The sequence below is a fragment of the Micropterus salmoides genome, unplaced genomic scaffold (genome assembly GCF_014851395.1).
Source record: "Micropterus salmoides isolate LMB-PRFRI ecotype aquatic unplaced genomic scaffold, ASM1485139v1 Ms_hic_scaffold_3, whole genome shotgun sequence".
NCBI classification, from domain to species: Eukaryota; Metazoa; Chordata; class Actinopteri; order Centrarchiformes; family Centrarchidae; genus Micropterus; species Micropterus salmoides.
This window is the reverse complement of record NW_024042261.1, coordinates 14,928,682-15,172,474: the sequence shown is the minus strand read 5'-3', so window position 1 is coordinate 15,172,474 and position 243,793 is coordinate 14,928,682. Positions and strand designations below refer to the sequence as shown.

At 40.8% G+C, this 243,793-nt stretch overlaps 1 protein-coding gene across 1 annotated transcript; it reads right to left on the bottom strand.

The window, feature by feature from the left end:
- Positions 1-409: 409 nt before the first annotated feature.
- kirrel3b (kirre like nephrin family adhesion molecule 3b) lies at positions 410-164,961 on the bottom strand. The gene is given in 17 exon segments (XM_038693603.1): positions 410-5,147; positions 7,330-7,358; positions 7,361-7,415; positions 8,145-8,254; positions 8,552-8,635; positions 9,108-9,215; positions 10,724-10,922; positions 12,964-13,064; positions 21,825-21,951; positions 22,963-23,090; positions 23,271-23,419; positions 31,329-31,434; positions 40,352-40,502; positions 47,421-47,578; positions 62,976-63,125; positions 68,083-68,232; positions 164,516-164,961. Coding segments are annotated over 17 exon segments (2,388 nt in total). The 5' UTR covers positions 164,637-164,961; the 3' UTR covers positions 410-4,685.
- Between the last annotated feature and the right edge of the window lie 78,832 nt (positions 164,962-243,793).

The window sequence follows — 243,793 nt, the reverse complement described above, 5'->3', positions numbered from 1 at the left end:
AGCCCTCTGACTGATTCAGACTTGACCTGGTCTTGTTCAGTGCAGAGCTGCCTTGCTTATACAAACTGAGAACTAGTGTCATCCTGACGTTTCTTGAAAGTCTTCAGCATAATCTGATTCACTGTATACAACAAAAACACTAATACTTATTAAAATAACTGCAAAAAATATTTATGCCCGCCCCCAAAAGGGATCTCGCATAAAAGGCCTCTCCATCTCAAAGTCCCAGGCTGAATTTCAGTCCCAGTACACCCCTAGTAGTATCTCTCTCTCTCAGTGAAGGCTCAGTTTGTCAATGCTTCTTCTCAGTATCTACAAACATAACAACTGAATTTCTTAGCAAATGATGTGTTTATGTTGTAGTAAATGCTAAATTCATTCCCATTAATTGACAACAGTGCAACATAAACACAAACTCAAACATCATTTTTATTCTCCAAATATACAGAGCAAAATCATCATAGATTCACAGACCAGTACAGGTAAAATACAACCATTTTTCTTTTTTTTCTTAGATACAGAGAGCCACTGCCTGAAAATAGTGGTTTAACCAGTAGAATGTACATGTTGTCTTTTCATTACAATTATGCTTATGGTTCACTGTTTATACAAACTCTTGACCAATGACCATCTAATTTAAGTACTTTTAAAGAGCTGGGTCATGTAGTATTTGCAAACTAGTTTGCGTTATTTGGTGTTCAGTACAATCCAACCAATCACAGAGAAGCATACCCATTTGGCTTTCAAATGCTTTTTTGCAACTCTTTCAATTTTCTGAGGCTTATCGCACATTCCTTGCTGCAAACCAAACCACACTGATTCTTGGCGTGCCCTGCAGGCTAAAGCAAACTCTGAGGATTATTTGCAAATACTATTTAGTCCAGGCCTTTTACCTTACAGTTGTAGGTTATTAAAGTACTGACAAGGTATTGATTGGTAGAAAAGAAAAAGAAGTGAGAGAGAAACAAAGTGATAGAAAGCATTTACACAGTAAAGAAAGGGTTATTGTGATCAATGTTGCAAATGGCACCTGCTCTAATGTGTTCCATCATGGAAAGTAATACCAGTCACAAGGAGACTTCAAATAGCCTCATGAACACCAACCTTTGCAGGCATAGGCAAGATATTGTACTTGCATTGCAGTACTAATGATCAGCACTTCTTTATTAATTTTCTTATCTAGTTTATTCAGACCAAGAAATTCATTATGTGCATTAAACAAATTTAACATAGAATCCATTACAAATGCCTACCATTCAGTCTTCACTTCACACTGCTCATAACCTCTGTCTCTCACTTTTACAAATGTCCACTGTCCTACTCTGCATCCTTCCACTCTGAAAGGGATGCTTTGTTTTATTAGGGAAAGGGCCGCAACCCCTTGTAATTGTTCTGGGTCTTTGTGTTTATTCATCTGTTATGCCCTGGCATCTGTGCAGTGCTTGTAGCCAGGCAAACAGGCGCCGCCAGCACCAGCCGGAGAGGCGTACGCAGGTGAGCAGGGCAGACTTTGTCCCCACATGGGCTTTGATTCCCAGAGACAGACATGGCACTCGCATCCTGTGGTACTCTCATGCCCACTGTAGCTGCTGCCATGGGGGGATGGACAGAAGGCTGGCCTATCAAATATTTATCTGTTTGCAGTGCAGTGTGCAGATTCTCTGGACTGGGAAAATGCATTATGTTTGGATCAGTGTGGAAGCTGCATCAGATAAGTCAAATCTGACCTTTTGGACAGGAAAGCAAATTTGTTATGTTTGTAGGGAGACTGCTGAATGTCTCCATTATGATTTGAATGATGAACAATTCTGAAGCTGTGAATGTACAATGATGCATAATATATGCAAATAATAATAGAAGTGAAAACTGTGTCCCATGCAAACGAGATCACGCTGTAATTGACTGCTGCCGATGTCCAGGAAAGAATTTCATCCTGTACTCATAAATGTTGATAAAAATAAATAATAAATGGCACAGGCATACTTGACAGTCATCATGGTGCCAAATGCAATATATTGCTGGGCATCTGTGCATCTCTCAGAAGGGCTCAAGGTATAATAACCTCTTACTGCATCTCACTTCAAAGCTGTCCCAGCTAAGCTCAGCTTCTCATCCTATAGCCTCCTGTGTGCTTGGTGTACAGAGTGAGAGTTCCCCCGTGAGATCGGGGGGAAGAAAAACTGCACACACAAGCCTTTCATGTAATTTGTGAGAAACAAGTAAGGCTGATGAAATTTTTGGAACGGAAACAAAGAGAAAATGATTGTCTTTCATACTGTTTTGATGCCACGTGGATTTGTTGAGCTCTAATATAGTAAAATCTGACTGAGAAAGAAAGAAGAGCCAGGAAAAATTATATACACAGAGAGACAGCATTAGAGATTTATATACAGTCTGCTAAGTGCCAAGCTGGATTATCAGCTCTGAAACAGAGCTTTTTGTCTTAAACTGTACAATAGGCGCCAATCCATTTGTAAAATTAGAGTCCAAACCACTGCCACTCAAGTGTAAAACCCCATTCAAATGCTTTGAATATAATCAAATGTAAAGTGCTTACAACAACAACTCGCTTTTGTAGGAAATGCCTTGCTTGGTTTTTCATGGGTTGTGAAGGAGATTTCACAGTTTGAGGCTCACTTCATCCCAACTGACTGCTGCAATATGGAACATTTTAAAGACACAACCTAATTAGATAAGATTTATTGTAACCTAGTAAACTTTCTGTCACATTTGTTGTTTGAATCAACACAACAGAAATGACACAGACACTGTGAGCCACTGATTTCACTACTACAGTTTTACAACAACTTGTTGTTATTTTCCAGGCACTCCTCTTTACCCTTCAAAGAATTGATCAAATAACAATCAAGATGATTCTATAAAATACGGCTAGAACAGACCTTGAAAGCAAACAGGCTAAAATTAAATGTGATATAATGTATAACACGACTGTAGCTGTTACAGAAAGGATCTATGTTTACTGTAAAGGGCTGCCCTTGTCAATAAAAGCCTGCATTAAGGAGACAACAAACAAACTTTGTTGGCTTTGTATCTTACTTAGAGGTCCAAATCTAACTTGACATACAGTATCTGTACTATACACAAATCTGCATTAAGATTCCCAGTTTTGCCCAGTCTTTGTGTTCTGCCACAAAACATGTACAGTGCATGACTACAACACTCTTGACAAAAGGCTGACTTTCAAATTTAAGGTAGTATGAGTGTTTGTGTAGCTGCAAGTTAAATCACTACTCTCTGTCTCTACTCTCAATTAAAACAATTACAGTGTCAGTGATTAAATAATAAATCCAATTTCATATGTCACATACAGTGCAGGACAGAAAAAAATTAAACAACGCACTTGAAAAGAGTCAGTGTGTCCACATCAGCTCCACAGTAGCAAAAAAAGAATACCAGACAGCAAAATAAAACACGTTTTCTAGATTTGCTTTTCACGTCTCTTGATGATCAGCATAATCACAGGTAGGTAGGCAGTCAGGATGCACTAATCTCCAGTGTCAACAATAGTATTGACAGTAGCAGTGGGGTAACCACACAGTAAGCTCAGCTAAAATATAATGTTTACATTTCATGAACAGATACCCTCAAGTATATGGCTGATCATCTGCATTAGCAGGAGAAACTCACAAGTACAAAACATGTTGCAGTTTGTGGGCTTTCTTGCTGTATGCCTTGGAGCTGGATTAGGCGTGGTAACACCATGAAGAACCCAGCTTCCCATCAACAAAAGAGCTGACAGTTTATGTCTAGTTCTCTTAGTCAAAGTTTGTATTGACACAGTTCAAACAGACCCTCAAGGCAAAGTAGATATGGACAAGAAGAGGCGCTCATGGCTCATTTAAAGTCCTCCATGAGGAAAAACAGAGTCAGAAATTAGATGATAGAAAAGAAATTACGGTCACATATGTACACTGATATTCTTTATCGCAGAGTGTCACAGAAAAATAATGACTCAGGGAATTAAAATAAGATCTCAGCCCCTCTTTATCTGCCCAGCTCTGTGGCCCAGATACTGCTGCTGAGAGAAAAACAGCCGTTCTTTTAAATGTTCGAAACGTCTGTGGGCACATGGAGAAAGTTTTCTTCCACCTACACAGGAGACCAGTTTCAACAAGAAAGCTTAACATACAGTGTTTGAAGGGAAGATGGGGGGAGGGAATAGTTATCTCTTTAACAACTAAAAACCACATGCACATTCATTTTTGTGCTTCAAACTACAAGAGAGCAGAAGGACACTGGCTCACACTCATTATCGTGCCGTTCGTGCTGAGTTTTTATGAATGACAATCTTCAAAAGGAAAAATTGTCACACAAAGGTGGTATTCCTGCCCTCTGCTAGCCATTGCACAGCAGTAACCAACTTGTGTTGTCTCTGTGTTGGTAAATAACCTCTCTGTGGCATAATTCTGATTATGGGTTAAAAAGCAGGTGGTTGATGGGTTAAGCATGAGGGAAATATAAGCATTCTTGATCCACTTTTTGGGACATTGAGAGGTCAGAACAAGTCACACAGTGTGTTAAAGCCAACCATCCCCTGCATCTCCAGGCGTCCAGTGGAAACAGTAACTTTGTTACATTAGTGGCTCCAGGGTGCTCATCCTGTGACAGTTTTACAATCCTGGCTGCTTGTTCAACCCTGTTAAAACACCCTCCCTCCCTGATGGTCAGACGTGGGTCTGCATGCGCTTCTGGAGCGGCCTGGTGAGGTCTGAGTTCTGCGAGGAGGACTGGGAATAGTGGGAGGAGGAGGAGGCTGATGCCTTGCTGTCTTTGTCGAACTGCACGTAGCCGTCCGGCTTACTGTAGCTGCTGACGCTGCTGTCACACTGCGTGTCGATGAAAGAGCTGGAGTCGCTGAGTGAGCCACGCTGGAACTCCCGCTCGCACAGCTCGATGGAGCTGCTGCCCATGCCCAGCACGAAGCGTTGGCTGTAGTCGTACAGACGGTTGGGACCTGCTCCCAGAGTGGAGTAGATGTTGGTGAAGGACATTCCCGTTGGTACCCGCTGCTTGCCCAGGGTACCTGTGTTGGTGGGGTTCCTCACCTCAGTGGACTGATTCCCAGCCATGGTAGGGGTGTGGTGCTCCTTAAAGGTATTGACACTATAGTAGCCATTTGTAGGGTCCTATTGGGAACATAGGAAATCACAATTCTTCTTATTATCATTATTATTATTATGCATTTACATTTTTTCTTTTTTTCTATACCAGGTGGTAGAAATGGGGGGTGGGGGGTTGTGGGGGGTTAAGATACATTGTGAACAACAAATCTGTGTTGAAATGATAAAAATCCTGCTCTCTGTGAGCTCCTACACAAACACACATACAGAGTAAAGTCAGTGGTCAGCAGAAAAGAGGCCGTGCTGGAGAGGTCAACCGGGAATGTGAAGATAACTCCAATATTACTCTAGTTGATGACTACTTCTTCATTGTTATTGTAGGTGCAAAAAAACCTTTGAGAATAAAAAGCCAGTACTTCAACAAGCATAAGCGTATATAGTAAATAGAGAGTATATGGTGACTTTGCTGTTCTAGAAACAACATTTAGTTATATTTAAAATATTAAATTCCAATCCTGTTCTATAATCTATAATCCTGATTGTTTGACAATTCATGTGTTTATTGTTGTTGAACAGGAGAGGAAAGCAGAGCAGGTGACGAGAGGAGACAGCATGAGAGCAGCAGAGCAGAGAAAAGTAGAAGAACATGTTTTTGGAATCTGCATAAGCAGTGTCATCAAGTCTAAAAATAATTAGTAGATCACGGCAAACGTAATTTTAAGTAACTTTGTATACTTTTTATACAGCTGTAATGAAAATGAGTAAATCAATGAGAATGTGTTTCTGAGAAATCTGTGAATGTAAATCCCCCCCAGACCCCCACCCAAGTATAGTTCCCCCAGTAAAATGTGGCCATTTCCACCACTGGTGATACCTAATTGCAAACTGAACTAGAAGGGGAAAGGAAAACCATCTCCTTGTTTATCTGCATTTCTGTGTATTCAAAGCCCAACAGGAGCCACGGTCATTTTGGCCGTAATTACCTTTCAAATGTCTGAATAAATAAGGAAATAAGCTGCCATATACATCACAATAACAAATGAGAAACAGTGCTTAGTGTTAGGATTTAGTCAGCCCCCATGCTAACCTTAAAATCATGTTTCTTGCTAATTAAGCAGGCCTTGATGATTCATAGTTTGGCATCCAACGTGTCACTGCAAAGTTCACTCACATACCAATTTTAATTGGACCTAAACGGATTGTGTGTCTGTTATTTCATGTATGCACTGAAATGGCTTCTGAGGCTACAGCTGTGCCACTTGTCTGTCTGCTAGGCTGCCGGCACCGTGCTGTTGCTAAGGTTCCAGTTAGGGCACGAGTGTCTGTTTTTTTTATTTTTATGTGCTCGCGTGTGGATGTGAATGGATGTGAATGTCAAACATAGTGAGCGTGGTGGCAAATCCCAAAAGAAGAATGCTCATAATGGGAAAATGAGAGCGACAACCTGAGAGGATCCTCGTTATGCTTCTCATTATCAGACAGGAGACAGGGAGATTGTGTGCGTCTGGCCTTTATCTCTCGTTCGGTCCCCCCCTCTGCTCTCGCCTCATGCATGCTGTCATTAACTAGGATCAAAAAATGCGGCACAGAGGGAGCAGGAAAGCAGAGAGACACAACAGGAGTACACTCCAGGGAGCCAATGGCAACATTTGTTTGGACAAGAACACTAATGCACGGGTCAGAATTTTGTTTTCCAGAGAAGATTTACAGCAAAATAGACTGGAGACGTTTAGAAGTGTATCTGCACCTCCCAGTGGTTTTGATATGATAAATATCACATTAACAGGAGCGGGATGTTGCTTTAAAGAACGTGTTGGAAAAGAGAGCAAATCGGCATACTTAAAAAATACTCAGCACTTCTCCCAGGCCTTTATTTTCTTTAAAGCAGTCCAATCCCATCTATATAGTATAAGTAACAGCTTAAGTAACTTAAATAACACCTTAAGGGCCAAGCAGCATCTGATTTTTTTAACCACCTTTGATGAGAGACTAATTAATAAAGAGACATTTTTCCTCTGGACTTATCCTTAGAATATCCTGAGTAGCAGGAGAGGGATTAAAGCTTGTCAGCTATTTTGGTCCCAGAGTTGAAGACCACCTGGCCCCAAAGGCTCCTCTCTTTCACCATCTTCTTCTTCTTGTTCCCCCACATTCACAAACTCATGCTGTCGCTGTTCTTTTTCTTTTCTTTTTTTTTTTATAGATAGCTTTATCTTTTTATCTTTTAGCTTCTCTTCTCGAGTCGTACCTTAATGTGCTGATACTCCTTCTCTTCTCTTGTAATACCTCCAGCTGCTTCAGGACAGATTCCTGCTGGAACTCTCCTCGTTCAACCTGCATAGAAATCAAACAAAGTATACTAAGAGTCTGTGTAGTTTCTGAAACTCTACCACTCATAGAAAGAAGGCTTTTTGAGACGGAAGGATTTCACTTTCATCGCTTGTTCTTTTTTTAATCACAGTCAGACATGTTTCACCTTCACTCAGGGCTGGCAGGGAGCATTAATAATGTATCCATGAATATCTTTTATGTATCTTTACAAAATGCAGATTTGTAAGGTGGCTAAGCTCATTTCTCTGCACTAACGTCAAGTACAGAATGTATTAAGTGTTTTTGAAAGAAAATGTAATCCAAAACCTCACACTGCAAATAGCCCAGCCCTGGAGCAAGCTTCATGAAAACCAAAACACTGGTACAGTTCCAAAGAGGAAACAGTTATTTGTGTGTCTAGAAGGCATGTAGATAGAGAACTACACCCACTGTAGGATTACCCAGTATGTATCAGCATCGCTGTAGTTACATTGTATTGGGGTCTGTTCTGCTCTGGCAACCTATAGATAAATATAACCTCTATGCCTTGACTGCAGCACATGTACGATCTACTTTTCCTTTCTATTCTTCCATTACTCATAAAATAATGTATTTGCAGTAAATAGCAATGCAAGTTGTTAATAATTCATTATGTTACTGTGAGCTTGGGAAGGAGAAAAATATGTTCACAACAAAATTCTGAAAACAGTAAACAAGAAATGGAAAGTAGTATGTTGCGACACTCACACTCACCATCAGTTGTTTCATGGAGGTGTGTTCTTCATTTTCTCGTGCTGCATTGTGGTCTTTGTGTACAATCTCCACTCGGATGTCATTTTTCGCAGACACGACACCTTTCAGATCTGGCAGAAACAGATGACGCATATATCTCAGTAATCTGGATAAACACCATTCTGTATGTGTTGACATTATAAATTCCCCCAGTGCAGTAGTACAGAATCTAGCAAAGATCCCTGGGTTTGGTTTGTGAGAGCTCCCCCATTTCCCGAAAACAATACAAAGCATTATTAATCATTTGTTTCCTGTCAGAACAAGATTATCTTTTTTTCTGCATACATATGCAATCTCACACAGCCTTCGACGGTGGCTCATTCTGTTTGGGACAATGCTGATGATACTGTCATATAACAAAATCTTACTTTCTGTCTTAATTTTGCTTGCAAGTTCTCTCTGGTGAGCACAGATGGAGACGGGCAGTGAGGGCATAACCAGGTGCGCTTCCTCTGTAGTATACAGACAATAGACATGCTGAAGGGACCAGTAGCACAAATTGGTTCATGGATAGAGACAGTGGCTGACTGTCTCTAACCTGAGTCACTTGGTACATGGGTGGGTGGCAGTGAACATAGCGCAGGATGTAAATAGCCTCAAAAGCGAATGCAGCCAGACCGAGATTGCATGAAATGAGCCCTAGTTACAATCGGGCTATCTCTGCACCACAAAAAAATGTCCATCTTAAACAAGTGATTTCATCTTGCTATAAGTGTGAGACTGTTTCAGCAATTTCTCTTGTGTCATAAACTTTCTAAAGTCAAAAATTTGCAGACAACCAAAATAACATAATAGCTGAGTTTTCCCCCAATTTGTTTTAGTGAAAACAATATCTACATTTGGTAGGTGGACATTTTTCTTGTGTGCGATACAGTTCTTTGACATGCATGCTTCAGTGTCTGTAACAGGGAAGAGGAGACATACTTCTCTGGGAGCGGGTGCAACAGAATGCTCCGATGGTGCCCATGAGGACAATCAGGGCCACAAAAGCTCCAACAGCAATGCCGATGATCACTGCCACTGGGAGAGATTCTGCAGAGAGCAACAAAGAGAAATGTTCTTCTACAGTTACATAACTACAAAACTCTCAAATGTACATTCACTTCAATATCAGGTACATGACAGAGAGTACAAAAAAAAAGCACACAGTCATAATGCAGAGGCCAACTTTCCCCTTTAGGCACACACATGCACCAGTTCACCTCATCTCTCCTTCTTTTCTGTCTGGAACTAAGGGAAGATTTTGTATATTTTATCCCTCTAAGTGACTCTGACATTATCCCTCAGGCACAAGGCCATGCAATAAAACACACAGCCACAATGCGACAGAAAAAAACGTTTCTCTACTGTATTTCCAAATTAAACAAATTCAATTAATTACCAAACCTTTTGTTATCAGTGCGGGTAACCATTTTCCTACTAATATTGTCTCATCATGCTATTACCTAATAACTTTTAATTTACATTAATTTAAACTGATAGAAGCATTTCACTGAGGGCTTTTATTTTTTCATTGAGCAGAGTGCAAGAGTGTGTGAATTAGTTTAAGCCTAATAATCATATTTGTGTGTTTCTGCGAGGATGTTATGTGCGACTAGGAAGAGATTAAACCTGCATCTATATATGCTTCTCCAGCATTAAAGGTCCTCATTAAAACATACTTTAATGACCTGCGTTACCAGCCCACATTAATGACCTTCTTGCACTTTAAACAAACACAAACAACCAAGTGCACTCCCTGCATCATTAAAGCCTATTTAATGTCTTCATTGATCAATGTCACTTTCACATAAGCAGCTTATAATTTATCATTTACAATGAGTGGAGAGAAAACACAGCTTCCCCTGTGGTAGAGGGGAAAAGGTCAACACATAAAAGTATTCATTTTGGAGGCAAAAGAAATAGAGAATGTTTTACGTTTGTCTTTCACAGAAAGAAAGCAGGGAGAGTGTATTTTATATTCAGGGTGAGTGTATGCTGAGGCTAAAGTTCAAATTACCAGGGAGTTGCACTTTATGTTAACCCAGAAAATTAATTTGTGAGCAATTTATCTGTGTCATCATCACAAATGTTTCAGAATTTAGGCCATGCAGTGTAATTCATTACCATCTTGCATTTCCATATCTGTAACTTATTTGTGATAGAATTTGAAAAAAATCTGAAGGGATGTTTATGCACACATAACGGCTGTACCAAAGTACAAATGCACTGTATAATATCCTAAAATCAATGTGTCAACCGATGGTACACAACTAAAATGTAATAAATCTATTGAAGATGTGTTGTTTTTATTTGTTATTGTGCATCAATATTATTCAAATATGACCACTTTGCTATGAAATCCCATCTCATGCAAACTTACGCTCAAACACACTAACCCAATGACACACGCTAAAATGCGCAGTCACAAGCTCACGGACACAGTTTAGGCACAACCACAGTGATGCACGCAAAACACTACAGCTTGGCTCTGTCAATTTCTAGAAAGTCACGTGATATGAAGAAGAGGAAGGTGGAACCTGTCGAACCTTGGCTCCCACCTTGTTCCTTAAGGCGTATGATCTCAGTGTCAGATCCAAAGCTGTTCCAAGCAGTGCAGTTGTAGATGGTCTGGAAGTCAGCCGGGACAATGTTACTCATGGTCAGTGTGGAGATGACTCCTTCTTCTGTGGTGACGGTCTCCACGGTATAGCGGCCGGATGTTCCAGACTCCAACACAGTTTCCTTCCATGACCAGGCCTGAGAAAAGACAGAGGGTTAAGAGATGGCATGTATTGTGTAAAGATTTGATCACTACCAGCTCTGTACAGCAATATTTTGATGAACTGCCACATGTTAAGGCAGCAGTCTTAAGAAGACGCCGCCATAGTACAGGATCAGTGGGAATACACTAAAGATGTATTATTCTACTCCATATACATGTTAGAATGCTGTGTTGTGGTTAAAAATGTTGTGGTTAAAATGTTTTTGTTAACTGGCCATCATCTCTGTTTGACAAGCTGCTAGCTCACTGAGATATTACTGGAATTTGTGGACTGAGCTAATGTCTAATGGATAACTGCAAATTGCATGCACTCTAGGCAGATCTGTTCTCACTGCAGTGTTCGGTTACAGTGCTTTTTGGATTTGGCTGCAAGCAACTATTTGTAGAGCAGTTCCTGCTGTGGACTAGAATGATATAAAAAGGTAGAAGAAAAGGCAAGAGATACTACACATTATTTTCAATCTAGTCAACAAAAAAATTAAAATATTTTCAAATTAAGATAACACCTTAATGGCAACAAAAACAACACTTACAACAGAATTATTTGATGGAAATGTTTTCACTTACTGTGATAACACAGCAGCACTGCTTTTCCTTTTTGTTACAGACAACAAAACTTACTAAGTCTAACTCCCTTCTCTGGTTCTTAATGGATAACATAGGTTCTAAGGCTTTACACTGGTATGGTATGATTTGTTTGTGGATATGAGTTCAACTCACATTTGGTGTCAACTTGAAAAGTGTTTTGATTGGGTCGGGATTGGGGGTATATTAAACCTACATAATATATTGGTTTAGTATACCTATAGTATGTAGGCAGTGATGTGGCAAGAGAAATGTAGGAAAACAATGGATATTTGCATATACTGGATTTATTTATTTATACAGTGCTATGATAACGTAACACATGCCATTTAGTGGCTACCTTTGTTCAAGGCCTCTTAGTGCAGACTGCATTTTTTTTGTGTGACTATGGTGAGAATTACATGATTCATTTTTGCTCACTTTTGACTAAGAAACGAGGAAATTAATTATACTGGTTAAAGAGTGAGAAAGACAAACTGGTACATAAACAACACATCCAACTTCAAGCTTTACGGACAGGTGGCTAAACTGAGTTGTGAAATGCAGTGTTACAATGTTACACATTTTGCCTTTGGCTCAAGTGTTTTTCGCTTTGTTCTTAAGCAAAAGAATGCTGTTAATTGACTTCTAGGATACCAAACTACAAAAGTGAATAGCTTTTTGGGTGTATTGGGTGTAAGAAGAGAGGATGTTCAGTGTTAAAATGACTGTAAAGCCCACAGTGAAAAAATTTAGATTTGTAGCTATCTAAACATATTATGTTGACTTCACTTGACATAACCACATCTTATGTTTCACATTTTAAATTTCTGTAGACATAAAGATGAATAAAGAAAACAGTTTGGAATCAAAAATAAACATTTACCTATTAAACCCCAGCAGCCAGGCCTCAAATAAACCTGATATTAATTATGTTGCTAGTTAACGCTGGATATCAATATAATAAAAACACACATTAGATGACAAAGTATGGTAATTAACCACCCGCATATGCAAACGCACACACACACACACACACACACACACACAAATTAATAACAAGGGCAAAATGACCTCAGAGAGTAGGCTGTTTATATAAGGTCCATAAATCTTAATGGGTTCAGTGCTAACAGAGCCTAAGTGGGAAATTGAGGGTTCAAACTTTAGTTTCATGCTCACATTTTCATATCAAAACAAATGATAGAGCTATTGCTATGACATTCTTCGTTGTGTCCATGTGTAGTTAACAGATCAGGCGTATTTCAGACACAGATATGAAAAGAAAGGTCATTATATTATCTAATTTTCATTGTTCAGGTGCCATAGATCCATAAAACAATTATTTACCGTTATAGTTTTTGATCTGTCTTTGCAGTAAAATAAAAGCTGCGTTAAAGGCAAAGTTCAGACAAACATGTGATCAGAAAAACTCAGTAGTCCAGATGTACTCACAATGCGGTCTGGAGGAGGTGTACTTCGAATGAAACATTTGATTTGTCCTTTTTCTCCATGTAAAGCCTGCTGTGTCTGTGTACTGGAGATAGTAGGTGGCCCTGAAAAAGAACAGTCATAAAAAAAAGGTTTGAAGATGGGTCACAGAAATTTCAATGTGAATAATTTAATTTATTTTAAGATTCAGGTCATATGACAATACTGCCCAATCGAGCTTTCGTGGTACATTATACTTTAATTGCTCTCCTGTTCCAAGTAGTAACACCTGATGTGTTCAGTAATTTTGGACTCCTGGGGAAGATTGCATTGTGGTGCGATATGAACTCACCTCTTACCTCAGTACAATCTACCCAAGGACACGCCAGGACTGAACGAAGGGTATAAGTGGGGGCCCAGACCTCATTCTTGATCAAGCAATTGTGGGTTTATGGTTGGCTTGATTTCTCCCATGGAGATAAACGTCACTGGAGAGTGCTACAGTAGTTCTTTAGAGCGTATTCACAGATGGAAAGAGAAAAATGCCATTGTGGGGAGAGGACACGCTTGTGGCAGTGCATGTATTTATTAGCTGTAGATTTGACCCCAGAACCTGGTAGCAAATAACTAAACATTAAGCAATCTTCAATCACTGTATGACAAAATACATTATGTTTTATTGTATATTGTATCCTTATGTTGTGTATTTTTATGAGTTTGATTAAATCGAATGGCTTTGTTGCAATTCCAAATTATGGAAACAGGTTCAATAACAATCTAGTTCAATCACCAGGAGCTGCAGGTATGGACTTGAAGCCAGCATGTGTTAAAACTTGGTCAGGCCACAAGATCTTGCCTGACAAGGGCAGCTCAGCCTAAACGACTGGTCTGCTTGCCATCTGGTCTGGAGGCTGTTCACACCAGGTGACAGCACTAATATGAAGACAAGATGTCACACATGACCCAGTTCTGTCTTTCAAGTGTATTTTCCCTTTGGTCTTGAAGAGCTCACTGTAAGTAAAAGTCCAGAAAAGCAAAGTACAGAGGCAATGGCTTAATTAAATAGATGCAATTACAGTTCAAGAATAACACATTGTACATGATCCAAGTGTATTTTTATCTTATTTCATATACAGTAATTCCAAATGAAATTAGATAGTAGGTTACAAAGAGTGGTATGAGGGAAGGGCTTAATTTCTTATAATCTTGTCATATGTATTTTGTGTTGATTTGTCATTTGCTGTTTGTTATGTAACTGTAAATTTTATGAAAAGTTTTCTCTGTTCTTTCGCTGTTCCCACCATCACTGATTTCCAGTTTGGACCTCCTCAAAACAGAAGCCAATCCAGACCCAGCCTAACATAGTCATCATCATAACATCAGTCATGTCTGAAAATATTTTAAAGCTGGGTTTCTAAAGAGATGCTGCCACAAAAATTAAACATGGAAAGGTTTCCATCTTATCTTTTTTTGCTGGGTAAAAAGGCCCTTTGAGGGCTATTTCACCACTAGAAAGATGGTATTTTCATAAAACTTGTCTATGCAATAGCATGATGCAAATACTTTTGAAACTGGTGCTTCATAACCAAAGAGAAATGGCTGTGGTATTCCAGAAAACCTACAACAACCAGAATGCACTGGGCCCATTTCTTTCCAAGGCTAATCCCACTCCCAAACTTCCCCAGCTCCTACAAACAGTCAGTCAAAGTTACAAACATTAGGCCCTGCCGGGTAACGAACTTGTTTTCACACCGTAACATTGCCGTGCTAGTTACAAAAACTACTGTCACACTTATTCTATGCTCAGACGTCCATTTCACCCCACTGGCTTTGGTTGTTTTTTCCAGTTTCTTTTCAGTGTCCTAAAGTATGTCACAAGCACTCCCCATCCATTTGTGGCCCAAAGCTTTGGTTTAATGCACAACAACTCAACTTCTGTTTCCAGTGGTGCACATTTACCGCTGCAGCACCACCAGTTGTCTCTGGCATGGGGCATCTCTGCCCTGGCGGTGCCTGATTCTCGGCTGTGGTGGCATCTTCCTCCTTCATATGCCGTAATTCTGCCACACTGTATTCTGGCTCATATATGTAGCTCTGAATGTCTGAATGCACCAATAAAATAGTTTTCTTCCATATCTACAGGAACATTGCCTTTTGCCAGAGGTTAGGGTTAGGGTGGAGACGGGCAGACAAAAAACACGATTATACAGTCTGTGGTTCAAACAACAGCCCTGGAGCCTGCAAATGAACGGGGACCTCTGGGTGCAGGCAGTATTGGTTGGAAGTTAAACATTGCAACATTCATTTGCATATACTACCCACATTGTGATTATACAAAGCTGGTTGAAAATCTGTAAATTGAAAATAAATTGAAAACTGAAAATTTTCCCTTTAAAAAGCTGTTAAAATCAAACATTAAGCACGTCTCTTGTGATGGTTAAGGTTAAGAATGTGGGTTTAAGGGGGTTGCAAGTGAGGTGGCTTCTTGATTAGTGAGACAACTCGCTTCTCCGCCAACTTCCCTCAAACTCCCGTGCTCTCCCATCTCTCTGACGATACATAATTGCAGTTTATTACCTGTCTCTTATTAAAATGAATTAGCATTTTAATGAGACTTTGCCAGATGGCGTCTTGGTATGCTACTGGAGGATGCTGGAAGGCTGCTACTGCTGCAGAATGAATGCTGCAGACAATTTAAGAAAGAATAAATTATTGAAAGCTGTTCACTGGTTTGACAACATGGTAGTATTCATACAGTATGAATGTGCTATGTTTAATATAGGGACATTATTATGTGCAGTGTGCATGCACTTGTGATTAGGAGATGAAACGTAAGTATGTGGTTTGTATGAGCTCAAAACACAGCATGATCAATTGCTTGCAGGCTGCTAAAGGCTGGTGGTAGTGGCTGGGGAGGATCTATTCTATGGATCAGAACTGCAAATGAGGAATATAATTAGATAGCTTTATCTCACCGGCTCAGCCTGGGTTGAAAGTGTGTGTGTGTGTGTGTGTGTGTGTGTGTGTGTGTGTGTGTGTGTACGTGTTTGCTACTCACATTTTGTGATCAGAGCACAAACACATTGGTAGCGGGAAGGTGGGTGGCACTACAACATCAATGTTAGCAGCAGGGGAGGTAATCAAAATGTTGGGCACAATGTTTCGCTCATTCATTTGAGGAGGTGTTAACTCTGGAGTGGACATTGCTATCTGACTACACAATATCTGTGTGGGTGTCAAAAGGCCAGGGCTTACGTTTCCTTCCTAAACTGAGGCATCGACTTTGAACAATAGCTTGACATTTGCTTGCTACCTCAACGCAGCTCTTTTGATTTCTCTGTTTTATTGTTTGATAAAAGAGAGCGCACAACAGCTACAGGCCAACTGAAACAGAAGAATACTGGTCACTGGTGGCCACATTTTCCTCTGGGAGAAATCCATGGTGAGAAGATCCTGTTTATATGTTGAAGCTGGCAACCAGATTTGGTTATTTTTTACTATTTTAACAATTTTGTTGAATGAAATACACCAACTTTAGTTTTTGATGCATATTTTTTGCTTGAGATGCAAATACATAGCCACATATTAGTTTAAACATTTGATGATGCAAACAAATTGTGTATACATGTATACATGTTTTCCATAAGGATTTTGCTCCAATGGAAATTAAGAACTTTAAATCTTATCTACATTGCTAGTCTATATACTATATGTGACTCCGGGGGAGAATCTTTACTGCCAACATCTGAATTAGAATCAGAAATACATTATTGAGCCACAGGGTAAATTGGACATGGTTGCACAGTTAGATTATTGTACAAAATGATTTTACTGTAAAATGAAATATAAATAAATAAACAAATTATGTGGTTTCAATTGATGACAGGGGTAAAATATTTCAAAGGGCCAGTCTACTGACTCAGAGTGTCTGACACTCTGAAGGAAGAGTTGAAAAGTTTGATAGCCACAGGCAGTAATGACTTCCTGTGGCGCTCTGTGGTGCATCTTGGTGGAATGAGTCTTGCACTGAACTTGACCAGCATGCCATGAAGTGGGTGGGAGACATTGTCCAAGATGACACATAACTTGGAGAGCATCCTCCTTTCTGACACCGCCGCCAGAGACTTCAGCTCCACCCCCACAATGTCATGGTCTTGCAGATCAGATTGTTGGCTTCCTCTCCAATAGTACAATAACAAAAAACGTCATAATTTTATTGCTAATGGGTGAGCTGAGGTAGACATCATTTTTAGGTTCTGCAAAAATACACACCTTACTACCCTGGATGCTCTGAGAGCCTCACCACATGTGCGTGCTTTGGCTCAATGCATCTTTACAGCAGGGACCAGCTTGTATTTTGTCCCTGCTCTTTTCTAGCATGCAGTGTGAGCCATCCTGTCTTCATGTCTCACTGTGAAATACATTTACAGTAATAACTCAGTACACATGGCACAGACCAGAAACACTGATAATTTTATTCTCAAGCACAATTAGTGCTTTAAGCAAATTTGCAACTTTTGAAGGATGCTGAATGTACAATTTCACTTTGAGATGGTTGGATGGGGTCAAACACCCTTTTACCCAAGAGTCAAGTTTGATTTCTTTTAAACTTATGTACGTAACTCAAGTTATGTAACTTTACTTATGTAACTAACATACTTATTTTAAGCAGTGCTCTGTGGGATACTGGGGTATTCTCCAACCCTCACACTAATGGGCTTTCTCTCCCTAGGCTGCCCAAGTACTGTATGTGTGTCATTACAGATATAATGCTTTGCTCTGACACACAGACATACACACAAACACAATTTTACTGTACAGATCTAGTGACACTTTTGGACATATATAAAATATTTGCATTATCATATGGAACTTACAGAAGCTAAATCCTTCCAAGCACATGAGATAACTTGTGGAAAAAAACATGTATATATATTGTATGCTCTAAATAATCACATGCATGGGTGAGTACAGCTTCCCTTTGTATATGTAGCCACATGATGGCCACATATGAAATGCTAAAGAGCTTTCCATTCTGAAAATGTTTGACTAGAGTAAGCAATATGTATCCATTAGTGACTAAAACACAAACTGTCTCCCCTGCTAGCTGTTTGATTATAATTAAATTACATTCTTCCCCAGGGAAAGCATGAATCCTCATGTCTATGTGGTATGCCACAGAGGGAGCCAGTGACACACAACAGCATAGAGGAGCGAAACAGAGGGAATGACAAATTATAAACACGTGATTTAAATGATGGCATTAAGGAATCAGGGGATAACTGCAGAGAAAACAAACAGCAAAGAAACATTTAAATGTGCAGTAGACACCATCGCATCATGAATATTCTAAATATGCACAGCATTGCCTGATATTTACTGTATCATGGTCGTCTTCCCCAGAAACTTACTCATCCCTTATGTTAGTAATACATTGTCAGAATCAACCGAGTCCTGCTGACTGTCAGTGATGTCAGGTTTAGTGGCTGAAGAGAGAGGTAAGGAGCGCTCACACTCATCTGCAGTTGAGACCAGTCACGTGCACACATAGACATCAAGAGGGGCTTCAGCACCTGCTCTTTTTCTTCTTCAAGAGAAAGTGGGATGCTTTTTTATTTTTATTTATTTATTTATTTAAATAAAAGAATATACAGTATATTTATTCCTGTTTGCAACACATTCCCTGTCAAACAAATTTATTTATTGGAAAAAAAAAAAAAAATCTAAATAGGCTATCAGGTCGGAAGATGAGACTTCGGAGTTCTGATGCCCTCTCTCTCTTTCTCTCTTTCCCTCTCGCTCGCTCCGCATCTCACTGCGCAACCAGAGCTCAGCACGCAGCCAGACAGCAGCCCCTCCAGCTTCTCTCCCAGCAGTGTTTTTCTTGGCTTGTGTGGAGGTGAGTGGTGATGAACAAAAGACTAAACTACCAGTGCCTCGAGTTTACCGCTAATTAAACAGAAGACAATATAGGCCTAGGCCTGTGTCTTGCTAACATGTATGACTCATGAGCTGAGCTAATGTAATAAGTTAGCTGAAGTTTAGCTAAGGCAATATCTCATGGCCTTACAAGCTACAACCTGATGGAGACACTACAGGTGAACACAGTAACATTTGTGTCTAATAACGTCATCACAATCGCCACATTGATATGCAAATTAGGCGTTAACTACTAAGTCACTGCAGGTGAATGGGATAAAGAAAATAACTAAAGTATATCACCACAGAACTTCCCCAGTTAATGACTTACATCAAGAGCCGGCTATTTTCTTCTGAAATGTTCTGTGTAAATATGCAGATTAGCTTGTTTTGGTAAATAGACAATAAATCTATAGATGAAAATAGACCGAGGGCTTAAAAAATTAGGCTTAAAACCAACATCTAAAGGTGTGTTCTTGAAGTTTTATTTCCATTACTGTAAAAAGAAGACATGGAAGCAAAATAGATCAAAGTCTCAAAATTGACCACTCCATGAAAAAGTGCCTTAAAGAGTAACTTCATAGTTTTGATGGTAGGCTCCTCATCTAATAACTCTCCATTCTATTAGTTTGTTGTATGCTGATAGATCCTTATATAATACAGACAGCCTCCCTCAAATGTGAAACTAAGTCCATGTCCATCAGTAATTGTGTGTGTGTGTGTGTGTGTGTGTGTGTGTGTGTGTGTGTGCATGCGTGTGCATGGTAAATGTAATATAATAGAAACAATAATAAAGTATTTGATCAATACATTAATGTATTCAGGCAATTCAGTATTCTGTTGCTTGGCTGTGTGAAGCTGAAGGTTATCTTTGCTCATTTGGCATCTTGCTTGTGAAACAAAAAGTATTTACCTGCAGCCCAATGCCACTGTTTAGTGTGAAGATTTATGTGAAGTATTATGTATTCCAATAACACCAAAAGAATTGAAACTATTTATTGCCAAATTATTAATGAAACTATGTCATAAATATATACTTGAAACTAGTAGCATAGAAAACATGCACATTGTGGCATAGTTTCCTTTGCTGTCGCCTGCTCCTGTGATAAACCTGGTGAATACTAAAGAAGGCCGTGGTCTCTGTGTGAACTGATTATTTTGTAGAAAAGTAAAAATGTTGTTGAGTTAATATATTTGTCTTGTTTAAAAAGATGCTCTTTTTTTTCACTTGAGCCCCTGCCTACCGAAATGTCTGTGCAGGTCCCTAGTTAAGACAATGGCATAAGACAATCAGTGAACCTCAGGAGAGAGCCCCCCACATGCCCTCACTTCAACTACACTGTTTGCACTTTCACAAGTTTGACAATCTGATTTGCCTTAAGGACAGGGCAAGAAATGACTCAAGATTCTCATGTGGCATTGAAAAAAAGAGAAGAATTTCAATTATTTAGAAGGGTAAAAACGAAGGAGGCTTTTGAATGTCAAATACCAATTCAGGCAGGGAGGTTGAAGACAGGACAAAAGAGGGGAAGAATATGAACAAATAAAAAGGCTAGAAGACATCCAGACTTTGCTTGAATGAAGTCTAAATAGAGACTTGACAAACACGTAATTCCAGCTTTGTTGTCTGTCTCCCAGTGTGCTCAGAGTTGAGTCGTGTTATAATCTTTATTAAAACAATATCTTCTTTCTATCATGGCATCATTTTTAAAAACAAAACAATCGTAAAATGAGCAGAAAAGAGATGCATCAAAAGAAACTGCTACATTTGGATATTATGTATTCTGTTTACAGAAAGGATTCCAGTATAGCTTGCTTTCCACAGAATTGGAAACAATAGAATTAGTCATGATTTTTTCTCACGCCTCTTCTGCCTTGATTTCAGCTGAATTCCTGGCTGAGATCGATGTGTGTTGGGGGGAGCTGGGCTTGATGCAGTGCATAGAAAGTCATGGTTCTGATCCTGTGCTGGAGGGAATACTGGTATCCCACTCTCTCTGATATGCAAAGCTAACGTCTGGGTTTTCAAAAGAACCTTTTACACACACTGTTTGCTACTTGATGTATCTTCATCCCAAAATCAGCACCAGTGTTGCTTACAGGCAAACTCTTTTGTTAGCTTTTGGAATGTGCAATGGTACACTGTCAGCATTAAGTCAACATCATCGCACCAGCTTCTGAAAACCGTCTGTTTTTTTGGGGGGGTGGGGGGGTTGTTTTGTTGTGCCCAGGTTTCTCTCAGATGGACATGGTGAAAATGAGAGACATGCACCACAATTCCACAACTAGGGAACCTCTGCCACACTGAGGCATGCTCCCTGAATATCAAGCACTGATAATGAAGTCATTTGTTTGAGAGTTGCCAGGTCTCCCACCAAGGCTGGTATTCATTAGTTACTCAGCGCCTCAGAAAAGGCAGCTTCCCTCTGACTCATGCAGAATATAATTAGCATTTCAGTAAATTTCACCTGTTTATGAGATGTGTGACCATATCTTGAAATTCTTTATTTATTGCTTTTTAGGTTTCAAAATGATCACAGAAGATGAAACAGCTCTGTTTTATCCCATTACCTTAGTTAAGAAAATTAATTTGCATGGGCAAGCTATGTACCGCATCCTTTTGCTGTATACTGTGTATGTGTGTGTGTGTGTGTGTGTGTTTCATGGCTTGTCAGTCTTGCTATACTGCTCTGGTAAAATTAACAGTGTCTCTGAGAAACTGCTGTACTAAAAAAAAAGACTACATGAGAGAAATAAAGCTGCATATTCAGTTGGAAGTTTTACAGACAGAAGGCTTTTGTAAACCACAGAGGAGGCAGAATTCTGACTCCTGTGACAAATTGCTTTCTTCTTGCTGCCATTGACCCCAGACCTCAAGACTCACACTTGTATGTGTATGCATTTGACAACTTTGTGGGTGTGCATCTGGGCCTATTTGTGTGAAAGACATCAATGATACAGCTTACCATTGACAGTGAGAGAAACCTCCTTCTCCCCTGCTCCTACACGCGGGACCACAGCACGGCAAACATATTTCCCAGCATCCTCCTGTCTCACGGATTTCAGTGTCAGGAGGTTCTCGTTGCTAAGAACCTACGGCAAAAAAGTCAAAGATCATCAAATGCAATGACAGCAAAGGCATCTTCGCATTTGAGATAGCAACAAGCAGTGCTATGGGAAAAAAAGGCAGCACGTGGCACATATAATACCTTAAAGGGCACCTCTCCTCAATTATTAAAATCCAATTTAGGGTCTGGGCTCAGTGGAAAAAATGGGTTGGCTTTGGCCTTTGATGTTGACAAAAGGAAAGGTGAAATGAAACTGAATTTGTGGATCAAATGTGAGAGTAGATCACATAGAGGCTTGGGCTAAAATGGCCTAAAAATCTTAGGTTTTAATGGACATTTCAAAACACATGGCTCTGACATAAAATAACCGCCCAAAGTACTCCATATAGGTCACAGAGGTCCTGGAATCATAGAATGCATCAAATACATGCTTTATTAGGGAAAAGCAGCTTTGAATCTATTGTAAGCAGCACTGGACTGATTATCTGGCCAGCACACCTAGGGGCACCATTTTCTACAGTGACACCAGGCTGGCCCAATCACATCTCTTAATGGGCTAGCCCCACAACTCCTCCTCTGTTCTCTCTGCATCTCATGTCCAATGCAGTGGTTCTGGCTCAGAGCCAAACATTTGTCATACAGGCACAGGTGGAATGAGGAGAGATGGCTGGCCATGTGAGAAGCAGACATGTGAACGGGAAGCCGAGGAACAGAGTGACCAAGAGGATGTAGTTGAAGCGGTAAGTGGGGAGTAACATGCAGGCAAACAGGGACACTGAGGGAGGGCGCATGGATGTTGTGCGTTCAATGATGAATGATGATTAATTCAATTAATGAAGGTAAAAATAATCTTGGCATTGTTTTTGTAGGAATAGTAAGTACACATATTTAAGGGGACCACAAGGATATTTTACTGGGTGGCTAAGCCAAAAATACCAGGGCCAATTTTTCGTCCCAGTCTAGCCTGGATTGTAAGCCACAGTGTGTGACTGTTAAAAAAATCATACTTGGTAGCAGTGCAACTCAGTATACTCACCACTCCAGATCCCCTCTTCATCCACACTATGGTAAGAGAGGGATTTCCTGTCCAGGCACAATTGAACACAGCGTCAGATCCAAGGTCCACCTGCAAGGACTGAGGCTCCGCTGCCATGCGAGGACCAACTGTTGAAATAAACACCATTAACTGTCTACAATACATCCAAAATGAGGCATCGGCTGCGGTGGCACCAGCTCTTGGAGCTCAGTGTCAAAATATACAAGACAGTAAAAATCCATAACCATGCATTATTACGTTGCTGGCATTACTGAAAGGCATGCAGTATTGCTTAAGGAGATACTCACAGTAGACATCAACATTACGGCTAATGTTGGTGCTGCCAAGAGGGTTGGTAACCTCGCAGGAAACAGGTTCTGTAAAGAAGGAGTGGTCCACAATAACCTCATATGTGTCTCCAGAGACCTCCTTGATTATACTTCCTCCTTTGGCCCACCTGGTGAGAGGATTAGAAGGCAGAGAAAAGAGAGACGGTGTGAAATGAAAAAAGAAGGAAAAGGGGAAAAGGCATTGAGACAGGTTTTCACACATCCTTGTGTCAATAGCATTCTTTTGTGTGAATAAATCATCATTCTGGGGCAGGTTTTCTGTGCTGGCTTCAGCATATTTTTGTGGCAGCCCTCCATGCTGTGACAAGCTCCCTGGCGACTCGGAGCAGACAGCACGTTCCTCATTACACCAGGCAGAGAGCGCAGCACAGAGTGCCAGAAAGAAAACAAATCACAGAATGACAAATGGGTAGCTGCCCCCACCTATGAAGATGTTAGTTGACACATACTGTATTACACACACAGCTGATGTTAATAAATTGACACGGGATCACATAAAGAACATCTGTTTGTGTTTGTGAATGATGAGCTTCTTTGACAGGGATACTGACACTCCCCTCGTGTTTAGGTGAGGCTTTTATGATGTCACAGGCAGCGGTGTCTCGCTCTGCATGGTGTGGATGGCTCTCTGCTGTTACAACAGACAAGGCCCATTTATAAAAGTGAGGTGAAGGCATCTGTGAATGTCTTGGGTGTCTTTGGAAAATTTAGACGGTGCTGTGGGACACACAATGTATCACGCATCTAAACGCTGCCATCCTCCACAATAGAGATGTGGCTGCATGCTGATGTGGAAATGAAAACAATGACAACGGAACCGGAGCCTGTCTCCATTTTATATTCCTGCCAGTACTGAGAGCAGTTTTCACGGGATAGGGAACTCATTTGTTTCCCATGACTAAGCTGGCCCATGCTTGACTGAAAAGCTATCATTTAAATGAGAACAGATTACCTCATTCAATCGGTAAGTGAAGTGAAGCAGAATTCTAATTGAGCTTCATGGGACTTTTTCTTTTTACAGCAGTAGATCTTTTCAGAGTTGCGTTCTTGTGTGACAATGATTCTGCTACACCTGTGTTTCCAAAAATGTTGAAAATAGGGCAGACGGGTGTTTTTGGCCTGTCTGATCCAGGGGTGATATAGGTAGGCAGTGTCTGTGTGTGTCAGCAGGTATAAACAGATGCATACCCTAGATAGCCTTGGGACAGAATAGAGTATACACACTTTATATTCTCATTCTTTGGGTAACATCATATCCCCAAAATATTAGCACAGGAAATCAAGTGTTTGCTACATATTGAAAAATTAAAAGAATATGAAAACCATTATGTTAATGAGGATGACTGTTGATGTTCATAGCAGTGTGTCGTTGAATATGAATACCATTATGAATGTTTCCACTGCTGTTTATACGACGATGACGATGATATTAATTACATTGGTGACGGTGCTGGTAATCATGATCAAGACCATGATTAGGATGATGACAACAATGATAATGATGATAAGGATGATGATGTTGACGACGACGACGACGATGACAACAAGATGACGATGCTGATCATGACATGAATTACACTGGTGGTGAGTTTCAAAGTTCACTCTTGCTCTTGGCTTTGAAAAAACAATCTGTCCCGAAGGTCAATTCAATAACTGTTCTGGAGTTTTCAGTCATATAAGATTAATTTCACCAGCAGATGGAATAATACCACTTTTTAAAATTTCCATTTTCTTCCAGAGCACTTAAAGGTTGAGTTCATGGCTCTTGGAAACAGCAGCTGACAAAACAATCACTCCTCGGGGTCCATTATGTAGCTTGTAACAAACAGTTAACAAATAGTAAAAAGTGCTCCGAAGATGTGAAAATTTAAATATATTCATTTCTTAATGGGACCACATCTCCAAAGTGGAGGATTTGTCTTTATTAATTCGGTAACACAATGTCATGAAAATATGTCAGCCATTTCCTTTTGCTAAGATTGTGAGATGGCTGCCATCTTTGGATAAATTTTTATTGGCAGCTATAAAACCTACACGCAACAACTTGATTCATTTAATTTAATTCAAACATCTGCATTTCTATGACAACTGGGTCAAACTCCATCTGCTGATGAAGATCAAGTCTTATGATTAAAAGCCCTGAAACAGCTACCTTTAGGAGAGCTTGGTCTGTCATTCACAGGTGATGGTTGTGATAATAATGATGACAACAGTGATGCATATATGTCAAAATGTGACTGTTTCCAAACAAGCATTACTAGCCCATACTGTAGGAGTTGTAACGGGGTAAGCACAGATGTTTGGGCAGCCGGCTGCTCCCGAGTGGAGGTTGGGGCTGCCAGGTATGGGAGCCCTTGACAGGGGAGACAGAATGCCGTCGTCCGCAGGGAGCATAGGAGCTCCGTTGGTGTGCTGGGCCTTGTCCAAGACTCATGTCTAAACATAGCTTGCCCAGGGTAACACAAACACCTGCATTCCCTTTGGGAGGTTAGAAGGGCCAGTACACGCTTACTCAATAGCTGACTCACTTTACACTGCTGTATCCTATTCAGGGATTTGATTCAGACAAAGGGTGTGAGTCCTGTACACTCCACTGTCTGTGTGTCTATGAGTGTAAGCACACGTGCGTACAAGGTGTGTGCTTTTGTGTGTGCATGGGTCTATAAGCTAATACAGTTATACAGATAAATAGGTCTGCCGTTAATGGAAGCGGAGGATGAAGGAGACGTGGAAGGGGGGAGAGTTTTGTATTTGCTGAATGTGATTAAAGCAATAAAACAGTAACAATTAAATTAGGCAGGTATCTGTGCCATCAGCATCTAGACCCAGAGTAAATCAGGCCCCACAGTTATTATCAGCATGGTTAAGCACAGCACAGTGCAGTTTCATTCTCACTTGCATGCATATTGAAATTGATGACTGTTGAATTCTCGGTTGCATATAAAATAAATATGCAGGTTTGGTAATAGCTGTTTGATTTTGATGGACATAAATTACAGAGGAATTAGATAGTATGTAAGCTGTACAGATAAGTACAAATATGTATACTATTTATTTTAAAATTAAGACAAGTGACATGTCGGCTGTGCCATTCAACCTGAAAACAAAGTAGGGATAATCCCGGAAAGTTGGGGATAACCTAAAAAAGTCAGGAAGAACCAATTTAATGGGGTATTCTGGGGACTTTTTGTGTTAGATATCCCTAGTATTTTTCCTTAACTGTTCAGAGTAGTGGCAAACTTTCTGGGGTTATTACAGAGTTTTTATCTTTAGTCCTAACTTTTCAGATTAATTTCCATCTCGTCAGGGTGGCATTGATTTGTGTGTTTGCAGTAACGGTGCACATTAATCTAAGCCATAAATTACTGAACCAATTAGATTTCAGGTGTTGCACTGAGGCACTTATTATTTTAAATAAAGTGACACTATAAAATGACTTTCACACATTTTAAGTATGGCTGGCTGCAGCTAAAGCAGGCATAAGAATGTTGAAGGGAATGGTAGCCTTGTCCAGAAACAGACAGTCGCATGTATCAATTAGCTACCTCCAAGGTTTGCAAAGATGGAAGGTATGGTGATTGTGCTGTCAGTCAAAAGCAAACAAACAATCCAGCAGTAGCAACAACAGCAACACTGAGAGTATAAGTGTGAGGAGGATTGGGATGTTATTTGCTGCAGTGCCATGGAAAGGAGGGGGGTCTTGTTATCACTCTGTGCATGGTTGTATGTGCAGTCGAGGGACCTGATTTGCCTTGTTTATTATTCTTTCTCTACTCTCTGGTGGGTTCTTGTTTGGATCTGAGTAAACCCTCTGTGTCTTCATCAGAGGGTGGCTGAGTGATTGTGATATATGCCAGTTAGCCCTCCCATCATCATAAACAGTCATAAAGATGTTCCGACCCACTCGTCTGTCCCTCTCAGACAGTGCTGATTCCCTGAGAGCGGACTAAAACACATGCCCATTACTCTTACTTCTTTCTCACTTTCAGCCCCACTTTCATCTTATCTTCCAACCGGCGCCTTCACACAAAGTCCTTTCCAAATGCCCTGACATTTTCCTTCTCTACTGTCCCCTTGAGCTGCTTTCTGGAAAGGGTTCAGGTATATGTAGAAATATATCCTAATTCAATTTTCAGGTTTAAAGTCAGATTTATTGGTGGGACAATCACGGGGGGGTGTAGGCAGCAGAAAGCACCATGCCTTTGACTACTGCCCCCACTATCTTGGGTCTGTGTCTCAAGTGTCCATTGAATTGGAGGATGGAAAAGTGGTGCTGTGCACATTGGGAATGAATGGCTCACTTGGGGATGGAAAAGAGGCCATCCGTCTAAGAACTACTCTGTCCTTGTGCCGTATCTGATCTGGAGTAGACAGAGTGTATTAGCACTGAAAAATGGCCCCACACTGCTTGACCAGCTTCCTGCTCTCCTCTGTGATATTGCTCTCCAGAGGGGGAATTTGTGGGGGGCTCTCCCTAGTCAAAGCCTCTCAGGCAAGCATTATGAGGCCCAAAAATCCCTTGAACGCCAACGGTGCACAGAGTCCTGAAGCACTTGTATAAATTGCAGATAAATCTAAATGGGAGACTATGAAACTGGAGAACTGGTGGAGAGTATAACCTTGAAGTATCAAACGTTATTAGTCGGTGTGGATATTATTTAATCCCACAGTGGATTGGGTCAATGACAGAGAGCCAGACAGCAGAGACAAAGTGAGAGAGAGGAGAGAGAAGGGGAGAAATAAATTACATAGTGGGAAAGTGGAAGTTTTAGTCTCTTTTAGCTTCAACCTCCAACCTTTTTTTCATTCTAAAACTAAAAGAAAAATTCATCTCAACTGCCATTGTATCTTAGTGTTTGATCCCCTGGGGAGAAGTCTGATTCTAGCATTGATTTGGCCTCATAACAATGGGGGTGAAATCCCTTTGCAGGTGCAATAGACGTCCTGTCTATGCTGTGCACCTACACAATCAAATACAAACTTTGTTTTCCACAATATCACTGCCCTCCCTGCTCCTTTTTTTTTTCAAAAGGCCAGAATCCATCAAAAAGGCAACATCTCTATTTTGCCACCTGTGAGTGTGTTGTACATCCATTTCATTTCCCAGTAACATTACAAGATTCAGAGCTGACCAATTCCCTTTGCTATCGATTTCATTCCATTTACTTTTTGCCGGATTTTTAAAACCTCCCACACAGAAAACCACCTCTTGACAAACCACTTCAGTATTATACTTCCAGAGAGCGACGCAGGATTTTTAGAGAATAATTACTGTCCATTTTGTTGTTTCATCACAGCTACAGATGTAGTGAGAACGAATGCAAAATTGATTCTCTTGTTGTCAAAAGGAAGGCTTTTTTGTATACCAATTGTTGTCAAAAGGAAGGCTTTTTTGTATACCAATTAATTTGTCTATTTTGTTGCCTTTTCTTTTTTCTTTTTGGTTGAACTTGATTTGATATGTGCCAGGTTATATTTAATCTGCAACTGTATTTTTCAGTGGGATTGTGAATTTGGATATCAACATATGACTGTCATGTAGGAATGCAGTTTGTGTCCCTTCACGATCCAACAAGCAAGTTTCAAAATGATATTTTTAAACTATTACCCACAACCTTTCTCTAACGGTAACCAAATGTTTTAGTAACCTTAACCATAGCTTGCCATAAAAACAATCTTTTTCTAACCTTAACGATGGTGTGAGGCACAGATATTGCAGAAATTGTTGTTGTTGATATTGTTGTTGAATATCAACATTCTCTGTGGCAGGGGTATTCAATTAGATTTCAAAGAGGTCTAGTTAGAGAAAATTTCCTGAAGCAAAGGTCCGGAACATCAAAACGACGAACTTGCGTTATCATTCAGTACTATAACCTATAGTTGTATCAACACATGTTTTTAGTCAACAACGGACTGTGAAATCAAATAATAGTCAGTTTTCACATCAAACTGGAGGGATAATAAATAATAACTATTCAAATAATAAATTCTAAATTTAAGTAAAGTGCCAAATTTTTTAGAAAAAATGTAATAAAAAGTGTAGCTTGAAGTGATGAAGTGTAGTCTTAACCAATTTTATAATAAACACTCAACACATCATAACAAATGAACAGCTGTAATGCCTCCTCTTCTCTTTCATTTCCTCTTACAGAGCTACCACTTTCCTACTTTCTGTTGTTCAGTGAGAAACGTGAGCTCCAGCTAGCATGTTGGAGATCTATGAGATATTCTGGTTTTGAACTGCCCGTGGGAGGAATGTACATGTAAAAATCTGTACATTCTTGATTAAAAGTCATGTGAAATCTCTTTTATCTTTCGTCTCCTCCATTCGGGTGTGTTTCCAAAACGTCTCTGGTGAATCTCGCGGACTCGCAAGCATCGGTATGCACAGATTTGATTGGCTGAGCAGCGTCACATGAGACGATTGGAGCACATGCGATTGGTCTGTGAGTTTCCTGGTCCTCTAAACCAGTACAGTAAATGCTAGAAAAGCTGCGCGGGTTAAAATAGAAACGCTCCGTCACGAGGTAGTAAGTCTCAATAATAAATGGGCTGTAGGTCGGCGGTCCGGAGAGGACGGCGGCTGGGTCCGGATCCGGACCGCGGTCCGCCTATTAGTGACCTCTGCTCTATGGTAATAAATAATAGGGTTGTTGAATACCTGTATGTAAAAGGTCAAGTAAAATGTCATCCAAACATGTATTGATGCACTATTAGGAAACGTGCAAATGTGTTTTTTGCGTACAGAGGCTTCAGCATTGAAAGCCTCACATATTTTTTGCTATTACAATTTAAAGTTAAAATGAACTGAAATTACTTTTTTTTGTCAACAACCCTCACTAAAAACATGTTTTCAAAACTGTAAGCAAACTTATTGAAAATGAAATAAAGACTGGATGGGACTCACCCACATTATGAAGGGTAATCTTTAAGTTGGAAATTGATTTTCTCTGGCAGTCACTGAAGAACATTTTTGTAATGCTATTATATTTCCCAAATACATTATTTTCCCAATTGTGTCTTTGGAACTTTAGAAAAGCCAATAGTGGTTCTAACCACACTTAGGTCTCTATGTACTGCTCAGAAATATCCCTCATTCCACATCGCATTAGGAATGATGTGTGATAAGATGGGCCCATCAAATAGCTCTTTTGTTTGCATTTTGTTGAATTTTTTTTTATCAGAATAAAGTATATTTTTCTTTGTTTTTCTGTGGCTTTTTTAATTAACTCTGATTTGTTTAATCTGCATTGAGTTTAATTCTTAAGAAATATTTAAATCCTAAGAGTGACTCTCAGAGTCTTGGTTATGTTTAATAAATGACCAAATCTTGTGAGAGCGAAGATTTGTGTTTTCATCCTTCCTCACAATAGAGCTTCTATCTTCTCCCATTTTTGGAATATTGAAGTCATTCAAAAATAAAATAAAATACAATAAAACAAAATTAAATGCCAAATTCAACCAGTACTGTATAACACACACATAAAAACAGCCGACACCTGGGGGGAAACCTGCCTTTCTATTGTACACTGTGGAGCACAGCCCAATCTTAGAAGCTTTAATCTTGACAGCTTCATCAGATGTCATGCACATTAAGTTTCCAGCTTCAAGGGAGATGATATGACCACAAACCAAACAGCTATGCAACAAAGCACTGCATTGCTTTGGTGCAACCCAGTGGAACATGACAAGGTTTCCCCAATGATTTTCCTGAGGTGTATTTTCATTAAAAATTTCAGCATGACAGTGTTTCATTGTTGTTCTTCTCATAATGTTAAATAACGGGCAGATATAATGGTGTCATGGCATCATAAGAAGGCGTCTGGCAATGGTATCAAGTGAAAAAGTGTTCATTTTGATTGAATTTGCAAACACATTATCCACCAGTAACTCTAATTAGAGAAGATCTCATTTAACGTTCATTTTACCACATTTTCTTTCTGTTGTACATTACAGGATCATTCATTTGTGACTTGTGCGTGTGCTCTAGAAACACTTCTTTTTCTATGGTCTCACCTGTAGAGTGTGACAGGAGGATTGGCCTTTGCAGAGCAGTGGAATTTCACAAGGTTTCCTTCCAGAACAGGCTGAGGCTCCACTGAGAGATTGACATGGGGGAGATCTAAAAAACACAGAAACAACCAATTACAGAACTGGCAGCCTCCTCAACAGCCCAATATGAATAACACACCAATGTCTTAAGTAATTTTTGTTTGTTATCACAATGCCTTTTTAACTTTTCGCATGTAATTTTGCGTTTAGACTGTAACTGCAAATTTCAAGTGACGTATTATAAAGAGCAAAAAAGTCAGTCTAGGGATGAAATGTGGAAGGGTATAGGAGTCAAACAAACAGAACTGTCACCCAGGAGGCCGCTGTTTGTTTCCTGTGTGAAAACAAAAGTCAGTGATGACTTATTTTAACTTACCTATGTAATGTAACTTATGTATTTAACTTAATATACTTATTTTAACCCAAACCATGTTCTTTTCCTAAACCTATCCAAACTTGTTACCATGATGACAAAGGTCACCTGACCTCGTCCTTATTTGCAGATCCAAAATTCATGACATGTATGAATCTGTAGCTGTGTTAAATGACACGCATGGATGACAAACAAATGCCCTGCTTTTTTATATCATGCTGTCCTCAAACATCCTGTAGTGACAGTAACAGTAACCCAGAGACAAACTATGTTGTAAGGTTCCAAAAATAAACATGGCACAAATTTTTGCAAAGAAAACTAAATAGAGGCCTTATACATTTTTTTTAGAAAACATGCAACCTAAAAAGAAAACAGGGAAATTAAATTCTCAGGTTTATGTAAGGGACCCAAAACTGATTTGACATCCTTTTATGTAGCTGTATGACACATACAGTATTGTAGGTAAATATGCTCCACTTAAAACAAGTCTCTGTATAAGGCTTATTTTACAATACACTGTAGTAGCACTTACAGTTTTGACAGTTTATCACAGTTTTTGGCAGAATTTTCTCCTAAATAATAGGCAATTACTCCTGAATAATTTGAAGCCCTATTTTTTATCTTACTGCCACCCACCTAGGGGTCTAGGCCCAGTTCCTGAAGTGTATTTCACAGGTGTGGGAGAGAACATCCTATCTTTATTCTCATTAATTCATTAGCAACGTTATAAGGGGTGAATCAAAGGAAAACTTGACTTGATAATGAGTTTCAGTAAATGGCAATTACTGGCAATGACAAATAGTGAGTAGCCTATAGTGCAATCCACTGCAATTAAACAACCTCAGTGATACAGTATAATTAAAACAGTTGTTAGAATAACATGCATACAGATAATGCAAATTTAATAAACAACTTCATTTATCCTAATTGACAAAGGTGGGATTCTTTTTGAAGATACGTGTAATTTCCATATCAGTCCTGTTCCATGTGAAACAAACCCCACAGACTCAGACAATGAATTTCAAGTAGGTTATTTTTTTGTCAAGGTTTCTAAAAAGAGGTTTCGTATATTTTATTCAGAGCTACAAATGCAGCAAGGGAAAATTTATCCATCTGACCTACAGCTGGCCGGTAGTGTATTTCTAATGTTTATGGAAAATCAGGTGTAGGGAGGGGTCCTATTACAAAAATTATGAGTTAGCTTTCAATGAATCCAAATATTTTCACATTCTGCTTGATGGGAGCACATTTTTATTTTCTCATTTTAACTCTCTAAAGGTTTTGACACGGTTGGCACTGAATATGAGTGTGAATTCATATATATTCATAATTAATATTTGACTCTACCTTAACAGCATAAAATAATACTGAAAAAAGAAGAAAAAAAAACATTTTACATTATGACCAAGTCAGTTATGGCCATAATAGGTAACTATTTTCTGAGATGTCACTTCCACAGACTCAAGTTTTGTGTCATTTTGTGGTACCAGTAGCACACTAGTAAGGCATCATGGACAGTACATTAGTCACAGCGGGAAATAGCTGGTTCTGGGCTTGATGCTGGTGCAGCCATCTGTATTAAAGGTGTACTAAGTATATCTGCTTTGTGTTCAAAATACTAATGTACTAACCAGGGACTGTGTTAGATGTGGATGAAGAGCAGTGTTGGGAATCGACATCCACACAGAATTAAAGAAGCACACAAACACTGCTGTAATGAAGTCATGGAGAAGCCAATGGAGAGTGATTCTGTGTGTGTGTGTGTGTGGGGGGGGGGCATGAAGGGTAGGAAAACTGCTTTTTTACCCTGTGGCTGTGCAGATGCTCTGGGCTGGCTCAGCTGCCACAAAGCCCCAAAGAAGGGGGTGGTCCAGGTGCCGTATTCCTCCTTACTCACACACACCATATTCCCAATCAGCAGACTTATTTCCCTCCTAGAGTGTTTCCCCCACCCCTCACCAACCACTGTACCACCTTCAAATCCATGAGCTCCAACTGTGCCAGTTCACCCCAGGCCAGTAAAGAAAACAACAACATTGTGGATCCTGGAAGACTGAATGCCACAATGAACCAGCAAGCCTCTCCAGGTATTGAGAAGCCAACTGCTTGTCTGTGTATTTGCATGTGTAGGCACATGTTAAAGGGGTATGTGTGCATATGAAAGGGCATGTGGGTGTGTGTTATAATAAAACAGGAAACCTATCCATGCTTCTAGCAGCAGTGTTAGCTGCCCAGCAGGGGTTTTTAGCATTGCAAGTGCTTGGTTAATTGTGTGGACAAAAATGTGGGCAGAGGGAACCTTATGGGCAAAATGACAGATGTGGCAGTGGTGGAGGTGGTAATAAAATCCAGCAAGAAGCTGGAGAGTAAAGAGAGATGCAGACACAAGAAGAAAGATTTGGAGGTGGTATCTGTGCTAATAGACAGTAAATGTGTAAACACTAATTGGACAAGTCAAATTCACAAGTCTTTTTCACTAAAAGTGTTCCTATACTCTACTTTTCAATCACGCCAACCTTTTTCTTTAGTCTTACCGCCAAAAGACTTCTAAGGACATACATGCTCATTACTATCAGTCTGGTTACTAACTAATGTCCTTTTCAAATCGTTGAGGCATAAAAACTCACCTCCCTTAAAAAAAAGACCCCTGTGCCTCTCAGCAAGAGGTAATGTCATGATGACTTTCCATCTATTTCTAAGTCAGACGAGCAATTTGTTGAATAGTTCCATCTCCCCAAAGAAATACAAGCAAAGACAGCCATGGGAGCAATAGCTGTCAAGTCTGGGCGTTGGGTGTGACTCAGAGACTGTCACTTCCCTAACCTTTGACCCTTCATATATGACAGACATCTACTTAATAAAGAAGTCCATTGCCACTTTGATGTATAAATGCATAAGTTGCTGAGCAACTGAATTAGAGGCATCATGGCACATAGATATTTGATATGGTTAAGTCCTCAGACTCGTCAAGAGAGTCACAGGGAGGGAACGGGGATAGTAGGACTGATCGGAGCGCTAGTGAAAACAGGATGAATGGCGGGGGGGGGGGTATTATTATAGTTGGCGGATAGTTTTTGATTGGTTAGTTCAAAGTGGAAACCAGATGGTGTTTTTGGAACAATCTTCCTACTTCTCTCTGTTTCCTGAAAATAGTGCCAACATAAATAGTTTTCCCCTTTCTTAAAGCTCAATCTCCAGTCTCTCCGGGTCACCGTAAACAGCTGTTATCCAGGAGGACAGGCCTCAAACTCCAGGAGTGTCGGCTGTCTCTGAAGAATGGGGAAGCTGTGTGCGGGCCATCCGCTTGTGGCTTATAGCCTTAGCAATATGGGCACACCTTCTTGTAGCTGGCTGAGTGGAGTACTTGAGGGGAGAACAGACTGACTGAGAACCCGAGGTCCAGCATATTGATTATAGGATATTCAGCCATGGAACAGCAAACAGTTTACTCAGTTGAATGAAGGCAGATGTTCTGCTATTCATACAGCAGTTCCAATCAGGAATGCTGCATTCCTTGCAGCCCTCTGTCTACATATGTGCATGTGCATCAACGTTTTGTTACTGATCCAATCAAAAGATAGTAGATAAAGCTTAGGTTAGAGCATCAAATAGACCTTCAAGGCACTGGATGTGTGATATTTAGAAATGTTTTCACACAGCAAACAATAACATATGAGATCACATGAGATAAATCCATATTGCAGCATCATTAGAGCTTAATCTAATGTTCACAAAATCCTGAGCATTTTATTTCCCCCTTATCCTTACACTCCTTCATCTCACTTTCAAATTCTGTCTTCTGCCTTCAGATGAATTTGCCATTATCTGCTTGATTAAGCAGGGAGAGCATGTAGCTGCTACCAGAAACAAATCCTCCCCAATTGCACATCTGCATGTTCTTTATTAATTAGTCTCAACAAATGGCATTCATTTTCCTCCCACATGGCTCAGCTTGTTTGCAATGCAAACACATGGAGAACCTTGGCTTGGCTCGTCCCTAGCGCATTTATTTCCCACTACGTGTTTGAAATGTGGGGCAATGTTCTGCAGATATGCAGCTGGACTAGAAAATATTTGAGAAATATTTTAAGTTGTGTGATGAGTGAGATTCAGCGGGACATGAAACTGTGGCATCATATTCCACTGCAGTGGTTTTATGCCGGGGGTAGGGTAGTTTACTGATTAAAGTCCAAAGGGCATAATGCAAGTTAAGTCATGTTGCTGGAAAAAAACGGCATCAGAGGGTAGCCACCCCTCTGTTATCAAATAATTACAGTCTGCTAATGGACTGGTATGGACAACTGAAGTCAGCAGTCTATCCAGGTTTCTGAATCAACTCTGTTAGCTCTAAATCCTTCTCATTTTGGCAACATCACCAGTACATACTGTATTTAGATGCTAATTTGTCTAACCCTAGGTCAGATAACTCTGTATGAACTTCTGTGGGAAAGAAAATGCTGAGGTGGATGTAAATCATGAGCATTAAAGTGATGATAAAATAAAATACTGTTGTAAAATGCATTGGATTCTAGGCTAGTTTAAGCTGTAGAGCAATGTGCTGGGTTGTGTTTAGATTACTCTCATTTGGATTGCTATAAGGATGGAGCAGAGAGAAAAAGGGCACCTAATCTAAGAGGTGAGCGGAATACGAAATGTTGAGAAGGTCAGACAGACTGAGAAGATTTTAATTACTTTTGTTGCCATTAATATTATCTCACTAATACAGTTATTGGATATCTCTGGGCAGGAAAATAAATAAGACTTTTAATTCTTAATATTGGAACGTACACACAAAGAGACATGCAATGAGAAATACCAGCATGTATTCAGAGAGTGTAAATGCTCAGTGAACATTATCCACAGTTTCAGCAATGCACAGCCACTGTGGGGAATGTGTTTATTTGCTGTCTTACTGAGAGTTAGATGAGAGCATCAATATCAATTTCATCTCTGTGCGTTCAATACAGAGCTAGTCAAAAAAGTTTTTAAAGCATTAACCCTGTATTCAAAAGCTGTCCACTCATAATTTCCTACTTCAAATTAGGAAAAGGAAAACAAAATGACGCTTGAAGCTCATATGACTGTATACTTTGGAATCATCAATCAAATATACTTTTTAGCATGGCAAATTGAACTGGGAAAAGTGTACTTAGATCAGAACAGTCTAGCCTCAGTGACTTACTGTATCCAAGCCTCACCAGGGTCACACTTAGGCTAATAGCATCTGTTCACCATAGACTGCCATTAATCCCTCCATCTTGGTTACGGGACCAGGGCACATTGCAGCACCACTTATAAAACATGTGTTTGCCAGGCATGCAAAGGAACATGACATCTATGGAATTTATTATTTGCATTAAACATGGCAACCAATTATGACAATTCTTACATGTGTGGAAAACTCAATTATTTTTGGCATCAAATTTATGTGTAAAATATTGATAACAATTATTTTTATCATTATTTTGCCTTTTTTTCTCAAAAACTTTAACCACCCTTTTTAATTATCTATCTAAACATGGAAACAAGACAATTCATACATTTAAATTATAATTCACAATTTAAATGTAAAGTTTGATAGCTCTACATACGTGGATGGCAATTGTTCATGTTTAGTATGTGTCACGGCAGGAAAAACACCAACTTCACTCACTACCTTTAGAAATTCTGGGTTTAGATTTTTTCAGTTTTAATATTTCTAATGAGTTTTTTGTTGGCACCCGCAGTACCAAATGACAAATTCAATGATGAATTCACTATCATTAGTATGCTTATCTTGACCAAAGAATATAGATCCACAGATGAAGGCAACATTTTGTTGTTCACAGCATTGTAAATCACAGAACAGAAAGTACGTGCACAACTAAACTACACTGTCATTCACAGTTGAAAACTCTTTGCCTATTACAGTTTATGAGTGCATCTACATGTTGAGTGATGAACATGTGAACATGAATGGCATTAAGTTGTAATTAACCAAAACTAAGTAGCACACAAACAGACTTCAGTGTGATAGAAGTCACAGGAAAATGTTTGATGATTTCCAACTTAACAAGAACCATTTTGTGCTGAACATTTTGTATATTAGTACTGGCCTGTCTACTGGCTACATATTTAGTTCTAGAAGCATTTAACACTTCCAACTGGTATGAACCACTGTTGTTACATCCTGACATGTGACTGGTTCTTGCTGCTGGATAGAAGGAACGCTGAAGCACAATTGTAAAAAAGAGATGGTCTTGTCACATTCATTTCACAAGCTGACACGTAGTGCCTGAAGGAACTATTGCCTTGATAGGTAGGGTGATGGCTTTCACCTTCTCTGAGAAAGGCTCACTAGGAGAGAAGTATAGTGGGCAGAAGAAACAGAGGTTCAGTTTCTGTTTGTCCTGCTCCACAGAGTTAATACATGCTCTCCTGTCTGTCTCCTTCTATTGCCCGACAGTGGTTGTTGACTGCACAATGATAGGATTTAGATTTGTTTATTATTGTATTTTTATCATTAATGAATGATTAATGAAACTCTTGGAGATTATTGAATTATCTAGAAGTCTTATTTGGTTCACACTGGCCTTTAGATTGTTTAAGGACTCACCTTTGTAGGCTGCACCCTTTGGAGGATCCAGCACCTGAATTAGGACACTGCTTATGTGTGCTGCCTCCTCTGTATAACAACATCAGCTTCCCATCAATATGTATCACTAGGTTGCTATACAGCAATGCCTTTAGAGGAGAATCACTTGTGTATGTCAGTCCTATCCAGACCTGTGGATGGCCTGTGGATGGCTTGTTTCATATGCTGCCTGGTCCTTAAAGAGATGGACATCAAGTTTTATCTGCTACCGTTCCCCTTGCCAGTGTTGCATCATGTATTCGTCTGTTTTTATTGTTACAGAAAGACTGGGTACCACATGTACTTCTTTGCAACGTGTGTTGCATTCAAATTTAAGTGCTTTCTGTATTTCCAACCTCACAAAACTCCATTCTCACAAGATCATCATAGTAAATGGAATTTTATCACTTCATCTGGATAGCAAACATACACTTACATGTGAACAATCACAGGAAACACAGCTCTAAAGACCTTCGTTTACAATTCAGAAAATGCAATTGAAATCTGAATACATAAGCACATGTCAGTAGACCTCTATTTAGTGTTTAGTGCACATGTCTGAACACTTTACAGTTCCGTGTTTAGCTCAAAGCGCATATACAGTGAACATCTGCACCATTGCTTATATTTTTGTATTTTTTGTTTAAAAAACATGCAGTGTTTCAGATGCTGTTGTTGAACCAAAAACCTTGTAATCGAATTAGGCAGCATTGAAATTAAGCAAATTGATACCCAACATGAATGAATCAAAGTTCAATTACAGCACGTTTCATTTCAGGAGCAGCTTAATTTGGAAGTGGATCTTAGCACAAACTCCGGAGGCTCTGCTGAACAGTGCTGAACATTTTACCTGTCAAGTCTAGGCAGGGGGTGGGGGAGTGAAAAGGAGCAAGGGAAACCAGAGGCTAAGCCTTGTGGGAGACAATTTGAATCTCGACAATTAGTCTCTGCTGTCGCTCAGTTTGATCTCACACTGTGAAAAATGTTGTCAGGAGCTTTAATTGTGTAAAGAGCACATTTTGGAATGCTAATTAGAAATCTGCTGCACTCATTTTTCTGGGTTAAATCATAGATTCAGAAGCGAGGATGATGCTATGATGGCGAGCATTTATCACAGACACATCATTATACATGGTGACAAATCAGTTTACATGTGGGCAGACTTCCCTCTCTGACTGTGTAGCAAAAAATGACGAGGACAAACTGCAAAGGTTGCAAACACTAACAACTGTTAATCATTTTTACTCCTGCGCCTGAGCTGGCCTGATCGTGCCGTGCCCACTCTTGCCATGCTTGCCTCTTGTGGTGTACATAATGAAAAGAATGGAGCCGCCAGTCATATTGGCTCTCTAAATAGCATTTTCTGCTTTATTAGTCATACTTAATGGTGTTGAAGGGGTGAGTGATGCAAAATCCCTTTGTTCAGAGCCCTTCTCTTACTGTGAACGGTTCTTGATCGAAAAAAGATTCCTCGACAATTGAGGCTGAATGTGTTTTACACGCTGGGCTTACTTTGCCTATTTTAGAAGGGGAATTGTGCATGCTCTCATCAAAAAGATTGATGGCATGAGCAAGGAAATAAAAGTGGTGGAGACTGTCTGCATAGCACCACAGCAGGCAGGTAGTTGGACCAAAAAAGACAATCCCATTCATGTTAGATGGACAGCTCCTTTGATATTTCATCATAGCGAACAAAAAAAAGTGATGCATCATCAATCCACCCACCCACCTATTGTACATGATGTGAAAGCAAAATGTAAACCAATTATAAATATCCATCAGAGCCTAAAATGAATCCCAGATGTTTACAGAGTGTTAGTCACGTATGCCTGTCTGACAGTTTCACGCCTCTACATGTAAGAAGATGTCATGAGCATACATTTTCCTCTGTTTTTTACATCAAAAAGCAATAACTTAAACAGAAAACTGAAGAGTAAGAGAAAAGGCAAAGACACTGAAAGTAATAAATGGAGGGAGGGGGGTGAGAAGTGGTATGCTTACGCTGGATGTCAATGGTGACACTGGTCTCCTTGCCGTTGGGGACTGCCTTGTTGGAGGCCTTACAGATGATCTGCTGACCTGTCTCGATGTTAGAAGGCGATAGGTAAAGTGTGCTTACAGTGCTTTCTCTCCTGCCATCCCGGAGCAGGGTCTGCAAAGAGGGTAAGTAAAGTAAAGTTGAGTAAAGTTGAAAGTAACAGTGCAGACAGTCTTGTGGATGAAGTTGTTGTAGGCCTCTAAATATATACCAAGTATGGCTGGTTGGTCCAATGCATCGTTACCTTGGATTTTGATTTTCAAAATCAATAAACAAAATCTCCAACAAGATAGATTTTGAATTGTAGAAACTTAGAGTCAAATACATAATGGATTGTATTTTCAATAGGGCAAATTCAAGTTGGGATTCTAAACAGTTTAAATGATAAACAAACAGAGAAGAAAGATGGAACAAACAGTTAACCAGAAAAGCTTTGATGGAGAAGGTGTAAAATCTGGAAAAAGGAAACAGCAGCAAATTCACGAATACACACATCTTGTCCCTTGGGGGACCAGAGGCAAACCATAACACTGTAGCCTGTAGTTTTACTGCAAAGCTGATTGATATGAAAAAATAGAAAAGTAGAAATATGTTTTTTTGAGCCTCTTTTGTGCGTCTGGAGAGCTGTGCTCTAGTGCATGGCTTGTCATACTTCACAAAGGAAATCAATCTTCTTTTCAGCGCTCATCCTCTGAGCCCTACATTGTGGAAACCATCTGGAATCGGTTGGTAGCGCTCAGTAGCTCTCACTCTCCCCAAAATGCTCAGGGTAGGGCTCTGGGAGTCTATGTTAACCAGTGCGGGGCAGAACAAAGTCACTGACTAGAACAAATTGCATGGGCAACGGGGCACAGTGTGGTCAACCACAAAGTCAAGATGCATTTTCCTGCCATCTCTTTAAAAGAGGCTCGCTGTTGCTTTGTGTTTTTGAAGAAAATCACCTCCTCTTATAGTGAAGTACATCAAATATTTTCTTAATATAGAAATGTAACCTGCTTTCCAGCTCTGCTACCTTTGGATTAGCCTTACAAATGTATGGATTACCTCATGGATATTTCCTCTACTTGGAAATACATACAGCAAGAAAAAATCATGTCACACCTCAATGTCAATCTGCAAACCAATACTTCTCCAAATGTTATGCCTCCTTTCTTCTGTACAATATGTTTAAATATTAAAGAAAAGTTCTAGAAAGGCACACAAGGTAAGTTGAGATGTCATAATGGAAACTTAGCCAGGTATATTACTATGGGCCTACATTAAAATGTTCACATAAAGTTCAAGAAAGGTAAGCAGCATATATATTTAAACCATCATAATCACTTCCCCATAATTTGATAGCTGACTCAAGCTGCGGCTCCTTGTCAGTGTACAAACCAGTAGTAATTATTGCCACATTTTTCTAGTTTAATGCAACGGTTGCTTTTTAATAAAACTGTAATCTAACTATGTACCCTCCTTCTCTCTTAAGCATAACACATTCAGAATGATACAATTAAAATGTCATTGTGCTTGTAAAATCAGATGGTGAGACATTTCCAAAGAAATATTTTTGTCCAACCACCTTATAGTTCAAGGACCTCAAGGTACCTCTCAAGTGACATTAGAATGAGTAGTATTGGGTTGAAGATAAAGAGTTTTTCTGTGTATTAATAAGAACTTAATATGTTAATGATATTAATATATTTATGTTTGAGCAAATTTAAGTATGAGGATATTACAGATGCCATGCATGTTTCTGTGAAGTCCATTTGTATGTGAAGAACCATGTTGTGAAATTCATAGTTGTGCGTGAGTCACTTCTAAAGCAGAACGCATTAGCTGTCAGATGCGGGATATGTCAATGTAATATCCTTTCTGACACAATCAGGATTGTTTCCGTCGTCGCTCTGGACCTGTCTGAAGTCATTAATCTTAGGAAGGGGGTTAGCTGGCTGCTGCACTGAATTCAACACCATGCCACATTACAAATTGATAAATTTTCATATCACTGCCTGGAGCCTGTGTGATGAATACTCTTAAACATGCTTGGAGGGGAATGGCAAAAGTAACAAAACTGAGACGGAAAGGGTTGCATTTTTTCTCGCTACATATTAAAGCTATTAAAGATTTCTGACCACTAGAGGGTAAAGGAGACAAAGAAACACAGCAATAAATTTTATATGTAAGCAAACATAAGCAGAAACTGTACGAATAGTGCATTGCATTGGCACTCTCTTTTTGGCAACCTGTTGAATTGAGGTCTAGTATTTGCTGCCGTATAGTCTTGGTTTAGGCTGTGCTTGTTTAACTCATCTCTCTGCCATCTAGGATATTTTGCATTATTTTGTGCGGGTTCACTTATCGTCAGTGTATCTTTTATTTTGACATAAATTTTCTTCTTTTTCGTAACAGCACCAGCTGCACAAGCCATTAGCTGGCTAACATAAAAACACAACAAAAGCTAACCTAGCTTGAGTTAAAGTTACAACTGCCAAGCCACATTTTCACTTGACAAGAAGATGACCTGTAGAGGACCAGCTAGTGGCTTCAAAAAGCCATCTGGATTATCTACTAATTGAAAAAACAGCTGAACTAAATGGATTATCTACTAAACGAAACTTGATGTGCTGCCAGCTAAGCTAATTCACTGTTAACACTGAACCAACACTGTGTTTACTTTTAACCTACTGCATTTATGTTAATGGTGCCATTAATCCATATATGAAAGTTTTTGACCCATGACATACACATTTTCACAAACAATTAGCTGTTTAATTTGAAAGTCCTCTATGTTTGTTTTGTTCTCATTTCTAATTTGCAAAAAATGTAAGGCATACTTCTAAGGATATTTAGTGATCACGAATGTCAGTGGATATACTATAAAAAATTGGATTTGAGTCACATTTTTAAGTATTTCTAAGTTTGCTAAATTCACCAGAATTAATAGTTCTACTGTTTGAAATGTGTTTTTAAAGGCAAGGTAATAACTCAATTGCCAAATTTTGTAACTCAACTGCAATGGTTTTGGAAACCAAACAATAAAAAATCTGGGCCACGAGTCAGGAGCATGGTTAAAAGCATGTCATCGTCTTTAATGTGTTACTAATAAGCATATTATGTTGTGTGGCAGCAATTGTGGATTTTAGTAAAATTGCCACCATGAAATGGTTTAACTCAAAAAAGCACTGCTCTTATCATATTGTGGGTGTAGCTGAGATGTCAGTATGACCAAGCACTGGACTAGGCTAATGATTTACAAGTAATTGCAAACACAAATCCACATAAGTAATAATAAAAATGTACTTCTGTCCACTGCTAATGCATGCATTAGCAGTGGACAGTCTAGGAGTTACCACTATAGCAAATAACAGCCGATCAACCTTGCACCATATATGCATCATATTCTGTGAGCTCTATTAAGTATAGGCCTATAGAATATGTAGTATAGACTTACAGATATTAAGTAGATTAGATTACTTTGTTTTTTAAATGTTGTCAATGGATCACTGTAAGGAAGGTAATGACTTGAATGTATTTGAGGTGTTATATTTGCACATGATAAAGCATATTTTGTCCAATGTTTTACTTCTTTGTAAAGCCATAGTCTCAAATTTACCTTTAAGTCACTTATTTGGTCAATATATAAGTTCATGGAAAACATTAGGACATGCTTATTACTCATCTTTTATGAATATTTTATTCAAACCCTCAAGTCCTCTATAACATAAAACTAAAGTCAGAAATGAAAATAACCCACTGAGACCCGGCTGGTGTGCAGGGAAAGCATTCATTGGGTCAGTAATAGTGGATGTAGAGGACAGAACCCTCCTGGGGATGGTGCGGAATTTATTAAGTAAGCAAAAGCTAATACTTCATAAGTCATTAATATAATGCTAACCCTTCCAACACGCCTTTGATCTGATATCAAATGCATCCAGTTTTATGCTGGGTAATATGTGGGTTATATTCAATCAGACATTTTTAACATCGGACCCCACAGGTTACTTTACTAAAACCATTGATTGCTTTAACATTGTACTATACATGTATGCAGAAGCGAAAATATACCTTTTTTGCGATGGTCACAGAATTTCTTTAATTTAACTTAACTCACTAGTCACCGGAAAAAAATTATTTCAAAAGTTGTTAGTAGCAATTAAATGAAGAGATCTATATTTCAGATCATACTTCAGTTTTAACCCTGAAAATTAGGTTAATTTGTTTGCCAAAATCTTTTGAGATCTTCTAAAACTTGCACAATGACTAATATTAGTGTTGAAAGAAAACATCAAATTTTAACTGGTTTATTTATAAGTGTTCCCCACTTATATTATTATTGAAATGAAACAAAGTGCTCTAATAAAAACATGAAGAATGGGAGGAGCATAAAACTGAGAGGAAGAAAAAGCTTTGAACACTTTTATGAAAGAAGGGTGGATTCAGAGAGAAAAACTAAAGGGACAATTATGTTTTCTGTTAAAAATGATATTGATCAACAGAAGCAGCTTCGTGTAAATTTTAGCAACTTTACCTGATATTACATTTTCACACTATTTTACTGCAAAGCTGAGAGGGTGCACAATAAAAAAAAAAGTATTCTGGTTTAGCTGGCAAGAACAGCTCATAAAAATGTCATCTTTTTATTCCCTTTTAAGCCTCAGAACACTGAGATAACTCCCCGGTCTCCTGCTCACCTCTCAGCTTGCCACCAGGGCATTCAGAAAAATGTGTAGCAGACTGGGGCGGAGAATGCATCATGTTTTTCAAATGATTTGTTGTACCATTCCACTGCAGAAGTATCATAGAGCACAAGTGTGTGCACCTCCAAACCACAGCTCAGACCTGGAGGCTGCATATTACAAACAGTCCTTTGCTGTTTGCCACTGAGCAGCTCTACTGGAGCAGATGGGAGATGAGTGTTTGAGGGAAGAGAGAACATTATTCATTAATTTCCTCTGCCCACATTTTAACAGCTAGTCTTGATATTTGAACCATTCACCTTACTGTGACAAGTTTCTGCCACTTGATTATTTGGGGTGCCCCATCCATGATACTGTTCTTTTTTTCAATTCAGTGTCTCTCTTATATGGTAAAACCCAATGTGATATCATAGAAGGGTGTATAAATAGCATGCCACATTTAAGGACATTTCGGCGTGCCATGTCAATGTATTTAAGCTTTTCGTCATTTCACGTTGTTCAGTCCCTATAGACCTAAGCAACACCACAGGATGTTAACCCTATTTGCGCAGCTGTAGGGTTAACTGGTCGACATGCACATATAACGAATGATGGCATATTTTATGGTTAGCAGTAAAGTACTTTAACGTAGCTAAAGGAACATAGCTAATGCTATGTAGCTAACATAGCTAAAGTTAGCAATGATGTAGCATGGTAACTTACGTAACGTAATGTAAGTAAAAAACAAAACTAATGTTGTGTAATTATGGTTTCCCCGAACGCCGGGCTCTTGGGTCAGGGACCAACTTACTATCCGCCCAACCACCCGACCGCCAACTTAGTGTCGGACTTTCATGGCTATTTATATCCTATACACGCTTTTGCCTGTGACAGTAAGCGTAAAATGGCACGCCGTTTCTGCACAATAAAAGTCAATGCAGTCTAAATGGCATGAAATGAAACGCGGAAAGCAAACAATGCATTGGAATACTACGCCAAAAGACTTAAGAAATTGCCGTGTTATTAATTTTGATGATACCAGGCTGTAAAACCAACACACATTTTGGCACACACTTTCTCTTTAATCACTGGTCCAGTAAATAGTTTTATAAGAGGTCATAGAGATGAGGTTTTGGAGGCCTTAGTGTGAAATTATCTTTGGGTCAGAACTATCATTAGATATGACACCATCAGGAAAGCCATTTCTGTGAATCCTCCACCACATCTGCTCACATTAGTCCTCTTCATCTGCAGGATATGAGAAGACCATCAGAGCAGATGATTATGCTTGCAAAATGTCCCCCCACTGCTCTTCAGACCCAAAAAAAGAGTCATCTTCTTTTAATCGAACCCATTGCTTTTTAATGGTAGGCAATAGAGATAAGAGGGGAGAGGGACATACTTGGGCGGCGCAGGCATGTGAGCATCCATCAGCTACCAGCACAGAATTTCCTCTTATTTTCCTTCACTCTTTGAGGAAGTGAATGCAGGAAGCGCACTCTCCGCCCACCATTAGCAAGTGACACCTCCAGCAATCACTTTATTCAAATCGGCCTGGTGCTGTACCCCAGTCCAATCAATGGCATTTATCTGCTCTTTGAAAAAAGCCGATAATGGGATGAGGCAGTGCAGGGATCGAGGGAAGGCGGGGGAGGTGTTAGAGCTCTAAAGTGCCTGGTGTCTGTATGTCCTTTGTTTAAACTGAAATAGAACATGACAGTGTTGATTGCAAGATTAGCCTTGAGGATGAATGTCAGTTCAGAGTCTATGGGGTCAGGTGATCATGACACCAGGCTGGTGGGAACAGTGGCCATTGTATACTATGGCATCAAAAGTGGGAACGTGATCTGTCAGTGAGAATCATACTTTGAAAGGTTCAGGCAGCTTCCAGCACAGAAAGTGACATAGTATATTTTATAACAGTTTGGCAAGATGAAGAGAGACAAATGCCACTGAAGGAGGAGATCAAAACACCAGAGAGAAATGTAAAGTCACTGATAGTTCCATGAGCTCGCCATCTGCTTGTCTGAGTTGATTTGTATACTGGGAAAAAAAGGCCAGGCCTCTTTTTTTGTAATCAAAACACAACCTGGATTTTCAAGGGATTTCATTTCAAAAAACAGTCGGAGGATGCTGAGGCAAACGCCCACCAATGACTCAGGCAGTCACTCTGAAACATCTCATGGATGTTAATTGTAGCACGTTTCCAGTAGTTGTTTACAGCAAAGCCAGACACGCATTCCCTGTCTCAGATTACCTTTATAAAAACTGGTCTAGAGAATGAAAGCACAGCCAAACCCTCAGTCATCATTCCCTCCCCAACTTGTCCCAGGCGGGTCCAACCTGGTATGACACACACCTCTATGCTTACCTTGGAGTACATGGCCCCGTTAAGGACCTCCCCATTGCGGATCCAGATTATTGAGGCTGCTGGCTTGGCGTTGTCAGCATGGCAAGTCAGATTGAGTGGGTCGCCAGCCCTTAGGCTCACCACTGGCCCTCCACTTATGACAGGGTCCTCTGGGGGAACTATTGATACAGAAACAGAGTAAGAGAGGGCATTAGCCACATGATAATAAATGTGTTGCATATTATTAGGAAACCAATATTGGTTGTCTAATTCACATGAAATCTGGACCATCATTAAAGTATATAGACATGTAACTGAGTTATTATTCAACATGTAATTGTTATTTTTGTTGAATGGCATATTGACATCTAATTACTTCACTAATTTTTCTTTTACATGCAATTCTGTCCAATAGCCTTTCCACAACACTGTGATACTAGAAGTCTACACCGTATAAGAAAAAATAATTTCAAATGGTACCTGCAAGGATTTGACTGCATTGCACCTAACCCTCATGAAACAGTGAGTACTTTGGTTTATTGTATACAGATTATTTTTCCTTAGAAAATAAAAGCCACGACTTTCGTTACTCATTCAATGACAGTAATGACTTCACAGTAAGAAGTAGCTTTATCCTGTGCTTGATCGAAAACTAGCAATAGATGGTGGAGTTTGAGGCATGAAAAGCTTTACACAGCACGACTCTCTAAATAACAATCATCTCTGCCATCAGTCAAAGCAGATGTGATTTCCCCACATTTATGTGTGTATACAAACAATACACACATACGTGTCAGCATTAAATGTAATTCAGTCTATGTATAAGCCCCCTTAGACACATAGATGTAAACAGAGAGAAGAAAGCATCACAACTGTGCTATATGTGCCTGTAGATGGTACTGATCAAAGTCCTTTTCCTGTTTTACCAATGAGCCGATGTGTTTGTTTTTTTCTTTTTTTCATATGTGAAACTGCAGTGAATTATTGATTGACCTGAGTGCTCATTACAATGCAGATCTGGGGCAAGATGAAATCAAAGGCTGCAGGCAGCTGCCATATTCCCCTGCAAAAGCACCATGATTGGAGAAGAGGTTGTTATGGGCTAGATTTAGGCTGTCAAACACCACTCAGATGAATGAAGAGAGAGAAAATGTAATTTGGGATACTGTTTTGTACGTTTAATGATAATCCGTATAAAAAGGCTCTTTTATGGACATAAATGAGAGTGTGGTGCCAGAAAAGTGTGCATACAGTGTTATGTTGCCCGCACGTCTATGAAATAACTTACAGAAAATTCAGTTATCACTTTACTTAACTCAGTTTTAGTTTTAAGTTTTTAAAAATAATCAAACAATACTTGTTTTATTTCTGATCTAGATAACTGCATTAACTTTATAGTTATAACCCTTAACATTTTCATGAAATCAAACCATGCTTTTGATACTATTTATGGTCATAAATCTTTCAGCAATAGCCGTGTACATTCTGTAATTAAATTTTTATATTATATTTTTTCATTGTATTCCTGCACTGGATTAATATACCTTCCTACACACGAGAGATTCACATAAAATTATGCAGCCCATGATTCAGTGTTTCACTGTTTTAAATTTTATATCAGCCTTACTGCTTACTGTTCACTCTTGTAATGCTAACCAAATATTTGCTACTATTGCTGCCTCACATTGAAAGCATTCACCTGGCTTTTATTGTGAAGCAGTCACAGTCATTGCAGGAAAGGCAATGTGTTTGTCACATTGATGAGTGTAGCGCCGTTAACTGCAATCCTTTATTAAAAATGTGTCTACAAAACAAGACATGGAGATTTGTTGTGTGGAAAACTACTTCCCCGGTGCACCATGAAATCAGATCACGTTTGGAAATATTTTTTAAAGACTTCTCTATTAAAACAAGTTTGTTTGGTTGAACTGTAATCCGATACACCAGTTGTATTTCAGACAAAGCACTGTAGCTGCTCAAGGGTGTCCCAAAATCAACAAGGACTGAAATCTTAAGGATTACAAATTTAAGATGTAGATTTTAGTCTAATGCAGAAGTGGTCACATATCATTTGTGGCATATCATTCAAACCATGAAGATCAGCACCTTGAAGCTGGTCATCTACATTAACATTGCACTCCAGTTCTGTGGCACAAGATCATTTTAGTCTTCAAGTGCTGTGGTTGATTAGTGCATGGCGGAGGCGTTTTGGTCTTTTGCTCATATGACTAATGCCTTTCCATTACAAAAAAGACAAAAAGACAGGCAATAGGTTTGTTTGTCCAAATTATCAAAAAGCACACCCATCAGTAGCACACATTGACAATGAAAAAGACCAGACCAGTGTGGGAACAATGCACTCTGGATGCTGACTAGACCAGACTAATAACTTGACCAGTAAATTTGCAATTTCAAAGACAATTCCCACTCACTAGTTACTATTGTGTGTTTGAAATGCAGTGTTAATTCTGGCTGGGTCCCTTTCATCTGGTCTTCATTAATATGCAAAGGGTAGGGAGAGGTAGAGCAATCTCGGGTCAGCATTAGCAGATCAGACAACACAGTGTGCTGATCTAGGCAAGTAAGAAAGAATCTTTGTGAGAATGTGGTCACCTTCTGGTCGGTTATTAGCAATTGGAAACAAGGTCAAGAAGATCGGATTAATTTATATGTATCTTAAGAATATAGCTACAGCATGGTATGCAAATGAGACAAGGAGCATGTGAAAAACACTATGAGCCGGGACTCTCAAACAGCTTTCCCGTTTGAAGAAAATGAACAAACTTTGAGGCTCAGTGATAGCACTGTGACAGTTGATTGCAGAGATCCAGTGTTACTGGCTTTCTGTCAGTGTTCTCTTGCACACATGACTGAAACATTAATTAAATGTCAAGAATATAATATACAGCCATAAAAGGGTTTTTATGGAGAGTGGGAGATTAGAAAGAAAAGCATGACAGTATGTGACTGATAGGACTCAGACTTGAATGCTCACTGCAATGCAAGCGAGGTGATTTTCCTGCTATTACTTACAAGTGCTCAAGACTCTTAGAGAAAGAGAGATCAGAGACATTTTTTTTGCTTTCTCTCAAAGTAAAAAGTTCTCCTATACACACATTAACACATATTACTGTCTATACATAAGTGCTACAGGGTAACAAAGTGACACCATTAATCAACAAGGTTATACCCTGACAGACTTTAGGTCACAATGTACCTCCTTTGACCTTTAACCATGTGTTTACCATTAAGGGCTGTCAGAGCATACAGTGCAAGAGAACTTTATGATTCTTTGCACAGCGGAGCTACATGGGAGAGAGGAGGTCACATGTCCCCCTGGAGGGCTACCTGCCAGCAAGACACTGAGGGTGAATGGTGAACAGATAGAGAGAAGACGGGCATGGCTGGCTGCCTCCACCCAGCACCCATATCTTTGAATGTTTCTGTCCTCCATTGTGTTTGAGATCTTAGAGTATGCGGAGGGTAAAGACAATTTGTGACTGTCTGGACTGAAATTGTTTTCTGTGTAAGTACCACATGCACAATGCTCTCAGCATGTGCTCTTATGGAATCTTTTTGAAATCACCACCACTAAAAGAGCATGGACAACTCACCAAGGCAAAAAAACAGTTAGACTTAATTACACAATTGTCCAGTAAAAGAGGAAACATTTACGCTCTTTTTCTTGGCAGGTGAAAGCCTTTATGTCCGCTGAAGAAATGGGAAAATATGTGACCAATAACCCAACATCCATTGAATACAAATGAATGTCTAGGAAAAAATTATTTAAATAGATATTTAGCTCTTGCTCTTCATCTGAAATCCTCCACTGACCCTGCCTTATGACTGCCAGGTCTGATAGTTATACAGAGGCCAAGCCTTGAACTTGAATCAGCCATCATCATTACTGGGCTGTTTGCAAACTCGGCAGTCCCTAATGGTTCTAAATTAGCTCTTTACTGCAGCCATTCGATGGACTTGGCATAAGTAGTGTGGTCAGTGGTACAGATTGATCGCTCCTCTTTAATTACAGGGCAGACTCACTGCAAACTCTGCTCCACTTGCTAATTTTTTCTTAGTTTTTTCTTTTCTTACTGTAATCCCTTTCAACACTTTCACAAATTTACATTCTCCAGTGCATGAATAGTCATGGACATGTGTTTCAGTTATTACAGGTTTTATGTAAACCAAAGATAACTAATATCAGATCAGTCACAAAGCGGTTGTGCTATTAATCAAATATAACGCCTTTGGTTTTACCTAAATACTGTAAAATAGACATAAGCTAACAGCCAGTTCATTAATTTGATCATTTGAAAAAGAGTTTGTTGGGGTTTTTTGGCTTTGTTAGATCATGACATAGATGTCATGGTAGTTATACGCTCCAATCAGTCCCTTTTTTGTGTGAGTGAAAAATCCAATTGCTATGTCACAGCGTACACTAACCTAAACCAGTCCCTTAGATGGGTAATTCCACAATTTTGCTGTAAGACTGCTTAAGTCTTATGGAGGTCCATCACCGCACCTAGTCTGAGATAAGATTTGGGCTTCATTTATATCTCCAAATCTACCAATGGTGGACATATTTGACTACACTCAATCAAAATGAAAAAAAAAAACAGTGATGTCAGAAAGCCTGGAATTCAGTGAGATCATTTACTTTTACTGCATAATCAATGTTATCCATAAATGAGACCAAGGCATATTGATGTGTAATTAAGTCAACAATGCAAGGCAGTAAGTCCGTCACCTCTGAGAGGGGCCTGAATAAACCCTGTGGAATATAAAGCTGCCTTTTTGTCCCGTGATGCATATGAATTCTCCAAACACCGAACATAAAATTCCACAAACACAAAACATAAAACTTGAATTTATGCGAGGGGAAGCTGATAACATGTGCTGGAGTTGGCTGAGAAGTCTTCTTCGGTCTGGTAACAACTGGTGTTACTGTAAATCTGCTGGGTTTTCCAGGCCAAACCAATATTTGGGGGACTTTTCCAAAGCAGCCAATAAAATTCTGCAAGAACCCCAGCTTTCCGGGAGCATGAGCAAGGGAGAAAAAGCAATTTGGAGGCGAATGAATAAGGGAGGGCTCCCCACAAGGAGGCTGGATGGTGTAGGGGAGGGGAGGCTGGCAATGTGTAGCTGCCGTAGAGCTGTGCTTCAGCAGACGTGTCCTGAACAGCAATGAACTTCCTGACTCGCCTGTCTATTTCAGAAGAATGCTTGCACGGGCCGCCTGTCACCTCAGCGCGACAGCTTGCAGAGTTTGTGATAGATAGATCAGGGGAAAAAAAGACAAAAAGGAGAGGAGAGGAATACCCAACACAGGTGGATACAAGAGACATGTGTGGCTCACTGGCCCAAATCACCGGCTCTTCAAGTGCTGTCATTGTACATCTGTTTGAAAGCCAGAATATCCTCAGTCATGTGGACCCACATGCACACATACAAAAGATGCTAAAAAACTATGAGTGAATGAATGAAAAACAAAGTGAGAAAAATACACAAAATCATTTTCTCTCATAAACACGATGACAGATGGCAATCACAAACAGCACAGATGACTGTACAGAAAATAAAAAAAGTAGCAGAGATTTGATTTGCAAGAAATTGTGTGCTACCGCATGGTAAAGAAACTTGGAGGGCAAATATGGGATAGCGGAAGGAAACAGTGGGGAAAAGGGAGGCAGAGGAAGACAGCGGACAGAAATTAAAGGAACAGTGGACAAACAAGAAGATTCAATGGCTGGGGTACACACGGACACAGTTTGGCTAACATTTTAAGTGCAGTATAAACACGTTTATAAATCTTTTGGTAGTGCTGGTGTCATCATCTACCAAAAGAACATGCCAAATAAAATGGAGGGAAGGGAGGATGAAGATTAGACGAGGAGTGGGGAGATGCCAGAGCTGTCAGAGACATGCAGAGCCTTCATGTGCAGCCACAGAAGCTGCTCTCCACAGATTGGGAGGGTGCTGACATTGTGGCTCACCACTCAGCTGTTTTGCGCTATATAGCTATATGTGTGTGTGTGTGCGAGTTTGAGGGTGGCAGTCAGCTATTTTGGGATTCAGGTTCCATAATCGCAGTTAAAAACTTTTTTTTCTTAAATGCTTATTTCGAGGTTCTGGCAATCATTAGCCGCTATGGTTTTTGATTTTTATTCATGCTAATCGTTAGTTTGCTATCAACAATTACAGTTAGCTGAATCAAATCTATATACAATAGTGTGAATTCAAATCAGCTCAGCACCTGTACACAGTTGGTACTGTTGTTTTGCAGAGCACAGATGCATCGTGTCATTTCTCCTCCTTCTGTTGAAATGCTGACAAAAAAAAAACATCCTACATACAGTCTGTCTTCCATAATCACGCACCTGTTCACATCCTTTCTGATATCATAGATGTAGTTATCATTCCATCTCATGTTTCAGACAAAATGGCAGAAATAAAACGTTAGTCATATTTTCTCCCAGCATGACTGCCGTTTAGGACACCTTATCTCTCCCATACTTCGACTGAGATTCTTGGCGAGACCTAAATTAACTTTTGTAAGAGACAAATTGGTTACTTACACTGGAGGCTCAAAAGCTTTTTTCTTTCTTTGTGTCTACTTCTAAAAGCACCACTCAGTAATTGGGAAATGCATATGACTCATTTCTATTACCTTAAATAATGAAATAAGGAAACAAAAAAAACACATGTGCATCTCAACAAATGCAGTATTGAGGCACAAAATCCTTAGAGGTAATAAAACAACTAACACCACTCCTTAAACAGCAGACTAATGTTACTTCTAGCCCTACTGAGCTGTCACAGTGTTCTACAGAGGCTACCCTGAGACTATTTACAACATACTGCGTGCCCCAATAATAATAATGGCGCAGGTGAACAGACAAACAGAGACAAGAGGAAAATTACTTCTTTGCATGAGCTTTTTTTTTCCAAGAAACAATAATAGCCAAATTGGATTCATTGTTATATAGTCAGTTGTGAAACAACTCGCACACTCTCAGTGGAGCACAAGGTTAGCACAACGGACAGCATAGACATTAATGGGCTGTGTTTTTCTCTGTATAAAAACTTATAATTCTTCAGTAGCTTTTTTAACCCTGCCCTCAAAGTTCACCTCCATGACTAAAAGGTTGGCAGTGCAATCCTTGAGAAATAATGAATTCAGACTTATTCACAGAAATGGCTGATTCAGCTTTGGCAGTTTGAAACAACAATAACAAAAGATACCCTTGGGCTTTTTTGTAGATGAATATTGTTGCTAATGCGCTGGTCCGAAACATTAACAATGTAGGAAAGGGAATACAAATATCTTGCACACAATTGCTCATTCAAATGGCATGCTATCAATTATGTTTGTCAGAAGTCCAGCGTCATACTTTGTTTATGAATGCCATTTTGAAAGATCTTGTGGAAGGTCTTGGAAGTTTCATCCGCTGCAACAACTGTACATATGTTTAATTTAACATAATGGAATGAACCAGATTTGGGTACAAATGTAAAGCTAACAAAATAGCATACTGTTTAACTCACAGCAGCAGTAAGAAAAAGAAGTGAGAATCAACAACACACTCTTGTTGTTTGAACAAATATGAATTTTGAGAACACTTTCTATGAGTCCTGCTATGTACATTATAAGTATTGCAATAATTAACTCTAAACATAGTCTAATTAAACATTGGCTCATTTGTAATGTCTTCAGACACATTTTAAAAATACTTGGCTTGCATAATGTATTATGTTTTTCTACATGATACCCGAGTTATGACATTTAAAAACATATACAGTATTAATTATATATGAATTTATTACTATAATTGCATTGCCTTTTAGTTCCTGATGGCTATGCGTTTTTCTTTGTTTACAGTGAAGTGAAATATTTTCTTCTAACGAAGTGTCAAGCTTTCTAACCACTCTTTATTTGCTTTAAGGTTAATTCCCAGCATTTCCCAGCTTTTGCTGGTCAATAGCGTGGTCTGCAACATGACCTACATGACCGTGCACTGGGCAGAGATGGAACAGGGAGGTAAATAATTATGAAATGTTTGTTAAAAGTGTATCTTAAAGTAAACCAAGCTGATCAACCTCGCTTGCCCTTGCTAGAGTTTGACAGGCAACACTTTGTCTCATTCTTGGCAAACTTGTTTTTTGCAAAAAATTAATAATATCTATGCTTTAGGTTTTAAGGATAAAGTGACAAAAATTTCATTACATGAGTTTATGTGACCCAAGCTGATTAAAAGCTATAGTGGTAGCAGTTCAACTCAAATTAATCACATGGAAATGAGTGCAATAGTGAGAAATCATCTCAGCCACTTGTTTATCTCTAGTAAATACCTGATGAGCAATTTCTTTCCATCGAGCCATTCCATTTTTTTTCCATTAACGGAAATTGCATGGATGTACAAAGCGTCTCTGCATTAATTGCGAATCCTTTGAACACAGTATTTGAAATTAAGAGAATTACGTAATTAAATGAATCTGCGCCTCGGCATTAACTAGGAATGATTTAGTGATTCATGCAGAAAAAAAGACAAAGTGAGAGAAAGGGTGACTGAGACAGAGAAACAAAAACATTTAAGACAGACGGATCTATCAAAATGTCAGCAATGAGTCAATAAATGGCACCACATTTCAGTATGACGTTATGAGACACTTCCGATTTACCAAAAAACTGAACACCATAAAGTGGATTTTCAGCCAAACACGTTAATCAAACAATGGTGATCTCCCTTCCCTTTGTTCTCGTGGTCCCCAACCTAAGGTAGAAAGATTAGAGCAAAGGTCTGGAGCAGTGCCAACTTAGTGCGAGGGATATAATTAGCCTCAGGGGTCTTTTTTGGACCTGAAACCCTCCATTCTCTTCCTTCATGACTAATTCACCAAGCCCTTGATTCTCCTTTGGCAACAGAAGCTAAGTCATGCAAAGGCTCTGAGGGGTTAATTTCACCGTCCATTTGTTCTTTTGATGAAGGAACTTTCAGTATTGTTTATAAATGTTGATGTGTTCAGATGTGTGCTCTGTCGTCCACTTGAAGTATTGGCTGAAATAAATTAAAGTAAAATAAAAGGCCTTTGCTGCTCATTACACATATATACCAGTGCTTCTTATAAATGGGCAAGTCAGGTAAGGTCACTGCTGCTACATCTTTGTGTCAATAGGAGGAACTGCTTTCCAGGACAAACTTAGCAAATTACAAAGAAGAAAAGCTGAAAAATGGAAACACAGTAGTATCTTTGCTTTGGCAGTGATAAAGGTCTTTCTCTATGTGTTAGTAAATATTTATGTTATGTTACTTCCAAGCCTATCAAAGTTCCTCTGATATGGCACATGGAGGAGTTTGGGCTGATATTGAGTTATGAAAGAAGGAAGGGAGGGTTTTAGATTTATTCTGCTGTCAGCTGGGGAAAGGCAGGCTGTGTGTGTGTGTGTGCTGGTGGATGTGGGGGTGTGTGTAAGCCTATTGTGTATATATATTTGTGTGTGTGTGTCGGCATAGGTGTGTGCAGCCATAGCTGTCTTCCAAGTCGATAGATACACTCTGTCACCACTGGCAAGTAATTGACAGCTCGGAGTTTGCAGTGACACAGGCCTTGCATATATTTCCTCCATTACCTTGTGTGGATGTCAGCCTGGAGTTCTCCCTGGCAGTGCATTCAGAAGTCAGCTAGCTCGGCAGGGGATTAAACAAACACCCTCTATTCAGGCTTATGGGGAAGAATGATAAACTCTCTCACCCTAAATCAGCCAAATAGGTAATAAAGGCTTCCCCTTTCTCAGTGCTGATTGGTAAGTTTATATAAATAAAGTAGGGCCAACTACCGCACTTCCTGCTCCTGTACATTGCTTGCAGTCGAAAGCAAGCATCAGCAAATCATTTTTTTGTTTTAATTATTCTGGGCATTCAGTGTAGCATTTGCCAAATCAGAAAATCACAGTGTCAAGGGGATTCAAACAAAAATCAAGATTTTTTGCATCCTCTGTGTATGGCAGTTGTTCACTCCTACATGGAGCTGTATTGAAATGAAATGGTAGTTCCCCTTCGAGGGAACTCAAACTGCGTCGGTGACGACACTATGGGAACGCCCCTGGGCGTGGCAGGGCTGAACTGAATGAAACTACTCCAATCCTATTGGTGTTACTAGAACGGTAGTGTGTGACGGCATAACCGGAGGGGGTATATAAGCACGCCGGCACATAGGACACATTAGCTTCTTTCTATTCAGCAGGCACTCTGGCTATGTTTGGAAGCTCCATTTTCTTCTGCCCCTGAGGGTGCTGAGGTCTCGAGCGGCTCTCTTCCTAGAGGATGGTCGGATGCGCTCCCCTCGTGGCACAGGCCCCGCGGTCGCTGAGGCGTTGCGGCGGCTCCGATCCTGGGGATCACAACGCGAGATCGTCAAGGGTGCCGGAACGGCTGAGGCCTTTTTCCGGTCCTCGTCGGCGGATTCCTCCTCCCCTCGTCCCCGATCGGGAGCCCATTTCTCGGTTTCTCCCACTCGAGGGGCGAGTCCGGAAAGGCTGACACGATCTGGCTCTGAGGAGCTAGATGTGCTTAGCATAGAGGAAACGGAACGTCATCAGCCCTCGCCAGGATACGAGGAGTTGTTGGAAGTGGTGACGCGGGCCGTGGCCAAGCTGCACATTGATTGGCCACAGGCGGTGCAGCAGCCATCGGCAGGCAGCAAACTAGATGAAACTAGACGGCTGGACTACGGCAACGTTACAGGAATCAGACAGCACGGCTACGGAGCGATGCCACGAGTGGAGGAGGCACTGGCTAGCTACCTCTCTCCCAACCTCGCCTCATCCCTCCGGACGCCGGCGCTCCCCACCAAGCCGTGTCGGATGACGTCAGATTTGGTGGGCAAGGCCTACATGGCAGCGGGTCGAGCTGGTGCCAGCCTACATACGATGGCTGTCTTGCAGGCATCACAGCCCCCCGGGAAGACGGATCTGAGGACCGTCATTCAGTCTCGGTGGGCCCGGGGGAAGAGGTCCTGAGACCTTGAGTAGGGGGACCCACCACCACCCCCCGCCTTCTCCCCCTCCCTGCCCCCCTTCCCCTGAGAGAGGCCGATCGAGGTCCCCTCTCTCATGGTGGCTCCAGCAACAGGTGTTGTTTCTCCCACCGCTTCAGCGCTCGGGACGCGCTAGCCGCCGGCAGGCCCTCGCCGATCTGTCCGCCCCGAGGGGCAACATCCGGAACACGACTGGGCTCACAGACCGTGGTTCACCGGCAAGCCTTCCCTGGCGGTCCTCCGCCTCAGGGCGCCACTGGGGATTCCCGCGGGACACGGCCACCAGCCCCGAGGGGCAGTAGTAGATGGCTACAGGCTGCGGTTCCTGGTTCGCCCCCCCAGATTCTGCGGGATGGTCGGGACTACAGTACACGCAGAACAGAGCCAGGTGTTGGGACAGGAAGTCCGCTCTCTGCTGAAGAAAGGGGCCATAGAATTAATTTCCCTGCCAGTCAGAGAAGCCGGCTTTTAAAGCCGATACTTCCTGGTCCCCAAGAAGGACGGAGGATTGCGTCCGATTTTGGATTTGCGGTCCCTGAACCAATCTCTGAGGAGATTCAGGTTCAGGATGCTTACCATCCCAGCCATCATCAGCTCAACGCGAAGAAGAGCGTGCTGACACCTGCCCAACGGACTGCGTTCCTAGGGTGGTGTGGGACTCCTGCACGCATCGAGTCCATTTTATCCTCAGTGACCAGAGTGCAGTTAGGCCGCGCCATCACTGTAAAACACTTTCAGAGGGTGTTGGGTCTTCTGGCAGCAGCGTCCAGTATAATACCTTCCGGACTACTGCACATGAGAGCCCTGCAGTGGTGGCTAAAATCCAAGGGATTCTCCTCGAGGGGAAATCCGCTCCGTCTGATACGGGTTACGAGCGGATGCCTTCGTTCCCTGTCTGTATGGAGGAAGCCTTGGTTCCTGTCCCAAGGTCCTGTGTTGGGAGCAATCTGTCGCCGAACAATTATTTCAACAGACGCCTCACTCACGGGATGTGGCGCGGTCATGGACGACCGCTTCGCGAGAGGCTCCTGGGAGGAGCATCATTTCTCTTGGCACATAAATTGCCTGGAAATGTTGGCGGTTTTCAGGGCTCTTATGAGTTTTCTGCCCGCTCTCCACGGTCGCCACGTCCTTGTCAGGACCGACAATACGGCGGTGGTGGCCTATTTGAATCATCAGGGGGGTCTGCGCTCGCGCCCATTATGCAAACTGGCACATCGGATCCTCCTGTGGTCCCAGGAGAGACTGCTGTCCCTCAGAGCGATGTACATCACTGGGACCCAGAATCAAGGAGCAGACCTGCTGTCGAGACAGGGGTTGAGGCCCGGGGAATGGAGACTCCACCCCGAGGTGGTGGAGTTATTATGCGAAGAGTTCGGCCCCATAGACGTGGACTTGTTTGCGTCCCGAGAGACGGCACACTGTCCCCTGAGGTTCTCCCTAGTACCCCCAGCCCCGCTAGGGCTGGATGCCATGGTACAGATGTGGCCGAGGCTGTGTCTGTATGCGTTTCCCCCAGTCGCTCTGCTCCCGGGGGTTCTGGAGCAGGTCCGCCAGGACGGCGTCTGCCTACTACTAGTAGCCCCGTTTTGGCCGGCACGAGTATGGTTCTCGGATTTAATATCGCTCCTCGAGGGCCCGCCCTGGCAGGTCCCTCTGAGGAGAGACCTGCTGTCCCAGGCGGAGGGCCGGATCTTTCACCCGCACCCCGCCCTGTGGCAGCTATGGGTCTGGCCCCTGAGGGGGTGCAGTTCTTAGAGGCGGGTCTGACGACAGGAGCAGTCGAAACGCTGCTCAGCTCCAGAGCCCCGTCCACGAGAAGGATGTACGGCCTAAAGTAGAATGTGTTCACCACCTGGTGCAGAGAACGGGCGGTGGACCCAGTTACCTGCTCGGTAATTGTGATACTGGAGTTCCTCCAGCACCATTTCTCCGCTGGCCTCTCCCCGTCCACGCTCAAAGTATATGTGGCTGCCATTGCAGCATTCCACGCCCCTCTGAGTGATGGGCCATTGGGGAGGCGTCCGCTGGTCGTGCGCTTCCTCCATGGAGCCCGGAGGATTAGACCCGTGACTCGTTCCAGGGTTCCCACCTGGGACCTGGCAGTGGTTCGAAACCTTCGAACCCCTGGAGTCGGCTGAGGCCAAGCACCTGACCCTTAAGATGACCTTTCTCCTCGCTATCACCTCTCTGAGGAGGGTGGGGGATCTCCAGGCACTTTCGGTGTCTCCCCAATGCCTGGAGTTTGCCCCGGGGAGGGTCAGGGCCATCCTGCACCCTTGTCCAGGTTATGTCCCTATGGTTCTGGCCAGACTGGCAGGGTCCACGGTGCTGCAGGCGTTTCATCCCCCACCTCATGTGATGGCGGAGGACGGGAGACTTCATCTGCTCTGCCCTGTCAGAGCACTGAGTATTTACACTCTGAGGTCTTCCCGGTGGAGGAAAGCAGACCAGTTGCTGGTGTGTTTGGGTCCCCCAAGGCTGGGCTCCCCGCTTCTAAACACACCATCAGCAACTGGATCGTTAAGACTATTTCCCTGGCCTATCAGGTGCGCAGTTTGCCTTCACCTATGGCCGTAAGGGCGCACTCTACTCGAGGCATGGCGGCTTCTAGGGCCCTTCTCACAGGGGCGTCACTCCAGGATTTGTGTGATGCAGCTGGCTGGGCCACCCCTCACACTTTTATCCAGTTTTACAGTCTGGACCTGCCTTCTGCACCCGACACCCGTGCGCTCTCTTCCTAGTCGTGCCATCAGGTTCTGCACGCTGGGGGCAGGCGGGGTTTCAGTGCGGCCTAAGTGGGTATCTCGTTCCCATAGTGTCGCACCGACGCAGTTCGAGTTCCCTCGAAGGGGAACGTCTCGGGTTACGTATGGAACCCTTGTTCCCCTCGAAGGGGAACGAGACACTGCGTCGGTCCACCACACCTCATCCCGCCTGGAGTGCCTTGCTTCATAGAAAGGGCTAGTGTGCCGGCGTGCTTGTATACCCCCTCCGGTTACGCCGTCACACACTACCGTTCTAGTAACACCAATAGGATTGGAGTAGTTTCATTCATAGTTCAGCCCTGCCAAGCCCAGGGGCGTTCCCATAGTGTCGTCACCGACGCAGTTTCTCGTTCCCCTTCTCGGGGAACAAAGGTTACATACCGAGACGTTTCATACATATGGAAAATCTTGAAAGGATACTAAGGAGGCAAGAGGATTTGCCATTAAATAGGATATTTTAGTGGTAATATTGCTGATTGCTTAAAATGAAAATTGAATTGAATTGAAATTAATTAAATAAAAAATTAAATGTAGTTTAACAGCTGAATTGATCATATCCAATGAGATGTAAAGATACACATCTTGAATTGTCAGTGACTCTTCTTTCAGTCAAGCATTATGTCAGAGCAGCTAAAGGTTTGAGGTAGAAAAAGAAGGACAACAGTAGACGGTAGGCAAGTGCAGTTGCAACAGACATTTTTAGCTCACTGTAGTATCTGTAATTATTCACTCATATCCATTTGCAGGGGGCTTGGCAGCCAGAGAAACGTTATGCCGCAATTTGTCTTCCCTCTCTCTTTTTCTCCTGCTGCCTTCTCCTCTACAAATCGTTAGTTTCACTTTTCATTAGGCCGGATCAATAAGGCGGATCAGTCGCTCGTGGCGAGGACAGTGCGTGACAGACACCCCCTCTCTCTCGCTCTACTCTTTTTTTCCTGCTCATTCCTCCTCCATTGTTCTCTTTTGCTCTGTCACTGACTCAAGCTATCTTTCCAGCAATCCTCTGGTGAGGGAGGTTGTGATAGGCAGCAGGAGACAGGAGGCAGCAGGAAGCTTGAAGGGCCCAAGAAAGCAACGTGAGCCAGTGATTGCGCTATAGTGCTACTCAATAAGGCAGAAATGGCAATGCTGAATGATAACCCAATAAAGTTTAATTAAGAACCAGTAACCTCTCAAGCTTACAGTAATAATGAAAGTGGAGGCTGCATGCAGAGGAAGGAAATTAAAGTGGAAATGTAAGGGTCTGTAAAAGTTCAGTCATATTGACACTCTGCCAAATGGGAAACATTAGCATTGATTTAATTCCTTTCTGATGGTTTTAATACAAGATTTATCTTTTGTCCTAAGGTTTCAATGAAGATTTTTTTAACATGTTAGATTGCATGTGAGTGCCTCTGTTTGTGTGTGTATTTATATTTATATTTCTCTGCAATTGGAAAGTGAACGAGGACACATACTGTTTACTTTGTTGTGAAGCACCACTTTTGTTAGGGCCCCTTGAGCTCTGGTAGTACTTCTGTCCAGTGTTTAGGCTCAAGAGTGTAGATTTCGTTTGAGTATTTGGGATGATACATATGAGCTAAATTGGTTTTGTGATGCTGATGGGGTTTCGTCATTGTGGACGTTAAATCCTCAGAAGCTCTCTGAGAGTAAGAAGCCAGTGAAGCCTTTTCCATGAGTCGCTTTGCAGCTCAGTGATGGGAGTCGGGAGGTGGCTGGCGCTAGTACAGTGGTGTTGTTTGGAGTCAGTGTGTGTTTAATTTGGACTCACCCAGCACAGTGAGACGGGCAGGACGGGACCTCATGGCAGCCTGGACAGCCTGGCACTCAAACACAGCGTCATCCATCAGCTCGACACGCTGGATTCGCAAATGATGCTCTCCTGAACCGTGGTCGCCAATCACTGTGTAACGAGGATAGCCTGCAGCGCAAACACATTTGTTCATTTTAATCCCCCTTCAAAATCAAAATACTGCTCATTTGCCAAATGCAAGAAGGTAATTTTGAATAGTTTTGAATACTTGCATACTACAACAAAAATACACACATGTATACACCATCAGCTATAACATGAATGTTATTATCAGGTTGTTGGTTTTAATTGGTAAAGACATAAACAAATATGTTGTTGATGTTAAAATGCTGGCTTGAGTGTGTTAACTGTAATGAACAACAGTAACCAGATGATCGAAATAGGCGGCAGGTGAGACTATTATAGATTTATAGTGAGTATGTTTTTTTGATTGTTCATTTGCTAATTTACTCACATTTTCATACAATGTTGAAACATGACATTATAGCATTCCTGGAAATGTTAATGAGCTGCTGTGGAGGTTGCTGCATTCTGGAGAATGATGTTTTACTGCAACCGTAAACAGGAACAGCTAGAGTTTGAGTTGTTTCAGCATTGCTCTGTAAAATGATTTATTGTTTAATAATGCAAGAAAGCAGAGGAATATCCAAGAGACCTGGGCATTTTACACAAGTCAAGTGAGATGGTTTTAAAGGTATCCCCTTAACAATTATAGCAAAATGCATTGAGAGTGTGTTGTGGAGTGCATCCCTCCACCGAGGCAAATAAGCAGGAAGAAGAATGTCTTTGACTGGGAAGCTTTATGGGATATTTCGCATGCTTTTGGAGTTGCTCGTCTCTGAAGACCCCTTTTCTTTTTTCTCCTCCCTTCATCTTTGTAATTACTAGGGATACACTATATAGAATGAAATGAGAATGTCTGTTCATAAAAAATGTTGAGAAAAACTGTGAAGCATTTCCAGCAAAGAACTGCTTTTTCCTCCAGTGGCCCTTAAGTAATTGATCAATGATGAAACTCGTGGATAGGATTGGATAATTTTACAGCAGAACAAGGCCAGGCTTTTAGCAAAGCCTCACTCTAACTTTGTAGCTTTGACAAAGAAAACTTCACACTTTAGACTCACACACTTGTCATTTCCTGTCCAAAACAGCTATCAGTGCCCATCCAACTGCTGGGTCGTTGCCAACAAATGTTGGGGATAAAAATATTGATTTCTCAGTAACAGCTTACCATTGACTCAGGTTCACTTCAAAGATCCGCAAACACTTCAGTCTTTCACTGTAAATGTTTTACAGGCTGGTTATATGTTTTAGCACCCAAAGGGAACATAACAAACTGGCCAGCCTTATAACAGCTTTTAAATCCTTGCATTTGTCTAGTGCAAAACCCCCTTGTATGCTCAAAGTCCAATTAGTGACTGTTGCTTCGTTGAATCCAGATGCCTTTAATAGAGCATGGAGTGGGCCTCACACTATGCTGGTGGGGTGAGTTACAGCCGATTAAGCCACCCTTTGCATTTCATCCTCCTACGTGTAACCTTTAATCCATACGGTGGGGGACGGACAAAGGACAAAAGAACGCCAGAATCTAAAAATTAAAGCTGGGGACAAGATAAACAGATGAAGGCAAAATTAGTGGCAAGCCTACCTGTGGATGTTTTGTGGGAAAACTAGTTACACAGGCGATAAAACATCCCCTTTCTTTGAATTTCACATGAGTTGCTACAGTGTGTCCTACACTGAGTGATAGCGGGGCTTCAGTAGACCAGGTTGTAAATGTAACAGGGTTAATAGATACCTGATCACAACTAAAAGCTTCTATTAATAGCATTAATAATCATTGACTGAAAATAAGCCTTCTGCTTTCTCATGCTCAGAATAATGTCTAAAATAGAGGACGCACCATTATGTGCACAAGGTCACGAGAGAACCATTTTGCTTCAATTTTATGTTCATTGATGAGATTCAAAGCAATAATGCCATTGCGGATCACAAGGGTAATGATCATTGCACATTCTAAATGATGTGACCTTGAGTTGACTCCGGTCCGCATAGCGAGAGGTTATTGTACCTGCTCAGAAACAGAGTTGACTTCAAAATGCCTAATTGCACCAAGGTATAAGCCATGTACATTTATGTTACACAAACAGATGATCTGGCCAATTACCTCATCTGTGCCTCTGGCAAACTCAATATATTTTTTGCTGTGTGAAAATATGGCTCTGTTCCAGTTTCTCTCTGTGCGTTAGCAAGATCCAAAAGGAAAAGTAATTTGCATTTGTGGTGGACAGTAAATGATAAGAATTTTGAAATATCATTTTCAAAACATGCTGTGAAGTGTTTTTGCCACGTTATCAGCACCTTGATCACACACTTTGTCAGTATGACTCTTATAATGGCACACATGAAGACTGATCACCTCTGCACATGTGATGTGTGCCTATAAAGGGCCATTGATCTTAGATCTCAGCGATTTTCAAAGACACAATGTGTCACCTAAAGCAAACAATGTAAAATAGGCCCATTAAGGAGTAATGAATCCATCAGGTGGAAATGGATTTGTCTTGAGGCTGGAATCAATGGTGTATGTGCATGTGAGTGTGTGCATATAAGTATACAGACATTTGAGGCATGGCCTAATGATTTATAGCATTCACCTAGAACATGTTTCAAACAGTGTAACCATCAGGGGATAGAAACAGGTTAGCTGCAGATGTGAACAGGTGACTGGTGTTCAGTTTGCTCTTGAGGGGTTAGTGTCACATGCCTGCTGGTGAAGGTTTGCTAATTGTCAGCCTCTATTCTCAAGAGCTCATTCTCCTATATCCTAAGTGTATGGTGGAATGTAAACAAACACCTCCTTCTCCATCTTCACTGCGTGCGCACCAGGAGAATTCACTTATAGCTGCTTTGTCTGTTGCCACTATCATCACGCGTAGCAGATACCTTCTCTGGCATGCATATTCATGTCATTGATTGGTGTGTTCTGAGCAGTTGTGGGGCTATTTTACTTTTCTTTAATTAGGGTGGAAAAGCGTGACACAAAAGGGAATGAATGGGAAATTCAGGGACAGATATGCATCATTGGCTATTGTGCTGTAATTTCTTGCTCTGAATAGTGAAAGAGTTCTCTCAGTTTAATCACTGCTCCTGTGAATGGAAACAGGTCCCAGGCGGAGCACAACGTTGCCGACGCAGCTCCTTTACATGAATAGCCGAGCAGACCTATATTATGGAAATGCTCCATGCAACATTTGATTCGTCGCACTTTTTATGTATACAGCTGCCACTTTCCTTTCATTGTGTACATCCTGCAGTGGATGTACCATTACTCTTTTAGTGCTGCAAGCACTGCTTGTGTATGTAGGCAGGAGTGATAAAAAGGACAGCTGTGGAGCGCTTTATTTAAAAAAAGTGTCATCCATCTCAATAGAAGGCACTCAGCCCCTGTCTGTATCATACTGTTGATTCTACCTATCTTCTCCAGGCAGACAGCAATTCCTCCTCACACAAAACCCTGTGCATTTTTGAAACAGTTTAAGTGAGAAAGATCACTCCAACTCTACATCTCGGGCCTGATTATTCAGCCAAATAATAAGAGAATATTGTTGGAGGAGGGCAAGGTCAGGATAACTGCATCTCGTCTGTGACTGTTAGACTATTCACAGATGTGATGTGTGTTAAAGGTTGATCTACTGAAGTTCCCTTGAGTGTTGTGAGCCACTATTCTCTCTATATTCTCCGTTCGATTCCTTCCTCTGTCTTCAGCTGTTGTTGAAATGAGATTTCATCTTGATTGTCTTGTCTTTTAAAATCAATAAAAATAGAGGAGGATACAACAAACTCTACATCTCTGCTCCACTCTGACCCTAAATAAAATTGTACTCTCTCTTGCTTCCTCTCTCTTTCTCATTCTATTTCCAGCAATCATAAGTACTGTCCCTGTCTGCCTCCTCTTCCTCCAAAGGAGACTCAGAGACTGCAGGACCATTGTTTACTGCAACCTCTCATCCTCCCCTGGGTCTGATAAGAACCTGAAGAGGGAATAGGATGGCTTTACTGGGGTTCTGTCAGGCACTGAGGTTTAATTACAGACCAATTCGCAACAGGGAAGGCCTCTCTGAGCGTTTGCTAAAGGTCGGAGGGTAGAAGACCACCAGTCTCAAGTGAAATACATCTTTAATCATTCCTGAAACATAAGAGACGTTGATGTGTTGAAAATGGATGCAATTGAACGTTTTGTCACTGCTCTTTGAAATGTCATCATTTTTATTTCTCAGTGGTTACACAAAGGTGGTGTGTGAGGTAAATTCCGTGCCCTTATAGAGTAGCGCATCCTGCTGTGTATGGAGTGCTGTGTACATATTCAAATAGATCTCTGTTTTGGAAGACATTAATGATCATTTCAGAAGATGATGCGGGTGCACTACGCTTTTATGGGTTTTCTCATTCAATATCTCAGCGCTTCAGAAGGTGGTAAATGTTTATTTAGAGGAGTGATGTGTTTCCTTGAAATTCATCAAGGTCATAAATATACATTAAGCCTCGATTGGTAGAACAACAGGCTACTAGATGACAGTGCAGTAGTCGTTTTTACTCCAAATTAAACAATTAAGGCAATTATACATGAGGTGCAGTGTAATTAGAGGATGCCAGCTACTCTTCAAAAAGCCATTTAACAGCCTGAAGCACCAGAGGAAGACCAGTGCCACTATTGATTTCACATTTCATTCAGATTTTTATGCTTCTCTGCCAGCGATAGGATAAGAGATTTAGGTATGCATCTAACACAGAGGCAGAGTGATTTTTTTATTCTGTTTGATATTGAGTGATATAATTTTGGGTTTTCCTATGTAACACTTGTAATATAATACTTATTTTGTAACACACTATTATGAGACCTCTTTTATCTGTTTCTGGGGTTATATATTTGGCATATTTTGAGGGTATGAGGTTGATGTGGAGGCTTTAGATGACAAAAAGCAGCTATTATACTGGAGAACTTAATTAATAGAGGGAACTGAGGGTGATGGAGAAATGCAAGGTGATAAATGCTGTTCCTTACCAGAGAGGTCTCTGCCAACTCCCAGCGCCAAGCCATCTTTGATCCACAGGACAACACCATGGTAACCGGGGATAGTGCATGGTAACGTCACAGGCTGGCCTGCCACCACCACCAGGTCCTGTGGCTGCTGGGAAAACATGGCCTCCGCCCCTGAAGAACAAGAGAAGCAGGAAAAGGTTAGGTCTGACCCATTTTATATATCATGGCATTTTAATATAACCAGGAGAAGAGGGCATAGAACATTCAATATCAAAGAGGGGAATAAGTATGGTTTTACAAACAGCTGCTTTTAATGTTTCAAGTGCTGAATGGAGGGAAAATAAAGGGAAGTGCACCATACGACCATTTCCACCAATTTCACTCAAACCTCTTGTCAGACTCATGTTGAAAGAACCCTAAAGAGTGACATATAAATGTGGCACATTCTTTTACTGTTCATGATACAGAGACACGATACTGTACACGCATCAGAGGTGTCAGTGCTGCACAGGACTGAAGCACAGGCTAAGAGACAGCCGTCACAGCTCAGCTCGGTTCATTATGAAGGGTGTCGCCGTACAGATGGGCTGTGCTCATACACAGCACCACAGATAACACAATCTTGTCTGCCAACACTGCTCTAGTGGCATATATTAACTCAAGCTCACACCCATGTATTCCAACTGTGCAACTGCTATTAGCTGCACTCCTCTACTGCGTGTTCAGGTGGAAAGTGGTGTGCAGTGAACTCTATTAGAGGCAGAGGGTGTGTTAATGGGGAGGGGTACAATGGTGGTGGAGTGGTGGTGGGGATGAGGGGGGCAGAGTTGTGGATCAGAGTAGAGGGTACAGAGTGCTACTGATGTGTAGTTAGAAACACTGGCAGGGTACCTATCAACTGCCTACACACATATAGACAAACTGACATACATTCATCCAGACACAGTGATTTGGGAGCACAGATTGCAGCAAAGGTTTAAAAGTGTCACTTCCTCTCTCACACTTTACTGAGACACTTTTGTTCATAGCTATTCCTTACTTCTAAACTTCTATGTTCAATTACTTGGCTCAGAATATCTACCTTTTTCTTGAACGACTTAATATCCTGCTTTCTTGTAGATTCGCGTAGTAGCACAAACACGGGCACAAGCATGTAGCCCTATCATGCTGAAACGGGCTCACACACACACACACACACACACACACACACACACATACATACATTTTTTACGCAATTACATGCACATAAAAACCTGATCAAAGATGATAACATGTAAATTACAATAATAAGCAGAGCAAGGACAAAAAAGAACGTGAAATCGTGTTTTCATCTTTGAATCCCATTGTAGCCATCTACTGCATTTCTTTGTATTCTTGGATTTATATTCAAAAGAAATTACTTATGCTATTGCAGACATGGAAATTGATTAGCTTTGTTGCGCGATTTCAAACCACATCAGAGAAAGGATTGTTGTCATTCAGGAAACTGATTTTAATTCAGTTGGAAAATGCCATTAGACTCCACAACTCATATTTCAGCCTTGAAATGAATTCCTTGTGATGGATAGCTTGTTAAAGATGTAAGCAGAAGTTTTCCCTGTGTACACTGTCACACATTCCTGCACCACACACGCAGTCAGAAATACACAATCCTGTGCACTGCCACATTTTAATTAATATACATCTATTACTAAACCAACATCAGGAAAGCATAATGTGCTGTACCTCAAAGCATTTAATGGGCTTTTCATCATCTTAAGATTATATAGCTTCTCCCTGGCTAACCAGGCCCTTTGTGAATGGGCATGTACATTGTGGGTGATGCTGCCTGCATGAGACTTTATCTCACCATATGTATTGCCCTTCAAACCTACACAGGAGCAGTGATTAAACTGAGAGACAGCTTTGTTCAGCCCTGACTGTTTTCCCACATGGAGCTTATCTCAGCTGTACTCTCTACCCAGTCAGCAGCACACTAACATATAGACAGCTACTCAACAGATCTCTTGGCATGTTCCGGAAAAACATTGTAAATGCCAGGGAATCTTTTATCTGCTCAGTCATGACTGATATTATCAAACAGTTCAGTCTGTGCTGTAATTTATTTAACATTGGAGGGATCTCTCTGTTGGCAGCACACGCCTGCATGCTTCCTACAACCCATATCCTCACTGTTGTCCTTCTTCTTTGGACCCTTCATACCTTCTGTATTATCAAGAAGAAAACAGATGGGAGATTATTTTTTTCTGAGATCTGGCAGAGCAGCACAGTATCAGCTTGATTACAGAATTCAGTTAGGTGGAAAACATTGTTAGCCATTTTCTAAGCTGTTTCGTATTGTTTGCACAGAGACAGATTTTTGCACACAATTTACAGGAGTTCATGGTAATTCTGTGTCACACTTTGCCTTGAAACTGTTGTAAACAAATATTTGACTTCTCAAACAGCTCTCACAAAAAAAGTATTAATTAACAGTACTCAACAGAATCACATATCTCTCAGACAAATATACACATTAGAGCATGACTTAAAGGGGCACTCCATTGATTTTGCACATCAAGATCAGTTTACTCGTCATGGGGAGTACTATGTGGCCCCATGTAATGAAAGTTGTTCAGGTTGTTCAGTTATGTTGTTTTCATTTAAGAAATATAGCCAAGGTTAAACATTTTATTTTAGCCACAGATCAAGAGAAACTCATCCATGCTTTTAAATTCAAATTCAAATTCAAATTAGCTTTATTGGCATGTATAGAAACAATATTGCCAAAGCTAGATATAAAGTCCATAAGGACAATTAATTTCATACATTTCATTAGATAAGGAAATAAAACAGCAAAAGTTGTGTTAAGCGTGTGTGTGTCATCTCGACTATTGAAACTCCATTTATACCTGAAATCCTTTCATCACCTGCAATTGACCCTTCGCTAAACCCCGCCTCCTTTAGTTACTGTTGCTAAGTCCGACAAACTGCCTGTGCTGCTACTGTCTATTACTGCACGCCCTGGAGAAATATTGTAAAATGCGCTGGAAAAAGTGATCTCAGAAAGAAGCACACAGTTGTATTATACATTTGAAGGTTGTATTCAGGCTGTCAAACTTACTCAAACGGACGTGAAAACCTACCGATCACACATTACAAGTGAACCACCGCATCCCCCGACGACTGAGACAAAAGACAACGATATTAAAGATCAACACTGTTCCTGTACAGCTGGGTAGGCCACTATTCATTATTGGTATTACAATCATTAAAAAGCAGAACAGTTGGGACTTATTACATTCCATTGAGTAGGAAGTTAGCTAGCGTTAGCTAACTAACATTACATTAGGGACAATCCACAGCTGACATTTTTCTGGATTTATTTTAGAGTTTGGAAAGAGAATAAATCGTACTTCTCCTTTCAACCTCTCTGGGTAGCAACTGTAACTATTACAAGTGCCCCACGAACAGCGTTTGACCAGATCTTAGAAAAATACAGCCATAAAAAAAAAGAAAAGAAAACAACTCTTTTCACATTAGAGTCAATGGAGCGTAGCCATGAAAGTGTCGGACCTCAGTTAGTGTATTCGGGGCGTGGCTTAGCAAAAGGTCAATTAGTCCTAAATGCTGCAACTTGACTTTTACCACGCTGCAAATTCTTTTAACCATTGCACCTCAGTTTTTGCATTGTTGCACTGGCTGGTGTGTTTTTTTTTAGGATTGATTTTAAAATTCTTCTAATCACTTTTAAGGCCAGGCAAGAGCTGGCACCTTCATACTGTATATCTATAAGCTTTTACCCCTGTGTGAGCCAAGATACTCTGGCAGGTAGTTGCTAACAATTCCAAGGTCTATGCTAAAAAACAAAGGAGACAGGCCTTTGTCATCAGGGCCCCTACACTCTGGAAGAGTCTATCAGAGGAGATCAGGCTCGCAGAGTCTGTTCCTGGTTTCATCTCACTTCTTAAGACACAGTTATACAACAAAGATTTCATAAGTTTATTTTTCCACTATTTGTATATTGACTTGTTTATGTTTTCTTTATTGATTATAAACCACTATGTAATGCGTAATTTATTTGTCCCTTTTTTGCACATTGACTTGTTGACCATATTTTTTATTTTCTTTGTTGTACACCACTCTGTGTGATACTGATTTTGGTTTGACTTGTCTATGTTTTGCATTGATTGCTGGAAAGCACTTTGTTACCTGTATTTAAAAGTTCTATACAAATAAAGTTATTATTGTTGTTATTTATTATTACTCAGCCTGTGGAGACAGCTGTTTAATGTCGTCTGTGGCTCCGGAGGGAGTTTTCCAAAGACTAAAAATAACACCATAATAATAATACTTAAAATTCTAAACAAAAACACTGGCGACCTGTCCAGGGTGTACCCCGCCTTGCGCCTGATGACAGCTGGGATTGGCTCCAGCCCCCTGCAACCCTGTACACAGGATAAGTTGTTGACGATGGATGGATTCTAAACAAAAACCTGTGTTTCAAACTGGCTGTGTTTGAAAGATATAAGCATTTACCTGGCAAGGAGTGTCTAATACATGACAGAGTTAAGTTTGAATAGTAGAATCCAATGTTTTCTGATCTTGACCAATACTGGGGAGTAAAAGTTATCCCCCTGCTTTATGGAAGTGCAGTACTGAATGGTTAGGCCTTTTAAAAAGACCCTCTGACCAAAGCAGAAGAATCAAGGTTGCAACAGGTAGAGACGTTGCTGCATAGCATAGAAAGAGAACATGCATGACACAATAAGATTGTTCAACAACCACCAGCAAATCAAAGTCTAGACTGAGCACACCAAACCTGCTCAAACAGTGAAGAACACATGGTTTTATGTCTAAACCCAAAGTTTAGGGCCTTGAACGTGACTTCAGACATGCTCCTCTTGAATAGGGACTCAACACGTGAAACTTGGTGCTGCCTCTGTATCTGTATTATATTAAGCAAGCATTCTTTAAATTTTCCTAAAAGTTTGTACTCTGCTGCCATTCCAAGACTGATGTCCTAAAAGGGCTATTAAAATACACTGGTGATAGAAAGAATCAAAGACTTAACTGACACCAGCTTGTACTTGTCAGTTGAGCAGTTAAAAAGTGACCTCCTTCATTCAATTTAAAGCCTGGCTGAGTCTTGCAACAAATGTGTCTTCATAGGGGTAAAGAAATGGGGTGATGATGTACTTGAGAAGGCTGGGGCTTACATCAAGGTGGTTACATTCATTTATCCATCCCCTCTGCACCGAATAAATCTCTGTCGCATCTGCCAGATTTATCCTTCACTGGGCATCACAGCATTGGCAAAAAAATGTGCCCCTCCCTTATCTACCTCTTCTTTATTCTCTGCCAGGCATGACACGCACCAGAGTGAAGGCAACCCACGTCCCCTCACTTATTCATGAAAATGATTTTCATAAAATGCCCAATTAGGAATTAAGCACCACACTTTGGACTTTGTCACTGACAGTAATATGAGGGGAGGAGGGTGATTGTGCTCAGGTGCTCGCCGAGGTAGAGATCTGCGTTAATAATGATTTATTATGCATCCTAATGCGGTTTACTTGAGAGCTTAGTAAAAAAATTTTAAATAAAAACAATCATTCCAAAATTCATAAAGAAAAGAAAAAGAGTCTAGACATGCCAATTTGCTGTGAGACAAATGGGCTTTGACTTCAGGGGTTAGGTTCTGTAAATGTGTGGGCACACAGAGCAAAACAGACACCTTTTGTTAGTCACTAGAGACAACAGGCAGCCCCGTTTTCTCACTCAGCAACAACCAAAACTGCGCTATGAATAGAATTTTTTTAACTACTCAGTTTGTTTTCATACATTTTCTGGGAATATTAGAGTTGTAAACAGAGAAATCGAGCATTGTACTTTTTTCATGTAAGCTTATCTACCCATAATCTAACAGCTAGCATACCTTAAAGACATTGCAGATTTTGACAATGTAATCACACATTTTGCATTGAGTGTCAGCATGTTAGACTGAAAATAGAAGTGTATCTTCTTTTTCTATTTTAGCATATAAGGTCAGTCTAATTATGATTTGGAGAGCAACAGCATTTCAACAACTTTGTCAGGTTTTGATGCCCATACCCTTAATGGACACCTCTGGATGGGCAGAATTTACTTGACAATCATCATGGATTAAGTCTCTCTGTAATTATCCACATTTAAACAAATGAAGAAAGAACACAAAACCTGTTTTCTTCATCTACATATCTTTATCTTTTATATAATCAGGTAAATAAATACCAAACACCTATGCATTACCCCTTCCCGCCTATATTTATGTGCATCAAATGAAAGACAATGAACATTGCTGCGTTTGATTGAATGTCCTGCATTTAGACAGGTGAGGCCATTGCTTTCATAAGGACTGCCCAGTTGTTTCAAATGGTGGAAAAAGCAGGTAGTTAAAGACTGTGCTCAGAGCAATATTCATAATGTGGACTGGCACTTTGCATTGCCTAATGTTGTCATTTCACTTCAGATAATTTGTTTACCATTGGATGGCTTCTGCATTTCCACACACTCCAGCACTATTTTCCCCTCAGTGCTAACTGCCCCCAATTTCATCGCTCTTTGCCAATCAGGCCTGGAAATTACCGTTACGGACACACATCCAGCCCACTTCAGAGAAATAATCAGCATGCTGTCTGTGCGGCATGTGGCTGCACAGCACCAAAGCTTAGCCCAGGATCATTATCAAAAACTATTACCCCTCTGGCCTGGGCATTTTATACCACCTACTTCTCCATATTCTGAAGCCCTTCTGTGTGTGTGTGTGTGGGGGGGGGGGGGGGGGGGGGGGGGGGGGGGGGGGAGTGGGAGTAGTTTATTTTTATCTTCTAATCCACTGGTAACGTTGCCATAGGTGACAGGAGCGAGGCGCTTTTGATAAAGGTGTGAATTACAGACTAAATCAAGTTATTCTTATAGATCTGATTGCACTAACCACCAGGACCAAATGAAAAAGTATTATCCCTACTGGTCCATTTGTTTAAACCACAAAAAGCACATGCACCCGACAGGAACCAGGGAAGTACATTTTCTAAGCACAGGACCAAACTCCCTTTTTTTCTAGCTTTTCCAAAGCTCTGTAAATTATTACTTAACACTTGTAAAATTACTCCAGCAGCGTCTTTAATTCTGGCCGGCAGTTCAATATAAGCACAAATCTACTGCAATATAAATTACTCTATCTAAATCTTCATCTCTCTCAACTGAAATTGCATATTGCAGTGCACACCCTCCCAATCTCTTCATCAGACCTCAACTCCTCTGAGGCAGCAACACACATTCTTGTCCTTCGTCACCAGACACTGATTAGTCATAAGCCCGCAACTCAAGCATGCATTCTCTCATTCTCACCATAGGTCTAATGGCCATGATTTGTGCACTTTAATTATCTGCAGCATAATCATTAAGTTGTCAGTGAAGCATGCTTCATCAATCCATTTAGAGGGTCGAAACCACAGGAGAATGACTTCTATCTTGCCTGTGGTGACATGACTCCTGTCCATGTTTGTGGAAGTCAGTTCCAGACTGGTGATAAATTCATTCTGTAAAAAGAATTTTGAATAATTTAAAAAAAGGAAAGAAGTTCAATTTCAGAGCTGTTAACCCAACATTACTGCAAATGTGTGACAGAAACTTGGAAAGGAAAACAACTGACTAATTACCAGTCATAGCCACTGAAAGTCATGCTTCAATCAAGTGTTTTATAATCTAATTTATTCACAATATAAATTCAGAAGTAATGGGTCACCACATAAGTCATCCAATAATTTTGATTAGCTGTGATTGATTTACTGCTTGTAAGAGTGTAATGAGGCAATTAGAGGGACATTTTCTTGATATTTGGCACTTTGAACTTATTAAAACCATAACCTGGCCTATTTCTAATAATGTGTTTGCATGACACATGGAGCCCTACACACACACACACACATATACGAACATGGTATTAGACAGACTATGTCACGCTAATCTCAGTTTTAAGTCTGAGGGCATCCAGGCACTCTTCAGAAGAAAGAACAAAATGAATATCTCAGCTCACCTTGCTGAAATAAGTAAGTGAAACTTGCGACACAGCATACAAAGGAAGGAGGTTTACACCGATAGTTAATGCACAGAAGATGGTTTAAGCTCAGCACCTTTTTTATTCAGTCAAGTCATTCTGACAGAAAATTGCCTTCAGTGTGTTCTGAAAAGTGAAAATTACATGAGACCACGGACAAACGTCTACCTTCAGAAAGAGAAGGAACAGCGACAATGACAAGGTCATAACTATTTGCCATAGCATTTATTGTAGGTCTGGTATTCATTGTAATAATGTTTTTTTTTTTTTTTCGTAGGATGCTGGAATTTTGCATTTTCAAACCTGCCTTCACCAAGGTTTCAACACAAATCTTTATATGGAATGATGTCCTATTTCTCAGACTAGCTAGACTTTTGTTACATGGGCTATTTCATTAGTATAAAAATGTAATCCCTCAGATGCATTTGGCAATGTTACAATAGTTACGAATAATGAATATTTCATAAAGCTCCATCAAGCCTATTAGAGGAGACATGTATTACTATCAGTCTGTCTTTCTCATCAGGATGTTCAAATCCTTTTTCCTGCCTGTCCACTTGTAAAACAAACACTGTATGCAGACTGATAATACTGCAAGCCTATCTATGCTGTGATGGCTGCCATTATGAGTAAAATTTGTCTGTGGGAATGCAAATTCATGAAGCAGCGAAGATAAACATCAGTGCTGCCGGAAGACGTTATATTTATGCCCTCTCTCACACTGTGCATTAGTGGAGCATGACAGTTGCCAAGGCATAATCAAGACGGATTGCCTCTGATGATGACTTCTAAAAATTACAAATGGCAACAGCGGGAAGGCCTTGCAGGCGATCGCTTTATCATCAGCTACACGGCCAGAAGGAGTGAGATTTCATGGACATCAGAAACTGGAGTATCAGGGGCCACAAACAGTTTATTAAATCTCTCTAGGCTGCATCTTTTCTGGCAGGCCGCATATAGTCGGGTCTAAAAGGTCACCAAGGCATCAAGAGCCATGGAATAGATCCTTTCCCTCTTCCAAAGTCCAGAGCAGAAAACAAACAAACATGTTTTTACATCTCCTATAGTGGATAAAGAGAGACTGTGCTTTAAAGAAAGGTCTTCAAGGTTGTCAGTCTCTATGCAGTCCAACAAGTGTGATATTAAACAATGCACACTACTTACTAAATGTATGTCAGCTTTGTTCTGGAAACACTAGAGCCAGTCTGACCACTGATTGTGCTATAATTACTGTTATAAAGCAACAACTCCTGTGGGTTGGTTTCCAGGGTAACTACAGTTCAAAGAGAACAGTTCAAATATTCTAGTTAGCATAAATGTGACTGAACACCACACAATCCCCCCTCCCCTGGCTGGTATTGATTAAAAAAGTGTGGGGAAATGGAGCGACTCGCTTTGCAAACCGGACTACTTTTTTATCGTACACTTTTGCATAATGGGAAGCAGGGACATAAAAGAGATGCAAATGAGTGAGGGAGATGGAGAAGAGAAGAAGTTTGGGAATTCAGATGGGGCCTGATTGAAAAGGAAGGGTCCCTTCTGTTTCTCTACTCCATCATTACATCCTTTCTTTGTCAACTTTCACCACTTCATTGCCTCCTGCCTCTTCAGTGCTCTCTGTCACTGGAGTATTTGTTTGAATGTTTATTTTCAGAGCTCAAAGCCAGCCTTGCTATTGTCTCTTTGTTGACACATGGACACTTCAATGTTTACTGAGTGTGGATGTCAAGAAACTTGATGATTTGCAAAGAGAATATGTTTGTGCAGGGGGGAGGGACCTTGAAGGGTGTTCAAAGTGAGCCTACATTGGGATTGATCATGTTCATTAAGGAACAATGAGCATTTGAAACAGACTCAGGTGGCTGATTTGATGGATGCGGTGTACAGAGGGCCTTAGTCCAATAGGGTATATCATATATTTTGAGGGAGAGTCCATTTTTCTATTACATGATATGTCACAGGCACAGCAAGCCACATTAAGCTGCCTTTTGTCCAGCCATAACTCATATTTTGTAAAGGCTGACAAGATAAAAGTGTGCCTTGACTTTCAAGACTTGGAGCATTTTTTTTCTGTTTGAGTGAGATTAAATCAAGACATAGATCAAAGCCCTTGGAAAATAAAGCCCAAACGGATGTATCTCTGTCGGGAAGGTTTAGGTAAGGTGTCCAGTTCACATAAAGGTTTTATTAAGTCAAAGATGTTGCTAACAAGTCTTAATGTAAAATAATAAGTGGTGTGATAAAAACCCAACTTCAGCATAATATGTTTCACAGATTTTAATAATATCTCTTGATTATTCATTGTTATTGTTATTGCCTTTTTGTTTGCCCTTTTGCCCACCACTTTACTGTAAATAAACACACATTGCTTGTGCAGTGTATTATTGCCTTATCATGGTTACATTAGAAAATTCTTTGTAGAAATTATCGTAGTAGACAACTCACAAAAAGGGTAAGAGGTTCCAAAAAGTGCCGTCACTGTTGGACAAAACATTTCTGAGAGTGTGTCCAAAATGAGGTTCTCACAGTGCAACAGTGACGGCACTTTGAGTTGTTTACTGCTGTTTTCAGCATCCAACTGAAATACATGTCACATCTGTCAAGGTTTCTCTTTTTTTCTCTCACTCTATTCACCATAAGCTGTGGAACACAAGTATCAACATTTTGTTCTTTATGATCGAATATTCAGCTGCAAAAGACTAGAGTGTGGGATGTGGGGAGAAATATAGGCTCAGCAAGTTTGCTTTAACTCATTCATATGTTTTAAAAGTTCAAAGACCAGGTGCATAGATAGATTGAAAGAATGCACAAGTAAGATGGAAGTGGAAGGAGTTGTCTAAATTTTCTTAAGAACATAAATCCCTCCATGAGATGGTTTAATTCTACACATTTCCCATTCCCTACTGACTTCAATGGAATAGAGTAGAGAGTGGTTGAATGATACAGAAAGAAGGATGAGAGCTCTGCTCCTACCATTTCTCCAGGGACACAGCAGTTAATGCTCACATTTCTTCAGTTGGGATGGATTTATAATTATCCACTTCCAGTGATTAATGGTCTTACAAATATCTGCGATGAAATATATCAACATAGGCTTGTGTGGCTTCACTCACAATCAAACCGAATAACATTAAATACACTGTAAGGATGAGCGGATAAGCAATGTGTTAATGATTGCAAACCACAGTGTCTATTGGTAATTAAACAGGATATTTTCACCAACATTGTTGTCTTGGCTTCAAAACACTTTTCTAACTGCAGTATAGACAAAGCCACAACCCTCCGCCACGCTAAGAATAACAAACCGATGTCACTGTTATTTTTCTGACAGATTTTATTAAGTACATCCTGAATTTTAATAATCACTAAGCAGAAACTGAAATGGTCTTCCAGAAAAAAAAAAGGAATGTGGTCTCATTAAAAGAGATGCTCTCACTGAGCTTTCTCTGACTCATAAAATCCCCATTCGACACCCTCCAGACAGTGGAGACATCCATTTCCCTCTCATCGTCTTCAACTATTTGCTTCCCTTGGAGACAGCCTCATCTCATTCTTCTTCACTGGCTGCTGTGACATTGAAGGAGACCCCTAATCAAAACATTTGTCTTTCTTTCAGCCTGCGCTCAGACCGGTGAATGAGAGCTGACACCAGAGGGAGATGTATTTGTCCCAATCAGAGCCTCATCTCTGTGTCACCGCCGGGCGAGTGTTTTATCTCGACAGGGCACTGATGAATCCGCCACTTAGCCTTGATTTGGAGGAGCGGCTCGCCACTGCCAAAGTGCCAGGTTAAATCACAACTTCAGTGGTTCAGCCATGGACATTACAGGCAACACAGGCATTCTGCCTTTACCATAAATGCTCATAAATGTTCATAATAATGCGTTACTTCTCTTTTGTCAAGTGAGATGTAATTACAATTCTTTATTGTATTAATTGTATTTTTTTCTTGCATCCCTATTTTAGTGTCATGTAAGTGTCAATGACAGTCTTAGCTTGTCTTATCTCTCAATTTATCTTATTTTATTAATGTAGCATTAGATGTATCTTTGTCTACAGACAGTGGTAAGTTAGTGAGAGGAGATGGCTTAACACCATTTCTTAGATGATGCCAAGCCATTGCTGTGCTACCACACTTACTCAGACTCTTAACAAGTCTCTTAGCTCAAAGCTCTCATGCATTTGTCACACATGCTGCCTAATTGAAATAGAAATACATAAATAATAAGTTGTATGTGTCACAAATGCCACACCACATAAGACAGCTTACTGAGATTGTTTACAACTCACGAGAAGGCTACAGATCTTTTGTCTCATTTTCAAAAGGAGGTGTTTCAAAGGAAGGCCTCAGATATTGGAACTCGACATCCATATTTTCTCACTGTACTTGTGCCATGGCTACCTTGTTCAAATTCCAAAACAACACAATAGACAGTAACCCATCTCAGGTTGGATTTTCTGATATATCACTCTTGCTAACAATAACAGGCAGCTTCCATTTTTTCCCCATTAGAGCATATTTAACTTAACCTGTAAGGTGTCAGCAGCTACACATAAACGCAGGTGATGAAGACGAGTGTAATACACTTTGGATTTAACCAAATGTATGTCCATCGCTGCAAGCACTATCTGCTACATTAGTGAAAAAAGCTTTTTGGAAAAGTGGAGAAAGCCTTATGTGTGTGTGTGTGTGTATGTAGAGAGAGAGAGAGAGAGAAAGAGATGAGAGGCAGTCTCCTGCTAGCTACAGTACCTGTCAGACAGAGTGGAAAGTTGTTACAAGACAAGGGAAGGAGGTTTTATCAAGGTGTGCAGGGTACCACTGACATGAGATAAGAGGCCTGAGTTGGAACTACATTATGCCACACCTTCACTAAGAGGACGCTGTCAAGACAGGAGTAAAGAGATCCATTTCAGTGTGGGAGCCACCATAACACTTGAATGCAGAAAGCCATTACCTTTCAAGTATATACCCTACCTTTAAGTGCATATAAGCCAATAAGCAGGCACTCTAGCCTGTAATTTCATTTGGATTCCCAAAGCCTTTCTTCGAAAAAAGCCCTTAAATGGACAAAAAACATTGTTTCCAGAAAGTTGTAGGCGATGTCTTAAAAGTGCTGGAAAATGGCAGAAAGCTGTAGTGTGTTTGGAATGGGAATTCAGCTTTTAGAAGACAGTGAGTTTACAGTGACAACACCATACCAGATCGTTTGCAAACTCTGTACTTCATGGATGGCATTTGAGTTAGGAGCGCAACATAGTGTCCTAGAGCGTCCTCTACCAGTCTATGTAGTTCATCTGCAATACATCACTAAGCCCCAAATAGGACCACAAAACATCTCCCTTGGACTTGCTTTCACACTGTCAACTCATACACAACATCCTTCCATGAAAATCTCTCAATCAAGCCTTCATTTGCATTTCAAAGTAGCACTTTACAGCCATGGAGAGGACATAAAATCACACCTGCCTTCAAATAAATAAATGGGAATTCAAAATGGTGTAAAAAATGATATAAAAGCAAGAGCTGGCAGAAAACTAAGCTCGTCATATTTTACGTCATTTACAGTACATTAGCAAATGCCATAAAAGTGCACAGCTGTGCGAGATGCAGTAGTGGTAGGATTTAGGAGACTTAAGGCAGTAATATAAATGGGAGGGTAATGATAGAAAAAAGGTTCACCAGAAACTCAGTGGGCAGACAGCCTAAAGACTAATTGAAAATGCTCCCTTTACTTTGTGCATTTTCTCTTTGGAATCACAAAATATTCTAAACAGATCCATTTGTTCAAAGAACTGTTTATGAAACTACTTTGCTTAAATGGAAATAAATACACCCAACTCAAGAGAAGGCCCTTCACCTTTGACAAACATATTTTCATGGAACGATCTGCCTTCTGCAGATGCTATAAATCTTTCTCTTTGCAAATAAAAAAGAACCTTTTTAATCCATAAACCAAAATATAAAAGGTGGCAAGGATTTTTTGATTCCAAAAGCACTTAAATTAAAGAAGTACAACTAAGATACACTACATGTAAACCTAAACTTGCTCCACTTGACTGGTGTCTATCATGACCAGCGGGACCAGGCTGACTAGACTGTGAGGGCTGCTCCTACAGTATTGGCCATTGTTGGGGAATCAGTGAGCGAACACAGAAACCACAGTCTTCAGTGGATCACAGGAGCGGTTTGATGCTGAGGCTCAGGTACCTCTCATCTCAGGTTACTGTCTCTCAGAGCTCCTGGCCTCCCCCGGGGCACTTCGCCACATCCAACTCAGCATCGTGGACTGTGAAGCCTCAAGAAAGCCGTTTTTCAAGACTACTCCTCTCCTTTTTTTCCACACCTCTTGAACTTTCTTATGCCGACAGCGTTGCCTGGGGCCATAATTCAGCTCCCTTTAGGGTAAGAGCTTTGAACCCCCACACTCCTCCCATAGCTACTTCTAAACCCCAACCCAACATTGTCTCTACCTTTTACTCGTTCCCATTTTTATGATTTGATATCAGCTTTGCTCTTGCCAGTTTTCATTTTCTGGGTAAAACTTGTCGATTGACTAAGGTTTTAGAAGCGGGTGTTTTCACCACAAAGTGTTTACAGAGGAAGCTGAGCTGTTTAAGAGTAGAGGTCAAACATTATTAGGTCACTTTTATTTTAAACCTGTAGACTTCACTAACTGACTCCCACTGGCTCAACAAGCGATGATGAAGTATGTGACTGAATAGCTCCTTTCACACATTGTATCTCATTAACATTAGAGGAAAAGTCAAGTTACTGCCAATGCCTCTTACTCACAATTTAGCCCTTTTTAGAAAAGGCACAGCGTACAAAAGAGAGGAGACAGAGAGAGAGAAAGAAGACTGAATGGCCACTATGAGTTTTAGAGTGGGGAAACATTCTGCTCTGCCTTTGCCTTATTGAGAGCTCAGTGGGAATATAGACCGTTACAGCTAGAATGCCACGCATGAAAAGCAGTCATAAAAACTGTGCCATCCACTATAGAGTCCTCTCCAGAGGCCAGCTATACCTCATTATATGAAACGATCTTACGTTTAAACCTGTTCATGATCCAGGGTAGGTTCTCGCCACCTCTCCACTTAATGTGCGTGGCTATTGGGTTGTAGAGGAGTATCTTAAACCACTCTAAGTGGTGATGGCATGGGTTCTAAACCAATTAAAGCACCTCTCAACACGAAGCAGTCATGGTCCAGTGCAGTCTTCACTGGACACTTACAGGCTCTTCTGCAGATGCTTTTTGCCTGGTTACTGAACTGCCTTCGTGACTCCAACACTCTTGGAGTTACCCTTGGCTAATACCTTTGGCTGCCATAGCGTTGGCTGTCAGATCCTTTGTCCCACAGCCCAGCAGTATGCCAGTTGCAAGCCGGAAAATTCTGCAAGGCTCTCATACGGACACACAAGCATATGAACACTATCAGGTGTACACACAAACATAAATGCATATAAATATGGATATGCCCACATACAGAAATGGAGTGCTGCTTTTGTAGAACTAATGAAGATAATGTTGTGCTATTGAAGGTCAGGTTAGGGGAGATTAGAGTGGCTGCCCCTCACTGACAGTGTGACCTTTAGTAATCTAGTCCTCACAGTGTGACTTCTCTCCTGTTGCCTGTTGCATGATCTTGTGGCATAGCCTTACTTGCACAACCCAGAGGCTTGTACTCTATGAATCCAATGATTAAAAATATGACCTAATAGCCAGTTCAAAGGCTTTAAAAAGTCAACAACATTCAGTACTAGAATCTCCACCCTGATGTTTCTTGGACATTTTTGATGGCAGGAATAATAGGCCCTAAAATTTAACCCACACATATACCTGAAAAGATACACAGGTACCTTACCTGCTGTTTGAAAAGGGATATAAATGGACCATGGCATGGGAAGGTAAGGCTACAAGTACATCTCAGTTAGCGAGTTTGTTGCAATCAGTTGGAGTGAGCTGGACTGGCGATGTGATGCCCTTTGGGATGATAAACATCAGATTCTGTTATGCTACTGCAGGCAGTGCTCGTGTGTGTAGATGTGTGTTTGTTTGTGTCAGTACTACCCTTCAGGTGAGAATGAAGAAGAGGGGAGCTATGACTCCCAGGCAGTTTTAGGACAGGATGACAACTCTCTTCTGCACCTGGCTGCAGAGCAGCAATTAACATGTCACAACCTGAACCTTCTGTTCTGAGCTTCTTCTGACTCTGTCTGACTCCCAGTGTCTCAATTTCTCACACTCTGTCTCTGTATCTGTGCCCAACCTTTTCACACTGTTTCCCCACTGCTGTCTTATGCACCCCACAGATGAATGAGTAGTCATAGCTAATTCTGTGGAAGTTGACAGCAGGTGTCATAACTGTTCCCAATTAAAGGAGCAGACCTGTGGTCAACCACACACTATAAAGCCACAGATGTGTGGTGTGGTATCCTGCATTCTGTGACATATAAAATACAAAACAACATATACGTAGGTGCGGATTGATGGATTTCTAAAACCACGTTTTGTTTTAAGGACTAGACAATTTGCTACTGAAGTGCTTCTGTCAAACTCCTGGCAAATAACAAAAATAATTTATAAAGCAAAGGATGAGTGCCTGATAACAAAATTCTTGAGTGCAGTATGTAAGTGGTGATTCTGGCTGAAATGAGTATTGTGCATTAACATATATCCCTTGTAGTGACACCATTATTACCACTTTGTTCCTTCATATCCACATTTAACCTTGGGTGAAATAGTGCTGAATATGAATAATGGGTTGCAGGTCCTAACCTGTGTACCAGTGTTACCTTGTGTTAAAAAATACCTTCAAATACATTACCAGGATAGAGCAGTATGCATAATATCTCCATTAATTTGCAAGTGCATATTTTTTATGAATAATTATTGCTGGTATCCCAGCATCTCTGAGGTAATGAAGTCATCATGCAGAGAACAAGCAGGGAGATGGGATGAGAGGGATGGAATGTGCCAGAATAATGGGGGCTGAGGCCACTGAAAAACAGCTCTGTGGAGAGGGTGATAACTTGAGAAAAAGACACTTTCTATGATGCTTATGAGTCAACCTCAACTAACTCTCACTTCAGTCTTGAAAATATTTGTGCCAATGAGAATCTGTCCTTTTGACAATCCAGCATAATATAAACAGCCTAGAAAAGGGGAAAATAATGACCTATTGTATGAAAATGTGTTGCTTTTGCATCACCACAGCATGATTTCTTCTGCAGTTGTTGGAATGATGTGCCTACTAATGCACCAAATGCCACCACGTTTCCAGAATTAAGCCAATTGCAGATCTATTCATTGATCAGTATTAGTCCTACAAGCCATGTCACACACAAAACCACACACACAGTATGTATATAAGTGTGCACAGACCTTGAGGTTGTCTGTTTTGTACCAGGTCAGACAGAAACAAACCTTGAGAAGTGATATGAGTTGAGTGTCCATGTGAATCAGATTAGCATGGGGAGTCCAGACAGGGAACCACAGAACAGCCATTGTTGCTTGAAGCCAGTGTTTTTGAGAGTAACCATAGTAACTTCATCAGTTACCATCAGTGGTACGATTCTATCTACTATATAAAATAGAGCATGGAGCATGCATATGAACAGAAAGGGCAGATGTGAGCGTTACAAATGTTATCCTGCACAACAAGGACAGATAGTGAACTGCTGCTTAGCTAATGGCTGTTTGTATTCATTCTCACAGTTGGCTATGAGAGATAGAAATGATTTATTTGCATTTTTCATCTATATGGAACACTGTCAAACATTGATGTTGATATCCCTCCGGAAATGTTGACGGAATAGCCTTCTTACCCACCGTATATCTGCCAGCTGCCTCATCTGTGGGCAGCATGCATCAAATCCAGGTCTGACATGATGTGACTTTTCATCTGCAGGCTTTGGAGTCACATAGGTATAGATTATGTCCTCTCCCTCTTTCTCTCTTCTGTCTGTCTGTATTCACCCTCTGTCTCTCTCTTTCTCCAAGCCCAAAAGCATATAATTTGTCATCTGGAGAAATTGTTTCCCTCTCTCTTACTATCATGGTGCAGCATATTTTTCGTGATCTCCAGGATGAAGGGGTTTTGAATAAAAAGACTCCATATCATCCAGTGACCCTGGCTTCACGCTGCAAGGCTCCTAATGAGCCCTCAGCAAATGGGCTGATTTTTTTCTTGTCTGTGCCAATTGAGCTGTGACCCGGTTAAGGCCTTGCAAATCAAAGACATCTTCAGTCTACTCATTATTTACTTGTGACAGCTAGCAGAGAAACATGATTAAAGCGAGCCAAATGAAATAGAGGGGAGAAGAAACAGTGCCGTCGAGATATGTGGACCGATTTTATAAAATATTTACTTTGCACTTCAACACAGCTGAAGGTCATAGCTGCCAATTAAACAGAAATAAAGCAAACAGAGGCTGTTTATCACACTATTTTATACCTACTGAATATTTGTCCAAACCACAGAAAAACATTCATTAAGATGTTCTCGCAATTAATTATGCCATAGGTGTAGTGTGTGTATGTGAAAGCCAGAGAATGACTGTTTTCCTGTGTGTCTGTGAGGAAGATGAAAAGATGACTTAGCTGTGTCTGTTGGACCATCAATCACTGCTAGGTGTGCGCATGTCCAGAACCTTTAATATCTCAAAGAGTCACTTTGTCTGGATGTCACCACACCACTGTGTCACATTGCTAAAGAACACTCAGAAGGTCAGCTTGCTCAACATGCTTCTCATGCTCATGATGTTACGTTTAGGAAAGTCATTCCCTTATCAGAGGTTGAACACATGAGTCATAGACAGGCATGGTATGAATTATAAACTCACAGACTGAGCAAGCACAGCAAAGACAATTAGAAAATACAAAGCTGAAAAAGAAGAAAGAAGCTGACAGTAGAGTTTTGTGTAACCAAAGCTCTGTTGCTCGAGCATATGTTGGCACAGACAAACATACATGCCAGACACAATTTAGCCATTAGAGGAAGCTTTTAGATGTCAAGGCAACACGTCCTAGAAGAAGAGATGGAACAGGCCTTTAGGGAACTCAGAGTGAGAGAGAGGCTGAATCTAGCTTGTCCCCATCAATGTGGAGAGGGCTTAATTAGGGCCCGGGCATTTCATTAAGGCAGCCATTAAAGTCAACTTTGTTTAGTACAACACTGGCACGCCACAGTGGGACACATGAGCTATCACACACACACATACATGCATGCTACCATGGCACTGCTCATCCAGCAGACCTGAACAATATGCAGTGGGGCAAATTCCTTTCACTACAATTAATAGGAACTATCCCATCCCCCACCCCCTTACCTTACACTAACAGGGAACATCTGTCTTTTTGCCTTAATGTGTTTAGTTGCACCACACAAGGACGAGGGATTTTGAATGAAATCATAAATGACACTTAGATTGCCATTACATGGAAGAGGGGAACCCATATATCACACCCCAGTGTGTGTTCATTTCCAGGAAATGACTTGGGCCTTAGACTGTAATAAATGGTTGATCTCTTCCTCCATCTCTTTGTCTCCACCTCATAACCACATAAAATATACGAATACAGTACCAGGCAGCAATGTTGTTACGTTATTATGTTGCTGATTGGAATGCATTTCATACAGAAAATATTCATTTTGTATTGCTTTGCTTCTCTGATCATAAACAAAACATGTTGTGTCTTATTTCAGAAATTCATAATCTCCACTAAATGCCAGGGGAAAATGGTGTACAATGTTATTCTGCTTAGTGTCAGTTTAAGCCGAGCCATTGACTCGCTTTCCGCGAGCGTGATTTCCATTCTTTCCAGTCAACTGAACTCTAAACCATTTGTTAGCCTCTCCATGAAGGAATTGGTAAAGATGTGACGGCAAAAAAAAAAGAATAAAGAGTGAGTGAGAGAGAGATAAACTCATCTCTGATCTTAAGTGACAATTTGACTTGACATTTTGCCAGGAGAACGACATACTGATGAAAGACTGCATAAATAAGGGATGCAGAGAAGATGTCAGCCAGCTACCGGAGAGGGGAAGAGACAGAGAGGGAGAGAGATGGGGAGGACAGACAGAGAGGGAGAGTGAATCGTTTGGACACTTCTGGCTAGATTCCCTTGCCCATTACGGAGTCTGGATCTGGCTTCACATGCCATTAGAGGCAGTGTAAATCAGCAATTAGGTGCACAAATGAAGAAATGTCAGCTATTACCTGGAGCACAACAGGCCGACAGTCCTCGCCACGGAGCATTCCAGCATAGCCAGGATCCCTCGTCTTACGGCTAGCCAACCACCCACACGCATGCACATACACTCACAGAATGTTTAACATGCACACACACACACACACACACACACACGGGTCTCCACTCACAGTTCAATTGAGCAGTTCCTGACTGCTTTTGGCAAGAGGATGGCACTGAGCTGCGAGGCTCAATTAGACATGTTGTTGTAGTTTACAGTAAGTATGACAACTCTTCCCTGTGGAACTGTCACAATCTCAACTCTCTGCAGAAGGCCTCAAATAGACAAAAATGGGGAGCTGGGAAGGATAAAAAATTCAGGTTGTTCCCGGGTTTCATGCTTTAAAAAGTAAAACAAAAAAAAGACTAATCTCAATCTTTGTATTCTTTCAACTTCCTACATTTCTTCTTCAGTCTATTTAGACGGATAAGGCTTGTAACCATGTTAGTCCATCCAAACCCTCATTTTCTACCTGCTTATTCCCACTATATCCCAGCATGCAAGGTGTTGAAGAACTCTACATAGCTTGGCTGTCTATAGAAGAGTTTGAACGTAAACAAACAAATCCAGTGACAACTATAGAAAATTTTAAGTTTCAAGTTGATGTGATATCAAACGTGTGGTCTGTCTGAAGAAAACTTGCACGCACACACACACACACACACACACACACACACTCGAGGGAAACATTATGGAGCCAGAACTTACTGTAAACCCAGGATTCTCTAAATACAATGACAATGACACCTAAAATAACAATAGGTTTTGTAGGCTTTGTTTCAAGGCTGGACTTAATGTGGGGAGGCCTATAAAGTGCAGGGACAGAACAGAGAAGGAGTGTTGCGGTGTTGAAAAAGCAGGCCACTTTGCAGCACTGTCAACAGAGTTGTCCTAATTATGCAGCCACCCAAACAGAGGCCCCTCTAATCCGCAGGCACATTGGCCTGTCAGATTTCCTGCGAAGATCAAGAACACATGCACGCACGCACATACACTCACACACACGCACATGCACACACACACACACACACACACCCCATGCAGCAACTACTTCTGCACACTCACCTCATGCCCTAAGCCAGCTAAGGCCTAACTTTACAGCGTTGAAGGAAATTTACACAAGTGTGATAAAATCGAACATGAGCATGCGGTGCCCTAGATTTACTCCACATCTAAGTGTCGGCTTGCCAGTTTGAAGGATAGGGTGCTGTGACCTATGGAGATGGAAGCGTTAGACATCATCTTGGAGCACTACCCTCCAGGGATGTGCTTACTCTAATGCAAGTTATAAAAGCAAACAGCTGCGTTAGCCATGGGGAACCTTTTGTGTGAGTGCGCACTCCGTATGTTTGGGTGTGATTGGTCTAGAAATGTACGGTGTTGATGCAGGCAGATATTGCACACAAATGTTTTTTTGGTATGATTGCCCATGCTTTTTTAAGCAGCCCACAGCCTCCTTGATGATTTGCCTGGTGACTAGATATATTCACAGTGTTCTGCGCTAGCACTAAATGCCATTATACACCTCAGATAGCTTCTTCCTTTGAGATAGGTAACATATTATAATTCCCACTGCACCCTAAAACATCTACAATACCCACGTTTACACACTTAACATACACACCTCCTCTTGAAATCACAGCGCCTGCTGACATTTTTTAAGTTTATGGGCGTATCATACTGTATGCTATATGGACATACTGAAGTGACACCAATTCATTTCTAGGTGATGGCAGGTCAAGTGTGCAGCTGCCTGGCATGGAAGTGTTATTGGCAGTTAAATAGTATCATTGAAGGAGTGGTGCTGTAATGGTTTGAGTTGGTATGAGGGCTGATCTAGTAAACAAGAGGGGGGAGAAAAATAAATTAAGTCAGACTTATCAATGATAAATTAAATTTTCCTCTGCTCTTTGGAGGGTCTTCATTCTGAATTTGAGAAATTCTGCCATATTTGTTTTGGCCTTCCGTAATTTTGTGTGTATGTGTATGTGCTGTCTTGTTTCTGTTAGTGTGAGAGAACTCGTCACGATTAGGGAGGCAAGGCTGAGGGAAAATGAATAGCTGGTTGACTGGGTCTCTGCAGCTCCTGTCTCCCTCTGACATTGCAGATGCTTCCCATTCAGGTAACAGAAAGCTAGAAGGGCTTGAAAATGCTGAAGATACTCGGAAAGATGAGGGCAGAAAACAACCATGCTGCTGAAGGCAGCAGCTCCCTGCATAGAGATGCGTTTTTCAGGCTAAGCCTGGCAGCAGGTTTACACTGCAGCCCCCAAATGCATGACAGGCGTGGCATACAAAAAAGCCAACACCATCTCCCAGATGGAATAGGAGGAGATGCCTTATGAGTCCTGTTATGAAAGGCATGGAATGATTTCCCAAAAATAAAACCGCCCATCTAAGCAGAATCTATATTCTTGCTGCATCCCACCCCACCCTCCCTCACATACACACAAACTCAGCTGAGTAAGCACAGACGCCTGAATGACTTTTTACCTTTGCCCAACTTCTTTTTTCTCTTGCCAGATGCTGTTTGTCTTCGACCCTCTTGCTTATAGTATCTGGGGCCATCAGAGCAACTCCGCAGTGGGATTGCGTGCTGCTGGGTTTAGAGCGTTGTGTGGGAAGGATTAATGTGACAGAGCCTCCCAAACGTGCCACAAAACCATCATCTTTAGCCCTGGCAGCAAGAGACGCACACAAAGGGGGTTAGTAAGATGAGCTAACTGGCTGGCTGTTATCTACGACAAACCCCCCACCACAAAAACAGGGCATTATATGCTAATGAAACTCCATAGATAAGCAACGGCAGGCAGGAGAAAAATGTGCGAGGCATTAAATCAAGCCTCTGCTAGCATTAAAGAATAATAAAAATGGAGAACATCGAGACATCTCTGGTTATTGATGTGTCTTTTATGACATGCCTCTATTGAAGAGAGCATGACACTAATGTCTGCCCTGTGGCAGGGAGAGAAGGAGCATCAGAGAAAGCGACCAAAAGAATGCTGTGTCAAAAAACATGTACAGTAATCATGTCAAAATCCAATTTAGTCCCTTTATGAGACTTGGAAGTATATATGAACAATAACACCAGAATTTACACATAATTCAGGATTATCATTTCACATTTTTATACATGTCTGCGCAAATGGTTTTGGAGATTGGGAGAGATGAAATACTTATCAAGTTGGCTAGAGGGAAAAGAAGGCTTACAGTATATTGCAGCAGTTTCTCTTCAACACACCCGTGGCCTGATTGTGGCAGTGTGTAGAGTTTAGTTTGATGAGACTGATGCCCCAGGTGCCACCTTGTGACAGTTGTGCTCAGATGCATCTAAACCGCCATTTGCACCGTTGGCAGCACTTTGCTTCCATATGCTGTGGAGTGGGCAGGCAATGTGGGATGCTCAGCTGGCCATGTGGAGTGGGTCAGGGGGACTTAGTCCTTTGCCCAGGGCTAGCTGTCGAGGGATTGCTGTTTCTTTGTTTTGCATGGCATTGAGAGTGTGCTGGCAACTTCTTGAAGCCCATTTGACGCCAACAGTGAAGAGCAATACTGGGTACGCCCAAAACTTCACCAATTTAGAGGTTAACGAGGAACATGGCCGTAGCACTGGTGAAAGTTGTCCCACAAGACCTTGTGACCATGTCAATACACCCAGTGAAGAGGAAAAAGAAGACCTGTCTTGTTGAAGCTGTCATGATGACATAACACAAATATAATTTACTTTGAAATAAACAAGACTGTAGCCAACACCATTCTTCTTGTGGGGAAACTACCTTTGGGGAGAAGCTACGTACCTCCATAACCCCCCCCCCCCCTTCTTGGTCAGCAGATATCATATCAGTATCATACAGAGGGTTTCTACAATAGCAGCATGTGTGTCCAAATACGTCAAGTTCAATCAATATCATTCTTTCTTCATCCTCTATTTGTCTCTTTCTACAGTTTCCAGCAGTGTTCTGACACTGAGATCATCAAACAGCCACAGTTTTGGTTCTATTTCGGTTTCCTATCTTTTCCTGCCCTCTGTGTATTTGCACTGTACAACCTAAATTCCAAGAGCTCCACCTGTGTGATCCCACCCAGCACCAGGCCTGGCTGATCAAGGAACCCCCAGCAGATCTCTTCACGCTGTACAGCTTCATCAAATGTATTTGTGTGCTCCTCTGGGGGGGGGGGGGGGGTAATGGAATAACGTTTTCCCGGGGCGAAGGCTGAACACAGAGATGGTAGAGAGCATCGTTAAAAGCATAAAGCATATGAGCTTGCTCATAAGAGTGAGGGGCCAGGCTGCTCAGGAAAGGGCAAGCTTTTATAGGGACAACCTTTGGCTATAAGTGCAAGCAATCAACAGCTTTTCTTTGTCCAAGGCTCTCAGAATTCCTGTTTTTTTTTCTATCGTCTGTGGGTGTCCTTCTGAAGTTTGTTGATTTGTTCTCTCTGTTTTTTACTCTCTCCCTCCCTTTCTTTCACACACACACAAACACTCTCTCTCTCTCTCTCTCAACATGGTTGTCGTCACATGGCCGTGACAGAATGTTGAACTGGCAGGTCAAAAGTCCCTAATAGGTTGCTGCTTCTCAGATGTAATAATGGCGCTGATTCACTTTCTTTATAACACCGCAGCGTTAATGGAAGGCCAAGGGTGACAGTAACAGCATATGAAAATAATAATGTTTGCCATGTACTGGCTTGTTGATTTGCTGCCTGATGGATTTTTAATATTCACTGCCGGGTCGTTACGGACAGTTGGTTATGGCCATTTAGCAGCTCAATGCTTCTGGACAGGAGCTGTGCTGCCACCACAGAGATGTGGCAGGGGTTGGGGAAAGACAGAAAGTGCAGACACTTCAAATTGATGATGGTCTGTAGCAAGTTGGCTTCGCTCTTGGCCGGTCTGAGAAAGAAGATGTATGTTCAATGACTAAAAGGTTTGTTCTAATTAACAGAAGTGACTGTGTCTGGATGGAAAGGCAATAATCAGGTTTGGGAGGACGAGAAGGCGAATGGGGACACAGTGACCTGTGAAGGGAGATCGACGAGCAAATAAGAGAGACACGGAGAAAGCAATGCAGGCTTGGTTAACTGACTGAGACACTCAAAGTGTCCTTGCAGCAACAACATAGCTATACTGTAGTATTTGGGCGGCACGGTGGTTCAGTGGACAGCACTGTGGCCTCACAGCAAGAAGGTTGTGGGTTCAAACCTCGGTCGTCCTGGCCTTTCTGTATGGAGTTTGCATGTTGTCTGTGTGGATTTCCACCACCATCAAAGACATGTTAGTTCTTCAGTCAGTGCAATTGACTGGGCACTGATAAAAACCTGCACAGCAGCTGCCCACTGCTCCCTTGAGGGATTGGTTAAAATGCAGAGAACAAATTTGTATGTGACAATAAAAAGTATATTCTTCTTCTTGGAATAGTTAACTATGACCATGTTAGATTTATTGTGCTTTCCCAGTAAGCACAAGCTAACTTTGACACAGGCCTGTTGCTAATTTCATGTGGGATTATTTATAAAAATTTTAAAAAACTATCCATTGAAAGCATTTCCTACTTTGCATCTGTGCAGAGGTCAATAAATTCTGAAGATTGCTCTGAAGAACTCTTGATGTGATATTTACACTTCTGCCAACTTGCCACAGTCTCTTCTCTCTGAGTGAAATTAACCTTGGTGATCTCAGAACCATGCGTGTGCCCTAACTGTCATCTTTCACACATCTGTAATTGGATTACCCTGGAGCTGATTCTATTCATGGGGCATTTGAAATGTTACATGTTTCTTATTAACTGGTTATTTCATGAAACTGTCTATACATGTCTTTACCTCGTATATATTTATAAATTGTATAGTAATCCTGTCTATCTAAGGTTTCTGTTATTAATTACAGAATATATTCCACTTAGACTCTGTGTTATGAATTCCCCTTCATTTGTTGGTAGGCCTAATTTGACACCTGTCTCATCATTTACAATTAGGCATTATGGGATGTAATTGGCCATCTGCCTCAGCCATCTTGTGTTCCTGGAGAGGGGCCATGTTTGTCCTGCTGTTTAGAGAGCCCATACACTTGGAGATGCCACTGCTCTGAACGTGACCCCTTCATTCTTTTAGCTTGACGAAGAGCAGCGCAAAGTACAAAGTACCTGAACCATTCAATATTTAATATATAAAGCATAGATCAAATAGCCCACTTAAGGAACAACACTTTTAATCAAAGGACCTCAATTACTTATTGAGACTTTTCAATGCGCAAAGAACTAAGCTAGAATACTAATACTATGGCTGAGTTGTAAAGCAATTAATATGGTTTTAAAGTTTGTGATAAATCAGGCAATGCTGGACAAGTTAGATGGGCAATGTTCCTTGTAAAAGGCACCTGAGCACAGACTGAGAGTCACTGTTTTGTAATTGTTGAGCATAACTGAATGCTTTTACTTAAGGTCTAGAGCCAGGGAGGATATCAGTGGTTAGTGAAAATCTGACACAAACATACAGAGATTGAAATGGAAAGATTTCAAGGTACAAATAAATACTGCCTCGTCAATTATTCTCACATCTAGTGGACTCAAAACCCTTGGCAGGTACTGTAATTGCTCTGTTCTTCCTGTCAGTCACAGTTAACTCTCTTCGTAGCTGTCCCCACTTTTAGCCCCACCTGTGCCCCATCGTCTACATGGCGCGATGACAGGCACCACATTTCTGATGACAGGCAAGAAAATCTTGAGTGACAGTGGCTTTCATTCCTTCATCCCTGTCACTCACGCTCTCTGGCCACTGGGAACAAGTGTTTCAACTTAGCTTGTTGTCTCTGTACTGTAAGTGCTTAACATTGGCAGTGAAGAATTATGTCTATCCATGATCATTTTTCAGAAACAGTGTGGTTGATGCTAGCATTAAAAGGGACAGACCATAAGTTACTGTGCAATAAGTAAATGACCTCATGCATGTTGCAATGATCAAAAGAGCCTTTGCCAGCAGATTTTCTTTGGCTTCAAGCACATTTTCTCCTGTGGTTTGAACAGCGCCACTGAAATCACTACTCTTTCCCTCTTAAAATGGGTTATTTTAAGTCCACTATTAAAACATGGGGGCCACAGTACCCGTGGGACTCAAATGTGTTTGCCCATTGGCAGACTGCACAAACAATAGCTCACTTTCTCCAAAATGCAGATTTATTGCTTGCGGCAATGCAAGAGCTGCCGTCTCGTTTGCTACATATTCCTGTGCTTTGTGTTTTTTTTTTTAAAGAAAGATATTATATTTATTTACCAATATTGATTTCACATCTTAGCCCAGTTATGGACTATGTTCAAAAGTGTTTGTGTACTCAAAAAAACTAGTAAAGTAGAATTGACAATGAAGAGCTCTATCAAATAATACAAAAAAGTGACCATAACCACTTAAATCCCAGCAACATCACAACTAAAAAATTGTAGTGGGCTGCAGAAAGGAAAAAAACATAATTTCAAAAATGACATAATGTCAGAAAGTCTGGTACTACAGAAACATGTTAATTTGAGACCTTATTCCGATTTCAGCCTGATATTTCCAGCGTGACCCCTGCCCTTAGTACATACAGTATGCTATGCCTTCCGACAATTTTTTAACATTTCTGTTCTCCACACTGTGATGGGTTAATTAGCAGATCATGGCTTAAGGAGCCTGCGGGCATGGTTGTATATCTTGTTCATGACAAGAGCCACTAATAATATTGTGTTTGCCTCCAGAGAGATACAATATAAACTGTAGCCATGTTAAGATACCCACAGGGATACTGCTCATCAAAATCCAGTTGAAATCCCTGCAGGGAACCTTGACCACAGAGAAGACTTCTTGCATATCTGGATAACTCCTCTTAAATATGCTTCACCATGTACTTTATGAGTCTTTATGATTGTGTGTGTGTGTGTGTGTGTGTGTGTGAGCTAGGGAAAGACTGAGCTGAAGAAACATTGCCAGAGTTAGATTTTTCAAGTTCAGAGGACCAGAAAAACTAAGGCGTTATTTTCCACAGTGTTAACTTTTCATACGTTATTGATTGTGCATTTCCATTTCAGATATTGTTCTAATAGGCGTCTTATGTAATGTATGTCCTTCCAAGACAACAGCAAAAATAAAAGAGAATATATAATCTTAGAAAAACAACACACACATAAAACCTTAAACTTCTATTTTGGACGCTTGTTTATCATTTAATGCCACCAGTCAATTTTGGACTTTGCATGCTAAAGGGTAAACAGAGGCACAGATCAACATAGCATGCTGCACTAGCCAGAAGACATTTTACCGATTTGTTTCACTTGTCTAGGTTTTATCTAATCAATTCCTCTTGTCATCAATACTGGCTAAGCAACTTGTAAGAAAAGTGAATCAAACTGAAAAATCTTGAACAGGGTGTTAAATAAGAGTTTCAGTGGGGTAATATGGTTTGCATAAAGTCCTTTATAATTTAGATATTTCTCTGGCAATGTGCCCATGGTATCAAATGTGAAAAAATGCATAAGCTAGATTTGTAACTTTGTGGGCTTTATTAGACACCACAGTACAGAGAGGCAGAAACATGGGAAGAGAAAGAAGCCTTCTGCTCAGATTCAGATTAAGGAAGCTAGCATAGTTAGGTGGTGTGGATCAGACCACTGGGCCAGCAGGACATCCCAGATTTGATCTTTTAAGGCTGTGGGTACATGTGCAGCTTTTGAACTGTAAATGATGTAATACGGGGGTGTATTTATGCAAGTGTTTGCTTGACTGTGTGTGTTTGTGTAGGTTTTTGTTTTCGGTTTGTATACATGCCCAGTCATTTCTGCTTCTCTCAGCCTCTCTCCCAATTTCTCTGTTTGCTCTTTGTCCCTTCTGCATCCTGTTCTGTCTATGCAAGTAGTGCCTTGATGGTGCTCAGTGTTAAGTTACATTACCACTACAAAACCACATCTGTCTATATCTCTCTCCTTTGCACTTGTTTTCTTGCACACAGATGTGTCTGCAGTGTGATATAGTATACCCTGGCACAGAGGTGGGAGTCGGCTGGTTGCTGTGTCACTATGACAAAACATGACAGATGTGTTTAGGCAGTGGAGTGCCGGACCTGCCACACAGCATTAGGCTCACACAGTCAGAGAGGAAAGGGCTGGGTATTCCCACACAGGGAGTCCAATCATGGACATAATAATGGTTTGTCTACAGCGAGGATGGGGTGTCTGGGCCGGCCTGAGAGACTGCTGCTGAGCAGGAGAGCTGTAACTCAAATCTTCCTGGTTATACGGGATTCACTGGTGGGTTTGTTGATGTGGAAGATTTCGAGGAAGAATTTGGCTTAATGGGCTTGCAGCTTACAGTGAATTTCAATAGTTGAATTCTGATGACTTACCGCAAATTACTGACATGAGCTAACATAAAATGATCAAAGACAATCTCATTATTCATCCATCATTCCCTGAGACTTTTTTCAAAATCCCTATTAATCATTAATTCATCACAAGGAGGACCATGCACACAAGGTTTGGGTAACTGAGAGATTTGACAGGTATCCTAATGCAGCTTTTGATGTTCATTTCTCATCTGCTGCTCAGCCTGTCTGGAAACCAATCAGTGAACTACAAGGTAGCCTATTGTCGATAAAAATCTTAGCTGATGACAGATCCCTGCTGAAATTGTCAGTGTGTTTAATGAATTATGATAGGCATAATGGAAGTTCAGCAGGAACTTTCTTCTCATAGAGGCTCATGGTCAAATGTGATATGTGATATCCCAAAATAGCTGGCCTGGAAACATAATGAACATAGCCTTTTGTCCCTATTATGAGCTCACCTGTGGTCAGTTTTATTGCACTGAACAATGACAATTACCCTGGATACTCCTGATACCAACTTCAACTCAGTTTAAGGCCCCCCAAAAAGTCATGACTTTATAAGTAACCTTGGGAAAATGGGGCTTTGATTACCATTACATTAAGTGGCAGATTCATTACATCATAAGCACATGTACAATAAAATGAGTCAAGGGAAACCTTTGCTCTGGACCATAAGGGGTTCTTATACAATATGATTACCCACTGCTTAATTACTATAGAAATTAATCCTGGGCAAAACAAAAAATCCAGCCAACACGTGAGAAAAATTACACTCTGGATGTATTTGTTTATATGTTTGCACATTTGGCTCCTCTTTACCAATTATTTCTAAAGACGGCCAAATAAACTTGGTAAGTGTTAATGTGTTTAGTTGCAATAACACTAAAAATAAAACAGAAATTGCTTTAGGCAGGCTCGCTGGTTGGCAAGCTTTCTTATGAGGACAATTTTCACAAGTCAAGCCTCAAGTACTATAACAACACATTGGCCATTTAATTATGTGACTTTGGCAGAAAATAATAAATAATTAAATCAGCGCTGCATCTAAAATGAGCACATGCTGTTTCCCTACCCATCACAAATCTGACACAAAATCCAGAACACACATGAAGGCAGAGCAAATTCCACCACAGTTAACTTTGACGTGAATGGTTTTACTTACTGCACACTAATATTTTCCTTTTTTATTTTTATTTATTTATTTATTTTTTTGCATTTGGTCTGGTTTCATATCTTCTCCAATAGAGGTGGGTTAACTCGCTGAGATGAAAAGGTGTGTGTGAAAGGCAGGCTCTGCCAGTTTGGGTCTTTGTTAGTTAGTGATACGCCACTCTCTGGTGTTGTTTTAGTGCCCAGGCTGCAGTCTGGATAGTGGACACATCAGGCCTCGGGGAGCATGTGTGAAGTGCAGCTGCTGTCAACACGACTGTGGTCACAACAGGGGTCAGTGGTCCCAAGACCCTCTGGCTAAAGATTGGGTCATCTCATTTAATACCATGGACAGAGGTATTTATTTCGCTCTCACTTACATACACACATGTGCATTTCCATCCCACTTCACTATACCTCGCCATGCAAACCTAGACATACGCAATAGTTTTTAATAGATTCTATATCCTTTTCTATCTGTGAGACATACTGTACATGGGCAAACTCATACCACACACACACAGTTTATGGTGCAGTAGATTTTGTAGTCTTATAAAATTCTGGTACCCTGCACATGATAAAACTCAACAAGATGGTCATTAGTGAAGCACTGACACCCAAAGGGCCCTCATATTTTACTTTGAATGACCACTCTGGGCTTCACTACCACTCACTCAGACAAAGTATCCATCCATGGTAAAACAACAGCAAGCTATCATAAACAAAAGCAATATCAGCATAAGTGCCTGCATAAGTAATATAAGTGCCTGCAAATATGAAACAGTATGTCACAAGCCCGCCCACTACTCCCATCCTGAGTCATGTGGTTGTCGCCATGGTAATTGAGTTTCCTAATGAAAACTGTCCACCAATGAGATGCCTACGTCACTCTAATCGGTCAGACAGCCTGTTCATGCTTACAGCAGTGCATCTACCCACTAATTAGTCAGCCTTAGGCTTTAGACACGTGCATTTCCTTTCTTTTTCACCCTCACTGCTCATACACAAGATGGTAATGAGAGTGCACATGCTCAGCTCTAGACCGAGAGTGGTTTTGACTTTATACCTTAAGCTAGGAATGAATTCAACACTTGATGTTGCGGTGCGGGTGTGACATTTCCCATGCAAGGGCATATTCACAAACCTTCCACAAGCCTCTGCTCTGGGGCAGAGGCTAAAAATAATCTGAGGACGTTGCAGTAAAGCTGTTTCACAATAAAACCTCTCCTGAGCCCTAGTCTTTTACTGCTCCCTAATTGGCTACAGGACCTTCTCACCTACTTTATTGGATGTTTTGACAGTGTGGGAGCCAAAATACTGCCAGCAGCCTCACAAGGTTTTTTTCTTCCTTTTGTCATTGAGTCACATTTAGTTCTCAAATGGTGGAACAAAAAGCTTAAGAAATCATGCAATAAGGCTAATCAGGCTAAATCTTTATGTTTTCATCCCACAATTACTCTACATAAGTAACTTTGTGACTGCTTATTATGGGAATCTTATCATTTTCTTTTCTGCAAAAACCAAACAGAATCACTCTGCAATCTATACATCTTGTCTCTCACATTCTCTGTTGTTAGTCTAACATGCACTTCCTGTGCTCTTCTTCATCTATCCCCTACAATTATCTTGTATTAATTGCACTTTTTTTGTTAACTCCTACTTCCTTCCCTAGGTATTTACCCCATTGATGTGATATGAACTATGAGCTCTTACTAGTATTTATTGCTGCTCTTACTAGTATGTATTGTCAGTTGTAGATCTGTATTTGATGCTCTGTTGATGCTTGTATGTTGTTCCTCAAATGTAAGTCGCTTTGGATAAAAGCGTCTGCCAAATGAGTAAATGTTAATGAATAACACAACGGTGTGCTAGTGCTGCTTGCATTGATGATGAAGGGGGGGGGGGGGGGGGTATTTTTCATTAGCTGGCTTTTGGCTGGCACTAAAGGTTAGTATATTATTGACACACTCCAGAATGCATGTGAGGGAGCACAGGGATAATGGAGAAACCTGCCTGCAGGTGTGGCTTTATACCCTCCGGCTGTATTGTGCTCCAGAGCAATATGGCCCCAAGTAGCAGGAGAATTAAAAACAAGCCCTGTCAATTTTCATTATTAGGCATCAGGTGCTGTGCCAGGTCCAGCCGTCATGCTCAGCTGCTCTCCACCACCCTCAGAGCCTTTTAACCCTAATTTACAGTCTTAAGTCCACTATCCTGGTGCAGCCGAGTAGACGGGGGGTAGTCTACTCGTAGAAATAGTAAGAATGCTCTGTGTAACCCCATGACATTTCCTTTCTTTTTGCAATAAATCAACATAAAGTATAACATAAAGAAAATTATTTGTAAGGTCAGCACAGTAATTGCCCAGGTTCTGTGAAAAATGCAACACCTTAGCAAAGCGAAGTTCAATAAATGGGACAAAAACCTGTGGGACATTAGATCCTATTTCATTGTCTTTGACTCTCGAGTAGATGCGTGCTTTTATCTGCTGAACACTGATGCACATTTACCACTGAACAAGTTGACTCATAAGCTGGGTAACCATCCCTACTGCACTCCTCTCCTCTCTCTTCCCCGCCGTTAAATACTAAACCGAGTGAGCCATGCTAATCGGTGGGAAGAGGCGACTAAAGCTACTGCTAATCCATTCTGGAATTATGGGGGAGAACAAATTAAGAAACTTCAACTCATTAGCTGAGCTTTAATTCACCGCCCCTCCTGGAGTAATCCCTAAACTCAGCCTCTCCAGTTAATTATATTGAGGCCCTGGATGAGAGGCCGTTCATTGTGTTTCTGTTGTTGTTTTGTTGTTTTAAGTTTGTGAGGTGTGTGTGTGTGTGTGTGTGTGTGTGAGAGTGCACCTGTTTGCCTCGATGGTTTTGACTCAGAAAGGCAGGATAAGAAACATCAATACTACAGCGGTATCCTACAGTGAGAATCACCTAGTGCTAAATATTCTTCAGTTGGTAAGATAACTGCCAAGCTTTGACAATTCCAATGATTTATTTATTCAAGGGTTCAGGCTGAAAGGGAGATGAAGGTGTATGTGTTAGTGAGTGTGTGTGGATGCACTTTTCTATTTGCAGTGTAGGGCATGAAAGTAAACTACATGAAAATATAAACACCTTCGATCAAAAATGTGCACCGATCTCTTTTCTTTGCATGGGTTTAAGGGAATTTTCAGGGCCCTTATGTGCATGTGGGGAATGGTACTGCTGTGATGAGAGGAGGCAAAGTCAGATAAATCAAAAGAGTCCCTTTCAAGAAAAAGTCACCTGCACCAAGCTATAAACTAAATGATTTACAGGCTTTGGCATTTTCTCTCAGCTTTGAGTATTGATATACACAAACATATGTTTGTGTATATCTAAACCTAGATGCTGGTACTTTTTTTCGAGCAGGAACCAAAGAAGCACAAAACGAGATTTGGCAACTCTATGAAAGTGCCTTTGATTTATTTTGAATGTTTAAACATATAGGTTATTAATGCAACTTAAATGTGTGATCCTGACATTGTATGCTTATGTGTTCCAGGACATTTGTATGTAGTCCAGGTGGTATTTATAACTATTTCCCTCATAGACCTCATAACAACTTATTTATAACTCCTTTCCCACTATTTTATGTTACAGGTCTCAATTGTGATGCTCCGTGTTCCCCCTTATAATGCTTTGCTGTGAGCACACAAGTAGAAATCAACATTAACCACATTTTTTACATGGTGTAGCCATGAATGAACTGTAACTCAGAACATAGCAATATAAATCAGTCCACTCAAAAAGGCATGTTATAAAATTGATTCAGCTCTCGTGTCCACAGGAGTGTTGAACTCATTTTCAATCTACGGCCACAAAATCTGTTTTTTAGGCACCAGGTACTTTGTAAATTGACGGTAGCTGCTGTGGCCACCAGTACCTTTCAGAGAGGATTTCAATGGCTTTCTGAGCTGTGCGGATGGATTCACATTTGAACTTTGTCATTACATGGGTGATAAGCCACCTATAAGAGAGGCTTTTGGAATTTCAAATATGGATAAGTGGCAGTAGAGGATCAAGCAGGAGCAATGGATGGATAGATGGATGGAGGGATAGATGTGCAGGCCTGTGCTTTAAAACCACTTCATGTGCCTCACTTATCTTGCCCAGAGACACATGCAGTGATTGTTGTAATCAGACGAAGCCCCCCGGGAGGCCTAATATGGAAGCTGTGTAATACCTGTTTCCAATTTGCTTTTGTTTACGCTCCATTCGCACAAGTGGCCTGGCCATTTGCAATCACCACCTCAATAATTAACCGCAAGTATTGTGGACCAGGAGATAGACTGGATGCTTTAGTTGCCCCTCCCTTCCACACCCCGCTGTGAACACATTGATTTGTGGGCCACGGGAGGTTAGTGCAGGGGCCGCTTGCCATGGATCTCCCATCAGGCTAATGAGGCACAGAGTGACAGCTTTGGTGATTGGGTGAACAGGGACGCCACTTGTGGCTGTTCTGTCACTAAGCAGTACATTCTGGTGCCAATCCCCCCTCAGTGCAGTGCTGTTGTCCTGCTACAGGGCCTTATTAAAAACAGGGGTCAAAATTTTCAACAATTCTGATGCCCATTTTAATGTTTATGTTCCAGTAAAAAGCGCAGAGGCCCTCCTTTCACAGTGGGGGTGTGATGTTTGCAGATATCAATTATGAGATCAGACACTCGAGACCAAAAACAGATACTCTGCATTTGGAGAAAAATATGAAAAAGAATTGATTTTTTTTTTTATATCTGTCTGAGTGTGTGTGTGTGAGTGGCGGAGGGGGGGGTTCATGCATTCAGGCACAAAGTCAGAAAGGAAAAAAAACTGAAAAGAAACAGAATAGACAGCCTTGATCCTTTTTTACTGTTTTTAATGAGTTTTTCTGCACATGAGAAATAAGCTTTTGTTCTGTTTGGCTCACCATTGTTTCGCAGTGTGAGAGTGTTCATTGTGTAGCGGATCTCAAGGTATGATAAATGTTACTGAATGCACACACACAAAAGACATGGCATTTCAACATGATGAAATAGTCACAGACACATTGTGGCATGCTGACTCCTCGTCACTGGATTCCATCTTCCCTAAAGGCTCAATCCGACGCCCGATCAGATCTCATCTGACGTAAAGTGAGACCACATCCACACTTCTGCCAGCAGCCAGAGTGAGAAAAAATAATCTGTCTTTAATACCTGAACCTAATTAGCTCTGAAATCTGAGGTTAATTAAACAAAAGAAGGTTAAATTAAGTGACTGGGATTTAAGTGGCGACATACCGGATTAAAAACGCCCCCGTCTTTCTCTGAATCACTCCACAAATATCCTCTTCTCTCCTCATCCTCATGTCTTTTAAAGACATTTGGATCCATGTAAAAGGTACTTTAGTTTACCACCATAAACTTTTAGGACTTTCAGTCATTTTCATATATTCAGTTTCTTTCATACAGTTACTTCACTAGTGCAAACACAGCGGAATAACTCCTGCTAACATAAAGGTCAACATAAAGGCTAGTGATTATTCCAGTCATTCCACCACAGTGTATCTGTTTTCGCCTCTCTAATGGATAGCATGACAATGATCAGAATTAGAATACCTGTCACATACTTCACCTAATAGGCTAACGTTGAGAGACAATTACCATCAGGTTTCTCACGTATAGATAGAGGGCAGCCTCAAAAGGGATCAGAGTGCTCTAATGAATGCTTAATTGACATATCAACTAATGGTCATCACAAAGACTCCTGAGTGGGCTTACAACTCAGTAGAATGAAAGCTTTTGTCTCACTATAATCAACTTTAATCGGTAATAACGCATCATCAGCAAGGCTTGAGGTAATGGATTTTTGGGTTTTTATATCATCATTTGGAGGTCAGATAAGAATAGGTAGGCGAATTGCACATGCTTTTATGATTCAAGTGAGGGTGTTTCTTACAATTTATTTTGTAAACCTGAAATACGGAGAGAGGAGATACAAGTTTGAGTGCCAGTAATTTAGTGAGTGGAATAATATCTCCCGTTGTACTGCATAAGATTTAGACATTTTTGTTTATACATTTGTTGGTTGCCCTGGCCCAATCATCGCAGTCATGATTGCAAATAACAAAACACAAATCCTGCTCACTCCCACTCACACAGTCTCCTCATCCTCCCTCTCTGGATTATAGAGCTCGATGGAGTGTTTCAACACAAGAACACCTGGGATACTCACACATTACAAGTGATGTTTTTTTTAAATAGAGTTAGTCAAGCATTTCTTATGGAAATGAAAATTTACTGTATTATATAAATTGCAGGATAAATACTTTAAATAAGGATAAATACTACCTATGCAGAAGCATTGTACTTCCACCAAGGCCACCAGAAAGAAAAGCCTGGCACATTTAGTTTGAAAGCACTGCCGCTCTGCAAAAGACCTTTCGTGGGTGGAGAGCAAAAGCAGATTGGCCATTCAGTCCTTTTTTAGGAACAGAGGTGACGTGATGATAGGCCAGCCATCACTGGCACTTGAAAGCCCACTACTTTTATTGCTGCCACCTGTGTTTGTTTCACAGGTTTGTCTGCACTCAGGCTTTCAGTGCTGGTTACTTTCCTTCTGCAGCTTGCTAATGACATTCTCTAGGCTTGCAGGGAGAAAATCCCAGATCCCGATAAAATACCCTCCTTAATCAATAATCCCTCTAACCCACTATAGCATGCCACTTTAAACAACCTTAAAAAACACAAAACAAACAAAAAACCCGAAATTTCTGAGGCAAGGTCTCTTCCACTAATGGGCCCTCACACAGCCTGTTGTCCTGCTGTTTTCTTCCACATGGTAGCTTGAGTCAAAAGGATAAAGGCTTTTTTCATGTTTTCACATGGAGGGGTGCTGCGAGTGGGCTATGTGCTAATGCTATTACTGAGTTGCTAGACTCAGAGAGTTGCTAGAGAGAAGTGAACAAGCTGCTAAGAATGAACAATGAAACTACTGCTGAATGCATCTTTGTAATGCAATTCAATTTAATAGGCTTTTTGGCAAGACATTTGACATGTGTTGACAATTTTGCCAAAGTACAATTACGATTACGAAAGGCAATCTTAAGGAATGAGGGGTCATTTTTAACTTTTTTTCTCAGATTTGGGAATTCAGGGCATTTCTTTTCAAATTCTGGAAAATAATTCCTCCCTAATATATCAGTTTTTTAGTACGTGTAATTCTGTCTCTACAGCTCCCTCATCACAATGACAGCACATCCTGTCCTCTCCGGGCAGCAGGTCTGGCTGTGTTCTTTATTGCCAGACTTTGGTCACTCAGTCTGTGTATGTAAGGACATTGTCAATGTCTTCTCAGGTTCTTATCAGTTAATGTGTCAGGTGGTCTGCCACAGTATACTGTCTGTTATATATTTCTAGTTATGAGTGCTGTCAGTTTGTAATATCATTCCAATAGGTGATGTATTTTTGTTTTTTCTTTAGTTATACTTAGGTGTTTTCTTCTGTGTGATAGTGTAAGGCAAGGATAATACTTTCCGCGTCCGCGAGTATACAAGGGTCTGCATGACGAAAAAACCGTCTGTGCGGACATCTGTGAGCCTCACGTTTTATGTGTCCGCGCGGCGACTAGCGCTATCGGGGCACCAAACCGATCTACTGCACATGTGTGGAACATGTACGCCAAGCTGACTGCAGAAAGTAGTATAAACAGAAGCAGTCCGCGGGGTCTGCAGCTGTCTGTGTCTACGTCTGCTCCCGAGCATATTTGAGGGTTCTGCAATGACTGTAACATTCAGAATGTTAGTCACATGTTAGAAAGCCATTGGTTGGATTTAGGAAAAGATCATGGTTTGGGTTAAAAAGATAAAATCAACATTAACTTTAGGGTCACACAGGAACCAAAACCAATCTACCAAGTGAAAGTCCTGTATCTGACCAACTCATCCACCAATCATGCTTCATTCATGGACTTATTAGACTATGTCAGTTGACTTCCTAAAGCTGTTATGGTAGAAACTTAAAGAAAGTCTTTCTTTAGTTGCCACTGAATTTATCCTGATTCCTACGATAACTGAACAGTATTTATCTTAATGACACGATCGAATTGTTCCTCTGATCTGAGATCACAATAGCCATGTTGATCTTAAATGCGCATTCCTTTGTGGGTATGGCTGACATTCTGTGCCTGGAGCACATGACCATATATGGAAATCCGGTTCTATGTGATGTCATACAGAGCCGTTAGTAGAAAAAACAGTTATAAGGTTTTGGCTCACAGGAATTTCTTTTAAATACTTTTACCTCATTATTTGAATTTTGGCCACGGACATCTGACATTGTAACATTATAGAAAAGACAGAAAATACAGAAAAGCATAATGGGTCCCCTTTAAAGCAGCTATCAGCATGTTGTTGTAACACTGCACAAAGCTCATGAACACACAGTTGGAACTTCCCAACTCTGGAAATTAGACATGGTAGCATATGAATGATGAACAACGCATTCTCATCTCATTGCGTCGTAACTGATGCTTTCAGACAGCGTGACAAAGTGTAAGGATTTTACGCTAAAGGTACCCTTCAGCGTCCGTATGAAATGCCCCCATTTGCTACGTTGCAGCAACACAAGGGAGGCTAACCCTACCTGTTAGCACATCGTCGGTATATGACGCCATGAGATGAGAACGGGCTCGAATGTACCAGGGTATGTAGTTATTCAAAAAATGGTTATTTATAAATAATACATATAAATAATACTTATGATGATAATAATAATTTATCTTTTTTTTCAGAGGTCTGAGCCCAGTCACCCTCCGTTGGTCAGCCGCCCCTGGTTGACCAAGTGTTGGTAATTGCTCTAATTATTCTAATCATTGGATTCCTGTGTAGGTAGGACCTTTAGTTTAACCACCATTTTCACTCTACCTGTGGCCCATTATTATCAGGCAAAGCTCAGCACATTCAGCGCCTTTTTTCAAGACTCTGTCACCACCTCTGCTGGAGTGCCTCTACATGGTGTGTAGGTACAAAAATGTAACCTTACTGAACCTCTCCCTTTCTGCCCCCCCTCATACAGGATGGAAGTAATGGCCTGAGGGGGGTCATTTGTATCTGCTGCCCCTGTTTCTTGTCTTAGTTGTCCAGCCTGTAGGCCATCTAGTCACATGGAACGAGGTGTCAAAAGGAGTAATAGCACAGATCAATGTCAAAGGATGCACTGGCAATGGGGAAGCCTCCTTTCTCTCACATTTTGCTCTTTCTCACTGATTCGAAAGACACCACTGGGGAATTGTTGGCTTTGCGAGCTGGCGATCGTGAGGTGTGCTAAGGGGTCAGCAGGGTGACATGCAAACATTTTTTCCTTGTCTTACTGTGCCCATCTCATGCCCTCAAGGCAGAGCATATATCAGGAACATGAAAGTTTGGCTCTGGCCAGGTTTTGAAGATTTGTAGCCATGGCCTTCTTCAAACACAGAATGTTAATAATGTGTTACTGAGAGAGTGTCATAAACTCTACTTCCTTGCCGCAACACCTATGAAGAAATGTTATTTACTGTTATTTGAATTGTTGATTTATTAAAATATCAATATCATGAAATTCTCACAGCAATCACTGGTGCCTGAAAAACAACACTAACAGTAGGTTAAAAAGCGTGAAAAAGATGAACCTTTTACAAGTGTTGTCACCATCTATTTTCTCGACACCAATGAGAAATATCCAAACTATTGTACACTGACTGATCTATATACCAAAGCCTTTGGAAGAGATTACCAGAGTAATCATCAGAATGTGGTTCCTCCAGGAATCAGCTATGAGAATGAATGGATTACATGAAAGTAATTCCAAGCTCAATATCAGAAGCTATCCCAAAGCCAAGAAAACAGATTCTGATCTCATACTGTTGCTGTGTCCTCGGGCTCTCTGCAACGGTCTAAGTACCTTTGAGACTCTCCAGTGCATAAACCACCTTCGGTTTATAGCACTTTCAAGGTCACAAGTTCATGTGGATATGCGGATCTTGTTCTACACACTTGGCCAATGTTTCTTGAATCCGGCAACAATCCCTGGAGGCATTTACATATCACAAAAAAACATACATTATCATATATTTCATGAAAGACATAACACACAAAGACACACACACGCACAAATCATTAAGAGTAACTTAAACAAGTATCCCTAAAAAAATGTTTTGGAAAAAGATATTACATCCAATGTTCTCTCCCACAGTAATGATATGGGTCCGCATCTGTGCCCGTGGCAAGACCCCATCTCCTGGGAGAGAAGGTAACAGGCAGCTAATCAGCTCCCTCTGACATCTTCATCACAAACAAGCACACGCGAACACACACAGGCACTCAGGCGCACACGTACAGACACACACAGACATGCACACATATGCCAGAACAAACACAAAGACTCGCAAACACAGCGCAACAGATAAAAAGGATTAGGGTCGAACAGGCCAGCAGACAACAGGACAAAGGAAGGACATGCTGTGTGTATGTCTTAGTGAACTACAGCTTCCTCTCTTTCTCCCTCTCTCTATCTATCTAGCTATCTGTGCGTGCTGGACTATGTCTGTCTCTCTTACCTTGCGTACACAAGCCTGGATGACACACAGTCTCATATCTCCCTGCTAAACACACAGCTTTTTCCTCCTCCTCTGCCTTGATCACTCCTCTGTGATTAACAAGTAAGGTAAATTTGCTTATTGACTTGAACAGAGGTTATCTATAACATAAATGCCTAATTCCTCGTAGGCCTCCACATGCAACAGCTTTGTGACAGCTTTATGCTTAAGCACATGCATAGGTTTTGCCAACAAAAGAAAGCATTTACTACCCCATGCCCGATTTCATTATTTCCCAGTGTTGCATATGCACAGTGTGCTGCACACAATGGTACGGCAATAAGAATAGCAGCATGCATTTTTATGACTGTAAATGCAGGGCACATTTACATTTCAATTTTAAGCGTTTAGGCGATACATGTATCCAACGCAACAACAATGAGCTGAGAATTTGAATAAGCCTTGATTATCCAGTGCCTACATTGCCAAAATGCAGCTGATCAACAAGTGCTAACATAAACGCAGCAACGCCCCAGCAATTGCGATGCTATGCTATGACATTATTGTGTCACAAGGTTTTCTAAAAGTAAAACAGCTACATTGCTACAGTACAAAGATTGAAAACCAATATAAATGCTTTGCAGTTCATTCTAAGGATAAGAAAGGTTTTTGACAGAGACTATCAGACATGGCTCCTCGCAGTAATCACAGGAGGTTTAGAAAATGTTGCATAGCCTCATGTCCTGATGACCTCCACTGTGCTTCGCATGCGTTTGATACAGCCATGGTAAATTATCAACCATCTACTAACTCCTCGATCAAAGTGTGAACAGCAATGACAAGACAGCAGCACTGATTTCCCCTCGCATCTCTGAGTGTAAACGAGAACATGTTTCTTTATAATGTCTGGGGCAAGAAAGTGTCAATAACCTTGTGATAATATTAACTGTACTCTGACAGAAGTAACAATTACTTATAGATAGAGCAAGCAGGAATTAGAGATTAAAGATTTAAAACTGAAATGTGTGGAAGTAATTCAAACCACAACAAGGATGGAAAAGTCATGCTAGTGATGTTGCTTTGTGTGCTACAGTTTGGCTAACACATGTTGTTCATGCACACATCACAGTGCTAGCACAATTAACTTGAAAATGTTCTAAAAATAATTGACAGTAAAAGCAAGACAAACTATGACTTAAACACATGACTGCTACTTCTGTTAAGTAATATCACTGAACAGCTGACATTTGTTGTTGTTGATTTTAATGTGTTAACTGGAATCGCCTCACTTGCTGTGCTAAAGCTCTGTTTTTTTTAGCAAACTTTTTTTTTTAAATGCAGCCAGAAGGGTAGCAAGCCACTATCTAAAGCAATTAGACTGGATAGGCAACCAATACCACTGTGGTAAGTGTGCCAGTATTAATGCAACAGACCAAGACCATGTGACATAAAATGGTGTTGTTTTTTTAAACTAAATTAAGTTACAAAGCATTAAATTCCTTAGAAAATAAAAATTATGTTGGCGTAACAAAGGTCACATCAAATTCACTCTTTACATAAAAAAAGACTGATGAAAAACTGTTTTGTAATATTTCCCCCCCCGATTCATACTTTGAACAGTGCAGTCACTGCATCGTCAAATGGCCCTTTTGTACTCTTTGTGAATATTTTATGAAAGATGAGTCTTCTGTCAAGAGACAAGTGTCTGCACTTGATGGTACTATTATCTCTCTTTTTTGTGAATATACCCCAACAGGCACCAAAAGTCTCCTGACATTCTGCAAAATATCAAAGATGAAGAGAACACCGAACACACAAAAGTAAGACTTTTGGAAATTAATGGATTGTGTCCTTCATTTAGTTCCATCCTACTGTTGTCCTTGAGCATAACAAGAGAAATAAATATATTTCATTAAATAACTGAAAATAAACAGACCAAACACAACAAGACAACTAGAATAAACAACAAGTTGACAGAGGGTAAAGATTACCTCTCCAACCTGTCTGTGAAGCTGTCACCACACACCTGCTGCCAAGTTGGGTGAGATCAACATTAGCCTGAAATTAGCCCAGCCTCTGCACCCTAATCCTTGGGCAGAGAGCAAACACCTATTGGATATTTTGCTGGGAGCAGCTGCAGAAAAATGACACCTGATGCAGGGAGGGAGAACGAAGGCCATGAGGTTAAAAAAACCCATCTTTCTCCCTCGACTTTCTATTTACCTTAACCCTTCCTGCCTATTGCTCACCTCTCAAATCCTACGCACTCTGCAGCCAGGCTAGACTCTCTCTCTCTCTCTCTCTCTCTGCCTGCTTCCTTCGTCACTCATGCATAAAAATGTGTGCCAGCACTTAATTTGCACTCACACATATGCACACACATAAAGTTGAACCCTGACAACCAGTGGGCTAAACCTAGCATTTACCTCAGCAGCTGGGTTCACCACCAGCTACAATTACAACCATTAGCATGCTTAATTAACAGATTCGCTGGCAGCTCATGCAGGCTGAACATGGTTCCCCCTCTCTGCCTAAACCACCAGGCCTCCAGAGATCCAAGTTCTACACTGCTGCCTCCAAAGGTGGGCAAGTTGCGGGAGGCAGGGAGAGCATCATTGTGGAGAAAAACAAAACATATATTTTGCTTTGGCTGTCTTTCTCATTGACCTAGGTTGTGTTTGATGCAGACTGTCGCAGCAGTGTCTTTTGGCGTGATGTCCATGGCCAGAAACAGTAAACATGTAAACAAAAGCTGTGTGAATAAAAAACATCAAAGCTGTGTTCCTCCTCATTGTGGCACTGACACTTGCAGCAGTGCCAGATCTGGCACATGTCCGAAACACTTTAATGCTGCCTAGTGGTACAATAAAGACCCACTATCTGAAAGCTCAAACGACCTCATGTTTTAAGGAAGTGAGAAAACATTTCTCAGAGTTGCAAGGGACTGTCCTTCAAACATATACAAATGCATTTTATTTCTACAGTAAGAAGCTCCTCATTTGTTGCTAAACACTTTTTGTTGAACTCACGCTGACTCCTACACAAATGGTATGTGAAGGCTAGTTACTCACGCAGAACTACATTTTTCAAATAGCAGCCAGGGACCACATGTCGCAGCATTTTTGTTTTCTGGGAAAATGTAGCAAACCTAACTTCTTCCTGACTTTAAGACTGCAGCAATCAGTGCACTATGCTTGAGATGTAATTTCACTAAAGGTGAAACACAAGTTTTCAGAAAGAAATGGTTACTAATATATAGATATTTCTGAAAAATTTTACAGAATGATATACAGTTGGTACACAGGTAAAATAACAGTCCCAACCCCTTTACTATAAACTCTGATTACTATACTATAAACTATAAACTCTGAAAATACTATGCATAATGTAACCAACTTACAGTTTATTTTCTCTCTTGGTAGATGATGTCATTCAAACTTGACAGAAAAGTAATACAAAAGAATATATATTGGGAGAGAAAAAAAAGGTGTCATGGCTGGACAATCCTCAGTCAAGTACTTGGGGATAAGGATATACAAAAATAATGTAACGCTACAATGATGCTGAAGGAAGGAAAAACCCAATTAAGTGTGGGTACTGGTGCACAGTCCTCTGGAGACACCGACCGGCTCTGTTAAAAATGTATCATAGTGCTCAGCTTATTAAGATGTCATCTGTGCAAGCTCTGCAGGTTCAGGGTAAATACCCCCATGGCATATTCTTTTGTGGGCACGTCGATCCACCCTGTCGCCACTTTTGCAGTCGATGGCTCTTTAGTGGCTGTCTTTGGCTGCCTAGAATGCTTCATAAACATCTTGTGCTTTTTCACTTAATTAGGCTGGAGGGATTTCACTAAAACATAGGTGAGGATGGCTTTATACTTGCACAGGCAGTACAGAGGAACTTACTGCTATACAGACCCTACCCCAGTGATCTCTTTTACCCTCTTTCACTCTTTCTCAGTTCTCAAACTTAACATTGTCACATCCTTGCTTTTATTTTTGTGTTACAGAAGTGCTTGCATGCATTGTTGTATTTCAAGTTGCAGTAATTGTTTTTGTGGTAGGAGGGCCATTGGGGCAAATGTGCCAAAAAGTTCTACTATCTTTTTGAGTAACATATTGTTATTTGCTTTCATCAGTGCAATGAATACCATATACAGCAGTGACATTTACTGCGATTAACCATTTTTATTGTGCACACTGTATTCATCTACATTATACATACAAATATTGCTAGACTATTATGTTAAGTTATTATGTTTATAATTGATTTTATATCTCAAGCATTATCTACTAAAAGCCACAACAATTCACCATCCAATTAGACTCCTGGCAGAGAAAATACTTGCCTAATGCAGTTATAACATTTGTTGACGGACTTTCTCTGTATCTGGTTTCTGCCAACATTTCCACATGCACACATATGCATGCAGAGACACACAAATTCATCAGCACACATCGCACACACTGTGTAGACACGTGTGAATGAGACATCTCCATAACCAGACCAGCTGACCTGAGATTTGCAGAGCTGCTGGTGACTCCAGGGAGAAGGATAATAGAATTTCTCCAGCCGCCTTCCTGTTAATTACAACAGACCTTGGCTCTGAACAAATATTTATTCAGAGGGTATGGCAATCTGCATGCATATTGTACATAATCAAGCCCTGGTCAACCAGAACAATGGTTGGATTTGCCGCGGGTAAACATCAGAAAAAAATGACAAGAGTAATAATAGTTTTGTATATGGAGATGTGTGAGTGCTTTAAATTACCACCAAGTCACAAATGCATAAAATGGATGCAATGACACTTATGTAAGGTAAGTTTCCTACCTAAGTATAGTATGAATTATATTATGAAAGGAAAAATGTAATTAGTTATGCAACAACAAATATGTCTATAGGTTTGGACTGTATTTGTTGCTACTATATTAGAATCAGCTGCAGAGCCTGCAGTGACTTTACATTACATTGTACTGTTGTTTGTTTGTCCATATTTGTACAAATTCCATGTCAGTGGCTATTATATGACTTAAATTTCTATGGGTAATTATGTACAAACAATAAAAAAAGACATGAAAAGTATTACCTCTGTTCTCTATTGTCATTGCCTACACGCTGCATGTAGTGGAGATAAGGAATCACACTGAAAATACACTGTTGAGTTGTAGAAGTTTTCTTTAACAGATGGGAAAAAAGATTCTGAATCTATACTTTGGCTGGTTAGCTGGCAGAACCACCAAACTGTTACCAGGGAAATATTGAAGCAATATAAAGAAGGGAACACAGAATCCAACACCATACTGAGGTGACTGAAAGGAGAAAAACAAAACGACATGAATCACTACCCTGAACTGGTTTATCTATGTATCTACATAGCAAGGCAGACTTGAGATGCACATAAAACAACACACATGAATATAAACGGAACACTCATGCACTCTCTCGCTCTCTCTCTCTCTCTCTCTCTCTCACACAGACACACACACACACACACACACGCATACACACAGTCCCCTTTGCTCTGTGGGCCAGGCAACAGCTGTGTTTGGTGCAAGTGGAAGAGCAGCTAATGAACCAAACAGAACGCTTGACAATTCACATCTGCTGACACTCTCCAGCTGCTGCCAGCAGGCTGGCCTTCGCAAGCCTCCCTAGACCAAGACCTAAAGCCAGGGTAAACACCTGGGAAAGACACCACACACAGGCACACATCCTTTCATGCATGTACATACACACGCAAACATGGAAACATGCACAGATTCCTGAAAATCACCCTTCGGCTATGATCTGCGCCATACCTAAAAAGTTCGATTTTGGAATAACTGAGGTTGCAGGGGTTTTAAGCGGAGGCGGGAGTGAACTGAATCCATTTGACCACAGTTAACATAAAATGAAATGTCTGAAATGTCTGCAGTTGAATAAATTACTTGATACGTTTTGTGACATGCAGTGCTACCTCGTTATACCTCAGAGCACAACATCCTGTAGCAACATACTGTTTGTGCAACTATCTATGATACTGCACTCTGTGTTTCACTTTGCTGTGTGCGTCCTTGTATGCTAAGACTTTATTTATAGCGAGGTTTGAATAGGAGGATGCCTTGCTGTCATTGCAGCAGACAAGTTACTGGTCCTCTTCTTCCACCAGACCTCATTACAGCCGTGTTGCAGCACAAAATGGACTGGACTCCAGATGACTCCCTCATGCTGAATGTTTCATATTCACATTTATACTGTAGACCGTATGTAAGACATACATAGCCTTTATTAAGTGAAAAATTTATGATAGACATAGTGTACACAGCACTCGGCCCACACGTGTTGAAGATGGAAATGTGCTTCATCTGCTGTAGTAGCACTGAGGCATGATGCAAGCACGGCAAGGGATCACTGTGGTGAATGTAAACGCAGCCATAGTGCGAGGATGCTAAGGTGAAAAGTATTCTCCTGGTTGTTTGTCACCGCCTGCTCTATAGCATCATTTAGTAAGAAATGGCTCACCTGTTCAGTGGAACTAGTAACATATATAAGCTTACACACAGGTAGGGTCCCATTTGTCTCCCTCTGTCTCCATGCTTCATTTCATGTGCCTGTTTCCTTAGCATACACTCACTCACACATACCACATATACAAATATCTTCTCACAGAACACCCTTTTGTCATCCTATTCCTCTCCCACCCACTATCTCCAATTTGCCTCGGATCTTAATGCGCTGAAAAATGGCTCGTCTTTTCTGATTGCATTTGATAACAATTTTGTCAAGGCTCCTCTGGCAGCCGGCGAGGAGCAGTCCCATCAGCAGCTGTAGCTAATTAGCCACTATCGCTAGCTCTTTTGGCTCACCCTCCGCTGCTTCCCTTGGCCAAGTCGCTTCTAAGTATAAATTATTGGATTGTCGAGATAAACGAGGGATGGCAAATAAGGGAGCAAGAGAAGGAGAGAGATGAGAAGTGGTTCAGGGAGAAAATATGTAGAGGAGAAAAAGTGTAGAAATGCTGGTAATTGTTCATGTCTCCAATTCTCTTACCTGCAGTTATGTCCTTGGTCCTGACAAAAGAAGTTTATATTGTGACTATTTCAACGACCATAGTCAATGTATTGATCTTGTCAAATTCAATTTACTCCCACCTCTGCATCAATAGCATGTGACCTTTTCCTTACAACTTTAGAAAAACCCACCCACTCAAAACATGGTTTTACTTTGGTATAATGCTGAAGCTTTCAATTATTTGCTAGGTATAGATTTGTAAAATACTTAATACTATAATTATTTCCCCCCCAACAGACTTGTTTGAGATCATTTAAGAAGCACACAACTAAATGTCCCTTTTCTTGCATTTCCACAAAAATTCCCAAGACTGAGTTAACAATATTAGAGATAACAGCAAAACATAACAAAACCCAAACTCTAGAGGACTTGGACATAATTTGCTGTACACCACTAAGGTGCTGATAGTTGCTGCCCGTACAGGAAAATGCGACTGAATTACTGTGATAAAAAAAAGTGGCCTGATGAAAACACAAGGCAATCACAGAGAACAGAAAGTCTAGTCAAGGACAAGCGGCGAGTGATAACACATGGGACAATCTTTTATGCCCCTCTGATTAATTCCAGGTCCGCCACGCTGTATACGCTGTGTACTGGCTGCAGTGTCATCCGCAACCTCTGTGTTAATGGGAGTTTCACCAGGGTTGCAGGAATCTGGCCTGCCGAGAGCCGTTTGAGTGTACAGAGATTAACCTCCTGGCCATCAAAGGTATTTGTCTTCTGTTTTTCATCCTTCATTCTGCTGCAGATATTGCATCAGTGCATCTACTGCACGTTGCATATTTTGGACCCCAAGAGGAGGAATTATGACAAGACTGGCTGACAAAAAAAATAAATAACCAGGGTCCTTATAACGGCAAAATCAATATTGAAGGACTCATCCTTATGGAATTACCAATATGAATCTATGACTCTAATGACATCTGGGAATCTATGTTTTTGCTTAATGTAAAAGGGAGTGAAACAGATCTCAGAACAACCTGAACGTTCTTTAGCCGGACCCCGAATGAAGAGGTTTTACATGGATGGCCAGTAGACAGTTCACTTAAGGCAGGGAAATAAATCCTACTTTTCTGGGATAATGGTCCTTCAGAAGACTTGCTTCACAGCCACTAAAGAATAGTTATATCCTATGAAATAATTTGGGTGGCGTGTGTTAATGAAATTGTAGAGCCCTTGAGCAAATGAAGAGGCAGATGAAGGCAGAGAAAATGAATAACACCATTCATTTAGATTTAAATGGCAATGTGTTGCATTGCGATGCTTGGTACCCGGGTTTCTGTACAGGTCCCGGAGCAATAACTAATTTCTCTGAAATGGTTAGGTTTTGCTTAGTGATCAGCACTGGACTCAACTTTGTTATTAGATCTTAATGTTATACAGGAGAGTCAGAAAAGTGACTCAATGAGATAGATTGCCAAGCACTGTTATTTTTTTTTCAAGAAATTGTTACTTAGGTTTTTGGAACTGACTCTCAAAAATGCATTAAGGCATGGTGCATCATCAGTTAGCGTACTGTCGGAGATTAATTGGCAGTATTCCAATAAAACTTACATTAAGTCAAATGCAAAACTGTAGCCCATCATTTTTACCTGGTCATCTAGTTGATGATAAATTAACTGTGGCATGAAACGTCTGATTTGTATTATGGATCTCCACAGCCTAATAAAAGCATACAGCAGAAGATGTGAACAGAAACTATATTATATTCCCATTTGGCTAAAGCCTAGAATATATTTGATCTATTTTATTTGTCATGTCTTTATGTGATGTTTGTGAATTTCAATGTCTAACTGTTGCATTTACTTCGGGGAGCAGGTGCACATTTATGCCATATTCCGGTTTTTGCTTTGGAAACTGATCAGTTTGAAGGTTTTTTGGAAAGACATGTTCTGCCATACATATCTCATTCCTATCCCACGTATTTCCCACTGAATTAAGGAGCTGTTTACATCAGAGCCTGAAAATAGTCCAGCAGTGATATCACTTAGACTGCCTTTGCCACGGACATCCCTGCAGCATTTTCATCACTTGATAAACCACACATAATGGATGTTTAAATTACATGGGCTGCAACTAGTGCTGCCTCTGTGACTAACAGGTTGTCAATGGAAATAGACTGCAAGTAGTAATGACAGTAGTATAGAATGCAAATTGGCATGCTTAATTGTTAGGGGTTTGCAATTGCTGTATGTAGCACATGCAAAACACTTACTGTACATTATCACCACAGGAGGACTTAATGTTGGACTGTGGTGAAATGCCATGTGCAAACTGACTGTGCACTTAATCTTGTGGAATTGACTGCAAGGGTATGAAGCATACATTACAGCCATGTATTTTATGAGGCAAGAAGCAGGAATATAAAATTCAACAAAGTCTTCCACAGGTTCCGGACAGGTGTTTTGGAGCTAATTGAACATATGTCAGCAGGCTTATTGGTGTCAAAAGCAGACATATCCCTGGTGACTAAATTCAGTCAAGGTGAATGGTATAAATGGTGTTATAGAGAGTGAACCTTTGGTTCAACCATCTTCCTTGTGACACCTACACACACTGACAATATTTTGCCACATCTGAGCTGGAACATGTGTTTCTATATGTGTGCTCACAGGAAGTCTTTGCAGCGGATAAAAGAAAGCAAACAAATAAGTCACTGGAAGCCCTCAAAAGCTGCTAACCAGTGTGTGAATTGCAATTCATGTATTGACCTTCACATGTCAAGTAGGCCTACATCAGACAGAATAACATTCCTCCACTCATACTGTGTGGGAGTGTGTTTGGGAGAGAATAAAAGTGCGTGCTATGGTGTGTTATTGTTTATTTTTCTTAGGTTACGGCTGTCATTGACTATTAAACATATACTGACAAAAACAGTCTGATCGGAGAGTCAGAGGGGGGAATAAAATATAGCTTTTGTCATTTAAATGAGGAAAAGTGGATTTCTGTGAGCTATGAGCGATAAAATAGTCATGCAGATTGAATCATTACTGGGCCAACTTAAAATCATTACGGTTTAACTTGCCCTTCATCTCTGACAGCATTAAAAAAGTGTTTATTTCCACTTCCTTGCCGGCATACTGAAACTTTCTCTCTACAAACATCCCTCATTCCTATTCTCTTCGTCTCCCATCCTCTCCCATTTAATCCACCACAGGTCTATCGACGTACCAAATCCCGGACGCTTGTGAATGACAAACTGCCCCTTCAATGAAATTCTTCATAATTTACACAAATAACGTTGTGCACACCTATGCCACACTTGACAGATAAGAGATGGATTGTGGATGCTGCAGGAGTAGCACCAAACGACGCACCCCATTAGGTGTAGGGTAGAGTTATTCAAATCAATAACTGTAGAATCCACCTCCTTCCCTTGAGGTCCAGACCTGTCAGATAATGACACCTCTATTTGTTTACCTTGTCACTTTCTAATCACACTTTTCGCCCTCTTTCATATATTTGCTATGAACCCCATGCCTACACTGTGTATTATATGCTATAAGTGACTGCAAGTTAACGACCTGTGAAACCCTCTTTGAAGCTGCTGTTTAGCAGCACCAAATTTTCTGAATCTTTATTCATCTTAATCATTGCAGGTTTTAGTAATTTGTGATGATGTGATTCATCTAGTTGATCGACAACTTTTTTTTAAATCAATTAAGCATGTACGTCATTTATGCTGCGAAAAGGCCAAAAGTTCTCTGTAAATTTAGTCTGAAAATAATTGTTAGTTTCAGCTAATTATCTAATTAATATAGGGAGATAGGACTAAAAGGAGTTACAAATATTTCAGATTTCAAGTTTAGGTTATACTGTATCTAGGTACAGCTAATAACTTGAATTGAGAGCTTAATTTATCATTTGTGAACAGTCATGACAGTGTTAATCTGGTCATCTCAATGTAAAACACCCAAGAAATGGCTGAATGCACCAGAGGCCAAGATGCTTACTACTGCAAGAGCCTCATTGTCTTGAATAAATTGTGTCACATTGTCAAGCGGAGTTGATAAATAGGCCAAAGCATGACATTTAAAATAACAAATGTGTCTTTATGTTGGAAGAAAACGTGTAAATTCAAAGGAAGCCATTGTGCTATACAAAGAAAGAAAAAAAAAACATGAAATCAGAGTGGGTTGTGACTGATTGTTTTTGAGTAAAGGCTCCATACACTGTGTTAGATCCTCCAGGCCCGCTGCACTGCATCTGGCCAAAGACAAAGCTAATCGCGGAGGACAGCGATGTGAGGGATTGCGGTGGATGGGCCCACCGCAGGGCAACTGGGCTCATGCTGGGTGTGATTTTTGTGTGTGTAAATGTGTGTGCGTGTGGCTTCGATCATGAGCTCAGTGTGGGGGTCATAGCGCAAACATCACAGAGCCTTACCTCAACCTCGACATCTTGTTCATGTGGCTTGTTTCTCTGTTGTGTATGTGGAAGGATGCATTGGTGTTTGCAAGCTTCGCCTTAAAAGCTAAGTCAACCCCAAGCCGCCATTGCCTTGCCAAGCATAAAGACAATTTTTCCCATATTCTGTGGCTGACTGTGTATAAGACAAACAACATTAGTCATTTTCGACATTTTCGAATTTTGCTACTATCACTCCAGTTTAATGTGATTTCAAATAAAGTGGGCTACATTGTCTCATCTTTTTATACAACTTATATGGGTTTACGGACATCTATTACATGAGTTGACAAGACTTGTAAGTGTGAGTATTCCAATGACTAGTTCATCACAGGCTGTATTTTTTATGGGATGCGCAACTCAAGCCTGTTCTTGTTTGAATTGCAGGGCTCTCGAACTGGAAAGGACCCAAGATATTTCCATGCAATCATCTCTTTTTCCTCTGCCTTTTCCACCACCATGCCTCTCTTGTACTTCAGTATCAATATGTATTTAATTTCTCAGGTCCATGTTTGAAATTATAGAGAGCTCTTGGGATAATGGCCAAGGATTCGATTCACTCTGGGCACATTTAGTGCAGAAAAGAGCTAAAGAAGCTTGTCACATTTTTTTGGTCTAACGTACCTACAAAGGATAAGGTTGGTAAGAGGGCTCTGCGTGGCTCTAAGCCTATGATATCACTGACTCCCTGGTGAAGGATAGAGACAAAAGCTTCTCTCTGGTGAGTGAATGATGAGCGCAGTTGTATTGCTGTGGACCGGCACCGTGTTAGAAGAATAGGATTGGGAGGGAAGTAGTCATTTGCCAACTTTGACACCACGGGGAAGCATTGTCAAACACGAGTGAGAATATTGAATGAGGGACGTTGGAGGGGAGAGAGAAAGTGAGAAAAGGAGCAGCCTGCTGGCTCATCCGTACCAGGGCAAACAGGAAAAGTAGTGGAGGTTGTGAATAACAAATTAATTAGAAATGCGAGCAAGATAGCGATGGATGAGAGACCCGACGGACAGGGTCCAGGGAAAAAAAGCCAATCACTGAGCAGTGAGCTGTGAGCCCCATCCATTATGTGGGGACTGACAAGTTACCAGCAGTCAGAGCAGGAGCTGCACTTAATAAATCAAAGCTGACAACTCCTCCTTGGCCCTATCTCAAGTACAGCTTTCCCACTTCCCCTTCCCTGGCTTCCATTAAGCTTCACCTTCTGTGGATACCCGCTCCGCCGTTGCCCACCTTCCAAGGGCTTTGTGAGCATTGGATTTGTTATTCCCCTGGTTGTTTCTGAAAATATGTACTCCATACTGCAGACAATTGCAGTGACAGTCAGAGGGTTACAAGTTTGGATCAAAAAGGTTGTTGAATCATGTGACCTGTAAGGTTGGACAAATCACTAGGAAATGTCCTCCCACTAAAGAGGGAAGACAACGTCTCCCCCAGCTAATAAGCAAATATATTATATTCAGTATACGAATACCCAAGGTAGAATCAAATATGAATGGGGTTTGCTACGTTGCAAAAAACAATGAATGTCATTTAACAACAATCACTAAAGTATATGATAATCAATGTAGCACATTTTTTGTCTGATTGACAACTTACGGTATCTGACACAGAAGATTCCAGAGTAATAATTGCATGGAATTGCGTTTAAGGACTGCATTTATATGGCCTTCTACATCCACATGCCTTTACCCCTCAATGGCTCAATGCATGCAAACACAAATTGCCTGTTTCTGAGTGGGAAAAAAGCCACTGACACGTCAGCTAAACAAATGCATTGGCTGAAAGAATTTAGGACTTGTAATTCACACAATTTGTCTGTAAAGAAGGCAGAGCTAAAAAAAAAAGTTACATTTTAATTAAAAGAAGTTTGTGCTTCCAACAGTATTTTTAGTAAGTCAAAAATATGGTTGATCAATTAGCACCTGCTAGAGAGCAGTGTCTAAACAAGTCCTGTATGGTGCAGCACAACATTTTCAGCAATTAAGAGTATTGCTTGTACTAAGTGGAAAGGGATCTTGAGGGAACAGTTACACACACATGCACAAAGGAGGGAAACAATTACTACTGCAGATGTTTCAACTGTAGAGCTTGCTGGGATCAATTCTAATCAGGTGTCTAAAGGTTGGGAATCTGCCTTGGGGTTCCCTTGCTTTCACTTCTGTCACAACACTGGCTGTGGCTTCCTTGTTTCCCCTCCTCCTTGGTTTGTCTGTGTGTGTGTGTGTGTTGTGGGCGTGGTTTACAATTGTGTGAACCTGACTGAGCAACCCACCTGGACTCATTAATCTCATCTACTTCCTGGTTAAATACTTCACTTCTGCCAGATTTCTACCACTCATGTGGTATTGTAACTCTCTTAAACTTGCTGCTAGTGAAATCACCTTTGGATTTTGTGATTCCTATCCAGTATTTTTGCTTACGTGTGTCTTTCCTGCACTCATGATTAGATCAACTTCATCTTTCAACTTTGAATTTGATTCTGCATATTTAAAGGTTTCCTGAAAAACACAAAGCTAGGAAGGGAAATTGTAGTGGATATTGATTGGTGTTTACAGTAACAATTAGCATTGAATGTGTGTGACACTACCAGTCTATGCAGACTGAGAGCTCCCACCAAGTGAACATGTTGGTTGTACTGGGATCAAACTCAGCCTCCAAGACAGCTGAAGGACAGTTTGACTACAGAGAATACAGCACCGAGGTGGTTTACTTACTGGGTTTGGCTCTTGAGCCTGGGGGTGAGTCAGTTAATAGGACGGTTAACTGAGCTAACTAGATTAATCAGTCAATAAAGTTCTGTTTTTGTACAATAACCACTGAGGCCCCAGAAACACGGGTCATAAAAAATGAGAGACTGTTTCATTGGATGCTAAATTAATACACGCCTGCATGCATTGGTTTTATTGTTTTCCAGGAAATGACAAACTAAGATACCATTAAGAAAACCTACAAAATGACTTTTTTGTTATTGTTGGGCCAGGTACTGAGATATAGGTGAGGTATAGCACAAGACATATATAGAAACATCAATTTTGAGTTCATAAGGACTGTTATGTTGTTGCTTGTCAGCGGTAGCCAAAAAGGTTAGAACAGGGGGGCGGTTTCTCATAAGTTTCACTGGTTCAAATTCTGTAAGTGAAAGAAAAAGAGGAACCTGGACTGGGAAAGTTGATCAGTAACACTCACAAATTCAAATTTAAAAAATTGGCTAACTTAACGCCGGCAAGCAGGAGCAACACACTTAACCCTGAACTGCTCTGGTAGAGCTACTCACTGACCTACGATAAAGCTGGCAAGCCAGATTGGGTTTAACAGGTATAAAGATGAGTGTTTAGCCGAAAAGTGTTTGAAAATGTCCATGGTAAATGAATGACAAAAGTCATTTTCAGGGACATGATCGTGGAAATGTTATTTCCCTGCAGTTTATTATTTAATGCCTTCTTTTCAGATCCATTATCTCTATTCACATGTGGCAAATTTTGTTATAAGACACATTTGTTCAAGGTAACGGAAAGGTTAGTTGCCTTTAAACAATCACCACCATGCAGCGCCTGCTGTAGCTGGCTGAGAGTGGACACGTCCTGCAGAAACACTGGATAATTGCAGGAAACACATTGTTTTCACCCCCAAGCATTTATAGACTCTCTAGCCTTTGCCGACATACAGTAAGAACTATATACCTGCAGTTTTCTGATAAAGGGAATACAGATTTCAGAGATTTACTAAACACAACAGCTCCCAGAGAGATAATGGTGGCAAAGAGGAAAAGCCACTGTTTCACATAACAACACAACCTGGTGGGATGATATGAGCAGCATCATAATCTGGATATCTTGTTTGACTTGATAATTAAAAATGAAAAAAATAGAACGGACAGGAGGCTGTTGAAAGTCAAAAGCAGGTGAACTGAAGTAAAATCAGGAAATATACATAATAGTGAAGAGCTTTTGAGCTGAGTTAATTTCGGGAGTTATTTCAGTATATGCCACATGTATAGTATGTAAAATAATTAAGGAATTAACATGGAACAAAAATACATGTTCAAGGACACTGTCACACACAAAACAAGCTCTCTTTCACACACACACACATAGTACAATTTGCAGAATCCAGTTAGAGCTGATATGTGTGTGTGATTCCAGCACCCATGAAGGCCAAAATTAACCTTGTGAGTCCCCTGGTCCTCTTCATGGTCCATGGTCATACAACACACATAACAGACAAGATGGGTCCCTTCTTTGTGTGCCCAAAAGTGCCCAAACATAAACAAATAATTCAAACACATTACTAACAAATGCATTCATTAATCTTACTGGCAGTTCTTACTATTTAGTGTGGTGCCCCGTGAATGGTATTCCAAGACCATCAAAACAATCGTAGTTTATATCTTGCAGTTAGCGAAAGCTCCAAAATATCTTATTGGAAAAAATAACTGATTATGCCCTTATAGCTGTGGTTCTGAGCAGATTGGTGTTCTAATTTAGCCATGACCTCCCTAGATTTCAGCAGCATGCAGCAACATGCCTACCAGACCATTTTAACCCATTTTTGGGGTTTAGCTTAAGCCTAATGCGATATGATGGAAAAGTATGCATTTAAAAATAATTGCGCTTTTTAATGCATTACAAATTCTACATCTAAATTTCCCATGAGGATACATTTTGATACATTGCACAAGTTAAATGAGCACTTTGGCTCAGGATCAAATGCGAACACAGGTGTCTCCCCCTGACACAGACCCTGATCCAAGTGATTTGTATTGTGTGACAAAAAAACAACATATGATTTCTCTCCTCAAAGGACAAAGTAATTACCAGCTTCAACCCCCCCCCCCCCCCCCCCCTCTTACTTTGTAGAATTTCGGTTGTATAAAAGTGGGTGGTGTATAAGCAATCACTTCCTGAAGCAGGGCTCCACAGCTCCATTCAATATATTTCCATTGCTCATCCCTACCTAGTATTCTGCCACTGTTCTCTCGAGGCACCACTTGCTGAGCTTTTGCTCTTGAGGAAAAATATATGGAGGCTAGATGGGACCGTTCCCATGTGAGCTTAGTTGTCAGTTCACTACATATGACATTAGCTTCTACCCTAGTTTAAGTAATTGGTGTGCCTGTCCCTCCACCCAGAAGGCTAGGGGTTAGGGGACTCAAATAGATGGAGAAGGAATGAAGTTAACGGTTCACTGGCAGCAGGTATGCCTTCACAGAGCCTTTCTGATGAGGTCCCATGAGCTCTGTGCATCTGCTACTTCAGATAAGCATACCTCAGATGCCACTGGGAAAGGTGGAGAAAAAATAGAAAGATGGATCTCCTCATCTTTCCTTATTTCAAAATGAAATGAAGAGAACTTCTCCCAGAGTAATACATGGGAATCCAGAGTGCCTGTTCCATGTTACCGGTGCTATAGCTGGGCTCATAGAACACAAGATTTTGTGGTCATTTGAGACAGGGTGGGGAGAGAGCAAGACTGGTGCTTCCTTAATCCCACACACATATACAACTTTTCTCTTCAGGGGACTTACAGCTTTGCACTGAATTTAACTTCAGGTATTATCCCTGAGCAAAACTCTGTAGCAAATAAAATTAGAGTGGAAAAACGTGGAAATCATAGATAAACCCTTCTCAGTCAACAAGCTGGTTTTGCTGTGTAATGCTCAGGTGCTAAACAAGGATGTCCGTATGCATACTCACAGATCTGAATTGGAATCCAGAATAGTAACAAACTATCTTTGTCTGGTTTGATTTTTCCCTCCCGTGGCCCTGTGATAGACAGATGGCTGCTGAGATTATACTAGTTGGATGTGCTGCCTGCTTCCTCCCTTAAGTCACTGTGTTTGATGTTGCAAGGCCAACACTTCCAAAATAATAACAGGCCCAGAGTCTAGCTCATGCATTATGAAGACAGGAAGGAAACAGCAGCAGAACATCAGCAACAATAATAACATTAGCTTTGGCCAACAACACAACGACAGTAGCCTTGGTTTAGTGTTTAACTTTGCATACTGGAGCTTTTCTAGTATTTTCTTTTAAGCTCACAGCCTGCTACAGCTCATCAGCCCAGTGCATCTCAGCCAGTTACGTGCATATGTGAGACAGTACTATGCCATGCACACTGTCTGATTCTATACTAAGGAGATGCCAGGATGACACCTTGACCCTTGCTAGCAATTAGCAGAGCATGTCTTTAAGTACCAGTGCTACAGTTATCATTTGCTCTTCAGTAAGCTCCTCAATATTCAAAGAGCTTCATCAAGTTGTTTGAAAAAAATAATTAATTTTAGATGTTTCTTCACTTTGTCTGGTTTTACTCAAGTTGAGCATAATTGAAGCTGCTATTTAATCACTTGCCAGAAAATAATCACAAACCAATTTATTTCCTCAAGCTTTCAGAATATGCCTATTTGCGATACGGCACTTCAGCAGACAATCATCCTGTTCTTAATTGTCCTTGTAGCTGATGGTTATGTGTATGAATATGTGAGAGAATGTGCATACAGTATATCCCTAAGTTTGTGTGCACATGTGTGACCATCAGCATATATAATACTGCGGTGACAGTGTGGATCCCTGGTCCAGATATGGTTGAATGGCTGCAGGGGGAATAACTCCCCCTGCCTCTCTCTCTTACCAAGGCTACTTTTCATAGCTACGGTATATTGAAGGTCAAACAAACTTACTGAGTAAATAGTAATAGTTTTCAGCAAAAAAACAAAGCACATCTTTACCAGTTCATGTTAATATCTTTTGGTCTGTGATATATGAATATCTCTTGTGATCTGTGTACTGCATGCACAACCTTGTGTAGCTAAATTTAGGCTAAAATCTATTCTGGAATAAGTTTTTCTCTTACACACGTAGAGAAATCCTGGACCTACAGGTAAAGGCTGTGTCAAATATTACATGATTTAGCATGAATTATGGAAGACATTGAATTTGAATCATTCAGTAAGACAAACTAAGAAAAGGTCAACATTCTAATTCCTTCAGGTCCCATTCTCCTCCGTGTGACTTTGCTACTGTTCCTGAGTAAATGTCTGGCTTAATTAAAACATGGCTGAGATGGCTCTCAGTGAACACCTGTACGATCGTAAATCCAGCTGAACTGTGGTGGCACGGTGAGGAGCAAGGGGAAACGAAGGAGAGGAAGGTTTGAGTATATGCGTGTGAGTATAGGTGAGGGGGTGTTCTTGGGGGACGGTTTTCTTTTGTCTACCGCCACCTCTGGGCTGCAACACCCTTGACCCGCTTGTCACCAATCCATCGTGGTTGCTGAGTGACGGCCCCAGCACATCTCTTAACCTTCTTTTAATCAACCTGTCTCTCTGCATCACCTTAAACATAAGAGGAGGCTGACAGGGGGACAGGGGGCATTTGTCTTTGCATTACGGGCAGACGGCCTCTCCTTGAGAAGCCCACCAGATTCATCAGTGTGATAAAGTGGTGTGTGTACTCCTTAAAGGAAGCCTTGGGAAGGAAAGGAGAGTGAGAGAAGAGAGTCAGAGAAGCAGAGACAGTATAATATGAAATGGGAGGGAAAGAGGAGCTGACAACAGGTATGTGAGAGGTGAATGTGTGTTTGTGTGTGAGAGAGTGTATGCACGTTTGTGTTAACCTTGAAACTCAAAGCTTGTATTTACGGGGAGAATCCAATCAACGATGGTGTGCAGTGAATGAATGGGTGTTAGGGGAACTTAAGTGTAACTCAACCTTTGCTTCTCGTCACCACAGTGAATGTATCAGTGATGATGGTGTGTGCTCTTATTATGTTAAAAAGACTTTGGCAAAATAAATATAGCCTAAATATCTATCTACCAGTAACGAATTTGAAAAAACTAAATGCTTTAGTACCTAGCTTTAACACTCAGCGCATAAAGGGAACAAGACTAAGAATCTATAGCCATGCTAGTGTGAGGTTGTACTCAGCCACCGTTGTGCTTTAAACTAAATGCTAATTTTAGCATGCTAACATACTTGCAGTGACAATGGTAACAGACTGATGTTAAAGGGGATATATTATACTTTTCTTATTTTCTGTCATATACTAAATATAATGTTACTGCAATGTTCATACTAAATGTGGCCAAAGTTTCAAATAATGAGGTAAACATATGTAAAACTAATCCCTGTGAGCAAAAAGCTCAGTCCTTAGACTGCTCTGAATACTACGTTTTTTTTACTTTTGTGGCCAGCAACTGACGTCAACTCGGCTCTAATTCTAGACGAGGCTCTTGATTGAAAAATTTCCAATTCAAGTCAGCAGAGGACTGGGCAGGCTTCCGGGAAGATGGCCAATCAGAAGAAAGTGGGCTTTTAGGGAGGGGGGCTTTAAAGAGACAGGAGCTAAAACCTGTATATTTTTTTAGTTTAAAATTTTTTTTTGCCATTACAAAATATTTTTACCAAATTGAGACTTAAAAATGGCAGTTAAGCCGCACATTTTGAGGTTTGAACAAATTTGTCACTGGCCACAAACTCAATATGCAGACAATCAGATTGAATGGTCCAGGCCATTACCTATCACCCCTGCTGTTGTAACGCTACTCAACAGGCTTCAGTTGAACATGTTCCCCATTTTATCTGTATGATTTCAGACAGCAACAGGCTGGTTCCCTCTTGAAGTCTCCACCTACCTCATCTCCGACCCACTCCAGCAGCGCTTTTGTTTTACCTCCTGCCAAACCTGAATCTTTATGACTCACACAGAGCTTCTTCCTCCTCCAAGTTTTGCATCAAGTGTACACATACTATTATTCATGCCAAATAACTTGAGTAGAAACATAGGCAAATCTTTAACCCAGCCCACCCACTCATAAGGAGGCAGCCATGAACATCTTCTTTGTGGTCCCAACAGAGTACTAGGCTCCTTTACAGGTTGAAGGTCGATGCTCTGCCAAACAGGCTTTGTGGTCACCAGGGAGGCCCACATCCCCAATCAGAGAGCATGCGTTAATCGTGTAGAAAAGCTGAAGTTCTTTACCCTCTAAATCTTTTTAGAGATGCACCACAGACTCATTAAGAGAGAGACTGTCAGGAGGAGAAATTAAACAAAAAATCCAATTAAGTGTTTTTAAAAAGTCTAAAATCTGTCTACACCAGGTGGAAATATGGGCTCATGAGATAAGACTGGACACACTGAATTATCAAACTCTGATAGAAGCACAGATTGAAAAATATTGAAAAATTGTTAACTTGCTTCTGTTTGTCTTTGCTTAAGGTTGAGGGATTCCCTCAACCTTAAGCAAAGACAAACAGAAGCAAGTTTGAGCGTTAACAATCTGAAAAACACACTAGACATTTTCCTGTGTCCTTCACTTGTCTTCAAGGACAAATCACATCACAACACCCCAACTACTCCCCCCACACAACGAGAAAGTTAGAGACAAACACTTCATACCCCAATGCACCTCGCCTACCCATGGGACTAGAGAAGCTGAGAAATCATTAAAAACAATATTTCATACAATGCATGCCACCGCAGTCTTATTCACCTTTGATTGTGATAATCTAAGTAGCAGCTAATTGATTACCTGCTGGATTCTAAAAGGACTGAAAAGGTCAAGGTATGGCACCATGGAAAGGACAAACACCACAGGCAGCTAGGAAAGGTCACAGCCCCTTTGCCTTTTTAAAGAAAAGAGCGGTGGATGAGCTAACAAGAATCCCAGGGGAGCCACAGCATGAGTAATTTTGGGGCAGACGGCAGTCTTGTCTAAATATAAGCACTCAAGCTGTGCTGGCTGGCACATGTTGAAGACCCAGTCTTGAGACAATGTTGAAATCCAGGTCAGGAGGAGATAACTTTGCTGTAAGCTAAAAGCTGTTCCTAATAGCTGTAAGGTATTTGATATGTACAAACATATATTTGTTTTCATTTATTGAAATGGCTGCATGCAGGTGTATTTCCATGCTTACCTTGTGGTATAGATATTATGAGTAATGTCTTACTAGCTAGCTACCATACTTTAGCTTTCTTGATGGCCACAGTTTCCTTGCCATTGCAAGTGAATTTTTAAAGTACAGTATTATAACAGAGTACATGGTTTAGACTAAATCCTTGTCATTTCCATTGCGCAATTCAAGTCTGAGTCTGAGTCTCACATAAAATATAATAATAACTGATTGAAATTAGTGACCTTTTGACAGTCCTCAGTAATGACTTTGCTTTTAAAATATCATTTTTAACATTTTGCAACATTACATGTTTTATCAGTGATGGCATCACCTCTGCAATACAGAATATGGAATCTAACACTTTTCTGTGAAACAAAGCAGTATTGTTGATTACAAATTCAAAATCCAAATGTCTACAAAACTTCAGTTGCCACATTTGTGTGCACAGAGGTGTCTGTTATTGTGATTGGTAGGCTATGTTATAAAACACATCAACTCCATTTATTTGTCACCATAGCTGCTTTTAGCTGATGTCTGACGACAACACTCTACTTTGGCCTTTTATCCACCCCTTTCCAAAAAAAGCAATGAAGTGAAATAGTGGTGACAGCCACATCCTTGCCGGAGCAGCCCAGACATTGCTTGTTAACACACGGAGAATGAAACAAGACTAATGTACACTTCAAGGGCAAAGAAAAAGGTTGAATAATTGAAAGCCCCACTCTCACTAGGACTATGTGTTAGAAGAGCCTGACGATCACATCACATTGCTTTCACTTTTCCAGTCGGTTTCCGCTCTAGTGCCGGGCAGCCCCCGTTGGCACACAGGCATTAGCTATTCTTTCACGTAAGCTCTGCTTCTCCCATGAGTGCCTGAGCTCTATTCAAGGTACAAAGGGGAGATAGTGTTTGCAATCTTTGATTTACCGATGGGGGCCCCATAAGATAAAAGGAGCTTGGGAGTGCACCAAATACTGGGCTTAGTAGACAGCAGTTAACCAACAAAGCTCCCTCAGGACCTGCAGGTCCTACTTGTCAGCTTGACACACTTCATGTTGCCATTTGCACTTTTACCAAGGGGTTTTTCCTCCCTATGGAACCTCCACAGGGCTTTCTTCGTAGACAGACTCAGCACGACAATGGAGTGAGAATACATGGGTGTTGCAGGTTTCACAGGAGTACAAATGCTGGGACAAAGGGTCATCTGACCCCAAGCTGTAGCCAAATCCCAAGCTTTCAAACACACCAGCTACACACATGGATGCATCTATGTAAACACCTAAACACACAGACATACATGGAACCAGGTGCAATTGCACAAAAAACAACAACAAAAAGAAATCCGCTAAATTAGCTTGGCTGACTATAGCATAATCTGACACCTTCTGCCAGACTTGCAACTGTTAGCCTTTTTTTATTGTTTGCTTCATGGTTTTATAAAGGTATTTTGGGAGTGCTTCGAGAGCTGCATATATTGTATTTGCTGACAAATGTATATTTCACAAAGTGTCAGGGCTGCAGATCAAGGTGTGTGTGTGTGTGTGTGTGTGTTTGTGTGTGTATGGAGGGGGTTGTAATAACCACTGCACATAATAACAGTATTAAGACTAATGCACTGCAAAACACTGCAGTGTTTCTCTTGTTTAAATGAAATTAGTTTTTTATATACTAATTTTTAGAAGTTAATGTCTGTAGTTCTACAGATAAGGCAGAACAAGCCACTCTCTGATGATCATTCTCTGCCATGACCCATCAATCAGATTGGAGGTGTCAAGATACAGGCTGCTTGATTGATACTATGTGTCATTGTGCTGTGAACAGAATTTGATTTAGGTGGTGACCAAGAGCCTCTGGGAAGTTAGTCAATATGTTGCTTGCCAAGCTATAATTAGCGCAGTGGGTCCTTTGTGCTGGGGCAAGGTAACATTGTGAGTCAATTGTCAACTTTAATACAAATGTCAGTTTTGAAAAGTGATGGTCTGACAAAGGTGTCACAGTGTATTATATGTGTTTTAGACAAGAAAATATTCAACTTGATGATATTCTAAAATATTGCATCATGTCCTAAGTTATTGTGATTGTTACAATGGCATTCTTTTGAAAATAGTATTTCTTAAGCCAAAAAAACATTGTGTTATTAGTTGCTGATGGTCCCATCGTTGGCTTAACTTATCACAGGGACTGAATTTATACTGTTATGGCGCAGTTACACCATAAGAAATCTATTAATAAACTTCAATGCAGATATTTTTCTTTTTTAACCAAACTGTTGAAGACGTAAAATGGCACAAACAATCCTGCATGCTGTTTCTCCACAGCTCTGCTCAAGATACAAAAGGCATCAGAAACAATTGAGTGAGCGATTTGTTTAGTCAAAATTGCAAATCTTGCTGGAAAGTATGTTTACAATGCAGAAAAACAATTTGAGTTTTTGCGTGGGTTCTAAAAGATGCAGTACCGCATCTTTTCACTCTAGAGTGCTTTTCATATGAGAGGTGCTGCTGTTGAACTTATTAATGGACGGGGAGGAACGAGAGGAACAGAGATCATATTTATGGGATGAAACACGTAGATGCTGAATGTGATGAATGTGTGTGCGTGCATGCGCACACAACAAAGCACACTCTTTCCAGACAGTAGAGTGATGGCATGTAATTATTTCCTCAATTGCCGACCATGTGTTTATCAGAATGTTAATGTATGCATAATAACAGGCTCCACAACGCCTGCAAGAATGTCAAGGCTGCCGGCCCGTCAATCAAGCCTCAAAATAGAATGGCAAATGAGTATGCAATGCTGTCATGCTAAATGATAGTCAGGGCCCCCTCATAGCCCTTAAGCTGACAAATATCAGGCCAGTGCATGGGGTTGAATTATTGTATCAGGGAGCACACTGAGCAGGTGAAGCATTTCCTGAATATGGGGAGCACAGAACTGAGGAACTGGAGGAGAGTAGACAGATAGAGAGAATGATGGCAGGGGGGACTCCAGATAATACAGACACAAGGATGGACAGAGTAAAAATCAGACAAGAAAAAAAGTCTCATCAGAGATTTCCATCATGTGGTGCCGGAGACAGTAAAGAGCAGACAAAGCATCAATGAGCTACCCACTTGTAGCTGCTATTGATTATCTGTGAATCTTCTATGAGACCCCTAACCCTCCACCCACTATTTAAAAAAAGAACATGAGGAACAAAAGAGAATCGTAGGTTGAATCCTTCTTAGACCCTGCAAGCAATGTCTTATGTTAGAAAAGATAGCCTAAAGTCCCGAAACCTTTATATATTTTATTTCTGCTGGATATTGGTTGACAGCATGTGGGTGTGGAAAGCGGGCAAAGTTAGTGTACCTGTGGAAAACTTTGAATGCTTCAACGTAAAATTGCTTAGTCACTGATACTCTATTACTCACTAGATATGATTCCTTGCACTGAAATGGTTTGTGCCTAGCATAGCATTGGAACAGAATGTTAAAAATAGCATAAACTAGGAAAGATGAAACATCCAATAAACGATTCTCTTAACTCCAACTGAAATGAAAGAAAAAAATAAAAAGTTGCTGTTAGCCTAGCTTCATTTACCAGTGTACCCCCTCCCCCCTTGTCTCATACAAATAGTGCCTTATTAAAGAGTAGAACCTGAATATTATCATCTACAGGAATAATTTTCTTCAGATTAGTTCAAAGATGGCTACTTAAGGAAAGGCTATGTTGGATAAGGAAATGGGGACAGAGGCAGGAAAAAGACACCAGTTAGGCTCCCCGGATGGCTCTCCATGTGTGTCCATAAAACCCTTAGACTTATCTCAAGATTTTAGCCCCTGTCTGGACCTCACGTTGTGCAGGATTACGAACAAGGTGTGAGGATGATCTGTTTCCAATAGACGCATGAGGCAGACAGGCACGCACATGCAGTTTCACACATACACTCAGTGTCCTCGCTCAGTCATTCCTGAATGGCTTAAGAGATATCATCTGCCTGTTTCTGTTATCTGTTATTTCTATACATATTTTTGGGCTGCAGATGTCCCTGTGGAGACACATGCTGACATATACTCGATGTACTTTAGCTGGGCAAAGTTTAGCTGTACTTTTGGGGAAAAAATGTTGCTTTGATTGCAGTCATTCATCACAGTAGAGGCATCTGCTTTATTGAGAAATTCTGAGCTTGAGCTCCAACAGTGAGGGAGGAACCACAACTCATCAAAGATACAACAGCTTTGTCCTGAAAATTTTACTTGTGAGAACACTGCTGTCACACCTGTCACTGACTGGCTGCCTGCCACCACAATGCAGTGCCTCTCAGCATACACAGCCGTAGTTGTAGAGGAGACGTATGAGAGCCTGCATGGCTGATTCACTCTGTTCTTCATATGTTTAGACAACAAAGAACTGTGGCTGTCACTCGTGAGCTCTGGGGCTCTTATTGGCAAGGACACTGGGAGCAAAGTCTCACCAGTGTAAATCTTTAAACCGTGAGGTCACCTGCACAGATTTAAGAGAATTAATGCCAGAGCCTGGGGGACAGGATGGCGTGTCAGCCTGCAAGAGAAAACGCCACTGAATCGAGTTACCAAGCCGAATCGTCTTACAGTAATCAATTCTTAATTTCATGCTGAGTGCTTCAGATTAATCTGTGCAGCAAGGAGAAGTGGGTATGCTTTGATTTTGGGCTGTGTTACCGTGCTGCTTGTTAGTTGCAAAAGAAACACAGGTGGTGGAACTGGAAAATGATGGTTGGGACTTTTTCCCATTCAGGTATAAACAAAACTCTAACCATATGGCCATAGAAGTTATGATATGGAAAAATATCACAATGATAGCAAAGAGACCAGTAATGGATGCCAATTACTGTAGAGGGAATAAAAGCATTCTGTCAGGCTAAATAAAAAAAGGGGTTCTGGAAACCCATGGTTGGTCTTTAAATTAGAGAACCAATAACATGTGGTTGCAGTAGTAGTGGAAATTGCATTATGCATCACCCACACTGAGAGCCTGAAAATAATTTTCTATAGGGATGTTTAGCAGTATGTCCTGCTATGCATTTAAACGACCTCATCTCATAAACCAATGTAAGATTTATGAGGGTTTTCAGTGTATAATCAGCAATATCCAACTGAGTATGCCTCAGTAAACAGTTTATTGAATCAAAACAAGCAGATTTCCCCTTAACGACAGCGTTCAGTAGGCAACACTGACAGCATCAGTGGGAGAGACACTCAAATGTTACATATCGCCTTATACAAGTCTAATCAGGCTCTACTCCAGTGCAACCTTGATCAGAGCAGCTTTCAAACTGTTAAAAACACACACACACACACACACACAAACACACTCGGGCTCAGGACACACTGTCTAATCACTGGGGCCAATCTGGTGAAAACAATCACCCAGTTAATTGAGAGCAGTTTAGTAGATGAGTGTATCAAACACACACACACATAAACACTCCCCTACACAGAGGAAGAGAGCTTACAGGGATGTCTTAGTTATTTACTAAGTAATTTCTCTTATCACTTAGGCTTTGTAAACAGCCAATGGGGAGGTAATGCAATCTCCGGTGCTGCTCACTCAAGTTTCACATCGGTGCAAAAAAACAACAAACTAGAGAGAGAGAGAGAGAGAGAGAGAGAGAGAGAATGACACTACCTCATTCCCGCCGTCCATCACTCATGACAAAGTGGCTACCCCATGAGGTGATGTTGAGAGGAAAGCCTATATATTACAGCCGTCTTCCTACTTCTATTTATGACAGTTGTATTGAGCTTTTCATATGGTGATTCGGAAGCTGAGAAAATATTAAAATTATAGGTCTGTGAGTGGTCCCCATCAGTCAATAGCCTGACACAGAACTGTGCCTGCCAAAGATTGATTTAGTCACTGACCTTGTGTAATTGAATCGTAACTAATTGTAATTAGTAATCAGAGGGTGGAACCACCCACCTTGTAGAGAGCAGTACATCTACAGTCAGGGAGGCTCACAATCCTGCTGTCACTTTTACTGCTTGTCAATTGAGAGGCCCAGCTTCGGATGAAAATTCAATCATCTTATACATATAGTGGAATTAATAAGGCATACAATAACTTATTGTTTAAGGAACAAAGAGACATCTATTATAAAACTGCAATGTGTGATTGTAGAAAGCCCATTCATAAGACTGTGTAATATCTGCTATTCACTGAAACTGGAATCTACCTTAAATTAAAATCAATTTTAATTAATCTTTAAAGCTAGACTGGAATGTCGACAACACAGTGTTACAAAGACAAATATATTGCTCTGGTGAGTGTCATAGGGATGTGTTGATTTCTTTCAAGTAAAGAGGTGGCGAAAAAGACATAAACAAAGAGAAATGTAATGTAGATGACTTATTGGAATTTTCCAAAAGCACTCTTTTTGGTACATTTCATGTTCCCTTAGAAAAAGCTTGAGAACAGATAGCAAGGAAAATTTAAGCAGCCATTTAAATTTCTTTGCTACAAAAGTGACAAAGTGGGTCGTTTCTTTATGTTATATCTTTTGCCTTACCACCCCCCCTCCCTTTACAACAACCATCCAACTGCCCGCCCCTACCTACTACCCCACCATTCCACCACACACACACACACACACACACACACACACACACACACACACACACACACACACACACACACACACACACACTGATCTGGGAAAATGCCTTCTTTTCACATAATACAAAGATAAGCATGCTATCTCACACCAGTATCTGTCAAGTGCCATTAGTTTCCCAGCTATTCCATTTCGCTCTGTGGATCCATACTCTGTGCCTGGCAATGATAAAGTCACTTAAATGGATGGCTCTTGGACTGGCTGTAGATAATCTTCACAGAAGAACAGTCATTGGTGTTCCACTACTTCAAATGTTCACCTTGACTTTGTAACTATGCTGTAATGCATGTTGCACAGAACAGTAAATATGAAAGTCAATTTATTAAACAAGTCCTTTCTGTACTCTGCATCTGTGAGCGTAGATTAGAAATACTCTGGCTTGTCTCCTGAAGAACATGACAAGAAAATGAAATATTTCCGCACTTAATTTAGATGAAAAGCAGATCAAATGCAGCGTTTGCCTAAGCTGCAGTTATAAGCAAGGTTTAAGTATGTCCACTGACTATAAATTAGGCTCATTAGTTTTGTATTTAAATTCATTTTTAAATAGCAGAATTAATTAGTATTTATTTTTAATGTTAAAGATGTGAGTCATGATGATCTGCTGTTGAAAGACAATGAAATTAAGCTTTTCAGCTTTATTGTGTCTTTATTGTGTTTTTGATGGTTTTAAAATCAGGAGTTATGCCATAGATACAAGTGAAAAATCCAATTTTAAAAATTTTACATACATATAAGTATTTTCCTTGCAACAACCACTGAATACTGTGGTGGTCAGAGGGCCAGGTTTCCTTGTGCAAATACAATAAAATCATCAATAGACATAATTGAAGTTTTATGAATTATTGATGAATATATAGATGAATATATATTGCAATGCATCAAATGAAACAAGTCAGAATGAAAATTTGTCAGAATGAAAATTTGTCAGAAATTGTGAATATTGGATAAATCAAATTATTGAGAGGATATCTCAAATACCAGAAGTGATATTTAATAGGAATGTCACAGAGTGTTCTGATTGTCAAAGGTAATCAAACTCTTGTGATGATGTAATGATTAGACTAGTTTTAGGTAGACTATGATAAATGTTAATTATCCTAGCATCTATCAGAAACAAAAACTGACCCTGGGTGCCGGAGATCATCCCTTCTAGCTGTTCAGAGAGATCAGAAGAATCCCGCCTACCTCTCGCACTAAAATAGAGCTAGTGAAATCTGAGAGTCCACATACACACTAAGCATGTGAATTTAAACTGCGACACGAATTGGCAACCAAAAGTACTGTTTCCCAGAATGTAACAAAACAAAACGATTAATCTTCCACCCTGAGAGATTACACAACTCCTAAGGGTCTCTGTTTTTAAATTTTCTGCATTATTTCCTGGACTCCTTTGAATTAGCAAATATTAGTTTTTCTACATGTCAAATGAAATGTGTTTGTTAACCTTTAATACAACCCATTTCATTACACTATTCTATATGTGAACTTCAAACTAAGTAATTTTAGACTAAATGATACAGATTACAGACTTTGCGAGGTTTACTTAAGGACAGCAACACTCCTAATGGGAACTGAGTGTTCCTTGCCAGGTCACAGTCTGCTTGACCACATCTGTTTCTCATTTACTTGGCATCATGTGTATTGAAATGTTCTTTTTATCAAAGCAGTTTGGGAGATCACTTTTGGTGAGTCTCAAGCAAATTGAAGACTCCTGCAGTCAGTGTTCCTGACTTTGTCAATATGTTGTTTCCTGTAATTCCATAAGGCAGATATTAAATCATCATTGTTTTGATTTTTGTTCAGAGGTGCAAAGTTACTGGGCGCTTCCACAGTACCATCAAATCTAGAGGGCTATGTATGCCTAATACAGCTCATGCTAAATGGAGGGAGGCTCAGTCTTGCATAAAGGTATGATCTCTGCATCTACAAAGCTAGTTTAGCACAGCACATGTTAGTCATCCATACTGCGCCCAACATTGAATTCCCCCAACAACATGCCTGCTTTGCCCATTGCCATAGCAACTTACACTAAGTACTCCCAACTCACAGGGAAGATTTGGTGTCTACACAACAAAGTCCAGGTTTTTGGTTCCATATCCTTCCTACAAGCATATGACATCTACTGAGCAAAACCAATAACTTATCCTGATAATTCCTAAAACATACTGTAGACATCAAGCTCTCGTTGTTTCTTGCCAAATAGTTTATGCAGTTGTGACTGTGAATCCTCAATCTGCATAAAGATAGACAAACCACATAAAAGTAAAGCTCCAAAATAACTAGTAAATCCTTTATAACTTAAATAGCAGATACTTAACTTGAGGTAAGTATCTGCTATTAGATAAAAAAATAACGTGTGCTTTTTAAAAAATAGTAGTAGTTGTAGTAGTTAGTAGTTCGACACTATGCCGGGCAATATTTAGCATGTTTCAAGGGCTAATCTGCTCCAGTGGTTGGCAGCTGCTGTTTGTTTACATGTAGAGCAGATGTTGCAGATGGTATTTTTGGGTACAGACAGACTTTTAACTGAAAAATGCACAGTGAATGATCAAAGGCAAGGCAAACATGTTGGGACAAACTGACAAAAGATGCCAAGTAACTTGGATTGTCATCTTGGGTTAGCACTGCTAAACTCACAACTATGAAGCAAAAAACACAGAGTTTGGCGAATACAGAAGAATGATTGGGACGTGCTTGTTAAATGTCATCGTTTCAGTTTTCATATTAAGTAACAGACTGCAACTTGACAAAGACTAAGTATTGTGACAAAGCCTTGTCTTAGGACAGGCTCACATTAAAGGGGCGTTATCACTGACTCATCCCTGCCAGTCAGAGGGTAAATCTGTTTCAGGCCCCGTCACTACTGATGCTCAGTACAGAATATCTGGAAGTATATGAATGTTAACCCTCACATCTTTTCACTTTTACTTCTGCCCACACTTAATAAGGTTCTTGGTCAATTACAGAAACTTGTTTCTTTGTGATACTTTTCTGCAAAAGGTATGTTAGCTGAACATGTTTTTATGCTCCAAGGCAGTTTGAATAGATATGTGCTGGCTTATTTTTGTTGAATTTTAATATGAGCAATGAGGAATGTCAAAGGGTCAAATAAATCTCTTCAACGACAAGTCAACAAGACATTACAGCTCTCTCCATTACTCTTACTGTAGAAAGCACACTTCCATTCAGAACAAAGAGAGAGGACTTACATAAACAAATACAACTGTATTCTGTAGTCTAATCCAACTTAAGTTCAATGCTCTTGGGGTACTTTTGTTGGAAGGGAAACCAGAGGTGCTTGCCAGTTTCTTTGAGACTTCGCTGTCTCAAAACAAGATGTGAGAATATAAGCTCCCCTCAATGAGGCGGTCAGCGCTTTTGTTCAGCAAGGACAAGAACTCTATCTATCTCCTGTAGGTTTCCAGTCAACGCCTGAGCTTAGCTGTGTGTATTTGAAGTTAATCTGAATAAACAATAAATCAAATGAAACTGTACACAACTAATGTAAATTAAGGAAATGTAGATCTCTAAGGAGAGAGAAGAATATTTGGATGTAGATCAAACACTCACTAAATCAAAACTTCAACTGAGAAGGAAAAAGAGATTACCATTTTTTATGTGGATATCCATTAAAGTATGATGAAACTAAAACATCTATAATATATCTATGTTAAATCCATAATGGGTTTAAATGAACAATTTTCTAAAGGAAAATTGAGGCTCTTGACAGTGGGGTTTAAAATCAGATACTATTCAACTCAACTCAAATTAATTTTTTAAAGCTGTAACAAAATAATGACTCTCATTGACTCACATGGGTGGCAAATGAGTGGCAAATTCATAGCTAGTCATAGGGCCACATGTTACAACCTGTAACTTTTCAAAACAACTGCCCAAATCTCTAATGCAACAATCATTACACAAGTAAACTGTGCACTCAAAGCATAGTTAGAGACAGACAGAGAAAGACAAGTCCTCCCATTCTGAAAGTGATCATAAGCATCATAAGAAAAGTTTGAATAAACAAGTGTCAAATTATAGATTAAATTATACTTGGCAGAATTGTCAAGAAACACAAAAAAAGGAGAATACATTTTGGTGACATGGTGCAAAGAAAGAATAGTCCAAGGAAAGTCTTTCTTGTTCATACATCAAAACATGTGCTGGGTGTCAAGGACAAAGTGCTCTTTTCTACATTATTTTTAGGGGGTTTTAGTACATTTTTTGCTTTCTAACATTTTCTGTTTTTTGTTTTTTGGTTGCTGACCTCTCTGGTGGTTGCAACAATCACAAACAGTGGGATTCCAGGCAATAATCAGCACTGGGGTTGAGGTTTGCAGCCAAGTGGATTCATCAGGAAAAGTCAAGGTACATTTCATTTATCAAGATTCTCATCCTATCAAATTCAACAGTGAGCCAATTGGTACCTGAGGCCCCTGAAATTGCCCTTTAGCCACAAGGCTTGGACCTTTTGTTTCCAAGAGTGCACATTTGCTCGTTGGTGGTTGTACTTTGTCTGCTACTAGTAAAAAAAAAAAAAAGTAAATTATGTTGTAGCAATACAGTGCATTCCCTTCCATCTGGTGGCAATATGAATTTGAAACCATCCAAAAACACACATCTTTTCATAAACCTAACATATTCCACCCACATCAGGCTTGCTGTCAAGGCATCTCCTTGTAATCAGTAAGTCCTCTCGTTTTGCATTTCCATCTCGCATTGCTGGTATTTAAATGAATATCCCAGTTGATGTTGAATAAGTAGATGCTCAAGACTAAAACTAACTGCATGTTGTTTGCTTCCCACAGTTTGTGTATCAGTGTATAGATATGACCACATAACATTAAGCTGACACCTGCTCGATTTAAGAGGAGGACATCAAACAGCAATGGATCAGTGATGAGGAATATTAAAACTGGGACATGAAGGGACAAATTTGGTTACTAGAGGGAGGAAGGGTCCAGGAGATCCTGTACCTTCCTGTCCAGTAATGTGTCCTCGCTAGGTGGATTAACAGAGGTCCTAAGCTGAGTGCTACAGATTGTCGGGATTTAGGGATTTGATGGGGAGGGATTGATGGTAGCGCGTGTAGATCGGGGTGGAGATTGAGAGCAGATTGCTGTGATTTGGGCATGATTATCCAGCCGGTATTGTCACTGATCTCCATCATCCTGTTTCATTTTCTCAGGAAGTGCAGCTCATCTCAGACAGAGATTCCAACTGCCCCAATCCCAGTCAATGGACTCTGTTAATGGGGCGGATTAAAAGTCCCTCTTCCCCTTTTTCTGCAGTGCCCCTATTTCTCTCCGGACCTGATGAGGACTGCCTTTTGTCCAAACAGCAACATTTATGTCAACATGATGAAACATCTGACATGCAGCCTTCTTGAGTGAATTTACTTGTACACTTTAAACCTCTATACATTACTTTTCAAAATAGAATAGAAAAGCCTATACACAAGTGGTGCAGAAATTGTTGACTTCTGGCTATAGAGATTTAGATTGTTCCTGGCTAAGGCAGGTGAGATCAGAGCAAATCACAAAATTGGATCATAGTCATTTTGAGAAAAAAAAAATCTGCTTCAGAGAAGGTCTGCCAAGGGACAGGGGCCAAAATGACTTGCCAAAGAAGGAAATTAATTTGAAGCTATAGCAAGTAGTGAGTGTTGGAAGGCAAACGATATTAATCTCAGACATGAGCATATGTCATCAGGGTGTTTCTTGGCACTGTGAAGTCCATTAACAGCCAGTTTCTATCAAGTACGATGGTTTGTCCAAAGCCTAGGTCACCATAAGGTCAACCAATCTTTCTCAAACGGCACATTTAAAACAAGGTTAATCCTGGTGCTGTCTCTGCCTTATGGAGGGCACACTAATCTGAGTGCTCCATTAAAAGCCTTGGGAAGGTTAACTCAGAAGCTTTACAGCAGACACAAATGCCCACTTTTAAAGACACACACACAATCACACGTACACCTATGTCTACAAAGCCAATATACATTTTTGCCTTCAGGGATACAAACATTGGACAATGGTACTGTTTTTCCAATTTTATTCCTTATGGTTACCATCTTAGAGTTAATATATGTTCTTGTAACTCTGATTTCCACTGAGGAAAAAAACATTAATTTTCACCCTTTCTTCCCTCTAATTACTTCGGCTTCATATTGAATAGCTAGAGGACTATGAAGTAAATCAATTTAATTCATTAACCGTGTTTTTTCACACTTTCCATGGTGAGTACATCCAATAATTTCATCCACGATCACATGAAAAGTAAAACAGATGCTTCATTTTATTACACTGGCAGGTTCATTATTAGATTTCCATGAAATACATTTAAAGGTACAATGTGTCATTCCTGGCCACATGTTCCAAACAAATAGGAGGCAGCACCTCTTCCCTCCCTCACCCGGGCTACTTTCTAAGCGAATCTGCTCCTCTGCTCTTTTCTAATCACATTTAACATTAGAGTTTATCTTTCTAATAACCTTATAAATCAAGCTTTTTATGTGTTCCTGGATAAGCAAAGTGAAGTTGAAGTTAAAAGGATCACCTTGTATGACAATCTAAAGGACATGGGCTCCTAACCTCCCTGTGTGTGTCTACCCAGTCTGTTACCCTGTTTAGACAAAACTGGCAATATGTGGCTTGAGAATGTCATTTAAAAAAAAGAGAATAACAAACTGCAGTGATACTATTTTTAATAGTTACAGTGGAGGGGCAGATTTTGATACTTCATCATGTGATGGTGGAAATCAGAGGAATTAAAAATCCAGGAGAAGAGCAGGCAGAAGGTTTGGCAAGCCTGGGCCACATATTTTATCATTCATCAGAATCAGATCATTTATATCATATGTAATACATCAGTTATATTGTTTATAATAGATTATCAGTGTGTTTTCTTGCCAGATTCGGTTCAGACCTACACTAGCTTGCTCTGGTTAACATGAGCGCCGAAAAGAAGTGGGCAGCGCTTCAGAAAGTGATCCGCAGCGCTTCCACACAGGCAATTTCACATCCACTTTGCCCAATCTTAAACAGGGAAGCTGGAGGCAAGAGACAAAAACTGAGGGTAGACTAGTCGCTACAGTAATACACTCTCGCATCTAGAGGCACAAGTGGTATTACAATACAGGACGGGCTGGGGCTAGCTGGTTAGCATGCTTATTTCAGTAGAGTAAGCATGCTAAGCATGCTGAAACAGAACACATAGACGTCTTTGACATGACATCAGAGCTGTTTATTCTTCACATTCTGTTGATCATGTAATATGGTTATGGTTAGAAAAAAATCACATGAAACACCATTACCCATGTTACCTTGCCTTGCCTACAGTCGCACTTACATTAAGCTGCTTTGGCAGAGAGACACTTCATCTCACTTTTGATGGCTGCCCATTGTGGGTGACAGGACCCTCTGTGAGAAAGGCCATTGTTACATTTAGACCAATATGGTGGTGGGAGTCTTACTCCATTAACAAAAACCTCCACATCCCATTTGGTATCCATGCCTTGTCTGTGGGATGGGAGCTGTTATAGATGTTTGTCGAGCCTGGTATACAAGCCCCAGAGCAGGTGACAAACAGAGGACCTCTAAATGCGGAGTCGGAGGTACCTTAGTAAGGAGACTGAATGGGCATTATGGGGCACTGTCAGGCAAGATTACAACCCCCTGTGCTACATGCATTGCAGATGTGCCATTTTAGTTAAACAAAAGTGAGTGCGTGGATAGTAAGAGTAGTTACCATTTCTACTGACTCCAGTTGTCCAGACTTGCTTTTTGTTTTTGTTTTCTATTGCCTCCTTTCAGCGATTCAGCTAGGGAAAAAAAAGTTTATCTAGTTGCGTGACTTCAATGTCACTTTGTCGGCGAACTGTTCAGCTACTTGTCAGTGCAGATTATTTCTAATGCTTCAGCCAACTTGTTTCAATGTCAGCACATTCAGTGAACAACACGATTTGTTTTCTGCAAAATTACAGCAACATTCAGTAAGTATTATATGGCTTTAAAGGCTTGAATCTCTTTTGTTTTTAATATATCACAGGACTTGTATTCTGTTTGCTCAGCTTTTCCCGATGAGAAAACAGGACAAGAGCATTTCAACATCTGTTTTTGTGAGTTATAAGAGACTCAAAGGAGTGCTCTCTGTATCGTGTGAATTCAGACAAAAACCTGAGCATGAGATGAAAAGGAATGAATGCAGGCCCTTACAGAATGTCTCTGCTATGTGATTCAGGATGGTAGGAGGTATATTTTTACTAATGTTAACGAGACTTTAAACAGAGGTCAGCATTTCTCTTCAATGTAGGCTACACTACCCCTAAGTATGATATGATATGGCATGGAGGAACAGTGATATTAAAGCTTCAGGCTGGTTTTGCTGGTTTTGTTTTCAACCTTGGGAAGGCTGTCTAACTTTGTGCTATAGGAATAGAACCATTATGCTAATGAGAACTTGCCCTATGAAGAATACATTTGTTGTTGGAAAACATTTTGGCTTCCGCCTTGGGAGCTAATTGAGTACTCTGACAATGCAGTGCTTGGCTGGTTCACGTACACACAGGGGTGGAAAATTCAATTTCGCAGCTGGTTCAGAGCACTCTGCAAGGAGAAGCGAAAGAAAAAGAGGTGCCTGGATTAAAGAGTCAAGCTGGCTCTGTCGCTCCCTGTCTGGCTCCGTGGGCATTTTCTTTTCATTACGCTGCTGTGTTTTATTGTTTTATTGACCAGCTGACAGTGAGAGTGAACATGTAAATGTACATTACACAGCCTGTCAAAGGTTTTCAAAACCATATTTTAGTATGCTACATTAATTTTTTGAGTAACATAATTGTGTACCTACAACTTCCAAAATATGGATAAGTAATGAGCATAAGTGAATTGGGAGTTTTTGTTTTATTGGAAAGACCTCAGATCCTAATCAGTCTAACTAGGCACATGAAGCAGACAACATGCAACATTTTTTCTGCCGTTTCGTCAGGTCATCCAAAGCAACACACTGTAGATAAGTGACTACTGGCAAGATTGGGGTTTCGGTATCTTTTCTTCAAAATGTCAGCACTGCAAGATAATTGATGCATACTCCAAAAGACACATTTCCATAGGGTACAGCAAGCAGATTCATGCTTAAAAGGAGGAAAACCATCTTGATTTTACTAACACTGTCCTTTTGTCTAGTGTCAACTTCAGGATAAACATTGCTTGAAAGGCGCTAATAAAAGAATCATCTGTTTGTCGTTCGATGCATCCAATGAGTATTGTGTGTTGCAGTGAATACTGCAGCCTTTACACTCCACTAATGGGAGCTCAGACTTACTGTCGTTTGTAGAAAAAACTAAAGGTTTTAATGATCAGGTACCCTCACCCAGATGTCTGTGGGTGTTAAGTGGGATGACAGTCTTTCACTCTGCAGTGCAATAAACAACATTTCCTTTTTTGTTGCCACTTGATAGTTGCCTCCCATGCAAAGGCCCTTGTAATGTGTGTGTGTGGTATATTGTGCTGTGTTTGTGGAACCGTACACGTACTGATGCTCAGCACGGAAGAAGTTTCTAATGGATAAATAAAGCTCTTTGAACTGAATTGAAAGGCTGAGTGTCCAAATACCTATATCTTTATATGTGAGGGTCTACTAATGTGCAAGCTCTTAAAGCCTAATGAAAGTCTTAATTAAAGCCTTATTTAAGGCAGGCACATTGGAAAGGTTCCTAATGAAGCCCCTATATGTTAAAAACATGAGGCTCAATTGTAAGACAAGTACACCGATACACATTATGTGCCTAATTAGAGAGATCAGGCCATTATCAGTTAGAGGTGATATCCAATTACATACAAAGTCACATAGACCAGAGAGCTCTGTGATACCATCACAGTGCTTCTTCCAGTGTTTGTCACTATGACCCTCACATGCTGTCTGTAGTTATATGATTGTATCCAAGTATGTATTGCAAGTGGCAGACGGACCCAGCTGGTGTCACTGGCACAGACCCTGACCCACCCACAGCACTGGGGTCATTCCCAGTCGTCGAGGATTGCTTTTAATGCCCGTCTTGCTGAAACAGCTCAGGCAGAGGGCACAATGAAGTGACAGTGGATGGCCCTAAGAAAACTGGGGATAGACCAGAAAGAGGAAGCCTCTCACACTGATTACATTTCCACCACACATCCACTCACAGTAAAATACTCAATAGTACACTGCGTAGACTCAGTGGCCACATTAGTTAATAGGTCATTTATTCACATGTTTATTTGCATCACCATTTGGACCAAAATATCATCAAGATGTATAATCAGCAGTTTCAGTTCTATGATGCTTTGTTGGTGTTGCTGACTGATCTTGACAAATAAAAGATTCAGTCAACACAGTAAAAAAAAGCTGCAGAAAAGAGGATGTGGGGAAGGAAAAACAAGTGTACTTTGAAGGTAGGGTTACAACACACTTGGGACAGCCTGCAGATTTCTCATTGTCATCAACATAGACATGCCCTTGATCAAAGGCGCACACTGCCCCCATTGTTTGCACCAGTGTAAAGGAGGGGGAATACTTCCTGCAGTGCTCCTCAATACTGAGGAATCTATTTGTTTCAATTCCCTTTGAAAGAAACACAGCTGAATCAAGTTCTTGTCTGACAAATTAAAATCTGTGCAAAGACCAAAGTGCTGTTTAGTACACATTGATTTTGGGCCCTGAACACAGACAAAAGCTATATTTTCTCACAAAGGTAGTTTTCTTGTTTCTTGTTTGATGGAATACTTTAAACCTATTAACTGTGCTGTTTTGTTCTGTCATGGTAATTACTAGTGAAGCTTAGCACAGGTTTGAATTTGCATTATAATGTGGAGAGAGTGCATTTTCAGACTTTCCGAGCTCTATGCACAATAGCAGAGACATTAGCTCTTAGGCATCGCAGTGCTGGGCTGAACTCAGTCTCACGCTAAATGACTCTTAATTCATGGAGCCCTTTTCTCTCTTCGAATACTGTGCAATTAGCATTTGATGCTAGAGGTGCTATAGATTGTGCTTTGGCATAGTAGTGGGACTGTAGAGCCTGTGGAGGAGAGGACGAGTGATGTTAATTTCAGTATGGGGGTGGCCAGTTGTGGGTTGAGTTGAGATAGCAGCCTTTTTTACATTTCCAGCTGGTGAGCAATATCAAACATGTACCTGGCTTTAGTGAGAGCATTGCTGGAAGCAGTTCTCTATCTCCTGTCTCATTTGCACTTTATGCCAAAAGTTTTCTATGTAGCCTTCAGTATTGTTAATGATGCTGCCCTTCTGCTATATACCAACAAGGCTGCAGTGCTCCTCGGTGTGGCAGAGAGAGACAGAGACCAAGTAGCAAATCTCAGAGCAGCCAGTGTGCCCAGAACAAAGACGAAGAGTTCATCTTTTAGTCTGGTGGATGATAGGGCCACGTGGCATGGTAGTCTTGCTATTTTTTTTAAAGGTTCTTGGCATTTCTGACACACACAGCAGCAGTGATGGACAGACTGGGCCTGCGAATGGGCTGATGTTTTGTATGTGTTCATGTTACAGAAATACATATACTGTAGATCAATACATTGTTACGTTAAAACATGCAAATGTTGGCCCATTTCTTTTGTATGCGTGTCTAAGAAGAAACTCAAAGCAGAAGTAAAGTAAGGGAGAGAAAGATAAAGTCAGGGTTCCTTATAGTGCATTTTTTCCCTTCCCTTAAGACACATTGCTCTACCATCAGTCATCTATTTGCTTCACTGTCACACAGGCATATGTTAGAGTTGTCCTGTCATGTTGCATTTTGTGAACTTTAAGATGCCCCTGACCTGCTTTATGTCGCTGGAGGGTGAGGAGGCTGCAGAGATGATGGGATGCAGGCTGGTGTGCAGTGTCCCAGCATGAGTCTCAAGGGTCAGGTATAAGTAAGTGCACATGTGACATGCAGTCATGTTAATACTTACATGTTGCTATTTATTTATTTCTTTGCTGTCATACCATGCTCCCCTAGCATGCTCCGGTTCAGTTTCCCAACTCTCACTCCAGCGGTGTGACTTAATCAGTCTGACAGACTCTGGGTGCCTGGGGAAAGTCTCTCTCTCTCCGCAGTCCCCTTTCTCCTCAAGTTTACGCTCTCTGTGACAAACTCATTCTGGCACCTTTCGAAATGCAGTGCTCTCTGTTGGACGACCCTCTGTGGTCTCTTTACACTCACACACACACATGCGTATACAGTACACACACAAAGACTAAGTGCACAAACTCTGTAGAGTGTATGCTATCAATAGGTATGCGTAGATGCACAGAGGTACATGCAACAACACACACAAATGAGAATATGCAAAGACATACATAGGCACAAAATGTGGCTGAAAAGCAGGACGAACAGTATCCCCCAGGCACACATCTTATGCCTCACACCCCTCTCCCCTGGTTACCCTCCTCGTTCCACTTTAAGTGCTTACTCAAACAGCTCCCATGCATAAAGAGGAAGCACTTCTGCTTATTGGTTTATTGTTATTGAGTGACATTCTCAATTAGTTTTCATCAGAGTCTCGTGGTGTCTGACCTCTTGAAATCTTTTTCAAAGCTCATTAAAAAAGCAATGGGATTCTACGTCCATGGTGCCGACTAACCTTGGCTCAGGGCCAATACATTCTGGCTAACAAAGTGGGCTAGAGAAAACTTCAGCCCGTGGTTAAGGACCTCCCCACAGGGCTCAGATGCTTCACTATTTAATTCAGCAACACAACAGCACCCCTGTGGCATCTTCAACCACTCCACTTATTCTGAGAAATAAAAAAAGATTTTTATTTTGTGGAAAAGCCAAATGGTAATCTTACTACCTCAGTCTCTTATCTTTGGGGACCTGATTAAGCTTGGACAAAAACCCTTTTCTAAAAGGGGGGATATCATTGCTAACAAAGATGAGCATAGCTTTACAAATAAATAAATAAATAAAACTCAAATATTAGTAATTCAATGTAATGAAATTAAACGCATGTCTTTTTTTATTTAATGAATTATGTAAAAAAACAAGAGACTGAATTTAGGAAGCCTGTATCTCAGTGAATGTAAATATGAGCACAGGAAGAAAAAACTAAAAAGATTTTCATTCACATAAGTGGCTGATGGAAAAACAAAGTCACAGGATAGAGTAAAACCTCTGTGATTGACCTTTACTTCCCATGGTGACGAATCATTAAATTCACATAAGACTGCTTCAATTAGCTTTCCTTGTATTCTATGAAACAGAACCAGCCATGACTCACACTCTGATCCCTGTCTTTTCTTAGAAGCAGTGTGTTCACTTTGCCAAGCTGGGAGCTTTCATTCTTCCAAATTAAGTTTAATAACACTTACTGTGCACCTGGCAGTTCATGTTCTGATGGGGCTGTTGCATATTTTGTGGTTCTTTTGCATTGCACATTTTGGCAGGTTGTACTTTCTTATGGATTTGGCTTATTTTTCCCCTAGACATAATCACAAAGTTGGAGTGGTCCATTTGGACCCTCTCTGACCTGTCTTTCTTTCAAGGGTCTATAGATGGACAGTTTTCATTCTGATAGCACCTGACAAACGTTTCCCCTGACATTCCATTTCACCCTCCTCCCATTTCTTGTCGTTCTCTTCCACATGCCTAAGCATTTTAACTACAGGCTTCCAGGCTTTCTCTGGCCTGGCTGAATTGATGGAGCAAGGGTCCTACAGAGCAGAACAATCTGCAGACTGTTTTTCTGGAAGGCAAAACAAGGAGAGAGGGAGGAGAGAAGCAATGGAGGGGGGGGTGGATTTTGAGGACTCAGATAAGGGACATGTGTTAGGTCTGCTCAGGGATTCTCATTATTTTCCATTTTCAACAGAAGCAATGATGAGAATGAAACATTTCCTATCTCTCAAAGTGGCAATTTGCCCATTTAATGCTTGTGTTATGAAGGCCTGACATCTTTTCATCCATCCCCCTTGCACTAATTTAATTATTTTCTTCTTTTATTCCTTGGCTGATAATTCTCACTTTATTTCCATTAAGCTTTGTTTGTTCACAGCGATCTGTTGCTGTAATGTATTAGAGCTGTCAGCTTAAATGATGTGGCATGCCGTCCCGGCCCAGCAAATAGTGGCTCCCCCCTTCCTCTTCTCCTTTTATGGAAAGCTGCCCTAGTTTTTTACAGGGAAAAAAGAGGGAGACATTACAATTAAGGTGGCGACATCGACCCCCTGGTGGCCATGCTCAGGGACCAGATGTCCTGTCAGAGAGATGCCGGCCCTCACCTCCAGGGAGCTCTGGGTTGAAATCTGGTTCATGTCTCAGTGGGGGAACACTACTGCTCCTGTTCCATCATTAATTCAAGGATAATAGATTCTGGATGTGTGAGCCTCTTTTCCTTTTTTTCTTCCATTGTGGGCTGCTCCACAACAAAACTTATTCATTCAGATTTGTTTGTTCTTTCCTTTTATTTCACCCCATGTTCCGCTTTCTCTCTCCATGCTAACGGTCAGGATCTTTGTTGTTCAAATCAACCTGATGCATGCCTTGCATTAGCAACAATACCAGAATCTTCAAAGCATGATAACCACTATTAACACAGAAGAAGGCTAGAATGGCTCTCAGCGAAAAAGGAAGATGAATCAAATTAGAAATGGATTTCAGTAACATTCATTCTGTATCACCTGTTGAGGACCTGGGGCCATTCATGCGTCAACACATTTTTGGTTTGTCACCTAATTAACTATGAAAGGAATTAGCATGACATTTTAGAAAGATAATAGTCAGCGTGGCCTGCTAAATGCTTTTTTTGTTCTCAAATTTCTTCAGGCTCAGGATATTTGACAGATGCCCGACCATCAGTGCTGTATGAAGTACATGTCATTTCACTCACAGGAGGCCTAAGAGGAAATGCGATCACAAAGAGACCCCACAATCTTCACTTTTCATTTCCAAGCCCTGGACACTGCTTTTCTCTCTCATTCCATCCTGTTCCTCCTTTTGTACAAGGCAGCTGCTGGTTTTTGAGATGAAAGACACTTGTTTGGCAGCCTTCAAAGAGTCACAGAACTCTGAAAGTGACTTGTATTGCAGAGCTGTTCATTCTCTATTTTATATCCAATATGGAGGTGATGATCAAAAGGATCAGAGCTGAGGGAGAAGCTAAAAGATGTCTGCTTTGGAGTAAACAACAACAATGCCAATCACCAGACCCACACGATGCTGTCTTTTAAGGATTGTCCTTCAGATAATGCCAGAGAGCGGACATATCACTTTTTCTGTATTTGAAAAATGTCTTAGGTATTGAAGACTCTAAAGGGTTTAAGGAAATATTACTTGTATCAGTCTCTCCTCGCTGTATTAGAAATTAGTTTGGAAAGTAGTAAAAACAGGTAGGTTTTCACTAAATAAATTAGGTCTAATGAATCATATCCTGTGGGGTAATCAAGGGTAAAAAGACAAAACAAAAAACAACTACAATACAGAGAAATATCAAAGCACTGAGTAGTTACAGAGAGCCTGCACATGAGGACTGAAAGTAGACTTCAAGCCATTAACTCTCCACTCAATGTGGAGCGCACCCATCTGGAGGAGACTCTTTGGACTGCAGGAGATCCAACATAAATTTATGAGATAGTTTCTCCGTGTTTTAAATGAGGCAGTGCTGGAGTTTGTACAGCTGGGTGTGAGCAAACTGCATTAAAAAATGCAGTTTGCTCAAAGCCTTGTTAATAATTCACGCTCATAGCTTTATAAACCTAAATCTAAAGTTTTGGGGCCATGCACTGGAGGTGATGGGGGGATTAGTGACACCCCTGAACTTCCCACTGTGTGCTGCCACGATCATCTTTAGATGCCCTTCTGCATTTTTAATGTCGTGCTGTGCTGCTGTCACACAATATTGAGACAGAGGCATTGACTTTTCCTAACTAGATCACAGTGAACCATAAGCTTAAAGTCACACAAGGGTATTTTTAAAAATAATAATGAATTTCTTATGTTACTCTACTACTACAAAAACAAACAGCCCTGTGTCCTTTCAAAAACCAGGAGTAGTTTAACCAAAGCTGTTTAGAGTACGATAGGCGAACAATGTGAAGTAATACAATTAGCATACAACGAAAGCGAGGAATAATCACATTTGTGCTTTTTTTGCACATACGGACAAATACTCTACTCAGACAACAAATGCGCTGGCATTTAAGGATTATGGCTGCAGGACGCAGATATGTTTTAATTTGTGACAAGAATGCACTTCTTTTGAGATTTCCCTTTTCTTTTTCTTTCTTTGTTGTTCTTTCTTCTCCCCTCACTTTATTTCCCATGCTCTAGATAAATTTGTTTACCTTGGAAGGCATTGTGTTGTCAATACCATCATCCGTCTACTGTTAGATAACATTGCCTCCCAGCAGAGAGAAAATCCTCTTGTCATCCTGAAAAAATGAGAAAAGGATTTTTACCTAAATGCTACTTTGCTTTCCCCCAATGACTCCATGAAATCCTTCAGATGTATGTTCTATTTTCTCTCTCTATTTTCTGTGAGCATCAGTTGTGACCTTTGCATTCCCCCATGGAAAAATAATTGTATGTATAAAGATGATTCACGGTCAAACATATATTTCATATATCACAAACCCAACCACTGCATAGATCAGTGCTTTCAGGGAGGCTACACATTTCAGCAGTAACACTGCTACCATTTTCCCCAAAATGCCTCATGGGTATCAGTGATGAAATGGGACCTAAATTGCAGTGAACCTGAGCACTGAGCCTTTCCAAACTAGATACACCTGTGATGATGACACTGCAGGGTAACCAGGGTGCCAGCAATTGACAGTCCATATTACAGTAACTATCCATTGGTCCTACTTCCTGCTCTTAAAGGAAGATGAGTTGACCATGATGGACCTGCCTATCCACCATACCAATCTCTTCTGATGTTAGTTCTTTAAAGGGCGCTGTCCACTCATCCATCATTACTTGGGCCTTTCACTAGTAACATTATCGCTTTAGATAAGGCTTCAATAAACTGCACATGGCTTTTAGGGTTCTCTCACTTGCCACTCTAATCCAATCTCTGATGTGGAGTCTGTTCATCATCTTGCACCGCAGGCATTTTCTGTGTCCCTGCACTCTTCGTTGCACAGGAAGTAATGGATGGCCTTGCCCTTGGTTCACCCCACGGCCTTCTGGTTCTTCCTGAACTGTTTGTCTTCAGGTTGTCTCAAATGGGTCTGCCCTGTGGTATTTTGATTTGATTAAATCAGGTTTAAAAGGTTAGAGACGAAAGAGGCAAGGGGGTTACCCTGCCCAGTACTGTGAGCCAGTCCTCTGCTATTTAGCATTGGGCAGTGGCCAAAGGAAAGTGGAAAACTGAAATGACTTCAATGCTCCTTTGTGATTTGCAGTAATGTCCCCCAGGGATTGAGCAATGACCACTGTGAATTCCCCTAGGACGCCAGCCAGATTGAAACCCCTGCCAACAGATTTGAAAGGATAGCAAATCATTTAAACTCCCCAATGTGCATTAGCATTTTTTCAGTGCCCGGGCCAGCCTCCACAATATTAAATTGCACTTGATAAAATAAAATAAAAATCAGAGAGTGCGACAAGACCTCTTCAGCCTCCAAATCAGCAAAGTGAATATTGGAATGGCCTCTAAAAAATTAATTATACTTTAATTCACTTTGTTTACTCCATCAGGTTTCTGACATCCACTTGAGGAGTCCAGCTGATAAAGAAAAGAAAGGAACTAAGAGGCTGACAGGTGTGATGTGGCAGAGACCCAGAGTAGTGATATATGTATAGGGATTGCCTTCAGCTGATCCTGCTTGTGACGCCACATTATTATGGCATATAAAAATAGGCCATGTATTACAGAGAGCAGTGAGTGTATCCTAGCAGTATCACATTGAAAAAACATGCTATAAACAACAAATCAACAGCTATATTAGGATACATTAGGATATATATTAGGATACATTAATGTTCGAGAATCAATACAAAACTTTATTTATAGCATGTTTTAAAACATATCGATACTGTTCAGACCTCAGTGCTCACATGCTGCAGGGTTTCTCATCTATTGTGCTCCGGCAGATTGCTCTTTGGTAATGCAAGAGAGGGTATGGAATGTGTGTGTGTGCATGTGTGTGTATATGTGTGTCTTTCTGTATGATGGTTGTGCCAGATGAAGCTTTGCCTCGTCAACTATAATGACACAGAGCCACAGGCACTGAATTTGTCTGGAGAGCAATAGAGGGATTTTCTATCAACATGCAAACCAAGCATCCCGTGTCACAGATATCCTAAGACTGGTGAGAAATGCTCCTGCATTTCCCTCAACAAATACACAAATAGGCACAGTGCCAACATTAGTGGTGCTGAAAGAGTTTTATGTGGGGGAGGGGTTTTATGCAGGGCAGGTTGTGGCTCCTATGTTAACAGTGCGATCACCACTAGTGAATGGCCCTTTCTTCCCAATTGCTTAATTGTCTTAGTGGGACAAGCAGGTGGCTCAAAGATTCATTTGGCATCTGGTGAAAAAAACGAAAAACATGCACATCAACACATTGTATGGGAGTGTTTGGGGAGGGTGGCAGCATTAGACATTTTTCATTCTCTAAGTTGCACAGTCCTCCTTTGCAGATTGTAAAAGTTTTGTCTTGCATCAAGAGCAAGTTTGTGCTCCTATTGTGTCTGATGTACGGAAGCCCTAAGCGGCCATCCATTCAAATATTTTTCCTACTCTGTTGTCCTGTGATAACAGGATAATTATCTCATGATCTCGAGATAACGAATGTTGTTTTCCCATGATAACGGGATTATTTTCTTGTGATCTCAGGATAACAAACCATAGCTGAATACAGGGTCAGCAGGCGTGTTTCTTTAGAATGATTTCCAAGACGCTTACAGTGTTACTTGTTAGTTCAGTTGGTAGAGTACAGGATTTATAATCCAAGGATTGTGGGTTTGACTCCCACTCACCAGCAGCTTTTTGTAATTCGTTTTTGTGTTTTTATCATCCTCTTCAACAAAGTTGATATGAAGAGATTCAGGGGAATCCAATCACGTTACACATTTCCCGACGGCTATTTCAAAGGTTCCAAAATAGCCATCAGGAAATGTGTAACATTAAATGGATTCCCCTGAATGAGAAGCGGATGAATTTCCTCTGCCTGGGAATGATGGGGATATAAAAAGTCCATAGGCCACAGATGTGGACCAATCCCCGGGATGCGCACAGCCCAGCACATGCTTTATTGTGAGCATGTGAAACAGTCTCTTCATAAGAACTTTGTTGAAGAGAATTATGAAAAAAAGAAAAAATAAATAGGATTGAATACACGCTCTGCCAACTGAGCTAACTAGTGACACTGAATACCCCACTGAAATTATCACTGAGAAACATTCCTACTAAGCCTTGGGTTGAACTACTGTTTTGTTATCATGAGATCTCGAGAAAATTATTATTATTATTATTAAATGACATTCATTATCTCAATATCAAGAGATAATAATCCAGTTATCATGGGAAAACGGAGTAAAAAAATTTTTTATCGATGGCCGCTTAGGATTTCTGTACTGATGTGTTTCGTTGAATAAAACATCTTTTGGTATCAGAGCCTTATCAGTGCCTCTCAACATCGGTGCTCAGTACCATAGAGCGAGGTGTTTTCCTATTAAGTAGAACCTACTGAGCCCTTCCATTTAGAATTGCTGAGCACAATTTAGATGTATCTACTACAATGGAAACACACATACAAGGAGGTAATGCTAGAGGCACATCACTACTGTATGTGTGACTGTCCCACACCAAGGTGTTTTACAACTGTTCCCAAGAGTGGACTTTATTATTATATTGGATATTGGACACATATCACAGCCCCAAGGATAACTTACATACGGCAGTACTGTACATACAATCTACTGCCATTGTCGTTTTCAAAACATGCACAGAACTTTTAATGGCAGGCAGAGACACAACCAGATTCATCCACAGGTGAGTAGCTTCTCCCTCCCCAGATTCTGCTTGTACAAGTTAAAAGGCTGATTTGCATTTATATTACCATTCAAGGCTTGCAGCTGTAATTGCCATGGCACAGTAGCAAATGCACAGACACCACACATATTCACATGCATACACACACACACACACACACACACACACACACAGAAAATGCATGTGAAGTGTGCAGTATGGAAACCTGTTCCACATGAGTCCTTTGTGATGAATATATGGCATGAGAATGTTAGGACAGTGAGAAGCAGTGAAAGAGATGGGGAGAAAACTAGAGGAGAGTAGAGAGGGAGAGTTCATCCAGGTGTAATATTGAGCTGTCCCAGAAACTTCCCGCCAAACACTAAGAAGTCGTTATCAGATCAGCAACCCAATTCCTCAAGTGCCTCCTGTGCTGAAGCACCACATGCATCTTCTAGGCTCTATTCCTAACACAGCCTTTCACAATCGAGTCGATGCATTGGATGGCTGGTTCAATCACAGATGTTTCAAGCAATAGTGACACACATGAAAAATGGGACTGAATGTTTCAGGCCAGGATGGTCAGTTTATCCATGAATGTTTTTCACGAACAAATTACCGTAAAATTTTGAATAATAGCCTGGGCTTTTATTTGCTAAAATCACTGAATTGACCCTGCCTATATTTGGGACAGAGATCCATATGGGACAGGCCTTTAATTCCTTTTTCACAATACTGAAACAGTTTATTTATTTCAAACAGAATAATACTTATAAAAATTATCAAATAATATCAAATACACGTCATTCACTTGATCTAGCTCCAACAGACAGCTTATGCGCTTTTATTTTGAAGTAACATCACGACAACAACACGGTGGAGGATGAGAGAAGTTAGCAGACAGAGAGTGATGAAAAGCTGTTTTGATTCTTTTGATAGGTGGACCCTAACAGACTAAAGGAATATAAATAATCAAAGAACGGACACATTCGGGCTTAACGAGCGCTTCAAAAGTAACGGCTCTTGTACCAGGCAGGTTACACCGGTAAATCTATAAGAATTAGACTTTGGGGCTTGTTGTCTCCCTTAAATGAAATGAACGAATTGTGGAGAATCTAACCAAACTAACGATGTATAGCATTTCCATACTGACATATTGATCGTTTAAACATTAATATTTGTACTAACGATCTAAGCAGCTTAGAAGCAGCTAAAGCGGGCAACCACGCGAGGTTTAAGAGGTTTTATACATCCAAAGAACTTCTATAAAAACTAGACCAGGCTATAATTGAGGCAGCCGTTTATTTGTCAAAATGTGTTCCCACACCAGGCCAGTAAACGGGGTAGACGGCTATTTGGGACTCGGCTATTAATTGAAGTTTTACGGTAGTCTGCCTTGCATGGTACACAGGTTTCTGTAGGTCACAGAAGTGCATCAACATGTATCATCCTCTAAGTATGCTACTCAGCATGCTACTCAGCCACTGCGACATCTTTGATCAAGTACATGTATAAATGTAAACTTAACCTTAAATCTGGCTAATGTACACGTACAAACTACTGCAGAGATGACAGAGTACGTAGTTAACTAAACTGAACTAACAAAAGGGTGAGATGTTATTTGCATAATGGCAATGGACAAAGGTTCCTTTTTTCATCATTCTTTTGTTCACACATTTTACATTTTTCACCCACATAACATTGTGTTCTTGTTTTGCTCACCTGTTTTCACGAAAACATTGAGTTAAGCTCACTGGCGTCACCCATATTTAAAAAAAAATAACTTCCAGCTAGTTAAAAAGGGTAGGGCTTTATGATATGATAAGGCTGATTGTGAGATAAATTGAAAATTTAAGTTGAACATTTTCTCAGTGTGAATGTCTTGACAAGAAAGCAGCAAACTTTGTATAGTTCCATTGTTTGAACCCACCTCGTTGCGCACCTGTGTTCTACAAGATTTCACAGATCCCAGTAGCAAGTTAAACATTTCTATTTATCAGAACCTCAGCTAGGTAGAGATAGGATTAGCAGAGACAAGACACAGTGAGCTAAAAACACCAACATTTTTCTTTAAGCCCTGCTGTGGCAGTGCTTTGTCCTCTCGAAGGAAAAATAACACAGTATGATCCACCACTACTCCACTTACAGCACCCCCTCAACTGCACACACAGAGCCTTGTGGAGCCGTCTTTAGTTAGAAAAACATAGCCTGTTGTTTCCTGTGCATTAAACTGCAATTTAGAAGCCAGTAATCCATCCCATAATCTGTGACCAAATAAAATCCTGAGGTTAGAGAGCTTCCACACACTTTCCTACATTTAACAGTATTATTACATATAGCTCTTTTTACGTATCATCCAGCTCCAACCATCTCTCTCCCTGTCTTCCAAGGATAAAGTCTCAGATGGATGGAGATGCAACAATAAAGAGCAGAATGAAGAAGTGCAGATGCAAATCTTGCCTTTACAGGTGACCCAGTGATCACAACAGCATCTGGTTGAATTACTTAACACTGCCGCCCAACAGACATGTAATCCCGGATAATGCCCTTTTACTGAGTGCTCCAATCTGGATAAATTCATCCCCGAGGAATGAGATCCAGCAGCAGAATCTCAGCGAGAGAGAGGATATGAGGGGTATGGGGGTTGATTGGTTGGTACTAAAGAAAACTGCTGGGGCTGGGAAGAGAGTCTTCTAGATGGATAATGAAGCCCAACAGTAAACAGCTTGAATCTGTTGACTGGCTGACTGACTGCATGGGAGGAAGCAGATCATTGCCTGGTTTTCCAAGAACACTCCAAACTAATCATACTCCCTTCCCTGGCTGACCTGAATCCTGACTCGAAATGAGGATTTCATTTAAACTGCAGTCGCTGGATATACTGTGCTCACTAACATTCTGCATTTCCATTTTGGTACTGCTTACTGCACAACTAAAATATTTGGAAGGTTGTGTTCTTACATGAACACATGCCTATCATTTTAATTATATTGATTGATTGATATATGCAATAATCTAGTGTTTGGACTGTCGTCGACCAAGCTCCCCCTTTTGTCTTTTTTTTTTTACAGGGCATCAACCAAATGCAAATCTTAGCCAAAACTGATTTTTCTTGGAAATAGTATCTCTCGTTAATGCCACAACCACTGCCAAACATTGGGACTTACAAGTTCCAGCTGTCCAGCGGCAGCCTCTTAGATTATTTATTCATATGTTTACTTATTACCATAAATATCCAACAGGGCACTCGGCTCAGAGGGATTACAGTGGGCTTAATCTATCGTGGCACAGAAATGAGCAGAGGTCACAGCGGCTGAGGTGACTTAAGCTGGATAGCCTTGATGGGACATGCAGCACAAACAAGAAAACAAACTGCATGCCACCGGGCCCCATCATGAACTGATGACATCATCTGTCACTCACTGTGTTTGCATGGCATGATGCAGACAGGGCAAGCATTACTCAAACCAGCTGTCATGTATGGTGACTGGGTAAGTCACTCGAACAGGACAGGGACACTTTTGTGTTTCCTACCAGGCGTATTAATTGTCTTGTGCCAGACTCCCATCAGAGTACAGACAAAGCTCCCAACAAATTTAGTCTCTTTTCTGTGGTTGTGGTTGTGGTAGCTTTTGACAACATGCAAGAAAAATGTATATTGGTTTTAGTATTCCAATATGGGTATAAATCAATTAATTACCTCTGAGTTATTATGGTCATAACCCGTGCATTAGACAGCAGTATGTCTTGCTTACAAAAAATATTCATAATAATGAGGCTGAAAATTGGTATTTCTGTTTGAGTAGTGTTGTGCAGTGTAATGGGCTGTATTTCTCTCTTTTTCCCCTTTGGAGAAGCGAGAATGAGTTTTCTGTCCACATATCCAGACATGACATTGGAAAGACATTTAATTATATTTTGGTTGAGAAATATGTATCAAAGCCCGCCCATGAAAAGAGGATTTAGAGACGTCAGACAGCAGTTAATAGACAGCAGTAAATGAAAAAGGAGCTGTTGGGGGTACTAAGGCATGCTTTCCAGGACTAAGAAACAGCTTAGTCTGGCTGTGTGGTGAAATTGGGAGTTCAGACACGAGATATATGAGAGGGTGGGAGATGATGAAGGCGACCGGGGGGGAGGGAGGGAAGGGGCAGGAGATTTTTAAGAAGATTGGCAATCCATTCCTGTGCAGCAGCACTGCCCCTAGTGGGCAAACACTGAATCAACAATAGCACAAAAAGAACATTTAATAAAAAAATTGCTCATAGCCAAGCTTGCATATTAATTTCACAAGGTGTCATTCAGAGAAAGAAAAACAGACACAGAGGAAGAGAGGCAGAGGGACAGAGTGATAAAGCCCATACACTTAACATTGACAATGTGTGATTTTTCTCTAGCACATTTTCATCAGAGCATGGCACATCCAGTACAAGACTATTCTTAAACTGCCCCTCCTCCACCGGGACATCATGCTCTCACATATTTCATCCTTTCCCTGACAGAGGCTAGGGTTCTCAATCTTACTGCATATCACAGCAAAAGAAAAAAAACAGGGGAAAAAAACAGAAGGAGAGAGGGACAGTTAGTCAGAGAGAGAGAGAAATTTGGCGCTGCAAGGTGAGAAACGAAATCAAGAGACCAAAAGTCATGTGAAGAATATGAGAGACTTTGACGTTGGACACTGTGTAGATATTGGATGGGAGGAGGAATGGGGACGAGGTGGTGCGAGGAGATGGACGAGGTCCTGGACAAGTGTGGCCTGAGGTGAATGTGTTCTTGGAGACTGTCTCCCAGATCCTCCTAACTGGTGCTGTGTCATCGGTCACAGACAGGAGAGGTGACAGCAAAAGAAAAGGTGCCCTAGATGCGGTAACAGCCAGAATGGGGAGCATCTTGCAACAGCTTTCCTTCTCCTTATTCTCCCTCTCTGTTTTGCTCGCTCTGGACCATTTATTTCTCAAAGTTGAGGGGGGAAACTGCTCAGTGCCTCTGCATATGGACTGAATCTTCTCTCATTTTCACGCTCTCTTTCTTTCTCACTCTCTCGCAGGATAGCTGTGTCTAAGTATATGACTGCAATGGCTCTGTCCCCCTGTTCATAAAAAACGAGATTGTTTTTCGCAGCTTTCTGCTGACACCGGCTCAGCACATAAACAGAGCCGTAATTTGTACAACAACAGTAAGCTACAGGGAAGCACTTTTTTTCTCCCCAGGGCCGTGAATAGAGAGGGTAGGTTGTTATCCCCTGTTTACCTGGCAGGGAAAGTAGTATTTTATATTATGGTAATCAACTCTGCTGAAATGCACAGCAATCCTATCTCATTGCAGTTGTAGCAATCGTCTTATTCCAGCTGGTACTATCTGAGATATGTCCGTTGTTCCTTGAACTGCTAAGCCTGTGATAGAATGTGAATGAAAATGTGATGGGTGCAGAATAAAAGTCCAAAACAAAGTGTGTCTGCATGTGAATAAATCAAAGCAACTCTGCAGTTTTAATGTCTTATTCAATGTTATTCATGCTCTACACTTGTAAGAAATGAAAATGCAGGGCAGCAGATATACAGTAGACATCAGTTGTGGATACAAAAATGTGTAAATGCTTAACAGAGTGGAAGACATAACAACACAGCAAAGCAGTAACATCAGGAACAATTACAGCATCTACAGTACCATGTCTGATGCACTATAACTCCCCCGAAACAAAATCCATGACCTAGAGAGAAAGCTTCCATTGCCTTGACTCATTCTACTCTCTAGGTCGGCTTACTCAGCTTGTGTCACTGTACCAGGTCATACAATCACAAAGAAAACAGAGAGTACAGCTGGCATCATCTTTGGAAGGGATCTACACCCGTTAAAGGGCGGAAGATGCTGAGAGGGAATTAGAAGCTTCATCGCTCCAGTCAGTTCAAATTGGTCTGCCCTAACATTGTTGTTTTTTCCCTGGTTTTACGAGAAAAGTTAGTAAATAATTGTATTTGTTTCTGTTTCTGTTATAGGCTATAAACTGACAGCTGAATTCAGTGCCGTACAAAATGATCTTGTTTACCAGGTTTCATTTGTTTCCACTGCTGTAGCAGCCTGTCACTGACTTTGAGTGGTCAATAAACTGAGACCTCAGATTGGAGAAGACTGGAGTTTGCCTTTTTTGTGCAATTTTTCAACAAAAGCTTACAACTCCCTCTGGGAAACAACCATACACACACACAGACGCACAGACACACACATTCATTCAGCCAGTGCCTTTCTTAGAATGTAGTCAAATGTGATGGGGTCACGCTTTGAAAGGAGGTGGTATCTGTGTCATTGACCTCGACCCGCGGAGTGCAATCCAGGGCGCTTGTTGTGGGCTGGAAATGACGCTAGGAGCTGACAAACATCCACTGTCTGATTCAGCCCTGTGTGCGTCCGTGCATCGCACAGACACCACAGAGGTAGAGTTCTGCTGTACTTTACTCACCTCTATTGTTTTTTCAAAGACAACCACCTGGTGGCAAACTGGGGAAACAACAAATCCACCCTCATTCTGTCCACAAACAGACTGTCTAGGAATAAAAATAACAACAGCAGACACTATCCAAAGGGTTGCCAAGCTATACTCATGAGTCTGTCTTCTCAAGCACTTCACCATCAACTTTTTCTCCCTCTTTTCTTTTGACCAGAGCCCCTGTAGTCGGACTCAATGGGGAAAGGCTGTCAGTTCAAAACAATGTGACTCAGGACTGAACACTTGACTGAAATGGACTGGGGTTAGAGGACTTTGTTTTTGTGTCTGTGTGTGTGACAGGCAATATCAAGCCCGCATAGGAAGTATTTAACTAGCTGGTCTGAAAGCTATGACAACCCAATGAGGGAGAAAAGTGCATGCTACAACTATCCACAGCTCCTTAACCACAGTACGGCCACACAGACTTGTTCCTCTCATTTCCTCCTTTCTCTTTTGCATCAGACATCATAGTGCACGTGGGAGTGCTATATTATAAGCAGTTAAAACACAGATGGCAGGCCGAGCGCAGACATCACAGCAAGATGAATTCAGAGACACAGTTCCCAGCCAGCAAGTCAATCACAAGTGCGCGCGATGTGATGAATAAGCAACTTAATCTGGAAAACTCACCATGTCCGGAGATCCACAGAAGCAGAAGGACCCAGGGGATCATGACTGGGGAGTGGAGAGGGCAAAACCTACGAAAAACAGTGGGCGAGTGTGAAATTGAAGTTGGCAGGCACAAACACATGCACGAGATGAGACAGTGCTCCTCTGTGCTGCTGGGGGGGACGGATGCTACAGTCCCTTAGTGGTGTTTCCTTTTACCAGTGGAAGGCTGGCAGTCTGTCTTCAGTCCTTCTCTTCTTCTGCTGATGCTTTTTCTTTGTGTCTCTTTCCTCTCAGTGTCACTCTTCAGAGTTGCTGGTGGTCAGCTCTGCCTCGCACGCTCTCTTGTTGATGTGAGCTTGTAGACTTTCTGTGTCTTCGCAGCTTGACTCTGAGCGTACACACGCTCACTCCTTCTCTCTCGCTCGCACGGTTTCTCCTTGCCCATCCATTCTCAGCCTCTTCAGCCCTCACTCCCCCCCCCCCCCTTCTCTTTCTCTCTCATGCTCTCTCTCTCTCTTGCTCTACCACTCACGTAGCAGACAGTCAGGGGATAGAGCTCCACAACTAGACTCCTCCTTCACCCCTCCCTCCCCCTCTCTCTCTCTCGCTCTCTCTCTCTGCCTCTCAGCCTGGCTGTCTGGGTGGCTGTGGCAGTGTGAGGCTGGGAGGCTGGGAGACTCAGGTCTGGGAATGAGAGCTGCCATGGGAGAAACAGAGAGGGTGCAGATCCAATTAGAATGAGAATAGGAACTGTTTGGCCTCTATAGCCACAAATAACACAGACATCCACAAAACAAAAGTGCAGTCCCCCCCCCTCCAAGTTTAGACCAACGCCTTTCTTGAATTCTATTGACGGCACTGAATTTTGAAAACCGTAACAAGCCTTCCTCGAGAATGGATAAAGACCACATTAGCATTCCAGACCAGAGCTGTAGTATTCATTCGGATCCAATTTTTGTCAGGGGCGAATTAGATTCATAGTCACTCACTCAAGGAGCCATGATGCAAGACGTCATGAAATGTCTAAATGCACTTGCATACTTACTAACAAGTTTCCTGCTTATGCCTGTTAAATATTTAATAGGGGGCATTTCTCTATGTTTTATGCCAGGCTAGAGAGCCCTCCAAGTTGTACTATTAAAACACTATGCTCTACTGTAGATTTAGCAAACTAAAGGGCCCAGCAGGTTTCAAGGATAGAAATACTATTTAATCTGATACTTCATGCACATAAATTAAAACCTCACACATAAAAATGTGTAACATTAAGTAAATTATAAATAAATACTTTAACCTAAAGCTTTTTTTTTTCGCAGATGAGAAGTACAAAATTATTGAAGCTTTAGTTGCTACAGGTGGCTCTCCCTAATTGTTTGTGTGCTTACCTCATTATGTGTCAATTCTGTATTAGAGTCAACTTTACAATGTCATAAGGAACTTCTGAGAATGTACTCTGTGCTTAGTGCTAAGTATGAAATGTTTCTGCCAACAGCAAACATTATGCCTGCTAAACATCAACATGTTAGCATCGCCACGACGTGACGTTGGCATGCTGACATTAGCATTTAGCACCGTTAATGCACCATTCATTGTGCCTACAGCTTCACAGATCAGCTGTAGACTCATGTTTGGTTGTTTATATTAACATGGCTATTATTGTTATTATTGTTTGTGTTGTCTTTCATGTTTGTCTAATTTCCATTCATTTCTTTTAGACATTTTAGTTAAATCATACCTGAATTTATTTATTAAAAAATCTATAACCATAAAGCCTTTAATTTACTGGTTAAATATCTTCAAAAGCAAAAAGAACATTTCTCTATTGACTTTGACATTCTAGGACCTAGAGGGACAAACCTATTTATATAAAATGTACAGTAATGCCTACAACATCTAGATCAGAGCTCTGATAATGACACAGTAAGCACTGCATGAGGGCCTAGTCTACGTCATATCAATTTAATCCATCCCTTTGACTTCCTAATCTAATCAAAGGGCCAGAAGATGACAGGTGGTCTTTTCATCAGTGCAACTAACAGCTACACACAAAAACAACCCCACTGCGGCTGGACCAGAGGATAACAGATTTGCATTCTGCCTAAGAACATGATGAGTAGATGCAAAGAATAACAATGGAGCTTATGTGCTTGAAGGTTGAGCAATGAGGGTAAATGAGGTAAACAGGCATACAAAATTGTATGTCCACAACCCACAGTCCCCATACTTGGTACAATAAATCCTTAGCCTAAATTAATTTTTTTCTTTAAATATTATGAAACATTTGAGGGTGATGAGCTGAACTTAAGGAATCTTGTTTGTCTTGTCATTAATATTAAATTAGATCAAAATCCTACAGTGAAGATGTCAAATAATTTTGTAGCGTTATATCTATAAAGGGTTTACTCCAATGATTTCACCTTTGCTATCTGACACCTGCTTGCCATTCCAATGTTGACCGATACCTGTTACACCAGTGTAAGTGCCAAATTCTTCAGCCATTCTGAAATTCTTTTTAAAAAATGAAAAGAAAATACACTTCAACAACATGCCTTCTATTACAATATCCATACATTGGGGAAACATCGGTAGATGTATAGTTGGGAACTCTTCTTTTCAGCCTCTCTATACCAGCTATGACCATAATCCACAGTCACTACGTGTGTAAGACAATAGATCTAATGTAAAAAATATTTTCCATTATAACAGTTAATTAGTATTGCACTACTATAACATTGTTGGACACGTTTGAAAATAGTCTATGCATCAAAACCAGAAATATGATTTTATTTGTTCCAGGCATATTTTTTTCTTGTAAAAACCTGGTGAGTAAATTACCTACAATGTAACATGGCCGCAGAAAGTGTGGTGGGAAATTGGGATGTGTTATACTAGTAGAGGCTAATGTAGCCTTGAGCTCTAGCCTCAAACAGTGACGAGGAGTAGACTACAAAGGTCTGGAAAGCCCACTATTTTCTAACTCCAAACTTGTAGTATTCATCTGCAGTTAATGCTGACTGAACTGATCACAATTACTGAGATTTGGCACAGCTGCCTTTTGTGGCCACAAAAGGCTTTTTTTTAGCAGCTTTGTCCCCACATATGCAGTAGTACTACCAAAGATCTGTAAACAGACTTGTATGAATATAATGTGTAAAATTGGTGGAGTTTCCTTTCATGTCCAATTCGATGAACTGTAAACTTACAACTAAAAATCATGGGAACAACTGAAAACCAATACATTGTAAGAGAAACAAAAAAATGAGTGTGGCAGACTTACTGCTGCTTGCAGTCCTATGCAAATATCATCTTTTATAACTTCACTTTTGGTTTTTACAGGCTTTATTATGGCACAAGGTCACAATTCTATTAAAATACATCCTTCAAACTAGGCCTTATTTAATGTAACTATGCAACAAATAAATACAAGTCAATTAAAATACTAATACTTACTGTATGCCAGAGTGTTGTAACATGTGGATATGTGATTGATTTTCATATTAGTCTGACTTTCAAAACACAGGGCTATGCAAGCAGCCAGCAGCTTCTGTTCAAGTGAGAAATGGGAATGAATCTTGTTTATTCAGTACTTTCTCAAGCCTGCATGTCAAAGACCGAGGAGCACATCTTGCAACGCACAGCAAAACAGCAGTTCCTAACTAATTTAATTAATTACGTTGGGCTCCAAAGTGACCTTTGAAACTTGAAGGCTTAAAAATTACCAGGAACAGATTAAGAATCAATCGAAAACTAAGAGCTGAGGAAAAAGTGCCATTTGGAGGACATGAGTAATGCTTCATGGCACAGAATGTTAAATTGTTTTTAGAAAAAATGTATTTGTCATGGAGAAAAATAAACACACTATAATAAATAATTAAATCAATATATTAATTGTAACATTTTAAACAATATGGCTGCCATGGGAAAAAGGGAGTTCTGAATTGTTGAAGCTGTACTGCATGTCTTTTTCGTTCCATGCCACCCATGAAATCTTTTGCCTCTTCCCCATAAAATGCTAAGTCTCACACTCGTACTCAAAAAGTGACACGTTAAGATGATGGACAGGCACTCTGTTTTTGAGCTAAATAGAAAGTGACATATCTGTTTATTTCTCTTGGGCCTGCATATCCGCTGTTGAGACACTGAAAGGTCTGAAACACTGCTATCTGTGGATGTGTGTGTGTCCCAGTATATATGTGTATGTTAAGTGTGTGTTACCGTCAATTTGTATTTTGAAATTAGCAAATCAGCCAGTTGTCTTTCAATGAAGGACATCCACTCAATCTTTGTCAGTCAGATGATTCCCCAGAGATGCTACATCTCTAGCCCTGATGCCTCAGATTCTCATTCTAATCAAGTTTGCAAAGTGGCAGAGCAGAGGATCTAAATGAATGGAATTAAACAGTATGGCAAGGTGTTGGGAGGAAGCTGGAAGCGTGATGACATCTCATTTTCATCCAGAGCACTTTTTAAGACAAGGACCCTCGGCATTCTGTGCATTTACATTTTATTTAGTATTAAAGGGAAAACAATGTGAATATATGTATTGTTTATCTTATTCAGTCAAATAATTACTCTATAGTAAAAATGAACAATTACACTTTTACCTTTTACAGATCTGACTCTCTAGGGTTAGTAATTATCTCTGTCAATGCTCACATTGACAGTTAAAAAATAAATAAAAGATAAATTAATGGCCACTTACTATTTTCCTTTATACCATTGCAAGGTCAAGCTCAAAACACCAGGGATCGCTTTTTGCTGCACTGTGCTCCTTTATCTGAATCTTTCGACTTTACTGAAGTCTCACCTACATTCAAGAACACTTGCTCTCCTTGGGACCACACTCTGCTGACTTTGCTGATATAAACTTAAGGCCTAATTATGCTTTGAAATGAAGTAAAATTCAAGCTGCACAGCAAGAACTACAAAAGGAAAACTGCAAGGTTCAAGAAGAGTGAGAGCATAACAAAAGAAGCTGTGACCACAGACTTCTCCAGTCATTAATCAAACTAACATGTGGTTGCTAAATTTAATGTGTGTACAAATTGCCATTTGATTTCTATTAATCAGCCTCCTAATTCCTAAATAATACCAAATGCTTTTTTCTGTTATAGTCTGCTTATTGTAGGTTTCTATTATTTGTTAAATTACAGCATGTAGCACCATTGCGGCCATGATGAACTCCAAACAATGTCGAAATAATGAAATGTAGATGCCATCCCATCAGATACACAAAGTTAATATTTTAGACTACATGTTGACTGCATTTTGATCACAAACTTTGAGATACTGTGCTAAGCATCCCATTACAGTATGTCACAGTTGGCAAGCCCGACATCATAGCAGCAATTCTTTGCAAACATGTCCTTTTGTACATGTAAATATGATATCATTTTGTTCCCAAAGCAAAGTATACAGCCTGCTTAAGACTGGGGCTCTTCTCTGACTCAAGTCAAGTTTACACTGCTACAGAGCGGCAGGGTCATTTGATTCTTCCCCATTTGAATTTCATCCTAATTGTGCCGTGGAATTGAGGTTTTTACATGGTATGCAAAATAGCAGTATGGATTGGTTTTCCTGTTTGGAGACAGGTAAAGAGCAATGGTCAGCAGTATGCACCTCAAGAAGGCTTGTCAGGGGTCATAGGGCTTTGCATTGATCAAGCTAGACTCCCTTCTTGAGGGGGAAATGGGTACATGTTGTTTTACATCTGACAGACCGACCCTCTACATCTTCATTGAGTGCATTACTCCTGCTGTTTCTCTTCCCTGACATGGGGCGTTGTAAATAAAAGCACTGTGGTGAACTCTGGATTTGCCCTCAGGCTTTGAGAGGACTCTCTGTTTGTCAATAGAAGAGAAGTGAATACATCAGCTGAAGGGAAAAAATCAGCCACAGAACTAAATTTATGTATTTTTATCACATTTTGTAGACCAGTATCTTTATAAACAGAGGTTGGTGAGGTGCCTGGCATGAAGACTAAAGTCCTAATTTATGGATTAGACATGACAATATTGGAAAGCGAATACTTTAGTATAATTGATCAGAATCAGGAAAAATTTATTTGAATAAAAGAAAATATAATTATATAAATAAATAATAATCATATCAACTTAAACATTTACATGCCATTTAATTGTTCCTTAAAAATTACATAAGTAAATGTCTTTATTAAAACATGACTTTTTTTCAACAATTAAACATGGCCATGTTTGTGTTCTCACACTAACTTGCAAAAATTGTGATTTTCCTTTTTTTGAAATTGCAGACAGACATTTAAAGTGCCTTGGGCAAATCGCCTAGGGAAGCATCCCCGTGGAGGATACGTTGCACTGAATTGGGATAGCATAAACACGGGAATGGAGCATTTATTCAAAGAAGTAAAATGCTGATGTTATGCAGAAAAAAAACATGAAAAAATAGGCTGATTCAGCCGATTACCAGCCTACACTAATAATATTCAGTTAACCTACTGTAAGTGTTTTGCCAGTGGTCTTAACTAAAAATGCAGAAAGAGCCGCTAAGTCTAAGCATCCCAGATGCCCAAAGCCAAGCCTTTACCATCATACATAAATTACTCTTGAGATAATGTGAAACTTATAAGGAAATGATGTGCAGGGAACATAGCTTTAAATTTAAATGTTTTTCTAAATGCAGTACACCACCAGGTAGGTTTTCAGATGTGTGAGAAAGTGATTCTCATGAGAAAAACAACTGTGTGTGTCAATAAGGGTTGACCGAGAGGCGCACTAATAATACAGAACTGACCTGCACTGGCTTTGTTTCCGCAATTGTATAACTCAATCTATAATAGTAACTAATCATAAGCACAGATATTTATTTAAAAAATGATTTAATACTTTGAATTTAATCATCTTCTTTTGCAATATTCAACAAACCATCTGACAGTGGTGGTAATTGCTACTGTGTTTGTGACAGATAATTTTTTGTGATAAGATAATAACCGGCATAGCCTGTTAATAAGTTTAAGAATTATAGTAAGTTCCTGGTCTGTGATGTTAATATCTGTAATAATGCCAAAAAAAGATAATAAGATAATTGACTAGATTTCTGATTATTTCTATTCATTTTTCAGGAAGTTGTCAGTGTTAAACAAAGTTAATATGACTTTAATAACCTGCTAACAGTTTTTTGTGACTTTGTGACTTGAGTAAATTATAGTTAACCGAGTGTAGTAGTGTGTGTGTGTGTGTGTGTGTGTGTGTGTGTGTGTGTGTGTGTGTGTGTGTGTGTGTTTGTGTGTTAGCGAAGTCTCTGCTTGGCAGCACAGAGCAACTCATAGCTGTCTTGAGTGCCGCCGCTATTGTGTCAACTGTGAATTCACATGTACACATATTGTGGTTAGCCTATATTTTGCACTATCAACATAATGTTTCATGCACTTCAGTGACTTGTGTGAGAATTTACAGAGCATAAGCTATTTTGTCTTAACAGTAATATTAGAAAAGAATAGGTGTTAGAAAACAGTTGCCTGTTTGCATCAAGCCATTTATCTGCCATTTCACAGATGATTGTTTTTTATACATTTGATTACAAGAGTTTAGCTGTGTCCACCATTAATCATTTTTAATAATAGCAAATTGTTAGTCTCTTAAGTCTTATTTCCTTTCATGGATTGACACCCTTTGGGTAAGGTTTGATGCCTCTGACTATTGCAATACCAGTTGATAACAATGCATAAGCAGCATTTTGCAAATACAAACACCATAGCAACATGTCCACAGATACAAGTTGGACAGGACTGTATTTAATGAAACAAAAAACAAAACAGAAGTGTGATAAACAGTAAACGACTACAGCTTTCACTACTGTTGATTCCAGGAGCAGCCATCTTGGATTTTGAGGTTGGGGTTGTTGAGGCTCTCCTGACTTTTCGAGTCAGAAATCTGACTTATCCGACACATTTGTGTTGAAATATTTGACCTAGAACTCAGAAATTCTGACTTCCCATGTCAAATGGAATGGACAATAAATTCTGTGCAACTGTAAAAGGGTGGTGATGGCGCAATGAATATGACTCATGCCTTTGGTCTGAGCGACCCGGGTTCAACCCCCCACTGTAACCCATCCACCATTGTGTCCCTGAGCAAGACACTTAACCCCTAGTTGCTCCAAAGCCGTGTGACCTCTGACATGTATAGCAATTGTAAGTCGCTTTGGATGAAAGTGTCAGCTAAATGGTAATGTAAAAGTGTGTACTCTCTACAAAAAGAATCATTTAATGTTGTTGTTGTATTTTTGTGACTTCATTTGTTTTTCTAAAAGCTCTTTAGAGTAAAGTTCTGGCTGAGGAAACATCTCTTCTCCCATTTTCCAGGGGTGTAACATGTTTCAAATGGACTGTAAAACACACTATTTTACTTATTTTCATTCTTAAAGGGCCATGTGTAGCTTTCAGTGGCCTCTAGTGATGAGGTTTCAGATTGTAACCACTGACTTTCCAAGCGTGTGCTTGTGTGCAGTCGGCCAAAACAAACTGACATAACAACAGATGACATTACACACATTACTGGAAACCCAGGTAATATTTTTTTCAGCTTAACATTAAACAAATCCATGGTATTTGCATGATAACATTACCGCATCTAGCCGACATGATACATCGGCATTAACTGTTTTTCAATAACTATTGTGTATCCTTTCACTGGAGTGGCTAAGTAATTATCTTATATATCAGTCATTACAGTGACCAAAATTATTACGGTTATCAGTATCATCACAGTATTGTAAAAATGTGCTAAAAATATAGTATTAGTATAGTATAAATAAAGTATTGATACACACCCTATAACCAACTCGCCAAGTTTTATATTTAAAACCACAAATAAATTTAGCAACACTGTGCACTTTTTGTTTGCATAACCATTAAAATAACAACCAATTTGTTATGTAAACATATGAAAACTATATTAAATGTGCATTAACATTAAAGATGTTAATGTGAATATGTAATGGCCCTATGCACAATTTACATAAACAAAATAAGACAGTGTAAGTAACTACAATTGACATAAATACAGATGAGTCTTGTACAGGAGTCTATAGCGTGTCTCCTGTTATAACACTTTTACAACCAATTCAACGACTGCCGAATTTTAAATGAATAAAATATGTTGGTTAGGTGTCTAAACTATGTAACATGTTATCAGCAATGGGTCAGTAGAGTCTGCAGACACACAATGCATCCAGCAGCAGAACAGCGTGTAGTGTTTTTAGAGTAGGTAAGTTACTGTTAGCAAATTAGACACATAAACCATGACATGTCCCCCCATTCCAAAGTCCCCACATCATGCACTTAGCTAAATGTTAACTCACCCTGCATTCTGCCAATGGCCTTCTGCCATGTTTTCATTGACATAAAACAAACCCTTGTTGCATATTGCACATGCGTACCTGCGTCTGGGAGACTGTTGCTAACTTTAGTTGATGCTGGACAGTATTTACTGTGAGTTTTTGAGTAGTAATCTAAACGGTAATACTAACCATCAGTAATTTTACCATAGTTTATCATTAAACCAGTAACCGCTTCATCCCCTAGTCAGCATAGCTAAATTTATTGGATGATAACAAAAACGGTGTGTGCTAGATGCATTATTAGAAATGAGATTGTTGCCATACTTCAGTACAACAGTTAGTCTGTAGTAAGTAACATTACTGTACTGAACGGGTCTTCCACTGTGTTGTTAACCTGCACCATTATGTTGCACAAATAAATCTAAAATAAACGTTACAATGCAAACAACACCAGATCCATGCTAATCTAGCTGGCTGCCCCGCCTTGCATTATTATTGGTTAGTAGAACAAATTGTTACACATTTGATTTGCAGGGCTCTCAAGCCTCACGTATTTACTGTGAGACACACGCATTTCAGCCAGTTCACACGCTCACACGCCAGACCTTGTATTTCTCACGCTGAGAAGTTATGAAATAATGCCCTCAAAGTTGTCCCGCTATATTGAATTAATGGACAATAATTTTTGTGCAGAGTTCATAGCTTTCCCTATAGCCTACTAAATAAGTCATTTAAATAAGTCATTTAGCCGATCAGAAATTAAAATGTGTTGTTTTCAGGTAGATTCAGTGATCCCACTGTAAGCACGTTTGTTATTAGGCAACATGGATGCGCATGCACAGGGAGTGGAAGTTGGAAGCGCAGGACACAATGGATGCTGTAACTGTATTTTATTTAATTTTTTTACCATTTTAATTTTACAATTTCTGGACAAAATCACTTGCCTATGATCCATAGGCTGTGATCAAAGATAGTGAGAGCGGCTGATGTTGGGGAGTATACACAATAGAAATTTGTGCTAAATTATTATTGATGCATGCAAAAACTCTCCAACCTCTTTGGAACCAAAAGCTTTGGCTTTTTGAGCCGGCGGTGAACAAAGTAACTTGGGCCTATTCAGATCATGTTTTTGTTTTTTTGTTTGTTTGTTGTTTTTCTCCTCCCTAAGCCCCTCTCTCTGTTCTATTGCAGGTTTCGTTGCTTTCTGCAATTGGTGTTTCCCTCTGCTATTCCCTTTTGTCCCCATCTTCCATCCCCCTTCTCTAACAGGTGTTGTCCTTTCTCTGTGCTGTCTGTTTTCTTGTCCTTTAGAAGCACTATATCTTCTTCTTTGAGGTTTGGCTTTTTGGTGTGCTACTTCTGCCTGGCTTGAAGTGTGCTCAAATACTCTCCATCTTACCCAGAATGTTTCTACTAAGGCCTGAACCCTCTTCCATTGATGCTTCAAGAGACTGGATTCTGAGCAGTCTCCAGGAGGAGCAGGCAGAGTACATACCTTGTAAGCAGCATTGATGGGGTCAGTGGTGCTTCAGGGTCTGAGGAGACTGGTATCAGTGGCCTAGAGTTGATTATGGCCGTCACCTCAGCCATCAACGTGCACAGAACCTCGTGTGTGACTCTTGACCTTCCAGTTTGGAGCAGCATTGAATCAAGGTTTACCGTGCTGTTCAATCATCCGCTCCCAACTGCCTCCCATGTTATACGCATGAGGGGGGTTAAAGACCCAAGTACACCTTTGAGCGCAGAGGTAGTTTCTCACACTGTCCTCTTCAGCATCCGTGGCAAGCTTCAACTGTGTAGTAGCACAAACAAAGTTGGTCGGTCTGATCTCAGCTGTTTCACTGGTCCCCTGATCGAGAAAAACCTGCGGAGGGCATTTATACAGCTTAAAGCACTCATCGACTCAATTACTTCCACATGAACAGCTCTTGTGGACATACAAGTGAACAATATTGCCCATCTCTTGCTGTTGGAACTGCCACCACGTGTCTGCCGTATTACAACCTCCCAAGGTCCAAAAACATCCAGGCTTACATAGGTAAATGGAGGTTCTGTTTCAAGTTCTTGGGGCAAGTTCGCAATCTGCTGCTCCAATTTGCCACGCAATTTCCTGCATATCACACACTTGAAGATAAGATTGCTGATGGCTCACTTGGCTCCCACTATCCATAAGCCACTTGCACGCACAGCGCCCTCAGTAAAGTGCCTTCCTTAATGTTGGACCCTTTCATGGTGATGATGGATAAGCAACATGGCAATGTGATGCTTACCAGGCATAAGCAGCGGGTGAGTCTCATCTGTAGGTAAGTATGATTGAGCAATTCGGCCTCCCACGCGCAGCAGACCTTCTTCATCTGTCACAGGGTGGAGTTTCTTTAGGGAACTATATGCCGGTAAGTCTTGTTTCTGCTGGATAAATCTTATCTCTTCTGCATACGCCTCATGTTGCACAGCTTTGATAATGACGTGCTCTGCCATGGTAAGTTCAGCATTTGTCATCCCTTTCCTGTCAATTGATCCCATGAGGAAAAGTGTTCAAACCATTTGGTGTCCAGCTGTGTCCCTGAGAGCTTGGTCAGGAAAGCTGCAACCTCCGGACGAAACTCCACGTGTGCATTTTGGTCAATCAGTTCAAAGTGGGTGTCCTGTGATGTCAAACTCTCAGGTTCTAGCAGGAACCTTGGTCCAGGCAACCAACTGGTAGCTTGCAGCTGGTTTGCAGACAGTGACCTTGTGGCGTGGTCGGCTGGGTTGTTTTCAGTGGGAACATATCTCCACTGACTTGAATGACTTGACTGCCGGATTCGCTGTACGCGATTATTCACGTAGGCGTAGAATCTTTTGGACCTGTTGTTTATGTAGCCCAGTACCACCTTACTGTCAGTGAAGAATGTTATCTTGTCCAAGTTTTGTCCTATTTCTGCCCTGACCTGCTCTGCAATCTCTGTGGCCAACACCGCTGCGCAGAGCTCCAATCTGGGAATGGCGAGTTCTGTCAGAGGCGCCAGCTTGGCTTTGCCAAAAACAAAACTGACTTCTGTAGGACCCTCTTCCGCCTTTGTTTTAAGGTATGCAACTGCTGCAATTGCCTTTACTGAAGCATCAGAGAAGATGCATGGCTCTACAGTTTTAGCCTTTGTTAGTGGAAAGGTAGTATAGCTGTGAGGGATATTCAGACTACTAAACTCTTGCATAGAGTTCCGCCATTTTTGCCACGTCCCAAGCTTTTCATCAGATAGAGGTGTGTCCCAGTCTGTACCTTGAGCAACCAATTCCCGTAGGACGAGCCTACCTTGAATGGTCACTGGCGCCAGAAAGCCCAGTGGATCAAACAAACTGTTTATAGTAGAAAGGACATCTCTACGTGTAAAAGGTTTCCGACACTCCAGCAACTCCTGGGCTCTCTTCCAAACATTCACTGCTTCAGACTCTGTTGGGAAGGACCTTAGGACATCGTCTACATAGAAGTCTGTCTTGACAAACTGACAGACATCACTACCAAAGTCTCTTTCTCCCTCTTGAGCTGCTCTCCTTAATCCATAAGTTGCCACCGCTGGTGATGGACAAGCCCAGGCTGCTTGTTAGCCGTTTGGCTAACACAGAGGCCGCATATCAGCTACACGTTAGCTACCTGTTAGCTCAACGTTAGCCTAACGGTAACATCCTTGTAGCTTAACGATCGCTTGCCTTGCGGCGGCAACATAGCAACGTCGAGGTCGGTGTCACCAGAGGTTGGAACGGGGGAAGCGGGGAGCCGCTGGGGGATTCCCGCTCATCCGATAGCAACAGGTCGAGGGCTTCGTCAAGACAGTGGGTGGACCGCCACGCCACCACATCCTCACCAGCAAAATGATCCGCCCGGCGCTGCTTCTCCTCGGGAGCGAGAAGGTCACAGAACAAGCAGCGTGAGCCGGGGGTGAGCGCTCGGCCGGCGTGCTACAGTCCGAGGCACACCCAGCATGGGGGATGGAAGTCTCCCAGCAGGACGAAGCCTGTGGCATGGACACCGCACACCCGTACTGATGTAGCGGCGTACTGCCCCGCTCGGGCCGACATCGCTCTTCTTTTTCTTTTTAGTGGTCTTAAGACCGGTCTTAAGACTGGTCTTAAGACCACTAAGACCATTGCTTTTACATTGTCTGATTTGTTAACATCCTAACTTTGATTGGAAGTAAAACATATTGCTTCAAATGCGACCAATAACCCTATTTAATGACTGTCACCCCTCCCTGTGATGCTTACGTTGATTTCAGCTCTTAGTGTTTGTATGTAGGTGTTTTAATGGGAATGTGGATCTTTCAGATCAATTTGAGAACTACCTATGATCTCATTCCACATTTTATTGCCTGCTATGCAATGAAGGGAACTGGTCTTGGTCTTGACTTGGTCTCGTCCTCCCTCGGTCTTGGTCTCAACTGCTCTCTGCCCCTAAAAATCTTGGTCTTGTCTCAGTCTCAATAAACTCTGGTCTTGGTCTTGACTTGGTCTCGATTTGGGCGGTCTTGACTACAACACTAGCTATAGTAGCATGAGAGTTGTGAGTATGGCTGTCTGGAGCTGGTGTGTTGGCTCTGGGACCGTCCTGTCCTCTCTGCATGTTAGCTTTGCAGCGGTATCTGTAACGTCAACGTTTGCTAACCAACAACTTAGCTTAGTTAGTTACATTACTTGCTGTATCTTTGATCGCTCTATATCTTGGTATTTGTCATGGAATTGGATTTCTCCAGAATCGCTTACCCACCTTTAACATAGGAACATTCTGATTTTTTTAGTAGTTAAAATGGCTGCTACTTACGCACAATTAAAAAAAGATATATAACCAAATATTGCCCCATCATAGCTGACACACTGACTTCCATTCATTATAGATAAGATGAGTTTTGTAAAATAAAGTTTATTGTGAATATACATATAACACTATGCACAGCTATTTAAGCTACTAATGTATTTAATAATTGTAATTGTTTTCTGAGGCTTGTTTTTTAATGCAAAATTGACTTGACTTGGAATTGTTTAAAATCACTCTCTCGCTTATCTACATATACACTCTCTCTCTCTTTTTCTGCAGGGAAACGGAAATGACATGGATTGGTTGAAGTCATGTTACGCCCAACACACCTATGATTAATTAAGACACAAAATATATCCCATTGCAACAGATTATTAGAAACCATTCACTATAGTTTAAATAGGGCCTTACAAAGGAAGAATGCCATAATAACAGGATTGGTCAGGGTCTAATGTTAATTAATGTTCTATGTTGTTCTACCAGAGATGGAAACTTGAGTTTGTGACTTAGACTTAAGTTGCACACACAGTGACTTCAGACTTGACTGGAGACTCATCACATCCAGGCGGTAAAACCAAATAAGTGTGTGTGGGGATGCCCAACTAGAAACGGCACAGTTGTCACCCACAGAAATACCCCTGAATAGGGCCCATGACGTAGCCACACCCCAGTGGAATGAGCGCTCAGGCTCTCGGTGTGCATCCTGCAGATCTATGACTGTGAACCAGTCTCCTGGTAGAATCGAGTGGAACAGAATATTGTATGTGTGAGCATTCTGAACCTGTATTTGCTGAGGTGGGAAATAAATCCAGAATTGGAACTAACGAATCTCTCTTCTCAGGAATGAGGAAATAATTGGAGCAGAAGCCCAATTTAATTTCCTCCTCCGGCACAATTCAAATTTCCCCCTGGCTTAAAGGGTCCGTAGAATGGAAAACTGTATTTGCCTTGGTATAGTTGAATAAAAAGAGTTCAGTAAAGGGAATTGACATACTGAGCATCAATCACCATTGTTTCCTCCTTTTCTGAAATGCTGTGTTACTTTTACCCCAGATGTAATGGGACACACACCTTCCAAAAAGCCCCCATTCGACACACTGGTCAGCTGTTCGTCTGTTTCAGTGATAGTGCAGTCAGTAAGACACTTTCCGAGAAGAGCCTGGCCTGCTGGCTTTTTGGCTAAATCTCAAGTACACAGGCAGGAACAGACAACCCTCAGCGGTGTGTGCACATTCCACTCGAAGTATGGAAGTATCTATGACCCTTTTCAGGGTATGTCTGCAGAGATCTGTACAATGGCATATTGGCTCTAACCGTGCCCGTTTGTGCATTTCTATTTCTTGGACATGTCAGGCTCCTTCTCTGGATCCTGCTCGCAAAGTGCAACCTATGATCTGTAGAGTGAGGATCCGATGACTACTGGGTGTAGAGGTGGAACCAGTGAGAAGTCAGGGCAGTCCAGGTGTTAATGGTCAGGCCAAGCCCTATCCGTCAACCCTTTCAGGGTTAATGCTAAGGCAGTAGGACACAGCTATCTATACGTCATGCACCAATCGGTAGCGGCGTCCTGTTGGTCGGCTACGTGCACAATAAAAATTTCAGTGGGCAAGTGTAGTAGTGGTGCACTCAATGTGCAGTAATGTATATTTGCCTTTAAACTTAAATGATCTTATTGTTTGGATTAAGTCTTTGTTGATGCTATGACTGGGTTAATCATGTTTGAAGCCAAAGGTTTCTTTGGCAGGTGTGGACAATCCTGTTAGAGATGGTGTTTGTGTTACACCTTAACGAGTAAACAGTAAATCTATTTTTTGTTTGTGCAGCTTCCCATTATGAAGCTTTTTTGCTATGGAGATTTATTTTATAGAAAGGGCAATCTGGTTCAATTCAATGCAAAAACACAACGGTTATCAATTCAATGCCAAATCACAACAGTTATCTCAGCGTTGGTGCTATCTCTCTATTCATACACTTTTTTGTTGTTTTAAAGGTGCCGTAGAATGCTCATTACTCAATACTTGTATTTTGGGTGTCTCTAGAAAATGTTCACATGCTTTAATGTTCAAAAAATACATTTCTCATACTGTCCACTGCTTCAGCACTTCTTTTCACCCTTCCTCTGAACACTCTGTTTTAGCTCCTGTCTCTTTAAGCCCCTCATTCCTGTAAGCCCACTTGCTTCTGATTGGTCAACTTCATCAAACACAGAAGAGGGAGTGGCACCGCACTAAAACAAGGCCTGCTATGCAAGACGAGCCCTCATTGATAACTGTACAAAAAATACAACTTTATTCACTGGTTTTACTGAAACTGGATCAGAGCTAATGGAGAAAATATTGTCCGGTTTTCCCTCTGATGTCCTTCAACTGCTTTTGCCGATTTACATAGTTTATATGTTACTGGTTACTTTAGCAGCTATGTGACAATACAACAGGTTGTAGAGTGCAATTCAGTTTGTAACTCCCTTGTGCTATTTAGCAGACAATATATTAATATAAAAGCAATTATAAAAATGGTAAAATAAACTATATTCAGTGGAGCACCAGAGGATGAATTTGAGTTTAAAAGTCTGAAAACTTGGGGGGGAAAGCTGCTCTGCAGTCTGGTGGTGTGGCAGCAGAATCTTCTATATCTCTTCCTGGGCCATGTACATCCAATTACTGATTCTGCCCGGACTGGAAGTTTGGTGCTTTGGAGTTGTGTTGCCGTTTAAACCTCTCACATTACTATAGAAGCTCTGGACTGCTGGTTCAGAGCCAGCTGATAACAGGAGCTACTGTTAGCAACAGCTAGCGGTTAGCAATCCATAGCGTTAGCAACAAGTAAAGCTGTTCATCAGGAAACTTCATAAATCACAGAGTTGAGGCAGATCAGCCAAAGGACATCAGAGGAAAAACCAGAAAATATTTACCTTTCCTTCTTTACCGTAAAAGAACTTTCTGTGAGACACACACTGCACAACTCTAGCTCAATGAGCTCGTATGACCGTTAACTCTGGAACAAGGGCTGGTCTATGTAACTTTGGGGGCGTAAACATCGTTCTTTGGGGATATTTTGGATGAAGATTTACATATGAAGGAGACAACAATGGAGATTGAGGCAATGGTATGTCAGTTATGTACTAAACTGTTTTTATTCAACTATGCCAAGAGAAGTGTTGTCCATTGTACGGCACCTTTAAGAAATGTTGCTGTCTAGATAAACTTTTTTTGTACTTTTACTGTAACAAGTATTCACTGTGCATTTGTGTTTGAAAAAGCTGAATCCAGACATACAGTATAGGGCTGAAACGATTAATTGATTAAATCGATTAATTTGATTAATTTGATTAATTCGATTACTAAAAAGCATCCACGCAAATCCTTTGGTGCGTCGCCACCAAGCAAAAGTATTTCTTAAACAATGCATGGATGAATTGATAATCTGTAGAAGCTTCGAGTACTAAAATCATTGTTAGCCGCAGCCCTAATACAGTGCATATTTGTTTTTAAAAGTTCTAGTAATAATTCTTGCAAGAACACTGTCAATTGCCTCCACAATCAGAATTCAGACATTATGTAAACTGTACAGAATAGAACATGCACATCAATGCAGAAAGCACAACTACAGAGAGAGCAACCCGGCAGCTGACTTTTTTAATCTGTTGCAATAAAGCAGTGTGAAAAACACTAATGTGATGCTTGAACATGTGATAAATATGCAAGAGTAAAGAAAAGGCAACACTGAAATTGCTGGTCTTTAGCCAGTTACTAATCAGCACTAAATGAAGGGAGTTAACACAGAGGAGAAGGACGGAATGGCCTTAATTGTAAATTCTATATTCTTTTCTGCTCATGCATAAAATGCAATTGGTTTCTCTGATTTTTGGATACTGGTCTTTAGCATAGACTATCTGTACAATAGTCATATAAGGGGAAAAACAAATAAAAACCATGATAAACAAGATTTTATATATTATATTTTCTGGCATTTCAGCTGTATCTCTAACATGGTAACAATTAACATAATTCCTACATAATAGGCAATTACTTGTGATGGAAAGGATGACTGGCCTTGAGGTAAAAACAACAATTGTATCAAAAACTTGTGTTTGACACTGTAAAAGGACTATCTAAACTATATCTTCAGACATAACACGTATAAATGTAAACACATGAATGGGCAATAGGATTTATACTTATATTATAGTGTGTATTGCTACGCTAGCTGTAGCATTACGTTTTTAACAGTTACTTTTTTTCATACATATCCTAAGGGTGTTAATGGGCTATTTTTGTTGAATGAGAGCTTTATGTGGGTCAGACTGTATTTCCTTTTGACAACCTCTGAACACTGCTGTTCTGCTGCAGTCTTGATTAATGGCCCAGAGAGTGTCACACTGACCTGTGATGGAAGGTGTTCAGCGTTGTCAGAGACAGAAAAGAGCAATCCATTGTTTTCTACATTTATAATAATATTAATGAAAAGTAATTTAAAAAGGGATGGTAGAGTTGTTTGGTGAATGCAATTGTTTCCCAGTAGGTCCCAAATTTGTTTAAAAAAACTAAGGGTGATTTGTTTGTGTTACAGTGAGGTTATTTACATTTTGGTGAAATCCATTTGAAATGATAAGAAACACAATAAGGTTGAAAGCTAGTGTATGATTGGACCATGTAATGACCATACATGCTAAAGTGACCATATGGGAAACTGAAATGGAGGACTTCCCAAGCCTCAGTCTCCTGAGGATTAGATATTTTAATTTTGAAAGAGCAACGGCCAATAGGGAAACTCCAGCACTTGACCAACCAATGGTGTAACTTCATTACTCACTAAGTACATCAGGGACAGACTTTTGCTTTTATATCACTTTTTCTGCGGTCCAGCCAAAAATATATACATATATAGTAAATATGGATTTTATCCAACACCCTGCTTCATCAATTTTTATGCGTACTGGCTGTTCCCTCGGTTCTGTTTTACAGTATCTTCTTTTTTTAAAAGTGTGCCTTTAGGAAATAATCAATGGCCATCTCTATATTTCAAGTGCTGATGACTTATTCAAATAGATGATTCTCCTCTCTCAGCACAAAAAGGGAAAAAGAAAGACACTTTAGCGCTGAGTGACACTTCAATTAGCCTCTTGTGCTCCACTACTAATAATCAGATTGTGAGCCGTGTAAAGGACAAGGCAGGTCATTAAAATATCCTCAAAAACCTACAAGATTTACTGTAGGCTGTAGATTTTGCTTGTATTTGCTGACAGCCGTATAGTGCTGCACCCACTCCTGCCCTCCCCAGAAGAAATAAAAGCTATCTTGGTGTAATTGCTGTGGAAAACTGATTCACCAGTGTCAGAAACATTTTATGTGCCCTCTAATTTTGTTCAGCTCTGTCTTCAATTGCCAGGCCCCTCGTAGGGGCCCTCATCTATCCCATTCAGTACTCTTCAGTGTGATGTAGCTGTGGACCCATAACCAAATTACGTAGGCACAATGTTATGACAGAGTAATCAGACAACTAGAATTTTGCAGAAATTATCTAACGATTTATGTCAACACAGGAGAAGAACAACTCCACGATTAGCTTGTGGCCTACATGCTGCAGCACCATTTTAGGAGTGAACTTTGTTTAAAGATGTAATAAAATTTTTTATTTAGATTAGATTAGATTCGACTCCCTTGTAAAAGAGACTGTGTCTCAATGGACATTTCCTGTTTAAATAAAGGTTTATATATATTTATATATTGTCATTGCACATGCCACTGGTCCAAAGCAACGAAATGCAGATAGCATCTAACCAGAAGTGCTTAAGCAGTAATTAAATAGTTATAATTTGGATAAAATAAATAAAATGATGCCATATATTTGCACTCATGTGAGTCAGAGCACAATTCAAAATAAGTTACTAATTGGTGTTAATAAGTATCAATTACTAACTAATAAGTTAGTAATTGGTGCTTTAGAGTTCAGGCTCGATGTTTGGTGTAGCTTATTATGCTGTGGTGTGATGCTGTTGAAGAAAGTTTGGCCGATTGTAGCTTTTTCAAATGTGTTGTGCCAAGTCTTCTAAGATGAAGCAGTTCTAAGCTGAAAACTGTAAGTGGCACTGGCAACATTCAATGGGAATTTAACTCCAGGGGTAAGAAAAAGGAATGAAACAGAAGAGAAGTCACCTTTATCAACCATGGCAACTAATACAGATAGCTGCATCAGCAAGAATTCCAGTACTTTCCTCACTCTTAGTTAGTGCTGCTATTATATACTGTGCACACTTTCACTTGGACCAATGAATAGTAAAGCCCTTATAAAATCAACAATAGTTTCTTGAAGATTAACTGAAAGTTATCCTGCAAAGGCACTTGAAATGTTCCTGTGGGATAATGTGAATGTTACTGCATTGTTACTGTTACAATGTACTACAGCTTTTACAGTGAACTGCTCTGGAACAATGGGAGCGTTATTTTGTGTGACAGAATCGGGTTGTGTATTGTTGTGTCATCATCATTTGTGATGCCCGTCTTTGTCCTGTTGACTGGTGTGAACGGATTAAAAGATCGACCATTTAGTCTGAACTGCCAGTGTCGGGCAATCTTTGACCAGCCTCCAAGAAATATCTTCAATATGTACCAAACCACTGTCAGCATATCAGCCCATAAGAACATGCAGAAACACTGATGCTATTGCCAGAATACCAACAACATTTCTCATGAGCAAATAATGATAAATGTACCTTCTTTAGATTGATATGTTTCCGAACATAGAGTAAAATTTGTACATGAAGTCATGTGTCAAATTTCAGTGACTTTATGAACAGTCTAATTTCCTCAGAAGAGAGATACACCTGTGGTAAGCCTGTCAGTTATGGACCTGAGCACGTAACTGTTTCTAAGTGACAAATGTGCATGGAAGTTGCAATAATGTTCTTCTATAAACTTAATTCAGTAAAAAACGAGAATGAAAATGTGATCATGTGACAAAGTGTAAATTATTATTATTATTAATAAAAAAAGCAGCTACATTTTAACAACATTCGCAATCGAACAATAGTCACATCAAATTAGAATGTATAGATGAAACATTTATTTAAAGTTGACTAATGTGTTTAATCAGTTAAACTCAATGCTATAGGGATATTACAATCTATGCTTTACACAAAGTTCTATGTCTACTGTTGGATAATGCTTAATTTCAGTCAGATATGATCACATTATTTAATTCATTCTTAGAAAATGTGTTTGGTATATCCTTACCTAATAGGTTGTTTGCTGGCATGCAAGGTATTAGCTGGGGACTCACTGGATGCAGTGTGTGTGTGTGTGTGTGTGTGTGTGTGTGTGTGTGTGTGTGTGTGTGTGTGTAAACACTGGGTAATTTCCATGTGTGTGCAATTAGTCCTTCCCTATCAAGCTTGATCTGTGATATGGCTGGACCATCATGGAGCAGCGGGGGGTGTAAACTCAATTGAGTAAACTGTGGCATGTTTTCATCTACTCATTGGGAAGTCAAAAAATGTGCTGCCCAGTGTTTATATGAGTGGGATTAAATCTGAAGGTGCTTCCTACAGCAAATCACTTCAGTCTCAAGTATTGCTGTTATTTTTTGCTCCCATATGTACAATGGTCAACACATGTCAAGCAGGTTCTGCTTTTGCTGCTGGCAATCCAATGATAACATCTGCTGTCAAGATTGTTTAATCACAGTAGCAGTGCCTTGCTGGATGGGAACAACGGTTGACGTTCTTCTGAAAAATCATCTTTGCAATAACTGAACTTATAGTTGGAAGACAAAGATTGGAAGAAAACGCTTTAATTTAATTTAATATTGTGTCATGGGCTTTATTAATTGTCATTAGCAATTAATCAGTGTATCATTCTGATTTCATGAGTGCTGGTTGCTGTATCAATCTTTTTTGTAAAAATTATCAATATGATGCAGTTTCTTCAAGTATGTGTCTAGAAGTCAGATGAGGATTCCAGTACAGTAAATCCTGATTCATTAATCAGAACAAGTTGTTGGTGAATCCCCAACATGATGCTTTACAGATGTATCTTACTCCGGAGACCTTTCTAAGTTTGAGACCTATCAATTCTTGCTCCCACACCGAAAGTTATGCAGCATAATAATAATTGAAAAAAGGGACTGATTTACATTTAAATCGAAAATCGCTATCTTTCTAATAATGATCTGCTCTAATCCACCTTCAACTATCATCCAAGGAGGTTAAATTGTGAAATATTACATGCAGTAGTCAGAAGATCCCATTCTTTGAGTGTCTCCTGGGACCTAAACCTTGTTTTTGGTAGTTTCCTTTCCTCTTTGAAGATAGTGGAGGAGGGGGAATTGAATTGGGAGGTGTGGCAGGGAGTTCACACAATCTGTTTTAGGTCCGCCTTCACGTTGCAAGACACAGTGCATTTAATACCTTCTTTTATCTGTTGTGTGTGCAGCAGTGAGAGGGAGGAGTTGCAAATGTCAAGTCTTTATACTCAGATAGTATTCACTGTGGTGTCTTTAGGTGCCTGATGTAATTCCAAGTGGATGGATGGATGGATGTAGATAGACATAACCAGAAAAAATGGCATTTAGGTCAATCATGCAGCAGCTTATCACAACTTTTTTGTTAGATCTCTAGTGGCTATATGACAGTAGCGAGGGAAGAAGACAGGTGACGTAGTAGAAAGAGCAACAAAGTCTGTGTAAGGAGGTGGTGGGGTGGATGGATGTGTCAAGCAAAGTCAGGACTTTAAGGGACTGAGGTTCGAGTCCCGTGTAAACGAACATCAAAGTTGTCTTAGGTGACTTACATCACATGCATTAAGTTATGTGACTTGCATTACTTATGTAACATGATTTATGTAATGTAATTATCTTAACCTAAACCACATTCTGTTCCTAAACCTAACCAAGTAGTTTTGTTGCCTAAACCTAACCAAACTACAACTATTTCGCAGCATTGCTACACATTGGTGGTGGTTAAGGTGAGGCCCCCCCACTTCACTGTGAAGCGCTTTGAGTTTCAATGATGAAATGCTATATAAATGTAATGCATTATTAGTATTATTATTATTTATCCCATGTTAATTGTCATATGACTTAGATCCCGTGCCTTTTCGTAACATCCTTAAAGTCTGGTACTCCTGTCGCTGGACTGGTCATTTTGGAGAACAGTTGTATATGATTTCTGGGGATAATTGACCATCACCGTATTACTATCACCGTATGACGTTATACTCTTTATATGTTAAGCAAGGGAAAGTGGTCCTCATTTAAAAGTATTTTAAAGATGGAAACTAAACTGTTTACATGCAGTGTACTCAGGAAATTAAATCAAGCCTGTGTGCACATACAAACGTGCAAAAGAAATACTCATATTCAGTTCAATACACTTCAAGTTTTTTCTGCTATAGTCTCACATGCTGAAAACCAGTTGTCAGTGTTAGCTGATGGTAGCTAACTTTGCTGTGTAACTTAAATTACTGTGTCAGTGCAATGATTCATAGGCATGTATTACATATTAGCATATCACAGGTAAACAGTTTTTTTTAGAGTAATACAAGAAGTAAACAAACATTCACGATTTATTAAAACCTCACTGAAAATCAAGAGGAACAAAGTTAAATGTCTCATTTGGTTAAATAACAAAAAAATTATGCATTACTGCATTATCTGGTGTCTAGAAGTCAGATGAGGTAAAGAAGTGTGTTCAAAAAATATGTACTGTTATGACAGGTGTGGCCAAATGCTTCACTTGATCGCAGAAAATAACCCCTGTGTTCTCTCTCTTATCTCTGAGTTTGTCATTAACGTGAACACCAGGGTGTTTCCCTGCCTCTTGCCAAAATCATGCTGGGATATATTCCATTCCCCTCCAGCACTCCTGAATTCAGAAATGTGGGATGTTTTTGATTAAGAAGTGTGGACCTCTATTTTCTTAAGTGGAAGCAGTCTTTTGATTCTGGTGAACCCTATGCCCATATGACACAGGGCCTACACAACAACTGTGCCATGTACTTAACTGTAAAATTAATGGTGTAGTTCCTTGTTTGTCATTAAGATCTTATGAGAAATTAAATGGCAAATTGAAAGAAAGCTTCTACCACATACAGTACATGGTCCTGTGCTATGTTTTATTTCACCTGTCTCTGAGTAAATGCCGCTATTCCATCTACCACAACATATTTAACAGTATAGGTAAACAGGTGTTGTAATATATATTGCACAATGGAAATGTGGTCTTCAATCAATATTGGGTGGGCAATCCTCTTGTATCATGAGATATAGTAAACTGTGCAGGAGACCACATAGTTATTAACATTTCAATCAATGGCAAAAGCCACACAGCTTTTAAAAACATGGGCCTCAACACGTGCCTCCAATGGCATTGGCTCAAATCAATACAAAGGTCAATACCCTTGATTCAAGATCTTTTGTGCCTTTTTTTTTCAAAATCCACTCTGACTGTCTATCTTACAGCAATGAATTGTGTATTTATATTGTAACCCTGCACATAGCCTTTAAATCTGCACAAAATAGTCAAAGCAACAACAACACACTGACAAGTCATGTTAAGCGTGATCAGTGAGCCGTGATTGCAATTATAGTCACGGCTAAAAGTTAGGTATTAAGACACAGCTGTTGCTGTGTGGGAGAGTAGGAGGAAGACACTAGGGTAAGAGGAACCTTCTTGACCTACTAGGAGAAAAGAAACAAGTTGGTCCAAACTTTGATTACCCATCGTATCACATGAGGTGTAACAACTTCTCCTCGCCCACTCATGCATCAAGAGGATTACCAGATCCAAATAGAAACAGGCTTCAACAAGCAAAAGCAATTGTTCAAGTTATAGGATTGTCTGGTATTATTCTAACCCTTGACTTCACAGACTTCATTAGCCATACGCTTTCAAGCTGCTTTCACAAAAAAGAAAGAAATCAACTCACACACACAATAGCAGCTGACAGTCCAGTTGTATTTCCACTGATACACAGAGCAAAACAAAGAAATATGTTTGTAAGGGATGATTTATATTTGCTGTTTATATGTGTTGCATATTGCATATTAAAATATGGATTTTTTATTCAATATTCTGAATCCACTGAGAGCCAATATACAAAAGACCTTCCAGGGTTTCGGGAGTATAGCATGCAGTTCTAAGTTTTAGGACAGTGATATGTTTTTCTTCCACCAAACAATGAATACAAGGTTAAAGTGCTGACTGGCTGAGGAGCCATTTTTATCCTTGGGGTGTATGTTTATTAAAAGGGCAGCAATGGTTCATTGAATGTGGATATAAAAACCCTGAAATTAAACCTGAAAGGCAACAGCGTTTCTTGTACCTGATCTGTGGCATTCTGGGGTGTTCACTGGTGTTATGGAAACAATGAGCAGCAGAAAGTTGGTCCAGACTTTCATGATGCCTAGCTGATGAATCTCACTCACTTGATCACCTGACTTTTCATCTAGCTACACCATAAGGTTGACAAATATTTAGAGAGAATTAAAATTCCTTTATTTAAGTAATAGAAAAATTGTTTAAATGTTGTATTTTGCAAGAAAATAAATGTTATAAGTGTAGTATATTTATATTAAAGCAACATTATGTGAGATTTTGTGTTTTTTTGCAGTTTGGCGCCCCTACAGTTTCAGAGAGTAATTCACCGCTGTCATAGATAACGACAGCTGTACATGTGCATTTGTTATAATTACATTACTTATGATCAAAAACTAGCAAGTCACTTTGCTAACTTAGCTTCTTCTTACAGAAATCTTGCTGAAGAGTCTCGTTGGTGTGTGATGTGGTGTGGTAGGTTTCCAAATGATTTTGAAGCTATTATTTTAGGATAAAATTACTACATAATGTTTTAAATTATGTTATATTCTTCTTTCTGAATTCTCTGACAAGCCATAATAAAATGTTACTAATCTGAACGGATTAGCAACTGCCTGTTTGTGAGTGGATTTAAACAGTGGGGATCAACTTGATAACATAACATAGTGGATTTTTGTATTTAATAGGACATTTAATTCCTGTTTACTGATGTTCATACAATGTGACATCTGTCCTCACTCATTTTCTGAATGGCTGTCCTTTATAATGCTTTGGTATATATTAATGGGATTTATTGTTGTTGCAGTGTTTGACATTGGCTATCACTGACAAAAATAACTCGAAAAAATGTAAAAACTTTCTCAATTCAGCTTCTTATAGCTAGCACAACTGAAGATTATATATCACACATGCATATAAACAACATTAATTTCAAGTAGCGCAGCATGTAAAGCTAGCAATATGCAAACAGAGTGTAGCTTTTGAGAGAAAATGTTTTCCCAATTAATATTGAGCCACATGATTACTTAATGCTCATCCACAGGAAAGCTAGTTGTCTTGATTTGCTTCCATGTTTCATCATAGTCCATATCACTGTCACTGTAAACAAAGGAGACTAGAGGGGCACCAGGCTCAATGAACATGCACTCCTAACACTGCTTGTTCCACATAAATCAAAAGAAATCAATGCCAGATTGAGGATTGTGGCCTCTGTTGTGCAAATGAAGCCTGGCTCCTGAATAAGATAATAAATCCATGCCACATTATTTCAGCTTTTGATAAATGGAGCAACACGAGAGGAGGGGGGTGCTGCAAGTGGGAGCAGGGGGCATACATCTGACTGTGAACACCTCTAATAAAACATGAGGAAGGCCTTTGATACACCAACACAACACTTCAGTTGTTATACATCATGGATCAAGCACTCTGAAATGTCCTTGTCCAGAAATGTTTGTATTTATGATTATTAATTTCTGATACATGACATATAATGATACCAAACAGCATCATTGTTAAATTGCATTAAGTATTGAAAGGGTGTACTCACAATCATGCCAGCTCATAATTTGCCTCTTTTTGGGTTTGAGAGACTGGTCTGGTCATGTCTTTGATGTTGCTCAGGTATGCACAGCAAAGATGGCCAGAGCTCCAGTCAGTAGAAGGCCAAAGAGTGCGAGAGGTTTGCTTTCAAAACCCGGCAGGTTTTAGCCCCTGACAGATGTGGGATCAGTGTCAGATGCAGCAATGCCAAAGGGCTGGATTGGTGCAGAGGGAGGAAATGACTGACCCAGTATGTCTTTGTACCCCGGCCCCCAGGGCAAGTGATGGCAGGAATACAGAAAGGAAAACTCTACTCTAGTACATACCACCAACCACCCTGAATCCATTTTACCACAAGGTTCTCTGCACCTCTTGATTGCTACCCAAGACCATTAGATCACCTTTAGTTCCATCCACGCTCTTAGCCGGCATGTCCTCTCCTTCACCCAACACCACTGCTGCGCCTGGCCAGAAGAAAGTAATGAATCAGAACCTTATTCCGTTCTCATTTGCAAGATCAAGACTGCTTCCACAGATTTGAATTTCACACCAGATATGAGGTGGAGGCCTTAAACAACACATTTCCAGGGTGATATTGTGCATATATTAACAATTCTGAGTGATTGTGTGTGTGTGCGGGCTTATTCACATGCATGTGTGAAAGCATTGTACAGTATGTGTTGAATTTAAAAAGACATACTGTAGCTATATATGTTTCATTTGCTTGTTAAAACAAGTGGGTTTATGTGATGTGGTATCCATCCATCCATTTTCTATTCTTGTTGATCATTGCATTGTGCTAGATAACCTTAGAATGTGTGTAATTTTGTGTACAATGTGCTACACAACATTTTGTATACATTCATAGAAGAACTTCATTTTGGAGCAACTATATCACCTAACTATATTACCCAACACTGCTAAAAAACAAATTAACAAATTAATTAACATGCCAATTTAGCCTTATGCCTGCTATCCCTGTTTGTTACTTTCACCTCGCTTTGTTAACTCACCTACTAACATGATGACTCTTCTTGACTTCTTTCATTGTGGTTAAATCTGATATAACCCACATTAGAGTAAAATGTTCATATTGTTTTGTCCACATAATTAGCAAATCTTTGTGAGAATAGTAAGTATAGTCTCAATATGTAATAAACAGTGCATCATCTACATCCAGCCCTCAGTTGGTCTGATCTAACTGCAGGCTGAATTAGTATGCGGGGTTAACACTGCTGAGTTTTGTTGTTCACTCAAAGCCCCCACCACTGTTATCAGCAGTCACTCAACGGTGCTGTCAAATTCCAAGAGCTATGGAATCACTGGGAGTTCACAACAGAAACAGCTGCCATGTTTATTTCATTGTATCCCTTCACTCCACCCATCCATACCCATCTATTCTACACAGAAAGGTTTGCCTCAAAGGCATCACTGTTGAAAAGTCTCCTGTTTCTCCTGTCTCTCACTTCTATTTGGGCACTTAGCATACAGCAGAAGGTTAGGCAAGAGGGGATTGTTGTACCTGGCACAAATATTGACAAGTGCTATTGTAGTTCCATAAGCCTCATGATTTGCATACACATGGGAGGATATATTACACACGGAGTACAAAGGTATAAAGGAATGGATGCCAAAATGAATTCATTTCAGGAAGAGGGTGACACAAGTGACTAAAAAGTGTAACTTTTTTTCTCCAATAGGTTAAGAGCACATTGATTTTTACCATGCAGAGTATGACCTTGTTCTTAGACGTTTGCCCCAACACACACATTAGTGGTCCAAAGGTAACGCTGGGACTTTTGTATCCTGTTTGTGCCCTAATATTTCTGCCCACACAGTGTTATTGGCTGATTATCTAGAGGCTTAATATAAATCCCCATAGCATTGTCTTAGCAAGGCTTCTTGCTATGTCAACACCCCTTAAATTCCAAACAGGCCCCCACCCCCCATCATTTTTAGTGCCGTTCCACCTCCCTCCTCTCATTCCTTGACATCCACCCACAAATCGTCTTCTCCCCAACAAGATATGCCACCCTTATTCCTTTTGCTGTCTCCTCTTCCCATCCAACTCCTAATGGGCCCAAATAGAGAGTGACAACTCTTCCTGTTCCCTCTACAAAATTCATGATTAATGTTTCATTAATCATGGGTTTTTAAAACATTCTGCTCCCTGGGGCTTTCTTCTATACTAAAATAAATTAATAAATGAGCCAAGAGCACACAACCACTGAGAGACATTGCTTTTTCCATGCCATCCTTTCTTATCGCTCAAATAATGGTCATTGTTTATGGCACCGCTGCACTCAAAGGTGCTTTCAGGAGACGACTATAAAGTGAGCCAGTGTTCCTCTGAGTTTTATGTGTTGTCTAAATGTTATATCTTGTCTTGTCAAGGACTAGGGGACTTTACACCTTTGGATACTTATGTTTAATTATACTATTTAGGAAGAATTATATACTGCATACATTCAAAGGATAGGGATATGTTAGACTAAGACTATTTGTAGTGTTGGACAAAGCATTATGGTGAGCTCAGTGGCTTGATGTTGTATTATCTTATTGCAGAAGAGAATGGTGAAAGGTTAACTGAAATAACAAGTAGAAGAAAACACAATGAGGAAAAGAGATAAAACAGATTATAAAAACGCCCTGCTTTAAATGAAGGCTTTACAATATAGGTTCACATCCAACTTCAGGCAGAATGAAAAGGAGATAGAATTGACTTGAATCTCATCTTCAGCCTGACTCCTTGACTTCAAACCGTCGATATGTCCCACCGGGTCATTGTGCTGCAAGGAATGACTTTCAACACTCTGTAAGGAATAATATTTATAACTGATGGCCAGACTTGAAGTGAAAGTACCAGAGAGCACTGTCTCATGTCTTCCCTGGGTAAACAAACAAGTCTGCCATTCCATCCAACAATCCAGCACACAAACAAACTGGAGCTGTACAGCATAGGAGTGTTTATGTTCATTGTTGAGAAAATAGTCTTCAGTTTCATGCCATGCCTGTAAATTGTGTCATCTAAGTAACATATTCATCAGCTGAGGAGGCTAGCCATAAAGTGTTGCTCAGGTATACTGGCTCAACTGTTTAAAGCAAATGACCTGTGGCCTGATCTTGAGAATTATTGGCCTTACTGGAGTTTGCCAGCTCTGTAATTAACGGGGCAGAACAGGGTGACTTTAAAAGGTTAGTCTCAAAGTGTATCCACTGAATTTGATTGATGTATAATTCCCTCATCTAGAAAGTGCTTGCGGTTTTTCCTGTTGCATTGGAGAAAAAAAGTCAAAGAGGTCATAAAACTGTGTTCTGTCTGCTTATTAGCACACAGCTATGTGACTCCACATCTGCTACGTTTATAGTCATGCCTATAAACGGAATAGGCAAATATGAATCAGGGGTAATTTATGTGTAGCATGTACAATTCAATTTGCTGAGCAGTGACAGACTTCTGCCCATTATTTAATGTTAGATTATAAAATTACTGATTATGGCTTTTTAGGGGTGCTGTTGGAAAATGAGTTGTTATAAAATACAAATTGCATTATGCCCAACATAATCCCCATTTTAGCTTTTTCCACCCAGGTTGCCACAAACTTTTATGCTCCAAACCACTGGAACATCCTACCCAATCATGTTAGGTGTGCTCCAACAGTAACGTCTTTTAAAACTAAATTGAAAACATTCCTTTTTAGCTGGACCTTTAAGTAGTGTTATTCTTACTTCTTTTATTGGTTTGAACTCACATGTCTTACTTTTTATTGGTCAACTGTTGGTCTTTTTTATTAAATTCTTACTTGGTTTTAATTAACATCTGTGCTAGCAACATCATTTGTAGTAGCAACTTCTGTGGTAGCTCATGTTTTGTGCACACATTCTGTTTCCACCTGAAATGAAATTTGTTTTTACATAACCCTTTGCTTGCTTGCATATTATAATGTCACGTGAGGCCTAAGGGAATGCTTTTATGATTCCTGACAACATTTGTAATGCCATATTATATATGACCCAAGTGGGAGGAAACGCGTATCCTAAAATCAGAGGAGGGAGTAAGTCACACATGTCCAAGTCACAAACAAGTCTCAAGTCTTAACCTTCAAGTCTCAAGCAAGTCCCAAGTCACTGTGATGAAAGTCAAGCAAGTCAAGTCATTGCTTGGGTCAAGCAAGTCACAAGTCAAGTCATATAAAATTCTTAGGAATTCAGTTTGTTTAAACAGTGTTTCTGTTCTAACTATATTGAACTACACTATTATTTAGTCTACTAGGTATTGGCTTCACTGATTATTGAAATAGGGTAGAAAAATAGAGAAACGTGTCAGTAATGGTAAGCGCTTACCATTCCTGTAAAAGTAATTTTAAATGCCTATTCAAGGTATATCCAAAGTTAATTGAATGCAGTTCTTGAACCATTTGGAGTAAATGCATGGTTTTTTACTAAAGTAATATATTTTTCGTTTCCATTCAGACAACTACACTGTGGGGTCACAGCATAAAGCCTTACCAAGTCCAATTTTAAATTTTATACCAATGCCATGAAAAATGAATATTTTACACAGGTTTTTCTAAGGATTTGTCTTAGCGTATTCTTTTCAAAAACAACACTACCCCTTGGCGGCAAGCGGCTGCTGCTGCATCACGCCGTAGATTGACGCCGATGTGTTTTTTTCAAGGGGGTAAGCCACAGTTGAAACAGTGAAGCCAACCAAAGCCTGCATGGGCGGTTCCACGTAAGCCCAAAAATTACGTCAAAAAACCCTGTGACATCCCATCGCACATGAGAGATGTAACTGTATTGCTTAGATTATAAACTCTGGGTGAATCTAAAACAACTATTAGGCCATCAGTGACACTACGTTGGTGTTTACGATCATGCGCAGTAGACGCTGATGCCAACAGGAAGTATCCCTGTAGTAATATTTATTGGCTTCACTGCTCTCCATTCAAACCAGCGGGGTGGCTTCATTCAGTAATATCCTGTCTATGTTTATTTGCTGGTAGATCATGAACTTCCGACTTAAAGCTGGATATTGTTATTTTCAGAATTTTATTGGCTACACAAAGTGCCCGTCATCAGCACAATTGGTTGCAATTGTCTTGGCTTACCCACGAAAAAATAGGCGCTGGCCCTTCCTTACAGCGCGGGCTCTCGGTTGTTGTAGGCTGTGAAAGGGACATCTGAGCTCCTATAGGGTTGGATATCGTGTCAGAGTTCAGCGGCTAATTTGAATACAAGATATCGCATTTGTTTACATCGGAGTTATTATGGTTATAATGACATATTAGCCACGGTTGCTGGCAAATATGAAACGATGCTGCAGCAGTCCCCGGGGATTTATTGATTGAATAATGTTTTTTGGATTAAATGTTTTTACTGGACTGGATCGTCTGAACCTTTGACAACGTAACAAGACCATTTTTGTTGCAATATAATCAATCAGTGGATAAAGTTACTATGAGGCTTCAAAGGTGAGTTGCGTAAATTTTGATTGTACTGGTTGGTCAGACAGAGGCGCTGATTGTGGTGATTGTATCTTGAAATAGTTGAATCACGAGGATTTTAGCTTTCAAACGGTGTATCATATAGCAGTTGTGGGCACATAACGAGAGCTGCCATCAGGACCTGTTAACATCAGGAATGTTAAGAGGTTTTCACATAAAGTTACAACAGCACCAAACTGCAGCCAAACAACTGGGTGTAGCTTAAACTTAATGCCAGCTTTCTATGCGTTAGACTAGCCTATAAGTTAACTTAGCTAAAAAGCCGCAGTCACATAACGTACCTTTCTTTATGGCTTCTGTAGAGACGGATGTTGGAAGTTGGATGTTGTGGTGGTCGTGCAACTGATTTTTAGCTACAAACCTTGCACACGGCTGTTCTTTTCTTCCTACCGTCATCGACAACATAATCCTTGAAAGTCTGTGTTACACGTAACGGTCTTTTCTTTTTCGACGCGCTGTTATGGAGATCCGGACCTCTAACGTTAGGTGAAGCTCACATGACAGCAGGATTATGCGCAAATGTTGGAATGAGCGAATGCAAGTATCTATTTAAAAAAATTGTTTAAGTCATCTGTCTCTCAAGTCTAAGTCAGTTCTCAAGTCATGAACACCAAGTCAAAGTCAAGTCGAGTCTTTTGTCTGTTTTAGTCAAGCAAGTCTCAAGTCTTCAAATTTGCGAGTCGAATCTGACTCAAGTCAGGTCATGTGACTCGAGTCCCCCACCTCTGCCTAAAATCACTGAATGCGTGGGAGCACCATGCATTCCCACTCAAAGTGCTGATGTTACTTAGAAAAGAACATTAATGGAGAGGGTGATGATTGCCCTGTGTCCACTCATTAATATCTAGGATCTTTTTTTTTCCTCGCCAAAGGGAGTCAATCTTATTTGAATTTGAAGCAATTGATCAGCACCACCTTCTGCTGTGCTGCATCTGTTTTTCTTTCTTTTCTACTTACAGCTCCCAGCTTCTTTCTTGTGATCACACAGCCTGTAATGAGAAAAATCCCATATTAGTTACTGCAGGGAGGTTCAGCATGTGTTTGGCCTGCAATAAAGGGAGCCATAAGGTGGAGAGTGATTCTATATATGCACTCTGATAACACAATACTGCCATGCGTATTGATTTCCCCTTCCTTTTTCTTCCTTCTGGCAGGACTGGTGGACATATAAATGATTGCACATATTGGCTGATTGTTGAAGTATTGCATTTTTTTCAGGGCAGGTATTGACTCAAGAGAGAAGTAAAAAAAAAAGTAAAAATCATACTCAAGAGAAAGTTTTCACTGAAATATATACATACATATATGTATTCTCTAAAATAAAGTTCAATCATGAATGAATAACACTGACACTTCTTAGAAATGGCCATATTTACCCCGGAGACCCCATTAGAGGCTATGAAGCATTGTTAATGTTTGTAAGCAGATGTCTTAGAATGGCAGGAAGTCTCTTAGTGCTCTTGCTGTGCTGGGATGTGGGACTGTGTCATGAACAAACAATCTCTGACTCTGTTCGGCAGCTGGTAACTGGATTTAATAGTTGTCCACGCAAGAAGCATCCTGGCAAAGTATCACGGTTAACTGCATTCACAAGCAGCTTCTTCAATGACTCAATGAAAGCTGAATGTGTCATCACTTTGAAAAATGCACTCATCTCCCTGCACAAATGACTGAATGCATGCTAAAAACATGTTTTTACATTTATTTCCCCTCTATTTGAGAAGCACACATCTGCTTATCTTTCATACTTGACTTCCATGTTGCTATTTGGGGTTAGTATCAGCAGTTCATACAGAAGGCAATACAGCTTGGTTGCACTGATTATCTGAATGGAAGCACAAAGAATATTCAAATGCTTTCTGGTTATCAAATAATGAAATGTCACATAGACATGATCTTCTGAATAACTTCAGCAGCATCAATAATGCAAGTGCACAGAAGTTGAAACGGTGTTATACAGAAATAATAAGGAAACTCATTAGGCCGCTTTGAATGGTTTGGATGATACACATCATCTTTTGTCAGTGCTACTGCCATATAAATCTATCTGAAATCCACTGTATTCTCCGCAGTAACAATTATGTGGTAATATTATTTTGTGTCTGTGACTGGCATTTAATTATATTTCTGTGTTAATATTTCCCTTCTCTCCTTCCATGCTCTCATATTCAATCTGAATCTCTTAAGTTGCTTTGAAAATTGGAAAAAGCAGTGCAATGTCATTTTATGACAATCTGGTGAGGTGACTAATTTATGTGGATGTTGACTTAAAAAATTAAATATTAACACTGATGTCAGGTTTGGTTCATACTCCTGTAATCAGAAACGATACAGTGATGATTGTACGGTACTTTTCATAGCAGTGTATGAAATTGGAAACTGGATTTTGTGCTGCGAACAATGGGATTAAGGACCGGGCCTACTAAAATAAGCATGAACTAGCATACATTTGCTGTGATATGCTAAAAATAGTTTATACTCATTGCTAGGTACGGTAATCATCTGTCTCCATTCTCCCTTTGTCTGATTTTATATAAAAATAAACCATTTAAAGATTTTAAAGTTTTAAAGGAAAAAACAGAAGTGAGGGAATGAAATTAAACACAAAAAGGCCTTAGCTTTTGTGGAATGTTAGGGTCTGTAAAAAAATTTTGACTTTTTATTCACAACTCCAGGAGACATACAATTGTGGACCCAGTTATTATTTTGGTGGCCTTCTCATCAGCTCCTACACATGTCATCGACACTAGACATACTGTACATACACGGTGACAAGTGATAAATTAAGGGATTTATTTATGTCATTTTTTCCCTTAAATGCAGCACTAAATATGTAAAGTAGATGAATATAGATTTTTTGCAAACTCTTAATGTACCATGCTATGACCGCTCACCTGAAGTGGTTTCTGGGGGCCACAATAATAACTGGCATAAATAAACAGTGTCAAATACAGGTAAATGCATGAGGAGAACTTGCAATAGAGTACCAAGGCTCCTGCATGTTTAGGCCAAAGCCTAGACTTGAGACTTCTTTAAATTTCTGTAGAATGATTTTAAAAGGTCACCATACAACTTGGCCATGGTTAAGAAATGGTTGTGTCTGACTGATCCATGTTGTACTGCTCTGTTTGGTCTGATGAAGAGCTTTGCAAAGAGTCTCAGTTATTCTGTTTCCGGCCACTTACAAATGACGGATCCTACTGTTTGTTTGATCCCCTACGAGATCAGTAAATGTTTGATTGCTTCTCCCAAAGCGCAACTTGTCAAGTTGGTTTACATTTTACACACTAAACCAAAACATGAACTGTGGAATTTCTATCAAACATGATCTGATCTAGGCAGAACTGTACACAATGGTGAAAAAGGGGTGAGAAGAAATATAAACACCAAGGCTTATGCTGTGTCTGAATCTCAGTGCCTATTTCAATCAAACAAGCTATCAAAATGTTTGTGAACTCAAACCCATGCATATTTTACTCAACATTTTTCAAAGCATGATTAAATCAAGATCAAGAAATCAGCTGATCTGATGGCATTTGGTCTGTCAGAGCAAAAGGCCTGTTAAGTAAAATGTATTTATGTAAGTATAGTTGATTATAGCCAATCTAACAAGTTGGATTTTTGATTTTTTTCACCACTATTTGAAAATGTTCTTCATATGATTCACTGGGCTCTATAATTAACTTGCACTATAAGTTGAATTACTGAGTGCAAATCCTTTCCTTTCCATTTTAATTAACCAAGGCTTAAAGAGAGTGGGAAAGTGAGGGAGGGGGGAAATGAGTGAAAGAATGAAAGAGATCAGATCTTAAGTAACTGGCAGCCGCTTTGACAGAAAATTAGATTCCTTTTCTGCTGAGAGCAATCAGTGTGATTTGAACTGATTAGTTGTAGGAAGATTTCTGAGGAAGAATCAGTTGGCCTCAAAAGTACTTTGTACAATAACTTGCAGCACACACATTTACCCAGCGAAATTAAACAGATGCTTTTCCATGTTCGGCATCTGTCATGTTTTCGGATTTTCTATGTAAAACCAGCATCCCTTACATCTTAAATTTGGTTGATTGATTAAAATAGTTCAGTTGTTTCTCTTGTGAATGGCTGTGCTCTTGTCGGAGAGCCTATGTAGGCAAGACTTATGTTATTTTTTACTTCACCTCTTGTGCAAGACAGATTAAAACATTTAAAAATAGTTGGGGGCACCAAATGAATCCCTGCTCTACTACAAATGAATGGCCATAAACTGTATTTGATCATATATTTGTCAAATTAAAATGATCATGATCTCATTATGGGTGGCACGGTGGTGTGGTGGTTAGCACTGTCGCCTCACAGCAAGAAGGTTGTGGGTTCAAACCCCGGGTTGCCCCGGCCCTTCTGTGTGGAGTTTGCATGTTCTCCCCGTGTCTGCGTGGGTTCTCTCCGGGTGCACCGTCCAAAAGGTTAGGCTAGGTTGATTGGTTACCCTAAATTGTCCTTAGGTGTGAGTGGTTGTTCGTATATGTGTGGCCCTGCGATGGACTGGCAACCTGTCCAGGGTGTACCCCGCCTTGTGCCCGATGTTAGCTGGGATTGGCTCCAGCCCCCCCGCGACCCTGTACGCAGGCTAAGTGGTTGACAATGGATGGATAATCTCATTATTTTATGAATTTATCAAGACATGTGCTTAAGTTTCTGCCATGAAAAAATCTTTATTGAAGACAGCTAGGCTATGTTGGCTGTTTAGCTAGTTATGTTACAGTTTTTTCGATTGCTTACACACATTTTCTGAAAGAATGCCTCATATTCTCAGAACTCTACACACAAATCAAAAAACACGCACACAATGGGCAAAACCCCTCAATTCTCCTGCAAAATGAAACTTTACATTCAAAACAATTTTATTTCTTCTCAAAATGGTATTTTGTTTTCAAATGACACACACAAACCATCATATGAATAGACATTCATAAGAACCAGTTGAACACTGATGTGCTCAATGTAAAACACTATGATGAATGTAAAACACTTCTTCTCCATTCATCATAATGACTTATAAATAAAGCCATAAAGCCTTTTTTTTGTTCAGTGTTACACTTACTACAGACAGTACATACATAAGTGTGTTGTAAAATATTTGAGAATATTGTTTTTATACTCTTTCGTCTTTTTGTGAGGTTGAACCCAACCTCATCAATGAAGATGAACTGGTGCTCCACTGCAGCCACCTCTAGCTCAAGGACTCTCTGAAACACACATGACAATGTCAGAAATAGACATGGAGTGGTCACTATTGTGAAGCACAATCATTATGATTACAATATTGAAATATGTATAATTGACTGTATACAGTGTTGAGAGTATGCATCAATTGTGGGACTCACTTGCACATAGTTATATCGCAATTCTTTGACTCTTTCTGGATTGCGTTCAAATGGCACCCTGTAGACCTGCTTCATCCTGAGATGATTTCTGCGCAAGACACGGTCCAGTGTTGATAAGCTTACCCTATCAATATTTTGAAATATGTGATTGTTTTCTATTATTTTTCTTTTTTTTTTCTTTTCTTCTTTTTTCTTTTTGTTTTCTAGGACCATGTTTATGATTTCAGTTTCCTGTTCAGGAGACAGAAGACGTTCCCGACCACCTTGTGTTGGTAATCTTTCAGTTCTGCCAAACAAATAGTAAAATACTGTAAATACAAAGTAGGTATACATTTCCTAAATATCTGAAACATACTTTACAGTATTTTTACAGTCCTGCAGAACAGTGCACAGGCAATACTGTACTACTGTACTCACTGAGTACTGTATTGATATGCAGTACTGCAATTTGCTAGTGAGAGTAGATTTCTTACCTTAAACTTAAATAAAAGTTTATTTTGAGGCTTCTAGGAAGTGTTTTGGAGGTGAGATTAACTGTTTGGCCAAGATGCATGTTGGTAATGCAGACTGTGTGAAGAGTTTTGAAAAAGTGGCTTCAGTTAAGACCATTGCATCTTAGCAATTGAAAAGAAAAAAAACTGTTACCCCCAAACCATGACAGTTACAGATAATTTCTTCATTTATTTCAAGCCATTGTAAAGTTGATCATCATTCTCACCCTAACCTGAGGTGTGGAGACTGTCTTTCTGAAAAAAATTGTAGATTCAACTGGTGCAGATGCAAGGTTGAGGAGCAGTTACTTCTCCATATTGACAGAGAAGAATGCAACCCCGGGCGCCTTCCCTTGAAGGTGTTCCAGGCATGACTGACTGAGACTTCAGGGCAGACCCATTACATCCTGGATGGACAACACTTCTCTGAATACCTTGGAGAACTTCAGATTAAGACGAGCTAGAGGAAGCTTCTGGGGCAAAGAATGACCAATCAGCTTGTTCTGCTGTCTCTGTGACAATGACCTGGATTGAAGGCAAGACAATGGATGGATGAATAGATACAAATGTCGTAATGAATGTGTAAGGTTGTTTTAAATTGTGCCAATACCAGTCTTAAATAAAGTAAGGTTGATATTCTCACTCCCTGTGAACTGAAACTTTTTTTCCACGCATACATTGCGCATGGATTTCTTAATTAATGTAGTGTATCAATGCACACATTGTGTCATTCACTTTATCATTTTTCTAAAACAGATTGTTATTTAACAGTTTTAAAAGGCTACACAACAAAATAAGAGAAGACAAGACCACAATTGGCCTTGGTCAGGGTTTGAGGCATATATTATAAAACAGAATTTCCAGGTTTTATGAAAGATTTAAAACAATGTAATTCTCAAGTGTGGAGGCCTTGAAATAAATCATCGTTAGTATATCTTCATTTGTTGTGAAATAACTAAAAAATGTTGTCTTTTGTCAAAGTATACTTAAAGGAAAAAAATGAAAGCAGTTCACAATTGTGCCTCTTAGATGTGTGCACGGTAGTGTAAAAACTTTTAAATAGTTAGTAAAAAATGTAATGTTCTAAAAATCTTTGTCAAGCACAGCTACAGAACATGAATATATAAATAAAAACTACTCTATACATCTCCTGTAAGAGGCATGCGATTCGGTTCCCAGCTCACAATTTTACTGATTGTACTGTCAAACAATAATAAGTTCCTAATGAACTTCAAATAATGGGATATTGATTTGAACCAGTGCAGCAAGTTACATTAGAAGTTGTGAAATGTATATCCTCATCATTACAAAGACCATTTTAACAAAGGAAACAAAAATAAGCAAACAAACTCCTAATATCTCATAACAAAGTCATTAAGTACTCACTGGAACTGACGACATACTGATAACAATGATTTTCCTATCATCACTGTCCTGCATAAACAACACCCATTGATAGAGAGTGTTGTAACCAATCAATAATTAGCTGGGAGATGTGTATCCCTTGGATCAGAGGCCTCATGAAGATCCTTTAATCTGTTGTTTATTGAATGATTAAGCTCAAAATTAATTGTATATAGATTACAGACAGAGTCAAATGGATAAGCTACAGAACACCAAAGACAACACATTTGCATGAATATTGGTTTCATTTTTATTTCAATTAAAACATTAATTCATTGTTTAGTAATTGTATCAGTTTTCGTTAACTTTGGTTTCATGGCTCCAATGACAGAATAACTGTCTGCTTAGTGGAATCTCATACAGTGGTTCTTATAAACCATATTTGAAACACAAATTGCATATGCTGAGACTATAAATTAGATTATGAGATTTCAGTGAATGCAGAATTTACCCGTTCGTCAGATAAGAAGGTTAGGTAATGGTTAAATATAGGCAAATAATATAGTTTTCTTTCAAGTTTGTGAGAGATGCAAGACATTCTTTTAGGTGAAAATACATGCCATTTAATGCTCTTGCATTTTGTAATGAATCTTAATATATAATCTTAATCTTAAAGTGATAAACCAAGAATATGCAGCACAGAGCTAGGTTATTGTTTTGAGGTGACATGCTACAGTATAAGAACTATGTTTACTATTGTTTTGATGAGAAGGATAGGGTGACATAGTGCCATGACCACAGTCCTGATAAACACATCCTCGCACAAGTTTTTATTAGTTTTCTTATTCAATTTGCATTATAATGTATATATGGTACCCTTTATGGCATCCTGCATGTCACCCCCTCTTTCTGCCCCCATTTACTGTTAATTATCTAACCTTTGCTGTTTAATAAATGCATAAAATGTGTTGTATTCATATTTCTGGATGTATACATTACTGTAAACAAGCATTTCCGTGTACAAAGTGGCAATTGACATAATAGTCTAGTCCCCAAACGTAAATACAATTCTACTTGTATTTGCTTTGATTAGTGTATCTCTCTCTCCAAAGACCTGGTTAAGGGAGCCAATCACTGACAATCAGAAAGTTAAAAATTGAGTCAAACTGAATCAATTAATAAGGTTTGTGTTGTGGTGGCAGCCCGGCTGTCGGTGAGTGTCCTGGTTTTTTCTACTTTTTATCAGTTTTTCTGCTTTTTCCCTTAGTTTCCTGTTCTCTGCCCGCCTCTCTGTGTTTTCTCCTCCGTGTGCTCTCCCCCCTCTGCTCCTGAGCCCGGCCAACTACCTTCACCTGCAACCCATCATCCACCTCGTCAGCCTGCCACACCTGCCAGTAATCAACCTCATCCCAGCCTGTATTTCAACCCCGGTTCTCCACACCATCCTTGCTTGATCGTCGTTGCTCCATACCTGGTGCCACTCCTGTGTTCAGGCTTCCTCGTTTCTTGTTTTTTCAAACTTACCCTGTGCCTTGTCTTTGTCTCCCCCTAACCTAGTCTCTCTGTTTGTTTCCCTCCCAGGTACACTCACCCTCGTCCTCCGCTCGGCTGGGCTCATCCACTGGCCCACTCCCCTTCGGACCTCCCTCTCGGCGTCCTCCCTGTTCCCCTGCCTCTCCTCGCTTCCTTGGCCCGTGTTCCCCGGCTCCCTGGCCCCCGTTCTCCTTGGTTCCCCGTGCCAGTACTTCCCCGACGTCCTACTCTCCCTCCACTCCAGTCCCTCTCACCCTTCTTTCCCCCAATAAACCTCCTTCCCTCTGAACGCTGCATTTGGGTCCTCTCTGTCCACACACCACACCCCGTAACAGAACGATCAAGCCACCCATGGACCCAGCAGACTCTAAAGCGGAGAGGGACATGTTCTTGGATGTCTTGGCAGAGCTGTGGTCTACGTGGCAGTTGGCATCCGACCTCGAGTCTCGCCAAGCTGCCCACGTTCAGGCTCACTGGGAGATAGCTGTAAGGCCATGGCTGCGGCGTCGGCTGCCTAAGTGGGCCAGACATTTTGTTGACTCCAGCCCTCTGCCGTTCCCACCTATCCCTCCTGATCCCCAAGCGGCGAGCCCCCAATTTGGTCCAGATCCCGGCCTGCCTGTCCCCCATGTTCGCCCGACACCACGCTTGACCCCCGCCTTCAGTTCGAGGGAACCCGCCTGGCCATCTTCTCTGGGGGCCGTGGTGGCCTTCGGAGGAGACGTGACCATCGCGGCTCCCGCCAATTTGCACCACTCTCCCTAGATCCCCAGCCAGTTAGCCCCAGCCTGGCCCAGTCCCTCAGCCTGCTAGCGCCGCTAGCCCCCAGCCTGGCCCAGTCCCTCAGCCTGCTAGCGCCGCTAGCCCCCAGCCTGGCCCAGTCCCTCAGCCTGCTAGCGCCGCTAGCCCCCAGCCTGGCCCAGTCCCTCAGCCTGCTAGCGCCGCTAGCCCCCAGCCTGGCCCAGTCCCTCAGCCTGCTAGCGCCGCTAGCCCCCAGCCTCTCCCTGATCCCCAACCTGCTAGCGCCGCCAGCCTCCAGCCTGGCCCCCCGATCCCTTGCCCCTTAGGGCCACTAGTCCCCTTGCTCTGTTGACGGACGGACCGGCTTCAGCCCCGCCGGTGGTCCGGCCGACCCCTGCTCCCCGTGTTCTGTTGGCGGACGGACCGGCTTCAGCCCCGCCGGTGGTCCGGCCGACCCCTGCTCCCCGTGTTCTGTTGGCGGACGGACCGGCTTCAGCCCCGCCGGTGGTCCGGCCGACCCCTGCTCCCCGTGTTCTGTTGGCGGACGGACCGGCTTCAGCCCCGCCGGTGGTCCGGCCGACCCCTGCTCCCCGTGTTCTGTTGGCGGACGGACCGGCTTCAGCCCCGCCGGTGGTCCGGCCGACCCCTGCTCCCGTGTTCTGTTGGCGGACGGACCGGCTTCAGCCCCGCCGGTGGTCCGGCCGACCCCTGCTCCCCGTGTTCTGTTGGCGGACGGACCGGCTTCAGCCCCGCCGGTGGTCCGGCCGACCCCTGCTCCCCGTGTTCTGTTGGCGGACGGACCGGCTTCAGCCCCGCCGGTGGTCCGGCCGACCCCTGCTCCCCGTGTTCTGTTGGCGGACGGACCGGCTTTAGCCCCGCCGGTGGTCCGGCCGACCCCTGCTCCCCGTGTCCTGTTGGCGGACGGACCGGCTTCAGCCCCGCCGGTGGTCCGGCCGACCCCTGCTCCCCGTGTCCTGTTGGCGGACGGACCGGCTTTAGCCCCGCCGGAGGTCCGGCCGACCCCTGCTCCCCGTGTCCTGTTGGCGGACGGACCGGCTTCAGCCCCGCCGGTGGTCCGGCCGACCCCTGCTCCCCGTGTCCTGTTGGCGGACGGACCGGCTTCAGCCCCGCCGGTGGTCCGGCCGACCCCTGCTCCTCGTGTTCTGTTGGCGGACGGACCGGCTTCAGCCCCGCCGGTGGTCCGGCCGACCCCTGCTCCTCGTGTTCTGTTGGCGGACGGACCGGCTTCAGCCCCGCCGGTGGTCCGGCCGACCCCTGCTCCTCGTGCTCTGTTGGCGGACAGACCGGCTTCAGCCCCGCCGGTGGTCCGGCCGACCCCTGCTCCTCGTGTTCTGTTGGCGGACGGACCGGCTTCAGCCCCGCCGGTGGTCCGGCCGACCCCTGCTCCTCGTGTTCTGTTGGCGGATGGACCAGCAGCCCCATCCCTGACTCCCCCCGCTGCTGTCACGCTGCCAGCCCCTAGCCTTGCTCCCCGGCCTCTGGAGAGGTCGTCTCGCCCCCTAGCCCGCCCTTCGGGCCGCCCGCCCGAACTCTCTGGCTTGTCTCGCCTGGCTCCCCGGCCTCTGGAGAGGTCGCCGCGCCCGGCTCCCCGGCCGCCACGCCCGGCTCCACGCCCGGCTCCCCGGCCTCTGGAGAGGTCATTTTGTCCCTTAGCCCAGCCCTCGGGCCGCCCGGCGGACCCTCCTGGCTCCCCTGGTCCGCCCTCTGGCTCCCCTGGTCCGCCCTCTGGCTTCCCTGGTCCGCCCTCGGGCCGCCCGCCGGACCCTCCTGGCTCCCCTGGTCCGCCCTCTGGCTCCCCTGGTCCGCCCTCGGGCCGCCCGCCGGACCCTCCTGGCTCCCCTGGTCCGCCGGACCCTCCTGGCTCCCCTGGTCCGCCGGACCCTCCTGGCTCCCCTGGTCCGCCGGACCCTCCTGGCTCCCCTGGCCCGCCCTCTGGCTCCCCTGGTCCGCCGGACCCTCCTGGCTCCCCTGGCCCGCCCTCTGGCTCCCCTGGTCCGCCGGACCCTCCTGGCTCCCCTGGCCCGCCCTCGGGCCGCCCGCCGGACCCTCCTGGCTCCCCTGGTCCGCCCTCTGGCTTCCCTGGTCCGCCCTCGGGCCGCCCGCCGGACCCTCCTGGCTTCCCTGGTCCGCCCTCGGGCCGCCCGCCGGACCCTCCTGGCTTCCCTGGTCTGCCCTCGGGCTCCCCTGTTCCGCCGGACCCTCCTGGCTTCCCTGGTCTGCCCTCGGGCTCCCCTGTTCCGCCGGACCCTCCTGGCTCCCCTGGTCCGCCCTCGGGACGTCCGCCCGAACCCCTTGGTCCCCCAGCTCCGCCCTCGGGACGTCCGCCCGAACCCCTTGGTCCCCCAGCTCCGCCCTCGGGACGTCCGCCCGAACCCCTTGGTCCCCCAGCTCCGCCCTCGGGACGTCCGCCCGAACCCCTTGGTCCCCCAGCTCCGCCCTCGGGACGTCCGCCCGAACCCCTTGGTCCCCCAGCTCCGCCCTCGGGACGTCCGCCCGAACCCCTTGGTCCCCCAGCTCCGCCCTCGGGACGTCCGCCCGAACCCCTTGGTCCCCCAGCTCCGCCCTCGGGACGTCCGCCCGAACCCCTTGGTCCCCCAGCTCCGCCCTCGGGACGTCCGCCCGAACCCCTTGGTCCCCCAGCTCCGCCCTCGGGACGTCCGCCCGAACCCCTTGGTCCCCCAGCTCCGCCCTCGGGACGTCCGCCCGAACCCTTGGTCCCCAGCTCCGCCCTCGGGACGTCCGCCCGAACCCCTTGGTCCCTCTGTTCCGCCCTCGGGACGTCCGCCCGAACCCCTGGTTCCCCAGCTCCGCCCTCGGGACGTCCGCCCGAACCCCTTGGTCCCTCTGTTCCGCCCTCGGGACGTCCGCCCGAACCCCCTGGTTCCCCAGCGCTACCCTCTGGCACCCCGTCTGAACTCTCTGGTCCCCCAGCGCTACCCTCTGGCACCCCGTCTGAACTCTCTGGTCCCCCAGCGCTACCCTCTGGCACCCCGTCTGAACTCCCTGGTCCCCCTGCTCCGCCCTCGGGACGTCCGCCCGAACCCCTTGGTCCCCCTGTTCCGCCCTCGGGACGTCCGCCCGAACCCCTTGGTCCCCCTGTTCCGCCCTCGGGACGTCCGCCCGAACCCCTTGGTCCCTCTGTTCCGCCCTCGGGACGTCCGCCCGAACTCCCTGGTCCCCCAGCGCTACCCTCTGGCACCCTGTCTAGCCCTGAGCTTCCAGTTCTGCCCTGCCTGTTCCCCTAACTCTTCCCTGTCCTGAAGCCCTCCCTGTATTCCCAGTTTGGTTTTGGACCCTGGACCCCCATCAGCCGGACCCCAGTACGACATCTTCCCCCCCGTGTTCGCCTGCCGAACCCCCTGTCCTACAGGAAGGCCGCCGGGAGGCGTCCATTGAGGAGGGGGCCCTGTTGTGGTGGCAGCCCGGCTGTCGGTGAGTGTCCTGGTTTTTTCTACTTTTTATCAGTTTTTCTGCTTTTTCCCTTAGTTTCCTGTTCTCTGCCCGCCTCTCTGTGTTTTCTCCTCCGTGTGCTCTCCCCCTCTGCTCCTGAGCCCGGCCAACTACCTTCACCTGCAACCCATCATCCACCTCGTCAGCCTGCCACACCTGCCAGTAATCAACCTCATCCCAGCCTGTATTTCAACCCCGGTTCTCCACACCATCCTTGCTTGATCGTCGTTGCTCCATACCTGGTGCCACTCCTGTGTTCAGGCTTCCTCGTTTCTTGTTTTTTCAAACTTACCCTGTGCCTTGTCTTTGTCTCCCCCTAACCTAGTCTCTCTGTTTGTCTCCCTCCCAGGTACACTCACCCTCGTCCTCCGCTCGGCTGGGCTCATCCACTGGCCCACTCCCCTTCGGACCTCCCTCTCGGCGTCCTCCCTGTTCCCCTGCCTCTCCTCGCTTCCTTGGCCCGTGTTCCCCGGCTCCCTGGCCCCCGTTCTCCTTGGTTCCCCGTGCCAGTACTTCCCCGACGTCCTACTCTCCCTCCACTCCAGTCCCTCTCACCCTTCTTTCCCCCAATAAACCTCCTTCCCTCTGAACGCTGCATTTGGGTCCTCTCTGTCCACACACCACACCCCGTAACAGTTTGTAAGTCATTGGCACTTAGTACACAACTGTGAAGAGGATTTATTTGAAAACTCCAACCGCCTCAACCCAAATACAAGGGCATCTTTCTTATTTGGGTCACACAGACCATTGCTCACCAAACTTCTAATTTAGTGTTTTGGGGAATAGCAGCAAGCAGAATTTGTGTCACAGTGACTCTATATAGAAATGCTCCAATGATCTGAAGAGAAAGAAATAGACAAAGATGAGGGGGGAGAGAGGGAGAGAGAGAGAGAGAGAAACAATATTCTACTGTATTGATCTCTTTGAATACTATAGTTGGTCTCTTGATATTCCCTGTGGTGGAGCATATAGGACAGCCTACATTTGGGAAAATGAAAGCAGAGAGGTTGTAGTGCAAAGCTTGTACACAGACTGATATTGAGCTTGGTCTCAGTGGGTTTATGTGTGTGTGTGGGGGGGGTTGTATGTGTGTGTGTGTGTGTGTGTGTGTGTGTGTGTGTGTGTGTGTGTGGGGGGGGGGGGGTTAGCTGCAAGGGCATGTCTGTGTACATCTGTATTTTGATTCATGTGCCTCCAGCATGCATTCATGTGTGAAGAGATGGGAAAGATTGCTCACCTAACAAAATGAATTAGAAAGCAGATATAAAGGATAGATGCAAGGTCATTTTCAGAAGCGTTTAAATGGGAAACTATGTAAGAGATTAAAGATTAATGCCATTACACTTTAATGTGTTGAATTAAGCTAGACTGCATTGTATAGCCATTTATACTTTATTTTAGTAATCGATATTGATTTTTCTTTCTGGTTTGCATTGCCTTTAGCTAAAAGGTTCCTCCCCAGTTTTATTTTTATTTTCTTCAAATGCCTAAAATATGTAACTTAAACACATTTATTGTTATTTAGTCACCAGAGACAATACACATTAATCAACATTTCACTTTACAAAGTAAATGTACTGGAGTAAGCTAATGAGCTTGAATTTTCATCTGTAGTCCCTAGGCAGGTTGTAACAAATTAGCGCCTAATGTTATCAATACAATGCTTCAACAAGTACTTATAAACAATACATGAACAGATTACAGAAGAAACAGAAATATATAAAAACTAAAAAGAGGGCAACAGAGAGTGCAGACCACTGCCAAGACCAATAGTCCAGTGTTCTATGATATGCAAATCTATCCACTATGTACATGTCTATATAATCAAATTAAAATTTGCATTTAGAAAAAAACGTATTACACAAACCATTATGATTTAGTTACTTAATATTTACACACATTGTGAAATAATTGTAGTAGCTGTCATACATTATAGAAAGCATTATGTTAAGCTACAAATTTACCTACAGATAAATTAAATGTTGAAAAAGCAGCATTAACATCAATTGGCAAATCTTGCAATGTTAACGAAAGTGAAAAATTATTAATGTGTCGAAAAACATAACCTCCTTGGTGGAGGTAACAGGTGAGAGTAAGTAGATAACAATGAGAGCATGTAAAGACCAGAGATGAGGTAGCAGGATTATGGTTGCAAGTTTGGTTTGCTTTGAGCCACATCTTCTTTAGTTTATGTTTAAAGGTTGGGTATTGTGCTCACTCTTAATTCAGTAGGTAGACTATTCCAGTGTTAGTGTGCTGCCTCCTATCAACAGTTAGTGTTGATATTTTAGCAATGAAGGAGGCTATTCCCCAAACGTAACTGAATGGATTTTGTTTAGTTGGCATAATGACAGGCATAATAAGTTGGATTTGTCAGTTGCTGCTTGTAACACACCATGTAAAGGGAGCAGTGTTACCAAGAACAAAGCACTGAAATAAAATCTTATTCTCTGATTGTTTCATGGTGGTTACATTCAAAAGTACAGACAAACACAGCCATACCACCGCGCAACCCTGCGGGAAGGAGCCACATTGCCAGCGTTTGCGTGAATGCAGCAGATGTGCACACTAGGTGTGTGTTAGGAGCTCAGCTCCTCCCTCAACACACAGATGCTGCTGCTCTTTATACATGCACAGTCTCGCATAGCCAGACTTATTTCTACACTATGTTTTGGAGCTGTACCAGCACTGGAGATACATCTATGACCCAGACTAGTAGGGGAAAAACGCTCAATATATCTACAGGTCTATGGTAAATACGAAGCTAAAGCCAGCAGTCAGTTAGCTTAATGTAGCACAAAGACTGGTATCAAGAAATAGTCTGGCACTTCACACATACAGCATCACAACCCGTTCAGCTTTTTAAACTTAAGCTTTTGTGTGGATTATGTGAACAATATATAACATGCTGGTATTTTCTTATTGCTGAACATGGCCAGTTTCCAGTCTTTGGCTAAGTTAGCTAACCAGGTGCTGGTGCTAGCTGCATACTGGCCAGTCAAACACAAGAGTGGTATCAGTGTCCTCATCTAACTCTCAGCAAGAAAACGGAAAAGCCTATTTTCCAAAAAGTGAAACTTTTTCTTAGCTGAACCATTTAGAGATGGCAGTTCAGAAAATGCTTCTATGAGTCATTTTTAAAATGGTCATATGGATTGTTTTGAGGAGCACTGACAAACACCTATTCTGTCGCTACTGTAAGAGGATTTGTTAGGCTATTGAGCTGTTGTCAAATTTTGTGAATTATCTGAGATGACAGTTAATGGACAAAAGTTGCAATTGATTCAGGAGGACAACTTCAAACTTCTCTAGTGGAAACACTTTATCCTTGAAGGCACATTGGTTTTGTACCAGCTGGCTGTGGTCCACATAAACAGGCTATGTGCATGGATGGCAGTGAAAGCATATACATTTCTAATGCAAGTAATAAAAACAAAATTCTATGTTTTGTTAAATACTTTTTTGCATTTTTTTTGTGCAGAGCCAGACTGCACCCTTTTAACATCTCACCTACCCTTTCTACTCTAATTCAGCCCCTTTCACCCACCCCTCTGTCTCACCCTCACGCTCACACTGTCTCTCTGTCTCTCAGAGTCAGTGACAGGGTCTGTTACATGAGCAGACTGCCAGCATGCTCGGTGCCAACTTCTCCCAGCTCTGGGGATGTGGTGAGCAGCCCTTTATCTGCGGGAAACAGACGCGTCCGATCACCTCCTCAGGGAGCTGGTGTGGGCAGTGAGGGTGCGGGATAGGAGGAGACCAGCATTTTTTCCCCTCCTCCTTCTATTCCAAAGTCAGAGTCATCCAAAATTCTGTACACACACACATGCACCTACACACACATGGAAACATATTGGTACACACACTCAGTCTGAAGCTTTTGCTCGCCAGTCTAAGGAATGGTGATAATTTATGATTTATGTATCAATTAAAATACCTCACCATATCCCTTAGGGCAGTGCTACTGGTAGTATTAGAATGTCTCTCTCCTTTCTCGTTCTAAGCATTTGTTCCCTCGTTGGCAACAGTTGGAATATGAGTCACAGCCGCGTTGACCTGTATGATAAATTTGCCGAAGAAAATTCTGTCTTTGTTTCAAAATCTGTCTCCTTTCATTTGTGCTCAGTCATTCATCTGCCTGAAATAGGCTCTCCATCTCAGAAGATGATAGAAATGTATCTTCGCAGTGGAGTTGCTTTAGACCAAGCTCTGTTTGTGTTGTTTTACCAAGTGAGATAAAGCTCCAGTGCATCTAGCAGCTACCAACACACTGGTCAAAGGTAAAGATTACTGGAATGTTTCCATACAGAATTTACTAGGATGTCTTTAAAGTCAGTTTCGGTTACAGCAGTCATCCAGTACACATGTATTAAGTCTTACAAATCCTCAGTATTTATCCGCACTATCCTGCAACCTGTTGGGATGAAACGGATGCTTCCTGAGCTGCCTGGCATTTGTTGATCACTATGCAGTGTGCTTTACCCGGCAGCCCGCTTAATCACGACCTGAGGCTTTTACTACCTGCTTTTCATTCCCCCATTGCCATCTGGCTGTAGTGGCTCTGCTTACAGCATCAATTTCCCTCAGTTAAATGATTTCAGTGGTATCCAATGACTTGTCTTATGTGTTTGTCATGCAAAATACTACCAGGTTCGATGTTTCCCCGAGCCAGTAAGGTGATGAATGTATCAAACACATCTGTTAATCTCTGGAAATTACAGTTCACAGAGGAATGTTCTATGGAGAGACCCCTCTAAAAACCCCTCATCAATGTCTTTCAGAGGCAAAGGAAAAATATGGAAGCAATTAAGTCACACCTCTGAATATGGTGTGTTGCAAAGAGGTGATAGTAGAGTAATATGCTCAAATTGAAGTTAATAAAATTTCTGCAGGTACTAGTCCAGTGGGGGATACTGATTAATAATCCATTCCTTTTATGAGTGTGTTCTTTATGAATTATCATTGTAATTTGGTGAGGTTGTGATAGAAGTCTGCCCTTTTACACACCATGCCCTTTTCAGATCGAGATAGTTTCTGAAGGGGCATTACTAACACTGTTCACCTCAGTAGCTATCAGCTAAAAGAGGCTTATAACCAGTGTGAAGGGCAATATCTCCACTCTGTAGTTTTTTTTTTTTTCAGTCCTGGCATGCTATGTCTTATCTGTGTTCAAGGGCTTACAATGGTCAGCAGTGAGCAGAAGACACCTTCGTTCCTTTCTTATCTAGTGTGAGCAAAGAAAAAAACTATTTAGTTCTTTTGCTTATTTTTGGTCAGAACAGGGGTTATATTGGCAATCATTTCAAATGTGCATGTCAAGCGATGCCTCCAAAAATGCCTCTATCTATCATCAACTCAGTGCAGTTAATGCAGTTAGTGCAATTAATTATATAACAATTAGAACATCGAAGCATAAAACGATGCGTGACAATTTTAGGTACTAATAATTAAAGGAACAGTTTGACAATTATGCAAATTCTCTTATTCACTTTCTTGTCAAGATTCAGATGAGAAGATTGATATTGCTCTCATGTCTGTACAGTAAATGTGAAGCTACGACCAGCACCATCAGGTTAGCCTAGCTTAGCGCAAGGACTGGAAACAGGGTGAAACAACTAACCTAGCTCTGTTCACAGGTAACAAAAATCACCCAAAACTGAAAAACCCAATATATTATGCAGATTTATGTGGCAGACCAGTTGTTGGCCAGGCACAGTCACTTCCTGGAGTCTGCTGGTTGCCTAGCAACCTCAGAGCAGTGTTAAGACCCCATGAAATGAATGCAGCCAGCCAAGAAATATAATACAATCACACTTGTGTTTTGTACAGGTTAAACAAACACGATATAACATGTTAATTAGTGATCTTTAGAGGTTACAGTAGGCAGTTTTGGTTAAATTTGGACATGGCCAGGCTTTGTGCTAAGCTAACCTGCTGATAGTGATAGCTTCAAATTTACTTTACAGAGTAATGTGGTATCAGTCTTGTCATCTAACTCACAGCAAGAAAGTTAATAAGCATATACTATAGGAAGAAGATTGTCTGTTATGCAATGATTTTCTTACCTTTATTCAAGAGTGTTGTCTTTCAATTTGAGAGCAAGACTTTTTGATTTCAGCTTTCCCTCAAAACCCTGCCCTCGCACTCAAACCCCCGCCGGCGTTTAGATTTGCTCTGCTTCTGCAGAAACCATATGCTTGCGCTCAGATGTGTTGTTGCTTGCACAGATTTCCTGCCTCCAGCTTCAGCCCTTCTCCTCGCACTCAGGCTGCTTCTGTGCACTTGTGAAACGTTTCTCTCTATTTCTGCTCTGTTATTTTTGTTCAATAACCCTGTCAAAATCCCCAAATAATAACGAGGTTGGAATGGTATGAGTTAGGGTTGGGCCAATAGACGATGTCATTGTCCATCGCCAATGGCTGACTGACATCACAATGTTAAGTCGGAATCACGATTTAACCTGCCCTGCTTTGCTCCTGCCTCAGTAAATCAGGGGGGAAGGCTTTAGTTTCCCTGTTTGTATTTGTATTGACCCTAGCTGAGGCCTATTACCTGGCCAGACTTTTTTCTGATTAGGCTATTATTAAAAACCTCTTCTTCTTCTCTCACTTGTGCGGGACAAGCTGTCGAACGTGTTGCTGCTGCTGCTGCCATCCCTGCTACCAGTTTTGTTTTTGTGGTGCTCGGGTGGCTTCATGCATGGGCGTAAATTTCATCTAACAGTTGCAAGGGACGATAAACATAAAATTTCTCAAGAGCCATTTTTGAAGGGGACACAAATAATACAGCCAAAATTGAACTTGTATAGGATATGTGTCCACAGAGGACTATATTTAGTGTAGCGTGGAGACCGTGAAGTTACCAAATTGCCATGACTACTTGGCTACTTGTTGTCTTTCTTTTTTTCTGTCATTTTATCTGGCCAACAACACAAAGTAATAGATTAAATATGACATAGGTTTATAGGTTCACCACGTGGTCATATTATCTTGCGTCCTGCACATAGTATTTTAGGTTTCCTCTGGTACAGAGGACGTCTCTTACTTAGATATTCAACTGCACCAAGCCCACTGCTCTGCCGTTTAACATCATACTGAGCAAAACTCAATGTAGATCTACAATATTAGCCTAACATCAGTTCATACATCGCCGTGTTAGTTGTAGTAAGAGATGCACCGATTCCATTTTTCCTGGCTGATTCCAATTACCAATTTTATAAAGGTCTCACCTGCCAAATCGGATTTTGTCTGATTCTCTTTTTTTCTAATTAACAGCAGATGCAAAGATTTTTGTAACTTTTCTTTATTGGAAAATTCTTTATTTATTAGGATTCCCATTCTCACTGGGGTTGATTCAATTGTAGGGTCATAATGAAAAACTGATTGTTAAATAACGTTCGCATTTTCACTGGATAGAGCTTTTTTGTACAAATAAAATCCAACTGAAAATAAATTGCAGTATGTTAAAAATATATGAAATATATCTGAAATTATACATTAGCCTATTTCTAGTAGGTTATTTCTAATCTCACCATTTTAATTCGACTTAATTCTCCACTTTATTTTACTCAAAAACTAAAGTAATCTGCTGACCTTGCTTTTCCCTTAAGACACACATGCACACATCTGTTTTTCTCTCTCTTCTTTTGTCTGCTCTGACTTTATTTGTCAGCAGTTTTATAAAAGACAACTCACATTTTGTATTTTTTCCAATGCCATTCCGTTTTCACAGCAGCAGGTGAGCCGCATGTGGAGGAGGCTCATTGTTAATTACTGATCATGACATGACATATGTGTTCACTATTGCTTTACCTGGTCCGTGCTTACAAATATCCACCGTGTCCATGTCTTTAACATAATAAAAGATAGCGTTTCTTTCTCAGTGTTTCTCTGCAGATGTATATTGCGAGCGTTGTGTCTTCTTCACTCCAGTGAATAACTTCCACACCTACAACATGTTTTAGTGTGTGTATGTGTGTGTATTGGCTGTGACAATAGCCGCTGCAGAAAATCGGATATTTGATGCTGCTCGGCCCCGGTCACTAGTCATTGCAGATAAAGCTGAAAACTGGCCTATTCCAGTCCCCAGTCGATCAATCGGCGCATCTCTAGCTGTAGTGTGTGACTTACAATCCAACAAGCAATTAAACAAGCTTCCAAACAAGCTAGGTAATGTTAGTTTACATAGAAGTCTCATGGAAAAATACATAGGTTTTCATCATTTTTTGTCATGATTAAATTATAAATGACTCAACATCATCTGTGTTAATCAGTTCATCTGATGTTTAAAGTGAAGAAAATAGCCTTGCCAGCTTGCTAACATTACTGGAGTTCCAAAACTACTGAAGGGATTCGATCTTTGTTTCATTCTGTTGATCCTTTGAGTGAAGTGGACCAATAGTTTAAATATCGTCGCTCTCAAGCACCGCAACAGGCCTGCAATGCAGTTTGGGGTTATATATTTATTTTTTTATATGCCGGTATGTGTGTGTGCTTGGTGAGTGTGGGCCCACTGAGGTAAAGCTGAACTGAAGGTAACTGAAAAGTTGTTATTGTGTGTTTACACCAGTAAGAGGGGATTAATATTATTGTCTTACTCTGGTATTCAAGAAAAGGGATATTCCAAAGAGACTGAATATACATTAATAAAATTTTTTAGGTTAAAATTGCCAAAGTAAAGCGAGGATTCATTATTTCTAAACTCACCCTAGTGTGTTGCCTTATTATTACTTTTACCAAAGGTATATGAACACATGAGGTGAATATTGGTGTTTTGGTTGACAAGGTGACACATTTATTTTATTGCAGCATGCTAGTTACTCCAATGTAGGTTTAGTGTGACTTTACAGAGCTAATAGAAGTTAGATAAACCTAGCCTAGTGGTAGTGGTGTTGCAAATTATTTTGAGATAAATACAGAAACCCAAGACAATTAAAGTGTATAGAGACTGAAGATAAAGAGAACCTTATTTTAAGTATTCAGTTAGTTTGATTTAAGAACTCAGGGCCCCACCCTGCTTAAAATAGGTAAAGGTGGGCTACAGTGTGTTAGCTGGTTACTTTTGCTGTTGGTACTTCTCCAATCCCCCCTAAAATACATAAAAAGCAACTATGTAAGTAAAACACTATTATCATGGATGTATTCTCTTAAATGAAGATAATAATCCCATAATCTGTGAGTTAAATGGAGTTAAGAATGACTCTGTACATTATGCATAAATCAGTCAAATACTACTTTATTCTAATTCTAATATAATGACTAAATTAATTAAAATTTTGTATCCATACCAGTAAGTCTTTTTTGTGTTTATGTTTATTTTTACATCAGGTGAGACTTTATGTATTAATTTAAATTAGGAAATAATATTAACCAAGAATTTAACTTACAGTAACTATCATAATTTCGAAAAATGTTTGGACACTCAGCATAGTCTACAATGTGTTTCTGTTGTGAGTAGCTTGAATAAATATAGCTGTTTCATTAGGCTTCCTATTTGTCTACTTCCTACTCTCATTATTTAATGTCTTGGACAAGTAACAGGAAGCTACGAGTTTACAAACCAATTATTTTTCCTTTCACTAAAGTTACAAAATGTGGGATGTGTAAGACCTTTGGTATACTGGGTGTGACGGTGAGCCTCGTTAAAACTGCTGTAAAACAAAACTCTTGGCAATCATATCTCCACTGATTCTCCTATTACAAAACAGGCCATTCTACGTAATTAGCAGCAAAAACACTGCAATACAGTCTTCACATTTTGATGCTTTGATACAAACACATACTACATACAGTGCTCACTGACCATTCCAAGAAATACTTTGTGATCCCTGAACGGTAAATGAACAGTCTTTAGAAGACTGTGTTGTGTAAAATAATACCATTGTAGGGCAGGACCGGCCCTAGGCGAGATTTTAAATTGGCGCCCCCCCCCATGCCCAACCCTAAAAAGCACTCATCACTCCTCTAATCCTTAGGAATTGTTTTAAACATCAGCAGTAAACTCACAATTTTAGCATGTACAGATGAACAGCCAAGTCAGTGATCATGGTCAATAATGAATAAGTGTGATCAGCATACTTGTCAACCTCCACACCATAGACTAAAGTGGGAGACCAAACCTGTGTCCCTACATAAACTGTGTGTCAACCCATAAACTGTTTTCTTGCATAAACAAACACAAGTTTTAGTTTCAATGGCAGAGGGGACAAAAATGAAGGAGGGTCTGGGGGTCCTCCCACAGAAAATGTTAAGCATTGAAGACTTCATTTCCTGCATTCTGGTAAAAATTCCTGCACGAATTTCTGCCTTTTCTGACTCAATTTATGGTGGGAAAAGTCTTCATTTATGTAAAAAGGAAACACAAAATTCAGGCAGCAGGAGACAATAAAATATAAAGAAAATAACAGAACATAATTCAGTAAGGCTTTCAGGCATTCTGTAGCTATTGCTTTTAAAGGTTTTCTTGTGTAAATCAACTTTTCTAATTTAATAAAATCCCTGCCGAGTCAGCACACATTCAGGCATGATTTAATCTTCCCTCTTTTGTGTCTTGTTTGGGAAAGAAACCTCTTTAAACCACATTTGCACATTCAGAATCTCTCCCACATATCTATGTTCTCGGACAATAAATGTCTTCATTTAATTAGAATTGATTATAGTTTGAGTAAACCAGTCATATACTCTGCTAAGTTGCCTATGCCACGGGCCGGCCTTGTTGTAGGACAAAACTGCCTTATTTTAGTTTGAAAGATAGAAAGTAAAGAGGGACAGCAAATAATGTACAATTGATAGAGATAAAGATTCCATTGTGATTTAGTTTATTGCTGTTTGTGTTGTGCTGACAGTAAAAGTTTTGTGTGCTGACTTTTTTTCCCTTCATAACTCTGGACTGTGGTCACTTTCTAAAATTAAACTTCAACATAATTTGTAGAAATGAAGTTGAAATTGTTTAAAATTAAATCACACCCCTGATGACAATTCCCTTCTTTACATGTTGCTTCAAAGTTGCTTGGGTAATTTCTTAAATCAAACTAAAAACTGCCACAGCATGTTGCAGCTTATAGTATGTAAAAAGTGAGCTCTACTTTGATTAAGTAGTTTCTGAGGAGTACGCAGGCAGATGACTTAAGATTAAATTTCAACTAAAAATAATTCATCAAATTGGCATATATCTGTCAAGGCAGTTATGAAGTTATAATTTGTCTTGCTTTACCTCTTACCTTTTGTCCTCCAAAAACAATAGTGGCCACTGTGGTAACAGAACACCTGTACTTTGCTGATTCAAGTGAGAAAATCAAACAAATGTTGACGCACACCTCAAGGTATACAGTCTGAAGCCACCTTTGATGCCTTCAATGATGTTGTACTTTGAAAACTCATGTAATGTTTAAAAGACAGTGAACAAAAACTGCAGGAACTTTAATACATGATAAAAAAATGATAAAGGCATTAATTCTCAGTCACTTCTCTGACTGGCAGATAGACCTTCAGTGCCAAACATTATTAGTTCATATAAACCTGTCAGGAGTATGTAATGATCTTGTAGACCCTGCTTGTTCCCAGAGGAGGACTAAGTAACTCCATATACCAAAGACCATGTCACTGCAGCAGAGTATAGAGAGGCTCCCAAACCACTTTTGGTTTGATATACAATATCTGAGTGTACCAGTGCCTGTATTATGATTCCTCTATGGGACCAAAACCTGCCCCCATCATTCACCTAAGTAATAAGTCATACATCATTCTGAGTGTATGCTATCACTTGATAAAATGACCACATGGACATGCCTTACCTAAAGCATCAGCAGCTGACTGACTACCAATTGCCTTGGGACAGTGATCGTTGGACGTTTAAGTCACCTTGCTGAAGTTTAATGCGGGTTTTACAAGAGAGAAGGTTAGGGGTGGAATGCATATTGACACACACACATGTGTAATAACTATTTACTTTAAAGGGTAATATTTTTTCTTGTAGAGACATCCTAACATGTGCCTTTACTCTTCAGCTTGCGCATGTGCCAAGGTCCATGAAAAGTTCATTTCGTTACCACTGATATTACCGTTATGGGACTTAAGAGGTTTCTAATGTCATTAAAATTTTGCTTTAAATACGTTTGGGTTGACCTTGGATTTACATATCAGAGCTTAAAAGTTTGCATTGAAGTCTTTTGTAATAATCAGTCAATGTAATCTCAAATTCAGATCAGCTGAATGTCTAGATCTATTCAGTGTATATTGGACAAAAGCAGTTTACTTTGTGCTACAATTTTCTACAAACTGTCAATATTTCATAATAGTGAAATGACAGACATGTCAGTATGTCCGTCACTTTTGGCTGCACAAACAATGTTCTATTTCAGTGTCTCTGGGTGCTGTAATAAGTGTGAGAGGGTATTTTTAAAGATACCATCGCAGCCAAGAGGTGCTGACACACTGGAAATAGAAATTGTTACTGTAAGGGCACATTAATATGGACACTTGAATTATTATGTCTGTGTGTGGCTGACAATTACTGGCAAATTAGCATAAGAACAGAAATAGCTCAAATGTGCCCTACTAGGTGCAGTACTAAGAAAACTCAGTTTATACTTTTGAGAAAGGGAAAGCCACACATTTACTTCTAATGAAAAATAAAATGCCATGCAATGCCACAATACATGTAGAGGGTTCAAACTGCCCCTCCTCCACTTACCAAAATAAAAATTTTCATATGTAAACCAAATGCTACTTAATAAACAAGTGCCAGAATAAACTGGAACCAGAGGCTGCTATACCAGTATAGAAATGTAAGTTTTATTACATCAGAACAAAGAAAACCCCCATGCAAAATAGTTACTCTACCCTTCAGTTCCCTCCCTTTAAATACAACCAGAAACATGTATGGCCCATTCAATGACCCAGGGAAAAACAGTGGTTGGCTCTCCTAATAACGTCTATTTAAAACAAAAGAACAGAAACACATTAAGATACAGAAATAACACTTTAAAAGAAACATTTTGCAAAACATGAGCAATGTAACAAATATCGTACTTTGCTTGACTTGGAAGCACATTCCCCTCCCCGAGTTGAAGGCATGCAGGTGACTGGGATCTGTATTTTCAAATATTCAATTTCCATTTTATTAAAAAGGCTAAAATCTTGTTTTCTTAAACATACCTGTGCTTTAGCTGATGTGTTTAAACAGTCACTCCAAGCTTTGGACCCTCACCACCACGAAGACTCTAATAAATAACAGGTTTTTAACAATTATGTAACTTACCCCCCCCAGTTATTTAAACCATTAAGAACTACATACACAAGTCGTAGGCTGGTAATTAAAGAGAGCCTCGTGAAGTGCGCAGTGCAAAATAGAATTTTAGAAGTAGTTGTCTGGACATGTAAGCCAAAGTGTAGATGGAACCCTTGGTAGATAGTTGTAAAAAGTCTTGAGTCAGGGCATAAAGAAGAGAAGGGTATCTTTCACCAAAGGGGTTACTGCAACAACCAAGTCTGTCACTGTGGGCAATCTACCTCATGATGGCAGAGAGGGATGAGATGTATAGTATAGGAGTGGGCAGTCTATTAACAAACCTTAGAAATTCATTTTCATACAGTCTGACAGGGAGCCACAGAGGCTAAGGAGACTAAGGACCTGCGTGCCCAGAGCCCTCGGGGGGGAGACGAGTCGACTGAGTCAGAAAGAGAAACATTGGCTGACAGCACAAAGTGAAGTGTTTGGAAAAGGCAGGAGGAAAAGGCAAGAGTTGTGTGGAGAAAAGGGAGAAATGGAGAGATAAATAAAATGAATGGAGAAACAGAGAAAAAAGTAGTGTAGAGAACGAGAGCGCTGTGGGAGAAGGAAAAATTGCTTTAACTAATTTTAATATCATACATTTTTACACATTCATCCTTTTGGAGCTGCTATAAAAGTCAGGGTAGTTAGCATATCACCATGCTATCTACCCTGTGCATAAACAACCACATCCACAGTGTTACATGCTGGAAAAAATCCTTTTTAATTATCACCAATTTTTCATTATTACATATGGGAATACATTTTTGCTCATTACTCTCTTGGTTCCTTGAAGGTGGCACTGAATACATTTCTTAGCTTTGTGGAAGTTCATTTATTTTCATTTTGCCTGCATCCTGTTTCTGTCAAAGAAGTGTCACTGCAAAAGTAGTGAAATCTAAATTCAGACGGGACACAACAAAACCTGATATATATGATTGAATCCCCTGCACCTCCGTCAATTACATAATCAATTCTATGGTAACTTTGGCACCTCCAGGAATGCCTTAATTCGGAACTTTTTACAGGCTGACTGTTTACATGAAATGGCTTAAAGGCTTTCTCTCTCGTTGCCTGTGATAAATGAGTTGCCATCTGCTTTGGAGTCTCTATATCTTTCACATACACACATACAACAGCCCCCCCCCCCCCACACACACACACACATTCATACAATCAATAGTTGAGCTACCAAGATGATTAACCCTTGAGAGGACAATTGAGTTCCTGTGCATTGAGAACAATCTTGTCATTGGGTCCCACCATACCAGTAGAGAAAGTCAATGCAATTGCTCCCTTATGACTCCTTTATGTCCCTTTTAAGAATTCAAGGTGGTTGCTGTTCCCTCTTTTTCTTTGCTTAATATGAATCTCCCCAGAGCTATCCTTCCAAGTCCAACAATGATAGCCCAAAAAGGTTTACAAGCACTTTGCAAGAGAGGAGCTGTTTTATAGTTTGTGGATGCTGTTTTTTCGGCCATTGATTTTACCTAGTGGATTACTCCCCATAGAAGATGATGTTATAAATCCAAGTATGCTTTAATAATGTACACCTCAAGGTGTCCCTGCAGTGTAAACTCAAAGTGGAGGACTGAGAGTGGTGCATTGTCACAATTCACTGTTGTCACCGGCACTTAAATTTAGATCTGTTGACTGTTACTGTGGGGAGGATATATTTTGTCTATTTTATTTTATTTTCTGCCAGTCAGATGTTTTTATCAACATAGTCGGCTTATCCCACATTATCTGAGAGGGACCAGCATGTATGTATGTATGTGCAATTCATCCTGATGTGTAAAAATTCGCCCACATACCCATGGGTTTGCTACAGGTTGAATATCGATAGGATGGTAAGTATAAAGGGAACGTAAGCACTGTTAATATTTCATGTAGGCGCACTCCATTAACTATGCCACAGTATAGGCCTATAAGGGCCATTTTAGAGTGGGATGGAGGAGAGAGGTTAGCTCACTTCCAGAGGAACTAAGTGCTGTGATCCCATGAATCTCTTGGGTTAAAACTTACCTGTAATTATGACTATGTCTTTATAAAAAAGATCTTTAGACAATAATGGCATTTTATATTATAAAATATTATATCTTGTTAGATCTGTTTTAAGATTTTGCAATCAATGTCTGTATCTCTCTTTTTAGATCTGATCTAAAAGAACCAGATGCTTCTCTGACAACTGATATGGCATGTCCAAATACAGTTTATTTAGGTATAAAGATTTCTTCCTAAATGAATGAGAATTTAAAGACAAGTTTTCACCCCAGCCTTTAACAAGTGGGTTGCTGGTTTCAATTGCCTCTTGAATCTTAGTGCTCAGCATTTAATTTTCTGCCAGTGTTTCAAACACTGTATATCGAGGTCATGACCTTACTATTATTACTACAAAGACTGCAGAAGAAAAGGTATGAGAGCTTTAATAACATTAAGTATTGCAATTTTCATTAGATGCCATCAAATATAGCACAATAACCAATAAACCACACTACAATCCACACCTATCTCATTCTGTTTCCTTCATAGCCTTCATATTATTTCTCAAAAGCCCCCAGTTGGCCTAATTGGCTGGGCTGCCCTGTATATAGCCAGCTTTATTGATTCATGCCTCCAGCTTCCACTGCACCTAATCATTAGGAAATTAACATTTTCAGGCAGAAAGCAGCGTCTCACATGCTGTGTTTCTGAGCATGTCTCACAGCACTGTAGCGATTCAGGGACCTAAAGGGCTGAACAGCCCTCAGTCAGTGGGAAGTGTTGTCTTAGCTTCAGAACACTACAGGCCCCAGAGTGAATGTTGAGAAAATAGCCAGCAGAGACCTCCAGCTTTCCCAAGCTGGAACTCATTGCCCCCTACACCCTTGGCTGGGTGAGCTCTCAAGGAACAAGGCTTGTCTCTGGCCGACCTCGACGAGTACTCTATTTCCAGATCTACTGGCCCAGATGATGGCTTTTTCCACATCAATGGGCACAGTCACAAATATAGCAGTCCAAAAGGTGGAAGCAGCAGTAGTGGTAGCAGCGGCAGTTAGGATAGGTGGAGAGAAAAGGAAAGGACAGTAGCAGTAGTGGCACTTGGATTACTGCAGAAGAGGAGTGAGTCACCCTCAGCAAGCGCTCTCCATCTGGTCAGTCAGCTGACTTCCAGCCCATTACATTTCATCTTGTCCTGGTGTAAATATCCATGTCATCATGTGTTGTGCAGTTCAGCAAATAGTATTCTATTAATCTTCCTCAAAGAGAATAGGGACTAAATCTAATGGAATGTGTGCACTGTTAAGATCTTTGTGTCCCTGCTGAGAGAGAGTGTTTCTTGCTTGTAGGCCACAAGTGTTGAAAAAAATATGGTATGACCATATTTGCTACCTGCAAACTAAACAAAAACAGTGGTGTTGTATCTGAATAAGCAATACAACTCTGAACCAACTTTTCATAATATACTGTAGAATGGTAAATGCCATGTGGGCAAAGGAAGATAAAAAAGCATATGTTGGGAAATAAATGCCGCCACTTGACTCAAATTACATTAGGCAGAACAATGAACCCAAGGGTGGAAACAAGTAATTGCTTTTGAATATGATCGTCCTGTAGTGGTAGGAGTAGACAGAAAAGAAAGCCCTGAAATCACTATGGCTACCACCTCGACAGCTGTGGGTTCAGTGAGTTAGGCACCTTTTCATAAACAAATGTTTTTGCTGTGAGGGAAAATAGTTTATGAAAAAGAAAGATACACTAGATGTACATGCAAATGTAGCATAAACCCCAGTACTGAATGCTCAGCTGGCAGATATGGATCAGATAATGATGCATTGTTACTGTAATGGGACACTAATGCTGGATATGTTCTGATCATTTATCATTGCAATCAAGGTTGGGGCCACTAGTGGGACTTTTAGATTTAGCCTAATGATATTCATACAATAAAGGATATTGAGAAACCCAAGTTAATCAAACTTTAGAAAACTATGTGTAACTCACAGTGAATTAATTTACCCTAAAAAATGTTAAATGCATACATACAGCATAGCCACATTCAAAACCATGTGATTTATTGCCTTGACAGAATTCAAGAGAAAAAGCTCCAAGCCTCCAAGTGAAAATGTACCAAATTACTTTCCATCTCAACCCTCCTTTTACACCTGCCTTACCAAATCTGACAAAATAAATGTATTCATGAGAAATATCTGGGGCTCTTCTTCCACATGTTTTATCTTACAAAGACAGGAAAAATATACAAATGACACATGTTTGACCCCACCCCTTGCTTGAGAAATTGTATCTTGTATTCTAAAAGCTATACATATTTTTTTATTTATAAGTGGTAAACTTAGTTATAAGCTGCTGTGGCATGGTCCAGATCCATCATGGAATCTTTTGAAGGCTTTTGACGTCGTTGGGGTGCTGTGATTGAAATGGATTTTAAGACTGCATGGAGTAGTTTCAGCACACTGCTACACTATCCTGAGAGAGGCCAAGGTGCTGTCCCAAGTATTTGGTAATTTGTCAGATACCAATGTTGATTGTCTCAAAGCAAACATCAATTAATTATCAGAGATGAGCTCTGTGATGCTATTTCCCCCTTTTTTGTAAACTAATAAAAATATGTATGTATTGTGAACAAAATATATATAATAAGGTCAACAGTGGCTTTGTTGTGACTTTTACTGAAATAGTTATGTCAACATAGTGACAAACATATTATGGTGTTGTATTTTGCTACTTTCTCCCTGTCATAATATTTAATATACTTTGCTTATACAACAATACAAACTATATACAAAATATTGTAATTTAGCATTGGCCATTGACATAATTGTAAATGGCAAAAATATAATTGCAGCATATTCCACATCACACATGCAAGGAAATTGAGGCAATATTGTATAGTTTCATGTGAATGAGCATCTGCCTGGCACTAACTGAGTCATCAATAAAACCAAGGCCTTTTTTTAAGAGTGAATATACTTTGTTTGCTTCAGTTATTCTGTAATATGGAATTCAGTAATTCTAATTTATTTTCTATGTATTGCATTCAAATGCTTGTTTTTAGGATTAGTACTTATAGTACATATGTTTTGGGAGAGAGCTACTACTGTTTTGTTGATCAGGTGAAAATGTGGTGGACATACCCAAATGTATATACCATTTCATGTCTGGATACACTGCATATATAGCCTGAGGCGCTGGAGTAAAACTTAGTTTGTGGCAGCCCACATACATTCTCAGTGAATGCAAACCACTGCAGTACCAAGTCTTTCTGGTGGAACAGCTTACTATGCATACGAATATTAATGTATGGAAATACTGGTATGGAGCCACTGAACCAAAGCCATCTCTGTGTGTCTAGCGTGGGAATGCTTATAAAGAGCTGGAAGGGATGGAGGAAATAATTTGTTCTACATTTGAGAGTCAGAGCAAAGTGTAGAAAGTGGATCATCTAGAAATCATTTCCATGATTTAAATCTGAATAAACACATCAAGTCTCATCAATAACCTACCTACACTCGCGTTTTGTCTTAGCATAACAGCATTTACTGTTATTGTGCTTAAAAGGAAATTATTTCCCTTAAAAGGCTTTTATTAGTCAGCCACCACTAACTACAGTTAATTAATTTACCTGCTGTGTAATTATTCAGTAAGGATAAATGGGACAGGTCACGTTCTCATTCATCAGCAATAGCAATGTAATGTAGAAACAGTTTATAAAGTCAATAGCTTACAATTATTTAACAGTCTCATATCCAGAAAATGGAATGATGGCAAGTTGCAGCTTATTTGTTTATTAAATGGACACAAGGCACCTAGTTGGACATTTACATTTATTCATTTAGCTGATGCTTTTATCCAAAGCGACTTCCAATTATGTCAGAAGTTGCACCAGTGGAGCAACTAGGGGTTAAGTGTCTTACTCAGGGACACATTGATGGATGTGTAACAGTGGGGAATTGAACCCGGGTCTCTCACACCATGCATGTGTCTTATCCATTGGACCATCATCACCCCCTAGTTGGACCACAAACATGCCTGACCAAATACAGCCATTGTTCCTTATCTGATATCAGTGGGCTGATGACATACCAACTGCGGCTTAAACAAAATAAATAAATAAATCAAGCATCCTCTTTTGCTTTTAAATTATGCACATCATGAAGGCTGATATTTTATCTTAAACTATTCCTGGATCACTACCCCTCTTCTGTAGTCCATGATTGATTAGATTGTTATTGTTTGGCTAAAACTTGGTCTTTCAAAAAGTTAAGATAGATAAGATAAATCCTTTATTGTCTTCCAAGAGGAAATTTGTTTTTTACAGCCCGCGGTTTGCATGGCAATATTAAAGAGCAGTAATACAAGACAGTGACAGTTCACAGCACACGGACATCTACGGTCTACATATTGGGATGAGACATGATTCAAAAGACAATCAGGGTGTAACAGGAAGGTTGAAATAAAGAGCTAAAGTTCTGACCCACTTCTTATAGTAGCAAATTTTTGTTTCACAAAACGCTTGTGTTTGCGTTATTAGATACAACTATACATAAACCCCTGCAATAAATCCTACCTTTGTGAATGTGTTAATTCAATTATTATCTGTTCTTTACTTTGGTATTGTTGTATTGCATACATACATACATACAGTATAAGCCTGCTGCACATACATACTGTAAGATAATATTTCGAGTTCTTTGTGCTCATGCATCCAAAGAAGGGACACAACGTGGTATGAATGGGTTGAATCATTCTGCCAAATGCAGAGAAGGGACTCTATAGGAAGAGAAGATGAATCACTTGACAAGGGGGAAAGACTATTTGACTAGGCAGTGTTTCTCTGCCGAGATCTGGCTCTGAGCACTAATATTTTCTGTTTTACATTAATCCCTGCTTGGCAGTCACCTTTGTGGGGCAAGCTTATTTGTTAGCTTATCCAAAAACAGCACTGGCACCACTTACATCAATACTCTCCAAGGTTTGCATTGAGAGCCCTAAATGTAACAGTGAAAAGAGAGAGCGATGTGTGTGTGTGTGTGTGTGTGTGTGTGTGTGTGTGTGTGTGTGTGTGAGAGGGGGATCAAAGCCAAGGAGACGGAAAAAAAGGCCTACAATGAAAAATAACTCTAAAACCAACACATCGAGAGGCTTGGCAATCACACCCAGGGTTTTGCAGGCATCACAGACAACAGATTCACAAACAACACTCTGGTCTAGAATAGTGTCACCCCATGATTGATTCCCCCAAGCCGAATGATAAGTTTTCTGGGGTAGGCAATCTGTGAAGAAACGGAATCAGTTGAGGTGAAAGAAAAACAATGTTTGATCCTGATGCATGGCAGCCAATACTTTGACTAGTAACATTTGCTCAGGGGTCAGTCACCTTGGAAAGGCAATCTGTGGGGAACAACAGTGCTGACTATACTGTAAAGTAACTGCTCTTACCTCGGGGCTTCCTTTTTTTCTTTGGGTTTCCCAATAAGTTACCACTGACATATTTTCTGTGATTGCTTGTGTTGTAATGCCTCTTTTGAAATATCACCATCATGGCAAGGAGCCAGACTTTAACTGGCAATTTATTACATGTTTGTTTATTCCATGACCAAGAAATGGTCTACCATGTCTCAAACCAAATGCTTTTATATCTACTTGCTGTTATTTTCATATTCGAAATTGAATTCCCAATGTTTTCTATGAGTCAGCCTGCCACGTATGACTTCATCACCAAAACCAAAAGCTGTGGCCTGCTTTATCCGGCTCTGCATGTGAAATATCCCCTGGTTATTTCACACGCAGCCCTGACCAGTAGAGTCCAACTGTTTGAGACTATTTATGGGACAGAGTGGGCTGGTTCGTGGTCCAATAATCCATTCCTAGCAATATTCATCATCACCTCTTATAAAGCAGCCTATGTCTGTCTACCAGATGCCAAGTACAGATATTCACTCCCCCATGCTCCAACGAGAACCTAATTAGGACCAGACTAATGGGGCATATAGGAGCAAGATGTACTTTTATTTCTGTATTTATCACCCTAAAACCAGTAGTGATGATGACACAGAAAGAAGCTGCTAAGAGCTGGAGGCTATCGCTCGTTTTTCCAAACACAGAGACGCAATCTCAGCATCAGGCAGCAGCAACAGTGACGATCACAAGAGATTTGGATATCAGAGTCTTCAAACATGGCAAAGGCAGACTGTCCCACAAACAAATACTCAGGAGACAGAGAATGTTGAAAGATGATGTAAGGTGGTCTTGAGGGCTCATTACGGGGTAGGGTGACAAGGCCAGGTGATGGGTACGAGTGGAGCAAGGCATGGGGGGATAAGTGAACTGAAAAGGGATAGAGAACGGGCCAGGAGATAGGGGGGCACCAACACTGATTTATTCAGAAGCTCATTAGCGGAGACAGGCCAGGGGACAGGGGAACAGGGAGTTCACCCTCATTGGGGCTCATTACACACTGGCAGGAAACTGACCCAGCCAGTGCCAAAGTGGCATTCATCAGGGTAACATTGACTACCTTTACTCAGACAGAACCAGATTTGGCTTCAATTCATGCGGTCTGTGGGAAGTGTCATCTCTCTTTCTCCCTAACATACACACACACACACAGTTGCTCTCTCCTTCTTTTATCAGTCATTATCCCTCATTCCTGTCTGTGTGGGTTGACTGACATTCAGTGGAGCACTATGATCTTACTATGTAAACATCACACAGGATGAACTTAAACACATGAGGCAGTACTGGCACAGCTGCTGGCATGGGGTCCTACATCATGTGGAGGAACTGCAGAGAGCGAATAAATTACCTTTTACCAAAGAAGACAGTAGGGCATTGCCTTGAAGGGAGATACTTTTTTTAAGTGCATTGTAGTTGTTGCTGGCAGAAATATAGCTGCGGTTCAGGAGACTGGTTGAGAGACAGCCCATGGGCCTTTTGTCCCAGAATTCATGTGTGAGTGATCACCGCATCCATAGCGACACACTGTGTACCTGAACAATAGCATTGGCTGAGTGGCTAAAAGGGAGCCAATTACGACGGGGTTGGGGTATCTTGCTGATGGGAGGAGAGCCAATTAAGCTGACAGAACTAAGAGTGCTGTGTATGGAGAGAAACTGGCAGGGCGTGCTAGCCTCCAGAGCTACACAGAACCAATGGGGAGCTTGCGCTCACTTGAGCCCACTCACAAGCCCTGCTGGGGTGTGAAGTGACATCACACGGCTCCAAAGAGGACTCCTTTAGCGTTGGGGAAAAAATACAACAGTTGTGGTGCAATTGTGAGTTCTATATGATTTTACTCCACTCTCTCTACTTCATATCTGTCAGCTGTCCTTCAGAATGATTCAAGATCAGCCATGAGCCATTAATTAGTTGGAAATGGAGTCCTGTTAAACAAAAGCACCTTGTCTCTTCCCCCTCATCTCACCAGTGGAGTTATATGAGCTGTTTCCAGGGATGTCTCACCGTCAGATCTATTATTCATCTGCTTTTTTTCCCCTTCCTAATGACATGATAAGACTCCAGTGAAATAGAAAAATGCTCATTAAACTATCATCAATTGAAAATAGATCAGACCTTAAAAAGATGGCTAGAAAGAACATGGAGTGGGAGTGAGAGTGATATTGAGGAGGGAGGTTGAGGCACGGTAAATTGTGTGTGTGTGTGTGTGTGTGTGTGTGTGTGGGGGGGGGGTGCTCACAGGTCTTTGAGCTAGAATCCAAGTCAAGTCTCAAGTCACTAAGCTAGAGTCCAAGGCAAGTCTCACTCGTGGTTATAATGAATGTTGTATCACCAGCTGCATTCAATCCAGGTTGCTTATAAAACTGCATAGCTAGAAGGAATTCTGTAACTGTAACCTGTTTTTCTCTTACAGAGCACAACCATGTCATGTGCAAAGCACAGTTTATAAAACTAATGCAAGTCACCATACCCTGCAGATTCTCAAACCCAGTGTAACGTTAACTAAATAAAACTGTAACGTTACATGATCAACAATAAACCTGTAACCTGTTTGCTGCCAACGGTAACAATTAACCAGATGGCAGCCGTTAATCAACTACCACAAGTATTACAAGTAAACAAACGCTCGTTCATCTTTTCATAACGAACAACAGTTGGAGTTAATCTCCCGGAGGTCGTAGCTAAAGCCAGAAACAAGCTAACGGTAGATGGGCATGATTAGCTAAACATATTTACTCACCACAGGTTACTAACCTATTTTGCGTTCACCACTTCTTTGCTTGGGCCTAGTTGTATGCATTTTAAAGCCAAGGTTTATGATGAATGGCACAGCAACTGTCGGTGTTTATTGTCCTCTTTCACGTGTGGCCACGTGCAGCTGATAGCTACTAGTGTTACGTTAGTAGGTTATAGGTAACGGAGGAAGGGAATAACAGCAAAATTATCAGACTTTTCCTAAAATAAACATGGTTCAAGAGTCCCGCACCTCGAGTCTGAGTCAAGTCTTAAGTCTTTTGAGGACGAGTCTCAAATCAAGTCTGAAGTCACTGTGTGTGCGGTTTAAGTCAGACTGTTAAGGAGAGGAGTAGACATTTTAGGAGGGCGAGAAGGGAGAGATACTGTATGTGCTAACCAAGACAGAATTATCAGTTGTTTAGGCAATGGTTATGAAAAATGAATCTGGAATTAAACAGCACAGCTTTGGAGATTGCTTCTCAGTTTCTGCCATATATCCTTTAATTAATTAGAACCCCTAAAACCAGGAATAAGGGATTGACAATGATGCACACATGCTTGGCCAGGCTTTCCTTCTTTTTCATCTCAGTTTTTCATGCATCTAATCCTTGAGTCAGAATTCACGCATCTGTCTAAATTAACTCTTTGACTCATTAATGCTTTATTCTTCTTCAAGGTTTTATCAACAGGAAGTGCCAAATCAATCCCCAATGCCCATTTTCTATCCACATTTTCAGGAATTCCCCAGTTTCTAACCTTAATGTTAGATTAAATCATGGGTTAAAGCACATTTTTAATTTTGCAAATAGCATACGTTGAAAATCTATAAGATGAATTGAGCAAGCTAGACTTGCAAGTTTGCAGCTCAAGGTCAGTCAAATTGCTGACTGGTGACTGAAATTAATGACAAGTAATTTGCAGAGTCTGACATCAGATCTCTTGAAAGCTTGGAAGGATATGTTTTGAATGAGAATGTGTGTGGAAAAAATGGACTGCTTCTTATGTAAGTCCATGAGGTGAAGGTGAAGGGTAAAAACACGCTGGGCCTGTATTTTTCATTTTCTCTCACACTGCCATTTCTTCCTCATCTAGTCTTTCTTCAGATGGAGGGATTTAACAAGCAGATGCCTGGAAAGCTGTGGCTCAGTATTGGCTAAAGGATGAGTTAGCTTTTCAGCAACCAAATGGCAGCTAGGCATGCCATTTTCTACCTCCACTCTGGTAAGAAAATTCAGGCCTGAATAGCTGTCCTCAATCAAGACTGTCCATCATACAACATCGTCAGGAGAGGTGCTGCAGAATATGTTGCTTTCACACAACAGACTCCCACTTGCTGCAAGACAAGACACCACCTGCAATACAGGTATTACCAAGTTATTCGTTCAAAAGAGAAAAAAAAATAAAAAAACAAGGATATTCCCCCACAACTTTGTCCCCTGTCCTCTCTTGTCAGTAGACTGGACGGCAGTGTAATATGAAATAAACTTTATACTCAGTGGTCTAAGCACTCTTTCCACTCTGGTTATTACATGAAGGGGGACATGGGAAGGTGTTTTTTTTCTTTTTCTTGAAGTTGCATGATCAGTATGGGGAACATAGAGTATTGCCAGTGTGGGTCGACCATAAAAACTTATCTGGGTTAGGGAGACATAGATTTGCGGTCTGTGATAAAGCCATCCTTGGCTAAGTTGCCGTTTGCTGTCACTGAAGATTGTGTTTGACTGCCCTTTTATAGTGAGAGCACCCACTGGGTTAAATAGGGTAAGCAAATTTACAGTGTGTGGATTTGTAAAGACATGTGGTCAAAGTTCTGTGTGGAGGTAAAGCCTGTGAGAAATAGAACCTCTAATAAAGCAGGAAAGTTTACTGAGCATGCATGAGCATACAGAAATGCCCTGCTCCACTTTCATACTGTTGTGAAACCTGCCAACTGCTCAGTGCGTCCACAGTCTTCTGCTGTTGGCTACTGAGCAAGTCCACTGCAACAGCTGAGAGTTAAGTTCCTTACTTAGGGGCGCCTCCCACTACTGATTCATTTCACTGCCAATGATTGCCTGTCCTGTTTTGGGTATTCAAATTAGCAATGTTCTAGTTCGGGACACAAACTAACTTAACTAATCTTTGTTTTTTTTGTCACACCCATCTTGGTGAGCCTTCTTTTGTAAAGCAAGAGTTATTCTTATTTCACCCTCAGTATAGATCCACTTCACAAAGCTTCCTGATACCCCAAGAGCTTAGAGAAAATCAGGCTCCCAAACTGCCAACTGTTGTATCCGACACAGAGCCTGAGCTGTCACCCACAATCACATGTGCCACGGGACACCTGCCATAGAGAGATTGAGAGACAATGAACTGAAAGCTGGATAACCCAGGCACTGGTATTTATGCAAAATGGGACTTTGAATTCTATTTGACCTTTGAAGTCATCAGGCTACTCAAAAGTCCAAAGTACTGTGTTAAAAAAAAAAAAAAGTGCCAAATCATCACTTCACAGGAACATGTTGCTGCTCACACTAGTCTTTTCTTTGTCTCATCAGAAATAAGTAATTTGGAGACTGCTGAATTCTGACCCGTTTCTCTCGGAGAAACAAGGAGCACAATAATTGTTAGGTTTCAGTTAAATGGATTCAAACGTGGACCAGGAAGCAGATGAACGGTAATTCAGTTTTATTCAGAACACAGATAACAGGACTGGAGGGGAAGCAAGCAGGCTGGACAGAGCGGGAGTCTCAGGCTAACTTGGAAATGTTGAAGCGTAGTCTGGACTCCCTCCAGGCTGGCAGGCAGCGTCTCCAAACACGACTGAGGTTTCTCTCTGTAGACAGGCAAAGGAAACTGGTGTTAGTAAAAAACTAACAAGAATCACTTAGGCAGTGGTGCTGCAGGTGGTGAACCGGAGAGAGAGAGCCAGGATGACACGCCCACAACCATACACAGACTGATGGAAAGCGACAGACAAAGATAGCGGGGAGGTGAAAACACAAGAAACAAGCGGAGACGGACAATGCAGAGCCTCTCCTGACATAATAAATCAATCTTAGAAATTATCCCTAGCATTTTAAGATCTTAAATTAGGATCTGGCTGAGAGGAAGGCTATTTTTTACGAGCTGAATTTAAAAGATATGAAAAAATGGAACATCAACGTTAAATTGAGCTCAGTTATGTCCAGGTCAAATAGACTGGACAAAGAAGAGATGTTATCTTGTATTTCCACTTTATGTGTTTCTATTTTAAATGATTTTTTATGACACTGCCACTATAGAACCATCCTGTAGCACACAATTAGTAGCAGCATATCACTGAAGGGATGCAGTAATTTGTAGGGTATGGAAACTCAGATAAGCAATCAAGTTTGAGGATGAATGAAACTGAGTGAGAAAAGAGGGTAGTTTTTATCAGAAAATAAAATAAAACATAAAAAACTGGAGAGGCTAAGAGGTTCTCTGAAGAAATATGACAAAGTTTGGAACCCTTTATTGTCCCTGATGGACTCTTGGATACCTGTGGAGCTAGTTGGAGTCCCTTTGGTTTGTATTACTCTTATTTTCATATATTTTAGTTGTTCTCTCTTTTTTTATTTAATCTTATCCATTACTGTGTTTTTTTCACACTCTTTTGCTGTGTTTATTACCCAGAGACAAAGTGGGGTTGGGGTTGCTGCAATCTGGGGACAAGGAAACAGTAGACCTGGCAACACAGGCACTCTTCATACATTACTCTCCCAGTGTGCTCACTTTGCAGTTTTCATCACCTCAGCTGTCTTTTTTCATCTTGTTCGTCCTCCTTAAAATAATTTCACTGTCTACTATCTGCACAGGTGGTGACTGCCTGAAAAGGTAAACGAAGGTACAGCATACAGTAAAAAGTGCCATTCATCTTAATGATTTAAGCTCACTGACATTAAATCATTTAGAACAATCAAGTTGTCAATCAAGTACTCAACTAGTTGCTGGAAACAAAAACATAAAGGTATGTTAGGTAGGTAGGTTTTACAATGTGCAATTGAGTTTTGCTATTCCAAAAGTTTTCCTCATTCTTCCTTCTTTTTTATTTTATTCTCTGAAGAGTTTGGGTGTGGATGATCAATGGGTACCCCGGTGGGACCTGTGTCTCCGTGGAGTTGGCCCTGGTGTGTGTTTGCCAAGCCCAGTCAACCTAGTCCCATTGTAATCGTACAGTACTGTGGGCTGTAGTAATTTCTTAGAGAGCACGCTCCAGTGAAATCAAAGCAATTACTCAAAAGAGCCCACCATTCGACCAAAGTGTCATCCACTACATGGCTCTTAAAATACTGCACTTTCAAACATTACAAACACTATCATGATGAGAAGAGAAAAAAGTTTTAGTTTTTAAATCTTTTCACAAATGTGCTCCAATATACTTTGCCCTCACATTTATGAGCATGTAATGTGGTGGAGCAGGCAGTGTTACAGTGTTTCCCCTCAAATGCAGCAGGGCTGAACAAGATTAAATTGAAAATTAATAAGACATGATTCAGTGTGCAGCCATCACACTTCTACCTATTCATTGTCAAGTCAATTTGCCATGTGTACTTTGTGTGGTAATTCTGTCTCACATCCATCACTGGCTCATCCCAGTCCAAGGCAACCATCAAGGGACGGTTCTAATTGACTTGTCTAATTAAAGATAATGCATGTCAGCATTCACAGATGTCAGTGAAGTTCATGTGCACACCTTAATCACAAGATGACTACTATGATACAGTGTGAGACATTGACAGGGCTACTTCCATTAAGGAGGCAAAAATTGGCCTGCTGTGATGTGGGGCATCATTTACTTTAAATTTAATTTGGCTGGCTGTTATTTTGAAACATATATATATATATATATATATATATTTATATATATACATATATATACATATTGTGTGTGTGTGTATACATGTATATATATATATATATATATATATATGTATATTTTCAAAGTACCAAAGGTCTTACAACAACCACTTTTCCATGGCAACATGATCTAGAGAAGTTTGCGCTGATTTTGTTCTCTAAACAGTTAATTAAGTTATGCAGCTGCCTGCCTCCCACATATTTGCCCTGCTTGACTAAGCTGCCAATCATCATGACTGGCTTACTTACAAAAAATCCCCATAAAATAATTTAGTCTTCAATCACTGTCAGCGAGACTAAATACAAACCTGTTAATTGTACAAACCTTTACTTCACATCATTGAACTATGCAGTTAGAATTAACAGCCTACCTGCTAGAGTAGAGAAATAAGTTTATGTCAACTGTTTCATCTGCACTTTTTTTTTGTCAGCAGCCAACACACTTCAATCTTGTGCATTGTGCTTGACTTCATTTTGATGATGACCAAGAGAGGTGACCATTAGCCTAAGGCTGCCTCTCAGATTTGTATGGTGCTGCATGAACTTTGCCAAAAAACAGGAAATTGCTTGGAAATGTCACCTATTCTGTGGCACAATGTCTAGGACAGAAAAGTTTGACAATGGCTGTATGCTATTTCAGGCATGTCACGGACATCAGGCCTCACCTCCAGCAGCCTTTCAATAAGCGATCACACTGTTTCTCCAGGCAGCTGTTTTTCTCTTTTCTGTTTCTTTGATAACTCTGTCAGTCATTCAGCCAGCACAAGCTGAGATGATTTTCCACATGCTTGTCCCCTTCGGGTCAAATGGAAGGGTCAGTCAAAACCATATTGGTTTGAAAAGGGAGATGCCACACATTATAATCATTATACTTCTCAGGACATAGGCAGAACAATTGACTTTCAATTATTATTACAGTGTTATTATAAAGTTACATATGCTATATAAATAATAAAGCATAACACAGGTTCCAACACCATCTACCAATATAACAACTGATGATCATTAAAACCCAAACTGTTATGCTTCCATGAGCTTATTGGCAGATATTTTAAATGGCAAATTTTTTTTGCTCATATCATATTTTTGTGAAAACATATACCATACAGTCTTACAAGACGGGAAGATTAAGTACTGTAACGGTCTGTAAAAGGCTGATAAAACACATTCACCTTCACATTTGAACCCATTACCTCGACTGAATGCAATATTTTATTTATGTATGTTTTTGTAATTTAATAAGAATGCTCTGCTGGTGGTTTATTCAGGTCTTTTGAATACACTGAAATCTGAAACATGATTTATGAACTGATTATCACCCTGCAGATGATGAACATTACTTTGAATTTCACTTCTACAACACAGTGGAGACAATTTTCACCTCTATGAGAATGTCACAGAAGCTTTTTGTCTTAATTTTAAGTCTGTGCAATTCCACTTTGAGACTTTTGTGCCACTGTGCAGTGAAAACTTTATGAGTTAAGAGTTTCATTTCAAGCTCTCAGTCTATTTTGTTACAGTGCATGTCAAGGTACAACAACTCTTCTGTGTTTATGGAGGGTGTAGTCATTTTGAAAGCTGCATTTTTATGTAAGCCTTAGTGCTGGAGATCTAAGGACCCTGATGGTCACTCCCTCTGAAATTAGCCGCTGGAATTAATCTCGCACTCATTAATGAACAGTCTTATCGCAAGCTTTTAGATCAAGATTAATGAGTTGTAATAATGATGCATACCTGTAAAGTGACATTCACTTCAAGGATATTAAATCAAGCTTCATCCTTCTCTGTTCACAGCAATATTCATAATTAGGACGCAGATTGTCGCGGATTGTTCCTCATAAAATACATCATGTGTCTTATGAAAGGAATCATATAAGCTAATAACAGTAATCCAGCAGTAAATATTAATGTGATTTGCATTAATCGCCATTAAATTGCTGGGTAAATGATAAGGGGTTTAATATCAGACAAAATTATCACCCATTAAAATCAATGGCCATTGTGTATTGTATTCCGTTAATGTGATGTTGGACTTACATATTGTTATGCTCTTATCATGAATCAACTCCCTAAATATAATAGAAATACATTTTGGAGTTATTTAAAGAAAAATCTAATCTTGAAACAGTACTTAAAATGTACGCCATTGCAGCTGCTGAACATCACCAGGGCACAACTGAAAGGCAATTAACAGGCAGCAATATGATTTCCAATCAAGCTCTATGCAGATCAACTGCCAGTTGAATTAAAGTGAGAGTGAAATGTGTGCTACAGCATGTCATAGGGGCTGCTGGATTGATTGCTGTAAGTTAGCATTTATTAAATCATTATTAGCAGAAGCAAATCAAAGGCAAACATTTCCACAATGTTAGGTTCTAGAGGAGAAAGGAACAGGAGCTCATTAGGTTATTTCATCGAACAGATTGTTGTAAATAATCTAAAAAAACATGACATCTTTTTATATTTAGCAATAGGTTTTGGTCTTTTAGTAAAATGCTGGAATACTGTCTATTAGTTGAGCTGATGGTATTTACCTACTGTCTCTAAGTTAGCTTGAAGTATCAATGAAACTACAGTATTTTCTAGTGCCTGACAGTATATTAAATCATCTAGGCATAGCTGCAAGCTTGAAAAAAACTGAGTATTGTATGGTCGTAAGGCGTAGCAAAGAGTAGATAATCACTGCTCTTTTTCATTTAGCATTAAGAAATCCTTATCGCCATCCTCTTTTGTTTACTGTAGGTTAGGAGGAATTAGCTGATGATGAGGGTGCTAATTGCAACATCAGTAATAGATGTGGGAAGGGGCATTCAAAGATAATTGGCAGATCACACTACATGTTTTACATAAATGGGTGCCAATGGATATGAGATCTTGTAGCATTGGGAACCACAAAAGAGCTGAGCTTCTGTGAAATATAAAATGAGGGAGCGTGGTTTACTCACATTCATCAGTTTGGTTGTCATTTTGAACACAAAAAAGACATCTATACCTACCGTTGTAAGACTCATTTAAGTATAATTCATTTGGAGGTTGAGGACTCATCTACAACTATAATTATTTTATCACCAACATTTATGGTAAAACAAGTGATTTAATAATAACGTTTGACTTCACATTGTTGTGCTTAGGGGTTTGTGTGTACATTGTACATGTAAACAAAGCCAACGCATCATTGCAAAATCATGTTTCACAAGTTCATATCTCAACATTTTTCAATACATTTCATAACAGTGTAAACAAAACTTTGTTGGTATGCCATTATTATTTTAAAAAGTGGCCATTGTAGTAGAGTTAACTAATAAATAGCCCTTAAAGCCCATAAAAGCCCTTGTAGCTATTATTCTCAATTCTCTTCTTCAGTCTATATTTACTTCACTGAAATTGTACAGCTCACATATTAGATTATCCTATTTGTTCTTGGTATGTATTATATATAATAATATATTCCTAAAACCTTTATGCTTGAACATAAGTGCACAGTTCCACTGCATACTGTAGAAATAGTGAAGAGAAAATGCTTAGACATCACTTCCATCTATCAGCACAGACTGAGGTTTGGGGATTACTGTATTGCTTTTTTTTATTTTATTTTTATTTTTTTTTTATTTTTATTTTTTTAAAGGTACAAGGTTGTTTATTAGTCATTTTACAGCACTAGGCTGCATAACAAAACGAAATTTGCAGTTCATTCATGATACACACACAACATATATTTAAGTGTAGGCCTATATTAAAATATGGTAATGTATTAATTAAAATAAATCAATATATAGGCTACAATTAGGCTATTTATATAGGCTACATAATAGCCTACATACACGTATACATCCATCTTGAAACTGGTTAAAAACACCTCCTCTCATCTTGCTGGAGTCTTGCACTGATAGCTTTAATTTGGCCCCCTGCCTCTTGCCGTCCACTGCTGTATTCAATTCAATTCAATTCAATTTTATTTATATAGCGCCAAATCACAACAACAGTTATCTCACAGCGCTTTTCATAAAAGAGCAGGTCTAGACCGTACTCTGTGATGATATTTACAGAAGCCCAACAGTTCCCACCAAGAGCAAGCACTAGGCGACAGAGGCAAGGAAAAACTTCCTTTTAAGAGGCAGAAACCTCGAGCAGAACCATGGCTCAGGGTGGGCGGCCATCTGCCTCGACCGGTTGGGGTGAGAGAGAGAGAGAGAGAGAAAGAGAGAGAGAAGAGAGTGAAGAGAGAGAGAGAGAGAAAGAGAGAGAGAGAGAGAGAGAGGGATGTAAGGAGAGAGAGAGGGGAGGGAGGCAGCCTACACAATATACACACAGAGGTACAGACAGCGAAGGTAATGTTGCTATAAACTAAATGAAAAATGGTACAGATATTTATAATAGTGTTAATGGTAACCATCGTAATGTTAATGATTATAATAACAATAAGACTAGCAACAATAGTCGTGCAGTAGAGGGTGTCGAGCAGGAACACGGGGGCAGCAGGCGACCCGCAGCCACAGATCCAGACTCCACAGCTCCAGAGCCAGAAAACCTGCAGGAAGTGATAGGAGGAGAGAGGAGAGGGACGAGAAAGCACAAGACTACCAGAAAGGGGAGAAGTTGTGTTAGTAACATGCAATAATGGGATAAGGTTGCATACAGAGGGAGAGAAAGTAGAGGAGAGAGGAGCTCAGTGCATCATGGGAAATCCCCCGGCAGTCTAGGCCTATAGCAGCATAACTAAGGGATGGTTCAGGACTACCTGAGCCAGCCCTAACTATAAGCTTTATCAAAGAGGAAAGTCTTAAGCCTACTCTTAAATGTGGAGATGGTGTCTGCCTCCTGAACCCAAACTGGAACCTGGTTCCACAGGAGAGGAGCTTGATAGCTGAACGCTCTGGCTCCTAGTCTACTTTTGGAGACTCTAGGAACCACAAGTAACCCTGCATTCTGGGAGCGCAGTGCTCTGGTGGGGTAGTAAGGTACTATGAGCTCTTTAAGATAAGATGGTGCCTGACCATTAAGAGCTTTGTAGGTAAGAAGAATGATTTTAAATTCTATTCTGGATTTTACTGGAAGCCAATGCAAAGAAGCTAAAACAGGAGAAATGTGATCTCTTTTCCTGGTTCCTGTCAGAACACGTGCTGCAGCATTCTGGATCAGCTGAAGAGTCTTAATGGACTTTTTCGAGCAGCCTGATAATAAGGAATTGCAGTAATCCAGCCTAGAAGTAACAAATGCATGGACTAGTTTTTCTGCATCATTTTTAGACAGGATGTTCCTGATTTTCGCAATATTACGTAGGTGAAAAAAGGCGGTCCTTGAAATTTGCTTAATGTGGGACTTAAACGACATGTCCTGATCAAAGATAACTCCAAGATTCCTCACAGTGGTGCTGGAGGCCAAGGCGATGCCATCCAGGGAAACTATATCTTTAGATAATGCGTCACGGAGGTGCTTAGGCCCCAGACAATAACTTCAGTTTTATCTGAGTTTAACATAGAAAATTACAGGTCATCCAGGTTTTAACATCCTGAAGGCACATTTGAAGTTTAGCTAACTGATGAGTTTCATCTGGCTTGATCGATAGATA